This window comes from Azolla caroliniana, unplaced genomic scaffold (genome assembly GCF_043228905.1).
Source record: "Azolla caroliniana isolate FFs.n. ecotype wild unplaced genomic scaffold, voAzoCaro1.0.p SCAF_11, whole genome shotgun sequence".
NCBI classification, from domain to species: domain Eukaryota; kingdom Viridiplantae; phylum Streptophyta; class Polypodiopsida; order Salviniales; family Salviniaceae; genus Azolla; species Azolla caroliniana.
Genome location: NW_028230446.1, coordinates 21335206 through 21623563, shown reverse-complemented (window position 1 = coordinate 21623563; position 288358 = coordinate 21335206). Strand labels below are relative to the sequence as shown.

At 38.1% G+C, this 288358-nt stretch overlaps 22 protein-coding genes and 2 long non-coding RNA genes across 32 annotated transcripts in view; 11 read left to right on the top strand and 13 right to left on the bottom strand.

The window, feature by feature from the left end:
• The window catches only part of ACD1-LIKE (ACD1-like protein), an 11183-nt gene extending 2563 nt beyond the window's left edge, over window positions 1-8620 (bottom strand). The window contains exons 1-6 of the mRNA XM_087326759.1: window positions 8051-8620; window positions 7241-7428; window positions 7072-7138; window positions 3098-3232; window positions 2775-2978; window positions 2170-2354 (exon numbers count right to left, since the gene is read on the bottom strand). Coding sequence (XP_087182885.1) covers window positions 2170-2354; window positions 2775-2978; window positions 3098-3232; window positions 7072-7138; window positions 7241-7428; window positions 8051-8584 — 1313 coding nt within the window. The 5' untranslated portion in view covers window positions 8585-8620. The remainder of the gene's footprint in view (window positions 1-2169; window positions 2355-2774; window positions 2979-3097; window positions 3233-7071; window positions 7139-7240; window positions 7429-8050) is intronic.
• On the bottom strand, window positions 336-2163 carry LOC147858522 (uncharacterized). Its single transcript, XR_015530426.1, has 2 exons — window positions 1931-2163; window positions 336-1525 (listed from the first exon to the last, which is right to left on the bottom strand). It is a non-coding gene; the product is annotated as an uncharacterized LOC147858522 (long non-coding RNA).
• A 3917-nt stretch (window positions 8621-12537) lies between the features above and the next one.
• On the bottom strand, window positions 12538-14825 carry LOC147858520 (thioredoxin-like 2-1, chloroplastic). Of its 2 annotated transcripts, none has more exons than XM_087327815.1 (4): window positions 14311-14825; window positions 13844-14038; window positions 13467-13631; window positions 12538-13232 (listed from the first exon to the last, which is right to left on the bottom strand). In XM_087327815.1, exons 1-4 carry the CDS (start codon window positions 14530-14532, stop codon window positions 13056-13058), a joined length of 759 nt encoding a protein of 252 aa, XP_087183941.1. In that variant the 5' UTR covers window positions 14533-14825; the 3' UTR covers window positions 12538-13055. The 2 variants fall into 2 exon arrangements, with proteins under 2 accessions (XP_087183941.1, XP_087183942.1); XM_087327816.1 differs by having other exon boundaries at window positions 13844-14035; window positions 14311-14823.
• A 47306-nt stretch (window positions 14826-62131) lies between these two features.
• Window positions 62132-66196, top strand: LOC147858519 (shaggy-related protein kinase epsilon-like). Of its 2 annotated transcripts, XM_087326777.1 has the most exons (12): window positions 62151-62516; window positions 63153-63245; window positions 63341-63400; window positions 63758-64030; window positions 64135-64209; window positions 64306-64362; window positions 64441-64581; window positions 64733-64783; window positions 64870-64965; window positions 65202-65285; window positions 65379-65481; window positions 65803-66196. In XM_087326777.1, the coding sequence occupies exons 1-12, from the start codon at window positions 62370-62372 to the stop codon at window positions 65886-65888; spliced, it is 1266 nt and encodes a 421-aa protein (XP_087182903.1). In that variant the 5' UTR covers window positions 62151-62369; the 3' UTR covers window positions 65889-66196. The 2 variants fall into 2 exon arrangements, with proteins under 2 accessions (XP_087182902.1, XP_087182903.1); XM_087326776.1 differs by having other exon boundaries at window positions 62132-62516; window positions 64135-64362.
• Window positions 66197-67804: 1608 nt separating this feature from the next.
• Window positions 67805-70883, bottom strand: LOC147858518 (protein SKU5 SIMILAR 14-like). The gene is made up of 7 exons (XM_087326634.1): window positions 70436-70883; window positions 69806-70076; window positions 69595-69697; window positions 69002-69347; window positions 68554-68916; window positions 68340-68418; window positions 67805-68160 (listed from the first exon to the last, which is right to left on the bottom strand). The coding sequence occupies exons 1-7, from the start codon at window positions 70840-70842 to the stop codon at window positions 67966-67968; spliced, it is 1764 nt and encodes a 587-aa protein (XP_087182760.1). The 5' UTR covers window positions 70843-70883; the 3' UTR covers window positions 67805-67965.
• Window positions 70884-78529: 7646 nt separating this feature from the next.
• Window positions 78530-83338, bottom strand: LOC147858517 (uncharacterized). The gene is made up of 7 exons (XM_087327854.1): window positions 83222-83338; window positions 82168-82220; window positions 81973-82084; window positions 81715-81776; window positions 81165-81275; window positions 79636-80694; window positions 78530-78885 (listed from the first exon to the last, which is right to left on the bottom strand). Exons 2-7 carry the CDS (start codon window positions 82201-82203, stop codon window positions 78646-78648), a joined length of 1620 nt encoding a protein of 539 aa, XP_087183980.1. The 5' UTR covers window positions 82204-82220; window positions 83222-83338; the 3' UTR covers window positions 78530-78645.
• Window positions 83339-85810: 2472 nt separating this feature from the next.
• LOC147858516 (uncharacterized) lies at window positions 85811-91151 on the top strand. The gene is made up of 8 exons (XM_087327368.1): window positions 85811-85897; window positions 86724-86908; window positions 87056-87384; window positions 88589-88726; window positions 88813-88887; window positions 89721-89900; window positions 90324-90533; window positions 91005-91151. The coding sequence occupies exons 2-8, from the start codon at window positions 86773-86775 to the stop codon at window positions 91125-91127; spliced, it is 1191 nt and encodes a 396-aa protein (XP_087183494.1). The 5' UTR covers window positions 85811-85897; window positions 86724-86772; the 3' UTR covers window positions 91128-91151.
• Window positions 91152-92162: 1011 nt separating this feature from the next.
• LOC147858515 (uncharacterized) lies at window positions 92163-93188 on the bottom strand. 2 transcript variants are annotated; one of them, XR_015530457.1, is made up of 4 exons: window positions 93091-93188; window positions 92871-92930; window positions 92701-92790; window positions 92163-92623 (listed from the first exon to the last, which is right to left on the bottom strand). It is a non-coding gene; the product is annotated as an uncharacterized LOC147858515 (long non-coding RNA). The 2 variants fall into 2 exon arrangements; XR_015530456.1 differs by having other exon boundaries at window positions 92163-92790.
• LOC147858514 (U1 snRNP-associated protein usp106-like) lies at window positions 92827-98952 on the bottom strand. 2 transcript variants are annotated; one of them, XM_087327050.1, is made up of 15 exons: window positions 98666-98952; window positions 95725-95777; window positions 95462-95630; window positions 95325-95388; window positions 95155-95234; window positions 94920-95070; window positions 94764-94825; window positions 94619-94678; window positions 94266-94324; window positions 94094-94175; window positions 93933-93979; window positions 93634-93846; window positions 93476-93562; window positions 93162-93224; window positions 92827-92966 (listed from the first exon to the last, which is right to left on the bottom strand). In XM_087327050.1, the coding sequence occupies exons 1-14, from the start codon at window positions 98810-98812 to the stop codon at window positions 93194-93196; spliced, it is 1305 nt and encodes a 434-aa protein (XP_087183176.1). In that variant the 5' UTR covers window positions 98813-98952; the 3' UTR covers window positions 92827-92966; window positions 93162-93193. The 2 variants fall into 2 exon arrangements, with proteins under 2 accessions (XP_087183176.1, XP_087183175.1); XM_087327049.1 differs by lacking the exon at window positions 92827-92966 and having other exon boundaries at window positions 92999-93224.
• Window positions 98953-102252: 3300 nt separating this feature from the next.
• Window positions 102253-106312, top strand: LOC147858513 (UDP-glucose 6-dehydrogenase 3-like). The gene is made up of 2 exons (XM_087326872.1): window positions 102253-102405; window positions 104497-106312. The coding sequence occupies exon 2, from the start codon at window positions 104540-104542 to the stop codon at window positions 105986-105988; it is 1449 nt and encodes a 482-aa protein (XP_087182998.1). The 5' UTR covers window positions 102253-102405; window positions 104497-104539; the 3' UTR covers window positions 105989-106312.
• Window positions 106313-107725: 1413 nt separating this feature from the next.
• LOC147858505 (FRIGIDA-like protein 4b) lies at window positions 107726-204569 on the bottom strand. The gene is made up of 4 exons (XM_087326633.1): window positions 204552-204569; window positions 109905-111217; window positions 109041-109216; window positions 107726-108900 (listed from the first exon to the last, which is right to left on the bottom strand). The coding sequence occupies exons 2-4, from the start codon at window positions 111196-111198 to the stop codon at window positions 108364-108366; spliced, it is 2007 nt and encodes a 668-aa protein (XP_087182759.1). The 5' UTR covers window positions 111199-111217; window positions 204552-204569; the 3' UTR covers window positions 107726-108363.
• LOC147858512 (uncharacterized) lies at window positions 115688-125782 on the top strand. Its single transcript, XM_087327468.1, has 12 exons — window positions 115688-115968; window positions 119538-119609; window positions 121878-121944; window positions 123014-123135; window positions 123226-123274; window positions 123393-123454; window positions 124047-124170; window positions 124382-124449; window positions 124783-124826; window positions 124913-124976; window positions 125062-125124; window positions 125358-125782. Exons 1-12 carry the CDS (start codon window positions 115810-115812, stop codon window positions 125517-125519), a joined length of 1056 nt encoding a protein of 351 aa, XP_087183594.1. The 5' UTR covers window positions 115688-115809; the 3' UTR covers window positions 125520-125782.
• Window positions 127911-130998, top strand: LOC147858511 (uncharacterized). Its single transcript, XM_087326635.1, has 6 exons — window positions 127911-127978; window positions 129002-129251; window positions 129493-129758; window positions 130143-130264; window positions 130366-130448; window positions 130541-130998. The coding sequence occupies exons 2-6, from the start codon at window positions 129024-129026 to the stop codon at window positions 130841-130843; spliced, it is 1002 nt and encodes a 333-aa protein (XP_087182761.1). The 5' UTR covers window positions 127911-127978; window positions 129002-129023; the 3' UTR covers window positions 130844-130998.
• Window positions 133779-135876, top strand: LOC147858510 (uncharacterized). Its single transcript, XM_087326637.1, has 5 exons — window positions 133779-134060; window positions 134297-134562; window positions 134924-135045; window positions 135163-135245; window positions 135361-135876. Exons 1-5 carry the CDS (start codon window positions 133833-133835, stop codon window positions 135661-135663), a joined length of 1002 nt encoding a protein of 333 aa, XP_087182763.1. The 5' UTR covers window positions 133779-133832; the 3' UTR covers window positions 135664-135876.
• On the top strand, window positions 145500-148148 carry LOC147858509 (uncharacterized). Its single transcript, XM_087326731.1, has one exon. The coding sequence runs from the start codon at window positions 145797-145799 to the stop codon at window positions 147963-147965; it is 2169 nt and encodes a 722-aa protein (XP_087182857.1). The 5' UTR covers window positions 145500-145796; the 3' UTR covers window positions 147966-148148.
• On the bottom strand, window positions 158121-170528 carry LOC147858508 (uncharacterized). 3 transcript variants are annotated; one of them, XM_087327227.1, is made up of 10 exons: window positions 165243-170528; window positions 164963-165151; window positions 162876-162990; window positions 161730-162777; window positions 160967-161405; window positions 159607-160294; window positions 159435-159510; window positions 158590-158933; window positions 158388-158488; window positions 158121-158299 (listed from the first exon to the last, which is right to left on the bottom strand). In XM_087327227.1, exons 1-8 carry the CDS (start codon window positions 170211-170213, stop codon window positions 158834-158836), a joined length of 7626 nt encoding a protein of 2541 aa, XP_087183353.1. In that variant the 5' UTR covers window positions 170214-170528; the 3' UTR covers window positions 158121-158299; window positions 158388-158488; window positions 158590-158833. The 3 variants fall into 3 exon arrangements, with proteins under 3 accessions (XP_087183353.1, XP_087183355.1, XP_087183354.1); XM_087327229.1 differs by having other exon boundaries at window positions 158388-158476; XM_087327228.1 differs by having other exon boundaries at window positions 158121-158476.
• On the top strand, window positions 173795-179192 carry LOC147858507 (pentatricopeptide repeat-containing protein At3g03580-like). 2 transcript variants are annotated; one of them, XM_087327139.1, is made up of 2 exons: window positions 174959-175089; window positions 175193-179192. In XM_087327139.1, exon 2 carries the CDS (start codon window positions 175220-175222, stop codon window positions 178712-178714), a length of 3495 nt encoding a protein of 1164 aa, XP_087183265.1. In that variant the 5' UTR covers window positions 174959-175089; window positions 175193-175219; the 3' UTR covers window positions 178715-179192. The 2 variants fall into 2 exon arrangements, with proteins under 2 accessions (XP_087183264.1, XP_087183265.1); XM_087327138.1 differs by having other exon boundaries at window positions 173795-179192.
• Window positions 180827-195564, top strand: LOC147858506 (glucose-inhibited division family A protein). Its single transcript, XM_087326858.1, has 13 exons — window positions 180827-181117; window positions 182410-182543; window positions 184497-184588; window positions 187312-187425; window positions 188219-188549; window positions 188666-188845; window positions 188966-189046; window positions 189365-189583; window positions 192769-192911; window positions 193683-193849; window positions 193948-194168; window positions 194930-195022; window positions 195156-195564. Exons 1-13 carry the CDS (start codon window positions 180919-180921, stop codon window positions 195327-195329), a joined length of 2148 nt encoding a protein of 715 aa, XP_087182984.1. The 5' UTR covers window positions 180827-180918; the 3' UTR covers window positions 195330-195564.
• A 24033-nt stretch (window positions 204570-228602) lies between the features above and the next one.
• Window positions 228603-229402, bottom strand: PDF2 (prefoldin 2). Its single transcript, XM_087327956.1, has one exon. It carries the CDS (start codon window positions 229274-229276, stop codon window positions 228839-228841), a length of 438 nt encoding a protein of 145 aa, XP_087184082.1. The 5' UTR covers window positions 229277-229402; the 3' UTR covers window positions 228603-228838.
• A 2506-nt stretch (window positions 229403-231908) lies between these two features.
• On the top strand, window positions 231909-238222 carry LOC147858503 (uncharacterized). The gene is made up of 7 exons (XM_087327048.1): window positions 231909-233178; window positions 234151-234390; window positions 235039-235128; window positions 235323-235472; window positions 236998-237122; window positions 237227-237356; window positions 237891-238222. Exons 1-7 carry the CDS (start codon window positions 231985-231987, stop codon window positions 238017-238019), a joined length of 2058 nt encoding a protein of 685 aa, XP_087183174.1. The 5' UTR covers window positions 231909-231984; the 3' UTR covers window positions 238020-238222.
• Window positions 238223-245468: 7246 nt separating this feature from the next.
• LOC147858502 (ARM repeat superfamily protein) lies at window positions 245469-247885 on the top strand. Its single transcript, XM_087327088.1, has 2 exons — window positions 245469-246336; window positions 246714-247885. Exons 1-2 carry the CDS (start codon window positions 246011-246013, stop codon window positions 247582-247584), a joined length of 1197 nt encoding a protein of 398 aa, XP_087183214.1. The 5' UTR covers window positions 245469-246010; the 3' UTR covers window positions 247585-247885.
• A 10448-nt stretch (window positions 247886-258333) lies between these two features.
• On the bottom strand, window positions 258334-267765 carry LOC147858501 (small G protein family protein / RhoGAP family protein). 2 transcript variants are annotated; one of them, XM_087327089.1, is made up of 10 exons: window positions 267561-267765; window positions 267334-267405; window positions 265669-265949; window positions 263618-263671; window positions 263523-263541; window positions 259735-259833; window positions 259580-259657; window positions 259168-259412; window positions 258930-259068; window positions 258334-258650 (listed from the first exon to the last, which is right to left on the bottom strand). In XM_087327089.1, exons 2-10 carry the CDS (start codon window positions 267386-267388, stop codon window positions 258508-258510), a joined length of 1113 nt encoding a protein of 370 aa, XP_087183215.1. In that variant the 5' UTR covers window positions 267389-267405; window positions 267561-267765; the 3' UTR covers window positions 258334-258507. The 2 variants fall into 2 exon arrangements, with proteins under 2 accessions (XP_087183215.1, XP_087183216.1); XM_087327090.1 differs by having other exon boundaries at window positions 263523-263535.
• Window positions 267766-273214: 5449 nt separating this feature from the next.
• LOC147858500 (transport inhibitor response 1-like protein Os04g0395600) lies at window positions 273215-276024 on the bottom strand. Its single transcript, XM_087326952.1, has 3 exons — window positions 275225-276024; window positions 274385-274877; window positions 273215-273998 (listed from the first exon to the last, which is right to left on the bottom strand). Exons 1-3 carry the CDS (start codon window positions 276001-276003, stop codon window positions 273243-273245), a joined length of 2028 nt encoding a protein of 675 aa, XP_087183078.1. The 5' UTR covers window positions 276004-276024; the 3' UTR covers window positions 273215-273242.
• A 7675-nt stretch (window positions 276025-283699) lies between these two features.
• LOC147858499 (uncharacterized) lies at window positions 283700-285469 on the bottom strand. Its single transcript, XM_087326953.1, has one exon. The coding sequence runs from the start codon at window positions 285335-285337 to the stop codon at window positions 283820-283822; it is 1518 nt and encodes a 505-aa protein (XP_087183079.1). The 5' UTR covers window positions 285338-285469; the 3' UTR covers window positions 283700-283819.
• Between the last annotated feature and the right edge of the window lie 2889 nt (window positions 285470-288358).

Below are 288358 nucleotides of genomic sequence, written 5' to 3'. Positions count from 1 at the left end.
TGGTTGCATATCCATGAGAAAATAAGCACAAGCAGCCTCCCATAAGGAGAACCAACGCCCTATGAATGGTGCTCCCAAGTATGTGGAGATCTTTTCATGTCCCAACCAGTATTCACAATCTGATCTTGTTACCCATTCTTGAGTGGTGTTACGCACCATCACTTTTTTATCATGTTTACCAGCAAACCTTTTTCTGTACAAAATACATCTTTAAGGTGTTTAGATGTCTTTGTAGTCCCTCTAGAGAGTTAGAGATCAGCACAATATCATCAGCATATGGTAACATATGTATGACTAGACCTCCTAGGCATGCTCCTGAACCGCCGAAATCTCTCTATGTAACATGAAAGCTCATCTATGTAGAGACCAAAGAGAGTAGCTAATAGTGGGCACCCTTGTTTTACTCCAAATGTGCTAGCCATAACCTCCAGCAACCCATTGAAAGAGGCAATTTTCTGAAATGGATTCATATAGTGCATACATTCCCCATTGCATATCTATAGGGACGCACAAGGACTATCAGGGAAACCTTCAAACATAGGTATATTTACGATGAGTGCTAACAATGGGAGCAAGAGCAAGATATCACAGGTATAGATAAAGTGCCCATCGATCAATCCATTATGATTTTGGGCTTTCCCAAATTGTAACCGATCACTGGCGTTTCTTACATTTTGTGAAGTAAAAAAGGTGGATTCATGTGGGAGTGGGCCATGAGGTGGGGGCTGCCTAGGGATATCATACAGTACTTTTGCATGTTCATGAAGGTGATCCAGGATTTTTTGCATGGGATAAGGAAGATTTGAAATCAGTGACAAGTGTTTGCTTTGCCACTGCAGAAGAGATTTGGGATGCAGTCAAATAGACCATTGAAGGCAAACAAAACCAGAATGTGAGAAGGATTCGACGATCTTCAACAATCTTACAGAATAGGGCTGAATCTATAGCTTTCTTGCCAGTATTAGTGAGGAATTCAATCAAATGCGGGTGAAGATAATGGATAAGGATAAATATCAACTTTTAATGAAGTCATTCATTTTTTATGGAAAGTCAATGGAACCAAATGTTTGAACCATAATCTTTCAATGTGAGCCATAATATCCAAATATGGTTCAGCCAACGTCTCTCACGGTAACTCACTCAGATGTGAGCTAGAGCCTAGGAGGACATGGAGCAAACCTATGCCGGAGGTATGTATGAATATCGCGTTCTATCAAGACTATCTCCATGTCACTTTTGTCCTGGATAAATGGATGGCCATTTGCCTTATGGATCCAGATGCACTATTGGACAGATCCTCAGCTTGTCACATCAGCTAGAGATAGAGATAGGCATGTAATAGGGTGTACCCCCGAGTCGATGATATGTCAATTATGCTACACAGAGACAGTTTGAGGACCATTATAGATATCACTACACACATTACTATGACATCTAAAGGACATTTACACTATTCCTTTAGCAGGGGGAATTGGACCATTCTCATAGATCATAGATTTCTATGAAATGTTTTGAGTTTCTATTACTGCATGGTCCTTCGGATTGGGCTGACATCCGTTACAGTTGCTAATGCAAATAAGCCCGTTCCAAAACTGCTGCTGTTTCGGGTTCTAACTCCATACATGGAAACATTTCAATAATATTGGATCCTTGACAGATTTTTCCAATCTAGGAGAGAGTCGTCATTGCGTCGCAAGGGACGAGTTACGAAATTACTCGGAATAACAAGAAGTATCCTCATCGATTTCTTGTTGATAAAAAATCCATAGGCTCGTCAATCTCGTTAGAACCCACAGGGAATTCACGTTTCTCTTCCAGCTTTTCCTAGTTTAAGTACTAGGATTTGAAACTCGGATAGATTTAACATTCTCTCTACTTAGTCAGGAGAGATCTTTGTGGGACTCTCCGGGTTTAAGAGGCTCCGAGAAACCCTACTTGTACATAGATAGATGTTAGAGTTCTTCAAAAAGTTCATTGGCCTAGCTTCATGGGAGATTGGATGTTTACAAAAGAAAACCACAAATGCAAAATATCTTTCATTGAGTTGGATTCAGACATTCAGGAGTGGTTTGCGAGATGGCATGTGTCAAGAATATTTGGATGTGCACAAACAGGAAACAAGGGACAAGAGAAATAACCATATGCAAGTTTCAGTATAGTATTGTAAACCTGTCCATAAGTAGCTCCCTTGGCTGTGTTGGAGGTAGACGATTTTCATACCTACCACCCCAATCTGGTCCTCCACCAGCATAGTTTCTCATCCATTTCCGGAAAGTAATTACAAAAGTATCTGATGATGTTGGCACATAACAAGCCTTCTCCCATCTCACACCTGATTCTTCTATCTTCCGTTCCTTTTGCCATTCAAAAAAAAAAAAGGTTCAAGAATGAGTTCCTATTGATTCCACTAATGAAAACAATTCGCTAATACACACACATACACAAAGAAAGAAAGAAAGATATACTAATGTCTTTTAAAAGGCCAAAAGGGCCTATAAGACCAAACAAGATATTACATCTTGAAATATTGTCTCACCTTTGTGAACAGCACACCAAAATGAACATAACTATGTAAAAAAGTAAATAGAAATATATAAATATATATATATATAGAGAGAGAGAGAGATTTCCTTTTCCACTATTTCCTTGTCTACAATCCTATGTCATGCATGCAAAGATGATCAAGAATAAGATCTCTATCGATCCCACCAGTGAGAACATAATCATATATAAATTTCTTTTTCCACATGACAAGTCAGGGGAAGTGTTGCTACCGCCACATGAAGTAAATATAAGTCAGAATCCAAAACAAGCAGTTGGCGCAGATGAATAAACCACCGAGGAATAAAATTATCGATCCATGTGGAGAAATTCCTAGGAAATGACCATATCACTCTGCTGTGCCCGGGAGAAACTGGAATGCAGATGAAGACCAAAACAATCCTCTTTGTTGATTTATTGACTTGCTCCCCATCTTTCTAAACACAAAACAAATACAAAAGTAGTTTGCCGAAATGGTGTTAAAAATGCAAGGATTACAATAATAAACACAACTGATGAATTGTATGTCAATATAGGATCAAAAAAATCCACAAACCACTAGAGGACGATTGATGGTAAAAACACAAGGAGCTGTAAAGACTGCCTCTGCACCTTCTGCATCTCCTGTGTAGCCAGATTTATCTAGTGTTTTCAATACATAATTCAAAGGTTTTGCCCGATTCCGGTTACCCTGGTGATAACAAAAGAATCATACAGATAAATAAATGCCATTGTACACACTTTGTCTCGTTATATATCATCCAAAAGTGGGTACTGTACAACATTTATGCATCAAATATTTCCTTTAAATTACAATAAGGTTCATTAAGTTGAAGACCTGGATTGTGAAGGTTAACAATCTAACTTAACCCCAATACTCACCATAGCTTCAGATGTCATTTTGTAAGGCATGGATTTTCATTAGGTCATATATCAATCCAAATAAAGACATTTTTCATAAACATTCTTTCATCAGGACAAAGTGGTAGTCCTACAAGGTCAGGTGCCATTGGATATAAAGGCAATATCCAATAACTTTGCCAATGCTTTGAAACTAAATTTTCTCACTCTGAGCTAGGAATAGGGTACATGTGAAATACATGAAAAGATTACAACGATTCTTCAAAGAGAAATAGAGTGATAACCTCTCAAGTCTTTAATTATTGTTTCATAGGTCAAATACAAAAACAAACTCTTTTTGAGCATTTAGTTTGTCATGAATCTATGATCAATTGTATACTTTGAAAGGTGACAGTAAATTAATTCTTAAAAAGCATGGGTTAGTATTTCTTGTAATCTTTCTTCCAAACTTTCTTGCAATGCCAAAAACCAACATAAAAGCAGTAAGAAACATGAATATTACCTTAGAATCAAACTTCTTAAATTTGTTTGCAAAGCATTTGTTTAGAATGACACCAACATTCAAGCAGTAAGAAACAAGAACAGTGTTACAATTCTTAAATGTTTTGCCTCACAACTTGGAGCATTGCTCAGAAAGAGACTCAGTTTTTCCTATTTTCCTTCGTGGAGAATTTTCAAGAACCATCTAATATTTGCTTTTGTATCTTTGATATAATGCGTGATTAGATGTCTCATCTTACATTTTCACGACATGACTTTAGTAGACAGTACATGATGCCAAATGAAGGCTTGTAACCATCAAGGAATCCTCACTTTGTTTCAATCATACCACCATTACAATTTGGGACAATTTGATTCAATGCATAAAATGGCATTAGAATCATGACGTTCATAAATACTAGCTTCAGGATGAGTAGTGATGAGGGGTCAATTGTATTTGGGTGTCCTCAGGCACCTCAAACCTGGAGACCAATGATTTCCATGATATAGTGTTGGTACAGGCCATGTGCACATTGTATCCCAATACTCAAAATCTCCATTGTCATCATACCATTTTAGAAACAATGAAGAAACTAAGAAACAGATTGTTCTGTGTCCCTTAAGAAAAAACAAAATTGGATCCCCCAAAAAGAAGATTAAATTTAAAATTTATATATTATTAAAGATATTATATGAGTCATATACAGTAGAATCCATATTATTAGATATATTATATGATTTATATGTAAACTGTCTAGATTCATACTTAGTCTTTTCCAATTTATACTGGTTAATAACATATGGGAATTTACTAATTACAATAGAATAAGGTTATATGACAAAAGAACACATTGCAGATTGATTTAACTAAAATTCAAAATGTAAATAAGATGAGATGGTGGACAAAAACAATAGAATAGGACAAAATAGATGTTTTATCATCCACGAAGAGGCCAATTTTGGCTGATGGGACCAAATCAACATATCATCTTGTATGTAACTACTTCCTAAGAAGTGTGGTTACTACTACTCTGCAGTGAAATCTCTCGATGTGAAAATAATGCATGGACATATGTGCTCACCATTCTAGATGGACAATTAAGTATGACAATTACATTATCATGCCCATCTAACATTTTATCACATTTCTCACAAATTACTCCAAATGTTGGGTATGTGATAAGTGAGTGATATTCATTCGTCATGGTTTTCATTTCATACCTTGCATATCCATATTTCGGTGATAATGCCATGATGCTACCTCAACACCTAACTTGTGTGAGCGAATTCAAAGAAGTTTTAAGTCTCTACAAGAACCAAGGCTCATGGAGGGTAGTCAGATGCAATTGGATATGTTCCAGTAACTTTACTTTCAGTATAATATTTCAATTTTGACATTTTTAGGTTTTGCTACTTCATCCTTAGTGCCTTGACTAATCCATCCTTGATGATCACATGTTTCATAACATCACATGTGAGCTCCAATAGGTCTTTTATTCGCCATCTTTTAAACCATTTCATAATGTCAAGCACCCAGATAGAGGAGAGGATTTTGCTCTTATTAGTTTTTTGTAACTTGTGTCTTACGTTCCAAGATTGTTTTGGCAAAATATGATCCCACAAGTTCTTGACTTCTGTGACATACTTGTATACTCTTCGTAGGTCTAGTGCCTCTATGGGCCAAGCACTTGTTTGTAAAAGCATAACAAGGTAAGGCGTTGAGAATTTTTCCAAAATTGTCTAAATAAGAACAATTTTTTAATTTTATCTATTTCATTCCATACACCTTATGTTGCCACCCCACACTTCCACTCCATAACGCAACACTTGGACCACCAATCTCACTTTTTATCCTTGAGTATCACTTTGATTGCATTGATTCTCAATCATATAATAACTATTCCAACCCACTTGAAGTCTAGACTCATAGTTTACATTCCACCTATTTGGGACAATGACATCAAGAAATTTGAAACTTTGCATCACTTTTATTGGTTCCCCCTTGTATGGAAAAGTGTTTGTATTGCCTTTATTGACATCATTGCTTATTTTGTCTACTTTAACAATTAGGAGTATTACAATAAACTCATGCATGAGTTTTGGCCACTCAATCCTCCTTTTGCAGCTTTGTTTACTATTTCTTCAAGTTTATTGATGCATAGACCAAAGAGTGAGAGAGAGTGGGCATGCTTGCTCACTCTTTCTCTCACTCACTCTTTCATAAAAAATAGTACAATTGGTGCTCATAATCCATTACCTTGTGTAGTGGGTCAAAACCATGCTTTAAGAGGCAATGGTATCTCCCTCTTTCATAAAAAATAGTACCATAACAAACAATATTCTTCAAATTCCATTCCCTGACGACAAAACTGGCAAATTCTTTCTTCCAAATGCATGTGCGCATATCTGGCTCCCTCAATCTCTAACTAATATGAAAAGATCCACAGTGACCCTATCACACAACACAATACATGTGGATAGATGTATTACCATATAAGAGGGCCTAGTGAGAAATTCATCCTCCGATGTGTGTAAATTGTGTGCCTTATATTGGACCATCATCCTACCAAGAGATGTTGTGGGCTGATTGATGTTCTGCCAACTTTGATTAGTTTCATTTAGGGCACTCCCAAATCTGTTGGATACTAGTGAGTGATTGGAATCGAAACTTATATCACACATCTAAAGGTGTATCGAGCACTGTCTCAAATATTGTTTGCCAAGCATAGTTTGAACACTGTCTTTTACTATCAGAATGATTGCCTAAACTTCGTTAACTCATGTGTCAAACACATCACAATGGTCCACATCAAAGACTTGGTTCGTTGTTTATTGTGAGCTAATTTCTCGAATATTGTTTGCCAAGCATAGTTTGAACAGTATCTTTGTCTATCATAATGATTTCCAAAACTTCGTCACCTCATGTGTCAAGCACATCACAATGGTTCACACAAATGACTTGGTTTGTTGACTATGCGCTTCTTTCTGAACCTTAGGGTTCTGATTTGCTTGCAGGTTGCTTGTTGTGAGACAGAGAGAAATCCTAGAGAAGCCCCTCGCTATGAGTTGACATTCGCAATTGATGCAGTGAGTGCAATGTTCAACAGCAATCTTGAATTTGTATCAATAGTGTTGTATAATAACCACACCATTTAGGAGAAAAAAAAGAAAGAAATCCTGTAGAAATACCTGCAATCCATGATGTGCAAATGGTACATGGGCAGGATCCATGAGGTTTTCAATCAGGTGATCATAACTGCCATCCACCAACTAATATCAGAAACTCTACTTATATTGATTCAACATTATCTACAACACCATATAGGTAATGTGTAACACAAGTAGAAATGGGGATTACTCATATGGAAGATCTCTAGAAGATAATGCATCCTTGAATGCCGGATCTCCAAGTCCAGCTATTGATGGAGGTCGCTTGGAGGAAGCTATGTTTTTAAATTCTGGTCTCACGTCTGGCCAAAACCATATCATTCCGTCTTGTTCAACAGTTGGATAAATGGATGCACATGCACGTTGTGACTTCCACACCTATAGATAACAATCAAAACACTTTTAATTAAATTGATGTTGAACCAATGGATATTATAGGTTACATGCACAGTGCAATGGCCTGCTCAAATGTTTATTTTTACTTTTAGATGCATCAGATGTTTTGGATCAGTGAGGTATGTATTACTTTGCATCAAATCTTCTAAGTTTCATTTAGGAGTAGCAAATGTTTTGCTCCAACCAACCATGTCTCACACTGTAGGATGATAATAGAATCAAATTGTACTTATGAAATCAGTACAAATCCTCTTTTCTTGTAGTTGTGACCAGCACATTATTCCAGTTATGAAGTCAATACAAATCCTCTGTTCCTTTAGATTTATAAGATGTGGTGATCCAATGAGCCATAATTGACTATACACATAATAATAGATTCAAATTATTTTTTTGAAATCAGTACAAATTCTCTCTTCTTTTAATTATATCAGATGTTTTAGTGCAATTCAATATCAATATAACCACATACACATCCAAATCCATGTCATGCACAAACACTCTCCACTTCAACACGCACAACTACATCTCTCTCTAGCATATTTATTTATCCAATTTATTCATTTCTAGAATCATTCATTTATCAAATAGATTGGGTGGGTCTTACCTGTTTTCCATCAAGAGGAGCTTGTGGGATGCGTGTGCAACTTCCAGAACAAGGAGCAAATGACCAACCGTGGTAAGAGCATTGCAGCTCTCCCTTTTCATCAATTCTACCCTCAGAGAGTGGGGCAAGCCTATGTGGGCATTTATCATCCCACACTTGCCAAGCTTCTCCCTTCCTATCCCACCACACAACAAGGTCTTTACCCAAAACCCTTACAGCGTTAGGAACTTTCCTATCAAGTTCATGGGGAACTGAAACAGGGTACCATTGACGATGCCAATCAAATTTCTGCTCATCTTCTACTTTTCCTTCTTCTTGCTCCAAAATGCTCAGGTTTGTCGTCGTCGTCGTCGTCGCTCTCGGTTGTATTGGGCTGTGATCAATAGAAACTATACTGGATGAAGACCGATTTCTCCATTTCTTAGAGTTACTATTGCTAGAGGGTCTCCTTAACTCGTTATGGTTGAGGAAAGTGAGTGAAGAGACACCCCTGCACAGAAGGAAATTAGAAGAAGAAGACATAGCTACGGCCATGACTGCCTTTATCTGCTTACTTTTCTTTCTCGAATGCTGATTCTATACATACATGATACATACATATAATGATATATGAATATATATATATATATATATATATCATACACATACGTACATACATAATGTATGTATGTATGTATATATGTGTAATTTTGTAAATATATGTATATGTATAAAATAAGTTACATTTTCGGTTTGTGTGGTCTCATCGGCCCCATGGCCAAACTCCCCCACCCCACCCCAACCAACATTGGTTAGCCTCTTTGAATGAAAGAAATTCCTCGCAATAACCATGGTACGGGCCCACCTTGAAGGTTACAAAAACAATAGGGCCACGGCCATCCTTGCGTTGAGTACCCCCCCCCCCCTCCATGGGCATTTACTATGTGAAGAAACTCCTTGGAGTGTGCTTACACTACGGGTCACTGAGTGGTAACTGATTGTAAGGGCAATGTTTGAGGCCTCCTCCAATCAAGGGCACAAATCTTGCGGATTCACATGTGACAAAGGGAGGAGCATGTCGCAATGTATAAGTGGACAAGGTCAAAATGCTCTATCATTTTTCGAAGCCATGCATGTTGTATCGAGGGGAAAACGAATGTGGAGCAAATGGTCATCATGCATCCCCATCTCCTAGCCAAGCTACCACAAATGTTTTTACTTCTTTCTCAGTTATTTATGTATGACAACTAGAGGATCACCACGAGAAGGTTAAAATATTCTACCATCTTTTGAAGCCACTCATGTTAAAATGGCCAGCTCACAAGCTTTGGACTCATTCCATTGGCTACTAAAGCTACCCATAAGTGTTTTACTTTATATCTTATAAGATTTTAACCTTATTAAAAATGTGTATGAGACAATGTTTTAAGAGTTAAAAAAAAATCTATTGATTCTTCTTTATTATTTGAGAACTCTTGATAGAGGACAAGTAACCTCAAGGCAATGGCAACAATGATGAGAAGTTTGATCCATCTTTAGATTGAAATTCATTTTGTTAAGATTGCCATCATTGTTCATTTTTTTGTTTAGCGGAACTAAATGTTAATGTTGTAAACCCATCACACCCAATAGAGTTGAGGTTCAACTTGCAAAGGAATTATCAGTAATTTTTGCCACAATGTAAAGATCTAGAGGACACAAAGAGAACGTTAATTCATCACTACATTCACAGAGAAGTGGCAATGTGTCATGTCATTTACACGTATTCTTGAGCTAATGCTATATGTAGAGGTAATAAATGAAAATGTGAACGAAGTTATTATGGGCAAATTGCAATGTTTAAGAGCCGAATAAGCTAAGCTTTATTTTTACAATGTAAATTGACATAATTGCACTTATTTAGTTAATCCTAAGTATAGACGTAGTCAATGTCTATATGGTTTATGTTGAAATTTCGAATGGACTTTGTGGTGGAGAATGTTTAAGAGTTCAAGAATTAGAGCTTCATGAAAGTAAATTGATGTATGGTGTATTTGTAAGTTGAGTTTGTACCATGACTCATGAGTTCAAATTCATACACCAATCTATTTGAAAATGGTTTTTATGAGTCCGCAAGTCCTACTAGCATGAATGCATATTTTATAATAACCACATGACCACAATTGCGTATCGGGTCAGAAAGTAAAAATTGTACATAACTTTTGAGGGAAAAAGCAAGCATACACAAGACCCAAATGTTAGAATGAAAGAGAAGAACAAGCAACATCTACTAACTAATCTAAACCAATGCTATATGACAAACTCATTGGTATGTGACCAAAAAAGGAGTGCAAGATTAGCAAGAATCAAAGACAATGTTAGACAATTGGGAGGGATTACACGTACCTTCTTTTAATATCCAGAGGCAAGAAGGTTAGTCACATTTGACCAAACTCAAAATCTTGTTTTTATATTATATTGTATTGCTTTTAGAATTTAATATAACATCATTTTATCTCTTTGGGATGAGCTAACAATTGCTAGCTTAAGTGGGAAAGGAATTCTCAATGTAACATGATTTGATCCCACCGAAGAGATAACCAATGTTTTTGTTTTGTCATTTTCCTTAAATTCTTTTGAAATGGAAGTTTTCCAAATTTTGTGAGGTCAATAGAGTCTTTTCTTTTCCATCAAACTATTTTACTAAGGGACACTTTATGTGTCAAAACTTGAGCTTGAGAGAGGAAGAGGGTTTTTAGGGTATGTAGGCGATTGTTTGCAATCTATTGGATGGGGCTTAGCCCATGGCAAGGATCAAACCTGCACGAAATTTATGATCTTGATTCTCTAGTGTAAACGACCAAGCCAATTGCCAAAGAGAAAAATATATGTTTTCAAAAGATTAAGCGGATAACAGAAATTTTATGAGGGGGATGCCACGATTTGACAAGCAAGCCCATGCCTCTCTCGCCAGTAAATCTTCTCTTTGTTATAGTAGTATTGATGAAGAAGAAGCCTTTTTTTTGTCTCACTTACAACATGACAACATCAATACTTCGATAAAATTCTATATCTACATATAGTATTAATAGTTTTTAATAAACATTAACTATTTTTATACCTTTTTAATAGTTTTTTAAAATTTGTGTCATTTCTTAGCTTCATACCACATTTCATGGTTTACTAAACTCTTTCATGTTCTCTTACTGCTTAGGTTTCCATCATAAGCCATTTTTCGATTGAACCTTCTTGAATTCTATTGCGCTACTACATAAACATGCCACTAAATTATACAGATATCTTATCAATGTGTGTTGATAATAAACGATGAGCCTACCCATGGGCAAGAATCTTCCATATTGTTGTGCACAACTCCACTAACTCAGATCATATTGAAATTTGAAGCTAAGTGAACTTCGATAGTTGTCATCTGCCCCAAAGCTACCATCCTCATACCAGGGGAATGAATTTGCCGGATAAAGGTCAATGATAGATAAAGGCTCCCCTTCCAAAATAATAATTTTGAGGAATCACATCGAAGGGGGATACTTGGGTAAGTTTGCAGACAAAAAAGTAATAGAAGAATTACAGAAATTACTCATTCATGTTCGGTTACATGAATGTGCAAAGACAAGGAATGCATAGGATTGTATGCGCGCCATTTGCCCATAACAGATACTATATAAGACTCGCGCCATGCAATGGCTTTTCCACGGTGCTGTTCTTCTTCTCCTTTCATTGGTCCACGCTATCATCCTCTCCTGTGATCTAGGGAAAAGAGAAAAAGCTTTAATCCACACACCCAACCTTATCCACATCATAAAAATAAAAGCGAGAAAAAGTGAAAAGAAAAAGCTAACCTTATCACAAAAGTGTGGGAATGCGGGAAAAGGGAAGAATGCGTTTCAATTAGAGGTTGAAATCAATCCATTGTTCCAGCCATCCATCAACGGATTCAGACATTTCTTTTCATACCAATCACACAGTGGAGCTAGCTGATTCGCAATGTGGAGCTACTTCCATCAATGGAATGATTTTATCCACAAAAAAGCTATATTTTGCCATTTTATATTTCATCAATGGATTTTACGTTTTCTTTACATTACCACTCACCCAATAGAACCATCTTATTCACAACACGGAGCTACAATTTTATTATCATACTTGCATCAATGGAATGATTTTATCCAGAATGGAGCTACATTTTATCATTATATACTTAATCAACGGATTTAACATTCTTTACATACCAATCACATAATGGAGCCATCTTATTTACTATATGAAGATACAATTGTCTTATAATACTTTCATCAATCTATGAAGCTACAATTGTCTTATCAATGGGGTGATTTTATCCAAAATATAGCTAAATTATATATGTATTTCATCAGTGGATTTAACCTCGCACTCAACCTTAAAAATACAACAGGTTTTTAATTACAGCTGAGAACAGAAGGCTTACCATTATATTGAAGATTAACAATGAAACAATTTCAGATTCATTATCCACAGTTCAAAACAAAAACTTTTGAAAACAAAGAGTGCATTCATTAATCCTCTTTAAGGAACAAGATTTACAAGGTCTCATAGTAACTGGACCAGTAATTTGGAAACTACAATAAGAGATGCTTTCTTTAATCTTCTCTAAAAAGCTAACTTTACAAGGTTGCATGGTAACATGAATAGGCTTAAGCGAAAGAATTATGATCATCATCGCATCCTAGGCAAACAAGGTTTTAGTCCTACACTGCTGAAGCATAAAAAGAATGATGATGATAATGGCATTCAATGTGAAGAAGGAGATCATAGCTAGAAAGCCAATAAAAGAATGATGATCAAATCCTATATGAGAGAGAGAAAAACGATCATGATTGAGCGACTCCACATCTCAATTACAATGACGGGAATCTTCGATTGATTCTCAGATATATACAGCAACTGGACGTGGTAATGTATCCAACTTCCACAGACATTATGATATTCTTGATTGCTTTGATTCTGATGTACCTTCTCCTTCCAACTGCTACATTCTTAGTTTGTCCTACTAGCTGCTGCTGCTATATGTCACCACAGCAGGATTATATGTCGCAACTGCCGGATTTGATACATTCAAGAGATCATTCCAGTCCCTCACCGGTTCAACTGGACCAGGAGCATGTGCAATGCTCAATTGCTGATCACAATTCTTATACTTTGAAACTGCTTCTCTTAGCTTGTTTATCTGAAAAAATTCACAAACAAAAGTTCGTTAATTCTCATGTTAATGGACATGAAAGCACACAATACAAAATGTGATGTTGGAACTTCCATATTTATAATTACCAAGAAAAATAAATAAATAAATACATACATACATATATATATAATATATATATATATATATATTTACATATTCACATACACAGAGAGAAAGAGAAAAAGAAACGGAGGCATGTGCATGAATTATAAAGCACACCTTTGTCAATGAGCAAGAGAAAGCATCCACCAGGCCTTCCTGACCCCGATAGAAGTGGAAGAACGGCAGAATGTTGACATTGAGGCTCTTACAGAGTGCATGATTGTCATAGAAATTCACCTTCAGTATCTCAATGTCTGGATTATCAGCTGCAATTTGACAGACCTGCAGAATATGATAATGCCATTAGAAGCACTCAAACATATGGTGCTACCAAAAAAAAAACTGATAATGTTAAGTAGAGTTAAAAATAAGGCACACGCCTAAATTATATTTTCCGTACTGAAAAGATCTTCAATAGATAAATCAATATTGAGAGAGCAAGTTTGCATCGACAATATGAAAATTAAAAATCAGAATGCAGAAATTTTTATCACCTTGGGATGCATGGATTTGCACGAGCGACATCCAACAGAGAAGAATTCCACAAGTACAAGTTTGTTTTGAGCTGTAGCGAGGGATTCATTGAACTCCTGTGCAGAATTGATTTCTCGAACATTACTCAAATCGTTCCCTTTCTTCCACCATGTCATGGAGGTCGGATAGCAAATTGTTCCAGCTGCATTTACCTGCTGAAACGAAAACAAATGGTAAGAAGATAAACAAAACAACGCAAAAGGTGCAGAATAACGATAAAAAGGTAAGGGTACGAGAATGCTAGAATGAAATAGATCAAAATTCTGACAAAAATAGCACGAAAATTAACTGAGACGCAGCAATAAGAAAAGTTAACTGAGACGTTGCGGAAGATGCTTCGAAATAGAGATTAAAACAGCGCAAAAGAAACACCGTGGGATCACTTAAGAGAGATACAAAATGCATATCTAACGATGGATAAAATTACCTGCAGAGAAGTTTTTCTGAGTGGCCGAGTCATCTTTGAGCCAGAATTAGGAGGTGATTGAGAAAAATGGAGAGAAACAAATTGAGATTTGCTGAAAGAGAAGGAGTCTGCTCCAGAAAAAGCAGGAAGGGAAGATCTTATAGAACTCCGAGGAGCAACGGCGTTGGAGGAGAAATCCGCAGACAGAGAACGAGAAAGAGGTTGTAACGTCGAAAAAGCCATGCTGTGTGACTAAGTTTTGTATGTTTTTTTTGGCACGACAGAGCTGATTAGATACGGCAAGTACAGATTCTTTAGAAATGGACGTACGCAGAGTCGCAGGCGAACTTTGCAAAAGATGAAAACGATCAGAAATCCCTTAGATCAGCACAAGAGGATGTGTGTGACAATCGGACAAGAAGACGGAGATCAGAAGCTTTGTTGACGCAGATTCAGAAGACTAATACAGAAACCTCAGGAAAAGTTGCAAGGGAGGTGTTAAAACGGGAAAAGAGATAGATGAAAGACTGGTTCCTTTCTTAAGTCTCGAGGGGATGATCAGAGAGAGAGAGAGAGAGAGAGAAGAAGAAGAAGAAGAAGAAGTAGGGTCTGTATGTGGCTATGGCGATCTCGAAGGTTCGTGCAGTTTTGTTCTGAAACCCTAGTTATAAGAGAGGCGAGGCCCTCTCTTTTGAACCAAAAAAGTATTTTAAAAAAACAAAAATATGGGTATTTCAAACCGCATGGCAAACGCGGCCACATGAATGCCTATCAAAGACCAGTATACGTTTCGGCACGCCATTGGCTGAGCCTTTTTTTTTTTACTTTTACTCTTTTTCTCCCCCTCTTTTTTTAATCCTCACTTTTCTACTATCTTTCCTTTACTTATCCACTTATCCATTTCGCCTTTCGAGGCAACTGAATTATTTTTATTTTATTTTTTTATCTTTTAATTTTAATTTCTACAATACTTGGTTTAACCGACCTTTTCCTCTGTTAACACGACATCGATAACGGATAGCTACTGTTGATGTGGCACCGAATCATTGGTTCATGCCCACACCTCATGTGGCGTCGGGCCATTGGTCTAGACTCCATACTAAGAAAACTTTGGACCTGCTGTGGTTTGTGAACCTGTGGTGTAAAAGTCATTTGCTTAATAAACACATCATGATTTGCTCTGATGATGTCTTTATCCCTCTTGGATTCGAAAAAAATGTTGTGAAAATATGAAAATTTCCATTCTTTCAAGAGTACTATCAGTCGAGAGTCCATTGTTCGTAGTTCCGTAATGTCATTATAAAAATCCCTAATCGAAGTTCCCCTCATATCATAAACAACCAACGCTCGATATTCTACTTTCTTCGAAATGTTTCGTGGTAATGTTGTGAGATAGATACAGACAGAAAAACAAATTGTAATTGATGTGGCACAAAACCTATGGTCTTGAAATAAGTCTATGTGGATGTACGAACAATAATATTGATCCCCAAAATATGACCGATGTGACACAAAATATATGACCAATGAGGCTCAACATAATTGGCATGAAAGAATATGCTCTAATCTTATATTTTCTCGAATTATTGCTTGTAAATTCGTGACTAGTCTGACCCACCATCATCATTGGACACAAAAACTATATGTACATGACACGGAGACAATAAAGACACGACTATGTTTGTGCTACACTCCAATGGAAATTCATGTTGATTGTGGCATAGATCAATAGTGGGATACACTTGAGGCAAAAGTTCATCTTGAGATGGCACGTAACCATTGGTTACAAAAATAGGTCACATCAAACAGAACTTGGGCTACGTTCAAATAAGTTCCCAAAAGAGGATGAATATCATTGCTCATAAAAAATGTGAGGTTGGCATTACTCATTAGTGACAACCATAAATTGTTAAAAAACACGTTTAGAGTATGTTTTAGAATACTTTGAAGTATTCTACACATATTCTATGTTTTAGAAATGTCATTTTTTAAAATTTGAGGTATTCTATGTATTCTAAAAATTTGACATATTCTACGTATTTAACAAGTATTTATCATTTCAAAAAAAATAATATTTGAGAACAAACTTTAAATTTTAAGAAGTATTTAATGTATTTTACAAGTATTCTACACGTATTCTAAGTATTTAAAAAAAAGAAGTTAGAATACTTGTAGAATACGTATTCTACATGTATTTTATGCTAAGTATTTTACAACAATGGTGACAACCATGTTGATGGAGCAAAAAGTCATTCATCTTAGAAAAATGTTTGGTGGACAGTTTATCCCATAGAGGTTGATCGAAGTTTATATTAGCAATTCAACTAGGAAATGTGGGCCACATAGGATTGAAATGAGGTAATCGTGACAAAAAATAACGTGTTTGAGGTTTTTGAACTTATGAGTAGGTAGATGGTCACATTTTGTGAAATGTTTAGTTGTTCCAATTAAGGTCCAAAGTTCCAATGTCAATGACTATATGTTCGCAATAGCTACCATAATAACATGTCAAAAAATCATAAGCTTGGAACACACGTTCAACCATGAAAAACTCTCAAACTTCAACACATACCAAGTAAGTAGTTTTACTATATGGGGGCACTAGAAATTTGTCATACACAAAAATGCAATGCATATAATAAGGTTTATGCAGTTTTTGCATTGCATTGCGCGTTTTTGGCTTTTATGGTAAGATTTCAATCCTACATATATGGCTAAGGTCTGTGATAAACATCATTCATGGATAGGACGTAAAAGAGGTCATGGGCCCCGTGATGGGGCAAATAAATGGTGAAATCCAACGTATCAAAAATGATGAATGCTCTATGATGTTGCATAACTTAGGCTTGATTGGTTCTATCTTGTACAAGTTCCAACTTTTCGAAGCCTTATCCATGGAAAAAAGTGGTTGGAGTAAACATTGATGAGCTAATAAAACCCTACCATTCCACTTGTCGATCTACATAAAAAAACAATATGGAGTCCATATAAGTATTTCATAATTGAATGCAAAAAACTACAACTACAACTTAGTTCGGACCCCTTTGGCCTACGACTTTTTCCACCAACCATATGAAATCTTGCACTTTGTGACCTCCCTTTGTAGGTGTCACTCACCAAAAACAACAAGCTACCAACTAGCACATGGTTTGCCTTCCCAATTTGCATTATTGTTGATGAGTTATTTTTGCATGTATAATGGCAAGGTATAGATTCTATTTCTTTTCTTAGAGTGACATTATTTTCTATTCTAATAAAAAGAAGACTATTATTTTTTTCCCTATGGAGAATCAAACAAATCTATTTGTAAGAAAGAACATGTTTATTTTCTAGGCGCACCTGTGGGTGCCCATGAATAATTCATCCCAACAACTCGTCATTAGCTAACGATGTCAATTGCAAACTTTTTACGCTAAACAATAGACATGTACAGAAAATCATCAGTCAAGCCAAGACGTAGAATTTGTCCACAAATATTGGTAGATGGTTGAAGATTGTAATTATATCAATTTTAAGTTTTCATGAAGCAACGTAGAGTAATGCACAAACACAAGAGATAAGAGCCATTTACCAGGGGGAAATAACATCATGTCAAATGGATTAAAACAAAAGACATACTTGTTGTAATGCTACCATTCGGATCATATGTTTCAACAAAGTGATCGTTCAATATCATGACTCTATATACTAATGTCATGTGAATATTGTGTGAGCAACCATAATGAGTTGAGATACAAAGATAACAACTTGCATTAAACACCTCACTTAGGGGTGGTGTAATTTAGCCCAATTCAAGAATTAAACACCTCACTTAGTGGCAGTGTACTTTAGTGACACTTAACCCTAGATTGACAACATGACAATATTTGGTTGCCCTCCAGCGGTGCCATCAACAAATTATTGAACTTAGCTTGCAATGGAGCCACTTACCACATCAACTTGCAACACCAATACCTACAATACCAATGACAACTCAAACAGACTAATCCAAAGGGTGGCAACGTTCATGTTCAATGTAGGATATCTCCACCATAAGTTACTCTACATATTATGCAATGAGGCAACGATCATCATCTTGGCTTTTCATGGCCCTTGGCTAGATGGTCAAATGGGCCAATTATGTGGAGGAAGCCATCATTGTGGAAGTCAACGCCACCTGCTCAAGTAAACTACGGGCATGTGGTTCACAAAATTTTAACCCCAAAAAAGCAAGGGCAAAGAAGAAACTCATTAAGGGTCCACCCTCAATTATTCCTTTGACATAATACTCAACGTTAAGAATTCCCCATTGACCTCCACCTTCACCTTACAAAATTTGGAGCTCCTTCACAAAAGATTGCTCATTGCGGTAGCGTCAATGATGCTTATTACCTACACAATACACTATTACAAGAAGAGATCCTAACAATTTTGTGAAAAAGAATATGCACATTGTCATGACGTGGCATGTCGAGAAGCAAAATATAAGGAAAAGGGGACAACTACAAATATATAGTATATGTATATATGAAAACAATAATATGATAATAAATAAAAAAATGTGGAAAAGGCGGAAAGGGGAACGGTTCAAATATGGTTGGCGTATGAAGAAATTACCTTTTTTAGCATCTTCATGAGAACGGGTACGTAAACATTTAATGTGGTTTATTAGCCTATTCTCTTGCTATAAACGAGGCTTGAGGGTTGATTATGTTTTGAGATTGTTGGGGAGCATTTGGTCTTTTTGAAGAGCTTGTCTTCTTCTTTCTTTCATGGGTTTTAGGGATTTACTGTGTGTGGTGTGAGAGTGGATATTGAGCCACTTCTCCTCCTTCTTACTTGGGTTGTTTTAGGGTTTGTGAGTGTACACTTCCTTTTCTTTGGGATATTTTATTAAGGTTTTCTTACTTGGGTAAAGGAGAAGGATCTTCAAGAGGAGGTGGCGAAAGAGGGCATGGAAATTTATGACAACAAAAGACATGGTTGTTACCTGTGAGCTTCAAACGACTTTCAAACCTTTGAACCCTAGGCCTGTTTTCCTATCTAAACTAGATTATTTATAGGCCTCATTCTCCGAAAACAAAACAAAATTACTAAATTTGGGACAACAACACTTATCATAACATTTGGGGACTTAACATGTCCCAAGCTATTGCGATCCCACGCTTTAATAATCTACTGCATAAAAAATCCTCCCAAATCTCGCCTTTGAGGGGGTTCTTGTTTTGCTTGTGGTTCCGCCTAACCGTAAAAAACTACTAAACCAAACTCTTCCCATCTTGACACAATCATCTCCATATGAGTCGTTGTAACGTATGGCTCTCCCAAAATAAGTGGCCGAGACAATGTCTCTTGCACGAAGAAATCATGGTTAATTTCCACATCCCTGACCTTTTCCTTTATCATTGGGCAATCCCTATGTAGCTCCCAAGTCACTCACACAACCATTGTTATCTTCCACATGTGTTCAATGTATATCGACCATCTCCCCTTTTGTAGACGTCCATGGACATCAAGTTTATATCTCCATTGACATATTGTATTTGCAGTTGGGTTATCGTAAGCTGCTCTTACCCATATTATGGCTACCACATAACCTTCTTTGCATGTCATGACATATTGTATTTCTTCGAGGCCCGGACTCCCTCGTCTTTTCTTTACATGCTTCTCTTCAACTCATAGTTCCAACAAGAGGTGTAAAGAATCGAGAGTGATGCGGAAGAATTGTGCGTGTGTGTGTGGAGTGATAGATAGATAGATTATATTATCGTCTTCGGAGGTCAAATATGACCTATGAGACCAAAAATATTACATTTCACGTGTGAAAGTGAGTAGTTGTCATGAACACATGACCATTATGGCGTCACCCGGACTTGAACCTCGAACCTTGTAATTCATACTTGAAAACCTCAACCATTAAGATAGCTTATTGTTATATGAAACAATAAAAGCTACTTCTTATATTACATTAATTATTGTAAAAACTCTAGATTATTCTAGAATGTTCTAGAATGTCCTAGAGCATTCTAGGTCTAGAACATTCTAGAACATTCTAGAAATCTCTAAGCTATTCTATAGGAACCTATAAATAAGCGCATACATGTATTCTCAAATCAATTCGAATCAACACCAGTCTTTAGCTCTCATTACATATCTTGTATCCATTCTCTTTCTTTCTCTATCTTATACATCCATTCTTCTCTATCCTTCTTCCATCACTCTATCTTTTATCCTTGGTTCTGACAGTTTGATTCGAATTCTCTCTCTCTCTCTCTCTCTCTCTCTCTCTCATCCTCCTTTGTAACCATCCTGAAACCATGGCTGCCATTAACTTAGAAGAATATCTCACCCTTATTGCAGAAATGGAGAACCTTAAATCCAAGTTCGCATCTCTTGAAGTAGAGAATCAACGTCTACTTGGGGATCTACAAAAGGTTACTATAGAGAAGCAACAACAACAAGAGGAGTTCACGCGACGAGTGCAACAGTTAGAGTCGACAATCGTCGTGTTACAACAACAAAGGGTTGAAGGTCAGGGACTTATCAAGGAGCCCAAAATTAGCCTCCCAACTAAATTTGATGGGTCGAGGGCGCATTTCTGAGGTTTTTTGAATCAAGTACGGTTGGTGATTCAAATGCATCCCGCACGTTATCCAACAGATGCATCACGAGTCGGGCTAGTGGGCACTTTATTGACTGGCATAGCGTTGTCGTGGTTTGCTCCATTGCTAGAGACCAATTCTCCTCTACTGAATAATTTCGAGGAATTTATCAAGGAATTTAAGGCTTGTTTCGGAGATACTGATGGGGCGAGAACAACTATCAACAAGATTCGTACACTTCGTCAAGGTGATCAACCAGCTTCAACATATGCTGCCAATTTCCGTCTCATCGCAAGCGATATTCCTTGGGATGAACAAGCCCTAATGGAGCAATTCCGTTCAGGCCTTCGTAGTGATGTCAAAGACTTACTTCTTACCTTCCCCGAGGATCCAAGGTCACTTACAGAAGCTATTAGTCGAGCAATACGGTGTGATAATCGCCTTTTTGAGCGTCGATGTGAGCACTCGAGGATCCGGCCGAAGACGGTGAAGAAACAGAACCGGCCGAGGAAGATGAAACTGATACCGGAACCGGCCCCGATCCCGAAATGGATTCGGATGAAGAGGAAACGGAGGAGCCGGTTACCGAAGCTCCGGAACGGAGATATCCTCTAAGAGAGAGAAGGGCCCCCCGGAGATTTCCGGAACCAGAGCACGTGCTGCTAACCGACGAGGGGGAGCCGGAGAGTTTTGAAGAAGCAAAGCTTGACACCCATAGCCGCAGGTGGTTAAGTGCCATGCAGGAGGAGATGGATTCCCTGCATGAGAACCACACATATGAACTTGTGGAGTTGCCGAAAGGAAAGCGGGCACTTCGAAACAAGTGGGTGTTCAAGCTGAAACCGAGAGATGCCGGAAGCCCCCCGAGATACAAAGCCAGGATCGTGGTGAAGGGGTTCTAGCAGAAGAAGGGCGTCGACTTCGACGAGATATTTGCCCCGGTAGTGAAGATGACCTCCATCCGGACGGTGCTGAGCATAGCGGCAAGCATGGACCTCGAGGTAGAACAGATGGACGTGAAGACGGCATTCCTTCACGGTGACCTCAAAGAAGAGATCTACATGCAGCAACCGGAAGGATTCGAGAAGGAAGGGAAGGAGCACCTGGTATGCCGGTTGAAGAAGAGCCTTTACGGACTGAAGCAGGCTCCCCGGCAATGGTACCGGAAGTTCGACTCTTTCATGACCGAAGAAGGGTACCACAAAACGCAGTCCGATCACTGCGTGTTTGTGAAGAAGTTCGAAGGAGGAGACTTTCTAATACTCCTCCTGTACGTGGACGACATGTTGATCGTCGGACGGGACCAGGTCAAGATACGGACGCTGAAGAAAGCGCTTCACCGAACCTTCTCAATGAAGGACCTGGGTCCGGCGAGGCAAATACTAGGGATGCACATCATCCGGGACCGGAAGAAGAAGCAGTTGTGGTTGTCACAGGAGAAGTACGTGACAAAGGTACTTCACCGGTTCAACATGTCGGAAGCAAGACCGGTCGGGTCAACCCTCCTGGCAAACTGCAAGTTGTCCAGCAAGCAAAGCCCCAAGACAAAGGGTGAGAAGGAGATGAATGACGGCAATCCCGGTTACGGTTACGGTCCCGGCTACGGAGCCGGATGATGAAGACCCCGGCTACGGAGCCGGATGATGAATGTACCCAGAGCGAGATCCGGATGCGGGGACATATTTGTGAATATGTTTGCCAAGGGCCCTTGAGGCTATATTTGTAAATAGCCCGAAAGTCATATGCGTATAAAAATGACTTAGGGCAAACAGTTTTACTGTTGTTGCTCATTTTATGTTTTCAGCCGAGAGAGCGAAGTGAGTGCAGCCGAGAGAGAGAGAGAGAAAGGAAGAGGTCGACGCCTCTGTGTATTACCGCCGCCTGTGGCGAAGACAGTGAGCTCAAGGTTGTTGGCTTGTAGCTTCACCATTGTACATCTCTGTGTATAGTGATAGTTGGAGTTTGAGGACTCCCGTGGTTTTTCCCATTTAGGGTTTTCCACGTAAAACACCCTGTGTAGTCTTCTCTCTATTGTCTTCGTGCACTTTGTATTTCCCGTTTTCTGTGAGTTGATCCTACTCCTCGGTTTGTGACCGAGCGCTGTTTTGCAACATATACACATAACTTCTTCTCAAGGGAGGTAGTGTGGAGATCTCCATCGCACGTGAGCTCTCACATAGAGAGTTCATGCACAAATCACACTCTCTAACACAAAGACCAACAAGGAGAGAGAGAGAGAGAGCAAAGACATATTAGTGAGGGAAAGGGAGAGTGAGCGATAGACTTCCTCTCAAGAGAGGGTCGGCCTTTCAAGTGTGCCAAAAGTGTTGTTGGGGTGGGGGGTGAAGCCTAGAATGGCTTCACCCCCTCCCAAGGGGGTTACGTTAGAGAGAGAGCGAGAGAGAAAGAAAAATAGAAAATGACACCAAATGAGAGGGGAGAAAACTATATCCCATTACATGCCCCATAAGGGGTTTATATAATACATAATGTAACGGTAAATAATATGTCCGTTACAAAAAGAGACTGTTACATTCTTGTCACATGCGCATAATTGTGCATGTGCTCACACATACTCATCCTCACACTCATACACATTACACATACCGAACAACCCCTTTAACGTTGTCGCGTTGTTACGCGCGTGCGTGGAGAAAGGTGGGACCACGGGGGTCTTGGACCAGGGAGTGACAGAGCGTAGGAAGTCATGCTTCACCGTTTCCGGGGGACCCCAGAAGAACATCGGAAGCGACCGAAGGGAGAGAGAGAAAGAGAGGGAGCGCGCGCTTAACACCGACTCACGCACACACACACACATACACACACATGCCGACACGACTCACGCCCTTATGTACAGGAAACGCAGAAAAGGGGAAGCACCCGACATCGACCGAGACGCGAATAGACAGACAAACGCAAATGTATATATATAAACAGAAGAATACATTCCCGGCTTCGAGCTGTTCCAAGGCAGGTTACAGTAGTCGTCAGCTGCCAAGCCGCCGTCGGGGAGCTCACAGGCTCGTCGCGCCGAGCGGGGTCTTGCGTAGGAGATGAGCTGAAGCAAACCCTAAGCGAACACGAAGGAGAAGAAGAAGAAGAAGAAAAAAAAAACTAACTCTAAACCTAACGATATACCGTGACTGGGCCACGTTTCATGACTCAAGAACCTCGCTACGACCCGCGAATCACGGTTCGCGGGAGAGTCGTGTCTTGGGGTTCCTGAACCCTGCCACGTTTCATGACCTCTAATGCAAAATGGGCAACCCTTTCACAAAGGGCGTCCCCTTCCTTTTATAGAACAAGGAAAGGGATGCATTACAATGTGGGACAAATCCCGACTTACATGGGATTGTCTGTCCCGACTTGACTACTCTTTGGCGCCATAAAGGCGCCCTCGATATTCACACTAAATGTATATGGGTGCGTACACACGCTGCACCCCGCCGATGTAGCCAATGTTCCCGGTTTCCGCCTCTGGCCGAAATTCTTCACGACATCCGCCCCCACCTAACTGCACGTCCACCGGTACGTGCCAAATCTGGTTGAAGGGTGAGAGATTTCGGCCGGTGAGAAACCGGTCTCCCGTGATCCGCATCTTGGCTCGCTACCGGTTTGATCCGCCGGCTTCGAGTCTTCCTTCGCGCTCGCCTCCCCGTAGGCTCGTTCGACCCGTCGATGGGTCCTCCGCCGCAATCTCCGTAGTACGCGTACTTCCGTTGGCCCTTGTTCGGCCGTATGAACGCCCCGCTTCTCGTTGTATGCCCGATGGCCCGCTTGGCCTCCGTTGATCATTCGCGTCGCCCTGATTGCCATCCCTTGTCATTTCGCGTTGCCCTCGTCCTCTCGCCGCCACCTTCCTTCTTCATGGTCTTACATCGCCGCGTCGGCTCGAACCGCCATGGTCTCTAGAACGGTGTGGGGATCCCTTTCCGGTCTTCTCCGCGATACCTCCAAACCGCGCAACTTATCTCCATGCTCGCCTTTTTGCTTCGACACCTCTGTGTGCCATGTACCCCCGCCCGTGGTTTGGCACCGCTTGTGCCGTACTCCGGTTCATTGCACGCCTTGTCGGCCCTTTTCCGACCAGATCGTGCATCACCACTCACCCACATACCGGTGTCCTTTGCATCCGAGGAAAACCCCGTAGTAGCCCGCTTGGCCCTTCCCGTCTTCGTGCTGCCGCAATAGGTCCTGATTCTTCCGCTTGCCGTCATCCCCTCGCCCCCACCAGCTTGTCATCTCGGCTTGGCGTGTCTGTCTTCGCTACTTCGACAGAGCTACCGAGATCTACGAAGCGAGTGTGGAGGATCCTCCTCCGGCCTCTCTTGCCATCCCCTGACTCCGACCTTGTGCAGTCCACTAGGCACTTGTCACCTCGTTCTCGGCACCTCCCTTGTGCCGTCTTCCGCTTCCTTCGTTCAGCCCCGTCCGCGCCGATCCGGCCCGCGATGGCCACTTGCGAGACTCTTGTTCTATCCCAGGTGTGCCTTTCCAGCCTGACACACCTCCCCGTGTTTGCCCCTACCGGCTCCTTCCAAAACCTCGTGTCGTCGGGTCCCGTTCCTTGCCGCCACCAACCTTCTCTCTCGGTCTCATGTTGCCACGTTGGCCGAACTGCCGGAGTCTCCGGTTCGGTGTGAGGGTCCCATAGGACCGGACCCCGTTTCTATGCTTGCCGTAATTCAGGTGCCTTTGTTTTGAGTCCCTCCCGGACTCTCCTCGTGTCTTCCGCATAGTCGGGTCCCATTTCCCGCCGCCACCTTCCTTCTCCCTCGGTCTTACGTTGCCACGTTGGCCGAACAGCCGTAGTCTCCGGTTAAGTGTGGGGATCCCGTAGGACCGGACTTCCTTACGCCCATTGCCTTTGTCACCTCGCCGTCACCGTCAGTATCTTGGTCTTACGTCGACCGCGTTGCCGACTGTCGAAGTCTCTAGAACCGGTGTGAAGGAACCTCCTTGGGCTTCCGATTTGCCTTCCCGACCCTGTCCCGAGTCGTCCTTTTCCGCATGCCGAGAGGGCGTTTTGTTCCGCACCCTCTCCCGTGGTACTGACGTACCGTGTCCTCGGCCTCTTCGTAGGCCAACTCTCTCCCTCCTTCCCGGAATGGTCATCCGGGAGTCCGCTCCGCCCGGTTCTCGCTCGGGTTCGTTCGTCTTTCTCCGGATTGCCGAGTCCCATTCTCCTGTCGCCACCGATCTCTCTTATAGGACTCACGCCGGCACTCGGGCCTGCAGCCGAATCGACATAAGGAATCCCATAGGACCGGCTTTCATTCTCATTCCAAATCTCGACCTTCGCTCGGTCGGTCTTTCTCCCCATGTAAAAGAGGGTGGCTCGTCCCGCACCCTCTTCCGTTTCGGCACTGTGATGCCGAACCCGGCCCCGATCGAACAATCCACGACCGGATCATGCTCCACCCGTATCGGAATGCCGATCTCCTCGTGCCGCGTCCGTCCTCGGCCTCCTCGCAGGCCGTTTCCCATCCGACTTCGTTGGCATCGTGCCAGGACTCCTCGGTACCGCCATCCATCTCCTTGATCTTACATGGGCATACGGGCCCGAATGCCAAGTTCTCCGGAATTGGGTCCGTGGGCTTTCGTCCGCTCCTTCCCCGTATCGTCTCGCCGGTGATTCTCGGTCTTTCGTCGCCGCCTTCCTCCGCTTGGGACTCACGTGGGCACTCGGGCCCGACTGCCATCGTCTCGGGAGCAAGTGTGGGAAGACACAAAGAATCGCCCGTCCATTTTACACCCTTGTCCGTAGCCACTGACTCTTCGTGGTCGGCGGTCGTCTTCTTACCGATCGCGCAAGCCCCGTCTGGGCTTGCTTCTCCAATGACCGGGATCTCGGGCGGACACGCCCGAAACCGCCGGTCCCAACGTTCCGGTTCCGCGATCTGTATCTTGGCCTCGTCCTTGGCCATTCTATCTCCGCAAGTCGAGAGGGCGTTTCGTTCCGCACCCTCTCCCGTGGTACCGACGTATCGATCTTCTGTCGTCGCGTGGGGCAAGTCCGTCTTCTCAGTCTCGGCTTGCAGCTTCCGTCTTTCCTCTTCCTCGAGCATCGCCTCGAGAGCTGCGTACGCCTCCGCAATCCTAGCCCCAACGCCGACCCTTGCCGACTCTCTTTGTCATTCGGCCTCTTCCCGCTGTGATGGCACGCCGTCGCGTACCTTCCTCTTAGCCTTGTCGGCTCGCTCATCATCTAGCCGTCGGCACACCCTTCTGACCTTCAACCAGTCCTCTGTAAGCCCATTCGCTCCGTCATCGTCTTCGAGCTCAATCCCGATGGCCTCCCGTTCCGCTCGGTCGATCGACCTGACGAACAATAGGACCTTGTCCACCCCCACCAATCCTTGTTCCCGCTCCGGGAGCCGAGCAAGCCGTCGCTCGAACTCTCGGAACGCCTTGGTCGCGCCCCGGTGGGTCTTTGCCGATGCTACCCACTGGTCGAAGTCGTGTCATCCCCGACTCTTCCGCCATCCTCCGAATGCCCTCGGGAGCGTCTCTTCGAAGGCTTCCCATGAACTGTGAGCCTCACGGAGCACCTTTATTTCCGCATGCATCCGGACAGGCACGACCCGACAGAAGAACTCCAGCCTCAACGCCTCGTCTACGCCACGCTCCTCCATTTCCGCGTTATAGGCTTCCAAGTAAGATGGGACTTTGTCCCCGTTGAAACGGTCGACTCTTTCGACCACTCGCTCAACAGCTTGTTGCGCTACTTCTCACCTCATCACCACTCGTGCCGACTCCAACACCACTTCGGCCACCATCTCCGCAAGGTCGTCGTCTTCCAATTCCATCCTCCCTTGCCGTCTTTCACGTCGGGTTCACCAAATATGTCGCGTTGTTACGCGCGTGCGTGGAGAAAGGCGGGACCACGGGGGTCTTGGACCAGGGAGTGACAGAGCGTAGGAAGTCGTGCTTCACCGTTTCCGGGAAGCACCCGACACCGACCGAGACGCTAATAGACAGACAGACGCAAATGTATATATATAAACAGAAGAATACATTCCCGGCTTCGAGCCGTTTCAAGGCAGGTTACAGTAGTCGCCAGCTGCCAAGCCGCCGTCGGGGAGCTCACGGGCTCGTCGCGCCGAGCAGGGTCTTGCACAGGAGATGAGCTGAAGCAAACCCTAAGCGAACACGAAGGAGAAGAAGAAGAAGAAAAAAAAAACCTAACTCTAAACCTAACGGTATACCCTCTAATGCAAAATGGGCAACCCTTTCACAAAGGGCGTCCCCTTCCTTTTATAGAACAAGGAAAGGGATGCGTTAAAATGTGGGACAAATCCCGACTTACATGGGATCGTCTGTCCCGACTTGACTACTCTTCGGCGCCATAAAGGCGCCCTCGATATTCACACTAAATGTACATGGGTGCGTACACACGCTACACCCCGCCGATGTAACCGATGTTCCCGGTTTCCGCCTCTGGCCGAAATTCTTCACGACAACGTTGTCGTGAAGATTTTCGTCCATAGGCGGAAAACCGAGCGAAGCAAGCAAACCCGCGATGTGCAACGTTGCACATCACCATGTTGTATTTCTATTTATCGATAGTGATAAGTATGGTGCTAGAAATGCACCTTAGGATTTGTAAAGTGTAAAGGTGATGTGCTTTTGCGCGCACATCCACGTGAGAGAGGGAGATAGGTACGTGGTAGTTCGTGTAGAGGTGGGAGTTAAGACCCATCCTTCCCACCTCCCCTAAAATCAAGGGAAATATCCCCATTGATTGAAAGGGGATATTTTGTAGCACCCTTTTTGAAAACGGTCTTCTCTCCTTGTGCTATAAAAGGAGAGGAAGAGCACCATTGTGGGGGTTGCCTTATTTTGGAGTGTGAGTGAGGTATACCATTTCGTTTAGGGTTCCTTAGTTAGGGTTTCTTTTCTTCTTCGTCGGATTAGGGTTTCGGGTTTATCATAGCCGTTCGGTGCGGCCTACGCGGCCGCCATTTTGTAATCGGTTTTCGTTTCTAATATATCTTGTTGAGCATTTGGCCTCCATCTTCCTCTTGTTCATTCTTTCTCTTCTTGTGCTAAGCTCCATTCCGAAGTCCTATTCCTTCTCCCCTTCTCCTTAGTCCAAGACCCCCGTGGTTCCGCCCTTCTCCACGCACGCGCGTAACAACGCGACAACGTGTTTTACCCTTATATCGCCCCGTACCACTCCTACGGGTAACACTTCACTTGCAACTCAAGCATCTCTATGTCCAAATAGTATGCAAGACATCATTAAAGATGTGATGCTAGAGGGGGTGCAACGAGTGAATAGAAAACGATCGAAAGCATGAGACTGCATTTCGAATGGGAGAAGAAGAATCAAATGAATCGTCGCCGTTGTAGTAGAAGAAGAAGCCATAGCCAACTGGAAAGAAAGAGAGACCCAAAGACCAACCCCCACCTATGATGATGATGATGATGACGCTTCCTCTTCTGTAGGATGAACGCCATGGATGTAAACTTTGGCCTCCTCTAAGTGCCCCTGATTCCCAAACCTGCATGTATAGTGGGGCAACGCAGAAGGAGTTGGAGCAGGAGGAGGAGCCATGGCGGCTGCCACTGCTAGTGGCCCAACAAGAGGAGCCGCCAACAGATCACACATCCCATGATAATACACCCCATTGCCGGATCAGATAAAGAGCTTACTACTGCTTGCATGAACATGGATCGAAGCACAAATGCACGCTGACTCTGTTCCCGTGCTCCCTGCAACGCGACAGAGTATCTGTTCTTAATCCCTACAACACTTCTTCCATTGCCGCCATTTCTTGGATCCATCGCCATTATTAATCCTCTCTTCTGCCACAACGATACTAGGGGGTTGTCCTCTTCATGCTCTTTTATTGTAGCTACTGTTCTCCCACTGCCATGCCCTGTTTCGGAGTTTGCTTCAGATCTCGAATCTTTCTGCTTTATCTACACGCACCTGTTGAGGCCAAGTGAGATACGGCTATCCAATCTCATGGAGTGTGATCTCTGATGCATAATTATCCCCGCCTCTGGTCAAGGTCAAGCTCAAGGTGAAGATGGGAAGGCAACAATCTGCCGTTCTATCCGATCTAGCATCCCCGCGATTACAAAGACTTTGGGATCAGTTGCGGATAACATTTTCCCCAACATATGGCTATAATAGTGGAAGGTCTTTACACATGAGGAACTCTGAATAGAATGGTGGCAGAGATGGCCACGGTCACAAACGGCCATAAGCAGACATCCGAAGGTGGCCCACATGTGCGGCCGAGACACGTGGCGCGATTACGGCTGAGATGCACGGCTTAGACGCACGGCCGAGATGGGTGGCTGAGAGTACGGCTGACACGAGCGGTTGAGAATGCGGGTGGGTGAGACGTGTGGCTAAGAGTACGGCCGAGATGCAGGGCCGAGAGTACGGCCAAGTCGCATGACCGAGAGTACAGCCGAGACACGCGGCCAAGAATGCCCCCGAGACGTGTGGTTGAGTGTACGGCCAAGACGCATGGCTGAGTATACGGTCGAGACGCGCGACCAAGAGTACGGCCAAGTGATGGCCGAAAGAAGGTTGAGCCAAGAATTGGCTGAGAGATCAGCGTCAGCCAAGAGCCTACCGAGATACGACGACAACCGACGGTGGCGGAAAGACAGAGAGCCAGCCAGCCGGCCGAGAGAACCAAACAACCAGCAGACAGAGCTAGCGGGTCGAGACGGCCACCAGATAGAAGGAGAGAGGAGGCCAAGAGAAGACAAATTGGAAGAAACGAAGAGGAGGAAGAAGAAGCAGAAGAAGAGAAGAACGTAGAAGAAGAAAAAGAGGAGACAGAAGGAAACGAAGAAAGAGAAGAGGGGTATGAAGAGAAAATTTTAGAAACATAAGGGCAGAGAAGATGAAATTTTAAAAGCTCAAGGGGTGAGATTTCAAAAAGTGGAGGGCAGAATGTAGAATTTCGAAAACTCAAGGGCCAAAAAACAAAAAACAAAAAACTTGAGGGTAAAAATTTTAGAGACCAAGGGTACAAAATACAAAGCTCAATTCACATGAAGAAACCGAAAAATACACATACATGTAACAGAATCATGAAAGGGCCATGCCGCAATGGAGGAGCCAATTGGTGTGTGATCCAATTGAGCGATATGCTGACCGAATGAGAAGGTTCGAGTTATGCAATGCTCCGATCGACGTTATGGATCGTAGAGCTATGATCCGGTCGATGGATTTCCGACCGTTGAGATGACCGATGGAGTTCCGGTCGTGAATAGTTGCCATGGCGAGTGGGTTCACCGTGCGATGCACTGTCCCACAGGCGTGTCATGTGTTACCCATAGGAGTTGTACGTGTCGTGAATCAACGATTCGATTCACCTTCTTCACTCGGCCACAACCGAGTAGTTACGGATCAATGAAGCAGAAAATAGGAACCAAAAGAGAGAAATACACGATTACACAGGGATTAACGTGGAAAACCCTAGATGGGAAAAAACCACGGGAGTACAAGACTCCAAACAACGCTATACAAAGAGAAGTATACAATGACGAGCTCAAGGCGACGACCTTGAGCTCGCTGTCCTCGCCACAGGCGGCGGAAATACACAGAGGCATCGTCCTCTTCCTCTCTCGCGCTCTATCTCTCTCTCTCTCGCACGGCTGCTCCCTCTTCACTCCTCTAAAGTGGAAAAACAGAAAAAAATAAGAAGCAACAGTAAAACTGTTTGCCCTAAGTCATATTTATACTTATATGACTTTGGGCTATTTACAACTGTAGCCACATGGGCCCATAGGAAACATATTCACGGATATGTCCCTGCATCCGGATCGCTCTCCGGGTACATTCGTCATCCGGTACCGAAACCGAAACCGGGACCGTCCCGTCCGGATCCGACCATCCCATTCGAAGGGACCGTAATCCCAACAAACTCCCCCTTCACTTCGGCATGGGATGTCTCTCCAATCCGATCCTCTTCCGGCATGCTTCCAGCTTGTCGGGTGTGAGCACCTTGGTCAGCATATCCGACCCGTTCTCGTCCGTGTGGATCTTCGTCAGCACGAACTCCTTGTCTTCTATCCTTTCCCGGATCCAGTGATATCTTCGCTGGATGTGCTTCGTCCGGGAGTGATAGGCCGCGTTCTTTGCAAGGTGGATTGCACTCTGACTGTCGCAGTAGAGTCGGTACTCCTTCTGCCGGATACCGAGCTCTCCAATGAAGTCCTTCATCCATATTATTTCCTTGCCGGCTTCAACAGCCGCCATGTACTCCGCCTCCGTGGTTGACAGCGCAACCGTCTTCTGCAGCCTCGACTGCCATGAAACAGCTCCCCCTGCATACGTCATCACATACCCTGATGTGGACCGGCTGGTATCTGCATCAGCCGACATATCCGAATCGGTAAAGCCGTCGAGTTCGGGCTTTCCGGAGCCGAATCGGAGGCACACGTTTGCTGTGCCCTTCAGGTATCGGAGTATCCACTTGGCCGCGTTCCAATGCTCTTTACCGGGATTGCTCATGTACCGGCTCACCACTCCGACTGCATATCCGATGTCCGGTCTCGTACACACCATGGCGTACATCAAGCTCCCGACGACTGAGGCATACGGCACTTTCTTCATATCCTCCTTTTCAGCCTTTGTCTTGGGACTTTGCTTGCTGGACAGCTTGCAGTTTGTCGGGAGGGACGATCCGACCGGTCTCGCTTCCGACATGTTGAACCGGTGAAGCACCTTCGTCACGTACTTCTCCTGTGACAGCCACAACTGCTTCTTCTTCCGGTCCCGGATGATGTGCATCCCTAGTATTTGTCTCGCCAGACCCAGGTCCTTCATTGAGAAGGTTCGGTGAAGAGCCTTCTTCAGCATCCGTATCTTGACCTGGTCCCGTCCGACGATCAACATGTCGTCCACGTACAGGAGGAGTATTAGAGAGTCTCCTCCTTCGAACTTCTTCACAAACACGCAGTGGTCGGACTGCGTTTTGAGGTACCCTTCGTCGGTCATGAAGGAGTCGAACTTCCGGTACCATTGCCGGGGAGCCTGCTTCAGTCCGTAAAGGCTCTTCTTCAACCGGCATACCAGGTGCTCCTTCCCTTTCTTCTCGAATCCTTCCGGTTGCTGCATGTAGATCTCTTCTTCGAGGTCACCGTGAAGGAATGCCGTCTTCACGTCCATCTGTTCTACCTCGAGGTCCATGCTTGCCGCTATGCTCAGCACCGTCCGGATGGAGGTCATCTTCACTACCGGGGCAAATATCTCGTCGAAGTCGACGCCCTTCTTCTGCTGAAACCCCTTCACCACGATCCTGGCTTTGTATCTCGGGGGGTTTCCGGCATCTCCCGGTTTCAGCTTGAACACCCACTTGTTACGGAGTGCCCGTTTTCCTTTCGGCAACTCCACAAGTTCATATGTGTGGTTCTCATGCAGGGAATCCATCTCGTCCTGCATGGCACTCAACCACCTGCGGCTCTGGGTGTCATGCTTTGCTTCTTCAAAGCTCTCCGGCTCCCCTTCGTCGGTTAGCAGCACGTGCTCTGGTTCCGGAAATCTCCGGGGGGCCCTTCTCTCTCTTAGAGGATATCTCCGTTCCGGAGCTTCGGTAACCGGTTCTTCTGATTCTTCTTCTTCATCCGAATCCATTTCGGGATCGGGAACGGTTCCGGTATCATTTTCATCTTCCTCGGCCGGTTCTCTTTCTTCACCGTCTTCGGCCGGATCCTCGAGTGCTAACCGGTCCCTTGCCGGTCGGGACTGCTCCTCGTAGAGTTTATCCTCACCGGTCGACTTGGAGCTCTTCATCTTCTTCTCCGACTCCAAGTCGGCGAGTGTCTTGTCCTCCATGAAGATGATGTCTCGACTCCTGAATATCTTCTTGTCGACCGGGTCCCATACTCGGTAGCCGAACTCGTCGTCGCCGTAACCGAGGAATATGCATGGCCGGGTCTTTGGATCTAGCTTCCCTCTCTGGTCCTTTGCCACATGCACGTATGCGAGACACCCGAACACCTTCAGATGCCGGTAGGATACTTCCCTACCGGTCCACACTCTCTGCGGCGTGTCTCCGTCCAAAGGTACTGAGGGTGATCTGTTTATCACATATGTCGCCGTCGACATTGCCTCAGCCCAAAATCCCTTGGGTAATTTCGCATGCGCCAGCATACTCCGGACCCTCTCCATTATGGTCCGGTTCATCCTCTCGGCCAGCCCGTTCAGTTCCGGCGTCTTCGGCACAGTAAACTCGAGCCGGATTCCCTTCGAGCGACAGTACTCCTGGAACTGCCCCCGGTATTCCCCTCCGTTATCCGCTCGTATCGCTTTCAGCTTCTTGCCGGATTCCCTTTCCACTCTCGCGTGGAGATCTTTGAAGACGCACAACACTTGGTCCTTTGTCTTCATCGGTGCCGACCACAGTTTTCGGCTATGATCATCGATGAATGTTACGAAGTACTGGGCTCCGCCATGTGACTTCGTTTCTACCTGACACACATCAGTGTGCACCAACTCCAATGGTGCGCTACGTCTCGTCGGTGGCCTTGAGTGGAAGGAGGTCCGGTTTTGCTTACCGGCCAGACAGTCGGTGCACCTCTCCAGGTGCACATGCTTCACTGGAATAAGATTGTCTTCTGCAAGCCTCTTCATCCCCTTCTCACTCATATGGCACAGTCTCTTGTGCCACAGCTCACCGGCAGTGTCGGCTGCCACATTCAGCTCTTCCGGACATAACCGGGCATTCATCAGGTACAGTGTGTTGTCTTTCCGGGCCCGAGCCACTATCAGGCTCCCCTTGCTGAACTTCATTACGCCGTTCTGGATGCTACCCGTGTAGCCTTCGTCATCTAGCCTCCCGGCCGAAATCAGGTTCAGTCGGACCTCCGGAACGTGTCGGACATTCTTCAGCAGCATTTTGCATCCGGTCGGGGTTGTCAGCCACACATCTCCTATGCCGGCAATCCGGCACGTACCTTCGTTTCCCATCCGAACACAGCCATGCTCACCGGCTGTGTAGGATGAGAAGTATCTTCTCTCCGGGGTCAGGTGGAACGATGCTCCGGAATCGACCACCCAGGTCGTCTCATCGCCGGCAATGTTTAGCTCACCTTCTTCGGTGATGAGCATGATTTCTTCTTCACTTGCCGCGAGTGCCGTCGTTCCTTTCCGGTCCTGCCCTCGCCGATCCGAACCTCTCCGGTCCGTGGCTCCCCGGTATGCACCGTTTCTCTCCGGTGACTTCTTCGAATCGGTGTCGTCGGCTCCGTTGTCTTTTCGGTAATGCCGACAATTCTTTCGGAAGTGCCCCGGCTTCCCACAGTGGAAGCATGTGGGCCTTCCTCTTGACTGCGACCGGGTCCCCGACTTCTCCCGTCTTTGCGGACTCCGGTTCCATTGTCTTCCCCGATCCGATTCGGTAAATAGCATCTTCGGTTCGGAGGCCGGTTCCTTGTCTCTCCGACGCGCTTCTTCGTTCAAGATACTTGTCTTTACCGTTTGCAAGGACAAGTTATCTTCGGTGCAGGAGGTGCTGAGAGTCACCACCAAGTTCTCCCAGCTGTCCGGCAATGTACACATCAGGATGATGGCTTGCATTGCATCCTCCAGCGGGAACTTGATCGCCGCAAGCTGATTCACGAATCCCATGAACGTGCTTACGTGTTCCACCATACTCTCGCCGTCCCGGTACTTGAGATTCACAATCTTCCTCATCAGGGAGGTCCGGTTCAACGCATTCTTCCTCTCGTAGAGGCCCGACAGCTTCTTCCACATTTCATATGCGTTGGTGTCGTTCGCCACATGTTGTAGGACGCTTACATCGACATATTGTCGGATCGTCGCTACGGCTTTCCGGTTCAGGAGCTTCCACTCCGACTCAAGTACCCCCTTCGGTATTTCCAACCTGTCAATCGGTTCGTACAGGTCCCGAACAATCAGAAGATCCTCCATCTTGATCTTCCAGTCGGCGTAATTCTGTGCATTCAGCACCATCATCCCCGGCTGCCCGCTGCCGCCGCCTTCCATTTTCTGCAGCAGTTCGCTCTGATACCAATTTGTCGTGAATCAACGATTCGATTCACCTTCTTCACTCGGCCACAACCGAGTAGTTACGGATCAATGAAGCAGAAAATAGGAACCAAAAGAGAGAAATACACGATTACACAGGGATTAACGTGGAAAACCCTAGATGGGAAAAAACCACGGGAGTACAAGACTCCAAACAACGCTATACAAAGAGAAGTATACAATGACGAGCTCAAGGCGACGACCTTGAGCTCGCTGTCCTCGCCACAGGCGGCGGAAATACACAGAGGCGTCGTCCTCTTCCTCTCTCGCGCTCTATCTCTCTCTCTCTCGCACGGCTGCTCCCTCTTCACTCCTCTAAAGTGGAAAAACAGAAAAAAATAAGAAGCAACAGTAAAACTGTTTGCCCTAAGTCATATTTATACTTATATGACTTTGGGCTATTTACAACTGTAGCCACATGGGCCCATAGGAAACATATTCACGGATATGTCCCTGCATCCGGATCGCTCTCCGGGTACATTCGTCATCCGGTACCGAAACCGAAACCGGGACCGTCCCGTCCGGATCCGACCATCCCATTCGAAGGGACCGTAATCCCAACAGTACGGGGCGGTATAAGGGTAAAACACGTTGTCGTGAAGAAAACCGTCCCTTAGCGCAATCGGTGCATAGCGCGCGTGAACCGGCTCTTCACGCGTGCGCGCCCTTAATGTATATAATAGGGAATTAGGTACATAGGTATATCCTGGGTAGTTAGATTCGGTAGGTAGGAAGTAAATGAGGGAGACGGCTCCCTTCTTGACGATATAAAGGAGAGGGAGACGCAGGGAGAAGGGATCGCGCGTTGAGGAGGACGAAGTGTTGTCGGACCGTAACCGAACGCTTCTCCTCTGTTTGTTCTCTATCGCTCTTCTCTGCAGGTTTTCGGGAGGCTCGTGCTGCTTCGAGGAACGCCCGTGTGCTTCCGGCAGCACCTCCATCCTATCCCCTTTCGTGCGCAAACGAACACGCATCGGCATCTGTTCGCCGGCCTGGTCGGTTGTAACCGCTCGCGCACTCTGTTGTGTATTTGTTATTCATTAATATACAAACTTTCGTGTCTCTCTGTCTCTGTGTCCATTCGTGTTCTCTGCGTTGACGGGCCGTGTCCCTGTGTTTCTTTGCTCATACGTAACCGATCGTCTCTCTCTCTTTCTCTTTCCCCTCCTATCACCTGCTCTTCGGTTCAAGACCCCGGTGGTCCCGCCTCGTTTTCTCCACGCACGCTGTCGTGAAGAAAACCGTCCACAAGCGGAATCGGTGCACCGGAGCGTAGGAACCGGCTCTTCATGCACGTACGCCTTATGTTGTACATAGAAGATCCTGGGTAGGTAGATTCGGTAGGTAGGAAGTTAATGGGAAACGGCTCCTTCCTTGCCTATAAAAGGAGGGAGACGAGGAGGGGGGAAGAATCACGGAATCAGAGAGGACGAAGTGTTGTCGGGTTGTCGGTCGAAGGCTTCTCTCTCTTCCATACTCCGTAGCTTCTTTCTGTGCAAGTTTTCGGGAGGCTCGCGCTGCTCTGAGGAATGCCCAAGTGCTTTCGGCAGCACCTCCAACCTACTCCTTTCTTTCTGAGCGTTTGCGAACAGGCATCGGCATCTATTCGCCGGCCTGTTCGGTTGTAACCGACTTCGTGCTTCTTGTTGTTTGTCTCTGTTAATATATACATACATACCTTCGTGTCTCTCTGTGTTGGTTTCCCGCTCGCGTCTTCGTGTCGAAGGGCCGTGTCCCTGTGGATCTACGCTCGCACCTAGTGGGTCCCTTCCCTTCTCCTTTCTCTCTTGCTCTTCGGTACAAGACCCCCGAGGTTCCGCCTCATTCCACGCATCCGCGAGGAATACCTCGATATCTTGGTGAACCCGACGTGAAGGAGGCGGCAGAAGAGCAGAAGATGAAGGGGTCGGATCTTGCGGAGGCCATGGCTTCAGCCGTGGATCAGATATTGAGCGCGCGCGAGGGCACCGGCGCCCTCGACAGAGCCATTGAGGTGGTCGTCGGTACGATCGGCCGGTTCAGCGGAAAGGATGCCACGAAGTATTTGGCGTCCTACGGGGCAAAAATGCTGATGCGGGACATTCCGGAAGAGAGGCGTCTTGCCGGGTTCCCTCGAGTGGCGATGCCGAGCATCCATGCGGAGGTGCTCGAGGTACGGGCGGAGAGTCGTACCTGGGAGGAGTTCGAAGGCCGACTCCTAGAAAAATACGGCCTGGACGACGCGCTCCGGCTTTCGAAACGGGACTTCATGGGATGGGTGGAGTCCCTCGGCAAGGGAAGAAACACGTCGGCACTCCTCCGGGAGTTTGAGGAACGCTTTGCGCGCCTTTCGATGCTTGACCGAACCGTTCTGGATACAAGCCGGGGCCTACTGTTTGTCAAGTCGGTGGACGAGCGGGACCGGGATCAAGTCGGCTCCTTGCTCGAAACCGAAGACGGACTGACGACCGACTGGGCTGCGGTTAAGAGAGTCTATGGCCGTTTCAACAAACGGTGAGAATGGGCTGACAACGGGGCGGCCGGTGCGGGCTCTATCACAACAAGGAGGCTTGAACCGGCACCGCAAGGGCGAAGGGCAGAGACCCGGGAGTGGCTCGAAACCGGTTCGGCTTCGACCGGCATGGTCGATGACTCGTCCGGAGGAGCAGCGCTGGAGGAGTTGACGCGGGCGATAAAGGATCTCCAGATCGCCCAGACTCGAAGGGAAGGCGGCGAACCGGCTCGTGACCGACGGCCGACAGCAGGGAACATGTGCATGTGGTGCGACGAGGTCGGCCACATTCGGAAGGACTGCGGCGATTTCACAGAGGCATTGAGGAACCGGGTGGTGTACCTGTGGGAAGGCCGAGTGCATGCCGGCGATACCAAAAGGGCCCTAAACCGAAACGACGGGCGAGGAGGTATGAAGAGACTGATGGAAGAGGCAGCGACCCGACACGTGGAGGCCATCCACTACTCGGTGTCGGCCGGTATTCGGGTCGGGGGCAGCGAGGCCCGAAAGGAGAGCAAAGACGGATTCTGGTCAGCAATGCTGGAAGGCCTCGCCGGCGCACGGCTGAGGAAAGATGAAGCGGACCGCACTAAGAGACGGGTCTGGGAAATAACCAGGTGGAGCGACCCGGTCGAGGAGAAGACGGGCTTCGTATAAGCCGCCTGCCGGAACTACGAGGCTCTGGTAGAAGACAAACGAGTGGGGAAAGTCGGAGCGGCCGGGCCCTCACAGCGATACGAGACCCGATTCGGGCAACGACGGAACGAAGCCGGTGGGTCCAGCGCGCAAGATAACCCCAGGAAGGGCGGATACCGACTGGGGACGGAAATAGAAAGGACCACGGACCTACGAAAGGTCCTAGAAGAACGGATCCTCGACAGCAAAGTGGAGCTGTCATTGCGGGAGGTGCTAGGGATCGCCAAGAAGGAGTTCCACGAGTCCATTGTGGACCTGGTGAAACGGAAGAGGCTGTCGACGGAGACGGAACCGGAAAGACCGGTGGAGGTGCGGACGACGCACATCGACAACATGGCGCTGGAAGATGAGTGGGCGGAGAGTCACTATTCAAGGCCGCACTGGGCCCGAGCGACCACGGAGACCCCGGTAAAGATCGGAGATGTTCAGGAACCGGTGGTGGCACTGGTGGACCACGGTTCGGAAATAAACCTGATGTCCATGGACTTCTATAAGAAGGGAAAGTGGCCGATCAACACCAAGCACGGGTGGAAGATACGGGCGGCGACGCGCGCCACCGAGGAACTGCATGGGGCCTACCCGAACGTGCGAGTCAAGATCGGCGACGTCGAGATTGACCAGCACTTCTTCGTACAGGAGACGTCCTCGCACCCGGTCATATTAGGGGAACCATACATCACGGCGGCGCGAATGGGGACCAAGGTGCTGGACAACGGTTCGGCCTACGCAAGGGTCAAAAGCCAGGACGGGCACCATTCGGTCCAATTTCTGACGGTGCGACCGAACCACGAGCGAAACCGCGAATCCCTCGGTGGCGAGAACCGGGAGGATTTTTAGAGAGGGTTGCCAAGGCGTGGGGCCAAGACAGTCCGGACACTCGGGAAAGACCCCACAGTTGTACGATAGGTAAAAAATTTTGCTTCTCCAACAACGGAGGGTGTATGACAGTCGGCATCGTTGGCCGAGAAAAGGCAAGGGCGGAAGTGCGACTTCGAGCGTGCGGAGTTCGCGGCCCGGACGAGGAAATCAGCGGAGCCATGGAGGCGGTCTCCTTCAACGACACCTTGGGAATGCTGAGGAAGGTAGCCGGAGAAGACCTTAACGAAGACCGGATGATACCAGTATGTTCCGAAGAGATGTACGAAGTCATCGCGAACTTCAGTCAGGGGCTTGGGTCAGATCGGTTTTTTGTTTTTTGTTTTTACCAAAATAGATTAGTTGATGGTATTCTTCAAATGTTTGATATGATGGATTGCTCCTCCACTCACTGTTCCTTGCCATCTATCTAGGTCCGACTCCCCCTCTACTCTTGAAGAAGTTGCTTTTATGAAAAATATACCATATCACCAAATTCTTGGTAGTTTGTAGTACTTAGTGAGTTGCATTCGCCCTAACCTATCATTCTCCACAGGTTTTCTATCACGTTTTATGGAGCATCCAAGTCCTTGTCATTGGGAAGCCTTGAAGCGTGTCCTCTAGTACTTAAAACTATACACGTGATATGACCCTCTCTTACAAAGCCTTGTCTGACTTCTCTAAAGGTGGAATGGCGGCTCCACAACATGGCAGGATAGATGTAGACTGGGGGTGGTGGCAAAGATACCTCATGATCTACATCAGGATATCTCTTCACATTCAATGGCGGTGCCATCACTTGGAAAACAAAGAAACAATCTACGGTGGCATTGTCCTCCACAAAGGCTAAGTATATTGTTGCCACCTTGGTCGCTAAAGAGGGACTTTGGCTAAATTCCATTTTCGATGAACTCAACATTATCCACATTAATAAGTTCCAGCTTTGGTGTGATAATAAGTCATGCATTACGCTAGCACGGTGTCGCGGTTTCCCGCGAGTACGTGTTGGATCCGAGGCGAGACCACGGGGGTCTTGGACTAGGAAGTAGAGGAGAAGGAATAAGACACAAAATGGAAGCTTAGCTCAAGAGGAGAAGAGGAAGAATAGCACATAAGCATAGAATAGAATAGATGGAGGCAAGATACACCCACAAGACAAGAAACATCAACATGTTATATTAAGAGTTCACAAAAGATTACAACCAAGGCCGCATTGGCCACAACCAAAAACGACTACAAGAAAACCCTAATTGGATAAGTAAGCCAAGAAGCATAGAAACCCTAAAAGAAACCCACGAAGAAAACCCTAGAAGAAACCCTTAAAACCGAATAGAACCCCTCGACCTAAGTGGTATACCTCTCTCACTCAAAATAGGCAACCCCTTCACAAGTGAACCCTCACTCCCTTTTATAGTAGTAAGGGGTGAGCACATTACAAGAGGGAGTCAAATCCCCTTTCCTTTAATGGGGAATATCTCCCATGATCTTAAATCGGTGGGCCTTAACTCTCTCTCTCCTATCACATTCACTCTCAATGCCCACTACTCATTTTACTCTACAAAGTACACATCACATTTATGCCTCTACAAACTTCGTAGTGCACCTTTAGCACCTTCGATTATTACCCTTCCCATTACATTTGTTTACTTATTCTTATTACACAAATTTACAAGTGCATGTGCAATGTTGCACATCCCCATTTTATTTGTCCCTCCCGGTTTTCTCACCGTAACCAGAAATCTTCACGACAACGGAATCCAAATATCACTGAACAGAACAAGCACATTTGGGCCTACTATCATTTTTTGTGTGAATTATTTGAGGATGGTACCATTTGCCATAATTATACTCCTACCCTCCACATGTGGGCAGATTTCTTGACCAAACTAGTGTTGCTGACAAATATTGGTCTTGTTACCAACATGTTGGCCTCAAATGTGGTGCTAGAGTTACGAGAGGGTGTTAGAAACAACAAAACAGTTTCAAAGCAACTACTTTTAGTTGCCACATTAACTCTACACCACATCTACATTAGTTACTATTATTAACTATTAGTGTTAAACTTTTCTTTTTCTATTAGTAATTGTACTTTTCAAACACATCCAATGTTCCCTCCACTTCCTCTATTATATAAGGTGGAAGCTAGGAACGTTAGATTGTTGTATTTTTTATGTTCTAGCTAATGTAGCAATTAACTCTTGTAGTTGTATTCCAGCCTGTAATCCCATCTTATTATCTATTACATAGCAGTTGCAATTCTCCTTATTTTTGTTCATGTGCCTCTCATTTCCTTACAGTTACATGGGGTTAAGACTAGTTACTCATATTTAATACAATAACTCGTAGATTAAGACAACACACCACTAATTTGATTGCAAAAACATTTCCTTTTCAAAATTGGAGGTAGACTAAGAGGTAAAACTTTGAGTTTCGGTGGGCCATGCTCATGAACAACGATCATCATTGTCTTCATCACGGTATTAAGGAAACAAATATAACACATTGTTGTCTTCACTGGTAGGCTACGAGTAGTTCGAGACGTTGAGGAGGACATTAGCAAGTTGAATGACCTTAATTGCCAAACGTTTCTTGATTGTATGTTGGTCAAATATAACCTTAGACGGTGAAAAGGCATTGTGAAGTGGCTTCTCGTCAGACAGAATTGTTTGGTTGAAGTGGAATATCAAGTTGAAAGTTGGGAAGTGTAAAGTATCCTCCAAGAGACTCAAGATGTTGACATGCAATTCGTTGATTGATACTTAACAAACACCCTTAATTACTCAATTAATTAATAGACTCTCAAATTTCCATGGGGTTTATAGCCCAACAATGAGGACTTAAGAGAGTAGAAGAAGAGTGGATATAAAAATGCCAATCGTCATTTTGACCTCGAACATATATTTTTTAGATAAATGAAATGCATAGAAAAGTTCAATAAAATTTTCGAGTTTGGTTTGATAATTGTGAGTTTGCATAATTAATGTTAATTATTGCTATATTTAGAAAAATGTTAAATGAGGCCAAAATGTAAAAACAAGGAATTGATCAATGAATAATTTACGTTTCTCTAATAACATTTGCTTAAACGAGAGAGAATATTTCATTTGTTACATTTTATGAGAAACCTTACTCATTTTTTAAAAGAAGTGTGCTCTACTCATTTTTTAAATGAAGTGTGCCCGAAACCCTGTCGTGGCATGGAAATGTCACGACATCCTCCCCCTTTAGAACTAGACCTGCACATCCTCTAGCATGAGCCAATGAATGTCTCCTTCTTCAGCTTCATGGATGTCATCTTCGTTGAGGAAGTTAGTGCTTTGATCTTCCCTTCTCTTGAATAGCTTAATTCGCTTTCCTGCAATTGGTAACTTTAAAGCAACTCCATCCATTTCAATTAGGAAATACGTTGCATTTTTATTCACTTGTCTAATGATATATGGATCGAACCATCTTTTGGAAAATTTGCGAGAAGTACTATGTTGGTTATCCAAGCTGCTATCATAAACTATGACCCAATCACCTTCTTGGAGCTTTCTTGGTCGAAGGCGATGGGTTTTATCAAATCTTTCTTTGTTCCGTAGTTGACATTGTTTCATCCTTTCCGTAGCTATTTGAACATCTTCATCCTTTCTTTCTAGTTGTCTTATTCTAAGAGGAAGCAAATCTTCTCGACTCATTTCATTTGCCCATGGCAAGGAAACCCAAGAAAATATCGATTGCTCTACTGGCATAATTGGCTTTTGACCAAGTATCAATTCTGATGGCATAAAGCCAATTACGAAACTGTGAGTAGTGCGGTCAGCCCATAGTGCATACAGTAATAGATGAGGCCAGTTAGCTATCTTGCCATCACAAGCTTTCACCAAAGCTTTTACTATAGGGCTATGTCCACGCTCAGCCTTCCCATTAGCTTCAAGGTTATATGTCGTAGTTAAGGATAGTAGAATTCCCATTCTTGAAAAAAATTGTTCAGCTTCGTTAGAATCTAGTTCTCCTCTGTCTGCAACAATCTTCCCAATGCACCCGTACCTACATATCACATCTTCAAGAAGGAACATACAAACATCTGAAGTGGTTTTTTGGCGTAGGGCTCGGCCTTCCACTTGATTTGTCAAATCTTCTCTTGCCAATACAAGATATCTCATTTGCCAAACCCCTACATGCATCATTACAATATCCACAACCCATTTATAATGTAGAGATAAAGAATAAGTAGGTTGCAACCCATCACGATGCCGAATATTTGAATAATTTGGCAGTTCTCACATGATTGTACATAATCTGCAACATCGTTGTACATTCCAACCCACCAAAACTTCTCTTTTAATTTTGAATAGGTGGCCCAAACTCCACGATGACCTGCCCATAAAGCATCATGAAATTCAAATATTAGTTTTTGTTGCTCTTCCCTTCTTCCAACCATCCTTTGCGGAATCCCTTTCACAACTTTTGGATGTCTCCAAAGATACCCCTCATGAAGAGAAAATTTATAAGCTTTTTTTCTTATTTTATGAAATAGCTCCCTTGACCATGTTCCATCTTTCTCATGAGTACTCAAGTATTTTCCAATTTGTAACATCTCCCCCTCGTACTCAAATTCACGAAGAATAACATGAACACCCAAATCACATGACCCCTTCAAGTTACAATTTATGGAAAAGAAATCAAAACTCTCATCTTCTTCATCAGTCATTACCATAGTATTTTTACCTTTAAACCTCGCTCTTGAGAGCATATCGGCAAATGGGTTATCCGTTCCTGCAATGTGCTTGATTTCAGGACATAGTGATTTTATGTAAACTATCCATCTAAGCATAGCTATATCAGATGTTTCATAACTTGAAATCATTCCTAGCAATGGATGACAAATGTGTTTCAACCACAACTTCAGCACCAATTAAGTATTCACGATCTATTTTAATAGTTGTTAACATACCCCATAACTCTTTCGCATTCTGTTAAGATTTTTGCACCAAATCGAACTGCATATCTCAACCCATCCTTCTCTTCTTGGCTAACAGCCCAACCGATCCCGATTGGACTTGTATCCACAGTAACAATGATGGGGTGTTCGTTATCATACCTAGCCTTCCGTAAAACAATTCAACAACATTTCCTTTAGTTGGCGAATTGCATCTTTATGTACATTAGTACAAAGGAAACTTGAATTCTTCTTAAGCGGATAAGCCACATGTCGCACATAAAGCGGATAAGCCACATGTGCGAAATGTCGAATCCAAATTCGGAAAACACACAAGCACCCAAAAACCTACGCACTTTTGTTAGAGATTTACAATCATCCTTCAGATTTTGAATTGCATTTACCTTAATTGGGGATGGCTTTCTTCCGTAGGGTTCACACATGTGCCCTACAATCAGAACTTCAGGAACCCCAAACATAGGTTTTTTACTTGAAAATGTAAGATGAACCTCTTCTAACCTTGAAAGGATTCCTTCACAAGCACCAATGTGGTCTGCAACAAACTTTCTACATCCGTTTGGCATGAGTTTTTCATCCTTCTTATTCATCGAGCATCATTTAATTGGAACATCATCTAGAAAAGGCATAGTTATTTTTGGCACAAAATCTCTTAAAATTTTATTCATAGCATTCACCATATGTGCTACAGAATTTGTAGCACCTTGAGGCAATGTACACATTCGCATCAATCCAATTGGTGTTCGTATAGTAGTTATATCACGACTATCAATAGCAAGCTGAAATTTATCATATCCTGAATACAAATCACACATAGAATATATAGCTCTTCTTGCAAAAGCTTCTGCAAAGGCATCTACAATCGGTCCAACACCGATGTTTCGAATAGTAACTCTATTGATAGGCTGTAAATCCTTAATGAACCTTAATGAACCGTTCTTTTTAGGTACAATAAACCACTTATTTGAGTACGGGTCATCTGATGGCTCCAAGATACCCATTTCTATTTTTTCCTTAGACAAAGTTATTACTAGCAGTATTTGGGCTCGAGGAACAAGGATAGGCCTTAAATTCCAAGGAATATGCAGAACTATAAATATAATCATTAGTTCCACAACTATTGGGTCTACACAACCAATTTCACTCAACTCAAATGCAAACGTTTTCCCATTACTAGCAATCATATTTCGAAAACATTGTATCTCAACAGGCAAAAGAAAATCATTCTCACCAATTTTTAGTTGATCTAGAGTAGCATTTGTAAACTTATGACCAATATCCTTAGAATCCCACAATGTTGGCTCAAACGCGACATTCTTTTTCATTTCAGTACTATCCATAGTAGATGCATGGCCACGGGCTTGACCTTTTTGTCTATTGTTTTATATTTAGTGTTAACTTTTATTGCATAGTTATTTTTACTTGCTTTTTTAGCCATTTCATGATAGCTATTTCCAACCATTTCGCTATTAGCTATACAACCATTTTTTTCAATAAAATCAACAATATGAAGGTACATATCAACAGAATTTACATGAACAAATCTCTTGTCGCATTCTTTCTCATTCAAGCAATTTTCTAATATTTTGACTATATCCACATCTAAATGTCATCCCATTCAATCATCCCTGAAGTGCACAATGCATCCAACATCTTCCTACTCCCTTTATTTTGTGCATGACTTTCCACACCAAAGTAACAAGTAAATCCATCCATTTTATTAGACAAAGTATGTTTTATTAATTGGAAAACATTTTTGCAAGGAAAGAAAAGCTTTGGGACCATTGCGTCCCTTCCCATCAATGATCCTATTTAAAAATCCGACTCATAAGATGACATATCATGCTCATATGAGTTAATTCGTAATTCTTCTTTATTTCTATCATGCTCCTACCTAACAGTAAGAAATTGAGCACTCCTTTTATCATCAGTACTCTGAATTCTAGCATATGTTGAGCCATCTTCAAGCACCTTTGTCTCCATCCTAAAAGATGTGATATATGGTTGACCAAGAATCACTGGGTATAATGAGGTCTTTTGGACAAAGAAATGTTGCTCCATTGGCACATCTCCAATGGTGACTTTGATGTTTGGGCAAGCTCCATGAAGTCGCTCGGTCATTGAATTAGCCAATTTTACCCTCCACCCATGATTCATTTCCATTGGTCATCCGCCTTTCCTATAAATATCATAAGAAATTAGATTAATTTTTTAGTCGTGGTCAATTAAGGCCACGACTGGATCTTCACAGGTGTCTCAGTTGTTGCTCTTGCCCAATGTTTCTTAGCATAGTAGCTTTTTAGCTCTTTCGGCTTCTCTTCAAAAGTTGTCGTCGCAATAGCTTGTGTACCAACAATGGAAGAGCTTGGTTCACCTTTGAGAACTTCCACCATTGCTTTCTTTACTTCACTTCCTGGGTTTTCTGCGGCTTCAATATTTTGTCATTTTCTTTTAATTCCATCTATTATTGCATCATGAAATTGTTTTTTAGCTATGCCCAAAAGTTCCACCAAGGAAAGTTCCATTTTGCTATCTAAAATTCTTTCTTCCAATACTTTTTTTAAATCAGTTGAAGCTTCAATATCAGATAATAATTTGAACAAGGGACTCTTCTTATCCTTACCTTTTTCAATGTCAAGGCTTACCATTTTTGGACTTTCTGTCTCCCTCTTTTTAGCGCTTCTTGTTATCTTCATTTTCCGCCCATTTCCGTTTCTCTTCGATGATCACTTCATGGGCTTGGGTTGTTGCAACCTTCGCGAAAGTTGAGAGGCCATCCACTAGGTCTTCCCAACCAATTTTGCTTCGGACAACATCACCTCCAAACTTCAACTTTTCAAACTCGATTTTACCCTTTCTTGCAGCTTTCAAAATACACAGCCAAATTTCAGATTCAGATCCTCCTTCACCAACATGGATGAATGTAGTTGTTGGTTGATAAACAGCTTGTGTCCTAGTTATTTCCGCGTCTTCGATATTCCTTCTCATACCACATCTTCTAAAGTTAATTCAGAGAGGTAATAGAGTTTCAGAAGAATGAATCTTACCATCTTTGAAGAATATCACCCCTCTTTCTATCGCTTCTTGATATTTATCACACCCTCCTCTTGAATGGTCGACGCTATCACACCATATGCATCTTCTTTCATAATCTTTTTGGGGTTGTGAGGATTTTTCTTCTTATAGCTTTGCAACATGTAATGAAAGATCTTTTATACCTTTGATAAGATCGTCCATCACTGTTTCGGGTAGATGCCTTCAAGAATAATATGACCTTCTCTTGTTCCAAAAGAGTCCTTTCGGTCGTCGTTAATTGATTATAACGAGCTTCAAACTCTTTCAACAACTCCATCACCGAAATATTCTTGTCCTCTTTGTCCACCCAACCCAAGAAACTACTCCTTGATGCTCGGATTGTATCACCAAGCATGTATTCATTTAATAAAGCTTTCTCAAATGCAACCCAATCATTAGAACTTGTTGCGAGTTCAGAGACTCTATTTCTCAAAGGGAGTTCAACCATCCTCACAAAATTCATTTGAACATCATGTTGATTTAATCCTTTACTACCCATCTCAGTAACATATACTTGTAAGAATTTAGTTAATATATTTTTACCTTCAAAGAGACCTATTTTCTCTACAATCTTGTCAATAGCATGTCAATCGATTCGTTGAAGAGTAGTTGCACGTTCTTGGCTTTGCATCATTCTTTCAATCATTTGAAGCACCATGTTGATTTGTAGCTCCACGACGACTTCTTGGTTGATTCGTGGCGCCAAGACTGCTTGTTGGTTCTCCATCTCTCGTAACTTCCCATTTCACATCGGGTTCACCATTGTCGCGTCGATCTCGGCGTACGGGAGCAAACGAAAAGAAAATCACGAATCTGGGAAGTAAGCATTGGGCTTCTTGTCAAAGAAAGAGGAGAAACGGAAATAACTTGTATTGATATTTGAAGATGATTACAAAATATTTCTTGTACAATAATATAGCTTGTCCCTCCTATTACAATAATATTCCTCGTCTCATCTCCCCTCACTCTTTTCCCGTTCCCTCTTTAAATAGGTGCCCCCATGCATATGATGCATGTACGGGTACAAGACATACATGTAGTGCATGAAATGCATGATCGCCATTTGGCGTTCATGCATTACATGTGATGCCTGATAGATATCCCACACATTTGAGCTTTCATGTATGAAAATATACATGCATAAGTATAAACATTAAAATATAGTTTTATAAGAACAAATGGCTTAGCCTAATGGTATGTGCCTTGTGTTTGGTATGTGAGGTTGTGGGTTCAAGTCTTGCAAATGTTATTCATTACAATATTTTAGATTATTTTTCTATTGTGTAGCAAATCTTTCACAACACCAAAACCCGCACATGCTCTTACTCATCGAGGCCTCGCACTCTATATAACCTTTTACAAATATTTGAATAAGCTCATATAAATTGGTAGAGGTTATTTTCTCATCGTGGCATGGAAATGTCACGACAGCGGGATTTGGCATAGAGGAGTTCACTTATGACTCGGATATCACACTTCTTGTTGAAACATTGAAACATGGGAGCATGATACTCAAAGGATTCAAGGTTTAGGAAACTATAATGTACACTCTTTGATATAAAAGAAAAATCTAAGAAAAAGAAGAGGACAAGGAGGGGTGGCATGTTTGATTAAGAATGAAATAGAGAAATATGTGTTAATCATTAAAAATGATGAACATAAATGTTACATATGGCTCAAAATAGAAATGCCTAATGATTTGCCCACTTTTGTAGTTGGATATTACATTCTTCATCAAGATTTTAACTTGTATGCTTGTTTGGATAAAGATCAACATTTTGCCAATCTAGAAGATGATATTGCTTATTTCAAATCCGGAGGGGAAGTTATTGTCTTTGGTGACATGAATGCTCGTACAAGAAGTTTCCAACTTGATTCACAATAATCTTTCATGCCACATATCTCAAGGATGCAAGAGGATATGCAAATGTATAACCACTCTTCTAGCAATGAAAAATATCTAGACCAATTTGGGAAGTTACTCCTACAAATGTGCAACAGTAACGGATTGCTTATTGCAAATGGTGTTTCCTTATGGCCCAACACTAATGGTTTTACATGTAGAAAACACAACGGAAATAGTGTGATTGACTATGTGCTATTTCTGAAGGTATTTCGGATCGTATACATAATGTTAATAATTGGGTAATTAACTAGGGTTAATTAGGGTCTAATTATGTGAGTATTGATAAAGCAGTGGAAGATTATGTGCTTTGTGTGTGTATGTGTGTGAGAGGAAGAGAGAGAAGAAGATACACTTATAAACAATAATATAAATGGGGAATGATTAACAAGAGTGTAGCTAAAGACCTTTCTCCATATTAATAAGCATCAAAATACAACAATACCCACAATGTGGTATATATACATCTCATGTGCAAGGGTGCACATGTGTGAGGAGAATATAGGTACAATGATCTAAGTCCTATATTCAATGAACTTGGTAGTGGAGGATCTAGAATGCATCCCACTTAAGTACAAAATCCTATTTTATTAAGGCTTTAAGGTCAACACTTCTAACTAGATTCTAATTATGTAACTATTAAGTTACATAGTTGACTAAGTAGCTAAACCTAGTTGAGCTTGATATCTCAACACATAAATTTTCACTTGGTGAATGGACACCGGAATCCAATCATAGGGCTTCATGTATTGATCTGAAATGTATGCATAGGTTTGATTGTGAGAAGGCCATTGAAGATAATAAACAATCGCACTTGAGCATGAACCTCAAGCAAGCGCCCATATATTAAAAGATGGTTGAGGATATGTTACAAAATTTGACAAAGATACAACATGGTGCTACACGAGAATGCACATTGGAAGCTTTTAAAAAAGTCATTCTCTTATGTACAAACAAATGTTTTTCGACCAACCGCACATCTTGGAAACGCACCAAGAAATTTAGGAAAAAATAGTTTGATAAAGAATGTTGTGAAGCTCGAAAGTGCCTTATGGTTTTGGATGTAGTTAAGGATAAAGAAAATTACCAAAAGCATTTGCATTTATTCAAAGAAAGAAAATAATATGGGAAGTTACTCAACAATTTCTCCAAACGCAAGAGAAAGCACATGCATGTGCTAAATTTTAGGGAAATCTAAAGGGGAAACATGTTGAGAGTTATGGTGACTTAAATCTTCACGACTTGTCTATGCATTGTAAGAATTTATATGAGTTATCTCTTGCCAGAAAGATAATGTGTTATGGTTGTCTTTCACACATGTCTCCCTTCTTTACAATTGAAGATATATGTATAGGACTTAAGAAATTGTCCTCTCGAAAGGCAAGTGATCTTCAATGTATAAAGGCTAAAATGCTCAAATGGACAGGAAAGGAAGCATGTGTATGGATAAGTGATATGTTTAATGATGCATTGCAACATGGTATGTCGTATGATTGGACTACAAATTGGATCAAACCTTTACATAAAGGTGGAGATGTAAATAATGTAAACAACCATCGAATCATCATGGTTGGCTCATTAATGTCAAAACTATTTGAATGTATAATGGAATCAAAGATAAGTATATGGGCTAAAAAAAATGGTAAGAGAGCTTATGGACAAGTTAGCTTTTGAAAACACCATAGCACCATTGATCACCTTGTCACCCTTCGAGTATTAATGGAGGAAAGTCGCCTTAGAGGTAAAGTTTTATATTGTTGCTTTGTAGACTTCAAGAAAGCTTTTGATATGGTACCTCGTGAGCATCTTTGGAGGCGAATGGAAGAACTTGAGGTGCCAAGTGAATATATGCTTGGAATTTCACGAATATATGAGAAGGTTATATGTTGTGTGCGTATCAGAGATAGACTTTCAGATTTTTTCAATAGTACTATTGGTGTTAAGCAAGGATGCACACTCTCGCCAACAGTATTTGGTCTATGGATTGATGAATTGGAAGAAATGGTTACCAAGTTTGTAAAGAAAGAATGTGTTGAAGAAGTTGCCATTGAGAATGTTGTGATTATGCTTTTGCTATATGCAGATGATGTAGTGCTTTTTGCAAATACTTTAGGAGATGCACAAAAGCTAATGAAGGCATTGGAAAAGTTTGCATGCACACTAAATTAAGTGTAAATAGCTCTAAAACAAAGATTATGTTGATGAAGAGCCAAAAAAGAGATAAACCATGTATTATGTACAACAATGAGCCACTTGAATGAGTGGAAAGCTTCAAATATCTTGGCCTTGAAGTTCCTTCAAATCATAAATGGAATGAATATGCTAGACACCGCTTAAAGGCCAGTAAGTGAGCATACTATGCATTTGAGAACACCTACAATCTTGGAGATATTAAGTGTTGGGTCCTCAAGAAATATATTTTCAACACTTTGGTGACACCGGTTCTTCTCTATGAGCTGGAAGTATGGGGTGGTAGCATCCCTAAATCTACGTGGAAAGAGTTTGAAAATGTCCAAAAACATTTTCTTACAAAGTTTCTACAAGTTAAGAAACAAACGCCTACACCCTCCTCCTCCTTGAGACAGGATCGCTTCCCATCGAGATCATGGCCATGGAAAGGGTTGTTGAATACATGCTTAAGATTCAAAAAAGTCCCTCACATCGACTTCCTAGAATTGAATGGGAAGCAAGCAAAAAGATCCAAAAGACGAAGAAAAGCAAAATTTTGTGTTCTGGTTGGATGCAAGATATAGAAAAATGGTTTGGTAGATGGATGCAAGACACTAGCTTCATGATGCATCACTAGATTCCTTTGCAAATGAGGCCTTTTTGCAACGCCAATGTATCATGACATGGGACAAATGTGGAGGCTCACGCTTCACATATCATACTACACATGTTGTACCTAACTACAAAACCATATTCTTTGCGGAACGGGGAAACCGTACACATTGATACATGTTAGAGCCCATCCCATTATCTGCCATTCGAACCATTGCTTCCATGCGACTTAGCTCACATGCATTGCGATGTGAGATGGGACGTTGGAGCACAAGTGATGAGAGTGGCCGGTTATGCACACTTTGCCCTAAACAAGTTCAAGAGTCTTGAGTATCACACTTCGATACAATGTTCTTCCTTTGATCATATTCGACCATGCTTTCCACATCTCTTCAATCGAGCCCAATCCTTGCAAGAATTTCTCTCACAACCACAGTGTGCACTCTCAATTGCAACATTCATTGGTAACATTCTTGAACATCGAGAATCGCTACTCACTTTCACATGAATCATGTGAAATGTAATATTTTTGGTCTCATAGGTCATATTTGGCCTCCGAAGACGATAATACAATCTATCTATCTCTAGGTAAAAGCACACAATTATATTAATTCTATATAAAATCCACTTGTTACAACACTTCTTAGTCCCCTCTACCTATCTATCCTACCTATCTATGCTACCAAGGGAGAGGGACATCCTATAATGCCACTAGAAAACTTGAATATGCATTTGAGGAAATGATCCTCGCATGCTCTAACATCTAGAAATTCCACATAAGAATACCGTTCAACTTCCTCATATAGGCTTCACCCCATGTCTACTATCAAACATGAAAGCATTAAGCATATTCCAATCGTTTGTAGTCCCCAATATCATAAAATTTGGAACAATATCTCCATCTGGTCATTTGGACCATTTTGAACATATTGAGAAAAAACTTATTGTTAAGGCCTCAAATAACAACAGGTTAAAATATGCCAAATGTTCGATGAGTACTTCCGAACGATACACACTATAGGACATTTTATGAACCTATGTGTGATGTCCTCCAACGGAATGGTGCAAAAGAAACGTGTGCCTGACCCTAGTCCTCGTCTCTTTAAGGTTGAACCTTATGGGAGCCCACCAATCACGATTCTCCATATGAATACCTTTGCACAATATGGCAAATGGGAATGCCAAGCACGTTGTAATATTTTCCACCACCTTAGATTCTTCTTTCATACATTCCACACCTTTTTCACTTTAGGAGATAGCCAAGATAATGATGTTAACATGATGATCCAATATATTTGTAGTGACTTGTAACAAACGTGTACCATCCTATAACTGGCAATCCACCAAAGGTGCAACATTTGTTTGTTTTCAATGGCAAAGACCCATGCAACAATAGTATATCTTGTAATTTTTCCCAAATAAATCCATAATTTGGGGGAATACATAACCATCATTGGACATCTTTCAATTACAACAACCTTTGAGATTCATTATCAACCACATCTCCCAAATGTACAACCCCCAATTGAAATAAACAATTGAATTGAGACCTCAACTTCCCTTTTCCATGCCAATACAACACTTCAAAAGAAATGAACAATTCATTTTGTAACAAATTATAAAATTCTCGATCACTTGATGGTGTCCAACCAAAAAAAGATAATGCATATTGTCATGACCTCACCAATTTTTGTCTGCAGAATGTTGAATATTTAGAGGAATACATCCATTGAGTAATGCCCACCACGAAGCTTGATCTTTGTTTTCCCATGCACCTATATCCTTCATGCTCGATAAAATATTGCATCATAGATATCCATGGTTGATCTTGTTGACACATCTCTCTCTCTCTCTCTCTCTCTCTCTCTCTCTCTCTCTCTCTCTCTCTCTCTCTCTCTCTCTCTCTCTCTCTCTCTCTCTCTCTCTCTCTCTCTCTCTCTCTCACGGGCACACACACACGCACAATTGTTCACCTCTACTCTCACTCTCACCTTAGTCCTCGTAATCTCTTCTCTCTTCATCTAATTTCATCCTCCTCTCACACCATCTACATCATTGTGTTAAGCCGTTTACACTCCTTGTCACAACCTGATGGTCAACCAAAGCATAGATGATATTGTGTACCATGGTTATGGATTTCTGTGAAGACAAAGAAAGAATGTGTTAAAAGCTCACAAATCTTTTTCAAAAACTTGCCTACCACTTACTCACCAAAGCAAAACTTGTTATTTAGGATAGGTGATAATGTGGATGTATTTTGCAAGAGACATAGATAGCAAAAATGATTGTCTCTTTCCTCTTTGTAGAATTTGCTCATTGTCTTCCTCTTCATCTTTCTCTTTATTCCAACGTCTCGTAAGTTTTTTTTTTCCTTAAAAAGATACGCCTTGGTATTATTAAATCATAAGAAATACAAAAGTTGTGTTGGATAAACAAATATACCAATCGATTCCCTTGTACCCTCATCATAGCCGATTTGTTGAGCATAGCTAGCAATAAGGGGTGATCAAGCAATAAGGAGAGATGCCCTCGTTTTGCATTTTTTTGAAGCTTTTAAAGCTTCATAAACTCGGCCTTCTTGTGCATAACCTTATCAATGGCTGTTTTTTCCGAATTACTGCTTGATAAAACTAACATAGAAACATTATCATTGTAACAACATCTGTAAGAAGTGTTTCACTTGAATGCCAGAAAGTAGAAATGTTTTTAGCTAAACTTCAAGCAATTTGTTGTTTTTGTTTTTGGATTTCTGCTTTTCAAACTCTGACTGATGCCTCTCTTTCATAATCCATCTTGCAACTTGTGCAACAACAACAACTTTCCAGCGTCATTCCTCATAGTCAATTTGATGTGTATATGCAGGAACTACACATATTTGTACACCATATCTCCACGATTTTTATCATCTACTCCTCCCAAACTGCAATTGAGCATTCAATGTAACCTATAGCACCTAAAATCTCTAACAACAGAATGTCCATAAACAAAGTTAGTAGACATTGTTTCCCAAAATGACAGGAACAATATACATCCAAATTATGTGATCTCCATCTACCCTAAAAATGAGCTTAGAGGTCCATATCCTTTTAAAATGCATTTGTTTCCTGAAAATGGCATCATCATTGCCTGTGAAACTTTCATACTGACGGGAACAGTATACAACGTCTCGTAAGTTTTCAGTCATAATTATGTATACGTCATCGACTCCATAATATCATCATTTTCAACTTCTTCCATCTACATATAATCATTTGTATAAGCATCCAACTTGATCCCTTTGCATAATCGCCCTAAGATGGGCAATATATATTGAGATATTCAATTCCACTTTAAATGGGTTCTTACTAAAAGAGCTTTACACTTGACCACCATATAGGCAATGTTTGATTACTTTAGGTATCACATTATACAATACAAACATGGCATGATATATCGGTCCTTGTTTGATTATCACCAATTTGTAGTACAATATGTGTATAGGATGAAATTAAAATCAAGTTGATAATCCTCACAATTAACAAATACTTGTAGAGGGGTGGGAATTACCTTAATGTCATCTCTAGCCTTGCATCCAATCGAGGTTTTACCATGATATGAATATTTTCATAATCGGAAGGGAGTTGATGAGGGATTTTGGCATTGCGTTATTAATACATGTATAGACTACTTATAGGATATGTGAAAGGAAATAAGAGGGGATTATTGCATCCATTATAATAAAAGAAATAATGATAACCATTTTTGCGTTAAGGTCTTGCAATTGAGATAAATATTGTAGAATTTGTTGAACATAAACCAAAAGAGTTGATTTAGAATTAATTATGCATTTTTACAACATGAAGTAATAGTTATGTTGATATATTAGTAGAGATATCCTCTTCTATGCTAGAGATATCGCATTTTTTTATATAGTAAATGTTGTTATATCATTCTTCGTGAATAAATATTTGATAAATTATCCTCGGCAAACACTCGAGGGAGCTATGGTGTAAGTGTAAGGATAGCACTAAAAAAGGTATGTATAACGAATGTTACTACACCTAGCAATTTTATAAATGTCATTATGTGTCCTTGGTCAAACATGTCACATTTTAATTTTAAGAAGGGTAATAATAGATGAGCCATATAACAAATTTTGTTAAGATCTCAAATCTCTTGCATACTCCCCAATGACGACCTCAATCTTTATTAGAAAATCATGCATTTTTTAACATGTTGGAACATAGGGTCCTCTTCTTTATCCATTGTGAAAATCAATGCATAAGGATGCTTTCTTGTCATTATCAATGTGTGATTTATACATTCCAATTAATCTCGCAATTATCATAATGGTTAACCTATAAAACATCACAAAGGTCACAACCATGGAAATTTTAACACCCATAATCATCTCCCTTGAATATAATGTGATTGTGAAATAAAATGATAAACAATTTTTTACTACGATCATGTTTTCATATTTAAAAGTTGATATTGCCTATTAGACGAGGGTTGTCATCAATATTTTCCCTTCTTTCACTTTTCAAAAATGTATTTTCTACTTTACCATCACGATGGATCAAACATTTTTACACAAGCCACTCATATAGACTCTAGAGGCATTGTTTTCTAATATTAACAATCAAGTGCTATCATAACCTATGACATAGGCCAATGCCCATTGCACAACTCGTAGGAGAGTAAGTTGAGATCATGGTTTGTCCTTGTTCGAACATAAAGCCATTTGTAGGTAAGGTTGCACTCGAGACAATAACAATCGACATGCACGCAATAACCTACACAAACCATTACATGCAAGCGTATAACTATTCAACGCACGACATGTTGTCAATAACCTAGCAACCCACATGAGAATCTACTTAGGTGAATATTGAGTTGATAGACTGTTTTTGTAACGGCACACCTTGCAATCTTGACATTCTAATGGAAGAATTCAAAATGCAAACCTTGATCATTTGAACATATATGGTGGATGTCAAAGCAACAATTGAAGATTTGTTGCCATAAAGGCATCATTATAGATGTTCGTTCACCAATGTGTGCAGAGACACATCAAGTATACTAATCTCAATATTTCATTATCTCATGGTACTAAGCTCATTACCTTTATACAAAAGGGTTAAGTGGAAAAGTTGCTTTCCTAATATCATTCTTTTTATTGTTTGAGTATCCATATACTGATGATATATTTCTCTCTTCTCCTCAATTATGCAATGATTTTTATCATTGATTAATTTCCCCCCTTTAATATTTGATTAATGTCCCCATCGTTCTTACTAACTCTTACAACATGTATATGAACTTGAAAACTTCACTCCATATAGTTTCACAAGTCTTGTTCCTTCTATTGGGTAGAAACACACAACAATATTCTTGTCATTTTACTAGAGTACATCTCCTACATTTTAAAAGGTTGATGACATGCCTTGAACTTTTTTCAAAGAGCAGTGCCTTAATTGTCGTTAGATGCTCTAGTTGTGTTTCTCTATGAAATGTATGATTTGTATTCTCCTTTTTTATTTCTTGTTTGAACATCCATGAAATCATTTCACTCATTTAATGCCATCTACATTTCTCACTACTCAACTACGTTATGAATCATGATCTCACTTTCACTTTCTAAAATTTCACTTTCTCTCTTTTTTATAACAGCTTGGTGTGTGTATGATCTCTAAAAACCAAAATAATGCATAACAATTAAATCTGTAAATGAATGTGACATCAAACCCATTGCTTGAGATTTCTGATCCTAGCATAGTAAGCGTGCAAACCAATAAGATATATTGTTGGAGATGTTTTAAAAGCTTGCAAATCAATTAAATATAATGTTTCAACGTACCACTTTAGCATGTATTGTTTTTTTTGTTTCCATCTCTTGCTGACCCATATCCTCAAATCTTCTTCATTTATTTTAGGAATAATTTTACAATAGCTATACATTTTGAAGTCAAATGAAAGCTTGTTATGTAAGTTTTTGTGAATGTGGTTTAAGCATCACAATGTTCTTGACTCTTGTGAAAGTCTCACAGCCATTAGATGGCATATCTATTTTTTCTTGGTGAATATCCATCATTTCCTTATTGAATATCTGTCTCATGATTTCACACATTTAATGATCTGTACAATTACCTCTCCTCTCTCATTGTAATGATTTCCAATTTATTCCTCCCCATCATCCAGGTAATGACATACTTGTATATGTTTGTTAATTGCTATTCACTTATCTCATATCTCTTAGCAATCGTTATGACAAGCATTGTATCGTACTTGTATATAGCTTTCTTAATTCTCCTAGTTAATAGTTACCAAAATTGAAAATTGAAGATTTTTTGTTTACCACCGGTAGTGCAATTACTCAGACATTAAGAATCACATGCAACTATCCATGTACTTTCAAAATGGAACCTCAAGAAGGTGATTTCATGTGAAGGCTTCTTTTTCTCAAGCTAGCTATTACCCATTTCACAATTCACACATAGTAGTTTGGCTATATGTTTGCATTAAATTCGATATTCGGTCTACTATGTATGCCACATTAATACAAACAACCACTTGTTTTTAGTTTGTCTCAATGCATCTTGTCACTTCCTGCTCTTTCAATCTTTGTGCTCATTAAATGCATTCTTATTAGCTATAGTTGTATTAGCCCAGGATAAATAAAGTAGAATGGTTTATCTTAATAACGAATCAATCAAGTATTATCACAATGCAAAACTTTCCAATGGTAATTGTATTTATTGCCTTTCAAACGAGATAAGGTGATAAAAAGCATAATCCAGGAATAGTGTTGTCTTCATACATCATATGAGACACAAATATCCTCAAATTATTGCTCACAAATGCTGAGAATTGAATACAAATGCATTAATGTGTCAATATACATAATCAAAGCGTTAGTGCTTTGCAACATGAAACTTGTGGGTCCAACTCCCGATGAATGAGTTTGATGCATTTCATAAACTCTTAGCAATTTTAGTTTCAAATCATGCTGCTAACGAATTTGCTCCTAAAACTGGGTTTGTGACACTGAATATATATAGTATGTATATACTATCTAGAATACAATAGCACCACCCATGGAAAGGCATTTCATAACGTTTCAAAGAACACAATATTGTCGTTTTCCCTCCGCAACAGAAGGAACAAAAGATGTGCCCTTGAAAAAACAATACGCACATCAAATAGGTTGAATATAATTTCTAGTAGTTTTACAACATCAAGGCTCAAAAAATAGTCTCCCAAATGTTTTTTGAAATTCACCTAATTTGCAACAACCATAAACTTATAACATTTAAAATATGTGACTTAATGTAAAAACATCAATGCGCCCCTTGATTAACGAGGGATAAATATGGAACCTTGTATCTAAACTAATATTAGTTTTTACACCATTTATGGTAGTAACACTTTCCAAAGTTGTGGTCAGTGGAGTACAAAAGAAGAGGAACCACATAATTGGTTATGCAACATGCTCCTATTGGATAGGCAATAAGGATGGAATGGGGAGCATTGACAAGATGATAGTCTTTATTTGAGAGGGGGCGGGGTTCATCCACCACACAAGAGTTATGGTGACCTAAACTCTGATATAAGTAGATGTATAATTAACACAAAGGGATGCAATGACCAAGGTTCAAGACATGAATGATATGAAATTATGAGAATTGTTGGTACATTCCACAACAAGGTGCATACACACACACACGCACACACGCACGCACACACACACACTTGAAGAGTGCCTTTTATTTGTGCAATTGTCAAGAGTCAATAGTCAAGATAGATACCCCATCTCGATAGATAGGAATAACCCCGACCCCCCTATTGAATGCTCATAGTTTTTAGAACTAAGGTCAACCTTGTAAGAAAGCCTTTATGAGTATGACAAATTATTTAACTCCCTTCAACTTTCTATGACACACATGTCTCCTCCTAATAAACTTTTACGACATTTTTAACCTTCCCTTGTACATTTAACCATGACCTTTGGAAGCATTTCCCATGCTTAAAAAAGTGGGCCTGAGTTTTGGCAAATAATCAACACATGTATGGTTTGGCATGCTTCTATTGAAAATGTCGAGGTCAAACGTATCAAGTTTATCATAGTCAAAGCATAATCACAATCAACGTGGAAATATGACTTGACGAAAAAAACATCATTATGGAATGACTTGAAGAAGAGGTGACAATGAGGAATGAGTTGGCGAGGAAGTGGTAGGAGACATAATTATTGCATAACGTAAAACACAAAACACGTTTTCAAGTATGTTCTCGTAGTATGTTCACAGACACCTCGCAAGATGCAAGTGGGCACATAGCTAAGAATAGACACTTGAGGCACGAGGAAAGACATACAAGACGGTTGCAAAGGCCCATTGGCATGAGGAACTGAAGTGGGCACGTTGTAGTTGTTAACCGGGGGGGAGGCAAAAGAAAGCAAACAAGGTTGCAAAGACATGCGACAAACACATGCAGAAGAATGAATGGCTACAAAAGGGGGAGGTTTCAATAAGTGAGGGATGTGGATGATGGTGGGTAGGATGATCCGACACGAGGCGGAAAGAAGAGACGGGGTACTCCAAAAGGAAGGGCTAAGGAAGGGAGAGAAGTTAGGTTATTGGCCTGGTCCTAATGGTTAGTCTTGTAGATGATGATGATGATGCCCACTACTACTATCATTACCTACCTGACCTTCAACAAATTGAATGTTTGTCTCTCTCTCTCTCTCCTTCTCTTCTAAATCCCCCCCCACCCCACCCCACCCAATACAAATACAAATTGAATATGTGTGTGTGTGTGTGTGTTTGTGTAATGTAATGGCCAATTGAAGAGATGAATGAGGACAAAAAACACATAGAAACCTCTGCTCTCTCTCTCCCCCCCCCCCCCCCCCCCCCTTCTCTTCTCCTGTTCTCCTGCTCTCTCTCTAGACTCTCTGTGTACTCTTTCCTTCTCAAGACTCTACATTCTCTCTCTAGACTCTCTGTGTACTCTTTCCTTCTCAAGCCTCTACATTCTCTCTCTAGACTCTCTGTGTACGCTTTCCTTCCCTAGACTCTACATTCTCTCTCTCTCTCTCTCTCTCTCTCTCTCTCTCCCCCACCTATCCCTTACTCTGCATTTGAAACTCTCTCTCTAGACTCGCTCTGTCACTGGGAGACCCACGGAAACTCTCCCTCTCTGTCCCTTACTCGGCCATTTGGAACTCTCTCTCTCTCTCTAGACCCTCTCTGTCACTCGAGACCCACACAAACTCTCTCTCTCTCTCTCTCTCTCTCTCCCTGTCGTATTGGGACCCTCGCCATCTTTCATCTCTCTGCTGTTGGGTCATTTCATATTCTTTTTCTAGACCCTCTTCTTTTTTTTTATCTCATACATTAGGTGTACATATGTCTGTGTTTTCTCTCTCTTATTTGTCTCCCTCTCTCTCTCTCTCTCCCCCTGCCTATTTTCTCTTTTTCTTATTGGGTACTCTGTTGCTCTCTCTCATTTTGAGGAACCTCTTTGTCTCTCTCTCTCTCTCTCTCTCTCTCTCCCCCCATTAGGTTTTACTCTGTTTCTCTTGAGCACTCTGTTGTTTGTGTGTGCCACTTTCTCTCTTTGGGCAGTCTCCTTCCCTCTCTCATTAAGTTATAATACTCTTGTTTCTCTGCCTCTGTCTTCATTCAAAGTTTACCATCCCCTTCATTGCACATGTTTGAACCTTGCTTCGGTCGCGGAAGGGAGAGCTATACATGGACCCTCTGAGCACAGGGCAACATTTCTCCTCTAGAAGATCTGCAGGGGGTCACACAGCTGAGCACTTGCCCAAAGAGATGAACGAAATGAGGATCAAAGAAGACCGAGGCATCACTGCCGGAGAGACAGGTAGTGAAGACAAGGTTAGTTCCCCCCCTCCCCCTCTTCGTCTTCTTTCTTTAGCTCTGGCTTTCCTCAACTGTCTTTGGCATACTCTTGTTTCTGTTACTTTCAAAAAAAATTCTCTTTTTCTCTTTGAAGATCCATCGGAAAGATTTTCTTTTATTTTGTGGGAATTATTGTAACCTAAAACCAGTGGGAAACTTATGTGGGCATTTTACCTTGAAACCATGGAAGTTAATGTGTTTGTTTTATCCTAAATACTATGGAATCTCATGTGGGCATTTTCCGTGAAAGGCATGGGAGATAATGTTTGCCCATTTTACCATGAAAAATATGGAAGCATATGTGGGCTGTGGAAGCTTATGTGATCATTTCTCTGAAGATTGACTATTTAAGCTTTTACCATGGTTATTTTACTATCAATTACATGGAAGTTTATGTTGGCATCTGGCCTAAAATCCTTGCAGTCAGTTGTTGTCATTATACCATAGACGTTTGTGTGCGCATTCAACTTTTAAACCGTGTATGGGATACATGGGTCATTCTATCTTAAACTTCATTGAAGTGTGCCTCCTAGATTCCATGGAAGCTTGTGTGGTAAACTTACTGTAAGCACCATTCAAGTATTCCTCATGGAGAAGATTGGATTGTATCAGGAGATCGAGGCGGCTGTTGTCGATGGTAATGGTGCAGAAACAGGTCATATAATTGTTACAACTATAGGTGGGAAGAATGGACAACCGAAACAGGTAAAATTATGAAAGTTCTAATGACTGCTGATGCAATCAAATTTCTCCACATTTGAATCTTATCACCTGAACAATCTTGTTGTTTGAATGCGCAGACAATCAGCTATATGGCGGAACGTGTGGTTGGTACAGGTTCCTTTGGAGTTGTTTTTCAGGTTAAAGTTCCATATGGGTTTGAGCATTTTTTGTAAAGAAGAATGATATCATCATTGTTAATCTTCCAATATTTCTTAAGATGCCAAAGTTGAACTCCTCATATAAAGCATAAAGAAGAGAACTTGGGCTACAAACTCCCCAGTCTTGCCAAACTACTTGGAGTACTAAATGCTCGGTGTCAATGTACAAAAACAACGAGATAATAATTTAATGCATATTATGGGTGAAGCAAAATTACATATCCTTGTTAGTGTCTGACAGTCGAACTTGAGTGCTTCTCTTTTGTATATTTCTATGACCTATTTGATCGTTTATGCTAATAGTATTCTCATATATTTATATATGAAACCTGGCAGGGGAAATGTTTGGAAACTGGAGAGACTGTTGCCATCAAGAAAGTGCTTCAAGACAAACGATACAAAAACAGGGAGTTGCAGATTATGAGGATTCTTGATCACCCCAACATCGTGGCCCTCAAGCATTGCTTCTACTCCTCAACTGAGAAAGATGAGGTTTTCCTCAATCTTGTTCTCGAATATGTCCCCGAGACGGTATATCGCGTCGCCAAGCATTATATCAGAATGAATCAAAGAATGCCTATGATATTTGTGAAAATTTACACTTACCAGGTGATAAATCAAACTCTCAAAGATGGTAAAAATTGAATATCCTATTAGGAATACTTGTGTATTTAAGCTTTTTGACATGAACTCACATGACTGTGCGTTTATAGATATGTCGTGCACTTGCATATATTCATGGAGCTATGGGGGTTTGCCATAGGGACATTAAGCCACAAAATCTTTTGGTAAGAGTCTTAACAATATGCGTCGATTTGCACAATAACTATGTCATAGTGCTATTCGTTGTTTTCTGCGTTAACCAGTGGTTTATTATTGTTCAGGTGAATCCACATACACATCAATTGAAACTTTGTGACTTTGGGAGTGCCAAAATCTTGGTGTGTAAGCTCATTCACATTGATACGTAAAGAATTTAGGGTTCATTTTTGTAGAAATGATCGATATGTCTATGGCAGGTTAAAGGGGAAACAAATATTGCATACATTTGCTCTCGGTATTATCGTGCTCCTGAACTGATTTTTGGGGCAACAGAATATACAACTGCGATCGACATATGGTCTACTGGATGTGTTATGGCTGAACTAATGCTTGGACAGGTGCATACACCATATTGGATACTTTGCTGCTGTCATTAACTCCAGAAATATCCTGTGATATAATAGCTCGTTTGCAACGTTTGTACAATTCGTTTTTAGGCTTTTTGAAAACTTTGTACAAAGTTTTACGTCTTTTTTTTGCAATGAGCAGCCAATATTTCCTGGTGAAAGTGGAGTTGACCAACTGGTTGAGATTATCAAGGTTTGCATTGCATTTTTAGACTAATTTGTTGAGCCATACTTACCTAGATATGATTTAATGGTGAAGTGTGGACTCTTTCACTACAGGTTCTCGGAACTCCAACACGAGAAGAGATTAAATGCATGAATCCTAACTATACAGATTTCAAGTTTCCACAAATCAAGGCTCATCCATGGCACAAGGTAATCTAACTTCCTATAATTGTGGGACAGTTTTCTATGGACTTGATAATGTCTACCATTTTATTGTGTATTTTCAATCCATTGACAAGAAAATGCACATTGCCAAGAGGCATTAAACTTTATTCTACTACGCGACCACGTACATGCATAAATTTGTTTAGTGGACATACAAAAGACAATGATTTCACATTGTGTATTAGTGTGGGTCTGAAAAACCGCAATGTATATACACTCAGATGTTCCACAAGCGCATGCCACCGGAGGCTGTTGATTTAGTGTCAAGATTGCTTCAATATTCTCCCAATCTTCGTTTCACAGCGGTAAGTATGACATGTTAGGGAGATGAAAGTTTATAAGTAAAATGTGTCAGAACTCCTTACTAATCATTTGCTTTTCTTCTTTTCTTTATGTAGCTCGAAGCTTGCATCCATCCCTTCTTCGATGAATTACGAGACCCAAATACACGGCTTCCAAATGGCCGCCCATTGCCTCCACTGTTCAATTTCAAGCCACCAGGTGTGTTCCTGTTTATTTGAACCTGTTTTTCATTAAGGAATTCGTTTTTAGAGGCAAACACAAAAAATGCCCATACCGTGTTCGGTATTCACCAGCATACCCCTAGGTTTTCAAAAACTACCAGAAAAACCTGAAAACACTTCTTATGAATTTCGGAAGTATTCGGGGTAGGTATTCTGGTGTTTTGCCTTTTTTATGGTGCTGTCCTATGTAATGGCTTCTTTGAGTTTTCATAAGGAAAAGACATTTAAATAGAAAGGTGTGGTTGCGAAGGATCCCAATAGATCTACTCTCATAAAGGATGTTGTTTCTTTATTTCAGAGTTGAAAGGTGCAACACTGGAAATGATACAAAAACTCATCCCGGAACATGCACGAAGGCAAAATCCGTTTCTAGGGTTCCAGTAAGTATAGATCGAACAAATGAACAAGAAGTTGAGATTTGATCTTCTTGTAAGGAACCGTCGGATTCACTGGCAAAGTTGTGGTGTTGTGATGGGTTTCTGAAATTGTGCATGATGAACAAAAAGAAAAATTCCTGTCAAAGCATAGTGATGCTAGCCGGTCTTCCTTATGTGTAATGTGTACAAGACCTTTTAGACCTTTGCTAGGGCCCTTGTAACTGGTTTGGGCAGAACTTTGTATTTCGGTGATGTTTTGTGAATGACAAAATGTATGAACTTTGTTTTTGCTCATAATTATATTTCGTTTTTTGACCTGGTCTTACAGAACACATTTTTCTCAATCAAACCATAATGTGTACTAGTAGTGCACAAAAACTTTTCAGCTGATTTTTTCGTATGAACAAATAATCAAAATTTATTGTCTAGAGGACACTACAACATCAGGTGTTTAAGCTCTATTATGATCTTAATGGATATTATGACGATAGTCTCTTGCTAGATATGTAGCTTGCTTTAGATGTGTAAATCAATATATAATCTCTTACGGTGTTGGGAGGCCATTAGTCAAAGATTCAAATAGTTTGTGGGAATGCGTGCTTTGGAGTTTATAAAAAGGATATTTGGATGGTAAATGTTGCCAGAGATAATTTTGATTCCTGTATAAAAAATCTATTTCTGTTAGTAAATTACTTTTTAGACATTAGTGTGGAAAAGAGTTAAGTAATATAATTCGTTCATGAATTTCAATATTATATGCTAGTTCAATACAATGTTCTCTTGATGAATAAAAATGTAATGACCGAAGAATAGAATTCAATTTTTTTTGTAGTACAATAGTTTTTCGAAATTTTCATTGCAACTTCTCTATGGAAGCACAATGTATTCACAATAGCACAATGATCAACTGTTTGATATAAGCTTATACATAGAACCTTGTAATAATAGTTTGAGGATGTTATATGCAATGGACTATTATAAATTGTATGTTGCTTGTAAGTATAATGCTCAATGATAAATGCACGAGACATTTTATGGCTTTCAATGTGCAATTTAGAGATAATGGTGATGGGATGATATAATTATATACAACATAGTTGTCTGTATTCATGCAGTTTCTTTATGTTATATTTTGTCTGTTAATGTAAGCTTGTGAGGGGCAATTGTGTCCTTTTCCATCTCATTGTGCAATAAATGTCAACATCAATGTTGTAAAGCCAGTTCAGAGTTGGAATTATATGTAAGGCTACCATTTATTAGTATTGTCTTCTTGAAGACAATAAGGCTGTCATTTCCACTTGTGCTGTCGCAAAGTGGTCAATGTCAATGTTGCTGTGAAAGACATTATAGAATAGTGAAAGAGGGCTTATTAGAAAAACTTCATCCTTACACAATCAAGACAATTTTAGAAAATTGGGAGGCATGCGAATATGTTACATTGGTCTGTAGCATGTAATGTCCAAGATTTCTTACGTTTCCTTGTTTATTATAACACGATTTCTTACGTTCTGGTTTACTATAGATGTTATTTAGATTCCATAGATCGACAATTTACAAAGTGGGATTTGTTTCATCATATTAGGCTGTATGATTGTATCATTCTAATTGAAAGTTAATGTCAACAGAGCAACAACTTGATGTAGAATTGTATCTGAGATATTCTAATGGCAAATCTATGTAATGAATGACTACAGATTCAATATTGTCATCGAAACTCGTCACAACAATAAACATATAAATCGTGTGATACAATATAGATGTAGAAAATTTCACTCTGGGGTAATTGATAGGAACATGTAGCATAGTGGTGCATGTTTACCCGCATGGGAAACGAGGCAAAAAGACTCATTGAAAACTTGGTAAATGCTCATTGGTGCCAGGGCAAAGAGAGTACAATAGAAAATAATATTCATTTATCACATAAAATGGTAAGTGATTTCAGGGTAATTTATTAAATAATTGGCTATTCAGAACTCAAATAAAAAAAGAGTTACAATATCAATGAGATCAATGTAGGAGATTACAATAGAAGTTTTTTTATCTTTTGTAAGAATAAATTGATTAATGAATTAAAAATCAGTTAATTAGTTGAGTGCCTTTCCACATCGGATGACATTCATAGGGATGGATGCTTCATTTCTGAAGGAGCCATCCGGGTTAGGAACCTTGAAATAGGTTTGGAGACCCAAGTAACTTCGTTCCCATACCTGCGACCTTATGTTCCACATGCCCACATTGTCTAGCTCTAACAACACTGCTGTCCATGAGTGTGGATACACCTATCCTCAATCCAATCATCCGACATTAGTAATTTCATCCAATCCATCCATCAAACGTTATTAATTTCATCAATAACTTCATTCTCAGTAGTAACTTGATCCATTCACACCAATGGTCATTGAATCCATTTAATCAATCAATTCAATCATTTAATACGAATATTGAACAATGCACTTACTTGCACTGTTGATCGAGCAACCGCATCAATCAGATTATACTCAGCTCGGCTCGCCTGGCTCCATTGCCCTCCATCCATTCTGTCACAATGGCATCACATCAATGTTGTGAGTGTATATGAATGTATGTAGGTAAGCATGTGTATAATGTATGTAGGTAAGCACCATTTTCTTATTATAAATGTCTTTGGCAGGATAAGAGAAGATTATGATTACCCAACAACAAAGGCAGTGTAACCATCAATGTGCCAACTGTCCACAATGTTCTCATCATTTTGGAAGACTAGCTCAAGGAAGCCCCGATAAGTTGTCAAAAGAGCGAAAGTCGCCAAGAAAGGCTGCCCTCCTGTTGGGAACCTCGGAAAGTCATACGAGAAGACACCCCCCAAGTTGAAATAATCAGCTAGCTTTAGCGGCGTATCTGGCACCACAAATGACACACTATTGGCGGCATAGCGTTGTTTGCCATTGATTGCCGTGGAAACCCCCTCTATAACTGCAGTTTCGGTAACATTGATCATTCCATAGTGGAATGATCCTTGCGGATTTGGCCGGGCCGCATTGGCAGTCAGATTCCACCTAATAAAGGAGCACACCTTGATATTAGCCAGACTACATTACCTCTTCATTCAAATGAAGTTTCTATTCACTTATTAGGACCTACTGGATCGATCTGGCTTGATTTATCGAGTAATCAATCTCTATGGTCGGGCCCGGGGGCAATGGACCCGACGCTTGGAATGCTGAATTTGAGTAGTGCAAAATCCCAACACCTTCAAGAGTAGGGTTTGTGAATCTTGAGGTAGCTACCATGTAGTAATCACCTGGTGCTTGGTTCATGGTCACTAACACGGAGTAGGATTGGCCCACATGTATGTCCAAATTCTCGTACGTGTTTTGCTTAGTGTGTGAGCCCTCAGTCTCCACGACGGTCAAATTATGTCCGGCAATCCGGAAATTGAGAGATGTTGCAATGCCGACATTTGCAATCCTAATGCGATAGGTCTTCCCTGCATCATTCACAAAGCCACACACATCAACACCACGATATTGCATGGTATAAACCAGAATTATCAATCCATATGCTTTGAACACAAACTAAACATCCCATTACAACTAAACAGGGGTATTGTTTCGAAACGTTCTCTGGGTATATCTTATCAAGAAGCTTAAACCAAGCATACAAACACACATTCTTATACACGAGAGAAATGTCACTATATATATATGTATGTATGTATGTATGTTCAGCATTACCAGGATCTACACTCTGAAAAGCACCAAAAGGACCCCTTCCGTTGATCAAGATACCATCTGGTAGACTCAATGTGCCGCCTTCATCCAGCTGAGCTTGCAAAGCCTATAAAGGAAGAAGATTTGACACAGAGATTCACAGCTGAACTTTTAGACTTAAAAAAAGAAGGTAAGTCCCCCCTGTTACATAGAAAGATGAAATGGAATGTCTTACAGTGTGATTTGCATTGTACCAATCGCCAATGAGGACAAAGAATTCAGCATCTGGGGTGGGATAAGGTAAGGGGATGATGATGCGATTGTCGATCTTGATGCCACCAAAGCCACCCGCGGCCTTGAGGAAGCCAGTGGTGGGGAAGTAGAAGTAGGAACCCACCTGATCCTTCACCTGGAAGAAGTATGTGAAGTTTTGGCCAGGCAGGATGGGGCAATTGGTCCCTGTCACACCATCTTCCCATGAACTCCGCCTCTGCCATATCCCATTCCTAACCAATTTCATCATAACAAAAATTTTATTTTGCATTTTAGTTTGTTTGAGGGAGAAGGAGCTTTTGATGAAATCATCAGATCTGCCATACATGCAAGCATTCACATAGACATACATATATTTACTTAGGCATACAAACATACATACATACATACATACATGCATACATACATGATTGCAAAGTAATGTGAGAGAGCTAAGTAACTCAGTGGATCTGACATGCATACACACATAACATAAATCAAAACACACCAAAAGTGAAGATGACATGACATTAGACAATTAACTAGCTGTTGGTTTTGTGAAATGAATGTATGTATGAAATTGAATGAGTCAAGTCAGGAAGTACTCCCTTACCATGTGAAGAGGAGGGGCTCGTCTATGCTGTTGAAGACATTGATGAGGAGGTTGACATTGGTGGTGGTGTCAATCTCAGGGCCCGGGAATTGGCCATTGATGAGGAGAACCCTCTTGGGTGGGAGTGGAGAGCCAGAAGCAGCAGAAGCAGCAGTAGGAATAGGAGCAAAATCTCCATAAGTCACATTCCAAGTGATGGGTTGGATTGCATCATCTTTGTTTGCCCCCCATATGTCCTCATACGGCAGATCATCCCCACGATTATTAGAGGAAGAAGATGCATCATAAGCATTGGCAGTGCTTTGGGCGGGCTGAGAATCAGCATTGATTCGGGTTGGATTCCTGATGATGAGCAGGGCATGTACCATGAAAGTAAAGAAACAGAGCAGTCTGGGAGGCATGCCCATCTCTCTCTCTCTCTCTCTCTCTCTCTCTCTCTCTCTCTCTCTCTCACTCGCAGGCTTCTCTCAACTGGCTGTCGATGAGGCGCTCAGCTGCGAGCAAACACAAGGGGGAAGAAGAAGCTAAGGCATAATGCTGTATTTGTAGAGAGAGAGAGAGGGAGACACACACACACACACACACACAGAGGAGGACGGAGTAAAGAGAGAGAGAGAGAGAGAGAGAGAGAGAGACACACACACACACACACACACACAAGAGGGGAGAGAGAGAAAGAGAGAGAGTGTGTGTGTGTGTGACTGTGAAGCTTCTTACTTTTTAATAAATATTATGAATATTATTAGTATGAAGCATGAAGCAGATAAAGAAAAAGAGAGAACCAACCAAGTATGTATGTCTTTATTTATTATGGTTTTGTTTTTGCGGTGTTTTTTTGTGTGTATGTGTGTGGGGCTTTTATGTACATATATATATATTTATATATTCCTCCTATTTATTTACCAGTTTTTGCTGCTTTCAAAAAATAGGCAAAAGGGCTCATAAATTCTCGTCTTTCCTTTTTATTCATAATACTGGAAAACACCACCCCCATTCATTTACTACTGTCTATATCTATTTTATGTATATGTATATTATATATATTTATATATTTATATATAGATATCTAATTATATTATATTATATATATATATATATGAGAGAGGAGAGAGAGAGAGGAGAGAGAGAAAGAGAAATAAATGGCTAGAAATGATAAGAAGGTTCCTTCTCCAATGGTTGGACTGTAGTTTGCTTGGGGCATGGACGTGGACACAACAGAGTTTGGGAATCCTAAGCCTTGCCCAACCCTAACGGGCATGGGCACCTGGCCATTATTAACCTACTCTAATATTGGCCTCCCTATTGACGCTAACAATAATATCTAATTGGTTCCCCTTAGAAACTTTTGTGTTTGAATGGTGGTTTCGCGCTCGAGACATTTTACTTTTTCTCCCAATAACTTTGTGTCTCACCCTTAGACAAATAGAGTTTTCCACCACAATACATTCCAACGAGATTTGACTCAAAAACATGACTTGTTTTTCATGTACAAATTAATGAATCAATGCTCAATGTGTATAGAAATATCAACTTATGAGCTTAACACTTCCATTTTTTATGCTCATAATATGTGCAAGAAAACTCGGTTCCACATCAAAAATTGTCGTCTTTGCAGTACATCATATGAGGTTGTTACAATTCCACGAATATTGGACCATCTACCTAGCTTTATTGTATTAGTGTCTTCTACTATTTGGTGCATTGCGAGCTAGAACTCTTTGGAGAAGTCAAGGTTTTGTGTTTATAACCACATACAAGTCAAATATTCACTCTTCATTTCCATGAAACATTCAAGAATACTAGATCTTCCATATCTATGGTGTCACCATGTTCCCCCTACAATTACAACTTCGATGACATTTGGTAATAATGTTTCCATGCATATGTTGTTAATAGAAACTCTAGAACATTGTAGGGACCATATATATGCCAAAGGTGTTCAGTGACAAGCTATATATGTGTTCTTTATTGATGGTGATTATTTTTCATTTGCTTTAATGGTTTGGGATTCCATTTATTTTCAGGATTTGAGGTTGTATTGGGAATAACATAACCTATTATTATGGTTTGATCTTTTTTTGTACTTCGTTTTGTTACATTTCAAAACGTGTAGTTTCTCTCTTCTCTTTTGTTAAATTTGTTACTCACAAGTTACAACTCCCAGCCAACCCTTGATATTCGTTTATATTTAATAAAGGCAATATAGCATGATTTTAGATGATTGCGAGAATGCATGGGGATTTTGCTCAAGTTAAAAAATCTCTAAGTCAATTCCTTATAATTGTGCATAGGTATTGCACAGTTTCTAGAGGAAAGGTTAATAACAAACTAAAAATAATATTTGAATCCACTTTCCTTGGTAAATGTCTCAAGTCAGGAGTAAATTCTTCTTTGATGCTAGATAAACTTGCTGAATTTAAAATTTAAACATGCATATGCTTGTTTTGCCGGCAAATATTCCATTCAATGTTTTATTGTATATGATGATGAATTCTCTACTTCCCGAAGTTGTTGACATGGAAAGTCTTGTTTACAAGGAAGGAAAACCTTATGTTATGTCAACAACATGCTCAACCATAGCAGTTCTACACAAAAAGTTAGTCTAAGAACCATTTGCATTGATCATCGTTAAAGTCTTTGTCAAAAAATGTGTATGGATGGTGATTCTAGGTGGTTTTTGGATGTTCTGTTGTCATTTTGGACTAGAAAAGGGGAGTGTCATGATTTATTGAGTATCTTTACAAAACGTTTTGGTTAAGTAAAGATATTGTATATTACTGGACTCTACCATCTCTAATGATTTTAACATAAAATTACGAGAGTCTCCTATCTCTAGTGATTTTATCAACAACTTGAGGTTAAGAATTATGGTATGTCATGAGTATATTCACTAAATGATTACCTACAGTAGCCAAGGTTCCTTAAATCCTTAGAGAGTATTCAAGCTATAACTCAATAAAAAATCCTTAGGGAGGTATCATAACTCAATTAAAAATCACCACCACCTTGGCCTTTCTAAACATGGTAGGTAGCTCATTTTTCATAATGTAGACACATTAGCCAAGTCAATATAGGAGCACTTTCTACTTAAGGCAACAACAATCGTTTGGAATCAGAAGTTGAAGTCTCAAGTCTGTATAATATTGTCGATCATCATGTCGGTAGAAAGAAGTATATTGATGAGTTGTTCTCCATCTAACCTTGATGTGCTCTGCGTGATAGGGGTCACATCACATTTATGTTGCCAAACCTAGCCTAAGTATGCATGTTAAAAGGATATCCATAAGTTTAATAAAGAAAGAGTGTGTCATATATATTATATAAACCTTTGACGGATGGCCAAAATTGATCCCGAACAATGGGTGCCTTTGTCTTTTTCTATATTTTGAGGCTTTCAATGAAATAGTCAAAAAAGCGTAAAAATTCAAGATGAAAAAATAGTTCTCCTATTTGATCAAAGGAATCAACAATTTTCTACTCAAAATAGTTTGTCGAGTTTGTTATTGTGATGTTCTACAAAAGAAAAGAGAAACATGTCGCCTATTTAGTATTCAAGCATAACAAGGTAGTGTGCATTCACAAATATGACAAAGTGCATGACATTGTGCTATGCACTTAAGGCATCGTTTCTTATTATTTTCTTCATTTTTCTTGTTTCTCTTTCTTGAACAAATAGATTCTTCTTCCCGGGTTCTTTAGCGTGAAAATCGAGATCTTCCTTTATGTATATATTTGAAATATTTTGACTTACCCATTTGAAATAGAAATTTCCATCTCTTGCTCTGCACCACACTAATCCACACTCTCAAGGTCACACATCAAATTCATAGATTTTCTACAATCTATTACTTCTCCATTTGATGGCTCGAATATTTCTTTCTACTTTTGAGCTGGCCCTTTTTTCTTACCAAACTCAATGTGTGCCATTTCACTATTGTGACAACCTTGCACACTTCCAATGCTCAAAAGTATCTTGAAGTTCGGGAAGAGTATCTCTAGCAAAAATAAATGTGCATATTATCCAATAATTCTAAACTTTCATGACAACTAGCATTACAAAATGCTAATGCATGGTTAGGAAAGACTCCTCTTAAGAGGAACAATTATGTACAAGTTACAACCATACTAGGAAGGTAACAAATGCACAAGAAAAAGAAATACAAGGTTACCTCCATCTATGTACATTTTAGTCCACTCCTTGTCGAGTAATACACCACATTTCATCCTCAATTTAGTACCATTGGCATGATTGAAGCCATGACCCTTTCTTAAGATGGTTTTAAACCTACCAACATGTTGGGAAGCTATGTTGACTCATGTAATAAGCGTATAACTTATATTGAGATTTGACGGAAATTTTGTATTGCATTCAATAGAACTTTAGTATCACCTATTCTAGAATTTATGATCTTCATTGTTTTGAATACATGGCCAACAATGGGTTAGTCTATGTGAAGTGTTGTTGCAAAGGATCAACAATCATGAAGGAATATATAGGTGAAATGTGGACTCCAGTAAGTAGAACACCTTTGTCCTATTCAACTCCTATATCAATAATGCCTGAAGCAAAGGTTTGGGCATGTGGGAAGTGATTCATGAAACCATATATGTTTTTGGCAACATCTTGTTTGTGTGCCACACAAATGATCTCATACTAAACATATGAAGAAGTTTTCTAATGAATCCAACATTTTTTTTTATCAACCCATGCATAAATTTCAAACGTCACTACTTTGTGAGATAACATAACAAAATGCAGGGGTCACCAAAGTTTTGCATATTGTGACTAGAACTCGGCAAAATAATATCAAAATTGAGACATTTGCTTTCGTAAAAAGTGCATGTGGGGATAACATGCACATAAAAGTGTGACCCACTTTCCAAGGCGGGTACATTTTAAGAGTAGCCAATTCTAGAAAATGTGTTTTTTGCTTCATCCTTTGATTCCCCGAACTTTAGATTCTAACTCCATAGAGTCAAGATTGACATTGACATTGACATTTCATGTAAATGATAGAAAAGCACAGGGTGGTTGGGTGGACCTTTTTGTACCTGAAGGAGTATTCCCTAGTAAATCTTCATACCATTCATTCAAGAAGTGTAGTCTCTTTCTCTCTTCAATTCGATTTCTATCCTCTCGTGATTAATTTACGTAAAGGTGAAATTGGGAATGAAAATACGTTGAAGGTGACAAGCAATGCCGCATAAACCATAAGCCACAATACCATCATTGTTGATGACATTTTCAATCATACCACATAAAAGCCTTCAACTCTATCCTCTTTCACCGACATAACATTTCGCAAAGGTTAGTATGAAATGAATGTTCTCTCCCCTCTTTCTTTGCCCTTTTTCTCTTTTGCTTCTTCTCACTATGTACATGTGTCAATCAACGAAAACAAAAGATAACATGTTTACCGCCCAAAAATGTTCTTTGGCTTGGAGTTAAAAATAATTCAATGATTTGGATTGGGATTGGGATCCACTAGAGGTGTGGTGGCAGAAACCGGGAACGGACAAACTGGAAAGGTTTTTTTAGTACAATACTAAGCTAGGAAGGCAAATCGTTGGCTCCAAATCAATGGGTAACTCGCAATAGTTGGAGGGATAAAGGCATATCTGATGACTTGAAGTCGTTTTGGAGGAGACTATGGCGTTGGATATGCCAGAAAAAATAAAGCTTTGGTTGTGGCTTCTTAGTCATATAGTGGTACCGGTGGGGGAGTGGTTGAGGTGTTGTGGTGGTGAGGCTGGTTGCAAGATATGTGGACACTCTTTGGAATCAAGCCTTCACTGTTTTTGGAATTGCAGAGAGGCTATTGGCATTTGGGGTAGAAGTTTCAGGATAGTGGCAGCATGTGGTGTGAATGGGAGAGTTGTATAGGGGTCCTTACAAGGGCTGAAGTTAACATGGGAAGGTTGGGCTGAACAGTTAAACCCCCACGGTCATGGATTTATAGTGCAACGTGGCAAAGTGTTTCAATGTGTTGGAGTTCTACCTAGTAGTAACTCAGAATTGTTTGAAGAGATATGGATGATGGTGGCTTGTTTATCAATCTGGAACATTTGGTCCAAGCGTTGTAAGTTTGTTTTTCAACAACAAAAGCTCCCTAACGGTGAGGTGTTGTTAAATATTTGGTTCGAGCTGGTATCTTGGTTGCGGGGACGATACGACTCGATTGAGGCGGAATTTGATGGGTTAGTTCCTACTGAAATGGGGTAGTTCTCCTATGGTGGGGTAGTTCCTACTGAAATGGGGTAGTTCTCCTATGGTGGGCAGATCATCATTAGGGCCTAAATGGAACTACCAAGCACCCCGATGGTTGTTTTTGCCAATGGCTTCCATTAGTGACCAGGTGTTGTAAATATGTATAGATATGGTACAAGTTAATTACTAGGTTATAGGAGTTGTTGGGATACTTTTGTTGAAAATGAGGTGGGAACTATGACCACTTTGGTGAGTCGGCCAAGGTGAGGGTTGCTGAAATTTGCTGGTCTATGATGTACTTTGTTTGCTAACTAATGCAAAGTAGTGTTTGTTTTGGAAAAATAAAATAAAATGTTAAATCAATTAAGCTTCTTCAGACAAACGAAACTTTTCAACCACCAATTATAGCCAGACATGTGAGAATTGAAACTCTTGTTTTAGAACAATTAAATAGGGCAATCAATGGAGAGTGGGAAAATACAACTCAATCTATCTCAACTTGCATCTTTTAATAGGAGAACGAAGCCACATAAGCATGTTCTTATGTCAATTTCCACATGAATGCTCAAGGGTTATATATATTTTGACCATCCTTATTCCTATTCTAGGTGTAATAATGTAGAACAAAAAAGTGCGTTCATTTTATTTCACCATCTTCATTCATTTCAGGACAAGTGGTAAATGATATAATGAGATCAATGCAAGCTTAAGAATTACATAAATTCTCACATGGAACCACTTTGTTAGGATAGATTCAATATAGCCAATTGACATATTATTCTTGATACATTGTTATGATGACCATGCACACATATTATATGTGTATGTGCTGTGCAAAATGATTGATAGAGGCATTTTGAATCCATCCATAACATGTCAAATGCAAGAGCCTTGTTCTAGAGAAAGTGAGAAAAATATAGGTACAATAAGACATGTAATTAAAAGAAAAAAAATCCTCAAAAAAAGTCACAATTAATTAATGTGCACGTTTTTGTGCTAAATCGCAAATTTGTGTTAGTGGGCCTTCAAACAAAATCATTTATAACTAGTTAATGATTTGATTCTTAGAGACATCCTCATCTTTGGCCCATAGATTGTGTCGAGTCTCTCATATGTGTTAATAATCTATCTATCTATTTATCATCCTTTCACATACATGATCAACAAATCAAGTTTCTTAGAAATCCATGTTTGTCGCATGGTTATGACATTTAGAAGGCTATCGTTCATTCAAACATGAGGGTTCAAAATTGAATAATGGTTGTTTTAAATCAATTTTTGCACCATTTAACATCTATTTGGGTTAGGTTGGTTTATGTTTTGTCACTTGGGGGTTGTTGTGTGGGTTAGTTGTCCATTATGAAGAAAATGCACCAGAGCTTGTGTCTTATTGGTTCCAAACATTGGCTTCACTCGAGGTACAATGAATAAGATGCTTCCATCGTATGGTATTTCATGACAAGCAACAGAATCTAGAGATGAGCTCATTATCACCCATGTTTGTTTGTATCACTCTCTGGCGTGATTGGGAAGCTCATTGGTTCACAAGTTCTTGATGCGGACATTCTCTTTATCACATACATACATTGCTTTTCTATCCGGACCAAGTTGGGGCATACTCCTAATTAGTTATGGGAATCTCATCCCAAAAACCAACGATATTTTCTCCTTGTATGGGGCTCATTGATGAATGATTCCTACTCTTACCATGCGGGAACCTTTACAAAGGCATTTGGTCACATACTTACATGGCCATCACAACTTAAGTCTATGACATATTTAGTGCTTTCATAAATACTTACAGGTCGTTATGCATACTGTAGAGATAGGTCACATAAAGTGCATCCTATGGTTTCTCGTATGCATCTTCACCCAGCAATAAGATGTGAGAAAATGAGAAATGAACTTCATGTATACATAAATGGAAAAGTCAATACGGAGCTCGAAGGGTAATGTGTATTGATACAGTTAATTATATGGTAGGAGCTACACAGCAATTCAATCAACAAGGCCTCCTGTATGGGATAAATCCATCTCCACTATAACTTGTTGCTCTAAAGATACACTTTGGCGCATTTGAACTGAATGTCAATGAACTAGTTTCATTGTTCCTTGGTCCACACGCAGATATCGTTGTTTGGTTTGATGCACCATGACTCTGATATTTTCTTCCAGGGAATTTATGGTTTCTATTTCTATCTATTTCCAGGGATGGGTCATGCTGACATGTTTGAACATATACCTACAACATAGATTCCATATAAGATGCTTGGCGACATACCTATAACATAGTCTCCATGTAAGATGCATATGGTATGCATAAGGTGCTTGAGAACATATCTAATATAGTCTCCATGTAAGATGCATATGGTATGCATAAGGTGCTTGAGAACATATCTAACATAGTCTCCATGTAAGATGCATATGGTATGCATAAGGTGCTTGAGAATATATCTGTGACATTAATTCAATATAGGATGCATATAGTGTGGATGTGCTTGAGAATATACATCTGACAGAGATTTTTCATGGAAATATGCATATGGTGTGTAAAAGATGCTGAAGAATATACCTAGAGCACAGATTCCATATAAGATGGGTATGGGATGTATAAGATGCTTGAGAATATGATTCTGCATAAGATGCATATGCAATGTATAAGATACTCAAAAATGTTAATAGAACACAGATTCCATACAACATGCCGACGGAATGCATAAGATGCGCGTGAATCCACCTAAAACATAAATACCATATAACGCATATGGTATATATATAAGTTGTTTGATAATCTGATTCACATAAGATGCGCATGGGATGTAAACGATTCTCGATGCTTGAGAATATGGGTCCTTACACGATGTATACTAGTATATGTGTATGCATTCAAAAAACCAAAGTGTGTCCCCAAGAACGATGTGCCAAACCTATTTAATAAACGTGACATATATGTTGTAAAAAAAGATAAAAGGAAGAAATGAGAGAAAGAGACCTGAGCATGTATATTGCTGAGTTGGGATTCCTCATTGCGTATTTGGCAGAATGGCATATGATCTGCTTTCACTGTCTCTAGTGCCTGGTTATAAACCTCAGATTCCTTGCCAGTCATCATTACTGTCACTGATAAGTTCTTGCTATCCATTTTGGTTGAGTAGTCCTCATAATGTTGAAATTTTCCATTGCCACAATGCATAAAACCTTCCTCACCATGTGTGTTGCCTTTAATAGAATGGCATGTCATGCGAATTCTTGTCTTTTCATATTTCTCCATATGCATATATTGCTGCTTTTTTATGGCCGCAACATCATGGGCATCCAAAGATCTACTAATATTCACTAGATCATCCAGGTATTCAACACCTCCTCTATGAGCATTAAGTTGCTCATATTCTTCATCAAATGCATCAGTGCCTTGATGATTTGTGATGTTTCGTTTAGGTTCCCTTTCTTGTGGTTTCCAAAGGGATGCAAGTATAGGTTTGGGATTATATAACACTCTACTGCTAGCTTGCCAATTTGTGCTCGCAACTGACATGTTTTGTGCCATTGTCGCCATAGCAAATGCAGTTACCTTCGCGTCCTCATTTTCATTATAAGAAAAAGTATGAGGTAAAAGGAGTACTGGAATGTATAGAGAAGAATAATGTGCCATATTGAAAATGGGCCTAAACGAGCTTATAGACGTTATGCCTTGTTCATGAGCAATGTCATTTGTAGGGTTGTCTCCCTTGTCTTCATTTGAATCACCTACAATATTAGCAGTAGGCGCAGCATCCAAATCCTTCTCACAGGGTGCCAATCTATATAATGTTTCATATTTTTCACTAGATGTGTCACTACTTGTGGCATCTTCTTGTCGAGGAGAATGATCTGAAATGCAAGATGTGCTATTACTGGCCGGTGATGAAACATGGGATAAATGTTCCTCATGTGACCCCAACGAGACAATTTGCTCACAATCCACCGTTGGGCCATGGAAGTCCGGAAATGTTTTGCTGTAAGCCTCCGCAAAGCTACTGTTTGTAGTTGTCTGGTTGGTTTCACATAAAGCCTGTGTACGAGAAGATGTGTAAATAGATGACATTTGAATTGAATTCCATATGTTGTTTGATAATGCATTTTGGTTGGTTACGAAGTCAATGTGCACACACACTTTCTTCTTTCTTTGTAACATATTGATAAAGTAAGAGGTGGAGATGAAAATTCCTCAACAGAACCTCTCAAGAGATATAATTAAAGAAATGCTCAGTAGGTCATTATATCTATCTTTCAGCCTAAGAAATATACATATCTTTTGGGACATATACGAATGCAACAAATGCCTCCCAATGAAAAATCTAAAAGCCGATAATGTGTATATTTGTACTCAACATAAATGTGTATATGTGGATGATCTTAGCATACACACAAAAACACATTGCAAAGTTAAAGTCTCGACTGATAGTCTGATTGTGCCTCAATATATAACTGAATTAGAAACAATGATAATGCAAAGCGAGACTGCTTCATAAGCTAACCTACCTTCTTGGGATAAGGATGACATGGCCTCCGCTTTGGCCGAGGTGGGGGTATTTGAATCTCTCTTGAACTTCCTTTCCCCAACAACCCAAGAAATGAAGTATCTCTCTCCATCTGCAGATCAGCATGTCAAAATCTATATCATGCTACATATTTCCCTTCTCAATTGGGTATTTTCATTTTACAGATGATCAAGTGCTCGGATTTCATAAGGGGCATGGTAACAAGAAGCTTATTTCTATATTCACGCATATGATTCTAAATGTCATGTTATTTCAAACCTACTAAAATTTGGAAACTAAATCCCTAAATAGTGTACAAATAACTGATGTCGAGAATTGATGCTTTGCTTTTCAAATAACTTATCACTGATAGTGCGCAAATAATAATTATTTACAGTCAGTCAAACCATAACCTTAATGCATGAGGAAGAAATATCACACAAATAGAACTTCATACCCCCACATGAATAGGCACACCTATGCTTACGGCAATCCTTTTTTACATTCAAAACATCATTTAAAAAGGTTTAAACGTAACAAACTAATAAAACCTTTGAGAAGAATTTTTGTGCATGGCTGCGGATCTGAATTGTTGTTTTCGTGCCAATGTGATCTAAGATCATAAGACACCAGATTCATTAAAATATCCAAAAAAATCCCATTAAGATGCCCAAACAATTTAACGGAAGCATCAAAACAATTCAAATAATCCTCTTGAATCTAATAAACATGGTGCATATGGACAATACCAAACTCAAAACATTTAATGTAAACTATGAGTTATGGGTGACATAAAAGTGTTTAATCACCTTCAATCCGCCGCCACGCGCGCCCATGAAGTTTCAATGCCTCCAAAAACTTTGTATGGTCATCTTCTGTCCATTTTTCTCTTTGTTTGGTGATGGTATAAGGTTTTCTGACCTATATAGACACACAAAATTACGAGCCTCCATTATCATTAGCAATGTGTTTCTACATCTATTCATATGACTGATGGAGATTACCTTTGTAGGAACATCTTGAGAGCTAATAATGTCCATGAAGAAGGGCAAGGATCCTTGCAATGATATGGATATCAATTCAATATAAACTTGTACAAAAATGAGACTTGATTTTTTATAAGTCCCAGATTATAAAAACATTGTCACAAACACAGCCTGCTCTAGCTTTTATTTAATCCCCGATATACAACTCTACAAGATTTACACTTCGTTCCTGTCTTTACTTAGCCATGTTAGTCATATAAAGAGGATTGTGTATTTTTATTCATTAAAATGGGATAATTCTTTTCCCTAGTATGTGAAGAGTTAATGTCCTGGAGTGGTATTATAACTCTAATATATATTAGATCTGAAAGACACCCAAGATGGCGTCAACCAGTGATAAGTAGTCTACTTATCTAAGTACGTCCCTTGACATACAAAATGTATGTTTTGATTTGAGCAATGGCCTTTGCTGAAGACAACATCAAAATTAGACATTGGCTACCGTCTATCCCAAATACAACACAAACCTTGGCCCATCCCCATCCCATGTATGCATCCAGACACAATGCAAACCTAGCCAGGTACCCATGTAAGCATTCCAGAGACAGGTTAAAGCTGGTTACGTCCATACATAGCACAACCATCAACTTAGGAAAATACATATGGCCTAATCTAGAAGTTTTAAGTGTTGAACTAGTCATCCTGAACATTGCCAAACCATCATATGACCATTGGTTTTAAACCACGATATGTGTATATTACAAGTGTTGAACCATATATATGGAGAGTCTTCTATAAAAATACATATACACATAATATCTGAGGCTCAAACAAAATATGCACTCTATGGTTCCCTCTATAAAATAAGAATTTTTTTGTATGTGCACCACATACTTTTGGGAGCTGTACATGTCTCTCACCATGTTTTCATGCTCTTCTTTCATCATCCAGACAAAGAATCATGAAGACCAGGTTTAATGGACTCATTACTAGACAAAGTTGCACATGAATGTGCCTTGAAATAGACCATGAAAAACAAAACACCCTAGAAATCAGGGGTAAGTTTACTTACCTTTTTGTGCAAAGACAAGAAGCTCTGTTTTAGCTGCTCCGTGGCAACAAGAAGCTCTGTTTTAAGTTATTGTGCTGAGCAGGAAGAAGAAGAAGAAGAAAGAAAGAAAGAAAGAAAGCGGAAAAAAGCGCAAAAGTAGAGTCGCTTTTCAGCAGGAAGGGATAATAATCTGTCTTTATGACGTGGCATGGCCAAAGGAAAAAGCGCACCCCCCCTTTTTATGCCACATCATCAGAGGCTGCCACCTCATCACTCCCACATATGCCCAGCTCCTACTCTCTCGAGTCTCAACTGCCACATCATTCATATCCACTACTACTCGTACGCATTACGCATGAAAAGCCTTCGAAAGAGAGAGAGTCTTAATTCTCAAGAATTACCTACATTTATACATATGTAATTTTGTAAATGTTTAACATTAAGCTCATAATCACACGCTTCTTTTCTTCAAGATTGAGCACATACTTGAGCTTTTGTAGATGTCTTGTCGGACATTTACTAGGATGTGGTCCTCAAGACCGAGTTGATTACGCATGTAACTAACAAAGTCTTAAGCTTCTAGTTTGACATGCTAAGATGATACTTGCTTCTAGTTTAGAGAGAGTTTACTAATTAAACCTTTTGATTAACATCATAGCATGTATCTAAGTTATTGTAGAGATTTAATCCTCCCACCCTTTTTTGTTGTGATCGAGAATATGTAGGTGTACTTTCAACAATGAAAACAAGTATACTTTCACTATCTTGAATACATATTGGTAAATTTTCCACTTTTGAATGTTCAAATGGCAGATTTTCTATTATCTTCGGGTCCACTTATCTACCCTTTTTTCATCATGTTGGTTAATTCAAGGCGTTTCATAATACATTGGATACCTTAACAAATGTCATATTGCTTTTGACACTTTATTACCTATTTATATGTACATATGCCATATGTCGTGTCAACGCAATGGCAATTAAAGTTCAAAGGACAGATCTTTCATGAACATGGAGCTTATGCATATAGCTCACTAGGGATCAAACTTATGAGGAGAAAAAAAAAAGATTAAGGAGAATAATGGATTGAGGGTGCTTAACCACACAACACAGACCACCTGAAATGTGGTTAGTCGGTCCTAAGAAATCCCTTTTTCGAATCCATTCAATACCATTGGACAATGGTGATATCGATAAGTGCTAAGAAAGGTCAATACATAACATTTCTAGACCATGACGAAGTTGTATGGTAACACATGAGTCTTCGGTTCTTTATGACTATAAGAATACAAATGGCAATGTCCATGTTATCCAATAAGGTATAATGCCAAGGCAAAGTTGCTTTCTAACAGTGGAGGTTGATTTCATATTGTTGTAGAGTTATGCTAGGAATCAATATTTGTGGTATCATAACACTTTGGTATTGATAGGGAGAGCTTTCTTGAGCTTGACATTGAATGTGGCACAAATGTGGCTGCCTTGCCACATATTTCTAGGCAATGTTGTGCATGCATATTACCAATGTGTGTGTAGTAATGGAAGTTTTGTCGTTGTCAAGGAACAAAATGATGGATGTTCGTATGTAAGGAAATCAATGTGTAAAATGTATGCACACACTTGATATAGGTGTGAGTGGAAGTCAAGATTAAAATATTCGTGGAAGAAAGTATAAGACTAACGTAATGTTTACAAATTATTGTTTCTGTAACTTCGAGCGCATTTGACATATTGCAGGCTTAAATTTGCGGCTATTGTTTGAAGATGCTTAAGGACCCTTATTTGTATGGGGATGTTGTTCTTGGACAAAGTTATTTTGAAGAATGAGGATTGTTGCATGTAAAAAATTTGGTATTCTTTTGAGACATGAGTGTTCAATTGAACAATTAATGAATGCTATCCAAGCCATGAAAAAGAAAAATGTAATGAAGACGATTTGGAAAAGGATTTCAATAAGAGTCTCATTACTTTGAACCCTACCTCTAACATAACAAAAGTGGTATTTTAGACAACAAAATAAAGATCCACCCTCATAAACCCACATGTCAATGTCAATAACAACAATCACCATACATATTTGATGAAGGGTGTTAATATACAAATAAATCTATATGAAGAAACTTTGTTTCTGAGCACTAGGTCACCCTATTATTGCTAGACAATGCTTGCATTCTTGTTACATTGGAGATATAACGTGATCACTCTTTCATGTTTCAACAAGTCTGGCGACCACAAAGTCCACACATGACAAAGCACAAACAATAATCTGGAATCGAACTCCGACAACTACAAGGCCAAGTCATAAACGGGCGGGTACACAACATTCAGGTTTGGAGGTGGTGGAAGCAAAGGAAATTACTGATCTCAGGCTCGATGGACATCATCACATACCCCATGTGTAGGATTCCCAAGAGGGACATGCGTGTGATGATGATATGGTGAGAGGAGTTCTTTGTATGATAAAGCAAGCATGTTAGAGGTGAGGTGAGATGTAATTTTGTGAGACATGATGAAGCTCTATATCTATTATTATTACACATGGATTTTGAAAGGGAGGGGGCTATATATGTAGTTGTTGGAAACATGGGTCCTAGAAATGCGATATACTCTGCAACTCCTGTCATATGGCGAGGCTTTGAACGTCATTTTCTTTTTCGCTACGCCTTCTTCGTTTCTGCTCTTTGCATCCATGGATTTCAGGTTTTCTTCTTCGTCTTCCTCTTCTTCTTCGCTGTATCTCTCTCTTTCTCTAATAATTCTCAGAAATTCTGTGTTCCGAATGGGGCACTAATGGTTCCTCGTAACAATCCCAAGAGTGCATCAATACTTGCGAGATAAAATTGTGTGTAAACGATTTTTATCTTAATATGGCGAGACTAATTACCATAGAGAAATCTTGACATTTTTTTGAAGTTTCTTTTGGTATTGTTTGTACGTTTTTATGCGTCCTAATTCTTATGATCAAAGACAGCATCAGCGTCACATAAACGGCGAACAGAAGAGTTTGATCTATCGATGCTTAGATTGATGTCCACACCAAGGATGATCGTTCACAGTGATAAGGGAGAAAGAAATATACCTGAAGATAATTTGGATTTAGGTTCAATAGACAACATTACTTTGGGTTCAATATGGCATAAGGATTCTCACTAACACATTTCCTTACTGACGCTATAATTATCAATGAATGCAGTCTTTACATTATATACTCTACTTTTTCTTCTTTGCTTCACGTTTTATGACAAATAGTGAGGATAATAAACTCCTATAATGCTGCAGTATAGAACGCCACCAAGAAACCACCCTGAATCTTTAATTTTCCTACTCGCATATGTCATTGCCTATTATGTCATTTATCTATTGGTTTATAAATTGATTATCATTCATGTTATTTGATCTATGAAAGTATTTGAGGCATTCCAAAATAACATTTATAATCCACCACATTTATCTGGTGATTATCTTTAATAAAGGATTGAAATAATCCGTATGTCCAGAGAACTCAAGAAATTTTATGTGTTTACAGGTGGCAAGTTTAACATATTCTTTGTTGGGGATTTAAAGAAATATACGCAATGATGGGCCTACTTTCTGATCATGATGGCACGGAATATTCTGAAAGTGGAACTAGTTCAAAAACTTCATTAGCTGAAGGTTTAAATAGGCAAAAAGATTGTCCACTCGTGAATGGATATATAGACAAGAGAACAGGTGTGCCGTGGGAGATGGATGCATACTAATTCAAATTTGTAGGAAATACATGGAAACGTTTCATATAAATTTACAAAAATAGAGGAAATGTTTGTAATTTGTTATCTTCATGCTACTGATGATGATAACATTGAGTATATGATGTAGGAGTTCGATACTTCAATGCTTCCCAACAAACTGACAGTCTGAAACCAAAGCTTGAAACAGTCGTGAAGTTTACAAGGGAAACTCAGCTTTGTGATACGAGAAACCAACAATGCAATACTATACGTGAAACATGGACTCAAATGGACCGGTCTGGTCTTGTGCTTGATAGAAGCCATGATTATTCACGTATACCAGGACACTATGAAGATTCCAAGGTTTGGGAAGAAAAAAGAATGTCTGCTGCCATTGTGATTCAGAGGTATGCAAGAGGGAGAATTGCGAGATGCAAGGCCAAGAAACTGAGGAAATTTGTTCAAGAGAATTCAGAGGCAAGATGAGTGAATCGATACAAAACATTTTCATCATTTCTTTTTGTTTTTAAGGAAAATGTTTTATGATTATTTTGTGGACTATGTGCATTCTATTCTGGCATCTCTACTTTGTCATAAACTCCTCATTCCGTTCTAGGTTTTCATATTGTTTCTATCAGCCAGACATTCCACAATGCAACTTTTGTTCTCATAGATCACATTCGCGACATTATATTATACCTTTTCATTGATCACATAGTTCACATTTCTCCTTTCCCAACATAGACATGAAAACCACCTATTTGAGTTGCCATTCCGATGTCATTTTGTTTATCTTTCTTTTTTTTCTGAAAAATTATTCTATTTAGTTTATCTTTTTTCCTCGAATGAGGGATACAATCACCACCGAAAACAATATGTTCAAATAAATGGGTTCTGAATGCTACCCGGCATAGAGGAGACATAGCTGATAGAGAAATGAAAGAATCCTATGAGGTTGTACTATGAGGCATAAAGAAAAAGCCTGTTGATGATCTACATGATCTCTGACTACCCGTATGCATGAATGTGCAAAAAGGGAGAGGCGACTCTCATGTTTGCATGCAGGTGTTTTTATTCTATTTGTATCTCATTGTAATTTGGTTCCATTTTGTCAAAATATATTTGTTCCTCTCAGAAATAGATGCTTTCTAAGGAGGAGCAACTCTGCTTTACACAACGGTTTGCAAGTATTAAGTGATGTTGCTAATGTTCTCCCATTTGAAACGGCCATAGTCAGTAATCTTTTCTGTGGTCAATTTCGCAGCCAAACCTATTCTAAAGGAGTGTCTCCGGCACTTCTCGTTACTAAGCACAGTATAATATATAGCTTCCTCAAACCATGCCAGTTCTTTCTGTAATATTGGGATTATGTAAAGCAGATATTTTATTAGCAGGTTTTTGAGCTATTGCTTTAGTAGTATCATGAAGTGCGTTCATGCCAAAATGATGCATTCTCTTTTTTAGCAAGAGAAATAACTAAAACGAAAATAGTCGTGGATATATGTAATAATGTTCTGGTCCGCTTCTTCAATCTATGTAATTTCCGAATGTCACCTCTTTAAATGTGTAAAGTAACACGTGTAAGTATTTTTTTCATGGAATCTCTTTATCTTGCATCCTAGGAAACTTTTCATTTCAATAATACGTCGTCTCTAAGAGAAGAGAAATCATGCATTTATAGTTGATCGCTGAGCTAGAAAAGAAACAAAAGTTGGAGGAAGAGATGCAATTAAAACAGGAAATCCACAGACATAAACACCCACGAACAAAGGGAGAATTTGAAGTCCTTTACAAAGAAGTCGATGCATGGCACCTTGAGGTCGGATGTCTTCCAAAATAGTTGTTTAATCTCTACTTCTCCCTTGCAGAGATATTAATATGTTTTGTTGATGTTGATTTGAGTAGGAGCTTCAATCTATCAAGGAAAAGAGTCTTTCAGGCGAAAAGCAAAAGTTGGCATCACAAGAGCTCTTGAAAAAGGTGATTGATTCTTAATTATATGAGGGATTAAATTTTGACAATGATTGTTAACTTAAGCATTGTCACCTGGAAGAGGAGGGTATTATATTATGTGTGTGTGTATGGATAGAAATATAACCACTGCCAGTATGGTCAACCTATTTCCCACACAAGTTAGACTTTCAGGTTTTCATTCAAGCAGTCTCTACGTTTGTGCCATATCTCAGAAGATATAGAGGAACATTTGAATGTTTGGAATTTACATTCAGATGTAAGGAGATTCCTAAACAAAAACACCGAGTGACTGCTTGTTTAGCTGTAATTCTTTTGGTGGTATTCGCTGCACATTTAGGTTTGCTGCCATTAATAAAATGTATTACAAAAACAATCTGTATCTGTGCACATGTGTGTATATCGACACTCGCATAGATCGCAACAGAGGAATAGATGGAGAGGAAAAAACAGCATCAATGGAATAGCATCCAACTTAGGTGCTGCACCAACGATAATAATGAATGTAGGAGAAAATGTGTTTCCTACATTGCGTGTTTATTAGTGATTGATATCAAAGAGTCATAAGAGATGATATTTTAATTAATGATTGTGGCAATTGCAAATAATATCACAAGCCACATTCTATAACCAAGCTCCTCTTTTATTGTTTTTTTCTCATACTGTCTGTGGTTTCCATCTACTAGAATTTGACCATCTTGAGTATTAAATTAGTTAGTACATGGGCCTTAGTGAAATTTAACCTTCAATGGGACTCCCAATGTTTAATCTGTTATTATGTCGTCTACATGTTTATTTTCTTCATAAAATAACGATTTCCATTGGAACGACTTCTTTTCTAGGAGGTTGAATTCTTACAAGCTATAGGGAAAATGGAGCTGGCTGCAGCAAAAGAGAACAAGGAGGCACGAATCAGAGCACTGATGTGTAAAATGAGCGCACCAAAGAAGTGGGAGCTATCTAATGGAAAGGTTGTACATGTTCAAACTCCGAATACTCTCCGTGCCTCAGACCTCTTGAGGGTAAGGTTCTTCAATAAACCTCCTTTATTACTCTTTACTTAAAACATACAAAACCAACTGCTCATAACAAGAAAAGAAACCGAAAATAAAGGACATCAACTTTATGACCTTCTTCTATAAAACACAATATTAACGTCACACTTACTATGAAGCCTTCAAATAATGCACTGCTTGCAATGCAAATAATATTGCAGTAACTCTAAATACTGCAATAGATGTCTGTGATATCAGAACAAAAATATGATGGTAATTTTTGTTTCCACATTTAATAACGAACAACGGCCTAAACAAATTGTGGAAAGTTGCTTGCATACGTTATATATAAAATGCATTTGTTCATATTGTATCAGTGCATGTGAAAAAATGGCTCATTTTGAGTATGGAGCAAGGGTTCAATGCTGACTAGCAATTGTTGTCTACTAGTTGTACACAGCACTTGGCCAATGTTTCCGAAATGTTGATGAAAGAATGTGTGTACTTGGATACATAAAATGGACAGTGCAAGAATATGATTGCCAACTGACAAAAGAACTTCTCTTGCTCATCGAGCGGGAAGCTGATTTGATGTATCGGAATCGACCAACAGCATCTTTATTTGGTCTACGACAGAGGATACTCGACCTTTTTTTGAAGGTTACAATGCAAACCCTGTTATTCCTTTCTTTCTTTCCAATAATTATACAACATGGCAAAGCACCTCACTCTGTTTGCTCACCTTTTCTTTCCTTTTACATTTGTCGAAAGTAGAAAGTTAGTGTGAGTTGAGTTGAAATGGATAGGTGATATAGAAATATAGAAACATGTATTGCACCTTTTACAAAAAATGCCCCTTTGTACCAGGTTCCTAACTTGAAAAAGAAACAATGTAAAACTGAATTATTTCAGTTGAAACGCCAAAACACCCCCATAGCTCATATGTTGAAACTATTAATGTCTTACTTTATCAAGAGATTTGTCCGTATTAATATCTTACATTCTATTGTAAGTTTTCAGCTCATATGTTGAAATTATGAATATCTTACTTTATCAAGAGATTTGTCCCTATCAATATCTTACATTCTCTTGTAATTTTTCAGTTTCAAATGACATTACTTTATTGTGCAGTTCATCAAGACACCTAGATTCAACCCTGAAGCAGCTGCATATCAATGTGTACCAATTGATTTTGATCATGCCTCCAATCAGGCACTGAGACGTCAATCAATACCTATTTGCCTTCAAAATTGATGTCTAGTTTTTATCGAAAATAAAAATTTGAACGGCTATTATATATGGAAATTGCTTAATAGGAATCGGAATCGGAATCAAAATATCATGTTGTAAACCAAAACAAGCTAAGATAGTTTGTATACAACCTAATTCGTACATCATATTTCAGCCACCCGTTTCAATATATTGGTCACCCATTTCATCAAAATAACTATTTACATAAGGGAGGACATATTGACAAATTTATTATGAAAATCTACTGGTTGATCATTGCACAGAACAGAACGAATGTATAATATAAAACGTCCTCAACCAAAGCCATTCTGCAAATTATTCTACAACACTAGAATGCGTATCTCATACAATCAGTTCTCAGATGTCATAGATCTGTGATGACTAAAGTTACAGATGAGTAGTGATTTCATGATGCATTCGATTTGATTTCTTACCAAAAAAGACAAGGCTTCTAGTTGCTTACACCAGTCGGACTGATCCTTACCTATTTTCTCAAGTTAAAATTTGGGGCAACTTGATATGAAAACCCATATAGTTACTTGATATGAAATCTACATGAAAGGAAATAAAACAAACTTCAGAAAATAAACCAATTTCCCATTATCGAAATAGGGATCAGCAGCCTTTCCCTTTTAAGAATGAAAACTTCTTGGAATTCTTCATGAAGTGCCCAAGGTTTCCGAAGATGCAGGTTAATACAAGAAAGACTTTCCTTCATTGATTAGAGACCACTGGGTACACTTTCCATTTTATTAAAAACATGTAAATAATACATTTTCTTGTGATATCGTATGAACTGCTGTAAGACTCCTGATTCTGTACTTTCCTGCCGTCAAATCCTATTCTATAAATTAAGCAAAGTTTTATAGCTCCAATGGCTGACTGACACTTAGCACGATCAGTCAAACCCACATTTGCACTGCATCAAATAAAAACTCGAAGATCGAAAACATTTTCCTAAACTCATCATCATCATTTCACATTTGAGATCTAACCAGGATTATGGTGGACCAGATAACACAACGGTAAAACAAGATGACATTGTAATGACAGTCAATTTCTTCAGTTCTAACCTTCAAAATCCAAACAACTCTTCATTTATGAAATCTGTAAACAGTCGATGCAATTCGAGTATAACAACTTCAGACACAAAAAATTCCCACATTTCGGCCATTGGGCATATAATGTTGCTACCAGGTACAAACTATTGGGCACACCCCTAGATAACTCCTAAAATCTGTGCTTCAAGAATGCTTTCATGTTTCTGTTAGTTAGATTTTATATTTTCACACCCTAGGTACCTAGGATACTGCATCTAGAAGAACAAAGCATTATTATTACATGATATCATAATAATCTAGAAAATTGCACACTAAATCTTTTCCGTAAGCGACCCAGATCAGCTGCATGATATATAGCTTTAAAAAAAAGTTCAGATTGCTCACAATCGAAACTTGATTCGCTAACTCCCATCAATGATAGTGTGTGTATGACCTGACCTGTTTATATAAGCAATAATATGCAAGAGAGATTATATTCATAACGTGTTGAGGCAGAGAAAAAAGGGCCAACGCACCTAAGAATGGCTATTAGCAGTATGTCTCTGCTGATAAGCTGATAGAGGTTCTTGAATAACTGGATTGCACACTAAACTTCATGCATCACCCTGTAACAGAAGATATGTACCAGGTACTGGCACCCAAAAGATAAATAGTCGAAATATTTTCCAACATAATTAAGACTTACAGATCTGCTTCGGCCAATCCTCTCAACTTCTTCAATCGCAAGAATATATACAAGTACTCACTGGCAAAGGAAATCAAAGGACGAGGCTACCCTTTACTGTCCATGCACGGAGACATAATGTCAAAGTCTACCAGAAACTTTGAAAAGTTAACTTCCAAACAAAAAAACAAAGAGATGTCATAGTTGCAGAAAAAATAATTTTTAATCCCCCTTGCCATACATAATGGAAATAGCATATGCCCAATTGGATAAGCCTCCGAGGCATGAACAATGGCCTATATAGACACTCACTAAGATACAGTGGCAGGCCCTCTCCATTATGTTTAGCGGCGACCATGTCTGCTGTAACTATCCCTGTCATAAGATGGTATTATTATTAGAGGAAACTAAAGAGAAGAAACACCATGTACATAAGAAAATGTCCCTCAGTTTCAAACCGTCACCATAATACCCCCCCCCATATAGCACTTTAATAATACAAATGGATATTCTGGTAATTTTTGGAATTTTTAGAATATTATGATAAATACCCAATGTAGAGGCATGTTGATGGTTTTCCATAAAAGAAAAAGTGCAGCATCAATGATGTGGAAAATTGAACTTACCTATAGTGATCCGAACCCTCTCTATCCCTGTGTCGTCCACTTCCATGGTCCCTCGATCTAGATGGTGAGCGTGAACGTGAACGTGATCTGGCATACAGGCCAAGTTGAATATAGATACAAAATCAGAAGGTTATACAATATACAGTACAATGTTTTACCTTTGACTGCTTCGAGAATCTCTATCCCGTGTGCGATCATGTCGTCTATCATTATCTCTATCCCTATCTCTATCTCTACTTAAACGATCACGAGTTCTCTCCCTACTCCGTTCTACTTCTTTTTCCCTATCAGGGTCACGTTTTCGATCAGAATCTCCATCCAGCCTGTCTTTATCCCTGCTTATGCTTCCATCCTGTCTACTTTTCGAGATACTGTAGCAGCAAGAAGACAAAAAATTGATGGCTATCTCATACCTTGGAGCACCCATATCAGAATTGACGTAGCTGGAAATATCTACCTGTTATCATCAGTGCGTTCAGTCTTGCGTGCCTTCATCCGCTCTTCCTGAGTATCAAATGATTATTAATTTATTACATTAGCTTAAGTCACAACTAGAATCAAACACAAAGTCATCTACACCAACCAAGATTTGAACTAGTGCCTCTATTTGCCACTCACCTTTAAGTCGTCCAATTTCTCCCTTATTTGAATATAGCCAAGATGAAGTTTTCCTCCAAAATGATCAGCTAATCGTCGATCACTATTCCATGGGAAAAAATTGTTAGTAGCTTTTCCTTAAATTTGTCAGCAAATATCTAATGTAAATTAAAGCAACTGTTCTGCAGTTTACCTATCATATACACTAAGAAATGCACCACAAATATCACACACTCGAAGCTTTTGATCAGTCTGAAAATATTTGTAGAAAAACATGGTTAGAATGCCATTTTGGGGAGCAAAACAGTAAGTATGTATCTGTAAGCTACAATATGCAAGTTCAAGCCATATACGCCCAACTAGAGATGCGAGAAAGCTAAAGATAATTAGAGAGCTGATGCATCAATGTGCATTCTTGAAAGACAGATGACTTGCAACTACGCAAAATCTCAATCAATCAACTTTTCATTCATCAACTAGTTTGACTATATGGTATTCCAGATGCTAAATCATTCAAAAGAGAAACCAGTGGATACAATAGCTTACAATTCGAACATCAAATGCAGCTTGTTTTGCCGGATCTGCCACTGGTTCAGCACGCACTAACTGTCGGTACATAAATAAAATCCAACATTACTTCCAGCAAGTATTAAATTACTTTCTAGAAACACATTAACAAGACCCACTTCACCTTCTTCAATGCATCCGCCTCTTCCATTGCTCTCTGTGCTTCATCCAGCATCCCTAGCTCACCTACAATACAAGCAATAACGTAGGGAACATATGCAGTTTGACTTTCTCAAGTTTCCATTGATAAATATTACAAAAGTGTAATAGCATAGCTTACCAAGTTCTTCAGCTTTTTGCAGTTTTTCTTTAATCATCTCTTGTGTTCGAGCATCAGGTGGGAATGGCAATGGGGCTAAAGGTGGTGGTGCTTGAAGAGGTTGTGGCATAGAAGCTCTGTCCTTGTTGAAGGCATCTAATACAGATAATGCCTGTTTGAAAATGGCACACATTTTTGTATCAACCCAGTGTAACCTATTAAACTAACAAGGAGACAACAGAAAGGGAAAATGTACCTGGCGGTCAGCTCTTTTGAGACGTAATTCCTCTACTTGTTCCATTATTCTGATTTTGTCATCAGTTCTACCTTCCAAATCTAAGAAAGAAACAAAACAAGCTCCTGTTGTGGTGAAAAACGATCGTGGTACTTCAAAAAACCAAAAGGTATTATCATCAGATTCAGTACCTAAGTATTCAGCTTCTTTCAACTTCTCTTTTATTTGCCTTGTGTATTCTGCCGCCTCAGGAGACTGCAAGAACCCAGCCAAAAATGTTAATTACATATCAACACTCCTGCCATTAGAAATTAGAATCTCCTCTTACCTTTGTAACTTCTGACACTGCAATTGCTGTAGCAGCTTTTGCGTCATCCTCTTCCAAACGCTTCAATGCACGCTGAATTTTGCGGTCACATTCATATACAAGCTTTTCTAGGCCATCTTCTAGATCCTTATCATAGTTATCTTTCCCTTTCGCTTTTGCTTCCTCGTATCTTTTCAAAGTCAAGGGTAGAATAAAAACATGAGATCTGTTGAACAAAAAGCTAAATCACTAGATATAAGACATGGATTAACAACTATGCATACTCTTTTCGTAGTTGTAAGGAATGAATCTTCGGGCATGCTCCCAAATCCATTTTCTGCAAAAATAGAACAGTTGAACAATTAAATTTCCACAGTGAGAATAAGTAAAATGTGCCACTCATGCAAATTTAGATAGCGAAATAATTTTAACGACTAAATACACGTAAGCATGCAGCAGAGCCCACAAATCATGGAAATTACTGAATCCAACGGGACATGCTCTTACTCATTGACTACAGCCAATACAGGTATCATATATTTTAACTGAATGTGCCACTTAGTCTATTTATCACAAAGCAAATTTAGACAAAACCAAAGTCTATAAATCTATGATAAAAAAGAAGCAAAGTCACAGAAAAAACATCTCACTAAGTCAAATTTCCATTTGAATTTCCAAACAATTACAGGACATGACTCAAACAATGGCCCTTACGGAGAAATTAGTAGCATTTAAGAAATCGCTCATAATTTAACACATTCGACAAGCGCAAAAGCATGGAGATCATCAATCAGACAGAATCCTATTTTGGTAAATCAGTGAGTCATATGAACAACCATGACAGCTATGATTAGACTTTGCATGCATCCAAAGATTGTAAATTTATGAAGTTGCCAAGTTAAGAAGAAAAAACCACACAAAAAAATCTTTCTATATTGGTGGTCCAATTCAAGTTTTCCGAACAACTACAACGATGAAACGAACCATGCCATAATTTATGGAGAAATTAGAAGAAAGCAGCATATCACTAGCAAACACACATCAAAAGAGCATTTCAGCACTCAAATCATTGACTAAGAGAATTCAAGTGGTGGACAGAATCTCTCTTTACCTAGAAATCCGTTTTGATAAACTAACCAAATTTATGCACAAAAACAACAGAAACCAATCGATTTTACACGAACCCAGAATGTGAACAGAGTTGCTCTTCACCTTGGAAAGGGAGAATCTGCTACCGTGAAGAAAAGGAGACATGGGCTGTTTTGTGCACCTCTAGTGAATTTAAATGTAACCACCAAAAATATACTTACATATCATTATTATTTATATTAACGATAATTAATATACAGATATTGAACGTGAAGGTTTACACAATTGAAAAGAGTGACAGAGTCGAGAAATACATCTACACAAAGACTTTATAAAGAAAATGATATATCAACTTCTTGAAAAACTACAATTATGAGCATTTAACATGTGAATGTGTGTACCAGAAGATAAAATGATTTTTTTACTTCCTAAACTAAAAAGGCCTTAGGGTGTAATAAAAAATAAGCAGTAACAATAAGATTTGGTGCCTGACCATTGGAAACGGAAATTGCAGCCCAAATAGCTATTATGGTTTCAACCAATACGGAAAGGTCAGTGGTACAATGAGAGCAACTCTGATACTGTGTGATGATGGCTTTGACCTTACGAAGTTAAGCAGTTTGGAGTGGTGGTCCTGGTTGGCATTGGCAATGTCCATAACCAAGTATAATGGTTCACATTCTGAATAGTGAATGCAATTTGATGTGGATATTCTCTTCTGCATAGTGAGGAGTGTCCCTAGTAGTATCCGAGCAGAAGACATTTTTCATTGAAAACATTAGCTAAAGAAGATGATGCTACCCAAGGAAGAAGCAAACCGTCCAAGCATCAATTTAATGAGCACGTTCCATCATATATTGCATTAAAGTAATAAGAACCAAAACCATGGAAAAAATAACCCCATAGACCAATGATCCTTCCAATTTCGGTAAACAAAATCTCCATGGAAAACTGCAGTTAAAGCAGCATAGACAATGACAAAAATCAAATGTATGTTTTGTGCACATCCAACGTACTGAATGGTAGCACATATACACATATATGAGTGCAAGTGTATTTATTTTCTCACATATACGTAAGAAAGTGATAGCACAGAAAGCCATGAATTCATTGAATCTATGAAGAAATGGATAAAAACACATCCTTGAGAAGTGTTCAAACATCGAAATTGTATAAAAACAACAAAGTCATCTCACATCAACAAAGAAACAATAAAAGAGCAAAGTCTTTTCAAATTCCACAGACTGTTACCCTGGATGAAAAAATCTCTCCCAAGTCATGGAATCAGTAAAACAATGCAGCAGTTGGCAACCAAAACATCTTCACAATAGGTGTTTCTTTTCATAACGAGAAAATACGTTTTACATGGACAAACAACAATGTCTAATCTGTCAGGAAAACAAGAAAACAAACCCATGCACAACAATATTTCTATATACGTGTTTCCTTCACATTTCTGCAAATTTTCATAATGAGAAAATACTTTTTACATGGACAAAAACAATCTCTCTTAAGTCATCAATACAAGGAAATAAACCCATGCACAACAATATTTCTACACAAATTTATTTCGAATTTCCCCAAAGAAGATTCTTAATGTACAAACAAATATCCGAAGTCATTCATCAACAATAAACTCCATAGGTGTTTCCCATCAAGTTCCCCGGTCAGTTTTATAGACGGAATACAAAAGCGAATAAACAGGAAGATATACATGGATTAATCAAACAAACAAACAAAGGGATAACGAAGCCTCTTTATCAAGGTTTTTTATTTCATGTTCTTCAGGAGTTTCTCAGCTCGAAATAATAGGGACAAGGAATGATAATAATTTTGCTAACAGAAATTACCATTAGCAAAAATCGGCATACCCCTGGGCCCTCACGCACATTTAGCACATCCAAGGTGTATAAAAGAGCCGACTTCATAAATTCGTCGACTCAAAACGGAAAGGTAAAAAAAAAATCTCTCCACGAGTCTCTCTTCAAGTTCCAGAAACAGTCCAATTAACACAAAACAGTAGCGAAATTAAATAAAACGGTTGCGAAATCAGAAGAAGTGAAGGAATGAGAAAGAGAAGAACAAGACGAAGAATACGAAGAGAAAACAGGAGAAGATTGTATATATATTACTAACCGTGAGTTGGAAAAGATCGTGAGGACACAATCCAGCAGTGTAGAGTCTGCAGACATCTCTGTCGTAATACTTCCTCTTCACGACCTCCACATCTCCATTGCGATTTGCTCCCATGAGAGTGTCCAGCTGCTTCCTGAAAGCATCCATGGTGACCTCAGAGATTCGCAGACAAGCGAACGGACGGCAAGAAGAAGGCGCAGACGACAACTGGGTACTGGAAGAAGAACGAAAATTAGGGTTTAGCAGGTGTCTCTCGCTGTTTCTAGATATATAATAAATAAACAAAGACGCGATTGGTGATTGATTTCTTGAGTTTGTGTGCGTCCAAGGGAAAACCAGAGGTCCCCTGGGCTTTTTGTTTATTTCCGTTAAATGCCCTCCCTTAGTTCGACATTGGCGATTGATTTCTTGTACATACATACATATTCCGTGTGTGTCCAAGGGAAAACCAGATGCCCCTAGACTTTTGTTTATTTCCGTTACATGCCCTCCCTTGACGACACTTGCATTGGTATTGATGCTCTTTGGTCACATCCTCACCATCGGCACCATCCATCCTATCCTTGCGGCCACTGACTTACCATATTAACTTGCACCTTTTGTTGTGCTACTCCCGATAGATCATGTGTCTTATGCATGATAATAAATATAGTGTGATTTCTTCGTGTAGTTTGACTTCTCCTCTCCAAATATCAATCGCCTGATCCATGATAATAAATGAGTTTGATTTCTCCATGCAACACACGACCATGGAAGGGAGAATGTGATCTCATCCTTTTGGTTCAATTTGTTCCCAAGCTAACCATTATTAGGGAGAATCATGTTTATTGCCTTTCTTTGATATCCTTGTTTCGTTGAGGCCCCACTAGAAATAACGAAAAACTCAAGGGTATTTCGAAGTTATTGGGGAATTTGATTAAACCTTCGTCATCTTTGGCAAAGTATTCGGGGATAAACTATATATATGGAGAGATGGATGCCAATGCATTTAACATGCAATAGATGAGGTTGCAATGGGGACTCGTAATAGTATTATTCTCACATGTTAGAGAGAAAACTGAACGTAAGGGGGTTTGTAGAACTTTATCTCCCATGAAACCAAAGGTTACACTAAAACAATGGGTATCTAATCCTCTCTAGTGACGCAACCATTCTATATTGATGGGTCGATATGTGCATGTATGAAATGGTATAATTATATTATGCTCATCTCCACCACTAGTCATTCACAATATGAACTCGTGGTTCATTACAACCAAACATGAGTTCTTTATGAAAATATAGATGTGATTAATCACTTGGCTCCCAAGTGTCATGGAGTGGATGGAGTATATCAATGAAAAAATTTACTTGAATTTCTAAGCGTTTCTATGTCAATAGGTGATTAAAATGTTGATCCCAATATTTGGCCCAATTTTCCAACAACTCATATGCCACTCACTTAGTTATATGAAAATGTTGCAATTTTCATTGGGTCAAAGGGGAGTTCTATTGAAAATACATCTATTAGGAGAAAAATGACATTGAAGTGTTAGCATGCATGATTTCAAGTTAAAGTGATGAGGGTCTTTTACTACAAATGTGACATCGAGCTCGCGTTAATATTTTCACATTGTGCTTTAGTTACTTGGCAAGCATGCCTAAGGATATACTCACCAAGATAAATTCACTTTATTCAATAATCTTAACCAACATTGCCTTTGATAACAATGTGCAACAGTCTAACGTTTGGCATCACAAATCACGCAATGGAGATTTTGATTGTAGCTACTAAGAAACATGATCATTAATATAAGAGGGATGGTTGACCATGTGTTTACCAAAATAACACATATAGTTGAGAAAAAGGGGTATGAATTGATCATGTACATGCTCAAGAGCATATGGAAGGTGGATACATAGAGGGACAGTGAAGGGGAATAAAAAACTTTATTAGACGCGTTCAAGAGGTTTTTTTGTGTGAATATAAGCACAATAAATAAATAAATTCTCAAACATTTCTATAAATGAATGACTTTGGGAGCCAATTTTCCCGGTGGGATGGGGGATACAATTTAACAAATATACATTAACGATCACATGCATATCGTGATATCCAATTCCCAAGAAATGATTTGTTGGTAGCCAATTTTATCCACGTAGAGACAAAGAAAACATTGCATGGAGAGGATGAAATTGTATATAATCCACGATAAATTAAAGGCTATAAGTTTTCAAACTATTTAAAAAAAGGATAAGTGAGGGTGTTGAGTAGTCGTAAACATTTCGACGATACATAATAAATATGACTTGCAATACGACTTGCATGATAGAGATAATTATACAAAACAATTGTTGAAAAAAGTGAGCTTGTTAGATTATACGTTAGCGAAACTTTTTTTTTGGGGGGGGGGGGTGGTTACTACATCCTTCCAATGCATATTGGCCTCTTTATCGTATTATCATTGTTTCCAATCCAATGGTCGTGGAAAAGTGAAATTATAAAGCCATATTTAGGAAAAAACTACGAGTTATGTTTGCATATATGAGAGCATTAATCAAATGCAAAGGTAGAGATTTCACCTTAGGCATTAATATATAACATTGTCTTTGTCACTAACACGTTGTGTATAAGTTACATACTCCTCATATCATGCATTTATTTCTAATTGAATGTGTCGAATATACATTACATATCTTAAGTCGAATCGCAAAGCAATTTATAGATTCATAAACTTGTCAATCCATATGACTACGTAAGCACACTGTAGCTTACGATGTCAAAGATCAAGAAACATATGGAATTCTCGATTCCAATTGGGGATTTGAACAATCAAGTTGTCAAAGAAAGTGTACATTGAGTTCTTGAAACACATTTTCCAACATGTCAATTCAAGTAAACAAGATGCAATGGATCACGTGATTGTTCTAGTGAATTCACCCCATAAAGCTAGTGAGGGCCTTGGCGTTAGTTGGGGCTGGGCACTGAGTATATACATTGCTTTGTTGGGGTTGAGAGTGATGCCTTCTTTGTTGATGATGTGCTTGAGCAACATGCAACTTGAGGTAGAGAACACGGATGTAGCAGGGTCAAGCAAAGGCGAGCCTCCTAACATTATACCAAACACGAAGTTATGAGTCATGAAGGACATCCTACCTACATATGCTAGAACAAAACGAAAGTAGTTGAGGAAAGCTTTGACACGAAGGTCGTTGAGATGAACGACTCAAATGTTTTGAAGATGATGTGTTGGAATGTAACGGGATCGGGATTGGTAACGATGTTTTAGATCAAAATAGACAAATTGTGAATCATTCCACAGTACGTATCCCGATCATGTTATTAATACATGTATGTATGTATGTATGTATGTATGTATGTATATCTGGAAGGCCACCCGGATTCCCAAACTCGTGGCCTTAGAAAGTCCTAGTTAGAGACACACACATGAAGATGGGAGACTTTGCAAAATGCTTGTTTACCATAGTACGTGTTAATTACACATAACAGAACCAATACACTGAAAAGAGAGAAAGAAAGAGAGGTGTGTGTGTGTGTGTGTGTGTGTGTGTTTTGTTACCATCATCATTGTATATTATCTGCTAGCTAGCATCAATTACTTTATTTTTGTAAAGAGGGAAAATGAAAGACAAGAAAGTAATATAAAACAGTGAGAAAACCTTTATATAAAATCTTCAATACAAAGATCTTGTTTCTCCATACAATTTCATCCCTTTTCCCTTGTTGCAGACCTTCACAGGTATGGTTGATCTGATCTCTAGTTGCCTCCCTCCCCCTGCCCTCCTTTCCCTCTAATCTTTGATTTATCTCTGCTCTCGCTTTGTTTTATCTATGCACATTTTCCCAGTTAATCTTTCGTTTACCGTTTCAAAGCTTGATTAGATAAGAGCTTTTTGCGAATGCATTTGCAAGCTTTGCTTTCCCTCTTGAATCACGGAGAATTAAAAATTTATTGCATCCATTTACAAGATGCGGAATGCACTGAGATGATAATTTATTGGATCCATCTGCAAAAAGCTGAGAAATATTTGCTTTGATTTCTATTTTGAATCATGAAGATGAAAATTAATCAGCTCTATTTGCAAGAATCTGCAGTATTTTCTTGAATCCATTTGCGAGAAGCTTAGAAATATTTGCATCGATTTGTCACTTGAAGCATGAAGGTGAAAATTACATGGAAACAAGGAACTGAAATATAATTTGTTTTGTCCTTTGAATAAGTCGTGCATCAATGTCTCAGCTTGCTTAATCATTTGTGAAGCTTATAATTGATGTTCTCGTAAGAATTCAATTAGTTTATTGTCTCTCTTTCTTTGATATGTGTAAGTTATCTTCGCTTATAACTGATGGTCAACCTGCAAGACGTTGATTTCTCTCGGTTTAATTTCTTCCTGTTCGTGCATATATGTATATTTCCTTCACCATTACGTATCTCTTTGGTTTTTCATCAACATCTCTGCGTTATCATTTCATCTTTGTGTCACTTCAAAGCTTAGACCCAATTTACCCGAAGCTAAATTGCTTTGCATTCTCAGTTCTTGTTTATTCCTAAATCAGCGCCTTTACTTTGCCATTCCATTGAAGCAGATCAAAGACTTGAATCAATGTTTTTGAAGGAGGAAATCACATTGAAACCTTGTTTTTCAAATGAACCATTTCATTAGATCTGATAAAACTTCATTCCAAATCTCAAGAAGCTGAATACCTTTGTTTTGTATGTATTTATATAAATGCAGTTAGCCATTTAAAGCTTAGACCCAATTTACCCGAAGCTAAATTGCTTTGCATTCTCAGTTCTTGTTTATTCCTAAATCAGCGCCTTTACTTTGCCATTCCATTGAAGCAGATCAAAGACTTGAATCAATGTTTTTGAAGGAGGAAATCACATTGAAACCTTGTTTTTCAAATGAACCATTTCATTAGATCTGATAAAACTTCATTCCAAATCTCAAGAAGCTGAATACCTTTGTTTTGTATGTATTTATATAAATGCAGTTAGCCATTTAAAGCTTAGACCCAATTTACCCGAAGCTAAATTGCTTTGCATTCTCAGTTCTTGTTTATTCCTAAATCAGCGCCTTTACTTTGCCATTCCATTGAAGCAGATCAAAGACTTGAATCAATGTTTTTGAAGGAGGAAATCACATTGAAACCTTGTTTTTCAAATGAACCATTTCATTAGATCTGATAAAACTTCATTCCAAATCTCAAGAAGCTGAATACCTTTGTTTTGTATGTATTTATATAAATGCAGTTAGCCATTTGCAAGTGCAGATAGTTTGAAATCAAGAAGTTCTTTTGACTCATCTTACATGTATTTGTTTCACATTTTGTTTAATAAAAATGTGTATGTATACCTTATCTCTGTATATAACTAACAAATTTCAGTTGTAGACAGTCATGGTGAACACTGAAGTTCTAACTGTTGCAAGTTTCAGTTTCTATATGCAGGAAGTATGAACCAAATTAGAAATTCTCAATGGTTGAAGTTCTGTATTCACTGTTATAATAATTTCGTTGTTTATAATTATGTGCTGGAAGCCTTGAAGCAATCATTGTAATTTTCAATTGTACTCATTATTCTCATGATTGTAGATTGTATGCACAGAGTCTGAACTAAATTTGTTTTGGTGAAGATCTGTTGTCACCGTTGTTGCAAATTGTAAGATTGAATTAATACAGGTGATTCCTGAGATATTTTGAACTTTCAACTAGGATCTGTACTCACTAATTCCATGATTCTAGATTGTATGCATGAAGTCTGAACTAAATTTGTTTTGGTGAAGATCTGTACTCACCATTGTTGTAAATTCTATGTTTAATAGTACAGGTGATTCCTGAGATAGTTTGAACTTTCAACTACTATTTTAGCGATGGTGAAGATCTGTTGCATAGGAGCAGGATATGTAGGTGGACCAACCATGGCTATGATAGCATTCAAGTGTCCACACATAGAGGTAGTGGTGGTTGACATAGCCGTAGCTCGAATCAATGCTTGGAACAGTGATAAGCTTCCTATCTTCGAACCGGGTCTCGATGAAGTAGTAAAATCTTGTAGAGGAAAAAACCTCTTCTTCAGTGCAGAAGTAGAGAAACATGTATTGGAAGCAGACATAATCTTTGTTTCTGTTAACACTCCCACTAAAACAAGAGGTCTCGGTGCAGGAAAAGCCGCAGACTTAACTTATTGGGAAAATGCTGCTCGAATGATTGCAGAAGTATCAAAATCTGATAAGATTGTTGTTGAAAAGTCCACTGTTCCTGTGAAAACTGCAGAAGCTATTGAGAAGATACTCACTCACAACAACAATGGTATCAGATTCCAGATCCTTTCTAATCCCGAGTTTCTTGCAGAAGGAACTGCCATGGAAGACCTTTCAAAGCCAGATCGAGTTCTCATAGGAGGCAGGGAAACTCCTGAAGGTATAAAAGCCATTGAAGCTCTGAAATCTGTCTATGCTCACTGGGTTCCTGAAGAGAACATAATCACCATGAACCTATGGTCTGCAGAGCTTTCAAAGCTTGCAGCAAATGCCATTCTTGCTCAGAGAATCTCCTCTGTGAATGCCATGTCTGCCCTTTGTGAGGCTACTGGAGCCGATGTTACTGAAGTTTCCTATGCTGTGGGTAAAGATACACGAATTGGTTCTCGGTTTCTCAATGCAAGTGTTGGATTTGGTGGATCATGCTTCCAGAAAGATATATTGAATCTCATTTATATATGCGAATGCAATGGCTTAACCGAAGTAGCCAATTATTGGAAACAAGTTGTGCAAATCAATGACTATCAGAAATCACGTTTCGTCAAGCGAGTTGTATCGTCGATGTTTAACACTGTTTCAGGCAAGAAGATCGCAATCCTTGGATTTGCATTCAAGAAAGACACAGGTGATACACGAGAAACAGCAGCAATTGATGTTTGCCATGGTCTTCTTGATGATAAGGCAAAGTTAAGCATTTATGATCCTCAAGTTCCAGCTGATCAAATCTTGAGGGATCTTTCTATGAATAAGTTTGATTGGGATCATCCTCAACATTTACAACCAATGAGTCCTACGACAGTGAAGCAAGTAAGCATAGTATGGGATGCTTATGAAGCGACAAAAGATGCACATGGAGTGTGTATTTTGACTGAATGGGACGAGTTTAAAATTTTGGATTACAAGAAGATCTATGATGGTATGCAGAAGCCAGCTTTTGTGTTTGATGGTCGGAATGTGATTAATGTTGAGGAGTTGCGCAAGATTGGTTTCATTGTATACTCAGTTGGAAAACCTCTTGACCCTTGGCTTAAGGATTTACCTGCTGCTCCATCCTCATGAAGCACGAGACACACAAGTGTCACGAATGATTTCTTCCATAAAACTCTTGAGTTTTCAATTATGTATTAGAAAGAGCATACTAGAGGTTATGAAGGTTCATTATTATGTAAGGTGGCCTTGCTGGGGTATGTATGCTTTTGAACTATCTAATTATTTTTTTATTGCATGAGATGTTTGTTGAACTATCATCCATTTATTTTTTCGTTGCATGAGAAATTTCAAGGATCATGTCTTCTTGGTCTTTTGTTTAGATGGATGCATCTTATTATTGTATTTGGAGGTCAATTTAACCCATAAGACTTAAGGCAAAACATTTTCAGATGGCATGTGGATTTGTTCAAGAGAGGGGTTTTTACTAGAAGACAGAGATGTTCACTTGATTGAAAGAGATAATTTTCAATGTCCATGAAGGCCAAAATCGACCTATGAGACAAATCAGTGTATAAAGATGTGTGTATAGAACGGTAACATATTATATATTGTATATCCTATATAAAAACATGGTGGAAGAATGAGTGCAAAACACATTAGAAGGATGATAGTAATGGTATGTTAGATGCTTACGTGATCTCTTGTTTCATTACCTACTAAGGCTGGTCCATTGTTCCATTATCACCATTTCTAGTTTGTGTTTGATTTATTTTATTTATTAGGGCTTGTAATGTCATTGGTGGATGGAACATAATACATCTTTTTATATTGCAACATTTATTGTATTAACGGTAGCATCACTTGTAGACCAGCAATTTTATTTTTTATTGTCACCTTAAAGGGGCAATCACCTATCTTTTGGGCTTTGGTCATTTTGCACAAGAGGAAAGTCGTCAATTGGAGATTAGAAGCAATTGACTAGAAAATTCCTTGATGGTTATATGGCCTTGATATGATGTTGGCATCATGTGCCAACGCATTTTTGCAATTTTATGGATTTAGGAATAACAAAGAGGACAAAGTATTGGATTTTGATGTGGTGTACTTAGAGGTTTTAAACAACTCTAATGCTCAAGAAGTTTATGAAGTCTCATACTGTAGTCCAAATTATAACTTATTGATCACAATTACAAAAATATATATTGTTCTTTGGAGGCCAAAAGCGACACATGGGACTTGATGAAATGCAAAAGAGTTTGACACTCTATATCATCTCTCATGCTGGAGGAGTCTCTACTTTTGTGAGTATACTTGGTATAACTTCTTAGAGTTCTCACGACTTCAACACATTTGGGGAAGACACCTTTAGCAATGGTTACAAGAAACATTAAACAAAAGTGACCACTGGTTACAACCATTCATGTGTAGGAATCATTGCACAATTAGGCACAAAAGTTATATCCCAGTTGCTACTGTCAAGTTGAGGTACACCTAAGCTATTAAAGTAGGCAAGCACCACTCAGGCCACATACATATAGCTGATTTACACACATATAAACACAAGTATATATCTTTATTTTTTCTTCACAGTGAGTTATGTGTTGTTTTCACTGTGCTTTATATTATCCCCTACTTATGTTTATTAGCAATGATGTTGGCATCATACATTATACAATCATCCACTTACAATTTATGTCAGCCTTTTCGGAGAATGTAAGGTGAGAGACGGCTGCAATCATGTTTGTTTGAACTAATCATTGTGACATACCTGTTTGACTGCTACACAGTTATAAAAAGGTCTATCATTTTCTTGCTATCAATCTTTCTATATCCTACTTTGTAATAGCCTTAAGGATAACAAAGATAGTAATATCAATAAGAAATCATTTTCAGTAATGCTGGTAACTGTCCAAAATCAGATCCAAATGTATGTAATTAATGTCAATAACCTTGGCGCAATAAAACATCCTTGAGTATATATTTCACCTGCATAGCACGTACAAAGTGCTTAATTGTTCTTTTCTCCATTTCAGAGAAAATGCTAAAGCTCACCTAGAGTTAATTGCGATGCGATGTATGATCCCAGTCCTAAAGAAGATAAACAATAATGCGTGTCTCCCAACAATGTCAAATGAAAGTCCCTATACTGGTACCAGTTTGGCCCAAATATCAAATATGTATTATGAATGTCTACATAAAGGATATGGATACAAGCAAAAGCAAAATATCTCCTTCTCATCCACAACATGATTCAGATTTCTCTTTATCTACTGACCAAAACATGACTAACCTTTCTAGAACCATATAAATATCTATAGGCATATAAGGTACACCATACACCTACCATGGTGGAACACCACGTAGAGATCCACAATTTCCAAAGCAAAGTCACACTCATAAAGAAAGTGAAAACTCCACAAATTCATTATGTCATCTTTTCCTTGAGAACACACTACCAGCCATTCCATTAGTGGTTATAGATGAATTAGAGAAGTTCTCAAGTCTTAAGGATATGGCTTATATCCTCTTAATGAAGGAAAGGGTGATGGATAGTTGTAGTCCATTACAGATCCTGGGGGTCCCCCACGAACAGAGTTTCTATAGCCAAGTGGGCTCAGAGCATGAGAAGCATATGCATACGGATGAGGCACAGCTGAAGGGTTTGATGTATGACCGGCATAAGCTGAAGGTGAACTATATATACTACCCAAAGATCTTTGATCATTATACCCACCCATTAGCGATCTTCCGAATTGACCCATTTCGGATCTATCATTCATAGCATACATGAGTCTTTTGGGAGACATACTTCTACCCCTGACTCCTGTTATAGGAGAGTGGTCATCGGAACGTTGCCTCTTTGTTGGTGGTTGAACCTTAAAGGCACTACTAGTTGCTTGTTTTCTATCTGCCTTTGTCTTTTCTAGGTGCGCAACTTGCTTCTCCACATAGTCGAGACTATAATGTTTTTCCAACTTATGTTCTTTTACCACATTAGCAACAGCTTTTAATGCTGCAAGTTCCTTCTGAATTGCCTCTTTCTATTCACAAACAATAGCTTTGTAAGAAAACGACAACCCATATAACTTAATATATCTATTCATAAACACAAAAAGACTTGTCAGCAAAAGAGCACCCACATAGCTTAATAACAACAAAAAAGTTACCATCTGCATTATACCTGTGAAGTTTGATTATTGTTGCCACTTTTTAAAATTGCTTTGGCTTCTTTCTTGGCATCATTGATGTGAGTCCTGAGTAAAGGTGCAGGTGGAAACTGTTCCAGAAGATCAAACGCGGAAGCAAAGGTTACAGCTTGAATAGACTTACCATCTTTAATCAGTTTCTCGATTACAACTGCAGAAAAAAGGAAGAAAACATTAACAACTTAAAATGACTCAGATATATAAAAGTTCTAAACTTATTCACTACCTACCCTAACAATAACCTCATAATACATTTTTCCCATGGTAATTCACAGCTTAAGATTCCTCTATCTTGACAATAGCCTTACAATCAATCCATTACATTTTTTCTATAGTAGTTCATAACTTTAGATTCCTCTACCTTAGCCTGAACATTTTCTTCTTTGAAATTCATAACTTTAGATCATGCTGCCTGCCATGACAACGGCCTTACATATTGCCCATTATGTTTCCCCATAGTAATTTATAAATTTAGACCCTCTGCTTACCTTGACAATATACCTATATGTATAGTCTATAACATTTTATTCACGGTCATTCCTAATATTGATAGCATTACCATCGATCCCTACAAAACCTAACTCTTCCTTTGTCAACATGGATAAACAGAAGCTGCTGGTCATATTTATAATCAGAATTTCTCTCATGGCTCGATTTCGGCCTGTATCTAACATTGATATATATTGCATTGCCTAATGAAACCAACTCAAAACCTTTCTTTTCCTTTCTCTTCCAAACAAAATGGCAAGTTTTATTTCACATTAACTGGCTGAAACTTGTTGTGGCAATAACTAGTCCATAACACATCGAGATTCAAGAGGAAACTCATGGCAACTGACCTGGTGCCTTGTTGGCTATTCCAAGCGTACGAATAAGTTCAGGTGTTTGTTTGCGACGAGCAACTTTTACAACCATATCACATAACTCATCTTGATTGTAGCTATGTGCAAGACAATAAACGGCTATAAACTGCAAGAAATTCCCTCCTTCCAACACTAACTTGAAGTTCATTTGGCCATCCAACTCCAGTGTAGCTCTCCATCTATCTGCAAATGTCTTTGCAGAGATCTTAACATCATCTGAGATAGCGTAACCTTCTTTCTGTAAAACATCTGAGAGCGCCTCCATCAAAACACCCCAAGCAAAGCAATCATCTTTACTAAAATCCTGTTTGCCATGTCGTTCTGTCTCGAAATAATCTTGCAAAGTACCGAGAACGAACTGAGGTGGATCTTTACATAGTCTCAAGGATGCAGTGATGTATGATACTAGTGTTTTCACGTCCTTTTTCACTTCTACCAGAAACTTCTTCAAGCCACTACAATCCATGTTTTGACATAACACGTTCAGCTTACCAGAAAGCTTTAAATTTTCCTTGCTAACGCCATCCTTGATATTTGGTTTTGCTGTGCTTTTAGTACCTGACTGTGAACCTTTTAAATCAGATTTGGATGAATCAGGAGATGACAAAGAAACTCTTTTCAACACAGCTTCTTCCTTCAACAAATCCTGGTTCTTCGGCGTAGCTTCTTTCTTCTGCGAAATCAATGACAAAGATGAATCTTTCTTCAACAAATCCCCGTTCTTGTGTGAATTTGCGGATAACGAAGAAGAATCGTTCTTCAACAAATCCTTTTTCTTAGGTAAAGAAGAAACCAAAGTTTCGGCCTTTCTCTTTCCACCTTCGGGGGTCTTCCGTTTCTCATCAGATGCCTTCCGTTTCTCACCAGGAACATTTGGCTTCTCACCGGAAAGCTTCCGTTTCTCGTCAGAAAGTTTCCGTTTCTGCTCGAGAATGTCAGAAACGGCTGCATCTTTCTCCGTTTGAACGCGAGCAACAGATTCTCTTTCTTTTGCAGAGATCTCAGCCTCTCGTTTCTCAAACTCTGTTTGCACGGACTTCATCTTCTCCTCGAAAGCTTTCTCTCTGAGCATATAAGAATCGAAGGTCTTCTGCAAGCAAGCTTCGATCTCTTTGAAATGCTCTTCGATGTCTTTCCATGTGGCTCCGATTCGACCAACTGTGAACTTCTTGTTCTCGAACTCAGAGAAGACCTTCCGCAGCTCTTCTTTTCTTTCTGAGACGTGGCGGAAAGCCTCCTCAGGGGAGGAAGAAAAAGAACAAGACGCCATCGCCAGCCCTCTGAAGAAGGTAGAGAGGATGAGAGACGGAACGAGGAGAAGAGAGAAAGAAGGAAGAGAGCTGCTTTCTGCTTTTTTCTCTTGCTTTTGCGTTTTGCGTTTTGCGTTTACTGCTGCCTCCGTATTTTATTTCCTAGGGCTCCGCCTCTTTGTTTTCTTCGCTCTGCAATTGCTTTTTATTCTTTGTGTGCTTCCCGATTCTTCCTCTGCTGCGTCCTTTCACACTTACCTTTTGCTTTCCCCGTCTCAAAACGTCCAAATGCTTTTGGGCCAAAACAATTTCACGTCTCAATTTGGAGACATCTCTACCTACTTATCGATGAAGCGTGCTACTCTTGGAAATTTGTTGGTCATGCATGGTATTGGTACTGAAGACTTTGGCACAGGAGTCTATTGTGAGTCGGCTTTAAGCTTTGATCGTCTTAGGCCGTCTTTAGTTGGCTTTGGGCCACATTACCAACTCAACTACTTCTCACATCTTCTAATTGTCAAATCACTTAGACATGTCAATACATAAACTGGTTGAAGCCACGTGGAGCTCGACTACTTGCCACATGGAGTATATTTTGGGTTGGCTTTGAGCTTTGGTGGTCATAGGCCATCTTTAGTTGGCTTTGGGCAACATTGGTTGACTAGTCTACTTGTTAAGGAGGTCTTTTACAAGGTATGAGCCATCACATCTAATGGTTAAGTCACTTTGACTCGTCAATTCATAAACCAATTGACGCCACTTGGAGCTCACAATTATGCATGGTACAACAAATCATGTACGTAATCGCCTAGACACGCATAACATGATAGTGTTATGCACGTAATTACTTAATTTTTCTAATTAAGAGTGGGACGAAGGAGGATAGTAGACTTAGGCTAGTGGTGCACTTAATCACTCGTTTCCCACACACCCCTAATCTCTTGAGTGAGATATATTACATGATTGTTTACACGTGTGGGTGAGTATTGAGATCATGCCTCCATCGCCCATGCTATCCAAATAATCTCTTCTTCAATGATCCCACATTCAAATTCCTCCCATGTCCTATTGCATATTGCATCAAATTAGTGTTTACTTATAAAGAATGATAAAGTTTAGACAATCGTTGTCAATAAGCTTATATCACACCCTCTATAAGAACATTTTCACGTTACAATTAATAGATATTTGTACTTAGTCCTTGGTGATACACATTAGCATTAGAAAATATTGCTTTACGTCCTCTGTCCTCTCAATATCGACATGTGAAAGCCTTCTTTCAACATTTTAGGTCATGTTTGGACCATGTAGTGAAATGAATATCATGTTTATATCTATGTCCTTTTTAATATCTTCACTTGCATCCTATCTTGATTTGGTCATCGTGTTGGGTTTTGTCTCTCCTTACATGTCACTCTTAGCTCAACAAGGAGCATCCCTAAAGCATGTTGTAGTTAGCACGCCTTCATCGACAACTTGATGCATTTCATTGATTGTCACTACCGCCATCATGAGCACGAGGTCCAACAGTGTTGAAGAGTAGGTTTGACATCATGTGTATCGTTGTAGCATACTTAGTATACAATACGCATGCTAAGAATTCCAAAAGTATTGTACTTGGTGTTTAAAAAAATATAGAATATGTCTTCCAAAAATAAAACATGTGAATTCGTTAAATGCCTCTTATTGATGTAATGCATCTAACAATTGTTATTCGGTCAAGTTTTAAATTTTAAATATGTAGACCAATTTGAATACGGGAGGGGAAACATCTTTAAATGGCAATTCTAAAACATTGAATGCATGTTGAATACTTCATAGTGTTCTAAACATAACATATACATTTTTTAACAACCATAATGTTGGGAAACCTACACCTTCGATGTGCCGACCCGTATTGGATCATACATTGCATTGAGGAAAGCATGTACCAAATCAACAAACAAGTCAAGCCTTTGCACATTGATGGCTTTCAATGAAAACTATCTAACGAGACCATGCCACCAAATGTTGACTAGGTAAGTCCATGTATGTACTTGATCGTGTAAGATACCTAATGGCATGAAGTAAAAAGAGGAATAATTATTCCTTCCTATTTATGTCATGAGTCATGACATGTATTCACACAAGACGATGCCTCAAAATCTGTGTTAACCATTAATAGTAATTAAAATGAGTGGTAAATTTCATGGCTTTGGCCTACTATTTTAACTGCCCTTAAAGAGTCATCATTTTGTTTACCCACATTTATTGGTTGGTTTTGATGCACTTGGAGCTCTCAAGCCTTCTACTCTTCCCATCTCTTGTATCCTTTTATGTCATTGCTTTGGTTGATGCAAGTCGCCCTTTTTAGTTTTTTAGCAAGCACAAATTAGGTCATATTGATTTGCGTTACAAGAAAGATAAGCCAATCAATCTCGTTGCCAAGAACACCACTTCAGCCCCAAACTATGTAGGTTGTCCATTAGTTAGGCACTATTGACACAAATCAATTGATGGGAACCTACCCATACAAAATGGGAGTAAGCCACATTGAAACTCATTTATAGTTATGTGCGAGAACTAGAATGCCTCGAGAGCGGTTAACCACCAACTTGCCTCCAACCCTCATAACCCCTAGCGTAGGTGCTCGTCCATTGTACCATTGCCAACTACATTGGTAACAAAACACTAAGTTGTGCTCCCACTTCACTTGTGATCGAGATCATAATCATGAAAATAGTTAAAAAACAAATGGTCAATGTTAAAAAAAATATTGCATGGAGTTCCTATGATTGAATGGAAAATAAGTAAATGATTCAAAAGATATACAGAATCATAATTTTGGGTTCAAGATGGTGGCAATATATGAATAAATGGTTTAAGAAATCAGATACATCATGATGCATCGATAGTTTCCTTGGTAAACAATGCATTGTAGTTTCTTGCAATGCCAATGTATTACAACTTGGCAATATGTGTGGAGGTTTATATTTCATACGCATATATTACACGTGTTGCACCAAACTACAAATTTACCTCATCGGTACATGTTAGAGCCCATCCCTTTCATGCCATTGCCTCAAAAGTTGGTCACATTCTCTTTTGATGTGAGATGGGTTGTCAGGACACTTGTGAGGAGATTGTTGATTTTGCATTTTTTGTAGCAAATTGATGCAATAGTCAAACCATCACACATTGATATGGTGTGTTGCTATTGATCACATTCAAGTTTGCTTTACACATGAACATGGTGCACTCCATGCACACATATCTCACACAAACCTAACGTGCACTCTTGATTGCGATGCTTATTAGTAACTAGACATCGAGAGTTACTGCGCAGTTCCGCATATACTATGCAGAAAATATTCACTTTTGGTCCCATAGGTCATACTTGACCTTTGAGGACAACAAACTCTCTTTTTCTCCCTCTCTCACAAGAGAAGCTTAAAGTACTTTGCTTCAAGCCTCATAGTAGAGAAGAATTAAGTAGTTTGCCCATATCCTTACACCAATCGCGTTGTATTAAGTGTGGTTAATTTACTTAAAGGAGACATGGGTATCCTGTATGTATTCTTTACGTGGAAGCATTTAGATGAAGTCATTAGAGAGAGTAGTATGTCTCTTGGTTAAGTCATCGTTATGATAGAGATAGGAAGAAATTGCTCAGTGATTAATATGATTTTTAGTAGATTGGAATTGTTATTTGCCACACACGTCATTGACTGTATTTCATTGACACTAGCATGAGAAGAAAGAGAGAACACGCAAATACAAGGATAAGGGCCAATTGTGAAAGGGGGAAAAGATCATACCTATTCAAATTTAAAGAAGTTTATAAGCCAAATTTAAAGAAGTTTATTCACTTTTACTTTTTTGAGCTAGAGATTTTTCATTGTACACACACATTCTCTCTCTCTCCAACTGAAAAGTCTCAAGTCTTGTATTGATTAAGAGCCTAAGACTTACTTTGAGTCAAGTCTCACATATGCTCCTTAGCTTTGTATTAATTAAGCAAGAGAGTTCCAAAGGATAATACACCAATCACTTTGTGGGAAGCACCCAAAGACATTGGACAATTGTCTTGACCAATGTCACCAACATTAGGGTCGATAGGAGATACCTATTATATTCAAAACCGTAACAATGAGCCATCAAGAAGATAACTATTAGGATAGTTAACCCAGAGAACACTTGACATGAATGATTGACAATAATTGCTCATACTCATGTCACAAATAGTAGGGAAAGACGTCCAATGACCTTGGTGAGGAGGACTAAGACAATGAGCCATCGAGAAGATAACTATTAGGATAGTTAACCCAGAGAACACTTGACACGAATGATTGACAATAATTGCTCATACTCATGTCACAAATGGTAGGGAAAGACGTCCAATGACCTTGGTGAGGAGGACTAAGTTTGGGCGAGATTGAGAGGTAAGTTCCGCAAAGAGTGGCTTTGCAAAACATAGGGGTGAAGTTAGAACTTATCACAATGTCCTAGAAAGAGAGGGAGAGAGAGAGAGACAGAGAGAGGAAGGGAATGGGGATGTTAGACGTGGACATTGCGAGTAGAATAGGAATGTCTTCTTTAAGCCTTTGAAACAGAAATCCAAGAGAAACCTACGAGCAAGAAATCTATATAAAATGAGAAGATGCAGACCTATATTACAGATCTATGGCAGACAAGGAAACTTCTTTCCTAACAACCACAGAGTGGATATGCATAAGCATTCCTTCTCCACTCAGTCCCAAGATTATGCTAGCTACCCCAAAATCAAAATTGAAGTGGGTGGAACCGTCCAGGTAAACAATTCTCACACTCCATGCCTTTGTACCTTCGTTTTAAGACTTGATTTCAAATGGTGTTTTTATTTCTACTTTTTCTCCTTAATTCATAAAAGATGTTCTCTCAGGTAAAAGGGTTGTAGTTAGTTGCAATGCTTTCTTGTTTGTTGTTTACATTGCCATTTTTTAAACTCATTTTGGTGTGGAAAATGCGTGAATATCAATCTTGTAAACCCCAATTTTTTTAGGCTCAGTTGGTTAATGTTCACGATCTCAAATGAAACTTATGAACGGTTTTTTTTATAATAAAACCTAGTGTCAAACTCATTGCTCGAGACTTGAATTGTAATCTCATGTTGTGAATCACAAGTTATTACAACTACATCATCATGTTTATGTGTTTGAACTTTAGAGTTGCAATAAAGTTGGTGAAACTATAAGAAAAAGAGGAAATGTTGTCACATTGTGCTTTAGCACATAATGTATGGTTATTATTTTATCTCTAGAAAGTCTACAGAACATCTGCGAAATAAAATACCTCTCATTTGAGACTGACGCAATAGGTGAAATAGAGCTGTATGATGGAATGAATTATTTAGAGATCTCCTTTTTAGAGACGCAGGTGGTAATATTTTATCATGATATTGTGTTCTTAGAGATAGATAGAGAGATGGCGACAGTTCATCATGACCTTGGAGGAAATGTAAAGATGTGTAGCTAAAGTTCTCTTCTGAATTGATCATCAGGGATGATGCTAGACTCACTGTTTGAGCATCAATTGCAATCTGATGCAATTCTGATTGTGACATCAGAGGAAAGAAGGAACGTGGCCTACTTTCATTAGAATCTAGGAGTCATTGTTTGGAGCATTGCTAGTACTGCATATGCTTTTGGAAGAGGAGAGATAGCTAATTTGTATTGTTTTAGGTCCCATCTCCCAAGGATGGTAATATATCTATCTATTTTATAACATGTATCATCATAAACTATGGTTGATAAGTGTGTGCCAAAGGGTTTTTCACAATGTTGATGCAACTAGGATTGATTGAGAGACGTTTATGGTACATCATACTCTATTGTAGGTAAATCATCTTGCATGGAACATATCACGTTACATCATACTCTATTGTCTGATGGTATAATCCAACAAAGCAATTTGGGTGCTTTGTGAAATTATACTTAATCTAAACTTCGAAGGACAATGCTAATATTGCAGTGAATTATAGGTGTTGATACTGCATTGCAAACTACACAAAATCACACATATAAACTGTAAACTTCATTTAGACTGGGAGACTTCTCTTAATTCGTTTCAAGAACCAAGGAAAATTTCGAATTACAAAAGAAGAAGTCCACATAGAGACTGATCACAATACAAAATGGAGTGGCATAACGCTGTGCAAAAGGTCAGTGTTTAAAGAGTCCAATGTGTTCAGACGAAGAACTTGGAATAAGCCATTTGCATGGATTATGGCCACTGAATACAAAAAGCTGACAAAGGGATAGGATGCTGTATCTACAATTAAGATTGCATTGCTGAAGGTTCTCTCCCACCACAACAATCAGTGGTTCCTCAGTGGGCGCAATAAAATTAATATTGACGGCAGACCCTTTATTCATTTACCTCCCTACATTAAATTCAAAATCCTATCAAAGTTAGAGTAACATCCAACACCCAACACAAATGGATGCTCTGGACTATGGAAACAGCACAAATTGCAAAAATCAACAAGTTCCAACTAAAACCGCCCCGACAAATTATTTAACAATAAAGAGTGATGGGCCCAGATTGCAGATTTGTAGACATTGTAATAATATGTCCTTATGTGAATTATAATAAGAAGGCCGGTATTTGGCATAAATAGCAAATGTAGGCTGACATTTTCTGTTTCATGATATGTGCTTTGGCCAAGGCTAAAAACTATGCCAGTAGTTAAGTGGCAAATGCCAGGTTTTTTTGTCCCTATAGGGCTAGGTGATGGAGAATACTGATGAACTTGATATGGCGTAGTATCAAAGGAGCTCAATAAGCTGACAATGTAGGAAATGTCTGGTTGGAGGTACATAAGGCAGACTAGGCAGCCCACTTGGTCATGATGGAAATCCTGGTTGACCAATGCGGATGGATCATCTTTTATGATAGTGAACTAAGGTTTAGAAGAAGTGGAGTTTATATGAAATCATTCTAGAATCGCTGAGGCATGCTTTTGTGGAGAGAAATGATGCCTTGTGGTATATGTTAGATCCAAAGCCAAGCAGAAACCCAAGATTGGCCATTTCAAAGATTTGCTCCAAGCATTGCTTGTTGTAACGTTTTTTTCTTGTGCACGAACTGTAAAGATGTTATATTACAATAATAGTTATCAGGGATGAATTTTGTAGAATTTAGCAATTAGAATCTGTCTTGTTGTTTGGCATGCCAATTGCAAGAGACGAAGATCTATTCTGCTACCAAGCTCAAGGGGCTTGCTCAAAACCATACTATGCTTTGTGTAGCCTGCACATGACCTTTCTGACCATGGACAGAAAAACTGCGTACCTGCTCAACATAGGCCCCTTGTTTAAGGTCTTCATTCAAGAAGGTGCTTTTGATATACATTTGAAAATGAGACCACCCATAATGACTCGCTGGTGGATTGTGTATGATTGTGTATGTGTGGATATAAGCATGTATGTGCTGGTATGTTTGTATGTGTACATATGCATGTGCTTCAATGTGTGTACGAGTGTGTGTATTATCACGTATGATTGTGTAAGCGTCGACATGTGTATGTATGTATGCATGTGTGTGCACTTTTGTGTGGATGTAAGTGTATGGTATGTGTATGTGCAGATGTAAATGTATGTTATACGTGCGAGTGTGTGTGATGCCTCAGAGCTTCAGATCCATGTTTTACTCTGGTCGTTAGATGTCTAGCCTCACAGTCTTTGCAAAATTCATTTAGTTTTGTTCTAACAATACCTGGCCGTAGGATCCTCATTTATCCTTTTTAAGATAAATTAATTTAGACAGATGTATTCACTAGTACCAGCACAATGAATATTGGCTAGTACTCGGGCAATGATTTGCTTGGTTGGAGCCTCATGAATATGTGCCATCAAATCTAGATCAATGACCGATATAACTTTTAGACATGGCTTATAAGAAGTAACAGAGGACTGAGAATGGCCAGTGATTCAAAGGAGGGGAGTTCACAGATCACAACAGAGATGTATGACATATTTATGGAACTCTATAAAAGGGTTCTCTGACTTTGGCTGAAAATTAGGTTAGGATTTATAGTAAAAGATAGGGCTGGAATTGTCGAAGAAAGTAGAAGAGGATCTATAGAAAATGGTTGGAGAGGACTATATGAAAAGATAGGGAAGTATGTGTAGAAAAAAGACAGGAGAGAATTTATAGGTCATGGCCTTCCTTCCTGACATGGCAATGAGGCTGTCATGATATTTATAGCAAAATGATATGTCATTAGAAAAACCTGCATACATATAATTATGCTAGTGTCCAAGAAATGATCTTTCAATTGTAATGCTCTTTCCTATTTCTTATATCTAAATGGATGGAATAATGAACACTATTCTTGCAGTTGAATTTCTCACAGGGAAATACGAAAATGAATGTTTGGACATCAGATAATTTCGAGGAAATAGAGTTAAAGGTAAGTTTGGTTTGCATCAGTTGGCATTGTACAAGACGTGTTTAGGTTTTCTTATCTAGTAAAGATCATTTAGAAAATTATATGATGAGAAAAAGTATTATCTAATAAAGTTTTCATTTTCTGGTTCATTTTTTTGGAACGAAAAATTTAATAGTTTATTTTTTATTTTGTTTAACTATAGAAGAAGTTGATTAGTCGAAGAAATAGATCCAAAAGTGAAATGGTAATGCCAGAAAGACATATAACATAGTGTAAAAGCAAGACACTCGGTTAGCCAAGAGTACTTTACATTGTTACAAAAGGATAAAATATGAACTATGTAGCCTTTAATATGCAGTGATGCCAAAAACACATGGCATGGAATGGGTAATCCAAATATCAGAGAAGGATGCCCAGCACAGAAGCCATACTTCATGATAAATAGGTTTAGTTTCTGGGAGGGATTTTATTGAAAGTTGGTAGTTGAGGATGATGGCCCATCCTAACTCATTGATAAGTTCTGGTTGTTTGTTTCTCTACGTCAGTTTTTTGGACTGAATCAATAATGGATTGAGAAAGAAGCTGGTCAATGGATCCGACTTCAACTTTCTTAACTTTAACCCACTGATGATTGAGCAAAGACAATCACAAAGGCTACAGCTATTCAGTTCAGATAGTGACCTAAAATTCAATCCTATGACGCTGATGAAGATGACATCGACTGACTTTGTCCTGAGAGCCCTTGATCCAGCCCATTCTCCGTAAATGAACAGTCACAAATGGGTGACAGGAAATTAGTATGTGAAGGAACTGTGGAAAGAGGCATGTAGAAGTTACAGGAAGCTGGTGCTCTAGCTAATTACCTTTCTGTCCCCTTCAAGCTTATGGCATGTGTGAATTGCATGACTCAATTTGCAGTATCTCTTGAGGTGGTCTCAATTGTAACAGGTGTGCCAAATGTTGAGATTGCCGAAGGCAAGTGTATCACTTATATAAAAGAAAAACAGACAGTATCAATATACTTTTTGAAAAAGGACTCCTGGAAGGGCCAGTTAGCCATTGGAACTGATTCACTCAGAGTTGTGTGGGTCAGGGCCACCTGTGACACTTGAGGGCAGAGAGAACATAATGTGTATTGTGGATGATTATCAGTGAATTTTGGTGTTCTTTCATCAATAGAAGTATGTACATTTCCTAGCTTCAAAGAGGCTATCCTTGGTGGATGAATTTTGACACAGTGAAAATAAAGGTGGAGAATTTACTTCAGGAGAGATGGCATAACTAATTGCTTCAAAGGGCATTGAAAGGGAGTTTACAAATATAGGTTCACCATCTGAAAATGGTTGGATCTTCTGCCAAAGATTTGGTCCTAGATAATGTGGTCACTATGACTGTGGGTATTAAGAGGGCTCTATTTGAGGCATGCTTTGGTATTAAGTTTCATGTTGTCTATTACTTTCAGAAGTCATGCAAACTTATTATTGTGGGACACAACAAAATGTCTTTTGGAGATTGGTTTTTTGTATCCAACTATGTAATACTTGTTGGCAGAGATAATTTTCAGAGATTGGTATGCTAGAGGGGATTATTTCCAAGAACTTAGTTAGGCAGTGGATCCTTCAATGATCAAATACCCTGGAGAGAGTTTTGGAAACCTGTACAATATCACCATCAGACTGGGAGCCAGAACTTCTAGCACTTCTAGAGGATCCAACAGAAATTCAAGAATGATGTTGTGGGTGTAGATGATGATAATATTCCAGAGGATATGAATGGGATAATAGAGAATAAATCCTGAACCACTTCCTCCACCTTGGATCTTAATCCTGTCAAAATTTCAGGGGTTCTGCTATTGAAGATCTTCCTCCATAATGAGAAAAAAATGGTAGCTTCGAGATCCTGTCAATTTTAAGCATAAAGAACATTTAGTGAGCATAAGTTCTTGCTTGTCGTACTAATTTTTATGTTTAGTTTTCAATCTCGTTGTGTCTTATATATTTGTGTTTCCACACGTTATTTCACTTAACCATTTTCAGTGGATGATTGGAACTTCTAGTGAAAATTAAGCCCAGTTTGGATTCTGTAATCACGTTCACTCTTACACATATATCCCCCTTTCTAAGACTTTATAGTTGTTTCCTTGTGTATGTGCCCTATACCAGTACTTCAAAGCAACAACTCTTTAGAAATGCTTGGATGGCACTCAATCTTCTATTTCAAAAGAAACTCAATTTGGTTTTATAATTAAAAGAGGCCTCTTGCATAATATGTATCTTGAATGTTTTGTAGGCATGGTGGAAGCATAACATGAATATAATCTCTCCTTTCAACCTCAACATGAAAAATAATCATCTTTGTGAGTCATCAAACCTTAATCTTGTAGGATATTGTGATTGCCTCTCATGACAGCTCTCAAATTGTTTGTTGTGATGAAGATCTAGTCTAAACTTTAAATTTGATTCATGTCTTGTGGTATTTTGTCAAGAGTTATCAATTCTTTTGGTTGATGCTGATTTGATCAATTGTGATCTCATATCACTCGTCCGTGGAACTTGTGCGTCACCTATCAGTGTATTGGCTGATCTCATTCTAGGGAAACTGCCGAAAACTATAGAACTGGATGGGGGCTCATGGCAATGCTATGTAAAGATATTTGAGCCGATTTCTCGGGGAGAGGATCAAGGGGTTTCATGGTGATATGGCATGCAAACTACTTCTACACTACATTACCTGAATTGTTGTTTCAAGTCGATTGTGCTAGGTCAATCAGTGACTGTAATTTTAAGTTATTTGCCTGACTTTTGGTAATCTTTCCTTAGTCCTGTGCATGTATTCCTTTGTTTTTCCCTTCTAAATTTGCCATCTAGAGAAACTGCCTCAAACTATAGAGCTGGGTATTTCTAGACAATAGATCACACTCAAATTGGTGGTGGCGAACATGGGGGCTCATGGCAATGCTATGTAAAGATCTTTGAGCTCATTTCTCAGGGAGAGGATCAAATGGTTTGATAGTGATATGACATGCAAACTACTTTGTACAGCAAATTACCTGAATTCAAGTCGATTGTCTAATTCAATAAGCAGATCCTTTTTACGACAGACAGTAATTTTGAGTTAGTTGCCTGACTTTTGGCAATCATTCCATATTTCTTCATTTTTTCCCTTCTAAATTGGCCATCTAGTCGAATTTCTTTATATTTTGATGAGCAATTTGATATCTTACGTTCAAGGTAAGTTTTTGATTTTTATGAAGGTATTAAAGCTTGTATAATTATAAAAATTAATTCTGTATTTTTATTGGCATGGAAAAGTTACGTTTATGTTGCCATATCCCCTTTGAAACTTGAAAGCTCTTGCCATGTGGCGTATCAAGTTGGAGCGGTCTGGAAAAAGGCTGAAACTCATTTTACCCTGAAATATTGCAGGTGTTTCTCTGGAATATGGTGAGGAAAAGGATAATTTGCAGACATTAGGGGTTGTTATGCCAGGAAGATGGTGCAACTTGGTTCTTCAGGCTGGCAAGGGTGATGTAATCATCCAAGATATGGTGTGTATGGTGCTATTGTTTTTGTGTTAGTTGTACTAGACGATAACTGCTGAAACTGTAAGAACTTTAGATTTAACAAACTCTATACAGAAAGAGGCTAATACCCATGTCACGACAACTGGTGGTAATATAAACCTTGGTGAGTTTTCTTTGATAACATGCTTTAACTTGAAAATTCATCTGGAAACCTTACAATGCTTGCTTACTATCATGGGTTTTCCCAAAAATTTTCAATGTGTTTTTTAAAATATGATTAGGAGCACTGCGAGGAAATGAAGCTTTTTTCAAGTCTAGTGGAGGATCTATCATTGCTGGACTGGTATTTCATCTTGATAGTCTTCTAAACCTTCTCTTGGGGATAATTTGCAAATAAGTAAACGACAACATTATTGGTGTATGTTTTGATTTATAAGTTGAGCACAGTGACAATAAACTAGAAAAGTTGTATTGGAAACTGTTAGTAAAAGATCTAAAGTTTGAATGAAGTGGTAATTAAAGAATAAATTTATGCAATAGCCAATCACTAACGAAAGGTGGCTCAAAGGTTATGGTGCTACTATTCGTGACATTAATAGGGAATTGATAGAATGAGTGTTAAGGTTGTGCAGAACATTCACTTCAAATATTTCCCTGTTTCATTGTACCCCCCCGCCCCCCTGTCTTTGGAAACCCTGGAGGAAATAATTGGAGTGAAGAATTGGACGATGAAAAATAGAAAAGATGACACATTATGGCATATTGCGTTATTGCTGGCAAAGAATGCGTTTAATGTTTGCCATGTAATCAAATTGTATTGCAATCAACTAGAAATGGAAGCCATGTCTATAGAGAGTGGAGCATCTGAAGAGTACTGAATTGATGAACTGAGGTCAAGCACATTCTACTGACATAGCTTATGGTTATCTTTGCAGATTTCTGGTATTTTTGAGATCAGAACTGATGGTGGTAACCTCAGCTTAAACAAGGCTATCGGAACAGGAATGGATATAGATACTAATGGTGGAGAAATGATCATTGGTTCAGTCTATGGAGGAGGTAAAAGTAACTGCATAAATGTTCTCCCTGTGATTCCGTGACCTCTCTTTAGATATTACTGTTCTCATACAGGATGTGCAATATCTGTAGGAACAAATTCGAACAACAGATGTATTTTGTACATCTCTCTCCATTCATAGCTCTAAATCAACTCTAGGTTTTCAACCATTTTGAAAGCATTTATAATTTTTGAGTCTTCTGGAATTTTTAGATGTAAAACTCAACTCTGGACACGGCTGCATTGACATAAAACATATTCAAGCACAAGGAAAGGCAATTGTAAGCGTGTATCATATTTGTTTTGGATTATTTTGTATAAAGTAGATTTTCGTCTTTGATTATTATAGATTGGGAAATTACTGATTTCACAAAAAATTCACTTTAAGCAAGCTTTGTTTTTGAGATTGTCAAAAATACCATATTGATCTATATCAAATGAAGCAGAAATTCTTCTCTTTTACATGTCTTTTGTGTGCTTCCTTTTTGGGTTTGTCACAACTAGCTCTGCCCACATACTTAGGTTCTATAAATTTTTTTCTCTATAATCTTCAGTTTTTATTAATTATCTCGTTTAGGATCTCTGTTGATTACTATAGTTTGGATTGCATACAGGTCTCTAGTGATGGTGGGAATATCAAAATTGGTGGATTAGATGGGTATGTTATCATTTTTCTGGTTCAAATCAAATTTACTATGCAAATTTTCTCAGTAATAAAAGCTAATCACGAGATTTGTGTAATAGAAATGCTGAGATATTCTCCAATGGAGGCAATATTGAGCTGCAACTGTTAGAAAATGCCAAAGAGGTATGTGCCTCTGAACCCAGCATGGATTCTTTGGTGCAGATTATTCACCATCATAATTTTTGACACATTTTAGGTATTTCCATAGATAAAGATTGATGCTGGCATTGGAGATGTCACTCTATATGGAACCGGGAAGAATGATATTCAGGTAATTTCTTTATTTATATATAGTTTTGTTATTTCTTCATCATCATGAATGCATGTTAGGTAAATCTGTTATTATGCTCATTTTTTGGAGAAAACTTCTTTATCATGATTCAATTTCACACATCACAATTAATACTATTTCATTTTCTTGTTAAGTGTACTTACCGCTGTACATGTGGGCAGTGTTAATGTGTACTAAGTTTCTATCTATGTACTTATGTATGATGTTAACAGATACAATATACCAAGGAGCAGAGATTTTCAAGAAAAAATGAATCTAATGATGAGTCTGGAAGTAAGACTAAAGAAATTTATGGACCAAGAGTACTGATTTTAAGTTGTGGCCATGTGATAACAAGAGAGAGAAGCTGGTTAGATTCAGTCATGAAGAAGTAATATCTCATTAAAAAACCTTTTTGCACAGAAGACATTGATTGTTCTTTTTGAGAACAGAGTTGTAACAAAGTTTACTATATTAAAACTTCATTCATAACTTTTTACTATGTATAGGTATTTGTACAAGAAGAAAATAAATACAAATGAAGCTAAAAGGTTGTGTGTATGCACGCAAGAGAGAGACAACCATGTTTCCTACATTGACTGAATCAGATGAAGTCTAGCAAATGCTTATCGAATAAATGATATAGGACCCATTGTTAGTTGTTGTGCATCTTCATTTTTTTGATTGTAGGTAAATGTTACCAATTGTGTTTATAGTGAAAAATGGATATATAGAGTTTTACATGTATCAAGATTGAAACTATACACGATAACAAAAGTAAAGTTTTCTCAGTGGTATGTTCATGTTTTTTGGCTTTTGGATGGTGTGAAATGCATTAAACCCTTGGTGAGTGCAACTTTTCTCTTGTAGAAATGTTAATTGTACAAAATATCATGCACTAAGTGTTCAATGCAACTTGTAATCCATAAGTAACTGTACAAGCACATGTATGAAGCAAACCACATGATAAAAAATTGGCATGGCAAGGGAGTGGGTGACATTATCTTTCCGATTGCTAGTGTGAGAATTACGATGTGCATGGCTGTTGTCAACTTGTGCTGTAATGTGTTGGGTTAAGTTCGGCAATGAGCACAACCCTCGTGTTTACTCTAATGAGTATTTTAGTAATCGAAGCTGCGCGGGTAGCATCACTGAATACTACCACCTCTTTTCCAGCCAAAATTTAAAGAAAATAAATGAAACAAAATACTGATTGTCCTATTGCAAGAGGGGTGACAAAACAAGTTAAGTCATATGCCCACTACCTAATAAAGTTGGATTTAGATGTATGAGATGGATACGAGGCAAGTTGTGATGCAACAAATAAAGTCTTAAATAGATATGGAACGAATAAGGTTGATTTGGATAGCCTCCCTAAGATGTGAATGAATCGCATAAGTGATAGATAAGGGCATTGAACGATCACAAGAGCATCGGTGATGAACACATCAAAATACAACATGGTCATCAATAAATCGATAAACAATGACGCAAGAGCAACTCTAATACACAAAGAGAAGATGGGACTCAAGGTAAGAGGTGACTCAGAGGAATTGTTAATAACCTGTATGAACCCCACAATCAATCACCTATCTATGCTTAGTATTAACCATTATAATGCAAAGGAACCATAGTCTCCCGAGGCACAATACATTGAACCTGGTCGTTTATATGGCTACACATGAAACCAAAACCCGATTGGATTGTAACCATAGAATGAACCATTCGTATCATACGTGCATTCGCATTCGCGAATGATTCAATAATACGTGTATGGTAAATCATCTTAACGTTGGATTGGATACATAAGAATGGTATTGATTGAATCACATGTAATAGGTTTCAATACTTTAGAAATTATTAAAGTACTAAACATTAGAAAGAGAGAGAAAGAGGGAGACAGAGCAAGAGAGTGGCAGGTAGTTTCAATACTTTAGAAATGCTTAAAATACTAAACATTAGAAAGAGAGAGAAAGAGGGGGACAGAGCAAGAGAGTGGCAAGTGTTATGAGCTAAAGCTTCAAACTTCTATGGCAGTATTCCCAAGACCATTCACTTCCTTCTCTTTGTCCTCAGATTCTTCATATTCTTCATATTCTTCATATTTTTCTGATCATCGCCATCATCATGATGACTCTGATTCTGATTTTGTTTTTGAGGATCACCATGGTCCATGACTATCATTCATCTGATTATGAGGATCACCATGACTATGATTCATCTGATTCTCGTCGACATGGTGGATCAAGCTTCTGTTCTTCTTGCTCATCATCACGGTGTTCTTGAGATTAATGTTGGCTCTGAGCATGTCCCTAGCTCTAAGGATCTCCTCCCTCATCCTCTCCACGATCATGAGCCATACCTACTGCCCAGAGCTCCCCATTGCTCCCCATGAATTATACTGAGGAGGCTGAGATGTAGCAGAAACCATGGATCACTGCATCCATGGCCTGGCGGCAGAGTCGTTGTAAAGAAGAACGCCATAGCCATACCCGAAGACACAACAGAATCGTTGGAGAAATCATGGTCACCAAGATATGGCGGATGAGTGGCGTTTTGATCATGAGTAGCAGAAGAAGATTCATGAGGAGGAGGAGAGAGAGAGAGAGAGAGAGAGAGAAGTAAAAAAAAGTAAAAAAAAAGTAAAAAAAAAAAAGGAACACGTATTTTTCCCCTTTCCAACGTGTTCGTTTCCAAACGTATTCAAACGTTTGAATGCTACCACGAACACGAATATTACGTTCAATGATTGTAACAATGTGAATAATTGCATTCAACATCCATACATCATGTACACCTATCGCTGCGTTTCTTTCATGTGAGCTTCGTTTCCTTCCCGATCTTCTTCTCGAAGGTAAAGCTATGTTCTGCAATGTTTAGCTTTTATTTCTGCTACTCTTTTCGCATTCTGTTTATGTTGTTGCTTGTTGCTCATATCAATATCTTTGCTAACTACCACCACCATTTTGATTCATCTCCAACTCTAAAATTGAAAGGAGAAAATGAGAGTTTGAATGCGAGGAGAACAAATTGAGCATAAGTACATTAAAGCAGAAACAAATTGAAATTTATTTATTTACCAAGTGGATCCTTGATCTATATGATTATTAAATTTTCGTAATACTGCATAAGATGCTTCAATGGATTGGACTGCTTCATCTGTGTGATCATATTTGAAGCTCAAAAGTAGGGTTTCCATGAAACTGTTGTGTATATAATGAATTAATGAAGTGTTGATTTTCAATACAGACCCGCAAATGTTTTGGGTAATAATGGCTCTAAACTACCTACACTTAATAATTTGCATATAGTCAATTTATGATCCACTTTCGAAAAACTTTGAACGTGTGTCAGGCTTGATATGAGTAGATTCAAGGACTTGTAAGAGATAAATAGAGGCTTTTCCTATTAAAATTTTAGGAATACGAGGTTGAGAAACCTAGTTTTATGGAGAAAAAACATACACATTTGTTTTGGTTTAGACAAGGAAAAAGAGTTTGGAATGTCAGTCTTGCCCACGTTGCATTCCAAAATTATAAAGGATTCATCACACCATCAATTCTTGAATCACTTCAATGGAGGCTTAACATTTTTGTTCACTAAAAAGGAGGATCCTTGATTGAAGTCCTATGAAGGAATAGAATGACATTGACAGAAGATGAATTATAGAAATGAAAGTATAAGAGAGATTCAGAATGAAAGTTCAGATTCAGGTTTGGCAAAATGCTTATTTGAATATGCAACATATGTAGGGTGAAACCATAGGTCTTTCTTTTCTATCGTAAATTTTCATTCCTTTGTAGTTTTTCTTTTCTATGTTAAATTCTCTTAGTTTTAAATAAATGAAATTTGAATTTCTTTTCCCTTTTTATTCCAGTGCATAGAGAATTGAGCAATCAATGTATAGGGCCATTGTACAAGATGGTTTCAATAATGACGAACCGGAGAGCACCTTAAAAGTGGTAGAAAGATCAATACCAGATGCTAAACCAGGACATATTGTTGTTCAAATTAAACTTCGACCTATCAACCCGACCGATCTTGTTGCCATCCGCACTGGAAGGTACGCTCGGTATACAAACCAACCAATTGTTCCTGGTTCAGAAGGATATGGAATCATTCATAAGGTAAATTTCCGAAAAACTCTTGAATTTCCAAAATTTACCATAATACCTCCTTGTAGTAAAATACCCCTAAGAATTAAAAAATGACAATAATACCTCTTTGTAGTACAAAATTTACTACTAAGAGGGCCTTTTTGGTACATTACCCAAAAGATTAGCAATGTTTTGCCAAAAACTCAGGTCCATCATATAATTGAAGCTGATCATAAGTGATGTTTATTTTTGGTGCCATGATATCTTGTAGATTGGAGAAGGTGTACAAGGATTCAAACCGGGAGATCGTGTAGTGCCTTTTATGTGGGATAGCCTGCTACATGGAGGTGGGGGGTCATGGCAAGAATATGTATCTGTCAAGGAGAACATGCTTGCCCCAGTTCCGGATTCCATACCAAATGAAGTAGCTTCTCAATTCATCATCAATCCATGGACCGTTTATGGTATGCTGAAGGATCTTGCTGTGCCGAGAGGAGAGTATATTCTTCAGACTGCTGCTGGGTCTGTCCTAGGAAGGTAAAGAAATTTTGGAAGGCACCAAAATATCCTTAGTTTTTAGTATTTTTCCTGAGTGTCCAGTTTTTACTTGTTCCCCCAAATGCCTTTGGTCTAGAGCATTTATATATTGTATGGTCAATTTATCTACTTTTTCTTAATTATATGTGGTATTCAAGCAATGAAAAACTTAATGCATCCCGTTTTCCTTTCATCTTCAAAAGTCACCTGACAGAAAATCATGGACATTGGAAGAAATAAAGAAAATTTTGACTGTATTTAGGAGCCTCAGTGTGATATTTAAAATGTAGTTGTTCACAAACACTGGAAAATGCAGAATTCTCAAATCGTGCTCATTATGTCAGCAAAATGCTTTTGCCCTGATGTTCTTGGTATATTTTATAGGCAGATAATACAACTCGCTAAATACTGGGGTATTAAGACCATCAATGTAGTGAGACGAGCAGAGCAAATAGAGGAACTGAGATTGCTTGGTGCGGACGAGGCGATTTGCTCTACAACAGAAGGTGAAACTCTTAAGTGAAAATCATGCACTCTTGATTGTCTGGATTCGAAGGCACATATAGGGAGTTGTGCTAAACGAATGCTGTCCTCCATTGATAATCAGATATTGTTGCTAGGGTGAAAGAAATAACAGGCAGGAAACTTGCATATGGATCCCTTGATTGTGTTGGTGGTGTATTGACAAAGGTATGTTTTCCATAGAAACATATGTTGTTATTATTTGTTATGGGTTAACATATGTTTTTTCTTTAATTTTGTTGCATTTTTTCCGTGGGTAGAGTGTTCTTGCAAGCACGAGACGTGGAGGTCAAGTCTTTGTGTATGGTGTGCTTTCGGCAGATGAAGCAGTTATACGTATAAATGACCTTTTCAGACAAGTTCGTGTGACTGGCTGGATACTCTCTAATTACTGGGGTGTTGAAGAAAGACGCAATGAATTTGTGGAAGAAGTTTGGAAGCTTCTTGAGTCCAAAGTCTTAGAGCCATACACGGGGGCAGTATTTGATCTTTCAGATTTCAAGCTTGCTATTCAAAAGTCAGAAGAAGTAGGAAGGGGTGGCAAAGTGCTCTTGAAGAGTTGAAAAACACCAATTTTTTCCGAAAGACTATTATGTTAAAGTAATGCAAAGGTACCTTCATGCTGAATGTTAAGTTTATTATAGAAGAGATGGTTATGTTTTATAGTTTGCACAATGTCTTAACTAATTTAATGAAGGTAAAAGCTTATTGTCTTGTTTGTGCACGCGCATCCCAATTAGTAGTACATACATGGATGTGTATAAATCAAAATTTTATTCTATTAGTGATGTATGCGAATGGTCAGCCATGTCTTTTCTAACCCATACATGACATGCTTGAGTTCAAATGTTACCATGTCCACTACTCTTCCTTGGATGTCATCTCCCGTTTATGCATCTCTCTAGTGAAAAAGAGTTGTTATACAACACTAAAGATAAATGTTCATGAGGTCACTTGATATATTGGAAAGCTCATTGGTAATCATATTCTAGTGGCTAGTATGTTCAACAAGGTATTGATGAATTTCCTTGAGTAAATATCTTGGTTAAACCATCACATGGAGTGGGTTGAGGCAATAATCGCATCCCATAGATGATGTTAGTCTACCATGGATGGTAATAATTTATCTAATCTCACTCTCATAGACTTTTTTGAGATTGATCTTTGGATTGATCTTTAAGAGCTTAATAATGTAGATTGTCTAGAAGTTCTTATATATGTAATGTGTAACTTCAATATTTCAGACTTCTTAAAAAGTACACATGAAAAAAGATGGGTTGATTGTAATGTGTTTGGAACATCCATCTAACATTCAATAGGCGAAAGAAATAAGTTACATCAATACGTAACCTTTTAAATGTGTACATATTGTAACTTAGAAATTGCTAATGATTATGTGGACATGGACATCTGGTTGGCATCTCATACAAGCTCAGATAGAATACACAACTGAATCAAAGTGGACAAGTTCCATTCTTTCATTCCAAGAATCCAATGGCAAGTGTAATTGTTAGTCTACCCCTTTGTGATTGCCAAATAAACTTTTCTCCGGCTATAGAAATGTTAATGAGTGCAAATAAATCATGCACTTAGTGTTCGATGCAATTCGTAATCCATAATTAAATGTAAGAAGCGCATGTACAAAGCAAACCACATTATCAAATATTGGCATGGCAAAGTAGTGGGTGACGATATCACAAGGGGGTGACAAAACAAGTTAAACATATGGGCACTAATTAATAAAGTTTGATTTAGATGTATGAGATGAATATGAGGCAACTTTTGATGCAACAAATGAAAGTGTTAAATTGATATAGATCAAATAAGGTTGATTTGGATGGCCTCTCCAAGATGTGAATGAGTTGCATGAGTGATAGAGAAGTTTACAAGCCCACTGGTGATGAACACATGAAATAGGACATGGTCATTGGGTAAACAAGGAGTCAAGAGCAACTCCAATCTCTAAGGAACTAATACACAAAGAGGATGGGACTCAAGGCAAGAGGTGACTCAAAAGGTATCGATTGTAGCTCAAACCGCCTCTTACTAAATTGTTTGAATCCCACAATTGATCACCCACCACTCTATCCTTTGCATTGGCCATTCTCATGCATAGGAACATGCCTTCCATCATAGTTTGAGGGGAACCATACATTGAACTTGGTCGTTTATATAGCCATACATAAAACCAAAACCCTATTAGATGTATAAGTTATAACCATGTGAACATCAGAAAAATTGCGTTCAAAACCCGATCCCCACGCATGTATATGTATACATATACTAGTCATTTATTTGGCCACACATAAACCAAAACCCTATTAATTGAGACCACATGAAAAATTACGTTCAACACCGTGCCCCGCACGTATCCATACATACACACACATACATATACACCTCTCGATGCCTTTCTTTCCATGTGGAACTTGCTTACCTTCCCAATCTTCTTTACGATAGGTAAAGCTCTGCCCCTGCAATGTTTTAGTTTTCTTTTACCCCTCTTCTTTTTGCATTCTGTTTGTGTTGTTGCTTGTTGCTCATATCAAATTATATCTTTGTGATGTACCACCACTATTTTCATTCATTTCCAACTCCAAAATTGAAGCGAGGAAATGAGAGCTTGAATATGGTGACAATATATTTAGTATAAGTACACAAGAGCACAGATAAATTAACGTTTTATTTTTTTACGAAGTGGACCATTGATTTATACGATTATCACTTTTAAGTAGCATTGCATAAGATGCTGATATGGATTGGACTGTTTCATCTGTGTGCTCATATTTGAAGCCCAAAACTAAGGTTTCCATGCAACTGTTGAAGTGTCGATTTTCAATATAGACCCTCAAACGTGTTGGCTAATAATGACTCCAAACTACCTAGTACACATAATAATTTGCATATAGTCAATTTGTCATTCACTTTTGAAAAGCTTTGAACATGTTTCAGGCTTGATTCTTGTTTAACCCCAAAATGAGTAGATTTAAGCACTTGTATGAGATCAATAAAGGCTTTGACTGAAAATACAATCGAAATTCGCACTATACTAAAGTTTTCCTATTAAAATTTTAGGAATATGAGGTTGAGAAACCTAGTTTTATGTAGAAAAAACATACACATTCTTGTGGTTTAAACAAGGGAAAAGAGTTTTGAATGTGAGTCTTGCCCACATTTCACAGGAAAAAATGCTCTATGATGTGAATAACTATGCATATAAAAGAAGTTAGTAATGCGCTAACTAATCCAGTTAAAGAGTTGTCAAAGTGAATGTGCATGACTTGTTACCAAAATTATAAAGGATTCATCACACCATCAATTCTTGGATCACTTCATTGGAGGCTTAACTTTTTCTTTCACTAACAAGGATCCTTGATTGAAGTCCTATGAAGGATTGATCACACCGTTGATTCTGTAATCCTTTCTTTTCTATTGTAAATTCTCTTTTCTTTGTGGTTTTTCTTTTCTATGTTAAATTTTCTTAGTTTGTGAAAAATGGAAATTGAATTTCTTTTCCCTCTTTATTGCAGCGCATAGAGAATTGAATAAACAATGTATAGGGCCATTGTACAAGATGGTTTCAATAAGGAGGAACCAGAGGGCACCTTAAAACTGGTAGAAAGACCAATACCAGATGCTGAACCAGGACATATTGTTGTTCAAATTAAACTTCGACCTATCAACCCGACTGATCTTATTGCCATCCGCACTGGAAGGTTTGCTGAGTATACAAACCAACCAATTGTTCCTGGTTCAGAAGGATATGGAATCATTCATAAGGTAAATTTCCGAAAAACTCTTGAATTTCCAAAATTTACCATAATACCTCCTTGTAGTACCTCTTTGTAAAAACCTTGACAATAATACCTCTTTGTAGTACAAAATTTACTACTAAGAGGGCCTTTTTGGTACAATACCCAAATGATTAGCAATGTTTTGCCTAAAAACTCAGGTCCATCATATAATTGAAGCTAATCATAAGTGATCTTTCTTTTTGGTGCCATGATATCTTGTAGATTGGAGAAGGTGTACAAGGATTCAAACCGGGAGATCGTGTAGTGCCTTTTATGTGGGATAGCCTGCCGCATGGAGGTGGGGGGTCATGGCAAGAATATTTATCTGTCAAGGAGAACATGCTTGCCCCTGTTCCGGATTCCATACCAGATGAAGTAGCTTCTCAATTCATCATCAATCCATGGACCGTTTATGGTTTGCTGAAGGATCTTGCTGTGCCTAGAGGAGAGTATATTCTTCAGACGGCTGCTGGGTCTGTCCTAGGAAGGTAAATATCCTTAGTTTTTCGTATTATCCTTGAGTATCCAAGTTTTCCTTCGTCCCCAAATGCCCTTGGCCGAGAGCACTTATATATTATATGGTCGATTCATATACATTTTCTTAATTATATGTGGTATTCAAGCAATGACAAACTCAATGCATCCCGTTTTGCCTTCCTTTCATCTTGAAAGGTAACTTGACAGAAAATCAGGGACATTGGAGGAAGGAAATAAAGAAAATTTTGACTTTATTTAGGACCAAGCCTCAGTGTGCTATTTAAAATACTGGAAATTTACAGAAATCTCAAATCGTGTTCATTAGGACAGTGAAAATGCTTTTTTGCGTGATGTGCTTGGTATATTTTATAGGCAGGTAATACAACTCGCTAAACACTGGGGTATTAGGACCATCAATGTAGTGAGACGTCCAGAGCAAATAGAGGAACTGAGATTGCTTGGTGCGGACGAGGTGATTTGCTCTACAACAGAAGGTGAAACTCTTAAGTGAAAATCATGTGCTCTTGATTGTCTAGAGTTGAAGGAACATATAGAGAGTTTCTAATTTATTTTTTTGTTCTGAACGGATGCTGTCGTCCATTGATAATCAGATATTGTTGCTAGGGTGAAAGAAATAACAGGCAGGAAACTTGCATACGGATCCCTTGATTGTGTTGGTGGTGTATTGACAAAGGTATGTTTTCCGCAAAAGCATATGTTATTATATATTCGTTATGCGTTTTAACACATATTGAAAATGGGGATGGAATGTTTTTTCTTTAATTTTGTTGCATTTCTTCCGTGGGTAGAGTGTTCTTGCAAGCACAAGAAGTGGAGGTCAAGTCTTTGTGTATGGCGTGCTTTCGGGATACGAAGCGGTTATAGGTATAAATGACCTTTTCAGAAAAGTTCATGTGACCGGTTGGGTTCTCTCTGAGTACTGGGGTGTTGAAGAAAAACGCAATGAATGCGTTAAAGAAGTTTGGAAGCTTCTTGAGTCCAAAGTCTTAGAGCCATTCACTGGGGCAGTATTTGATTTTTCAGATTTCAAGCTTGCTATTCAAAAGTCAGAAGAAGTAGGAAGGGGTGGCAAAGTGCTCCTGAAAAGTTGAGAACCTCCAAAACTCTTCCGAAAGACTATAATATAATGATAAAGCCATAAAAAGTAGCTTAATGCTCAATGTTAAGCATATTATTCAAAATAACTAATGAAAACATGCCGCATGAACACCTCCTACACATGTATTATAGAATCTATGGTTATGGTTTATGGTCTGCACAATGTCTTAACTAATTAAATAAAGATAAAAGCTTATTGTCTTGTTTGGGCACGTGTATCCCAATTATTAACGCACATGGATGTGTATAAATAAATTCTTAAGTCTTTATTTTCGGGAAAAAATAAAAAATGTTCATTCTATTAGTGAATGTGATGTATGCTATTGGTAAGCCAAGCCATGTTTTTACTAACCCATACATGACATGCTTGGGTTCAAATGCCACCATGTCCACTACTCTACATTGCATGCCATCTCCCTTTTATGCATCTCTCTTGTCAAAAATAGTATTGTTATACAACACTAAAGATACAGATTCACGAGGTCACTTGATATGTTGGAAGATCACCGTCAATCGCATCCTTCTAGTGACAAGTATGCCAAACACAGTATTGATGAAGTTCCTTGAGTAAATATCTTGGTTAAACCATCACATGAGGTTGGGAGAGACTATGACCACATCCCATTCGTCATGTGAGTCTCCCATGGATGGTGATAATATATCTAATCTCCCTCTCAAAGACTTTTCTGATATTTCTCTTTGGATTGATGTTTAAGAACTTAATAAAGTGAATTGTCTAAAAGTTCTTATATATAATGTGAGTAAATATCTTGGTTAAACCATCACATGAGGTTGGGAGAGACTATGACCACATCACATACGTCATGTGAGTCTCCCATGGATGGTGATAATATATCTAATCTCCCTCTCGAAGACTTTTCTGATATTTCTCTTTGGATTGATGTTTAAAAACTTAATAAAGTGAATTGTCTAAAAGTTCTTATATATAATGTGTAACTCAAATACTTCTGAAAAAGTATACATGAAAAATGATCAATTGATTATAGTGCGTTCGGAACATCTATCTAACATTCAAGAGGTCAAAGACAATAATTTTAAATGTGCAACCTTTTAGATGTGTACATATTCTAACTTGGAAATTGTGAATGATTATGCGATGATGCAAAAGAGATGTTATAATCCTAACAATTAAATGGACATTTGGTTGACATATTGTACAAGCTCAAATAGTATACCCCTATATTTTATTTTGCGTTTTTCGGAAATTGTCTTCTAACACATTTATAATAAAGAATATCTTCTATAATATGTGCACCATTTGTTCTTACGATATGTATTGTTTAGTCTCGTTTCTCTGTAGTTGGGATATATGTAAGGTTCCCTTATTAGAAATGTCAATAGTTGTACCCAAAAGTGTAAAATTTTATGCTAAAGCCTAATATCCAAAGCCTTGTCTAATAACATGATCCAATAGATCTCTCACTATCTTTGAGGCATTTTTTTATGAAGATCAAAATGTTTCAAGCGAGAGAACCAAATTGTTACGGGATCTAATAAGCAAATTCAATTCTAATCATAAAAAAAAATTCATCATATTTGACATTGAAATTTGGTCAAAACCACAACAATCTTTATTGACACAATTGACTATAAATAAAACAAATTTGTCAAATAAGTACGGATTTGGCAAATTGGCATGACAATGTGTGTATGTATCTTTAGGGTTTAGGGAGCATCCCAAGTGATATTGTTCATCAAAGTACTGAGGGTTTTTCTCAAGACTAGTCAAATCATGTTGTTTTTTGGTGTAATGTATTTCTATGTGTATGTCCAATGACTTAGTCTATGTTAAACATGTATGGATTTGTTACACGTAGGTTTTTGTGGGTGATATGACATGGAGAATTTGTGTTGGTGATCTCAAGCTAATTTTATCAAGAGGTTTTATGACAAATTCAAGATCAAATGCAAATCGTGGGGCTTGAATCTCCAACTTTAATGTTGCGTCTGATTGAAGTCATGCATTTTCACTTGGGGAAACTTGTGAATCTATTAACAATCATTTGTGGCTAAGTCTCGGTCTAAAGTTCCTTGTTTGATGTATAGAGACAATGTTTTAGCACATGATGTCTTCTCAATTGATATTCTATTATCTACATCTGGCTTTGTTGCCCATTTTATGTTGTCGATCTAGGAGAAAATAATCTAACATTGACATAAGGAAAACCTTGTTGTTTGAAACCAAACGTTCTTTTAGATTCATCAAGGTGAAGTTTGTATAATTTTAAAGTATTTTATGATGTATATATGTTGGTTTAAAAACGCAATAGTAAGATATTGCATCAACCATGAATTTATATACAATTTTAATATTCTGATTCAATTGCTTACTACACAAGTTTTCCTTAGTGCCTTGAGTTTGTACCTTTGGTTTATCCATGAGCTGAGCATGTTGAATATGAGGTTGTGCGGTAGATTGCATGTTATTAATTTTTGGGGTCTATGGCCAATGGTGGTTATAGAAGTTACAACATTATAAATTTGATTAAATCAACTTTGTTATATATATAGAATGAATTGTTCTCGGAAAAATGTATAGGTATCTTAGATTAGTAGTTACCTTGATAAAAAAAATGTAGCTACACACTTAGGACTACATAAACAATCAGTTTTTCCTAACTTATTTCTTCAAATTTTAAATACAATTAGACTAAACATTAACATTTTTTAAGAGACACAAAATAAATAAATAGATAAGAGTGTTTATGACACAAATGTCACCTAACACGATATGTGACCATAATCGAGTACACTTTGGCTATATTGATAAGTCGATAGATCTAATATTCCTTTGATTGGGATCCAGTCTAATGATCTACTATCCTATCACATCCATGGGCGATGATGACGATATGTAGCCATTCTCCAAGAATTAGATATTAGTTATTTTACACAATGCTACTTGGATTTCCAATGTGATTGATTGCCTCAATTGATACAATTTTCTCAATGGCTTTTCGTATAAACACTTAATTAGAAAAAGAATGAATACAATATATGAGACACATGTAGATTTCAGTCAAACATGGATTTTACATTTGTGAATTCACTAAAGAATTTACACTTGTCTATTAGTCTTTATAAATATCCTAGAGCTGTATTTTAATACTGACTATTTTAAGATTGGTAATTTCAATACTATATATGCTCTTTTTCCATCATAGGTACAACCTAATAAAACTTGTTCCTTGGTAGCAACGTAAAACTTTTGGACACCTTTTGTGTTTGGATGTTCATACATGCTAGCAAGAATTTCTCACATATTCTTGTCTTCTACTCAACAATGTCAATTTGTTATTACACTATCACATTTATAGCTAAGAGAAATGGAAATGTATTTTCTCACAAGTTTCACGTTTATGTGTAGCTGATGCATGTATGGAATTTATGGCCATATGGTGTGTTTTTTTTCCAAAATAAAGCTACTTTCCCATTAGTTAGGAAGGATTATTACAAGGAGACTATACAAGGAAGCTTATACACAAAACGGGGAATCTCCCTCCGATCAAGATCAAGAAAATGAGACTACTTACATAGTTTTTCAAACTGACTACCTAAAGTAAGTAGATACCTATACCTAAAAGCAGTGGCCATATGGTGTTATGTTTGTCCTCATGATCATACATGTATCTAGCTATTATATCACAAACGTGAAATTTACTGGATTTCTGTGAAACCATTTGACATATCCATGGGCTTATATGTAAGCAGAATTCATTAATATTGAGTTTCGTGATAGTGGTGTGATTGTTTAATGGCTTAAAAATGTAGTGAACACAGTTTTTTAATACAAAAAGACAACCTTATTCATATAGGAATGAAATTATCGAACCTTTTCCACATGGTGCGTATGAATTTGAAGTGAGGACTCTAGACTCTAACCATAAATTATGTCTGAAAAGAGAACTAAGAAAATAAAAATAAAAAAACCTGCATAGAATTGTCCCGATTCCAACATTTCATTTGATCAAGAGTGAACGAAAGTTCTCTATATGAAGTAGGGTTTTTTTATGCTTAGATATGTTATATAACATAGAAAATTTACTTTGTACCCATTCCTAGAAGCAACTCCAAAGCTCGTGTAAGTTTATTCAAGAGAACTTTGCAATAATCATATTTAGAGAACTATCACATATATTAAGCTTAGATAAGAATTCAACTTATGACAAATTTGAAAAGCCCGCCATCATGGTTACAATTGGCATATGCAAGATTAAGGTTTATTTTTATGTGTGTAAAGAACATGTAAATATGTGTTAGTAAGGGACAAGTGTGTCGATAGCTTACTAATGTGAAAAGATGTGAAATGTTTTGTTGGCTTGGATGACATGCGAGCTAGTTTTTCAAATTATAATGAAAGGTTTCTATGCTCTCTATCAATCATCAATGTGTCGCTTCATGTATGGTTAAAGAAAAATAGTGTCTTGTGGCATAGATTGAGAATAGATCATTCAAAAGTTGAAAGCATTGTATGAGCAAGCAAAAATTGCTACAATAGCAAGAAGCATGTGATGTGTCTAAAAGTTACGCTTAAAAGCGATCAAGATAAAACAAACAATAGCAAAATGGAATCAAAAATATATACAATGAAGCCCAATATCATGTTGATTCTTCCATTCTTTGAAAATAATCGTGAGTGGGTTATGAAGATCACACCTTAGGTCTACTAATTCCCATGCAACATGAATGAAGGGGCATTGATGTAAGAGATGATCAAGTTTTTCCTATCCTACATGAACTAACACATTCATTGCCCCACCCCATGTGACAGTTGAACAAGGGATGCTAGTTGTGTCAAAGAGTTAGCAAACTCACTTTGTTGAATGCCGTTAGTTATTAAAAGGAATCATAAGAGGGGGTTTAGAAGATGAAGAAAAGGTCAAGCTCCCAAAATGACAATTGTGTAGAGTGTAGAAAGGAAGCCCTCCCTTTCTTACATTTCTCTTTGGATGTTGAAACATCTTCATCATCATCCTTGGACTTGAGCCCGAGAAGTCAAGGCAACAAAGCCAAGTTAGCAAACTATTGTTCCTTCTTTGTATCCTTTCGGTAAAGAAAAATAAATAAAAGATATCGATCACATTGTGGTGTATGAGAGCAAATTGCAAGAGGATTGAGTTTACCTTTTGTCATTTCTAGGGTTCCAAGGCTTTGATGTATTTGTGCATCACATCTAAAAGCACTTGAATTGTCAATGAGATAATTATTTGTTGCACTTTGAACTCTTATTTCTTATTTCTTCTTCTGCATCTCTCTCTCTCTCTCTCTCTCTCGTTCCGCCTTAGATATGAGAGAAGACTAAGTCTAACCAAACAAGACATTACGTTGTTTGAAGAAAGAAAGACTATTTTAATGAAAAGGTCTATTGTTTTTTATCCTAGAAAGTAGGCTTTTCAAATCCTTTGACATTAATCTTCTCAAAACAATGCACTATAAAAGTCTGGAATTTCTTGAATAAAAAGAGGTTTAAATTATTCACTAAATCAATGTCCTCGTTTATAAAAAAAGAGTAAAGCAAATCTATTTTTTCATCTTGGATGTAGGCTCTACGGTAGGTGTCACTAAATAATATAGTGTCTCTATAGAGCCAAACAATATTTAGAACCAAACTTTTTTTTGAGAAAGGGAGACCTAAATAACTGAATAATGAGTGGACCTATCTTTGCAAAGTTAGAACTTAGGATTCATAAAAACTAAAGAGTGGGATAAAACATACAACTTACTCACATAAACCAATACGTTTTTATACATCTTTTGTATAAAACACAAGTTTAGAATTTCTCGAGAGACGCAAACATAACTTGGTTTATCCTCCCAAGCCCCCATGATTCGGAGGTTACATTTTCATGTAAGGGTTACTTTGTAAATGACATGCAAACTAATCTAAAGTGTGTCCACCTCAAAACATGGAGAATTGTTTTCGGACCTTCAAAAGCAATGGATTTTGCCAATTTATCCTTTGTTGAACCCTCGGATAGCATTTCTCAAACATTGTATACTTTTTTAATATGTATATATATATATGTATACATATACACCTATGTAGTATGCATCACTTAAGCCTATATTTTATAGAAGTTAAAAGATATGCCATTAATGACATTGGATCCTCCTATAGTGTTGAATGTACAAATTTATTCAACCCTAGCATTTTTAAATGTCTTTTGCATCTCTATCTAACCAAAATTTCCAAGTCTCCCCCCCTCCCCCCCAAACTCCCATATTTGCTCTTCTTCGCTATGATAAACCACAAAGCTTTGTTATGTAGTGGACCAATGGGCAACAACTTGTGACGACTCCGAGTTTGGGTCACAAGAAAAGTGGTTTTTAGCTTGAGTCCCAAGGGCCAATAGACAAGGTTGGTAGACTTCAATAACTCTAAGACCCTAGATTCAATAATCACCCTTCACATGTGAGAACGAAGATATGGGTTTTTTAATCCCTTTCTATCATGTTGTCAATCAGTCTATGTTTGGTAGGAAATGATGTGCTTTATCATAAAATGCCATGACTTAAACAAATGTTCTTGGAGAACATTTTTTGGATGCGCCTTTCAAATTGGATAACAGACCCTTCGTCTTGTTATTTTCGTGGACATACATGACAATATCATCTTGATGAATACACTCTTTGAACAACAAAAAATTATGTTCATAAACAAAAGTGCAACATTGAACATAATGAAGCATTTTTTGTTTAATTATAGTGATTATACATGCTTGTTCAATGATATAATGGGTTTTACAATGGGTTATGCCATCTATATTGCTCATATAAACTTATTTTAGGAAATATGAATGATTCACCTTGCTCCAAAGTGTGGGTCCATTCATCTTTACTATACCTATTGCTTCTTCATTAATGCTATACATATGTATATGCTAGGAGTTATGAACTATATGATTGGTATCACCAATAATAATTTCATACTCAATTTATTGGCACTAATGATCTGAAAATTAAGTTCCATTGCTTCATAGTCTTAAGGTAGGAATCTTGAACAACATAAAGTTTCATGAAAAATACCAAGGGTATAGTTTATATTAGCCCATGAGGTATATAATAAGGGGTATTTTGATATTACATACTTTGTTCATTTCATGTTCAATAATGATAGATTATTGTTTGAGCCTTAAGATCTTCATTGATTTGAACATTGAGGATGGACATGTGAAATGGCATCCATTAAGTCCATTGGTACCAAAAAAGTTGTTGGCTTTTAAAAGTTGATGGCTTTTAGTGTTAAATCCTCCGAACAAATCTATAATTTAGTCTACGGCTTTAGTGCAACAATTTTTTTTTCATAAAAGATAGATAGTTTTGAGTATAACATAAGACTTGTAAAACTTGTTAACCCATCAAGAATGCTACTTGTTTATAAATTTCTTGTTTATGAAGATTAATCAACATCACAAATAAATACAAACTAAGCACATACATGGTCTTAACATAATAGTTGGTTCTAGAAAATAAGTGTGAAATGTAAATATTCAATTTCAATGGATGCATGCATGCGTCTATAGGTATGTGTTATGTGTGTGTTCACTCACCAACATTCCTGCAATTACACAATCTATTTCGAAAATGAATATCATTCAATTTCTATGAATACATTTATTTTTCTGACAGTAGGAATAACCAAGTTGTGTCTACATACAAGATGGTCCTATATGTAAGATGCCGACTTTAATTGTTCAGATTGCTCACGGAAGTAGCCAACTCTCTTTTAAATGCATAACATCTTCGTGTGCATAGAGGAATGTAAGTATTGAACCCTTTTCACCTAGTGGTGATAAATTGGAGCATATAATCTACATGGATAATAAAGAGCAATGTGAACACTTCTTTAATACATGTAGCTTTATATCCTTGGGAGAACTCAAAATCTTGTTGGAGAAAAGTACTATACCGTCTGCATTTATGTATGGTCACTCCAAGGAATAAACAAACTCGCAAATGCTCTATAGGAGCAATAAAGTAGAATGATTCAATGCATACAATGCCTACATAAAGTCAATCAAACACGTTGCTACTTGAACACAAGTGAAAGGGTAGGTGAGAACTTCTAAAGAGTATGTTTATGCAAAATAGAGGATGCTACTACCTACCTTATTACCTTAATTCCACCATCCCTAAGTCTTCTAGTGACATGGTATTCTTTCCTAGTTGAAAAACACGTAACCTTGTCATGGTGCCTTAATGTTCCTACCACATATGTGTGCAATCTATTTTCTAAGTTACCCTTACTGTTGATCGAAACAGGAGTTCCAAATTAACAAAGAGGCTCATATCATGTAGCAAGTCAACAACATTTTATGCGGGATGATCAAATAGTAGTGATGTGTACATATATGTATTTTAAGAGCAGTAAAGACACAAATACTTTTTTGGGAAAAAAAGAAAACACAAATACTACACATCCGTGACTTTTTGTGTTATGTCCATACAAGGAGAAACTTAAAAGACAAATTATACATCAAGTAGTGGGTACATTAAGGGTGATCGGATACCTTTTATGGAATTGCATCAAACATCTTGACTTTTCTTCTTCTTCCACATTAATGTCTGACATACAAACATCAAGCTCCAAGTTAGACTTTAGTGATAGATATGTCAACAAGTGTTAATGCAAAATCGAAATTCAAGGCAACATACTTGAGGAACTACATTGTTAGAACAAGGACCATGTTTGTGGTGGCTAGAACACTCTGTCTTTTTCTAATTAACCATGTTTGTTATGGCTCTACAATGATATCATAAGGACTTGATTGGTGCAATTATAAACATGCTTTTCAATCAATATGAATTCACATCATGACAAATGTGAGTGATAGACGATGATTTGAGGCCACCTAGTTGCCAGACTAAATTTCGATGAGTGCAAGATTAAGATTTACGTTTTCCATTTTCTATTTCATAGCTTTGTCTGAGTACGATGCACTCACTTTGTTGATCAATGTGCAGAATGCATTGATTTTTGTGAAGAGATGTATCATGTGAAATTTTTTGGTTTGACTTCAAGAGCCTAGAGTTAGTTTTCTTGAATGATTAATATATATTGTATCAAGATGACTGAGTTTGATTAAATCAAAATAATGATTGTGATAGATGACATAGATCAATCAAAATATGCAGAAGCATGTGTTGTGTCTACAACTTACACTTAAGACAAGCAAGTAAAACACAAAGGAAATAATAATTTTATTGATTCACAATGGCCCCCTTTGACAACTTGTTTTCACTTCACATGGTAGCATTAGGAATGAGTTATATGCACAAGACACATGCAAATGTCCTAGTTCTGTCCCATTAAGTTGAGCAAATTATAAGAGCTAACAACTTGTTTTCGTATATGCTCTTCAATTTCTGAAAAGAGAAACAACTCTATTGCAACCTTACCGATGGGTTGTGTGTCTGCATGCCTTAAGATTAACAAGAGGAGGTATTGCGTTTGCTAACCAACAAGGAACTCAACAATGGCTTGATATCCACATTGATTGTGGCGCAAAATCATTGGGCATGGAAAACGCGGGCTACACAAACAACATGTTTGGGTTTTGGATTGATCAATTGAGGATGCGAGATTGTGGAGGTGGAGAAGGGAGAACCCTTAGGGCCAAGGATTGTTGATACCCATTTTAAGCCATACATAATTGACGTTCAGAAATCATCATCAACGTTACTAGGCAACAGCTTTGTTCATTCCCTAATCCTATATAGGCTACTACTACATCTACTACTACTACTACTACTACTACTACTACTAAAGAAAGCACCCCCTAAAAAAAAAACCTCACCACAGAGAGTTTCAAGGGAAAGAAGAGAGTGTTTTGTTGGCAGACAAATTCTGTGAGGCAAAACGAAGTACAAATACTCTCTCTCTCTCTCTCTCTCTCTCTCTCTCTCTCTCTCTCTCTGCAAGCCATCGTCTCCACCTGAAAGCCATTAAAGCTCTGCACTGCAAACACATCAAATTGCAACACACTCCCCGCTCGGGGCGTGACTCATGGCCCTCTCTCTTCCTCTTCCTCCTCCTCCTCAATCCTGATCCCAACAATACATACATACATACATTTTCCTCACCTCCCCTCTCATCACCATAGCTATGGACCACTTGTTGTGTGCAGAAACTACTACAAGTTCCTCTTCTTCTTCTTCTTCTTCTTCTTTGGCAGCACCTTCGGCCACAGAGCAAGCATATGCGCTGAGATGGCCTCTTCGCCCTCCTCCTCCTCCTCCTCCTCCTCCTACTCCTCCTGTAGCTGCTGCGAGCTTCCCAGTCAGCAGCAACACTAACAAGAATACCACTAACTGTAGTAACCTTCTTCATCCCATTACCGACACAACAACAACAACAACAACAATGCCAGCCGACATCTTTGCCCCCCTGAAACCACCCGAGACGCTGCCTTCCCCTCCTGCCCACGCCCACGCCCACGCCCATCGCCACCTACTACTCAATACTCAAAAACCTCCTGTGGACCCCCCCATTCCTCCTGTCTACGCCGCCTCTTCTTCCTCCTCTTCCTCCTCCACCGATCACGAATACCCTCGTTTTGGCTCCAACCCTTACAACCGCATTGTAGACTTGGCTTCCACCCACGGCTTAATGGCGGCGGCGACTCCCACTTCACACCCATTTGGTGGGGTTGCAGGCACGCCATATCCTCCTCCTTCTCCTCATGGCTTTTCCTCAACCAACGGCCGCCGTTTCGCCCCACCACCGCCGCCAGCTTTCGAAGCAGATGAAGACAGAGTGTTCCAATATCATCCGCCCGCATCTTTTGGTCGCCGCGTCCATGACTTCCCAGCATATCATTACGAGCAGCTCTTTGGCATGCCCCCCACAGATTCAGCATCTGATCAGCACCATCATTCTCGTCTTCTTCATTCTGTGCTGCCACCGCCACCACCACCACCACCGGTGTCCAACAATCCTCCGAGCCTCCTCCGCCATGACAATTTCTCTGCTGTGCCGGATGTGAGAACTCCTGTCAGCGCCAGCAAGGCCTTTGATCAAGATCACTTCTGTGATGTCGGTGCTGATCCCCTGTTGCGTTCTGTCGGCAAATCTCAATCCATGAGGGCTTTATATGAAGAGAATGCAGCGCTTCGCCGAGCCCTGTATTCGATGAGGGCTGCCACTGCTAGAGGTATGGATCCATTGGCTGAAGTAGTAGTAACCAACGCATCATCATCATCATCATTATCATCAACATCGGGAATCTCAGATCATCGGTGCATCCTCAGCGATACGAGCGAGGGAAGAACTCTTTCGATGAGAGAGAGAGGGAGGTGGGCGGCTATACCAGAGGAGCTGCTGATTGGCGGCAGATATGGTGATCCTCAGCATTCTTCAGTATGGAGTGGTGGCCATGGCAGACATCCCAACTATTATCAACTATCGCCGTCGCCGTCGTGTCTGCATCATCGAGCTCAGTATGTGAGCCAAGGCGCTCGCCATCATCCAGCTCCGTATGGATGGAATGTGCCGAAGGGATCAGGTGCGAGTAGGAGTGGCGGCTATAACTATCAACCACGAAGCGGCGGAGGCGGCGCCATCTGGTCATCGGTGGTGGTGGAGGAGGAGGAGGAGGAGGAAGTGGCGGAGCAAAGGTATGGCGATAGTGTGAGGGAATCGCAGGTGCAACCCACATCTCTACAGCAGTTGATTAAGCAGAGTTGCAGAAGCCCCGTTAGAAATGAGCAGAGGCAGAGGCAGAGGCAGAACGTGAATGAATGGCGAGATTCAGCTTCGCCAGGGAGGCATGGGAGTACGGGAAAGCCCAAGAAAGCAATGGGAGGTGGGGGAGGTGCAGGTCATCATCATCATCATCATCATCATCATCATCGGAGGAGTAGCAGCAGCTCGTATAATAAAAGCAGCGTCCCAGAGGAAGAGAGTGAGTGTGCGATGTGCGGAGGGAAGCTCCAGATGATGGAGGCGCCTAGCCGAAACAGCCTGCTTATTCTTCCACATCCATCGGGAAGGAAAGCGGCGGGGCTACCCCTCCGCCTATGCCCGGCCTGCCACCCGGCTGCCGCCACCGTCTCCACCTCCTCTTTCATCGCCACATCGCCGCCGCCATCATCGCCTCCTCCTCCGCCGCCCCTGTCAGCCGCCGCCGCCCATCACCGCCTCGTCACGGCCATCTCCATGGCCTGCAAGCCCGCCGCCGCCGCCGACAACGCGCCGCCCAATGCCAAGAAGAAACCCAAGGCTCGCATCCTCGACATCTGCCGCCATTTAGTGGGCCTCTCGCACTCCAAATGATTGTAGCCTCTTTCTCTGTCTTTGTTTCTCTCTACTCATTAAACGGCCGCCCCGCCGCATCCATATTGATTACCTACCCCCAATAAGCTAGTAGTGGTTTGCCGGTGATTGTGTCCAACCCACTAGTGGTATTCCGGCGGATATGTCCAAACCAGCTACTGGTATTCTTCTAGTAAATATAAATCCAACAAAATGAGAAGCACCCCCCCCCCCGCCCCGATTTGCCCATTTCCGAATCCCCGTCCTATTTGTATTAAAAAAAACATCCGCAACATCGGCGCTGGGCATAATGCCTATGTGTGTTTTGTGTAGATATATGCACATTAACCCATAATTTTAGTCCATGCTTTGCCAATTCCTGGACTTTGTAATCTGTTCTTTTTATCTATACATACATAAGTTGGCATGGCCAAAACAGACCCCCGCCCCCCCCCCCCCCCCCAATACGCAAGGTCTTCTTCCCATACATACATACATACATCCCTCCCTGTAATGCAATGGTTTCTCATTTCAGCCTTCCATTTTTATTTTTTTTCTTTCTACCCCCCCTCTTTCTGTTTTTGAGGTGTAATTTTCATCTGTTTCTTTGGGATTTGGAACACGCAACCAAAAATAAAGAAACCGTGCTTGACACCCTTTTGGCCTATAAGAAGCTCTCATCATTACGGGTCACAAAATCTGAACATCCTTGGGAAGATGTAAAAATACCATCCTGCCCCCGGATGGACAAAAGTCTGCACATCCTACGCCCAACCAAGTACTCACCAAGTGGGATTCAAAACTCCCGTGTAAAAAAAACTTCATGGGCCAACCGAAACACCTGAATGCTTAACTTGGCAACGTAGGGTTATGTCAAAGAGGTAAATATAGCATGGCAGGGTAGACTATAATCATAGGGGTGTTTGCTCCTGGATTGTAAATATAATTTCATGGAAATCTAGTCTCATGTGGACATATTTTCATCTATTTTGTTGTTGAAATATCGGCGCCTCAATTTCAGAGAGTCGGTTTTTCCATCCATTGTTTAGTTACAATTTCCTTACATTCTTGTGTTCAATTATGAGAATGGACGGTTGTCGTCTAAATGTGAATCGCCCCCAAATGTAAGTTTGATATTTATTTCACGATTTTGTTTGGGTTCATATTATCTACTCTACATTCACCTTGGTCATGCCATTGTGAAGTTGTTGTGTGAAGATGCATGTTGCAATTGTGTTACGTTCTGTTTGGACAACCTTGGAGCAAAGAAGGTTTGGAGAATGAGGGAAAAACATAACCTTGGCCAAACTTGCTCACGTAATTTTGAGAGAAGCAATGGTATTTTGTTGATATCTTATTCATTTTTAAGCATGTTATAGTCATTTTCTCACGTAAAATTTGAAGCCTATAAGACGACGTGGAAACCAAAAAGTTTATATACATCATTCTTAATTTATATACCCGAACCATGATTTTTGCCACTAGTTTACATATTGTATGGAAATGACAATATAAGAAAACAAGTATATTTTGCAAGCTTAATTGCTCTTGCTTCCTAAACATATTGGAAAAAAATAAGACAAACAATAGATTAACATGGACCATCAATATCATGGGACCCAAGGCTTTTGTTGCTCTTGTATACAAGGACGAGTTAACACTTGGTCAATATGAAAGCATTCGGATCGTACATCACAATGGAGGCTAACACATAATATTCGAAAGTTTTAACATCCACATGGGTGGATGTCATGGGGATGTGTAAAGTTTCTTATATGTATGATGTATAAAGTCTTGAGGTGAAACATGCCAACTAACAAGCAAGACCGTTTTGGGAAGATGCGTTTCTTTCAAATGGACCCATTCTTATTCCAAAATCAAAAATCAAAACATTGGCAAAGTTTTAGGTCCAGACTTCAAACGAGCTCAAAGGTTGTAGAATGCATGCAATGAAACTTGAGGGAAGGTTCAGAACTAGAGTGGAAGGACGATTGGTATAGAGTGTTTTGTTCTAAACTTTTCTATTTATTGGTACCGTTCTAGCTCGAGGCCTCAAACTTGGTCTCATGTTGTACAGATATAACAAAACTTCTAGGGAAACTTCCAAACCTCAATGAAGGAACTATAAATGTCCCAAGTTTTAATGCCAAGTGGAAATTTAAATGAAGCTAATTTTTTTCAAGAGGTAACCTTTACACCCATTTCTGAATTTTCCCATCTAACCAACAAATCTACAGTTTCAAAGCATGAAGTTAATGAGCAAAAGATTGATCAATTTATCACTCGTCAAAATAAGCCTTCGTAAACAGTTCATTATATTGCCATTCTTATCTCCACCAATATGTTTCAAGACCGCCTTGACTCCTCCCTTAAAAATGAACCAATGACTCTGTTGAGTCTTGACAACCACATAAAGGCATGGCAAATTAGCATGAGATATTCATGTAATTTAGAAATGGATATGACGAATTTGGTAATGACACAACCCTATAAACAAATACTTCAAGAATTAATATGGGATGAAGATTGAACTTGGATCCACAATCTAGAGAACCATTTGGTTAGTTGTGGAGAAGCTAAACTAAGGAGAGAAGCTAGAGTTGTTATCAATAGAGTGAAGAAAGTGTGATGCCAATCTAAAGAATCTAGTGACGAAATTGATTGGAGGTTGCTCAAAACTTCCACCAAAGCATGATGAGATTTTCGTCAACATTACCATACAAACAGATATGATGTAAAATATTGGGTCTAAGTCCTAAATAAATCTAATGGATAACTTGCTCATGGGTGCAAATGCTTATGCCAAAGTTTTATATCATCAAATCCATGACCCATATCCATGCATGTAATTTTGGCATGCAATGAAAAACTTGCTTCAATGTGCGCACTTACTTTGAAATAAAGTTTGACTTTTGAGGAGGACATTGCAATATTCTTGGAAGTTCCCTTGTCCAATGTTTCTTCTAATGCCCCCTCTTCTTTGTGTGTCATTATACTATTTGACAAACCCTATAACATTGTCCCTCAATCTCTTCCTCGGGAATTGTGCGCGTTCTCTAGGTTTCTTTCAATGTAATGCTCACAAATATTGTCGACATGAAGGATACACAAAGCTAGTTGATTGTGCAATAGTGAGTTTCTTGAAGAAAATATTTCCAAACCTATGTCGAGTACTCTACTCTTATAGCAATGTTCATTTCAACTGTTTGAAACAAGCAAATATTTCCTTCAATTTATGCATGAGTATCTTCCTTTATCAGTTTTACTTGAAGTTACATAGAAATGCGGATCTATTAAAGAAACCCGGGTCCCAAACCCCTAAATCTACTAGTCAAATGAATGTCTCTATTACTTATAAGTTATAGCTAACATGTGGTACGAATGTATAAATACATACACATGAAAAGAAAAAGAAAGGAATCTAAAGATATGTACATTATAGTACACATGCTTCCACTTGAGCAACCATCATTCCTCCCATGTTGAATGGTGTGTGTGCATGACAGTCAACAAGTATTCACATATATATAATGAGCTATTCAGAGACATTGGGGCTCGAGTTATAAGATTTGAAGAGGGGAGGATTACAATATTACAAGAGACACAATCAAGGGAGATTGTTTTTTATGTGAATGGAACTTGAATGCTTATATTGTTCATCTCAACTTGTCAATAGGTGGACACTTACTCCCTTGTTGTGCTTCTTCATGTCTACTTTAAAGATCACCATCACTTTCATGCACCTCCATGGATGCACTCTTTTTGACTCATCAAAATGCCAAATGATGTTATATCTATGTTTATGTGCTCATAAGTGACCATACGTTCTCTAAATGTCATGGTATTTTAGGTTGTATGCCCAATCTTTTTATCAAAGAACTTCATGAATAGTTCCGCAATAACATCTGAAGTATGACTCCAACAAACTTTTATTCTCAATGCTACTAAACAAATGATGAGGCCATTGGTCATCCAATAGAGAAAGAATCACTCTCTTACGGTTACCATCATCCAACAAAGGTTTATTTATGTGAGGAAAAAACATGTTGAGAAGAAAACCTTCACAATCTATAATTGTATATATAATATCCACAAACAATCAAATCAATATCAGATCATGTGACTACTCCTACTCATTGAATATTCATTCACACACGGAATCTAGTCTTCTTGGTTGGTTGTAATCTCGAGGGTTTGTTGAGAGAAACAAGGTAAACAAGATTTGGAAAAGAAGATAGACAAAGAGAATGGTCGATTGACTTGACCTCTCTACTCATTGTGTCCGATTTGACATAGTTAATGTCTGATTGGTTTGCTAGGGGAAATGTGTCTAGTTTTTTCCGCATGAACTTGTCCCCGCATTTTCCATATTTGGTCCATGTTGGTTTCTTATTAGCACACCCATGTGTCTAAATTAGAATTGTCTAGGTCATGCAGTTTATCTTCTAAAGCCGAACATTTTCCTATTAGAGCGTATTTGGTTTTATGAACGCACTCATCCTATTGGCATGCCATGTTTTTCATTAACCTATGTACATTAATCCAACTCCCACTTTATGGAAGACTTTGCTTGAAGCCAATGTGGAATGTAGGGTTTGAAATGTTCAACAAATTTTTCTGTATTGATTGATCTAGTGTATATTCATTAATGATAACTTGGGTTTTGTCTTTGTGATAGGAAACTATGAAAAAATATCAAAAAACCTATAGGAAGTTAGTATACAAATCCCTTTATGTTCCAGCTCATACTTGAATTAGTAGGAAACTATGAGAAAATATCACAAACCTATAGGAAGTTAGTATACAAATCCCTTTATGTTCCAACTCATACTTGAATTAGTAGGAAACTATGAGAAAATGCTACAAATTAATTGACAAGTTTCATCTTAATGATTAAAAACTATGAGAAAAGACCACAAACTTATAGGATATTAGTAGACATATTACTTTTCTTGGATTTTGTTCGATTTTATGCATGAGTTTGTAGGAAAACTATAAGAAAATACCACAAATATATACATACTTAATAGACATTGTGATTATTGGTGTGGAATTTGGCATCCATTCATTCTCTCATAACGGTTTCCTAAAATTTCAAAACTAAGGTCCCATGCATATTGTAATTTTTCCTCACATCCTCTATCTTCTAGTTTTGCAAAAGCTAAACTACCTCGATATGCATGCAAAATTCAAAATGTATGCTCGCTTATTAACAAAATTTGCTACACATGGATGATCAAAGCTAGAAAGAAAGAAAGAAAGAAAGAAAGATATATTAACGTCTTCTAAGGCCAAAATTGGCCCATGAGACAAATGGTGTACAACAAAAATGGGATATTTACCCATTCATCGAAAGTAAAAATAAAAATAAGATAAAATAGAGTTTAAGCTAAATAGTTCTAAGAAAACAACAAACATGTTCTATATAAAAAACATGTTCTACAATGAGAATGATTCTATACTAGGCCTAATTTCATTTCCATCCAAGTCTCTCGAAGAGAGCTTGGATGTTTATAGTGTGAAGGAAATATACATACGATTTCCCCCACTTAGCGACAAAGTATTGCTTATATAACTAAAACTATAGAGGCTCAATTTGGTACACCATCAATTCCTACAACCTATAATTCACTGCCACCAAATTTGTAGCCCTACACACCATAAGGTTAAGGTAATATAGATTCACATTCTACCATGAAGTGACAAAGTTAGACTCTACCTTCTGCATCAAGACCTAACCAAGCCCCGAGTTCACATGTAGCCTCTCTTTATAATGGGAATTGCACAACTTGGAGCAAGATGGATTAAACTTCTCTAATACGTAAATTGTAGTACATTCACTTAAAAACTTCATTTATGTCTCATACAAGAAGAGATATAGAATTTATCTTCTTATTTTCTTGTTTATATAATCTAATGTAATGGTACTATATGAATTTATCCCTCTTGAATAAAAGAATTAACTTGAATCAATGTTTGATACACACATTTCGGATGTGAATGGTACTAGATTGGGCATGATAGCTACATATTTTGTAAGGTTCAAGAATCTTTGCAAAGCACCCATATATTGTTTGTATCTTAGGTAAAGTCTAAGTTAACCACTAAAGTTCCTGACAACCATTGTGTACATCTTCATGATGGCATTTTTAGATCCTCAACTGAGGCTTACCACCACCCTCCACCACGAAACTTGTAAGTTGATGTTTTTGAAATTTTGCACATGCGTATGCGTATTGTACATTGTGCATTTTGAGAGAACCAAACTTCAAAAAAGTTTGTACATGCACGAGGTACAAAACATTTTCAATATAATTGCGATACACTATAAATTCCTGATTTTAATCATAGGATTTTGCTATTTAAAAAATATTTTAGTATAATTTAAATAGACACAACGATCATTGATAAATAAATAATCCTTCAAGAAGAGTCATAGAACAAAGCAACATAACAGTGTGCATTTACTCATGAAAGTATTCCCAATTGTCATTACTTGCATCTACCCATGCATTCTTAGAGACACATTTGAGTCCTCACTAGGCCCTTTAGGAGCCTAGTTTTGGAGTGTCTCTTGCCTCTTTCTCAGCTTCATACTCTCCACAACAATTACCTACAATGTGTCACCATTGCCCAAGGTCATGCTAGTTCATCATTAATGATGCTTTTGGGAAATTCATCTGACCACCCTAATTGTTCAACAAACTGCCAAAATATCCTTCGCATCTTCTAAACAATCACATCTCTCAAAACTCTCAAATTCATGTACAAAAATTCAAATGTCTCTTTTTCAAATTCCACGATGTCTCTCTCTCTCTCTCTCTCTCTCTCCCCCCACCCCTCCCCCCCCCCCAACCTATTTATGTTTTTTTATTTTTTTTATTTTCAATGATTGTGTACACATCCCATTAGTGGAATCAATGTCTCGTGGGCCATATTTGGTCTTAGAAGACGTTAATCTCTCTCTCTCTCTCTCTCTCTCTCTCTCTCTCTCTCTAAAGTACTATGTTTATCAAAACAATATGAAACATTCACATCTCTCAAACTCTCAAATTCATGTAGATTCAACATAGTCTCTTTTCAAATTTTGTTTCCATAATCTCTCTCTCTCTCTCTCTCTCGGTAAAAGCACACAATTATATTAAATGTATGTAAAATCGACTTAGTTATAACACTTCTTAGTCTCCTCTACCTATCATACACCTATGTATGGAGAGGGACGTCATGTAATGCCATTAAAAAACTTGAATATGCATTTGAGGAAATGATTCCTAGATGTTATAACATCCAAAAATTTCACAGGAGAATACCTTTTAGTTTCTTTATATAGGCTTTCACCTCATGTCTATTATCAAAATGAACACATTACGCATATTCCAATTGTGGTGTAGTCCCCAATAACGTAAAAATTGGAACAATATCTCCATCTCATCATTTGAACCATTTTGAACATATTGCAAAAAAACCCATTGTTGAGGTTTCAAATAACGAGTTAAAACTTGCCAAATGTCCGATAAGTAGTTCCAAATGGTACATGCTATATGACATTTAATTACCCTATGTGTACTATCCTCCAATGGAATGATGCAAAAGAAACAACAAGTGTCGGACACTAGTCCTCGTCTCTTTAAGGCCGAACCTAATGAGAGCCCACTAATCATGACTCTCCCTGTGAATACCTTTGCACGAAATGCCAACCACATTATAATATTTTCCACCACCTTGCATCTGACTTACATACATTCCACAACTTCTCTACTTTAGGAGATAGCCAAGATAATGATGCCATTGCATTATCATACAATATATTTGTAGTGACTTGTAACAAGCGTGTACCATCTTGTAATTGCCAATCCACCCAAGGTGCAACAATTATTTTCAATGGCAACGATTGATTGTATATCTTGTAGTTTCTCCAAAATAAATCCATAATCTTGGGGAATACATAACCATCGTTTGGCATCTTCAAATTTCGACAACCTTTGAGATTCATTATCAACCACATCTTCCAAATGTACAACCCCCAATCGAAATAAACAATTGAATTGAGATCTCAACTTCTCTTTCCCATGCTACAACAACACTTTAGAAGAAACAACTGATTCATTTTGTAATAAATTGCAAGATTCTCGATCACTTCATGGTCCCCACTTAAAAAGAGATAATGCATCTTGTCATGATCTTACTTAATGTTGTCTACATACTTAATGTCAAATTTTTAGAGGAATACTTCCATTGAGTAATGACCATTGAGATGCTTGAATCTTTGTTTTCCCATGTACCACTCCTTCATGCTCAATAAATTATTATATCATAGATATCCATGGTTAATCTTGTTGACATATATCTCGTAAAAATGCAAATCTACAAGTCATCAAATACATTTCCAAATCCAATATTGTTGCACCACCTAACCTTTTGGGATTAGCCAAATGGTCCCATGAAATCCATGTAACTCCCATCATTTCTTCCTTCTGCCACAACATGAACCGAATAGGTTGTAACATGCTTTGTAATGCCTCCTTATTCCAAGGTAGTAATGGTAAAAAATATAGTAACATGGGTATCAAGATACATTGCACCACTTTGAGTCATACATGAAAGGATCATAATTGAGACTTCCAATAAATAATTTTTTCCTCCAATTTACTACCAATCCAATCAATCAATTGAAGATTTGCAACATCAATACCTAATGGATAGCCCAAACATCGATAAATTGATCATCGTGTAATCATTGACCCTTGCCATCCCAAACAATCCAAATCACTCTCCATACAAGAAATAAGGCAAGACTTCCTCTAATTTATACACAACCCTAAAGCCAAAGCAAATTGATCCCAAACTCCTTCCAAGTTTTTCTTTTGAGGCTTGTAAAAACATAAAGGAATCATCAACCAATGCTTGTGCTACCAATTGTCCACTAAAAGGAATATGCAAACCCACAATATCACCATTGGTGGCAAGATTTGACAACATTACTAACAAAGGACATGTAACAATAGCAAATAACAATGGGCTTAATGGACATCTTTGTCACACAAATCTAGTAAGAAACACTTTCAAAGTAACTTCGCCACTAAATTTCACACATGATGTTGCATTTTGCCCTAGCAAAAAGATAAATCGACACATGTGAGGACCAAATGCCATATTATACATCACACTTGAGAGGAAAGACCAATTAACATGATTGAATTCTTTCCATATTGCATTAGGAATTTTCTATCAACCATAGGAAATCTATACTCTTTACATCATGAAAGCACCATTTCGCAAAATCCTATTGCAAAAATGCACTTGGTGAACGAGAGAACAATGTTCAACCACTAACTACACTATTGACCATACCATCAACTCCACTGTGAAATCTCATCATTGTCATGGTGATTCTTATGCAACAGCCATGCCTTTATTCTACCCAAATTTTGAACATGGATTTGTATTCTTTTTTATTGCATGAAGACATAATATAATACATGATATAATACATAACATTGAACACACTATGTCATCTTGTAACTATGTAATTGAGTACATTCTAGAAGCCCAACCCTTTTGAATGCATCACCCCATCCATGAACCTAGGTCACTTGGTCAGCTACCAAGTTTCTCTTAAAGTCATGTCTATTTTATTATCTGCTCACTCATTCATGAGACATAAAAGACATGCCATGTTCTAATATGATACAACAAATAATCACCTCATTGAATTGATTAATTGCTTTTGTACAAGCCATTAGTAAGCTTCAACAATTCACTTTTATTAACATGCTCTATATTAACAGATCAAATATCTTTGCAATACATTTCATACTCTTGAGAATCCCTTTTCGAAATTTTAATATATTCCAACAAAGAGAAGGTCGTATCAAACTTTATTCAAATGATTCTCTACAACCACAGATCTTTGAAGTTCTTTTACCGCATATTTACCACATGGAATCAACTTTTGAAGAATTCCTTATGTAGTCAATGGGTTAAAATGGAGAGTGCTATGATGCAGAAGTGTGAAGAAAATGAGCTCATCATTTGGCATTTGTAAAATGGCATCGGGTTTTCTAATTTTTCTTCAAAATCTATGATTTCATTTTTTATGTCCACAACATGTTGGAGGCAATGTGGAACTAAAAGTCAATACATAATATCAATATGAATCCATTCTGGGTCATACTGTCAGGCTAAACAATCCTTTTCTTTCACAAATTTATGAGAATAACATAACATGAAAGACTATTATATTCATGGTAGATCGAAAAAAATAATGTACACAATTGAGTGTTAAAGACTTACATTTAAGTATATACAAAACAAGGACTTTGCATCAGGTGATTATTCTCTCCATCTTATGTAGGCTGATACAAAAACGCTATTAGGATTGAAAATGATTAAGAAATATTGATTTCTTAGAGACCCCAAATGTACAATCGTAATTTCACATACCTTACGTTTTTTTCTTCATGTTCGATGATTGATGCCAAATTGCGTTAATTATTGCATTGCATAGCACAGACAAAATGCTAGTACAATCCCTGAACACATCACTATGGCCAAAGGATAAGTGAAGATAATTGCTAAAGATTCAATCTTAAGTATAACTAACATTAAGGATAATCAATGATGATTCATTTATTGCATATATTACCTGTAAAGGTATTTCGACGCTGAACTGATACTTTCCCAATGTTCACATAAATGCATTGTGGTGACCCGGGTATTCACATGTCACAAAGTTTCTGAGACTACCCAGCATGGTGTTTAAACCGATGGCGATAAAAATGAAACTCAACCCAAAAGTATCTCAAGTTCAAATAGTGAATATCTCAAACGAACTTCCATCAAATGAATTTCTCACCACACCTAGAAACTTCTTTTTGCAAAAAAATATCTCAAATCCATGGCGTCCATCCTTCATACATGTTGCAGAGATTATCAATACTCATGGCTTGACGAAGCAAATAGTCTACTTGTTCAGAGACTGTAAAATGACTGTTGATATAAAACAAAAAATATAGTATGTTAGAACTGTTAAATAAACAAGCATGAGGCAAAAGGATTTGAACTCGAGGTCTCCAAGTGTGTAGGCAACTACACCCAAACTTGAATGAATATAGATAAAAGTTACTCTAGGGATAACAGGCTGATCTTCCACAAGGGTTCACATCGACAGGAAGGGTCAAGTGAGAAGCAAAGGGGGCAGATGTAGCCAAGTGGATCAAGGCAATGGATTGTGGATCCATCATGCAGGGTTCAATCCCCATCGTTCGCTACAACTAAGAAAGGATATTAAGAGAATGTAGATAATATTAATGTGACACATGGCATCCATGCTAAATCACAATGTATTGTATATTAAGGTAAGGGCCTGTACATTGCACTAGGTAATAGATGAATGGTAGTAATTCATTTAATAAGTTGACAAGAACAACAATTATATGCATATCTTATTTTGTTGCTTAAAATTTGCACTTAATCTAACACTTGTTATACCGTCTGCCATCATTATCAAGTCCGTCCAGCTTCCATTCAACCCTTTCAAGCACGGAAACAGCATATGCATTCTTCTCTGCATTTTCAAGCGATGAAAACAAATTGGGTGAAAACCATAAAATAATCAACACTTTCCAAGTAGACAAAATTGAAGAAAAATGACATTGCATACTTGACCGCAATCTGTGTGCCATGGAATACAGAGGAGAGGCATTTGCATGGTAATCCTTTCCAATTTCATGTAGAGTTTTCCTTGTTTGAGCTGATTTTTTATCATTGTTAGGCTCATCAATCAAATCCAACAATGCACCCATTATAAGGCCACTTGAGTTTTGAGATGGAAGTCCATTTGGACTCATAGATGGTTGGAAAACATCATCATCAATTTGATTCATTTTCTTACTCACTTGTGAACCTTCAATGTCTGAATTAGCACGCCCTTGGCTGTGTAATTTTAGTAATGAAGTGTTTTTATCATTCTGTTCTTCAATGCCTAATGTTGAAATATCTGGCACAACCATGCTTGAATCCTTTTGTTTTGGATATTCAGACATAAGTGTGGACTGCCAGATCCGAGATCCACTTAGCGAATCTGTCGATTGAAGCCAAAATGACTCCAGATGATTTGCGTTCTCTTTTTCTGAACTACTTTCATCATCTAATCCTGTGTTTGGTGGTGAAATCCAACAGTCATCTTCAGCTTGAGAGAGGACATGCTCATCCAATGACTTATCAAGATTCTCACTAATATCTCTCAGATGCCCAATATGCTCTCTAGCAATTGATGACTCTGCAACTTCACTCGCCATCATTACTTCCTGTGATCTCACTTCCTGGCTTCCCAACACAGCCTCAGACACCTGTAGTTTTTCAAAATTAATTCTCCTACCTTCCAAAGACCTGAGACAACATAATTTGGTAACGGCTACGAGCACAAGCATATTTGCACTAATAGTGAGTTAATCAAGCCTAGAGTAAATATCATTAGCTATTGGACATGTTAATTACCCTATCCTACCAAAGAGCTTACACGTGAAATAATTCAGCAATGCTATGAGCACAAACATGACTACACTATTAACGAGTTAATCAAGGCTAGATTAAAGCTCATTAGCTATTGGACGCCCTTTGTCCCGCCACAGTCTGGATGGCTGTGGGTGGCCATATACCTTGGGTTTGTTTATATAATAAAGGCCTATTTACTATTGTGCACTTCTTCTCTTCTATGTTCTTGTGACCATATGAATGGTAGTGTATGGCTATCCATCCATATCATACACGCCAAACCCAAGGAAACACGAGCTTGATGGGTACAGTTTAAAGTAGTGTGGCTTGGGTGGGCGTTTGAGACTCCACATCTAAAATAATTAATCATGTTTATTAGATAATTACGCAATAAGGGGAGTGTAATACTATCAAATTACTTCAGTGTTGTTTAAAATCATGTAGTGTCTAATCGTTATCAAAACCAAACTGGATATCATCAATTAGATATTTATTACAAAAAAAAGAAGAAGGTAGTTGCGATTTACTTGCAACTCAGTACGACGCTCCTGTATGTCAGGACCAACAGCAACTGTTTCAATACCATTTTTATCTTCTTCCCCAAACAGATGGCCTTCATTTACACCATCAGTCTTTGTCCATTCCATGAGAGGATCCCATGCAAAAACATCCAGTAACATAAGAATGGTATCTTTATTTGTTCGAAGAGTCTGCAACACATCTTCACAACTCTGTCTAAAAGCACCTTCAACTCCAGTGAGTCCAAGAGCTCCTTGCATCGATTGTGTCAAACGGAAAGGAACGATCTCTGGGATTTTCAAGCGTAAACCTTTCTCAAAACAGACATTGTAGTCAATGTGCACTATATCACCCATATTAAAGTCCATCAAAATGTTATCCAAATGCCGGTCTCCTAAACCAAGAATATAGCCTACTATACTCATAACTGCCACAGTTCCACAAAATCTGCACACAGAAAACAAGAAGATGCTAAATTAAATACAATTAGCTAACCTGGATTTCAAGGATCATACAAAAGCATAAACTAAAATAGGGAACAAAAAGTAGCTGAATTTTTAAATATTGAAGACTATCATGCAGAAATTTGATACATGGACCCAGCTATTAGACACAAGAGCATGCTAAAACTAAATTGCATAGTGTACTCTAAGAAAAATGATGTGATATGGCCTCTCCGTTTAAAATTTGCATCCTTGGATATACATATAGTAGCCAAATCCTACAAACTAAGACTCAACACAACCGATGAATATTTACTGATCTGCATACCTTTGTAATTTTGCATTGAATGCCGTTAAGCCGTCACTTGCACACCAGAGCTCTTTGTACAATAACTGCCTAGGCGTTTCCTTCATGAGCTCCAAAAGCACCTTCCTTTTGACGTCATGAGGCCAATCTTTCCTTGACATAACCTTTCGTAACCCTCTTTCTTTTAATGCAGGAATCATTTTCCCATAGAACATGTCGCTTGGTCTAGGAATAGCTGGTGGCACTGGCATATTTGTATGACCAGGATTTGCATATTGGGCTGAATGATTACGCTGCTGCCAAGCCTTAAAAACAGCATACATGCTGACAAGGTTATCCACCCATTGAATAAGACCTGCTTGACCACTTATAGGTGTAACCGAGTAATGGCGAGCAACTAAATGTCCTCCCCTAGAACTGCTGTAGGATGAAAGCATCTTATTTACAGCACGTAAAAGTTGCATAATTCTTGCATCCAACCTCAAGTCCTCATGCCCTTTCAAAAGATAAGTGTATGTTTGTCCATCAGATCCTATCATGGCCAGTTTCTTGGGTTTTGTTTTAGTTGCCAATAATTGAACTTCTTTATGGAAAGCTGTTAATGTTACCATTTCGGGAATTCCTCCTAATGGTGATTCACCATGAGCTAAACCAACCTGTTTTTCTAAGCCAGGTATGGGTACATCGGACGAACCAAGAAATACAAGTCCAGGAGCAATGTCATCCAGAGGAACAACAGATCTTTTAACATGGCTGGCTAGAGATGCTATAATGGCATCAAACGGACGCCAAACATCATTTAACGAAGAAATATTGAGCATTGGTGATTTGAAACCAGAAATTGCATCTTTAATCTGAGGTATATAATGTTGTTGAAACCACGATTCATGTGCTGTCTTTGACGGCCTGGTTGTAATACTAATTAGACGCTCCAACGTTGATATAACAGGCAACATAGTTGCTGAATATTTTGATCCATTAATGTTTGGCTTCTCCATAGACATGTGTATATTGTCTTCAGTGAGTCTCAATGATTCTTCTTTCAATAAAGTGATACGTCGAATAACATCTGTGAATAAAGCAACAAATGACAAGTATAATCTCAGAATCAAGTGACCTCAGATGCCCAATAATACAAAATCCTTGAAATACCAGAAGCTTAAAAACCTGCACGTAAATCCTGAAGGGTGCTCATCCATCGTTCTTCCCAAAGAACTGTAATGCCACCTAGTTCAGCTATCAGTAACTGCACATCCTTCACCAATTTGGGATGCATCTTCAGCTGCTCTAGGTCATCAAAATGATATGTAATACATTCAGTAAATAGTCATCAAAACACTCGTTAGAAGTTCACTCAATGATACAACTTCTAACACTTGATAAAAACTAGTTGAAACCATATGGAAATGCACTTAACATTTCTTGTATGGTTCTCCGGTTATATAAATAGAGTGATTTTTTTGACAGACCGATTGCATCACTGCACATTTGCAGAAGCCCTCCATGGAAGTGTGGATGTTTGACACTCGGTCATATGAAGGCACTCTCATATGCAGCAATGGTCTAGGTACCAGAACTATGGTTACACATGAACACAAATAGAGAGATCACCAGTCAAGATAGTATCATGGATGTTCCCAGTTATTGCACAACAAATCTTCAATCCCACATGACTTCAATACAGACCGGGTTCGCCACAATCATGTCACAGACTAACCAGAAGCTAGTTCAGATAGTATGCTTCCAAGACAGATTGTCTTGAATAGACAAACTCCAACTCTCCTCTCCCCTGTAATGATTTCTATCATGTATCACTTTAATGACATCTATGTTTTGTCATTTATAAATCTCTCATGTTTGGTCTCATAGACATTGGCCTCTTAAAATATGTTTGTTCTCGACTGATTATGAGTGTGAAGCCTACCCATGAAACACCTCAAACATCCTATTCTGCAAGAGTTAACCCTCTTTCCGGCATCATTCCTCTTTGCTTAGAAAACAATGGCTTGCTCTTCTTTACCCACGACTCTTACCTTGAAGGGACACGACCTTTACTTAGGCAGGTTACTTAGCTTACATAGCCAATAATTTTATCTTTTCTTGGTATTGAAATTCTTTTTGAACGGAAGATAGAGCCACTCTCCGCTCGGTTTTACTACTCGCAAGTGACTCGCAAATGAAAAAACCAACCTCACTCAGCACACATGATGCTCCCAAGACTATACGCAAAGGCTCCACAGTAAGTGAGCTCTAGAAGCAATAGTCTTATTATCTTATTAGGAGTTCATCCTATGCAAACCCTTGGTGCATTACCCCCCTCAGTTGACACCAATAGGTTTTTGTGATATATTACGAATCAACAAGCTTATTAGCCTGGGGAATCACTATTTTTTTTTAGAACCAAAGATTATCATGACCGCAACTTTAGAAAGACGTGAAAAGGCAAGCCTATGGGGTTGCTTCTGCGACTGGATCACCAGCACTGAAAACCGTCTGTACATCGGATGGTTCTATCCTTCTTTCCCCTCTCTTGTTCATTCTTATGGAATCTCACTCTTGTAACAGTTTCTACCATTTGATGATTTGTTCATTCTCTCTCCATCAGCAAACAACTTTCTTTAACTCCACTCATGCAGCAAGCCTGACCACAACACTCAAAAGGGGTTACACTATATCGGGCAACAATTTGTAGTGCATATAGGCCACATCTATGAAGACCGCGTCCATCACCATTGTCATCAACAGATAAAAGCCACATTGAAGGTGTTTCACTCGCTTTAGAGACATCTCCAAATTGGCCCATGTTGGAGATCATTTGAAGGCCAATATTTCCATCCATCTAGATCCATAATAATGCTTGGTTAACAAGAGTCTCTGGTACAACCATTTGTTCTGGTTTGTTGTTCTCAAAGATGAGACAACATTTTCAGGTGTAATCTCTCATTCAGCCTGATAGGCCATTTTCACTTTTTAAAAAACATTATATACTTTCCCTTCCCCTCCTAATGATTTCTACATTTAACTTCTCTCTACTATCTTTTTATTTTTCCATTTGGCGGGGCATGGCAACCTCTGTTTCTGTGGTTTTTTCACTTTTGATAGCTGCCAATTAAGGCCATTGTGTAATACCTTTTGTCCCTTTTATCAATAAAGGAATCTCACATTGTGATGATGTTCACATGGGTCAACTCCAGTCTTTCATGGATACTGAGATAACCTCTCTCTCCCTCTCAAATAAACCAAATGTTACATACCAAACAGCCCAGCAACTGTTGAATCTCTGGTGGAGGTTCACCGTCGGAGGTATTGATGCTGACAAGAACAGGATACACTATTGCCCACGGAGATAACTGGGCTAGCATAGATAAAATATCTTCCAATTGCTTCCGCACAAGTGGTTCTGGATGATTAGTTAACCGGGCAAACAATTGTGGAGTGACTTCCTATGACATGATAAACAAGAATGTCTCAGACAATAAGCTCAAGAATCATTTCCTAATTCCATTCATATAACTTTATTAGACGGTTAACTACCTGCCACGAACTAGGAGAAATAGATGATATTCCTTTCCGTAGAGTATCATTCAACTCTATCCCATGATTAAACAGGATGTGTAACACATAAAGAGAAGAGCCCAGAGTTTGATCACGTTTATGTTTCATTTGTGCCAACGTATTCCCTCCTCTGTGATCCTTCCAGTTTGAAAGGTTGATATACTTGAGAAAACCTTCTAATGCATGCTCATACAAACAGACTCTCCTCTTCCGCAGACCCCACCAGATTTCTATCAGACTGCTTACATATGCTACAGTCTGATGAGAACTCATTCCAGGACACTGTCCTGAAATCTCCAGTTTCAACTGCATAGATAGCATTCTAGATGGGGATTCACCATCTGATTCCACAGCTCCAGCAGCCATTTGCATTAAATGTACTATATGCTGCATAAATGTCTCATTAAATTCTCCTTCTACCTGGAGCCCTGAAACTTTCCTGAGATTGACTTGTAAGTTTAGCTGGGTTGCATCACTATTGTTAACAATGGCATCTAGCACAATTGCACGAATTCTATTCACTTCTTCATCACTGAACCATGAACTGTTTGGTGCTATTTCTGAATTCAAGATTTGGGGAAACAAAGATGGATACTTCAACGCATTAGGGCCTGAAAACGAAGCTTTAGCAAGGTTGAAGCACCACGAACCATATGCAAACCATGCTTTACCCATAGTGGGAAACATTAAAGCTGCAGATTTTACAGCTGCACCAATCACTTCTTGCTGACTATGCGCAGGGAATCGACTGTTATCCCCCCTACGCAAGTTGATATCCTCAAGCATTAAGTGCTTTCCTAAAGCTGCATCATCGATCATATCATGACCTTTTTGGAGGAAAAAACCAGCTGGCAATATAGGGTTTTTCTTTATCCATGATGCTAATTTCAAGGATGCTTTAGCTACAATTTCCTTCTTGAAATCATCTGGCCATTTTGAACTAGTAATAAAACCCTGAACAAGATTCCAAAGCCCTATTATAGCCTCCTGTGAATTCCCCTCTGAATATTGTAATAGCATAAACTCATAGTGAAATGGTGAGAATTCTTCTCCTGAGACATTATAACCTGTTCCAGAATTACTATCAAGATTGATTGCATTACACAACCTATTCAAGAGGCGATGGCAGAGCCTAAAATTTTGTTGCTTCCTAGCTAGCTTAATCATATGCCATTGAAGCTGAGTTGACACTTTAAAATGTGGCATTATTGCTCTATAGATACGCATTAATTTCAACCACATCCCACAATCTTGATGGAATGCATCAAGCGGAAGGCAATCTAGCTGTTCAAGTGACTTAAACATTGTAAGATGAGATGATGAATCCCTCTCTCTTATATCGGCAGTGCTGCAGTTGACTTCAAAAGCCTTGATGCAATGAAGATGCATAAGAAGTGGGGCAGCATGAGTGAGCCCATCGAATCCTGAAACAACTAAAGATTCTTCAAGGATGCTTTTTGCTTTTTCCATTTCCTTCACCCAATTCTCAGTTGCATCTCCCTGTAAATGAAGCAGAGCTTGAAGAAGCATTTGTTCACTCCTTTGGAGTGCCAGATGAGGATCGGGTGTGAGATCTCCACTACTCTGTGGTGTTAAATCTAGATGAGCCCAAGCTCCTGGGACATCTCCAGCATCAAAACAAGCAAAAGCGTGGATTGAATTCATATCATGCCCAGCTGTTGTAAGGGCACCAGCATATGACTTCCCTGCATGCTGAGCACGCAAAGTCTGCAGCTCTTGTAACCAGATTTCCAATGCTTCCCAATCAGCAAGAGCAACATAGCTCTCAATTGTTCGAGCTATTACGAATTGGACACCATCTGCTCCGAGTGCTGTGAGGGAATCTTCTGATTGCAAGAGCTTAGAGAAATATGTAGCAGCCCTCTCATAGTGCCCCTGTGATTGCAGCACAGTACCATTCATCCAACCTAAAGACCCATACATACCACTACCTGTTTGCAGTAATAATGCATCATCTGATATCAATGCTCCAAATGTAGAATTTGCCCATATCTGAAGACCTCGGATTGTGCTTGGTTCATGTGCACGGCAAAGTGCTAGTGTCGCCAACCTCAAAGTTTTCAGCACATCCTGCCTTACCTTTATCTTTAGATTGGATGGATTATTATCAGTTGTCTGAGGCCATTGCATTTCACGTATAGCCGTTACAGTAGCACTTCTTAAGTCATGCAATCTCAATGTCGTATGATGATAGGTAGCTGCATAACACTGAAGAGCCAGGCTAGCATTCATCAATGCCTCACAAATACGAGAAAACCACTCTTCACATACCTTGCGGTTTGCGCGGAAAAAATGTGTACTTGCTGGAGATGGAGTTGATAGAACTACAGATCCTTCGGTAGCATTATATATATTTTTCCTCAAAGAATCTACAAATTCTAGCAACAACCTCATTGGCAGTAACCGACTGTGTTGCTTTACAACAGCAGTAGCTCCTTCCCTTTGACTGTTATCTGCCTGCAAAGATTGAACAACGTCTAGAAGCATGCGCTCTAATACACTGAATGTTTGTGTCGGTCCACCTAGGTGTGTTCTCAAGCGAACAGTGACACAATGCCAAGCTGCCTCTTGTATTGCCCACCATGCTGTAGCAAGATTGTTGTTAGTGCACATCCTTTCAAGAAGCTCGGTGTTTATGTCAAGAGAAGGACTTGCTAGATCCTCTTGGTTGTGCTTAACCGAGCCTGATCCCTGTTTAAATAACAAACCTTCTGCATCTTTCCCAAAGTCTCCAGCCATATCCTTTGGAAGATTCTGAACAAGACGTTGAAGCCATGAGGAAGGAAGGACCTGCCATTGTTGGGCAATATAGTTTAAAATGAAGACCACTTGTTGAGGACGAAGATGTCGTGAGAACCTTCTTAAAGCAAAATACTTCTTCCATTGTCCATGAGTAGTGCTTAACATTGAGCTGCTACAACAGTAGACATTTGCAGTCAACCCTGTTGCCCAAAGAGATACAGGAGCAATAATAGCCAGAAGTTCACGAAAAGCATTCTGAATTCCAGGGCCAGTGTCTCCTAGGTGCTCTAGAGCAACTTCAGCCACATCTTTCAAATAGAGTGGTTTTATGAGTCTTGAATGCAGAAGTAAGTTCAAGATTGTGGCGACCTTGCCTCTAACCTTCTGTTCCCTGTCTGATGCTGCAATCAGCAAAGCCAATATGACATCCTTACTCAACCATAAGTTCAAGGCAAATGTCTCTTCATTGACAATATTTTTCTGGAAAAAATCTTTATGTATTGAGCAGGCAACAAAAGAATCTGCAGCAAGCACCTCGTTACAAATGTTTCCTATCCAATCAAGCACTTCTACTTTTACAGAAAAACTAGCTGACGGATTCAAAGCCTCAGTGAAAACCTTATCACAGCCAGCAAGGCAGTCAGATATGGCAATCTTGCACATATGGTACCCCATCTTCACCCCTTTCTTAAAGGAAGTGGTGTTGTTCCCATTAGAAATATTTATGCATTTCAACCAACATAACCTGTGCAAGCTCTGCACTACAGCAAGCTGAACATCTGCATAACACTGGAGTGGACTCTGAAAGGGACTCATAGAGCCTATGAGGAACTTTTGGATTTCTTTGGACCTTAGGAAGGTTTTCTCTGATTTGTAACCCAGTTGATCGTGCATTAGATGCACACTACATGTGAGCAGCAACAGATTATATTTTATCAGTTCTCGACATTCTAATTCTGACACATTTGTTACCCATGTTTCAAGAGTTTCTTCCTTTCCCATAGTAGTAGTTATAGATTGCCAATTGGTTCCTTCATCACACAAATTTCCCAAGCATCTCTTTAATGTAATGAGCTCATGTATCAAGCAATCAGTTGCAACTTGTATAACCTGGTGTGAATCGTATCTAAGCAACAACAAATAAGTTTCTGATACTAAACCAGTCACAGCTCGGCTGGGGTGTAATCGCAACCGTGTAAATGAAGACCCCTCTTGTAAAAGCTTTGACACTGCCTCGGATGGAAGAGCAGGACCTTGCAACGAAATTAATTCCAGATTTATTTTTAATATCTCTTGCACTTGGGCAGATGTAAGGGATGGAAAACAAGCACATAACAAAGAAGAAGCATCATCCTCTTCATGAGATACTCTTGCAGAAGTGTCAAATTTGAGACTCTTCAGGAGAAAATCAGTCGCTAAGCACGAAAAATTGGAGAATTTCTCTCTGAAAAGATTGGCGAAAAGCGATAAGCAAGTGAATGCTTCTCGCAACCACTTGAAAGACCTAAATTTTTGCCCAACCATGCCCAGACAAACCATCAAACGAGGCAAGAGCATGCGAAAGGAATCTAACGATTCTTCTTTGAATCCAAATTCCAAGATTCCTGAAGAAGTAGCTCTTAAAACGGCCACAAAACACGAAGCCAAAGCCCATAATCTCCTTGGTTGATTCAATGATCCCGGGATGGCATCTTGAGCCAAAACCTCCATATCACCCAAGAATTTGCACAACAAATTTGACGAAAATGGCAAGTTTCCTGCCCAAAGCTTCTGGAAATGCAAGAAACTGTCCGTAATAAGATTCCGATCTGACTCTGATAAATCAGGCATCAAAGCCCAACCAAGTAAGAGGTCCACGAGATCGGCAAAATGAGGTTCAAAAATAGGGTTAAATCGGTTAGCTAACACCGTGAGTATGCCAAGCAAAGGCCGGAGTATATTCAAAGGTGTCGCTTCGTCCTCCAGTAGAGCTTGACAAGACCTAAGAATAGAAGTTATGTACCTTTCTATGGAGGCTGGTTCGCATGCAGTGAGAAATTCGTGGAGAGAGAGAAGAGCAACCTCGGCAGCCTCACCATTAGAGTTTGCATTAGAAAGAAGAGGTAGACACCACGATAAGAACCTCTCTGAAGGAGCCCCAGGGAGAGGAACATTTGGTCTTCCATTTGGAGGCACCAATCGATCCATTGGCTATGTGGTCTCTAAGTTCTTTGGGTTTGCGCCTGCCTTTATGTGTATGTATGTGTCTGGCTATGTTTCGCTCTCCTCTAATATCGATTCTGGTGCAGGGTAGGATATCATCTTTGAGTAGGGAAGAAGAGGAGTATTCACGCCATGGATGTCTTTTGCTGCTGCTTCTCCTTCTCCCTCGCCGTCTGCTGCTGCTTCTGCTTCTTCATCTTCATCTTCATCTTCGGGCCTACTCATGTTGTCCAGCTTAGTAGAGTTTTGCTATCTGTTTTGCTTTTTGTTCTGTTTTTTTGCGTTTGTAGAGTTCACCCAACCCCCCCAATTGTAATTTGTAAGACTCTTTCAAAAACATGGTGTTGTTAATCTCCAATAGGAACCCCTAAAACTCAATATCATGCCTAGGGACTCTGTGGTCGGTTATCAACACTCACATAGTTTCCGTGCACACGTCCATATAGAAAGTGTGCCGACAATCAAATTTCCAAGATATATGCCGTGCACCCATTAGTTGCCCGATTAGGAAAGTTTTTTGCACCCTAATCTCATAAACCTTGTTGCTTGGTCACATGTGTTTTGTCATGTACTAAATAACTTGATTGTCAGTGCTTCAATAGACACGTGTGTGATTTTATACTTTATAGCGAGGGTGTAATGGGAAACCTTGTGCCAAGTCCCATATCTTGCAAAGTTTGAGCGATGCATGCTTCGTATGCATATAGAAAGATAGAGAGGTGTTGAGTTTGTAAATGGACCTTGCCTTGGATGTTGATCAATCTTGCACTCCATCTCTAACTCAAAATAGCTTGCATGATATAAATTTCACTATCATACTATCACTCAGATCCAATGATGGGGATGAATGCCACGACTCATCCAAGACATGCAAACGATTTATGTTAAGGGTTGTGCCAACACAATACCGAAGCTCAATAATTATATGTACAAATTTTTTGTGAGTTATGGTTATGCCAAGACTACAATGTAGTTAGATCACTGTTTATGTTCAACGGTGCCATAACATTTTAAGGTGTTTAAATTCTAAAATCACGAAACTGAAAGGGCATGAAACCAAACGTGAACCTAGATAGATTGAGGGACAAGCTTGAAATAGTATACTAACGTGGTAAGTGATGTTTTACAAATAGATATAGTTAGGGTTGAGCACAAAAAGAAACAGACTAATGCGTCGGTTTATCAATGAACTAACGGGTCCTAATTTGGCTTATTAAATGTGTAGTCATTATTTTCTTAACGAATTGAAGTGTGCGCAAAATCAAAATTAACATTACAATAAATGTTATTGCAAGATCTTGAGAAAACCACACCATGGAGCTATCGCAAAGACCATTGTATTTATGGAATCTTCACGAATAGAGTGCACCCCCACCCTTGTCAATTAATATAATGTGTAAAATGATGGTCAAATACCCATAAAGCTTCAACAAAATTTAATGAAATGGCTTATCAAATGATAAATCATCTTCTGTCCATTGTATTTCGAATAAAAAATGTATTATTTTTCTAATATCGTCGCATGATCTAGAGTATTTTCATGGCAACCATAGATTGACACATGCGTGATGTTCGCGATATTCTCCATGCGCAGTATTCTCAATATTCGAGAATACAAAATGGCCCCAAGAATATTAAAAAACCATTTGTTTTGTAAAATAAATATAAAAATTTATTTATTTATTTAAATAAATGTATTTCACAAAAAAAAACAATTATTCATTAATAGATTATAGTGTCAAGAGAGTTTATGAAACTTATTTTAATTAATTAATTTTTTAAAAACGAATATTTTTATATTTATTATACAAATATGCTTACTATTAGTATGAACTTTGAAGATATGATTAGTTTGAAGTACCATTTTTAATGTCAAGATAAAAATATCCATAAATTTTGAGGAAATAAAAAGTGAGAAATTAATGAGCCTTTATTTTATTTTATTTATTTATTAAAAATAAAATGACTATACATTTACTATAAAAATTTAGTAGTGTCAAGTCCCCAAAGTCCCTCTTTTATTATCCCTATTTATTGTTAAGTTCTTTTTTTTTATCTTAGGAAAAAGAAAAATTTAAAACTCCCATCGGAAGTCATATGGCTTATTCTCGTCAAATGGTAGGTAACAAATGCGATGAACAAAAACATGACTACTATGATATGCTAATAGGTTTACAACAAGACACAAGAAAAAGGGTTCTACCATGTTTTTCATGGCACGAAACAATGCACACAAACTCAAGGACATGGTGTGACATGTCTTGCCACAAGAAGATATATATCCTCTAATTCAATTCCTCCTAGGCAAGGTATTGGCATATGAATTGAAAGCATGGGCACATGTTTAAGCGACGTAAATTGTTAACTAGAAGAGGGCTACTTTTGAGAGTCACTCAGGTAGCTAGCAATCCAATAAAATACTTGGTTGCATGGAAAGCTTTGATGTATAGGTTTGGATTCAATTCCTCTAGGCAAGTAAGGGGGCTGAATTAGGCAAATGTTATTTAGGATGGGCATGGAAAGCTTTGATGTATAGGTTTGCATTTGATTCCTCTAGGTAGGTAAGGGGGCTGAATTAGGCAAATGTTATTTAGGATGGGCATGTACACACACACACACACACACACACACACACACACACACACAGAACACCTGATAGGGTTTAACCACTACATTCCACAATGGCATCTAGTAAATTAAGAGCATATGTGTGGAGTAATACAAGGGTGAGACAATTAGGTAGGAAACCCAAGACTTGGTTATAGTAATGTAACAACTCACTCATCACTAGAGTAAGCTAATTACGAAAAAAAACAAAAACAACTTTCTTAAAAAATGTTCTGAAAGCCATTATAGAGAAAGAAAGAAAGCAAGATATGTATATAAACGTGTTTTAAGAGGCCACAATGGCTTATAAGACCAAACAAGAGAGAAAAGATTTGGATGGAATCAGGCTAGATATGTAGAATTTAAAAAAGAAAAGCCTTCTTTCGATTAGTAAGTGGAGGGCATGTTTATGTAATTTGTTTATTATTTTCTCTGCGTTGTTTTGAACGCCTTGGCGAGCTCCAACATACAGCTTCGGAAACGCAGAGAAAGGCCTCCCGATACTTCTTCGTATGTAAGATCAATTGGGCTAAGTTTTTCTTTCACAGTTCTACCGTGCTAACAGAAGGCTGTCTTTGGAGTTACCAGAAAACAAAATAAATTCCATTCGCCATCCCTCGTCAATCGTGTCATTCGAATTTTTGTGCCGAGTTTTCTTGATAATGACATCTTCATTGAAGTGAAATGACCAGAAACAAAACCCTCCTTTTGGGTTAAGGGTTTATTTTGATACATTTCATCAAAACATTTCGTCTCATTGTGAGGATGGATTATATTGAAGAGATTTGCCAACTATAGCGAATACATAAGGAGGTATAAAATACTGCTTGGTGATGGCCGAGGAAGAGTATGATCCGGAGGCGGAGGTGTGAATCAGAGGATAAAGCCGGAGATATATAATATGGATAAATAGTATTAAGGAAGGGACGAATTTGGATAGTTGTACCGATCCTGATCTGCACTGTTCTGTAATCGGAGGAATTTTCCTTTCAGCTGATGTGAAAATTTCAACCATGAGAAAAAAGTCTCTTCTGGGAAGTTCTCCTGCCAAATTATTCATCAAATGTCTCATTGGCATTGTGAGAAGTTTGTGAGAATGTTGAATGTAAAGAAAGCAATGAGTTTGATGGAACAAGGATCATCTTTTTCAGTTAAATGTAAATTTTATTTGAAATATCATCAAAAGATCACTTCACACAAGGGTTCACACCAAATCTATCATCAAAAGTTTATCGGCATTACAAAAATTTCTTGAGGATGTCTAATGTAAAGAAAATGCACAGTTAAATGCAAGAAAAATTGAATGATCCGAAAAAAGTCTCCCCTTGGCATTGTGTAGATTCTTGTGTGGGACTGTTAAGCATAAAGAAAACACTAAGTTTGATCAAACAAACATTATCTCTTTCGTATACCATGGCTTTGCATATATGTTGCACAACTTCCAGAATTGACTGGACTAGCTCTGACATCTTGAGGTTGTACATGGGCAAGGGGTCAATGCAAATCTTTTCATCAATCATGCCATTGGAATTTGTCGTTGTGTGGATTCTTCTGAGAATGGTAAATGTAAGAAAAAAACTTGGTTTTGGATAATCTCTTTTAGTTAAGGAATTGACATGTATATTGATTCCACAGGATTTCTTCCAAAATCTTGAATTCATACATGGCCCTTCTTCAATGGTATGAAATGACCAAGAAAAGGAATCTCTTCAGTTGAAGAGTTCCATACTAAATCCTTCATCAAACTGTAGTCTATGGAGCAGTGCTAAATACAGACAAGGACAATCTCTTTTGATTGACAAGTCTGCATGTATGTTGTGGAAGTGCCTATTCCCTGTAAAATCTTGAGATCCAGCATGTGACATGTCTTTTCAATGATGTGAAATGGCTAGAAAAAAAACCTCTTTGATGAAGGATTCCATGCCAAATCCTTCAGCAAACATCTCGTTGGCACTATGTGAATTCTGATGAGAATGTTAACCATAGAGAAAGCACTTAGTTTGCTTGAACAAGGATTGTATCCTTCGATTGATGACATTGCATGCATTTTGCGCAAATGGCGGACTGAGCTGATTCCCTCGAATGTACAACGATTGCATGCCTTACTGAGAAAACATGGCCTAGAAACTCACAGATCACTTGCAAATTACCTTGTTCCGATGCTAGTTGAGGTCGGACGATTGCACGATGCTCAAGAGCTTTTTGATCAAATTTCCTACAGGAACAATTACTCTTACAATTCTCTTCTCTCTGGGTATGTTAAATATGATAAGTCACCTTGCGCTTTTACATTATATGAAAGAATGCAAGATGATTCTTTATGTCCTAGTGAGCACACATTCGTGCCATTGTTGCAGGCTTGTGCTAAGCTTAAAGATAGAGAAATGGGCTGGAAAATACACAATGATATTGTAACAAGAGGTTTGGAAAATGGCTTTTTTGTTAGCAGTACAATGGTACATATGTATGTCAAATGTGGCCTTCTCACAACAGCACAAGAAGTGTTTAATGGACTTCAAGTTCGAGATGCAATCACATGGACATCGTTAATTACGGGGCATGTCAAAGTTGGACATTGTGAGCATGCTTTGAAATGCTTTGAAGAGATGCAACAAGGGGGAATCTCTCCAAATCCTCTGACATTTGCTTGTATATTAAAAGCATATGGCATCTTAGGAGCTGCAGGAAAGGGTCAATTAATGCATGTTGAAGTTGAGAAAAGAGGGTTGCTGAAGACAGATGTTCTTGTTGGAAATGCTTTGATTGACATGTATGCCAAATGTGGTTTCCTCACGAAGGCTCAAGAAGTTTTTAATAAAATTCCAGCAAAAGACATAGTTTCGTGGAATATACTGTCAGCTGGATACCTTAGACAGGGGTTCACGAATGAAGTATTTGAGTGTTTCAAAATGATGCAAACAGAAGGTTTCTCTCCAGATGTAGTCACACTTATTTGTAATCTGACAGCATGTACCAATATAGACAGCATAGAGAAGGGTCAGCACCTCCATTTTGAGATTGTATTAAGGGGATGTCTGGAAGAGGATACATCAATAGGCAATGCTTTGGTCGATATGTATGCCAATGGTGGTTTTCTTGCAGAGGCGGAAGAGGTGTTTTTTAGGCTTCAAACCCGAGACATAGTGGCATGGACTTCCCTTATAGCAGGACACACCAAACATGGGTTTGGTGAAGAAGCAATAAATTGTTTCCAGAAAATGCAAGATGGGGCCATCTGGCCAGATAGTGTTGTGTATATTTGTGTCCTGAAAGCATGCAGCAGTATCAGAGAGATTGAGAAAGGTCAGGAAATACATGCTGAGGTGACGAGGCTAAAGCTATTAGAGCAATATCCTAATGTTGGCACGGCACTTATTGATATGTATTCATGTTGTAATATACTAATATATTCACAAGAAGTATTTGACAAACTTCCGGATCAGGATATAGTCTCATGGAATGCACTTATTGGAGCATACATGAACCATGGGTGTAGCATGCTAGCACTGAATTGTTTTGAGCAGATGCAACTGGAGGGTGTCTATCCGGATGCCATCACCTTTCTCTACATCATGAAAGCTTGCAGTAACATAGGAGCCATAGACAATGGGCAGAATATACACACCAATATTGTCAAACAGGATCTGTTGGAAAACCATATTTGTCTTGGTAATGCACTTCTTGACATGTATATTAGTTGTGGTCTTTTTAAAGAAGCACAGGATATCTTTGATAAACTTCCACTTAAAGATACGGTCTCGTGGAACACTCTATCAATGGGATATATAAAGTACGGGTACTTTAATCATGCATTGAAATGCATCCAGAAAATGCAACAACTGCGGATCAATCCAGACATAGCAACATTTCTTTGCAGATTAAAGGTGTGCAGCAGTGTTGACACCATGGAAGATTGCCATGAGCTGCATTCTGAGATGATTAATAAAGGCTTGTTGGAGAAAGAATTCACATGTAGCTCTCTTGTAAAATCACAGGAGGAGAATACAGTCTTGCAGAATGGAGTAATGGAAGCATATTTAAGTCATGGACACTGTGAAGAAACACTTGCTTGTTTTGAGCGCATGCAACTAGAGGGTGCTTATCTAGATGATGTCACTCTTGTATGTGGCATAAAGGCGTGCATCGGTTTAAGAGCTTCATGCAAGGGTCAAGAAATACATAGATACATTGTTGCAATAGGGTCTGAAAGAGAGAATTGTATGGTTGGAACAGCACTGATCAATATGTATGCTACTGATGGCTTACTTCTGGAAGTGGAGGATGTGTTCTACAAGCTTTTCGTTCGAGATACTATCTCATGGAATGCTCTAATGTCTGTGTACCTTAAGCAAGGATATAATGAGGAATCAATTGAATCTTATGATTGGATGAAATTTGACAGGATCTTACCGGATACTACTACATATGTTTGCATCTTGAATGTGTGTGGCAATGTTGGAAATATAGACAAGGGTCGAGAAGTTCATTCTGAGATTTTGAAACGGAGCTTCCTTGAAGAAAGTTTTGTTGGGAATGCATTAATCAGTATGTATGCAAAATGTGGCCAACTCAAAGAGGGACATCAAATTTTAACAAAGGTTGAAGTTGATACAGTATCATGGAACACTCTTATTAATGGATATGTGGACAGTGCATTTGGTAGTCTAGCAGCATTAGAGTGCTTTGAGCAGATGCAGTCTGCAGGTATTTGTCCAGATTTGGTCACTTTCCTCTGCAACTTAAAAGCTTGTAGCAGCCTAGAGTTTGTCAACATGGGCTATAGATTGCATGCTGAAATAATCCAACGGGGGTTCCTGGAAGGATATCTCATCATGGGCAATGCATTGATTGATATGTACTTAAAACATGGATTGCTTGTGGAAGCCCAATATGTGTTTGACAAGCTTCCAGTCCGAGACACGGTGTCTTGGAATGCTCTAATCGCTGGAAATGTCAATGAAGGACGTGAGGAAGAAGCATTGAATTGTTTTCAAGAAATGCAAATGCAGAGTATATTGCCTGATGTATTCACATTTGTTAGCACCCTAAGAGCTTGTGGTAGCACCCGAGCCTTAACGAAGGGTAGAGAATTGCATTCTGACATCATGAAAAAGGGTTTTTTAGAATCAAGTTTGATTGTCGGAAATGCATTACTTGATATGTATGTAAATTGCAACTTATTCTGTTCGGCACACTCAGTGTTAAATCAGCTTTCTTTTCGGGATGTGGTCTCTTGGACGACGATAATTTCAGGATATATTAAACATGGGTGGAGTGAAGAAGCACTTGAGTGCTTAGAAGAGATGAAGAAAGAAGGTATTGTTTCGGATATTCCTTTATGGAACTCACTTCTTGCGGGATATGCCAATCTTGGGCATATCGAGAAGGTTTCTTATATTCTTGCAAAAATGGGTGAAGAAACTTTGAATCTGGTTGCTGACACATTTGTAATAGTTCTTATGGCATGTAGTCATTCTGGTTTTGTGAACGAAGGCCAAATCTTCTTTGATGTAATGAGAAATAAATGTGGAATTGTACCAACCCTTGAGCACTATACTTGCATGGTTGATCTTCTAGGCCGAGCTGGTCAATTAGAAGAGGCCAAACTTCTTCTCGAAGAGATGCCATTCCATCCAGATACTGTGATATTTCATACATTGTTGGGTGCATGTAGAAAGTGGCAAAATGCCATACTTGGACGAGAAGTTTTCGAATTTGCATTGAGATTGGATGAGAAGGATGTTGGAGCCCATGTATGTATGTTTAATATATATGCAGATTGCAATGTTGTAGACATTGAGAGGGTTGAAGAAATAGAAGAATATAACAACCTCCATGTTTGGGATGTCTTGATGTCAAAAACTATTGTAGTGATGTGATCAAAAGGTTTATAACATTCTTTTGACTTGAAACAATAAAAGAAAAGACCATAAATGTACTCTTCGAAGTTTGGTAATATGGTTGCAAGGTGTCCAAAGAAGAGTAGGAGTTTCTTGGCAATAGTAAATATGGTTGACAAATGTCTATTGCACAAATGCAACCCATTCAAAGCATATCTAATGGATGAAGAACATCCATGAAGCCAAGTACCCAAAAGTACTCGATTAACTTTGTCCAAAGGAAATTAGAAGTGACAATGGCGTATTTGTCAAGGAGATGCGTGTGGAAACACTATAAGAAGATGAATTGTTCATTTCATTGACAACATTCATATGGGTAGCACTCTAGTTAGGCATCACACTTTATTTGATGGGTAAGGAACTCTTCCATGTTGTTTTCAATCTCTTTCCCATTGTGCAATTATTAGTGCATATATTACACAAAATTTCAAATTCAACATGTGTGAAATTAAGATTAGCTAGGTTGTAGATTAATGCAACTCTTATGAACACATCCGATGACTCAAAAGTCTAACAAAATCAATATAGATAAACTCACATTAAGTGTATAAGCAATCCAATATGCACTTCAAGTTTTCATAAACAATGATACACATGATTTAGTTTTGAGTTTAATGCAAGGGCATCATTCTTTGTATTTGTGGTAGTGCGATAATGCAAATTTTATAAAGCCATGCATGATATCATCCAGAAATTATGATGAATTATTATAGAGAACATGACATGAAAATCATGGTTCAAAACTCAAGGAGCACGAGTGTACCATCGCATAAACATTGCTATATATTTAATTTTAGATTGTTTAACTAGCATAAACATTGCCATCGCAATACTTTGATGAACTTAAACCATTTTTCACTTTCAAAAGATAATTACCTAAGTAGTGTTTCACTTACACCAATAGTGATGAATAAGGGTGACAATTTTGGCTTTTATAGTGTTTTTCTTCCATGTCTACACATGTTAATATGTGGGATATGGTGATTGGGAGTATATAGTGAAATAGTGATTGGCATGAATGTTGGCAATGTAGCAAAGTTTATTGAGTTTGATTCTCACAAGGTTGTGCATGGAGTGTTTATCTTGTCTTCGGATTTTCTCTTACATCTTCAATGCAGACAGATTGTTGTGCAATATCGTATTATATGAACCATATATTTATGCACATGAAATGAACACTTTTGGTCATTTTGATTGAGGTGAAACCTACTTTCTCATGTGCACTAGCTTTGCATTAATTTGATTGTAAAATAAATATTATCAAAAACTCAACATTAGTTGTAGCCACATAGAAAGCAATGGTTATTTTCTTTGTTGCATTTGGAGGTCACATTTTTGCATTAGATTCAGTCGATTTAAGCTAAGAATGTGCATCAAGCTATACATTTCTCTCGTTGTAACCTTCACAACTATAGAAAGAAAAATCTTGGTTACCTAAAAAGTGATTGTATGTCAGAATGATGCAATGGTGATTGTGGCAATTGTTATTTAGTAAATATCAAGGCTATATGTTGTTTTAGGGGAATGAGAAAGACATGGTAAACATTTAAAATGTTTAATGATGGTAGGCTCTTAGTACCCTAATTGCTTGTATAGTCATATATAAACAAGATTAACTAATAAAAAGCATGAAAATCTTAAGATCTACCCAATTGTATAACCCTAACCATGATCACGTACTACAATGCATCTATTTGAAACCTCGCCATTGCTTTGCACAAAATATCAACATGAAGAAATTTGGGATGTTTGTAATTAATCTAGTCTCACAAGCTCAATCCTTTTCCTTTCATGCATACTATCCCTTTTATCATCCCAGAATTAAGCACAAGACACGTGTGAGTGTTAAAATCATTTTTCGTAAACTATTGACTTCACCAATGCTAGAGTTAGATGTCCACTAGCTCACTAGCTCTCTCTGGCCACACACACAAATGCCATCTCAGTGACATCTTTGAAGTACATATTGGGTCATAGTGTTGGAGAACCTCTTGGTTGTGAGGATCAGGGTGTGCATAATTAAGTTGTGGATCAATGAGATTAACTAAACCAGTAATGAATCAGGGCCGTAGGGTAAGGAATGCTAGTATTTCTGCATCGATTCTGAGCTCGAAAATCCTATCTCATGAAGCGAAAAATTGAAGCCAAATAATTTGTGCGCTTTACTTCATCTTCTACTTCTGATGGCCTGCGCCATGCCTCCTGTTCTCGACTGTTTACGAAGCTTTGTTGCAGCTTCTTTTCCTTTGAGACTAAGGTTCCATCGCCATGGACCCTCCACCAATTCTTTATTATACCACGGATATGGCTTCTCCCACAGAGACACGCCAAATCTATCCAGAAGGTTCTCTGTGCTATCCTCTGCAACTGTTCCATCTCCAAGTAAGTCTCATCTCTTCTTCCACGTAGTTAGAGCTTAATGATTGATTGCATATGGGGACACGAACTAAGCTGTATGAATTAGTTTTGAACTCCACATCCATGGATTGATTTTGGACAAGCTATTTCACGTGTATGATGGATTGAGCTAGGTACAATGTAAGTATGGGTGCACCCTTTCTTAGTATCGGTTTGATTGATTGATCAGCCTTTGAACTTATTATTCTTACAGAGGCTGCGCTATCAAATTCATTAAGATGGATGGATAGATAGACAGCATTGGGATCAAAATGTCAAAAAAGGACAGGTAGAGGATGGACATATGCAAGAGGATTTTTGAACAGATAATTTACAGCCCTCGTTTTCTAAATAAAAAAAACAAACAAACACAAGAAACATATAAAATTCAATTCAATTTTTGGTATCCTCTTATAAATTCTTATTAACATTGCATAATAAGGAAATTTTGTCATCTTAATAGATAAAACATTTCCATCTCATGCAGCCGTGCTATTAAGTATCATCCAATGTTCTCTGTGTCAGAACAGCTGTCCAGTAGAACACAGTCTGGAAAAGTATTGTCTTAGGTGAGCTGGTCACCAACCCATGCCCCAGGTTGTTGTTCAACTAGGCATCCTACTTGCACAACCGTGGTATATTTATTCTCTGGTATAATTAGAAATCCATGATGGTAGACCTTATTATGATTGGGTTTTTGATCTTTAACTGAATGTTGCAAGAAGTATTTCATTACCCTATTGTAATGGCTATGGGTTAAATACAAGATGGTAACTTGTTACAGAATTGGCATGGTGTCCACTGTCACATGGCCACTCTCCTCTCCATGTGACAGTTGATGACACAAGAAAGTAATCGTTGTTTTGCAGTTAAGTTTGTACTCTGTAGGTGGCTAGCCTAAGGAAGTTTTCTGCCTGATTAATAAAGCCCTTGCCAGATGAATAGAGGATACTCCTTATGTATCAAATTAGAAGTAAGGTTCCAAAAGCCCTTGCCGCATGAATAGAGGATGCTCCTTGTATATCAAATTACAGGTAAGGTTCCAAAAATGCTCAAGAGGTCTTTTGTCTCACTTCAGAATCTTCATTTGCTTTTTGTGTAATGAAGATAATTGTAGAATAATCCATGCTTAAGAATGGGAAACATCATCACTTCTTGATTCATTCTTTCAGATCTTCTAAGGAGGTTGACCATGCATTATTTTGGTAGATAATTTAGGTTATAGATGACTTTTTCTTTATTATTTGTAGCTGGTATCCAAGCTCTTTTGTATGCAGGAAATGAAGATGAGGTGTATGATGTGGTGGTGGTGGGTGGTGGACATGCCGGATGTGAAGCAGCACTTGCAGCTGCACGGATGGGAGCAAGAACTCTCCTTCTTACCTTAAATCTGGATCGGATTGCATGGCAAGTATGTTATCTTATAATAATTGGAATTATGGCATCGTTCATCCTTTGTATACACATACATTATATGTGGTAAAATATTGCAAACATATAGCATGTATTTGCAATAGCTAACAGTGTGGGAAATATATTATATTGGGTGAAATGGGTCACCATTTCAAATCTTCCTAGTGAGCAATCACACTCTAACTGATGGGCAAACAAAGTTTATCAACCAAGTAGACCTTCAGCGTAACATAATTTATTATCAGGACCACGTAGTGGATTTGTTGGCATTAGCAGACAATAACGATATACATGCTTCTATTGCAGCATCCAAAGAGGGCCTTGTGTCCCGAAAATGTGTAAGGGGACAAAGCCCATGGCATTAAAAATGTAAAGAGCTATAAAAGCCAAATAATTACCTTTTTAATTCTTCAAAAGAGGATTTATTGCTTCTTTGTGTATTTCCGAAAAGTCTTTGACACTGTGCCACGTGCTCATTGGAAAGATTTAGAGAGATCTTTAGTGTCAATGATTGCCTGCATGATAAGGAGCAAAAAATTGGTGCCCCATGATGTCATCTGGGTAGAGATGGGAGCAACCCCTTATCATTGAGGCATTGTTTTGATCAGTCACTTGTATCCATGTCTGTGGGAGCTTCCTAAATGAAGGCATCCAAGATTGGCACTTATCTCATCAAGACAACTGGCTGAAAATGGAGACATTCATTGTTGGTTTGCTGAAATGCAGCAATGGTTTGAGTCACATGGCATATGCATAGATGCACTACCCCCATTCCAATTAGATACACATGTAGAAACGACAAATAAATAAGAAGAAGATCACCACGTCTATTATAAAGAAAGTACACAGCACACATAGCAATCGCCAATGGTTTGGTTATGGTTGGGTTGGGTTCAGTTTGAGGGGGTCAACAGTTCGGTTCAGTTTGAGTCTTCATTGGCTTAACGGTTTCCGTTTAAATGGCGTAAACAGTTTGATGGTTTAGGGTTGACACTTGATTATTTTCTTAAATATGCTCTTGAATCTTTTTTTGATTATTTTTAAGCCTACTTTTGATATTTTAGGAAAAACCTTTAAAATTTTGAAAATAAAAATGTGAGATATTGAGAACTTTGAAATTTTGAAAATTGACCCAACTTTAAAACCCAAACTGAACCGCAAAATCACAGTTTTAACTGTTTGAAAATCTCTAAAACTGTTTGGTTTGAGCTTGGATTTTTTGTAACGGTTTGGTTTGAATGGTTTTGGTTTAGACGGTTTCATGGTTTGATTCGGTTCAGTTTTTAATGGTTTGGATTTTACATTCTCGAACTGAACTGAGCCGAACCGAACCATTACCGATTGTTAGCTGCACATACAAGATGTAGAGTGATTAGGGTTTGGCTAATCAGCTCTTAATCTTAATCACTCTTAAACTCAACTGAAAGTTTGAGGAAATGAAGTTAGAACTCTAAATAAGACTATGTGAAAGGAGAAAACCCAAGAAGATAAAAGAGCTCCCAAAGTCACCAAAAGATCATTGGATTTTTACGATGGGGTTGGGCCTCTTGGCCATTTTCCCTCTAGTTTTGGATGAGATTTACTTTATCCCCCTTTTTCTAGTGTTCCTTTGAGCTTTCTATGTATTCTGGTGCCAATTTCTTTGTGGTTCTTGTCCTGGATGGCGTCTATTGTATCATCCAAAAAGGGGTCCATAACTAATCTTCAATTAAAGAATTTAATCAGTGGTGTTTTTTAGCACCATTATGTGAGTAAGACAAGAGTTAAAAGCCACATACCCCACAAACTCACACTTGATATGAGCACACTATTGATTTGCAGTAATTTTGATTCGTAAAAAAAGACACATCTAGATTTTGCATAATCAATGATATGTTTTCGATTTTACTAATCCAATTCTCTTCATACCCGATTTGGTTTCTTTTGATGGTTAAACTCTATACTTATACAGCCATGCAATCCAGCAGTTGGGGGTCCGGCAAAGTCACAACTGGTACATGAAGTGGATGCCATGGGGGGTGAAATAGGGAAAATGGCTGATAGGTACTCTACCTTCATCTTGTAATATGCAGGGATAAATTATACAACAATTCTCTCAGTTTTTAATTTCTGGAAGATTAGTCTATGTCATAAATCTGCATTTCAACTTCTAGATATTGGTTGATCAACAAGTTTGGGAAGAGCCTGCATACAAACACTGAAATAAATTTAATAAACTAATAATAATGAAAACAGGTGAGTAGTTTGTGCACCAACAAAGTTAACGATCAATGATTCTTTCTCAATTGAAATCTAATTGATTTCTACACCCCTGATCTCAACTATATCTATCTCACTGATGTCAGTGGACCCTCAACATATAGAGAGGCAAACTCAATCCCGGATACTGATAAATAGTATCTATGACATCGGAGATGGAATCTCTTCAGGAATCTGGTGCTTCGAAACTGGACAATCCTTGCAAATGGGTATATCAATACATGCATATATCTGGATCAACATCCACAAAACATAAAGCATGGTTGATAGCAAAAGGATTCAAACTGCAACATGACATTGACTACCATTCATAGGTTTATGCATTCGGATAGATTAATGCATACTTTGGAAATCAAATTCGTTAGAATAGCTTTATGGAACTGTAACTGTTCTAGGAAACACTGACTGCTGCATAGAAATACAGGCATTAAAAGAACAACATGTGTAAACCAAATATGACGCAGTAAAGCTTTAAACCACAAATATGGAGATTTGGGTGTGGGATACTTGTCATGACACTTCTATGGGAATCAAAGGAAGGAATAGACTAGTTGCGTTATCTTGCTTCAAAGGATTATCAAAGAGGCACTTTTATGATCCGGCAGGCAAAACGTTAGCCAAACAATTTCATTTCTGAGTGTGAATGAAAAAAGAGATCAACTATATTGTGATGGAACAAAATTTCTCCACTCATGGTAACCATGACTTATCCATCAGTAATTCCTATCTTAATTTGAAACTATGTGGATTGTGACATATTATTTTCACTTTCGAAAAACAAGAAGGAAATTTGTACTAAATTTCAAAATTAAGTAAACATGAGCTTAACTTATCCGAACATGTTGGACACAAGGTTAGTTGTAATTATGCACAAAATTTTATTTGTTGGGCTTCCATCGGCAACATTTGATTCAATCTTCACTTGAGCTTGTATATTCTCTTTTACTTTCGCTGAGTTTCATCAAATCACTAAGTGAACGAAAAGAAATTAACAAGGATTTCCACATCAGTGGTGAGCGAACCAGAAAAAGCCCAGCATGAAAATTATAGTCTTAGTATACAAATTTGTATTCCAGAGAGGTGCAATGGACCAAGCCCAAGATCCCTGAAAATAGGTGTCAAAGTAAATTCGTGAGCATTGAAAGCATCTTTCATTGATTTTCAGTCACAAAAATGAGTTTAAAGCAGAGGAAAACACATCCCAAACCCTGGCATCACCTCAGATATTCCTTTATAGTATTCCATGAAAAACTGCAATTTCATTTCCTCTCAGACTTTAACCAAAATAAAATGAACTTAATGATCATTAGCCCATATGAATGCCTCCAGAAATTAGCCTTGATATTGAAACCCTGAATTCCGAAGAAACTCTGAAATTTTTAAAGTTAGTAACAACAGCAGAGAACCTTAAAGCTTTGTGCAGATGTTGTTAAACTTGAAGCGAGATATTGTATGTTTTGTCTATTCATGATAACACTGGAGAAATTTGAGAGCATAATTGATAGGAGCAAGTTGTCAGTTGTAACTTGTGAAATTTGGGGAAAAAGGTCAGAGTAGATCGTGGAGCAATAGTTTGGATGTAACTTATAGAGGAATTGAATGGTTAGATGTCATTGAGATAGTTTTAATAAGAGAAGAATACTGTGTGAAAAACTAGAGTGGCATCAACAAATCAAGGTTGAAAACTGTGCAGAGTGCTTGCAAGAGAGAGAAAGTACTGTTGCATGAAGTACTCTCAAGTCTGGATTCTGGATATCTTATTCTCATATATGTCATTTGATTAAGAAGGTCAAGATCTATTTCATTAATGTTGTATTTTATCGTTCATGTATATGGAAATGTGGATTTGATTAGCATAAGATATTTTTCTGTTTTAGTGTTTATGATGGAATTTATAAAATTCTTTAGGATTTTCTTAATACATTGATGCATACATGCAATCTTTCTATGACTGACCATAGCACCTGAACCTGATGACATCTTGAGATGACGGAACATCATCACCTCTTTCAACAATGAACATAGTGATTATTGTTTTTGTAGCTTCTCAACATTTCGATTGAGGTTTAAATCAATGCTGAACTGATTGGGTCTCTGCTAAGAGTCTATTACTAAACAATAGACTCTTAACAGTGGTATCGGAGCATTTACTAACAATTTTTGTGTGTTGTTTTGACATTTTTGGTGTGAGTGATGGGGATTTGACATAGTAATAGACTCTTAACATTCTCCATAGATTTCATAACCTTTGTTACATGCATGTTCTGTAAAATGTCATATTGGCATCATAAATATTTTCTGAGGATGTCATGATCGGATTTAGGATATATATATGGAATTTGAAATGCATTCTTTGATATATTAAACCATTTACTTCATTTTATTTGTAAACACGGTTTCTTTTAGTTTGACCAAATATCTGCTCGTGTTTGAATGAATGTACCATATCCTAAGTTTTTTAATGGGGGATCTGATCTGGACATCGATTTTGCTTTCATTGAATTCAGATGCTACTTGCAAAAACGAGTGCTCAACAGGTCTAAAGGTCCAGCAGTGTGGGCACTTCGAGCACAGACAGACAAGCGAGAGTATGCACTTGAAATGAAGAGTGTTTTGGAAGTGTACGTAACCTAATTAGAACCAAGCTTTTTTTACACATGTTATGGACAAACTAAATTGGGGGCAAAGTCATTGGAATGATAAATAGGAGTTTTGGAAGTTTATCATTTATAAAAAATTCTGCATGATGTCTCGATTTCTTTTCTTCACTTTTAGCATGCTTGTAACACACATACACATACAGGGGTACATGTCATAGTCTCAGATTGAAACATGCATGATCTTTTCTTTCTTCATTTACTCATGCATACTTTCTGAAATTGCAAAGTTCTGTGGAGTTGCAGCTCTTTGATTCACCTATAATTCTGTGAGCATGCATATCTGTTGCAAACACTTGTTAAAATACAATGCATGGTGTATATTCCAAAGATTTTGTAAAACCAACCACATGTATGTTGCCAACATTTTGCAAAACCAAACACGTGTATGTTTCAAACATTTCTTAAAACTAAACATATGTATCAAAAGTGTTTGGAACTTGATTTATATGGTCCATGTTAACTGAATTCTGCTATAGGGATGTGTAACCACGTTTTAGCCCTAATACGTGTGTTGCGGCACATGCAAATACTTGATAGCTCTTAGGTTTCTTTAGATGCAAACTACGCATATTGTTTCTCTGCGGTAATTTTTATTTTATGGATTATTACAGATTATGTGACATCCACTTTGTGCACATGCCATCACAGTTAGAGATCACATTATGCAGTAATATTGATGACAATAGTAGTTGGTAGTGTATACCTCAAATTTGTTTATAGCACAACGTCCACTGAGCTTGATTGTTGCTTGCAGGACGGAGAACCTACATCTTCGAGAAGCCATGGTAACAGAGATTTTGATTGGCAAAAATGATCGCATAGAGGGTGTGAAGACGTATTTCGGCATGAACTTCTATGCACCTGCAGTTGTTCTAACAACAGGCACCTTTATGAATGGAAAAATATGGGTTGGTAGAACATCTATGGCAGCAGGAAGGGCTGGAGAATCGGCATCACATGGTCTCACAGAGCACCTACAAAACTTGGGATTTGAGACAGAGAGGTTGAAAACAGGAACACCAGCCCGAGTTGATCTACGAAGTGTGAATTTAAGTCAATTAGAGAGACAGCCGGGGGATGAAGAGGTACTGAGACTTTCAAAATAGAAAATTCCCATTCAGTCCACGAATGCTGTTTGCATGCTTCAGCTTGTTGTTTTCTCTGTATTTGTGTGAGTTTAATATTCTATCCTTGGGGCCAGGTGAGGTGGTTCAGTTATGATACAGAGGTTCATAAGGAAAGGGAGCAAATGTGCTGCTATCTTACTCATACGACTGCAGCCACACACCAACTGATCAAAGATAATTTACATGAGACACCGACATATGGTGGTTGGGTTGAAGCGAAGGGTCCCCGATATTGCCCATCAATTGAGGATAAAGTAAAGTCTTATTTGTTTTAGTGATTTGATATGCAAGTGAGCTGTAATGTGTTTAAAAATGTTACTTCCTTTATAGTAGGGCGCGTCCATCCCTAACATACTGAATGCATTCTGCACCAGATTGTGAGGTTCAAAGATAAAGAGTCACATCAGATATTCCTGGAGCCAGAGGGAAGGACAATTCCAGACCTTTATGTACAGGTTTACCCTTGCTTATGCTTTCGCCATCTATTCATGAAGTTTGACTTATGGTTATATACTAACATGATAGTGTACAAGAACAACACGTTCTATGCAACATGGATTGAGTTTAATTCTGCTATAAAAAGTATTATGTTAATTTATGAAATAGTAGCGGCCAAAACCATAAATATATCACTCAATTGAGGGCTTTATTCAATGGTATGATAGTTTTTTTATCTTGTATCAAATCTTAATACATCAAATCCATTGATCCACTATTTGCCATCCTATTGCCATGCATTCTTCCAGCTCCAAAAAGTTGTACTATTTGTGCAGGGATTTTCCACAGGTTTACCAGAAAGACTACAGCTAGCACTATTAAGAACTCTACCTGGGTTAGAACAGTGTGTCATGCTGAGACCAGCATATGCTGTGGAATATGACTACTTGCCTGCTCATCAATGTGACAGAACCTTAATGACAAAAAAGGTTGCAGGTTTGTTTTTCAGTGGTCAGATTAATGGAACTACTGGCTATGAAGAAGCTGCAGCCCAGGTACTGATAAAAATCTCGTTTCTGCTTATTTTTTCTTCTCACTCTCATGTTATTCATTGATGAAAATGGTCTGAATAAAAGTTTTACATTTTGATGGTGGTGCTCTTTGAACCCTATCTGTTTCCTGAGAATTGTCTCCATTCAAAGGCAATTTTATCTTTTCTATGTAGAATGTTAATCATCATATTTAGATCACTGTTTCAATCTAATTAAACATCCATAAAGATTGAGTATGAGTCTTCTAATAGCATGAAGAGTTTAGGAAATTATAAAACCATCCTTAAATGTGGTGTATGTTAGAATGGTAAATAAATAGAGAAAGACGAACGATAAAATTAATCAAGGTGTAATGACATATCACACATTTATATTTCTGTTATACTGGCTGTTTATGGAGGCTTAGGGGGATTGGATGGATATACTTACTGAAATTTGATTTCAGAGGTATGTTCACCTTCCATAGTGCTCGTATCCTTGAAGATAAATTTTAGCCTAAAGAATTCAGCCATGGGTTTGGACATGACATTCAATGAAGGCCTCTTGAGGAATGAGGTTCACTAACTGGTCCTGATGACTTTTTCCTTGTCATTTTTGCTCTCCAGTTGCTCATGGCTGTTTGCTATTTTCCATTATCATATATATTCTATTCATCTGCAACTGGAGCACATACGGACTATTGTTATCTGAGATACCTTTTTCTCAATGTTATTGGACAAATGAAAGACACTGTTTTTGCCCTAGAGTGTCTTTTGGGAAGAAAGATCCCAGCATGCAACTTTTGTCTCTGTATAGACCTTAAGATATAGGACGAAGTGACCAGATCCAGGTGATAGCTGCATACTACTCTAGAAGACAATGGAGTGTATAAACTCAGCTTGCAAATATCCCTGCAGTTTTTTTGCGTTATTCATGGAGCAATAACCTATGATGAAATTAAAAATAGAAACTAGCCATGGCAACACAATATCTGTTCTTTATATTTGGCAGTTCTTTCGTTGTCTGTTGGCGGTAGAAAAAGTAGCCAACAAAATAATTTTCATTTGGTATGCCACTGACGAAAGACCTTGCCATTGTTTCCTACATGGCTTGTCATTCGATGCGCTATGTTGGGATGCCATCAGTCCATCTTGAGCGGTCACTCAAGAGTTTCTATTACATAACAAACGAAAAAACTTCTGAACAAATGAATAGGCTATCTCTATAACTGATTATAGAATTATCGGGATTAGTTGGTTGGTTTATCTCTTATCTCATTTCATATATGTCCAAGGATCCAGATACTCCCGGCTAACTCTGTGCCACCGGCTGTGGTAGGATGGGATGCAAGCATTATCTGGAATGATTGGGTGTAAAGCATCTGTAAGTGGCTCCTTAAGTCTGCTGCCAAATCTTGGGGCTTAACCCCCGACTAACTCTAGGCATAGTGTTGTAAATTGATAACACATCCTAAATTAAGCCGTTTCAATGTGCATTTCAACGTTTTGAAACGTACCATAGTGCCATCTATACCTATGATGAAATTCATGTTCGATTCATAATGGCTGGATCCTCTCTATCTCGTATCTGGTTATATCTACGCTAGGGAGTGAACCCTCATGACCCAGACCCTCCATCTGCTCAAAACCAGAGTACTTCCAGAAGGGATATTTGCTAGCTAATCCACAGAAATAGTCTATAAAGCAAGTGTGTCGTTCTCTCTCATTTTCAATGGAGATATTTTACCAGTTTTCTTTGTAGATGTCTTTGCCAGACAGTGTTTGGCAGTAGTGTGATCTCATCTGACCTGAAAGTTTAGTTTGTCCCTTGCAAATAGTTGGTTTACCTATCCCAACTGGGGCTGCTTTTGTCGTCACAAAGATTGGCAAAGGGATGCATTGCAAGGTGATGAATAATACTGGTTCTTGCTTGATTTCTGGTACCACTCTGAAGAGATCAGAGACAGAAACTAGCATTCTTTCAGACAATGAGATGTCATCACTTTTGGAATATCTCTCACAGTTGAGGAATATATTTTTACTTAGCGAACAAATTGGATCCATATCTAACTGATTCTTATCCTAGAGAACTATTGATTTCAGTTTGTCTTGTCCTAACTATACCAGGTATCAGTCTAGACCCAAATTCTGAGTTTATATGGAACATGATGTATGATGACCACATTCCTCCGATTCCATGAACTTTCATTTCTTTCACTCGCAGAGTAGGCAAAAAGCCAGCCTTCCTGGCTTTACAGGTTTTGACTAAAGAGGTGAATTGATTGTAATCTGAAGGAAAACAATTGGATATATAAGATGAAGGCTGAATGTTCTAAGTTGAGTATATAAGATGAAGTTCGTAAAGATACTTGAAAAATCTTTTGATTTCAATAAAATCTAGTTATCTATAATTGGCAACTGCATCCAGAGTCTCATGAGTTCAATGAAGTGAATTACTGTGAAGGTGAACTTAGAACTAGTGAGACTGATGGAAGCAATACTCACCAATATTGGACATCGATTGTCCATAGAATTCAAGTGAAACATATGTGATACATTGCTATGGAGAAATGTCATGTATATCATGACTTCATTATAGCTATAGTTTCATTATATTTTGGAGAGACTGCAAAATAGGGACATTGCTTGTAAAAGATGATAGGAAGTAGAAAGCTGAAACAGCTAGAAAGTTTTAGGCGTCTTTTCATGTAACATATGTATGTTAAATGCCTTACTGGAAATAGTTTTTCTTATGGAAATGTCTAAGTTTCCATTCATCAAAGGACTGTCATGACTTTCTTTAACTCTTACATTTATCATGTGACAAGTCAATCAATATCTACACAAGTGGGTTACAATGGATCGGAAGATAGAAATGGCTATCTGGACCATGGCTCCATGAACCTTATCGAGAAAGAAAGGCCATTATCACCCTACACTGAAGGTGCTTCCCGCGATTCAGAGATCTCTCCATATTGAAGTCGTTTCAAAGGCTGAGGTTCATCTGTTTTCACTACTAGCTCGCTTCACATATTTTGGTCTGTACTGATGGATCTAAGTGATCTCTGTGAAATGCTGTATTTTTTTATACATTCTGCAGCTACTTTTGAGGGTTTTATGTTATTTATACCACATTTTCTCGTGTAGTGGATATTTTCATTCAATAATTTATCAATCTGGATGAGAATGATGAATGGAATTTTGATGCAGGGTCTTGTTGCGGGCATTAATGCAGCAAGGTTTGCAGCACAGAAAAGTGTTATTGTGCTTGAAAGGGAGAGTAGTTATATTGGGACTCTTATAGATGATCTTGTAACTAAGGATCTGCGTGAACCCTATCGAATGCTGACAAGGTAAATACAGTCGGATGCATGCTGTGTATCAAATCTAGAATTCCATTCTTTTGCATACCTTAATGCTTTTCCAAGTTTCATGTAAAATACCTATGTGATTTTGTAGGAGTAGGATGCATGAGCACAATGATGGAAGGGATTACATAAAAATTGGTTTTTACTGCCTATGTGATGACTGTTAATACAATGCTATTTACAAGATTTTCCACGTGATTTAATTATCTAAACCTCTTTCATTCACTACTTAAGGAAGTAATTAAATTCTGGATAATTTTCTTGCTTTTACAATTTCTTGAAAGGGTTCAATATGCTCAAGAGATGAATTCTATTGAGGCTAGGTTCAGGTTATAGCTTGAAAGGATTTTCGTGAATAATTAAGTAATCAAAACTAATCTTTCACTCACCATTGATTAAGAACAATGAAAAGAACTCAAAAAACAAGAAGCCACAAGATAGCCTTGAACTTTATATTGCGTTTGATTTGCAAGTCAGCTTCCAAGTGCCCAAAAGCTAGCATATATTTGCAAAAAGGAAATCAATCTTTCAGTTTAGGAGAAGGTTTTCAAGATGGATGAGTATAGTATGTTCTCTTCTGCATTGCATCAATGAAATTCCAAGGATGTTAGTATTCATCTATTGAAATGCCCACAAAATGGACAGTATGGTTTAAGGATTTGGACTTCCAACTTCCATAATTTCCTTCCTAAATCTAATGCTTTATCAGGAGAGAATTACACAAACACTCAATTGATTTTTATCGGGTGTTTTTAGCCGCTCTGAGCATCGGCTACTTCTTCGAGCAGACAACGCTGATAGTCGGCTTACACCATTGGCACGTGAGATAGGGTTGATTGATGATAGAAGATGGAAACAATACACAGAAAAACAGTCCCATATTGAAGATGAAAAATCACGACTTCGCAAAATCAGAATACAGCGTAATTCTCTCTTTCAATAATGTAATTCATTTTGGTTGTACCTGTCTCTTAGGATTCATCACTTCTTTTAATGAGAAAAATTATGTTCCTTGTATCAGCATCTGATCCCATGATAGCAGATCTAGTAGCTATTTCAGGACAAGGTGTGAAGGAACCCACCAGTTTAGAAGTCATTTTAAAACGTCCTCACGTGCATTATGATATTTTGGATAATAATGGCCATGGTAATCCATTGCTTAGCTTCCATGAAAAAGAGTGTATTGAGATAGATATAAAGTATGCGGGATTTATTCAGCGTCAGCATAACCACTTGGAACAGGTATGGGTCTTGCATGTGTAAGAGAATATTTTTGTGTCTGATTGCTTGTCTGTCTATCTAGCAATTTGTTAATGTTATTTGTTTAAATCCTCTGTTAATGATGAAAACATGCTTAGGATCGTCTCTCCCAACTGGTGAGTAAGTAATCCTGTAGATTGAAGCAAAATATGATTTCTTCTAGTTAAAAAGGTTGGTTTGGACACCTGATGACTAGATTACTGTGTAGTATGTCAACTTTGTGGTTTCGAGATCAAGTGAAAATATGATAGTTAATTTCGAGATCAACTTTGTGTAGTATGCTCAGAGATTAAGGAAGCATTGACCCCAAATCCTCATCCTCATAGATGAAGAAAGAAAGACTGTCCTAAACCCTAATCCTTTTTTGATGAAGAAATAGCTTATGTCCCTAAACCTTTAACCCTCGTGGATGAAGAAAGTATGTGCTCCTAAACCACTAACCCTTATGAATGAAGAAATCATTTCTGCCCCTAAAACCTTAAATCCTATGGATGAAGAAAGCATTTATGCCCCTAAACCCTCATAAATGAAGAAAGCATTCACCTAATCTCTCATGAATGAAGAAATTATTTACCCCCTAAACTCTACATCTCATAGATGAATAAAATATTTACTCGAAGCACTTGTATATGAAGAAAGTGCTTACCCTAAACCCGCATAGAAGGATAACACATTTAATAATAATTTATTTATCCACTTAGAAGGATTTGCAATCTGACGGGATATATGCTGGAATTCAATAGATGGCATTAAAGCACCATAAGGTTATTCCAAAGGACCTGGATTATAATTCAATTACAACTCTTTCATGGGAGTCACGCGAGAAACTCTCTAAGGTGTGTATGAGGTCATTTTGTGTGTGCATTAAATCCTTATGATAATTGTTCAAATCAAACTCATTATTGGTAGAAATAAAAAAAGAGAAGCGTCTTCATTGTTCAATCATATAATAATGATCGTCTTGCTCAGATCCGTCCAGAAAACATCGGTCAAGCATCACGGGTGGGTGGTGTAAGCCCAGCTGATGTAACTTCTCTTCTTATTTATTTGGAGACATCAAATCGGAGACGGAAACAAAGTGTGACACGAGAAGTTGATCCACCGATACCAGAAAAGGACGACGCCTTCTGCTGCTCAGTCTGAACTACTACAATCTTAATCCATTATATGTGTTTGAAAATATGCTAAGAGCATCTATTTGCTAATTTCTGCTAATTGTAACAATGAGGTAATCTGGATCAAGATAGAACCAATTCTGTCATATAACATTCGGATTTGCAAATTGCTGATTTTTAACATGGTTCTTGCAAATTTTTATCTAGATGGAAGAATTTAGCTATTAATTGAGTATATAATAAGTATGAAGTCATTGAGTATAGTCTAGTATTCAAGTTGTTGAGGAAAGAAAGTGGATTGAAGTGTTATATGCTCATCCCAGATGAATAATGTGTATTCTTTGAAGATTAGATGAGGTGATGTAAGAAAAACAATGCTATATATTAGTGATATTATTATTATTAGCTTAGATTGCAAGCAACGTAGCCATCTCAACATTAGAAGAATCATCTAGGAGTAAATCTTTTGATCCAGAATACTTTTATAGGGTTTCAAAGCACCATCTCTTTAACCATTCATACTTCTGTCTTCTGTGAGCCCTTTATCCAAAACATTCTTTAAGGATTAGTGATTCCAGTTTTCATCTTACACATCTTGAGCAGAATTTGTTTCCATTTCCTGTTAGCGATAACAGAGCTTATACCTGCACATTTTTTATATATAATAGTCCAAAACTTGTATCCAGCAATCTCTTTCATAGTCAAAACAATGTTTAAAATTTCAATATTCAAGCTTATTGCAAGACTGTGCTTTGTTAAAGACATCAATTGAATTTATCTTGACTTTAGATGTAAGAGACTTTAATGTTGTTGCTCTGAATTTCGTCACAAACACAATGAAGGTATACTTAAAACTATTTGGTTCATTCCTGAACAATAACAATGTGAACTTTGATTGTTATGAAAGTTGTATGCGACAATTTTGAGACTGCACATTATTGAAAGAGTCTTCTTCGCCATAGTGCTTCAAGCAAATAAAGCTTGACATTTTGCTTCAGAAGTTGATGTTGCTACTATGCTTGGCTTCTTGTGTTTCCAAATGTCCGAATGAAATCCCAAGAAGAAAACAAAAGTCAAAGGAAAATTGGTGATCATCTTCATCAATAGATTGATCTAAATCACAAAATCCAACAAGACAAAAAAAAGAGTATTACATTCTTTTCAAGTGTTTGAGATCCATTTACATGTCTCATAATTCTTTTCACTATTGTTCAATGAGACGTCTTGGGGTTTGAGGTTTAGCAATTAAGCTATGGAAAATTGCATATTCGCGATTATCTAGTTTTGCAAGATAAAATATAATGCACCAATAGTCTTTCTATATATGTTATTAATTAGCGCAACAATATTTTCTTCTTCATATATACAAATAGCATGTACAATCTGTAATGGAGTGATAATTGATTTGCAATGCAACACGTCAAATCTTGTAAGAACGTCCTCATATATTTACATGGTGACAAGTAAATCCCATCAACATAATGCTTCAACAAGAAAGTATCTTAAGTTACATATACTTGTCAAATCTAACTTTACTTTTGCAATCAAATCCTCATTATTAGAAGTGAACAAAATGTCATCCACACACCAAAGTTCAAGCACAATATCATTGCCTTCCTTTTAAGACATAGAAGGTTGACTCCATTGCATTTTCCCCAGATTAATGAGAAGAAAAATGGCCATCAATCTTTTGATAGCAATCATGAGAAGCTTGCTTAAAACGATACAATTTTTTTCGATGTTTGCAAACTTTTGTCCTCATTACCTAGAATGGCATACCCTTCACAGATTGTTCAACATCCACATCTTCACTTAAATCACCATTAAGAACTACAATTTACACATGATGCAATTCCCAACCAAACATAGAATCTAGAGCAATTGTAAGTCTCATGTGTTATACGGCTTGTCAAAGCAAATGTTTCTTTGGAATTGACTCCTACAGTTTTAGCATAACCTATCACAATTTATCTAGCTTCACATTTATCAATAGATCTATGTGCATTATGTTTAACTCTACACGTCCACTTAGTATCAATCACATCAAGCTTATCAAGTCCATCAATAATTTCACATGTTTGACTATGGATAATAGAATCAATTTAAGAATCCATGGCTTTTGCCATTGTTCATGTTTGTCAACATATTAATACGTACAGTTCTATAAATATAATCGATTGCATGGAGTAGAACAAAATCTACATCTTCATCATGCTCATCTTCCAACCTTTTGGTTTTTGGTCTTAGTTTTCATGACAACGATGGTTGTAATTTGTTATCCTATATTGTTTTCTTAGCCCACTTTGGAAGAATATGACTTGGTTGTGGCCCTCTTTCATTAGAAGGTTCTCCTTCTCCACGCTGAGAAATATTAGAAGACCAATCAGAGAACTTTTTAAACTAGCAAAGTGTTGTCCAATTCATGAAACATCACATCTCTACTTGTAAATACCTTTCTTGTATCATGATTAACTATCTAAAAACCTTTACTTTCCAAAGCATAACCAACCATAATGGATCTCATAGATTTGTTGTCAAGTTGAGTTCTAAGTTGAGAGGTAATATTAGCAAAATCAACTCTAAGTTTCTTATGTCGTCAAAATTCACAAGGAATATTGTGCATTACTTTTAAAGGGGGCCAATTGAGAATATAATTCGCTTTGTAACAATGGGTTTAACCAACATGATTTGTCAAAATCTTTGTTGGGTAACATACTTGCATTTTGCAACTCCATGTGTAGCATATGCAAATGAAATTTATTGTTTAAAACAGTTTGTTCCATAAAATTATTGCCTGCCTTCAGAAGCATATTCATTGTGTACTATAACATAATGTGTTTTTTTTTTTTCCCAAAATGAAGCTACTTTCCCATTAGTTAGGTAAGATTATTACAAAGAGACTGTACAAGGAGGCTTAAGCATAGATCGGGGAATCCCCCTCCGATCAAGTCCTAGAAATTGAGACTAGTTACATCGCCTTTCGGATGGACTACTTAGTGTAAGTACCTACAGCTAAAACAGTGCCCTGTAGTGATGGCTAATACGAGACAACTCTTGGGGTCAACAACAGAGGGAGGGTGGTAAGTGAGCCGGAAACAACCAGCGTGGGGGTTGGTAGTTCCACCTCGGGCCACTTTCTCCTTGTGTCACCATAGGCGTGTTCCGCCATTTCTGCCAAAAGCGCAAACAGGCAGTATCCATGTCAGAGGAATGGCTGCAAACCTCATCCAATTGTCCTCGTAGGCAGCTAATAAGCGCAAACCATATGTCCATGATCACTTCCTCCGGGGTCGCACTAGATCCTGGAAGACCTTTAGGCAGTGCGCTTTCCATACGTACCACAGGGTGAAGCCTACGATCAGCATCCAAATGTCCGGGAACCCTAAACCCTAACATAATGTGTTTTATTTCTTATCACATTGTTTTTTTAGAGAGTAAAATCCTTGAACATTACAAATAAATTACCTTTGCTTTCAATGGAAAAACCCACCAAACGATTGGGGTGAGTGAGATCCACCAATTAAATATAGTCACGAAACCTTTCCAAATTTTTAAGGGGATGTATTTTGGCATAAGTTACAACTTTACCTTTAGAAATTGCATTGAAACCGTAAAACATTCCTCATGTGGAGTCACATGTGTAGTTGTCAATTGTCTTTATACCATTGTAGTTGTGATGCATTCACAATATTATTCACAACATTGCAAGAATCATTGAAAAATGCGTAAGGTATACTATAGGAACGGAAGAGTTCAATTTTTCAATCGAAAGACATGTCCAATCGAAAGCAATTGTAACATCACATGAATAATTATTATGATTAGACGACACTTCAGACAAATTAGCTTTTTCCTTTTTCCTTTTACTTGTGATTCTCTTCCTCAATTCCTAAATCCAACGGGTGGGATTTTTGCAATTATAAATAATAAGTCTTACACGATGTGGGTTTTTCTGTTTCCTAAAATATTACCATTACATGATTGCTCATTCTTGTCATAATTGTTACTCAAACCAATCTTCTTTTTCTCCTTACTTTTGGCCTTACCTATGAATACTATGTCAACTTTTCCATTGTGAGAATCCTTAACATGCTTCTTTTTTTGTTTGCATTATAGAAGAAGGCCAATAGACGTGACAAATGAGAATTCATTGACATCTATGGTAAGATCAATAGCAATGACATCAAACATTTTGTGAGAAGAACTAATATTTTTAAAAGCAATTGAAAACAAATCTCTATTCGAAACAAATTCAATAATATTAGGTAATGGATCTTCCTAATCTTTAATTCTAGTCACACTATTATGTGATTGCATCAGATTCAAAAATATTTTCCAAAATATCCTAAGATTGAGATGTTTTTCAAGACTTGATATAAGTCATAACATATTGGTTTATTTGAAAGAGCAATAAAAGCCATAGCTTGAGTATCTCATCTATCCCTTGTTTTATCCTCTTCTTCTAAAGCGCCAATAGTTTTGGTTCGAGTGGTTGGCTCATCACAAAGCAAAGCCTTTTCCAACAAGAATGTTTCTCATCATGATGGACCACATGGGATGTTTATACCCTTTTAAGTTTATCTTCATGAACATTAGCTCGAAAGCCGTCTTCTTTGGATTCCATCTTAATTAGAAGAATAAACAAATCTCGAAAAACTAATAAGATAAATAGCAAAAAGGAAACCACTTAAAAAAAATCCAAAACAGAATTCCAAACCTACCCCAAACTTTGGAATGACCTCAAACGATCTTGACTCACACTACGATAATGTGGCCCTTAGAGTAAAACAACATTTGTACACATTTTAGAGATCTGAAATACTACTCATGGGTTAGGTTGTGAGACCATGCTTTGGTTTTGTAGAGAAATTGTAGAACTCTTTCCCCCCCCCCAAAAGATACGCCATGGTATTATCAAATCATAAGAAATACAAAAGTTGAGTTGGATAACAAGTCCAGAGTGCGCACATGCACTCAACACACATAATAAAGTTATGTTGTCAAGAGATAAGAAATTGTAGAACTCTTGAACAAAGCTTTGACACAAAAATGTTAAACTGTAAGGAATGAAATTATAGTAAGCTAATGTTTGCACGGATACATCCAAAATGTTATTTGTCGGTCAATCAATAGGATTATAATTAGGTCTTCAACCAAGATTTGATACCAAATGGTAAAAAATAAGGGCTAAAAGAAATAACACTATAATAGTTGCTTTATATTAAATGATCTATTAATCCACAAAGAATACAATGCGTTATAGAGGTTTCGATAACTAATGTATAAAAATGATGAACCAACACATAATTTTAGATTCAAATAATCCTAGAGTAATTTCTCTAAGAATAGATTAAGGAAAATAACTAAAAGAATTATTTGCCACAATACTTGAGAGTTTGTGGGACGTTTAAAGAGTGTTATGTAATGATAAAGGTGATGCTTTCATACTGTGGTTCAACATGTAATGTCATGTTACCAACGTAGCTTGAGTATGTTTCAATACAATACAATGTTTCTTACTTTTTTGTCTATGTATCTTTTTCGTGATTGGACGTTATAGAAGAGCAATAGTATGTATTATCATCACAATTTACTAGGCAACCTATGTTTTTCTTTTAACAACTTATCATTTTAGGAGTTTTATCTTCTAGTACGACAATGTTCTAGAATCTTTCAAAATAATCTCCCGCACAAATGTTCTAAACTAACTGGTCGTTTACTCATGTAGATAACTTGAGCTTTGTTGTTTCTTGGCATATTTTTCACTTTTGTGGTTTTCGCAAACAATTTCACATTCCTCAACGGTGTGATAGTTTTCTTCAAAAGCAATTTAAGGGTGCATGCAAAATCTACAAAGGCATTACAAATGATCCTCATACATGAAGTACTATTAGACAACTCACGATAATAAAGGGAAAGCGTTTATGAACTAATGATTTGGTAGTTTCCATAGAGGATCTATGGAGAATTTCTTAATTTAGTTGGTATGAATTTACCCATTGGAGTACATAGTTTAAAAAAGACAATGAGCTTTGGTAAGATGAGGGAATCTCTACAGAAGCCACATTTTCCTTTTATCCCAAAGTGGATGGAAGTTTTTATGAATACAAGCTTCAAATGACACATTTGAAGTCGGCATAAATGTTCATTACAAACGACACATTTTTGACATCGGTTGTTAGATGACATTGGGAGTCCAAAATGACACATATCATGATTACCCAATAGGCATTGTGGAGCTTTCAATTACAAACATGTTGAGTAGCATTTAATGTCACAAGAATAAATTGCAAAAAGAATGTCCTTGTTTGAGGTTTGAATAAAAATCATATATCAATGCATCTAATAATGCCATAAAGCCAGACAATTAAAAGCCAAAAGTGTTACCAAACACTTTGGGGAGGAGTTAATCTAACGCAAACTGTTCAATGCCATGCAATCAATGTGTAAAACATTGTCAGTTTAGTTTATATACATTGTTTTCTAACCCTCTTTTGTGACATGTCAGTTAAATTTCAATGTAGTGGTTGCAAGGTTGAAATTACAACACCATGACATAGACGTTTGACCCTTGAAGCAGCAACATGTTCTCGACGAGGACTTCACTATCCATCAATTGTTATCGAATGATTAATTCAATTTCATGATAAGGTTGCATCAACAATCAAGAGTGTCCTATTATACCACATAATTGTTAACCAGTTAACTGTAGCATTCATGAAAAAAGAGAGGAATTGCTTGAATATTGGAGCTACTCTAAACGTCAGAAAGAGCCACGAGCTTCTGAAAGAGTCACTTTGTTCAACGAGTTGAGTCGTAACAAAGATTACTAGCCCAACATACTCAACAAATGCCCTTTGCATTACTAACGTTATAGTTTCATAACGTTTGCCCAGGAAAAGAGTTTTGCCTTTTGTTCTCTAAAACATATAAAGTTGGATATTAGTCCTTAAAATAGAAGCAATGAATTTACGTTGGAAATTTTAAGATATTAGGGGTTTTATAAGTAGGTCTTGAATGCATGGGATATAGAGAATATATAAAGGGAACTCCCAAGGTGTAATTACTCAACCCTTTTTCAGCTATGACGATCAATGCGTATTTTCACATTGTGAATTGGTTCTTGTCCCTTTACTAACCCTCATATTGACGTTCTTCCATTTGTATTACTCGTCCCCACACCAATCCTTGTTAAATGTGGACTCTTCTGCAATGTGAGCTTTGAAACATGCATCTAATGTTTTTAATTATTTTTATCATTGTATCATTCATTGTTCTTTGTGAATATATCAATGTAGGTTCAAACAAAAATGTCCTATTGAAATATTTAATCTTTACGGGAGTAATTGAGCAACGTAAGAGGTGGTGTAGGTTCACACAAAAATGTCCTATTGAAACATTGAATCCTTAAGGGGAGTAATGAACAACTTAAGAGAGGTCTACCCACATCACATGGTGTCATTTAATGGCAAAGGTAAAGGTAATGGTGTCAAAGGGTCATTGAACAAGAAGGTGAAGCTATTTGGACTCTGGAGTGAGTAGTCTTCCTTGTCTCATGGTAGCATTGCCTTTTAATAGAATATCAATACACAAGACTTTGTACTAAGATTTAACAACAATTTAATGTTCCATAAGATGTTTTATAATATGCATGTCTAACGTTCTTTTAAATTCGATAAGTGCTACCGAGCTTGAACTTGGGATGTTCAAGGAGAACACACTTAAGGAGGACATGTTGGAATGGAAGGTAGGGAAGAAGACTATGAAGAATAGTGAAGGAAAACCTCATGGGTTAGCATGCACATGATGTGGGTGGGTGAGGGGGATGACCAAAGGTAAAGTATAAAGTGGTAGTACTTTTGGAATTACTAGGGCTAGGGTGGTCCTTAGCAATGGTAGAGTATAAAGGGAGAGAAGAGGAGGGGGAGAAGAGTCCTTATAAGAGTAGCCATTAAGTCTCTCTCTCTCTCTCTCTCTCTCTCTCTCTCTCTCTCTCTGCTTGTGTGTGTCTTGGAGAGGATTGCATTGTGATGGGGAGATTTAGAGGTGTTCGTCAAAGGCATTGGGGCTCGTGGGTAGCCGAAATCCGCCATCCACTCTTGTATGTAAACCTCCCTCACACTCTCCATCTTGTTAATATCTCTCTTATGTGTACACACACATAACCCACACATTATGCACAACCGTTTTAATTGTTAGTTTGTGTAAGTTGTTGGTCAATACTATTCGCTCGTTGATTCGTCATTATGCACGCTGCATTAAGGTTCAATTTCTAAATTACATTAGGAGTCACACAATCAATCAATAATACAATGTGTGGTGTTGGTGGATAGATCTGTGATCCAAGGGGAGGGGGGGTTGTATCATAAAAAATTTACATGTATGCATGCACAAACACATGTCACATGATTCTACATTGATAGCCCCATAAGATAAGTATCTAGCTTAATGATTTCACAGTGGAGAAGAATGACATTGGGGCGGGAGGAAGTTGGCAACATAAATTGTGTAGGAAAAGTGGATGGATGGGGAATTGATTATAATGGGCGTAGGAAAAATGGGTGATGGGGAATTGAGTATAACTGTGATAAATAAAAACTCAATTCCTGCAATGAGTGATGAATATTTGTTTGTTTGTTTTTATGTAGAGTCTAGTATAATAGCAGTGACGTGTAGGCGAATGGATTGTTTTTTAACTTTTGATGTGAGGAAGGGAGGTTTAGATGCTCATAGGAAGCTAACTATTACACATGTTAAGGTGTAACTAATGATTCAATTTGGTTGATGATGATTGATCCACTCACTCTGCACATTCAAGTATGTATGTATATGTATATGTATATATGCATTGATGATTGAATGTCGGAATTGAATTGAATTGAATTGAATTGGATGGAATGGAATGGGACAGGAAGACCAGGGTGTGGCTGGGGACATACGAGAGCGAGGAAGGGGCAGCCAGAGCTTATGACGAGGCGGCCAGGCTGATGAGCGGGGACAAAGCCAAGACGAATTTCAAGGCGCCATCTTTTACCAATTCTAGTGGGAGTAGTAGTAGTAGTAGTAGCTGTAGTAGTAGTAATAGTAGCAGCTGTACAGCAGAGCACTGTAGTAGGAGCAGCAGTAGGGGGGAGCCATTTGTACCCACCCTCCTCTCCCCCTCGCTGGTGGCCAAGCTTCACAAATGCACCCATTTCGCAGCAGCAGCAGCAGCAGCCTCCCAACCAAGCGTAACTGTAGCTAAACTTAGAGGAGGAGGAGGAGGAGGAGGAGGAGGAGGAGGAGGAGGAGGAGGAGGAGGAGTGGATCCTCCACCATCTGCTCCTCCTCCTCCTCCTCTTCCTCATGCCTATGCCCATGTCCATGCCCATGCCCATGACCTTCATCAACCAACTGCAGCTGCAGGGGCCCTTGAATCACCTCCACTCCATCATCATATCCAACCCATCCATACCTTAGACTACTGTAACTATACTACTGTACTTGGACCTACTCCTACTACTCCTACTCCTACTCCTACTCCTACTCCTACTCCTACTCCTACTGTTGTTGTTGTTAATGACATGAACCAGGGTCCTAATAATAATAGTGACCTACTCTCTACAACTTGCCTCTCTTCTCTGGCCCAATCTCCTCCCCCTGCTGCTTCTCTGCCTCTGCCTCTGTCTCTGCCTAGTACCTCCTCCTCCTCCTCCTCCTCTACCTCTACCTCTACCTCTACCTCTACTTTAAAGCCTGCAAAGTCCATCACCTGCCTCCGGCTGGACCCCGAGAAATCGAACCTCGGCTTGTGGCACGCGAAAGCCAATGGCAACGGCACCGAATCCAAGTCTCACTGGCTCATCATGACCTTGGAGCTCGACTTTAACCACAACAACAACAACAATAGTTACAACATTGGAAGAGGGATTGGAGCATCATCATCAACAAGTACTAGAAGCAGTCCTCCTGTGGACAATCCTTTCTCTGCTAATCCAATAAAAGCTTACAATCCAAGCAATATAGCCCTAGGATGCCATGATGACCGAATTGTTGATACCCATATGCCTGATCTCCTCGCCCCCGGAGATGTGGCCATGGCAGCACCCCACCATCATGACCAAACTATCATCAATGCCTCTGCTAAATCCCACCTCCCCAGAATGAATCAGGCTAATGCTACTACTACTAGTGTAAATCATGTCAACCAGCAACAGCAGCAGCAGAAGAAGAAGAATTCCTGGACTAGTTTGCCTGGAAATGATGCTGCTGCACCAGAATCTGAAGTATATGGCACCATTGATGCACGCCATGAGAATGCACAAAGCCTCCCTGCCATTGCAGCACGCATGGTGCACGCCCCCAATGGATTCATTACTCGCAACAATGCCACTCATGCCTGCAATAGTAGTAGTAGTAGTAGTAATAGTAGTAGTAGCTCCAGCAGCATGTTCTTTAATTATAGCCATGATGATTCCTTGGCACACCACAACTCTGATTCTTCTTCTTCTTCTTCGATTTCTGCTTCGATACAGTTGCATAATATGGACCTCATCATGCCTCCCACCTCTACTTCCTATGGCAATTGCACCCCATCCATTACTGTAACTCCTGCTCCTGCTACAGTTGCTATCCATGATCAAACTTGTACCAATGATTACATGGAGCCCGACTTCATGCAGCTCGCAGATCTGTTCATGACCTACAATGCTCGAGCTGCTACCATGGCCGATGATGGTACTATGCCGGTTCATCATCATCATCATCACATGATTGCAGAACCCATGATATACCATCATGACGCTGCAGCTGCAGATCAAGCATCCACGACTACCACCACCGAATCGACATCTTATAACAATTCTCCGCCGTACAGTTGCTCCACTTCCGCCCATCATAACTCTCCTTCCTTAAATGCACTCCATCAAATCTATAACCCCTTGTACCATCATCATCATCCTCTGAATCAATATGATCATTACGCCGACAATCTAATGTTCTCACATATTGATGACCCACAACAAATCATCTCTTCTTCATCACACGCCTCAATCTAGCCCTTTCTCCTTCACATTACCCAGTGACCCCCCCCCCCCCCCCCCCCCAAAAAAAAAAAAAAAAAAAACATATTTAAATCACCCCCAAGTAAGTTAATTACCCAATTTAGTAATTGTGAGTTGCCCCAAATCAGGAATGATGATCTTTGAAACATTTGTAAGTTTGCACTCTCTATCCAAATTAGTCATGATCAAATTAAACAACTATTATGTGTATTCGTGAACAATTAATGTATTCCAATTATAACTGAATTAACTGCCACATTGTCTCAGTCTTCCTTTCTGGTGCATTAAATATATGATCCTTAACCAAGAACCATGAATCCCTGCAACCACCTTCTTAATTCAACTCATGAATCCGAGAGGGCGCGTGTCAGAAAGCTGAATTAGATGATCATAAATGGATCCAAAACATAGAATTGTTCAAAGGAAAAGAAAAGAAACGCCCATTTCATGGATAGGGGTTATAATAGAAAGGAATTGACTGAAAATATCGTGGGGTAAACTGTAAGATGTGTAGAGGTAGTTGCCACGTGATCTGATCTGATCAGCTCGCTAAGGCATTAAATTCACCTTGTGATCAACTGTACTTCTGGACAAGCTCCAATAATTGAAACACATTTATTACATACCTTACTTATATCACACCTTTCCATTGTCAAAAAAGTCATTGGTAAAACTTTGTGCCAATTCTTGTCCCATCAGTACTTCCAATTAATATAATATACAGGCACAAGTGTCTTCCATATCCCTTCACAACCAAATCTCAACCCACCCCATCCCTTGTGTGCATTGTGCCCTACTCCCTATCTCATTGTAGTGGTCGACCCACGTCCTCACACATGCACGCGCTGACTAGCATGACATATTAACAATCACCAAGTGACTATACTACTTATAACCCTCTAATCTATCTTACACACTTGTTGATTTCGATAACTGACCCCATCAATCCAATAAAAACTCTACGTGCAGCTTCCCCATTTTGTGCAACGATAATCTCGTTTAATGGGTTCCCACTTCGTGCTCGAATATCTTTCCGTCACAAAAGCCAGGTTCCTAAAAGTCATGGTCCCTTCAAGCTAGCTAATAGACAAGCCACAAGCTATCATACAACTAATGAGAATCTATGACCCATCTCCTATTTTTGTTTGAACCAATAAAGGTGTTGTCTTTTCTTACCTCACGCTTTGAAAGGTAAACCAAACCTCCCACTTGACCTTGTGTGGGACTCATCTCATGGTTCTCAAGTCTCTACGTGTTATTGCATTGCTAGGAATTGGCAATAGTTCGGAGCCAAACCATATTGCAAAAATTGTGACCTAAAGGTTTAACCGCGTAACAAGTGTGATTTAGGTTTACAAATGTTCTCATGTTTTTGTTTGGTTCACCATTCACATAAAGGCTCAATGACATAACATCGTAACAACTTGACAACTTGACAACTTGATTTTAGTCATTATGTGGCTTAGAGACTTTACTGTTTGCGGAACATTCCTGTAAAATTTATTATAAATCAACTTTGTAAATTATGTAATACTTTAATATTATTATGAAGTTTTAACTTTGAATCCTAACGATTCTTTTAAGTTTTAGTTTTCTTTCTTGAAAAGTTGAAGTTACATTGAATGTGCAATCAACAACAATTTAGTTTGAATCAAAACCAAACCGTGAAACTATTGCTTCATGACTGAACTATTTGTAGATCTCTTGAACCGTTTCGTTTGAGCTTGAACCTTCCTTAAATGGTTTTGGTTTAGAGGTTTCACAATTCAATTCAATTCAAGTTTCAAAAATTTTAAATGGTTTGAGTTTGATCTCCTAAACTGAACTGAATTGAACCTTTTTTAATACCGGGAATAGCCCTATTTAGTATTCCTCACATGAAGCTAAGCACCCGACCGTTGCTTGACCAATTTCTACAAACAAAGTCCTCTCACAAATAAACATGTAGCTTTCATATGCAATATGATAAAGCTTAACAGAGTTTATTTGCAAAACCTACATAATACTTGATTTTATGACATGATTTAAAAAGATGTGCTGGATTTTTCACATACCTTGATTCTAATCATATGCTTATGATCTCAACCTTAAGTAACACTTTAGAAATGTAAAGGTGGCATTGGTCATATGAATTGTCCATATTTCAAGGGTCAAATGTACATTTATTCTTTTATAAGATCATTATTCCTCTCAAGTACTAGATATTTACTAAAAAAAATACAAAGTTCTAAATTATTCCCAAATCAATTTAGACATGAACAAGTCATTTAGAAAGTGTGATTGCCGGTCATGATACATACATATGTTACATTGAAATTTAAAGATATCATCAAAGTTGTGTCTATTTTATCATACATCTATCCTTTTATAAAAGGATTTTTTCTCTCAAACTAGATCTCAATTGGACTAACCAGTTATAGATTTTCGTCCCAAAAAGATATGAAAACCTAAATCTGTACATGTTCACAAAATGTGATTGTAAGGAGACATGTAAGATTACAATTCCAAGACATATATACACAACATAAGTTTTGCTCCTGCTTTTTCCAACTCCAGAGTCCAATCATACATCCATCCTTTTCTAAGGACATTTTTTTCTCAAGGTAGATATTTATAAAAAAAACTCCAACGTTATCATTTTTACCCCCAATGCACAAACAAGTTACATTTTTATAATTTAAGGTAGCCCAATTTGAATTCTCGCAAAACTATATAGCATAGCATACAATCCTTCATAAGTTTTTCTTTTTCTTTTTAGCATTTTAACTCATACCTATCTAGTCTTGAGTTCACATTACAATTTATTTTTAACGCATGAACTCATACCTAAGTAGTGAAATCCAAACAATTAAAGACAAGTACGCTTATTCTAAAAGAGAAGAATGTCGCCCCTCCGTTGTAAACATATTTTGGACAATTTCCCTCGCTCAGATATGAAGTTAACAATGGGTAAGTAGCACAACCTATGATATATTAGCAACACCCTATACGATCCATCTAAAAGTCAAGATTAGTGAAGGAACAAAATCATTCTGTAGACATTGATGCTTCATAATATGACAACCTGCAATATATTAGGAGCACCCCACACATACCATGGTAGGGTCCAAATAATTGAACATTTGCAAACCACTCAGTCCATCAATATTGATGCTCAATGATCATATCTCTATGTAAGGTTACAATCTTGATTGTCAATGTCTCATGTGCAAATATTGCAATCTTGATTATCAGTGTAGTAGTACTAAGACAAACTTCCATCATATATGAAAGCTACACGTTAAATCTTCAATCTGTATTGAATCAAGGCCAAGTAGCGTCGAGTATTAATTAATTGCCATCAGGTGAGGGTACACAAGAAATGTCACATTTTTATTTTGAATTGGTCTTGAAAAGCAAACGTCGCGTTTGTCTATCTATTTTGTACATGACTATCAATTGGATATCCAAAGACGTATTGGGCCGAAGGTCTTAGGGTCTTAACAATTATTACATTAATGACAAGCTACTTAGAAGTTACAAGCTTATGTCGAAAATATTTGTCAAACCCAATAATATTAAACAAAAATATGAACTTTAAAAAATGTGATTGGTAAGAGAAATATATAAGACACAAATGCGTAAAAGGAACTTTAAACTTCATAAAGCAAATCCATGATGCGAAACCTCATAAAATTACGTGCAATGATTACCCAAATTTTGGGTTTTGGTGTACATATATGATAAATAATAGCGTTTTGCAAGTTGACTCAACAGCCACACACGTATACATCATTTCATAAACTTTCAAATGCTTCATGAATAGTAGCTAAGCCAAACATATCATAAAATATTCATATACGGTTGTACAACTCAATCATGTAGCTTTAGATTCGTTTATATGTTGCAAGGCCAACAGAGTTCGTAGCACCTGGCATTTGATTAATGAGACCTAAGAAATTCCCCACAAAGGTAATAATAATGTTTCTTTTGATTTTGCCAAATTTCCATTTCAATTTGATGTGTGAGGAAATCAAAAGATTCCCATCTTCAAAATACGTTAGGGAAATTTAGTCAAACTTAGTGAACGATTTAGAAAGGAAAGAAGGTAGAAATTTTTTGAATTTCCAACTTTGATGTGGGATGTCTATTGTGTTTCCTTTATAACTTTCGCAAGTCATTCAAACCAAAAGGAACTAATTCATGATGAAATTGGGAATAGATAAGACACAATCATATTCCACTTATTTAACTCGCATAATGCTAACTATAACCAATTGTAGACTAAAAGGGTGATCTTGATGTATCTTATTTATCACATTACAAAATGTCTCATTAGTCACAAAATGGATGCACGTTAAAGAGTACATATATACTTATATAGCCATGCTAGGTTTGTATACTTCAATCTAGAAAATATGTAATCGAGGAACAATTTCCTAAAGAATCTACATATTAAATCTAAAAACTGAGTATACAAAAATGTTAAAATATATTCTGAGATGAATATGTGGATATTGAAATAGTAGAAGACATCCAATGTATACAATGTCATCGTCATTTCGTCTCTCGCTTGTTCTCTCATAGGGAAGATGTACTTCTCACATCCTTTTCATTGATAGAGTGTATGAGGGGTTCTACACAAAACTACTCAACGATAGATCGTTAAAAAAACTTGTGCTTCACCACACACACACACACACACACACAGCTCTTGCCATATGCTATATGGAGTAATATAAACAAAACTTATTGCATATGGCCTAGTACTATCTATATCCATTGGGAAGCATTGGAATATGAAATTGGCTCCTCTCTCTATTCATGCAATAGTATTATATCACTTCTTAGCAATAGCACTTTTAAGAAATGTCTATACTAGCCAATCTTTTACCTTTTGTGATAATATGACTATTTGTTCGGTAAAGTCAATTCATTAAATATGACTATTTGGTAGAGTAAGCTAGTGCATGGTACTTAAGCAAGCTATTAAAAAGAATGAAATGAAAATTAATTTAAACAAAGCTAAATTAGGGTATTCTACTTTTTTTTAACCAAGGGAAGTATTGATATTTCTTACAATAGCAATGGTATTTGTGATGTCAAATGAATAGAAGGGCCTTTTTATTTCATTGATTGCTATAGCTCAAAAACATATGAAAGTCTTCATGATTGGTAACAAAGAAATTCATCAATCCCCCATATCACTAGATTCCATGATGGTGTTGTGCATAGCATGTACAAACGTATTAACACTCATACACTTGAGCGTTGAAAACATTCCCCCCTTGGTAATAAGAAAGATTCCTTTGGATAAGTGCTAAATTGTCGTTGCAACCCAATTGCCTTGCAAGATTGAAAGATTCATCTACTACAAATACATCAATTCTTTTTTATTGAGATTGTTTGACTGCCCCTCAACTATCTAAGATAAAGATGACAAAAACATTTTTTTTTCTCATTGCAAGAGAACCTTGAATATATCACTTCAAATGAGTAAAGTAAATGGTAAATTATTTTCGTAAATTGAAAATGCCAATATTGTAGTAGAGGAGATTCAACAAGTATCCATCTCAAACCTTGGGGTCTCTCTCATGGAATTTATAAAACGTCGTAGGAACTATAAAAAGAACCCATAGTGTGAGACCTCACAAAGTACTGAACAATGACAACTAAACCTCACACATATATAGAATTCAATGTCTAATGCAGACACAAAAAAATAGCATAATATATGTATGTATGTAATGCATATGTAGTACATACATAAGGATGTACCAAACATCGACATACCATCATTCAAAGGTTTCATGAATAGTCCCATTGCGAAACAACTAAAACAAGATTCAAACATATCCCTTGTTGAATGGCGTGTTTCTAGATTTCAGGATAGTGTGCAATACATAATGCGTATACTTAGCACATTTCATGTGACAAAGACATGATGGGTAAAAATATTCTCCGCAACAATGGTACTCAATATTTTTGTGGATTCCGACAACTTTCTTTTCAACAGATAGTAGTCCAAGAAAAAAGAGCTCTCAAGATACTTCATTGATTTCCATCAAAATGACCGGAGATTTTTAAAATTCTCTATTTTGTTTTCCAATGTTGAGGAACATCCTTCCAATGTTTGGAATATCTAGTGTACCCACTACCAAATGTGTGTGTATGACGTATCATTCATAAACTTTCAAATAATTTGTAAGTTGTTGAAGATCTAAAAGTGTAATAAGATTTCCACATTTCTATTATAAAATCATATATTATCCAAGCTCAACTATATTGTGTGAAATGTATTGTCTTAAACATGGAGGATGAGAATTTCATAGCCACGATAGCATTCAAATTTTCTTCAAATTCGTTCGAGGTTTCTTGCAATTAAGTTTTGAAGTTATATTTAAGGTGATTTCACTCAATTTTGAACAAGTTAGAAATAACATTTTGGTTCTCATATTTGGAGTAACCGAAAATGGTAATTTTAAATCTTTATTATGTCCATAATACTATTTCATCTCTTGATCTTTGTGTCTCTCATCTTACACCCTCTCCCTCATGGAATAGTAAAGAGTTCTCAAGGTTTTCAAGATAGGCCCACATTCCGACACTTCGTAGAATTATTGGACATATATTAGCGAATATTGTTCTTTACCTCACATATATGGCATTTGGCATGCGACAAAGTATTGTATATACATGTATGTAGATCACGGCTCGATATGCTTTCACTCAAAAATGTTCAAAGGTTCTATGAACAGTAGTATGAATGCCAAACATCTATAATAGGATTCGTACATGCATCTTGTTGAATCTCGTATCTCTAGATTCCTAAAACTATGCACTATGTGTGTAAACTTAGTAACAACTGTCATATAAGTGGCTTTCACTAGCTCGATAATAATCAAGGTTTGTTAAGATTTAGCTACATGTTCTTTACAACTCCATATTGTTGGAAATTAAAACGTTGGGTTCTTAGAAACTTACTTCAGTCACTTTCATCAAAATTACTTGAGAATTTTAGTTGGCATCTTTAAAGTCATAGCAAACAGTTGGAAACAACAATTTGTTTTCTAGTCTTAATCATCTTAAGGTGACATGTCAAAATGAGGCAGCCCAAATGTAAGTTTTGTTTTTAACTTGGAAATATTGCTACTTCAGTAGAAAACAATGGTACATGAGGTCCACTGCATAAGACATCCATTTCCTCTCTCATGAATTGGGGTCTCTATTGGATGGAAAGACACCTTACTCAATTGTAACTTAAAAATTTTGCCCGTGCTCATCAACATATTGAACAATGATTATCAAATATTGTATTTTACCTCACATACATAGAGATGTTTGGCATCTCTAATCTACCACTAAAGATTTTAAACACCAAAATTTGATTTCCCATCACTCATCAACTTTCAAGTGCTTCATGAATAGTAACAAAGACAAACAGTTGTCACAAGATGCATGTATGTCACTAATTGAATCTTGTATCTTAAGATTCCATGATGTTGTAGAAAACGTGCAAACATTGATCTTTCATATATTTGAATGTTGGGAATATTCTCCAATATGGTAACACCCCAAACTTCTTTGAATCTAGCCAAAATTTCTTCGCACCTTGATATTGTGTGGATACATCTCTCTCTCTCTCTCTCTCTCTCTCTCTCTCTCTCTCTCTCTCTCTCTCTCTTCTTTTTTCTTTTTTTCTTTTTTCGTAAATAATGGCTTTCATTACGAAAGAAAAAAACACCACCATGACTAACTTACTACAAAGTATAGAACCCTTCTATCAAGGGATCTAAAGAATACTACGACACCAAACTCAATGCCACCCTACACACCAATCAAATGAAGAGTATGATAATATGTGACCTTGCAGAGTTCTCTCTCTTCCTAGTTGAGATTTCGTGACTTCTCTAGCACTGTCAATTGCCACAAAAGAAGTCCTTTTAACTTTAGAACATATTTTCTCACCCCAACTTGCGAATAAAAAATGAAGGCATTCCGCATATTCCAATTGAACCATAGCCCCCAATACCTCAAGAACTCAAAAATAATTTGAAAATGAGGCATCGGTTCATTGTTCTCCATATGTGCAAAAACCCAACTAAAGGAAGATAGACTTACTCCTGATGGAGACATCCACACTAAATTAATACACCACCAAACCATCCTTGCCATCGGGCATGAAATAAATCGATGCCTACTATGTTCCAATTCCACCGAACAAAAGAAACACAATCCTTTAGTAATGTTTCTTTTTTTTAATGCATCCCCTAATGGTAAAGCTCCAACCATAACTCTCCAAATAAATACCTTGGATCGTAGCATCAATCGAGAACACCAACCTGCCTTGATCACATGAAACCACCAAGTAATGCGCTTATGAAAACCCCATATCTTTATAACCCGTTCTTCCAACCACTTATGTTTGTCAATCAACTTGTGATAAGCAACATTCGTTGAGATCATTGTCAATCTCTTATTTCCAACAAACCTCCAATCAAGCTCTTGAGATCACCCATCTAAATCAGGAATTGGCTCATGCAAAGATATTATTTGTTGCAACTTATCCCAAATAAAGTTATAACCTTTTGGAATACAAAATGTTGGTATTATTGTTCGAAAAGCCATTAATCTTCTTTGTGAAACCAACATAGCATCCTTAACCGTTACCAAACCCAATCTAGCCATCTGATTAAATTGAAGGTTAAGAATTTGTTTGCCTCTCTCTCTCTCTCTCTCTCTCTCTCTCTCTCTCTCTCTCTCTCACACACACACACACACACACACACACATGAGTATCACTGTTTTTACCAAAAAAAGATACTTCATTAGTATTAGGAAACACCATAAGGCTAAACATACAAGATATACCACCGATTCCCAATGTTTTTCTAAATTCTAACTATCGGTTTAAATAAATACTTTGGTGTTGAGTAGAACCACTCCACCTTATCAAAACATCGTCTATAGAATATACCTATGTCCCAAATGGCATGAAACGCCAAACGCTTAAGCTCTACTTGATGCGTATTACCTTTTATACTATCCAAAAACCCTTTGAGATTATGCACAATCTCTATCCAAATTCCCGAAATTATTTGGGCAGGTCTTTTAGTCACATTTTGAAATACCTTCAAACATCAAGCCTTCCAAATATACCAAATTGTAATACTACTTACCAATTGCCATATTTGAGATTTATCAGTTTGTATTTGTGGATTCAGAGTGATCAAAAAAAATTCCATCAAACCATGTCGCATCACAATAGTATCTGCAACCTCTTGTTCATATACCATAGGTTTATCATGTACCACCGCCCATAATATTGCACCCCATGTATACACTAATGTAGGATATAATGGAGTTAATAATTTTATGATCCGTTTCCATACATCCAAAGCAAAACCACAACTCCACCAACAATGTTTAGCAGTCTCTATTACATCTATACAGAAAGGGCACATCTTGTCTACATTTCCTTTTCGCCACCCATTAATTGGTATAGGATTATGAACCAACAACCATCGAAAATAAACAATTTTCCTACTCATCTTTATACCCCATAGCCATTTCCAAAATTGTTTGAGATATTGTGGAGAAAGTCCATTTCGTCTCCAAACAACATTTGCAATTGGTTCTTTCCATGATCTAGCACCTAATATTTTCCTACCAATCTTCACAAAATACTGAAAGAACGACACGTATTTGATGTGATCTTGCACCCACACCTTCCAATACAGTTCTCCAGGATCCCAAGTGAATCTTGATATGGGTCTCCTTTCCATAATCCAAATCCTCCAAAAATAATTCACCTTTTGAGGATCTAGGTCTACGACCCAATTTGATCCATGATTTGCAATCACCCTCACTTCTTTATGCAAACAAAACGTAAATAAATCATTTTCCCTAGGTGTAAAGATTAGTCTACCATCATCTTGTACATCAAAACTCATACACTCTTGTTCCCCAATATAGGCTTTAACTCCAATTAAAACATCCAATGGAGTAAATAAACCCATCCACTTATGTGTAGCAGATCCAATTTGCATCTGAGTATTAAAAAGGGCATTTTGTATTACAGAATACATTATCTTCCCACCCCTTATATTACTAATTAGTATCATTTGTTGATCTATAGGTTTAGAGAGAAATGTTGCCCATGCACCTATAGACTATGATGGCCCATGATCTAATTTTGCCCATGCACATCCAATACACATTCCCAAAATCTGCCCTCTCTGGTCAGTCAACCATGAATTCCAAATCATGCGTTGTCTACAGAATTCAGATTCTGTTTTTGGCAATGTCTTAACTAAATTAAGAGAAATATCTTTCCATGCATTAAGAACACATTGAGCAAATCTCTCATCCTAGTTTGTGGCCATAACCAATTTGTTATGTTCCATAAAAGCCCATCTAAAACAAGGCCTCCAATCTCCACCTGTTTTTGGACAAAACTTTTGTCATTCATAAAACAACAATTGTTTCCAAGGTTCCGATCCTTGCAACAATCCTCAAATCACCAAATTTGCAATCAAAGCTTTGGATTGTTGTAATGGATCTACAATCCCTAATCCTCCTTGATCCAATGGCATAACAATTGTGGACCAAGAGACTTTTGCCCCGGCATGGCTTCCATCATTACCAGACCACAAATAATTTCGGATCAATCTTTGTAATTGATCTTGAAAAACTCCAATATGACATAATATACGAGAGACTAGAGAACAAAACTTGATTAACAACTATCACTCTACCCGCAAATGATAGTTTAACTTTACTCCAAAACAATAGCTTTTTCCTTATTTTCAATAGCAATGAAGCAACCTGGATTTCTGAAGAAATATTCAAACCTACTTGACATCCTAAATATCTAATTGAAGTGCCCTTGGGAATCACATGAGTATCATTTTGACTCTATCCTTCTCACATTGTAAAATCACAATATACTTTAGTCAAAGTTTCCCATAGTTTTCACTTATTCTACTCTAGCATTTTATAGGATGAATAACTTTGTTGAATTTAACAACAATAAAATTTTAACTTGAATAAAGTACTTTATTAAAGTTTGAACTTATCGACAATTTGGAGAGCAATGCTATTAGATTTATGATACACATTGTCAACAAACAACTCCTAATGTAAAGTTTATACATAATTTTACTTATGCCTCCAATCAATCAACAATAAACATGACATGATAATGACAAAACATATAAGATGTATGTCTGCTTGAAAGACATATCACTATTAGGATTAAATTAAGTACAACTTGAAACATCGTTTTTCATAGCTATTTAATATTTTTACAAAATGAAAGGTTTCCAAGAGTGATTCATGTGATATAATAGAATTTTATTTAATATTTTTACAAAATGAAAGGTTTCCCAAGAGTGATTCATGTGATATAATAGAATTTTATTTTATAGTTATGTATACATGAGTCTATATGTAAAAGATATCACATGTATGTGAAAGTGTCTATAAAGAGAATAACTACTATTTTCATGTCATATTTTAAAACAAAATCACCAAATCTAACATATATAAAAAAAACTTCAAAAATAATTTTGTGAGCATGTGGACTACACATCCTTATAAGTTATTACCATTTGAGGTTAAAACTTGACATAACAAACTAAGTATACAACTAGTGTTCAATTAGTGAAACACAACTTTAAAACGTAAGATTTCACATCATGTGTGACCACATGTGTGCATTAAAACCCATCTACCTTGTAAAGGTTAATTTAAATGTTGACTAGTAGTGTGTTATTCTATTGTATCGATTCAAGAGAGGGAGGAAGAGTTCATATAAATCATAATATACGAGCATTAATAGCTAGAGTGTGCTTGATGATCAACCTCACGTGTTTCAAATGAAAGGGTATACGACAATCCAGCTTTGACCTACAAAGGCAACGAAAAAGAACTCCAAACAAAGGGAATACTTGTGATCAATGTTATGCATCTAGAGATGGCACATACCTTTCAATGATATTATGTATCCTAGGAACTCCATTTGATTGCGATCAAAACTATATTTACCATAGAGACCATATTTTCATAATAATTGTAGGAGTTAGTGACCATGTACATCATGCTTCTCTTGAGTCTTCATGGAAAATATTCGGATGTAATCTACATGAATGATCATAAATATACTAAGAAGTACTGAAAGTATCATAGGCCAAATGTTGAAAACCCTCTAGTGCATTCATGGGTAGGAAGGCCAACTTATATAGTTAAAATGTCATGATGAATGTGAAACACGATCTTCAACTCATTGCCCAATTATTCCTAACTTTTAAAGTATTTGGCTCCAATCAAGTGCTCCAAAAGACATGTTAAGATCATGTACAAAGCATATTTGTTTCGAATTGGAACTTTGATTAAACCTCAATAATCCACGATCACGCAAAGTGACCCACATCAGTGTCATGGACCAAGGGATTCAAACCACCGACATAATCCCTATTTGTAGCAAATGAGGCAAGAGTGGTTGTCAATCACTCTTGAGTTGCCAGTTCCGCAATCTTAACTTGTGAGCACTCTTACTCACACTTCTTGGTGTTAACCCTTGTCTAAGGGACTAAATAAGTATTAAGACTAACTTAAAGAGTAAACATACACATATGAGGATGAAGACGCACAACATGTATACTAGTGTGAACCTTGTCTTGATTAATACAAAAGTTTACAACACACATACAAGAAAGATTAAGGGAGGAGGGGAAGAGATCTCAAACTTAAGTTACATGATTATTATTATCAACTCATGAGGAGGAAGAAGAGCAACAAAAGTCACCAACAACTAACTTTTATAGCTTTTTACAATAAGATTTGGCCCTTTCCAAATTGGGGTGACCCTTTGGCATGGACTTTAAAAGGAGTTTTAATCTATTCCCCTTTCTCTAATATGCCTTCCTGAACCATGTCATGTACAACAATTGCTTAATACAACTTAACTTATCACATTTGAAATCTTCATAAATCAAGGTTGAGTGATCTCATTATCGTAACCTTGAATCTTATTGATAGCGATTCTTGCCTTATCCATATTTCCAAAAAAAGTTTGAAATTCCTTAGCAAACTCATCGGGCTCTCTAGAATAGGACATCTTTACACTAGTAATATTGCAAACCAAACACGAGGAAGTGTGATTCAAAGTGCTCGCAAGTTAGGATTGTGGATCCCCCAATAAGCCTTTTGATTCTCTTGCTCCAAGGTCATTAACTTGCTTGTTAAAGTGTTCTAGATCCATAGGAACATGCTTGTATTCTTGTTCACTTACAACTGCCATGGTTATGAAAAAATGGGGAAAGACGTTATCAACGAGAAAGAAAAAGAGTGAACAAGGATAAATATGGATTCAAATTGTTACATCCATCACCAAGAACAAAATCAAATTGAAGAAGAAAATAAGAGGAGAATACGAAAGGAATCTAAGTGAATTAAAAAGAAGAAAAAGATTATAAATTACACAAAAAACTAGCCAAACCGGTTCATCAATGCTAGAGTACCTTATTGTATCATGGTTGAATGCATGCATGTTACTACCTCACAATTATGCATAATCTTCTACTTGGCCTTTATACAAGTACGACATTTAGAATGACATCTCTATTAAGGTCATGGGTTGAATCTCTATACACCATTTTCTATATGCTCATGAAATTGAGTTAAAATCTCTATATGGCATTTTATTTATATGCTCATGAGAAGAATGGTTAGAAGATCCAACCGCTTCTTCCACTAGCGACGGAGAATACTTCTCCAGTGAATTTAGGCTCATGACATTGGGTTCAAATCTCTATATGACAAAAAAACATCGGCGACGGCGGTCGCATATAGGTGGCAAGTACCATGGTCAATAAAAAGAATATGTGAGACTGATGAGGTGTTGCTTTACCTTTTCTGAGGATCACTTAGTTTTGTGGAAATTCTAGTAATTGGTTAACTAATTCTAATGGAGTTTTGTTTCCTACACATCTTGGAGTTTTGTATCCTATGCACCTTACTATGGCAATGTTGTCTTCAATAGAAATTTAATTATCCCAATCGGTAAAATTCCAAGTAAGAATTTCCATAAGAATAATCTTTCTTTTAATATTGAATCAATGCTCCAAATCCTTTCTAGAAACATTTTCCGTAAAGAATGTGACTAAACTGTACCCCATAGAAGATAATCATGTTGTCTTTTTTATTTTATTTTATTTTCCAAAAACAACTCCTTCCATTAGTTATAAAGATTTTACAGATGAGATTATTATATACAAATCCCGATAGGGACATGATAGGTCCATCTTATGTGGATGCCCACTGCCTCAAGAAAGGGAGAGGACGACCATTGTTGGATAAAGGCTAGTCGTCATCTTTCAACTCTATCGGAGTCGCCCTTGAGGCCATCATATTGGCTCTTTAGAGTGCCTACAGCTTGACTCCATATCTCTTGCATTAACATTATTTGTTGTGCACTTTGGTTGGAAAAGACTCGTCTACACCGTTGTTTCCATAGAATCCAAAGAGTTAGTTGGGTTGACCAAGTCCAACACAACTTGAGATTTGGCACTAATAGGAGTTGAGTGGATATTGCCAATGGTGGAGAAAAACCAAGGTCATCCCCTCTTCCTGATGCTCATAGCTGTCAATTGGGGCCTGCCATGATAGCCAATATACATTCCCCCACTTGATTGAGCCTTGCACCTGGCATAATTGCAATAAGCGGCCACCCCCTGCCATATTCAATGGGACTCTAGGTAGTCCCATAGAGTGTGTTGTATGGATTCTAATACAGTTGGACACGCAACACAATTAGGAGAGTTGAGGTTCCCACGTTACCATGCACCAACTGGTAGTGACTTATGTATTAATAGTCATTGGAAAGTGGTGATTCGCCTCATCTGTTGTTGTTTGCAGAGTTTCTGCCAAAACTTGGTGATAATTGTGTAAGGAACATGATATTGTGCTAGACCTTTGCAGCAGCCAGCTCTCGGGCGGATTGAGCGGTTATAATATGGCGACCCAATCTAGTTGTGAATTGAAAGAAAGGGATAGGTTTGCTTCCTTGCCCCGCATAAGAATCACACCATGTCCGTTGCAAAGGGTCCCAAACTGACCTTACGTAGCCATGTGTTTTCATGAGTACATGTGTGCCAATCTAGTTGTACTTTGATCAGATTTGGATCTACAATCCATTTTTGCCCAGTATATGCTAGTACTCAGATTGCCTTATGTTGTGTTGATGTCTCATTGTCTTGCAATTCAGGGCCTTCAATCCTGTCTAGTGTGTCCCTACCTCTTGGGATCAAAGAGCCCTCCTCCTTGTAGCCTATCCATTTCTCTGTTGTCGTCCTTTGATGAGCAGCTTCCCTAATCAGTAGAGCATTAATGATTTCAGATCTCATAGCCCATCCGCCCCTGATTCCATGAAGGATGTTGGCTTGGTCTTGTATTGGCAATGACATAAACCGTCTCCAACATTCTATACTTTTTCCTGGACCTTCCAAAATGTATCTCCATGACAACCCCTTACTTGATCCAATTAGTTGATTAGATTCATCCCTAATACATGGGTTCCATAGGATATGTTGACTGAGCCAGGCAGATTTGGAATTGGGTTGATCGCACTTGAGTCCTCGTCTAATGTCACACCACGCCTTCCATATGGATGCACTAAATATATCCTCTAGTTGGCGGGAGAAACTAGGTTTGAGATCCATGTTTAGAATCCATCTAGTTTGGGGGGGCCAATTGGTCCCTTTTCATGGCCTAAAGTAAGCAAAGCGTAACCGCAGTAAAAAATTTCCAATTGTCATTCCCTAGTTGGAGTCGTCGCACCACAAATTTGGCGAGCAGGGCTTTTGATTGTGAGACGGGATCAATAAGACCCAATCCTCCTCTCGACTTAGGTGATGTGAGTATAGGCCACGCCACCTTGGCCTAAGTTGTATGATCTTCCTTACTAGACCAAATGTAGTTGCATACCAGTCGCTGAATCTGCATCCAAATCAGAGAGGGCCTCCCATATCTCGATGATTGATAGGGGACGCACGAGCCATGTATTCATTTCCGTCGTGACTTTCTCAGGTATGCTCTGGAGGATAATATATTCTCTTATGTCTTCCCCTATGGCCATATTATCTTCAGTAAGTAGTCGCTTAAAATAACTTGTGGCAATATTCCTCATTTCGTCGACATCCTCCGTGGTAGTTCCATCCGCTCGGTTGAGGTTGCGCCTCATTGTTCTAGTGTGACTCAGTTCCTTGGATCGGAAGAATTCCTTCGTGGTTTTGTCCCCTACTCGAATCCATCGAGCCATGCTTCCATGAAACTCCGTGTCATAGATTGCCTTTTCTGCCATGATGAGTTCATGTTTGGCCATGGCAACTTGTCCCATGATCCAACTACATGTTGGCTATCGTTGTTGGAGTCGTTGTAAAGCTATTAGTCCCGGTTTTTTCCTCTGTCTCTTTTCCTGAGCATCGTTACTTCTAGTCTTGGCAATCTCGTGTAGTAGAGTTGAAGCTCTTGATAATTTAGCTAGAAGTTTGTCAGATGCTAATGAGGCATTGACGGGTAGTGACCATTGGTTGGCGAGTTGTTCCTTCACCTCTATAACTGTGTAGATAGTGTGTGGGATTCGAGGCTAGAATGAGCCCCACTTTCGATGCAAGTGAAAGTGACTAATTACCAGGTAATGGTTAGAGAAAGTCGTGCCTGGAGTTATGCAACACCACCCTCCCTTTGCTTCTAGGGCCTCGCCTACATAAAGACAGTCGAAGCGAGATAGGGTGGGTCCACTATTTCGCCCATCTGATCTGGAGAATAAGAGAGTCCCTTTTTCATTGGAAGTTGTCGGAATGCCATATATCTCGCAAGTTAAGGTGTACACATAACTTCTCCCATTTTTTACATTCCCTTCCTTGTAGGAATCTGGGGTTGTTGTTAGAGCTATCATGAAGGGATTCGATCATATTAAAATCCCCTCCAATGCACCACTCCTCTGCACCCACTACTTGTTGGCAAATGGGCTCCCAGAATTTTGCCCGTTCTGTGCTGCTATTTGGAGCATAAACATTCATGAAATTCCAGCGTAGCCCTTGGATGACCAACGTGCAAATATGTGCCCTTCCAGGTATCAGTGATTCTTGGTGTATTAAACCTTGGGCTAGATGTTCCCGAATCAAAGTGCAAATACCACCATGATTTCCATCCTCCCAAATTGTTCGCCATGATCCTCGTAAAAGATCTCCAACGTCCTTTGAAAGTGTACTATCAAGGTGGTGTTCCTGCAACATGATGATGTTAGCAGCACCCCCTAATATATATTCCTCAAGATCTCTTCTCAGTTTCCATCTGTTTTGTTGGTCTAGTCGACTCCTAAGCCCTTGCACGTTCCATGTTACAATCTTCATACTCATGGAATGGGGTGGGAGATTGTCATTTGTGCCTGATGCTTTGCACAACATGCCGTGAGTGGGGAGCACTCACCATTTAGACATCCAGTCATTTCCATTGATGGAATGATGGTCCACATCCATGAGTGGAGTTTGTGGGCTATCCTGTGAGCTTTAATCTCCCCTCCATGCTTCTCATAGAAATAGAAAAGGCTTGGAGTTAGTTGGGTGTCTATGATAGTCTGCAGGTGGATGTGGCAAAGATGAGGTTCCTCTTCATCCATGATGCACCAAAATTCAGTGTTATTCCAATGCTGCTCTAGTTCGTTCATGAGGTCTTCATCTCTTATTTTTGCTACAAAGCATGTTACTTGGCTACATAGCGTATCTTTAATCTTGGATTTCGACTAGTCTTCCTATGACGGAAGCAAGAGTGGAAAGGAGATTGAGGTCGTTGGACCTCCGTTATTGTGTACCGTTGATACATGTACCCTTATTTTTTCCATTGTGTTGTGCCCTATACCTAGCCATTTCAAGGCATTTTGCAGGTGTGGTTCAAGGTCTTGGCTAGAGGAATCACACTCATTTGTGTCCGGGAAGACTACGATCTAAGGCGTGACATTCAAACTTCTACCTTAGTTTGTTGCTTCTGCATTGGGTGTCATTCCGCTCAAGCTCCGTATTAAGGTCTTAACATGACTTATCCTTCTTCGCTTCCCTCTTTTGTAAGCTTTAACGAGAAATTTCTCTTGTGTGCTTGGTATCACCTTAGGTCGTTCCTTGGGGCTTAAGAAAGAACTAGGGGAATGCTCATCTGTGGGGGAGAGCTCTTGTAGTAGGTCAAATCGGTTGGGGCTCATAGGTGATGGAGGATTTTGTGCATGTGGAGTTTTCCAAAGGACATGGGTTTTTCCCACCACTCGCCATTTCATCACAACCTTATCGGGTCGTGGTGGAGGAGGCTTCTGATGTCCTATGGTGTCCCGACCTTCCAGAGTCTCCTTCGTAGGATCTTTGATACGTCTTGTGGGGCAATTCTTTTTTAAATGACCAAGATTTTTGCATGCAAAACATTGCCCCGGTGCGCCAATCACTTCTATGCATTGTTCAATCCGCATTCCGTTTTTCCCGGGAATGAGGATCTTGGAGGGAAGTTTGTTGATATCTTACACCAATAGGCGGATAGAGGGAGGGCCTAGGTGCTTCTTTAGCCTGTCCGCTATCGTTAGCTCCTCGTAAAGCATCATACCAAAGGAGTTGCCAATAGTAGGAAGTAACATGTTGTATTCTAAGGATAATCCAGGAAACAACATTGTTACCTTCTTCATGGAATCATCGTGTTGCGATGCCTTCTCTAGGTTAAAAACATGTGGGCATTTACGCATGAATAACCATGAAGTGATACTATGCATTGAACTAATGATGACCAAAAGAATAAGATATTGTATGAGGATAATATATTAAGGTGCTTAACAACGACCACCCCCAACCAAAGAACATGAGACAAACATAAAATACCATCGATGTCCTATACCATGTGTTCCCACATGTCATAGGCCCTTACGGGTTTGTCCTAGTTCCTACGCTCACCCCATTAAAATTAATTATAGAATTGTTTTGTAGTATTTATGCCTATACCAAGTGCAGAGCAATCAATATGCCTTGTTGGTTGTAATTTGATTTGTTTGTAGAGTTACCAAACCAGCAATTGGGCTCTAATCATGTAATGATTTTGTCTCTCGAGAGTGGGAAGATACCCAATCATGAATCAAATCCTCTATTTTATGCCAAATTAGACTTTGAGAATGCGTAGGGCATATGTATTTGCTCTCACATTGAAGGAGATAGTATTATCATTGACCATTAATCCTTGACCTAAAAAACACCCTGTTTAGAAATACAACATGACCTTCTAAGGTTTTGATCCATGAATATACAAAGGGAAGAGATGACATCAATACTTTCCGATTTGAATCGAATTAACAAATTTTGATTCCATATGTTGTGTGACTTTCTTCCAATTTTTTAACCAAATTTGAGGTGAATTTAGATCGTACAATAGTGCCACCATGCTTACCAAATAATGTATCCTAAAGGCAATTGGTCCAAAATGCAATGAAGTTTGAGTTCATGCATTTGCGCATATCCACCAACATCTTTGTCCATAGTTTTGCTTTTCCAAGTCAATGAGCATTGTCAATTTCCTTGGAAACTTCCAACTTCTTATATTCAAACCTCCGAATAACTTTGTTTAGTAGAGTTTCCCACATCACAACAATTTTAAACCTTCACCAACATGTTTTGCCTTCCAACATTCTCTTTGAACCTAACATGGTGTTTTTAAGGTGCTTTTTGAACCAAATGGCCAAGGGTAGATATAACTATATATATGCTATGAAAATTGATTGAAACATTGGGTATGCTACATTTTTCTAGTAGCTTAAATTTTGTCTTATTGTTTGCAGTACACATTCACCTTCAACTTGTCTATGATGTTTTTGCCTAGTAGTAGTGGATACCCCGAATGCCTTACCATTTGATAGGGATTGATCGATTTTGTTGTCAATAACAAGGTTTGCAATGTGTACACGTTAAGGGACAATAACTTGATCTTCTGTAAGTTAACATTTAACTCTATTATAATGTTGTGAGTGTAAAGCATTTGTAACAATGCACATATTGTGTGGATAATTATGAGACTTAAAAAACGCAACAATAGCATAGGCTTGAATTGAGAAATGTTCACCAATTTCTCCATGTGGAGAAGTAGATGCATGGCCATGGCATGAGAGGACAATTAGCAAACCTTGTGTTATTGGTCTAACTAATATCTATGAAATGGATGATGGATAGGATATATGATGTTAATGAATTCTTGGAGCTGATTCAGAAGGCACTTACCAATGAATGATGGATAGGGCACTTTCATGATTAATTATTAGATGGAGACTTTCTACAAAATCCAATTATATGAATTCGAAATTACTTGGGATGCACTTTCATGTACCATGATTCATAACATAGTGCGCAAAATGCACAAGATTAAGACGACAAGCATAAGAAATCATGTTCATTGAAAGAACTATCATACATGAAAGAAAAAGAGGTAAAGAATGTCCAAATAAACTTGATCAAAATCAAGAGAACATTTCAACGTATAAAGGAATGTATCACAAAGACAATATTTAAATATGTAGGTTACGAGTGGATGTAATATAACTACTACTCAAGGAAAAGATTTTAGTAACAAGCAAATGTGTGACTATATTAGCAGTTTTTTTGTTTGCGCTGGGATTACAGTATAATAATGAAAAGGTAGCTGCTTTCTTTGTCGACGCTTTGCGCTCAGCAAACGGAATGCGGGAAGACAAGTGCGTGCATGCCATGCCGTGCCGCCGAAGGGGATGCTACCCAACACAATAGAGGCGCATTGTCATGACATGGAAATGTAAATGTTTTTTTAGTGTGTGAAAACATGGGCTCCTACCATGCCAGAAGGAACGAAAGTTTATGAAGAGTATGCATAATGCAACAAGTACGTGTCTCAATCTAGGGTCTTTATGATTGCAAGAAGAAAGATTGGAATTTGCATAACATCAATCTCTATGATTTCACCAGAAGATTGATGTCGCATGATCAATTTTGCAAACATACAAGAAAACAGAACATGGAAGCCAATTTGAGGATGACGGTATTTTCCTTTCAGAAGCCAATACACGTAATTAATCTCGCTTCCATGTTTTTAGTAAGACCCAACGCTTTCTTCTCCATTCGAAAATACACTTCACTAGGGTAGTTTATTAAATCTATTCACTAGAACTACATCCAAGACAAAAACTATGAGAATGCATTTGTCATATTGCATGGGATTAATATAAGCACATATCTGGAAGCGTGTATTAACAAGAGTGTATACAACACATAAAGTAGTGTGTATCAACAGATAATTCCCTATAGGATCCATGGGAACTATCAGCATTTAATATTGTTTATCTTGACATTAATTATGATTTAGATCCTCAGATATGTTCTCTGAGGTAGGAATAAAGCATTAAGGTCATGTATTTAAATAACATATATAAGAACCATATATAGAACATAAATCATATAACATAAGCATACGAACACATATAAGAACTATATATAGAACATAAAAGCACAACATAAAATCATAAAACATAAGCATACGAACACATATAAGAACCATATACACAATCCATCACACTTTAACATAAAAATAAATACAAGATGCATTAAAAGCACAGACAACCAGCATCTAAGAAACATATATGATGTTACTTGTGAGAAGCATAAAACCACGCATATATAAACATGTCCTTTACAAGTAGGAAATCATTCCTGCAATCCATGTTAAGTTGTTGACGAGGAGAAACCAAAAGTAAACAAGCGAAGAATGGAATATGATTTTATCTAATATGAGACTACAGATGACAAAACCCTGGAGTGGATGAGGGAAATTTTGAATGTGATGTCATCTAATATGAAACTACCAACTTAAAAGACCTAAGTGAATTAAGGAAATTCTAAAAGTAGGTTCATCTCAATTTGAGAAATCTACAAACGAATCATCATAAAAACCAGGAGTGGACGAAAAGACAGGATGAAAAACAAAAGTATGGGAATGAGATTATAGAGATTACAAAACTTACCACATATATGCAGATATTTTGACAAACAATGCACAGTTTCTCAAGTTCTTAAATAATATCGAAGAAGAAGCTTCTCAGTTAACAAGTTTTTGTGCAGCAAACGTTCTCTACTACGAATACAAAGCTGTTGAGACACGAAATGTTGCAGTAATTCAAACTCTGTATGAAACAATGTTACACAGATCAAAATACTTGCCAAATAGATACCGCATAGACAAAGATTCTAAAATTCCTAGATGGTATAAAGGAAGTAGGAAAGAACAGATATGCTCCTTGACATAGATAAGGCAACCGAGACGCAAGTATTTCCATACACAAAAAAAGTGCACAGAAAACCGATGAAATAATCTAATTGGTGTATTGAACAATGTTTCTCAGATATCAGAAGACTTGCTGAAAATATGCATAGAATCGATCCATCAATGAAGCAATCCGTTGAAGAAATATTCATGCATTTGCCACAAGTACTCCTTGAGCGGATCCTTCTCTGTTCCGGTCTTCATCTTTACCAACGATCTCATCCGTCTTCCTGATCTTGATCTTATACTTGGTTTCAAACTCAGAGAGATCCTTCTTCTTCTTCACAAGAGCTTCTGAAAGTCGAGTTATGACTTCTTGGAGAGCTTCCTTGTTACGCTGAACAGCAGGTAAGACTTCCCCGACGGTTCGTTCGACGAGAACTCCACCGATCATTCGGAAGCATTTGCGATCTTTGTCGAGAGGTTGGATTGCAGAGATGACAAGAGAATGCTCGCTTAATTCCATCTCTAGCTCTGTGATCTTGGAGTAGAGTTGGTTGAGCTCTGATCTCATGGCGCTCCATCGACCTGCAACAGCTTGCTCGTTAACAATCTCGGGCCCGCTGTCTGTGCTCGATTCCGCCATAGCCGAGAGCTTCTGCGAGTACTTTTGAAAGGAGAGGGAGAGAGGTTTGAAGCCCGTACCGGAGAGAGGGAGGTGTTTTTTGAAACCCTAACCCTAACCAGAAATAGAGGCTGTGTTTATCAAAACCCTTAACGATCTGGCCAAGAAAAGAGAATATTATTGTTCTACTCTTCTTCCGTTGTTGTTGTGTTCTTGAAAGCCTTAGCTCGCAAAGTGAAGGCTATTATTAATAAGTGACCTACAAAAAGACATCGGTAACATATGATTGCACACACACATAGATAGAGAAGGCATGGCCACAAGGAGCAAGTGATCATGGGCATAGGACATCACCCCCGGACAAAGTTCACACATTATGTGTACTCTGTATGGGGGTAGAAAAGCCCATAGATATCTCCAAGATCAACTATCTGTTGGATAAGCATAGCAAAAATTGTTCAGAGGAGATAAATCTATGACGTAAGACTTCACGTGACATCACATAATTGTGACACTTCTAGAGGTGTTCCTGGAGCAAGTAATGTGCATTGGATACATGTGAGCTTTCTATCTTGAGTTATCGAGTGAACATCACCATGTACATGTGAGACTTCTAGCTAGAGCTATATCGTATGGACAACTATACTTACAATGCCTATTTGAGGGAAGGAAACTTTTGTGTGCGTTTATCTTAGCACAATTGAACATCGAGTGACTACATATAGTCCTAGCCTTTGGAATATTTGCACAGGGTTAAATTTACTTTTGGAATTGTTGAATGACGGCGTACTAAAACTTATGGAGTTTCCGAGTAACTAAGTAAACGGGTGGTGTAATGATAAAACTTATGAAGTTATTGAGTGAGCTTTCAACAATTTGAAGTAATATATATAGTTAGGATTGATCGAGGCCACACCAATAACATACACCATTTTCTACAATTTATTTTGCAAAATCACCTTTGTTTTGAAGTTTTCCAATAACAATTTTAATCATTTTCTAAAAGCAAACAAATATTTTCAAGTACTTCAATTGGACATGCCATTTTTGCAAAGCTAGAGTGAGCAATAGCATGCCGCAAGACTCAACAACAACAAGAGCACGAGCAATTAATTTAGAATATACTCGGATGAAATTGGGCCATAATATGCTATGCATGGGCACCCACTTCGATTCCGAATGAAACAATGAAAAGCATTATTGCTACACAATATTAGTTGTCTCCAAATATGACAACAAAAGCTTAGTTCTTACAAAATTCTTGGGCAAAAAGAATTACATGTGTGAACTTTGCCTTACTACATTGCCTCCACCTTGCCAACCCAAAGCAATGAATTCATCCTCAACACAAATATAAACATATGAATAGATTCCAAGCTCGACATAATATAGAACATTAGCAAAAGTAGAGTTTTGAGATTGGTTACCTTCAAAGGATAGAAAGCAAGTTTTGTTTGGGACATTGTGGCAATGGGCAACAAAAGATTGAGGTGAAGAGTGACAATCCAAGTACAACCTGGGAGAGTTTGTTTGTGGTGGCAAAAGAAGTGATATGTTACTAAATGCCCAAAATCTACTAGCTAATTAATGCACTTAATCAAGATAAAAAGGTGGGAGGGGGCATATATGTATTCTCCACTAAGAACCACAACAAAATTACATGCTACACCACGATGCGAAAGTGTTCCAACATTCTTGTACCTCTTGATGCAATTCTCAACTTTATGAGAACATTGTTTTACACCTTTTTTGGATTCTTAATAGATAGGGCCAAAGTTGAGAACTTTATGACCATCACACATTACAAGATCATTACATTACTTGATGAAAGACGTCTCTCTATCCCACACATCCCACACACTTCATGAAATTTCAATCTTGATGAACAAAGTGGGTTAAATTTATTTAGATACATAGTTATATTTATGTAATGCTATCAAATCCGTGTCCAATATATGGGTTTTTGAATACGGGCATCTTTTCGTGGCAAAGACGGAGAGATATAAAGTTGTGCTTGGGGTTGCATCTTCAAACATCTTTGAGCATTTTCATCCTTTAGAAAGCACCATCCCAGTCATTTCTTTTTGGGTAGGCAACGAGAGGAAGACACATCCATCCTGTTCAATGTTTTCCTCAGAGGGATATAGGTGGGTGGTGGGAGGAAGGGCTATCTTATTACTTTTCGGGGGCGAGCATCACTAGTATGTACAGTGGTGGTGTCTTGGGGAGGGAGCCAATAAGATGGGGAATAGGCTGAATCATGTGTCCGCATGGTTAAGGAGGCATATAAAGGAGGGTAAAACATGTATGTATGTATGTATGTATGTATGTATAACAAAGCAAGTTTAGTTTCCCACAAGGATGGTATTTGTAATTCCCACGAATTCCTGACACATTTCCGATGTCGCTCGCTCGCTCATGACTCATGACTTAGGAAGGAGAAGGGTGGTGATGCTTACTTACAATCGGAAGAAGCAAAGCAAAGGTATATATATGTATGCATAAATATGTGTGTGTATGTATGTATATACATACATGCATATGTATATGTGTATATGTATAACAGTATATGTATGTATGTATGTATGTATAACAGTATAACAGTATATATATATGTATATATATATAGAGAGAGAGATCGATTCGATTGATGAACGAGGCTCCTTCAGAGCTGGACGCATCTCCCACTCTCTCTTCTCTCCGTGCTTCCCTGTCTCTCTGTTCCAGCCATGGAGGGAGGATGGGAAGAAGCTCAAAGACAAGGTCGGGATATAGCGGGACGCTTTCATTCACTCGCGCAGGGTTTCAGAGGCATTCTTCAGAACAATCTCCGACCTTCTCCTTTGTCATCATCGTCATATCCTTCTTCCTCTCGGCAGTCAGGACATCGGTTCGTAACTTTGAGTGATACAGCTTCAAATGGAGAATGTTGTGAAGATATGGCATCTTCTTCTTCGTGGCCATGGCCATGGATCGGTAGGCCTTCTTTAAAATCCAGTTTTCTCTTCTTCAATAAGATTCAAGTAAACAAGGGAAAGCTTCAGACAGCGGATCTTCCTGAAAATGGTTCAGGTAAAGAGGACACAAAATTTATGAACCATGATTATGCCCGTCTTGCTGCTAAAAATGGTTCTAAGAAAGAGAACAATACATCTGCGAAGCAAGATCATGCTCATTTTACAGCTCAAAATGCTTCAAACAAAGAGAACAACATGTCGGTGAACCATGAATATACAAAACCCACTAACGAAAAGCGCACAAAGCAGGAGAAAAAGACTTCTAAGGAGCATGAATCCACTCGTTATACTCCTGAAAATGCTTCAAACGTAGACAGGAAAAAACCTATGAAGCTTATTTCGGCTCATCCCACTGACGAAAATGGCTCCAAAAAAGAGAAAAACACATCTAGGAAGCATGATTCTACTCATTCTACCGTGAAAAATGGCTCAAATGCAGAGAGGAAGACATCTACTAACCACCATGATTCTACTTATGCTATCGCCAAAAGTCTTACAAATGAAGAGGTAAAGTTGTCTATGAACCATGACTTTGATGGTTTACATGAGATAGGAAAAGTATTAGCCCAAGCAAGGGTGGAGCTAGGGGCTCGCATAAATGGCCTTGTTAATGATTTTACAAAGAATCTACCTTTATCTTTTCAAAGTGGATTTTCCTCCTCCTGCTCTGGTTCTCATGTACAAAGTGATTGTGAAGAGGATTGTTTGGATTGGATTGAAAAGGATAATGACACTACATGTTTGCATAAGGGTTCGTGTGGGATCAGAAAAAAACCAGTTAACAATAATAGGCATAGGATTGGAGATGACGTATTTATATCTCAAGAACAAGGTGCCTTTCACGATGGTTCAAATGAAGACCTCTTTGGTCTGTTCATCAACCGCCAAAGCCAACTTTATAGACAGGTAATTCATGTGAGCATTATATGAGTTGAATGGTTTCTTGTAGATGTAGTGAGATGATAATCATGTAAGAAGGGATTAGGGCATTGATATGATATGGATTCATTTTCTTCCTATTGGTGGTTGTGTGTTGATGAGTCAAGATGATATGTCATCTAATAGTGGACAAGGGCATCAATACATTTTATTGGTATTGATTGCAGTATTTTGATGTAATGAGAGGATGTGGGACATGTCATATAAGTGGGGATAATGACGTTGATATGATATGAATAAATTTTCTTGGTATTTGCTTGTAGAATGTTGTAGTGAATTGATATATCATAGAAGATGGCACAAGGGAACTGATACTAGATGGAATGTTTTTCCTGGTTTTGGTTGTCTGATGTTGAAGTAGCGCAGTGATATAAAAAATAAGAGGGAATGAGGACCTTGATATTATGTGAAGACACTTTTTGTGGTATTGATATGGCAAATAAGGGAGGATGAGGGCATTGACATGACATGATTACTCTCTCTTGGTATTGGTTGTGATATGCTGATCTAGTAATATGATATATTATATAACAGGACATGAGGGCATATATCATGTCCCTTTATATGAAATATCCTTACTATATATAGAATAATATCAATGCCTTCATGTCCACTTATACGTTATCATCAAATCACAACCAATACCAAGAGAGTGTATTCATGTCATGTCAATGGTTTCTTAGCAATGGTTTCATGTCAATTATTCTAGGTTTTCTCGTTAAGGGTATGTAGGTATAGATCAGTGGTATGTTAAGTAATTGGGAGATTAGGGCATTCATATGACATGAATACATCATACATTCTCTTGGTGGTGGTTGTGATATGATTTAGTGAAATGCTATACCATATAAGAAGGGTCAAGAATATCAGCACTATATGAATACGTTTCCTTGACATTGATTGTCATATATTATAGTGAAATCATATATCACATAACAGGGAAATGTAAATGTGACCACCACTTATGATAGTCGAACTCGGGAAATTGAGAGTTCAGTCACTGCTCGAGGAGACTTATGGCGGGCAGAGGCAACTCATGGCCGGAGCAACACCACTAATGGTTCGAGTCCACTGTTTCTTCTCCAAATAGGTCCTCTATTGTTTGTGCGTGACAGTACATTACTTTTGCCAATCCACCTTTCAAAGCAACATTTGCTTTGGTATGGGTTTGACAGAAAGGTACGTACTTCTACATTCTTTTTACAAACTTTCTCAATAAATTGTATACCATGTGCAGTTGTAAAGCTCTCCAAAAGCCTCGCAAGCTTTTATTTATTTTCCCAATGCCCCGAAATTTCTGTTATCTCCTAAATGCTCCTGTTCAAGCCCTGAAATAGAGAAGGGGATGATTTGACCTTACGATTGCTCAAATAGAACACATGATAGAAAAAGGGTCTACGTAATTGATCGAATAGCACATACAATTGCTTGAGAGGTATTGTCCTTGGGCAGTTGAGGAAATGATGTTTGAGGTGAGTTTTTCTCAAAACAATAAAAAGGGGTAAGATGTAAAGTTTAGAGGCAAGAAGAAAATTTATAACAACTAACAACAGATTATTTCCATTTAGTGGCTAGTTGAACTAACCTACATAGGATGGATACTGGTAAGGGGCATGGGAAATGTGCCTATTTATCTTGAGATTTGAGAGCAGCATGTGATATATGATCAGCATAGTAACTGGATTTACATCTTCAGCATTCCAATTGATAATGTTATATGTTCTTGGCTTTATTGTCTACATTAACCTCTATATTCACTGATGTTATATAGGAAAAGGTTTATTATGGATTTATTTTTATGCATAATTCGTGGGAAATGTTGACCAGAATGGGTTGCATTCTGTCTGCCCAGCAATGTGGTCAAAACGTCGAAGGTGGTTGGTAATGTCAATGATATGTCTCAATCCTTTCAATTGTGTAAGTTTATTATCCTCCCCAATCCTTTGATTTGGTGAAAATATAGTTGAATGTTTTTCTAATTGTAGCATTCTTTGATCCAATTGTTTGTCTTATTCTTTAATGAATTTGTTCGAAGTTTCTAGTTATTTCCTTGTCTTTATCAGGTTGTGACTATAATTTTCTGATATCAATCATTCTGTGCTGCTTTTCAGTCATTTATGGATATACAGTTTCCAAACGGTCAATTGACATATGTTGCTGGGGAAGGTATTACCAGTAGCGCTTTCTTTCCTGTTCTTGGAGGGCTTCTTCAAGCACAATGTGCCCATCCAGATGTCTTCAAGCTAAGCTTTTCTAAGAAGGTAACAGTGTTATATGGTGATAGTAGTGTATCATAGAAGAAGTGCTATCATCAATAATATGCATATCATTACAGAGGTATTTTTCCAGCGCATACAAAGTTAAAACAATTCCTTGCTGAACAAAATCATTTTTGCTCTCACTGGAGGGCAGCTGGAGTGTTTACAAATCTATTGGGTAATCAATGCAACTAATGCTCTATTGGTTGTTATGAGACTACAAGCAAACTAAATCTATTTAGATTACTTTCATTACTCTTTGACTGAGCATGTCTTTTAACTTCAAATCTGATACATGGCATGTAGAGTCTTGCCTGATTGGCTGGCCTCTAAACAATCCCTTAAACAAAATCAAGCTTGTTTACATCACAAACTGTATACAAAAAAATAGAATATCAACCATTACTCTTTGACTGCGCATGTTCTTTAACTTGAAATCTGATACATGGCACGTAGAGTCTTGCATGATAGGCTGGCCTCCAAAACAATCCCTTAAACAAAAACATAGGATTATGAAAAATCGATGTGTGAGAATCCCCAAGCTATATCACAGCTCAGCGACGAATCTACAAAGTAGTGTTCAGTGAAAAGGATTTTGTAGGCATCTTCAATTGCCCTTGGCATGCAAATCCTAACAGTACATCAACCTATTACTGATTATCAATATGGATCAAATTGGCAATGGCTAGACCATTTCATGACCCATCACATATAGTTGCAATGACAAACTTGAATGTGGCAATCATGTTTCTGGAACATGATGCTGTGAAGAAGTGTAGCCCATCCTCTGTAGTAGGAAGAAACTTTATTTTGTATACCCATCTTGCTCCTATCAGTCTTATGTAGATGTTTATGCAGATTCCAGTAAAACTTAAGTGCCATTACTGTGTATTGCATCTAACTCATGCTTCATGGCGTCCATCATAGTCATGCTGCATACTAGTGCCATTAAATGTAACATAGTCCTCAAAGGTGTCCACATTCAGGAGAGCATATCCTGAACATAATAATTTGTTACATCATCATTTTTGTCGAACTTTGTTTTCTCCTCAATCCCCTTTTGCTCACATTTTGTTTTAACTTGCACTGAATTTTGATTATCCTTATAGCCCTCATGACTAATTTTGGCATAAACTTTCTTTATACATTTGTTTTTTACGAATGTCCATGCATCTTAACTTTGTCTTCCAAGTTTGAACTTAAATTTGATATATCGCAATTTCATCTGAAGGATGAATATACCACGCATAGCCACAGAATCTATGTAATCTAATTCACAAACATTCAAGGAGGACTTTCAAAGTTGCCAACTCCTTAGTATAAAACATCCAGATGTGGTTTCAATCCATATATGAAATGTCCAGTATCTTGACACAGATGGGAGAAAATAGCTTAAATTGACGCATTTGTGACTAAATTCATGTTTTGATCATGTGGAATATAAATTCTAAAGTTTTTGAGAGGATGAAATGCAACGCAGTATGTGCCTACTGATGTTTATACTTTCCTTATATTATTATGTTATTAGATGAGGTGGGGAACAAGAGTTACACCGTCTATACAACTTCCAGAAAGAGCTTTGTCTGTTGATCTGTTACAACCATTGGCTTGGAAAAGGTCAGGGATGATAGTCCGGCCAACTGTGGAACTTCGGTAGGATATTATGATATTGTTATATGTCATATGTATAGAATATAGCTCTATGATAAGTAAGTCTTATATTTGAAATAAGTCTTAAAATAAAATTTGTCTTCCAGGGTTACACCCACCATAGGTGGGAGAAATGCAGGATGGAAAGCTGAATTTATGCATTCACCTAAAGAAAGGGTTAGTTGGGCTTGTGGATGTGCGTTAACAATACAACCAACTGCATATGCTTCAATCTCGGTCAGTAGATATTTACTGCATCCCTTTTTATGCCAGATTGTATTGTATGGATTCACTACTATACAAATTAATGCTATTTTTGGAATTTTATCAATAAAGAAACATATTGCCATGAAGACTCAACCTATCCCATTACCTTACGTAAACTCCGAACTTTCTTGAGAACTATCCATATCCTCATATCTAGCTATGTCTTTTCAAGCAAATATAATATAGGGACAAAAAACCAAAATTCTCATTACAATAAACATGTGCATTCTGATCATTTTTGAAAACATAGGGGTATTCGAGTAAATACCCATCAAATGAGGGGTATTTTTGGGGTACTGCACTGGGTATTGTAATTTTTACAAATTAGGGGTATTTTGGGGGTTTTCACGAAATCTAAGTGGGAAAAAAACATGTGTTTCTTAACTTAAGGGCCTAGGCTTTGTTGTTGGTGCTTGACCGCATGAATAGTTATTTAATCTAACATTAGTGCTGTTCAATGTTTGGTGGCTGAAATTATACTCGGTTTTTTTTGGATCACTACAGCTAAGTAATGCAAAAAGAAATAGTGATGATCTAGGAAGGGCAGGTTTGGTGTTACGGGTAGAAACACCGGTAGAAAATCCGACTCAAGCATCATTTCAAATACAACTAAACAGTGGTGTGGAGTTCTGAGATTTTATTACTACCTCTTTTGGAAGGCGGCTCAAGTATATAAGCTAGGGTCAATATTTTTTGTTTTGGTCTGTAAATTATTGTACACATGAATATGGTCATATACATCTTTCTCAAAAATAGTCTAACATTGATTCGTTACTCTATTCTTGTACATGACAAAGTCTCATTATATAATTTATTGTCATCTAGAATAAGGATTATAGATGTTCTAAGTTATTGATTGGATAAGAGCTCTTTGCATTTCCAGAAAGGATGCTTCTAGCCAGCCACATGTTAAGGACTTATTGCTCCACTGCGTACCCAAAGGGGCATTGTCACATGGTGTAGTCATTCTTTTAGATTTCTATCTGTTATTAATTTCTCTCTTCGGGTCTTACTAGTCTTCGGTTGATTAAATATCTTGATGTGCTCTTGGAAGTTGTTTAGTTGGGTATTTGTGAATGTTTTGATTTAAGCATGAAGGGGAATGCTTTTCAAATTCATTTTTTGTGCACTTCTTTCATGAAAAATTACATTGAGGGTTTATCTCAGCAACAATTTAGGTAAAAGATTTCGGGCATCTTATACACTCCCGCATTCACTGCAAATTGTTTTTACAAAGAGATGAGCGAGTCAATAAGACAGTAGGTTGGCTTCCAATAGTGAGTTGGTGAACACATAGTTCATTTGTTATCCTCGTGGTGTATAAATGAATCCATGTGTTAAGTAGAGGGAGCAAGAGGTGCTTTTGTATTATAGGAATTTGGAGCAAGTCATCATCACACTATAATTGTGCATCAAATTGGTAACCATTGTGTAATAGGTGTTTCTTGGAGCTAAGAATTGGGTGAAGCTAACTATAGGTAGATACAAGGATATATTCTTTGGGGAGCTCAATGTTTTATACATCATGAAGTGTATTTTAACATGGTGCTAACAAGTAGGGTGGATTTTTAACTAATTAAAGGTATTGAGGACCTGAGGTCGTTGTATGAAGAGTTCCACTTGAGGGAACATGGTTTAAATCCCAATATAGTTGTGTCACTGAGTTTGATGGTCGAAAATGGTTAGGACATAACAAGAGATGAAGTTCAACATCTGATAAAGTTCTCCATCAATTAGATAATGGTTACTAAGCTACATAGTAGAGTTTTGTGAAGTACGTATCACAATGATAATCTCCAATGTGTTAAAAAATGGTTAGAAGAGACTCAAGAAGAGATCAAGTTCAACATTCGTGAAAGTCCTCCATCAATTAGATGGTGATAAACTAAGAAGCACAATAGACTTTTTGAAGTATGGTAATGACATTGTTCCATGTGGCAAAGACTTCAGCACCATAGTTATCTAGAACTTAAAAGTTGTGAAACAAGCAAAATTGTTATACTTTGAGGTATTATGATCATGGGGGAGATTGAATGAATACCCTGACTAGCTTGTATACACCACATGTTCTTAATGTTATGCACGCCAACATAGTTGTCTTAAGTTTGTCAATAATGAATGTGCAACCTCAATGCAATATGATAGTACATCATTATCAGTTGCAAGTTGTGGTAATGGTGACCACCTCGAAAAAAGGATGCGTGCAAAATTTTGTCGAAGAATTCTTATTATTTTGTGACTTTGTAATAGTGTTTGTGTGCTCTTGGATAGAACATTAAATGAAAATTAATATGATTTTCATAAAGACGTTTTTGAAAACCAAGTTGTGTTCATGTTTATATGCATTTGTATGGTTTGGTAATAAAGTATAATCTTCTTTGAGAATGTTTTTTTAAATGGAAAATGTTTCTATATTATTGGGGACCAACTATGAATGTGCCTCTAGCATGTGATCCTTTATATTTACAACAAACTTTTTGAACATTTGGCTAAGTCGACTTGTACCTTGTGTATCTATTAATCCAAATTATTATTACGCAAGAGTTTCAATTGTAAATAAGTTTTATTTGTATATATAGTATTTAGAGGGGAGTAGAGAGGTGATATGATATGGTACAATTTTACTATATTTGACAAAAGAGGTCTATCAACCCATGGGCCACAAAAATTTATGGGAATTGATGTGATGCATTAAGTTGCTTGTGATGATTTGTGCACTTGTAGTTCCAAGAGCATAATTGAAAATTCGTCCTCCTTTGTGAGAAGTGAGGGGAACCTATTGTAGTGATATAGCATCTTGGGCACTCTAATGCTACGTGTAATTCATCGTCCACTACTTTTGTGTCACAATGCTAACACACCCTTTTACAGTGTGGTGTGTGAGACCAAGCACCAATTTCATTTCGAAGCTTGTGTAATACAAATTTTAGGAAATGGGGGGAAATTTTTTATTTATGGAATGTCTATGCTTTTTGTTTGGAGAAAACATATGTTTGCCACTTGGAGACATGTGCATATGCCACAAATATTTTGTTAGGAGCATGGCTTAGTAGCATCCCTCACATAACATCAATAATCATATGACCCATTTTTATGTTGGTATTGATGTTCTTATGGCCACCTTTATTTTGTCACGTATATTTCTTGTCCTACATTTGTGTCAATAGGTGAATGACCAAGTAGATGATTTGTACTAGAACCCTATTAACTTTGAATGGTAGTTATAGGTCCAAAATCTTATTAAGCATTTCACCCTCCAAACATTGAGCTCGTGTATATTCTACAATTGCTCTAACTGAAATATAATGTCAACAAATGCTCTAACAACAAGATATGGTCAAATTGCATTAAACTTGTAATATGTTTTGTAGGAGAACCCTATAATGGTTGTTATAGGTCCAAAATATTCTTAAGCATTTCACCCTCCAAACTTTGAACTCATGTATATTCTACAACTACTCTAACTGAAATATAATGTCACCAAATGCTCTAACTACAAGATATGGCCAAATTGCATTAAACTTGTAATATATTTTGAATGTGTAGATGCTACAATACCAATAACATTATTATTTTTGTAAGGACAATAATATTCAATTATTTAAGGAGATCTTAGGATATCTTACACTTTGTGTGTTGTACTTGTCATTGTTGATATATGTGTATATACATTGTTTGTGGATCCCTATGATTTAATGAGAATAAGCCGATTGGTACATACGTAAATCATAGTATCAATTAAAGTCAATAGGTAGAAGAAATTCATACCCAATCATACAAATTATGTCTCTTTGTGAATGCTTGAATGTATGGGTTATAATCATGTTACGAATAATAAAAGGAGCCAATAAGAAAGTAAGTTCTTGAAAAGAAGTAACAAGAGGGTGTGAAAAGATAAGATGTGATAAATCATAACCTTTGTACATGCCATTCTTCTAGGTTATCACTATCACCATACTTTCTTTATGTTACCCTCCATTGAACTCTGGAGTATCTTCAAAATTTCAAGACTTTTTAGGGCAGTTTTGTTTTCTTAAATTGGGACATGATGAAGCAAGAGAGAAAATTGGTGTAGTTGTTTCTAATACATTCACAATGTCTTTTGCAACCTAGCTCCAAATAAAAACTATTGTTCTATTATGTACATAGTTATTTGAGTTTTTATCACAATATTTAGGAAAATAATTTAATTTTTTTCAGCTTATTATGAATGCATATCTATACACTTTCCAACATTTATGAAATCAAGATGTTGTTATGATTTTTTTTTAGAAGACACTTCGTTGGTCAATGGCACCTCAAAGCGAATATAAGTTTATGAAGCCCTTTCGGTTTACAATTGTTTTAGGAATTACCAATCCTTCACAATTGTGGTGTCAATGTCCTTTCTTATCATCATTTCATTATATTAAGGGGAAAGCTAAAAAATCCATATCATTTTGCACATGCTAGGTGCCATGGATATGCACGAAATATTAGTGATGGAAAATATGATTGTAATAATGTTTACATACATTTGACAAAGGGAATGCTCTTGTTATGATCCATTGGGTTGTCGAAAGTGAAATAAAGTGAAGATAGTTTAGGTTGTGAAGTGTCACTGTGCATGATCTCCAACAAAACATACAAACAAACTCTCTATAATTACCAATGTTGAAACAATAGAACTTTAAAATGATATACATACATACATACATACATACACACACACACACACACACACACACACACACACATATATATATCTTTACCATCATGCATTTCTGATTTTTATTTTTTCAATGTGTGGTTGTGAATCTCTAAGCAATATTATGTTAGATTGGTTGAGGCGCAAGTGTCTTTACATGATTGCTTCCAAACTATACATTTGAACACATTATATATAATTTTAGTAGTCACTTAACTTCATCTTGGCATAAACTATATGTTTAAACCTAATGGTTTGACAAATTGATATTCACTTACTGTAATGTTTCTAGTGCAACAATTATTGGAAATGCTCCAACACATTGCTATGCAATAGTATGGTCATTTTCCTCATGAAGTTGGATAGTGACTATAAAAGTATGGCATGTGTAACTCTACTTTTTGCTTTCTCTTTGCAATCATTATTTTTGTTATAGAATTCAAACACATGCTATGAATCAATATTTCTTGAGAGAACGTATTTCGATGTGGAAGTTGTTTCTTATGTGATAGACACAACCACGTTTACCCTTCTATATGAGTTGTGTAGTTAGAAAGTGATGTCTCATACGTTTCTTGTGGAGCAAGTATGTGTGGTGTTGTTGTACTAGACTTTGCGTGTAATATGCAACTATAACAAGATGAAACGAGAGAACAACGAGCTCCAAAGAGGCCTGGGCACATGCCACCACATGTGATTAATGTGAGATGAAAGGTTATTTTGTGGGGCAATAGTGGTAAATTGACCATAATAGGGACAAAAGACATCTTCAAAGACTTATTTTCTAATAGGATCCTGCCAAAATACATGCATCAAAGCAATGGAAATTCGGAAAAAAAGTAACATAGTGCTTCAATGTTTTATTGCTAACTTTTTGTTAAAAGTACCCAACCTCATTTTCGCTATGGTGAAATCCCAATCCCTAAAACAATATAACTAAAGAGAGGCATTCTAGGCCAAATTAAAACATCAAAAGGGAAGGGGGGGAGGGGGTGTCAATCTCGGGTGCGATACTTTTCAAACCATGTCTCGAGAAGTATACAAGTTGTAATATTATTGATTAATAATAGTAAAGCTGCTTTTGTTTTTACTCTCTAGTGGTCCATGGTTCCTCTTCCTAAGATATTTGACATGTGTCATTTATATGCTGGTTTACGAATGGATAAATACTCTATCTTCTCCTATAATATTGTAACATACTTTGGGTCTGAGTTTACATTTTCTTGGATGAGCTGAATAAAACCCGGATTGAATTGCAGCTAATAGTAAGCTCAAATTTGTGACCTCAAGGGCATAAACCTTCTACTTTACATGTTAATATAAGGTCATAATTAAAATTAGAATGGTCTTAAGGTCATGATTAATTTATTGATAATATATGCTATTTGTTTCTATGTATACTTGTGTGCATTTTACACATAATGAATGTATGCACCTACATAGATCAATTGTAAAGAAGGAGGCAATGTCTTGTTAGCCAAAAACCATAGATGGACTCATAGTACATTTCTATGACCACTTTATATTATTGGTTCATTAATTAAATCATAACAATTGATTCATTCCTCTATATGTGTGTGTGTGTGTGTGCCAATGGCTTACTCAACATTAGAGAAGTACATGTACATGTACATGACACGCAACTCTCTAGTTTACCTTGAGTTCTTCCAAAACATATGTAATATTATTAAAGGTTGGTAAGCAATGCGACATCTTGGTAGGCTTGGAGTTTACCATCCCAATGGAAAGAAGGATTAATAAAACTCTTTACAAGGTGAACATTATGTGACATGTACCTACCAAGGTAAACAATACAATTAAAAAGCCTTTACTCATAGTTGGCCATGTAAATTGATTCAAGTTGTTTTCTCGTAGAAAAATTACAGACAATGCCCCAAATGCATGTGTTGGTACATTGATCAAGTTTTTCCACTTCTGTATGTTGACATATAGAAAGACTTTAACATGTCCCAATTGATCGAGACATTCTAATATTGCAATTTGAAAATAAAGGGATTCTGACACATCCCAATGGAACTTTAGTGAGTCAATAATGTTGACGTGCTCAAACATGGAATACGCAATATTAGGATAAGTTGATTGCATGTATTTTTTGAAGCTACCAAACCGAGTCATTGTAGTGAAGAAAACTAACTTGCTAGTGTTGTAACTTGTCCTCTAAGTGCTTGTTATCATTGCGTTTTAAGTGGCAATGTTTATACTAAACAACTCATCCCCCCCAAAATGGAGCATAATACATATTTTGCTTAACTTTTGGAATGCGACAACCAAGAAAATATACTATATCGTAGGTGCAAGGTGTGAATTCAAACACACATAGAGATAATGGGCTCAAAGAAAGGTCTTATAAGCGGATGTGGTCTTGACATAAACATAATTATTTATAATCAAACAACTTTAATAGAAATTGATGGCACAAGTTTGAATCTTGGTATATGCCCTTCGGTACCTAGTGGTGTGCATTGTTTGCATGGCCATGGGAAAGTTGTTTTTATTATTTTCTCAATACGAAGAAGGTAAGTATGTTTGCATATCATAGCCTAAGGGACTCCTAAGGGAAGATGAACTTAGCAAAGTAGGTTGATTGGAGATTGAATGGTTATATCATATGGTATGATCATTGATGACATTCCACATCTCATGAATGTGGAAGAGAATTTGAATTGTTCCATGTTTGAAGGCATGTGAGTTTGGAATCTAACCTAAGTGTTTGCTTGAAGAAGTCATTCATGCATGGTTAACTATACACATGGGTAACCCACCCCAGTTTTTCACGTGGAAGGTCAATTCAAAGCCACTCCATTGCTATGGGTGCATGTGGATGTGAATCCAACAATGTAAAGAACAAAAACTCATCAAGACTAGGATAATCAAAGACTAATAGACATGGTTGGATAGAATTTGTCTTGCATGGAAGGCTCGATACCATGTTGTCAAGGGCAGGTGGAGGAGGGTGGGATAAAAAAATAGAAGTATTTTGGAAACTTGAGAGGGTAATTCTGAGTTTCCTTTTTGTACATTGGCTTGGGGGGGAATTCGTTGGTTACTATTGATTCTCATGTGAACATGGCCTTAATTTATTATTATATACAAGTGGAAGTTACACTTCTTTTCTCTTTTGTTGTACTTATTGTTTTTTTATGCTATTCGGAGGGGAGGGATCACGAGGAACCATGGTTGAGTTAGAAATGAACAATGGTTAAGTTTTAACTTAACCGTGGTTAAGCTTTTGGGAACAAAGAGAAGAAACAGAGAGAAAGAGAGCGAAGAGGGTTATCATTAATAGTAGTGATGGGCTCTTAATAAAAGCTCTGTTTTTCTTGCTCTGCCTCTTTCTTTCTTTTTTGTCTTCGTTTCTTTCTTCTTCCTCGGTCCTCGCTTCCCCTCCCTCGGTGTGTATAGCCTTTCCAAGCCTCTTGAAAAACTCCATAGCTCCTTGGATCTGCCCTGAAGCAAAGCAACTGCAAAACAAAGCATTGGGTCATGGAACCCTAATTTTTCTGTCGTGTCAGGACGCTAAAAGAAGGAAAAGTGCAGCTATTGGATGTGATCAAATGGTTCCCTTCTCCTTTTTCTTAGACAAGGGGAAGATTCTATCCTTCTCCTTACTCTTCTTCCAATAAACCCTAGAACCTTCTTGCAAAAAAAATTAGGGCTAACAGAAGAACGCCACACAGACAATAATACATATTTATGGAACAGGACATATAGAGAAGAATCATTTCCTCGAGGAATGTTCAGGATATCTGGAATCTCCAGGATATTAGACAAGGGGAAGGTTATACCCTGTTCACCTTTGTTCCTCTAACAAACCCTAAATCCTTTATCCTTGTTGCAAAAATTTAGGTTTAACAGAGGAACTACCACACACACACACACACACACACACACACATAAACACACGGTACATATATCTATGGAACAGGGTGATGTAGATAAGAATCTTTTCCTCGACGAATCTTTGGGATCTCTGGAATCCCCGGAATATCCTGTTAGTTCAAAGACACGGCAAGGGCTAGAGAATATTCTGTATGCGCTAGTGTATGGGTCGCAGGATGCAAAAATGAAGGCAGCCAGTGAGATCCAGAAGCTTCCCAACTCGACTTCGAAGAAGAAGAAAGCTTATCTTGTGGCATCAGGCGTGCTCCAGCCCTTAGTCTCAATGCTTGATGGGAAATCGTGCCCAGAATTTCAAGAATCATCCATGCAAGCCCTCCTCAGCCTTGCACTTCGAAATGAAAGGTATGGAGACAAGTTTAATATCATCCTTCTTTAATTTGCTTATCAAATTTGTTCTAAATTTGGTGTAGTTTGCTGTACATTTGATGTACGTGAGAGTGTTTTTTTTTAAAATGTGTTCCATAGAAGTGCTTTTGCAATCTTTTCTTCAATTTGGTTGTATTTTTTGCTCATAACGAAGTGCTAATAACATTGAAAGGCATAGTAAATTTGCCTTCTTTGGTTTGCTACAATTTGAGGTGAGATTTCTATGTAGACATGAAACAGTTCCTTTAGGTAGGCTGGTCCAATTTATTTATTTTATCTAATCTTGATAGCTCTTGACTATTTATCACCTTAGGCTAAATTATTGCATATTTGATGAAAATATCCTGTTTCAGGATCAAGATGGAGATAGTAAAAGCTGGTGCGATTCCACCACTTGTTGAGCTCATGCGATCGGCTGATGCAACCCTTAGAGAATCGGCAACCGTTGTTATTCTTACTCTTTCGGCAACCGATGCAAACAAGCTTGTAATCGGCTGCTCTGGGGTGACTCCGCTCTTGGTAGATATGCTCATATATGGTAGTGTCCAAGGCAAAGTGGATGCTGTGATGGCCCTATACAACCTCTCAACTCATTCCGAGAATCTTGGCTCGATTCTCGCATCTGGAGCCATATCGCCTTTGATTTGGCTCCTGAAAGAATGCAAGAAAGCTTCAAAAGTGGCAGAGAAGACTACGGGGATTTTGCAATCTTTGACTATATTTGAGGACGCAAGGTCGGAGATAGTGGCAGAGGGGGGTGGGGTGTTAGCATTAGTAGAGGTTTTGGAAGAAGGGTCTATCCAAGGGCGGGAGCACGCAGTGAGTGCACTGCTTGCCATGTGTCAGTGCCAGAGTGGCCGGTGTAAGTATCGGGATGCAATTCTACAAGAAGGGGCAATCCCAGGTCTCCTCGAGCTTACAGTGCAGGGTACAGCAGGTGCAAAACAAAAAGCTCAGAAGCTATTAAAGCTTCTGAGGAATCCACCGACGGCATCCACATCAAGATCGGCCTCAGCGTCTGCATCAGCATCTGCTTCAGCCATGCTTAAGAGCATAGTTTATGACATGACTTCTCAGGTGGATGATGGTCAATCAACTGCCAAAAAGATGCTATCTGAGATGGTTCAACTAAGCATGGGGCAAAGCATGAGGCATTTACACCAAACAGCAATGGTCAGTGTCTCATCAAGGTCAAATCGGTTTACTGATGTTCCCACTAAATAGATCAAAACCCTTTGGGTTTTCATAATAATAACAATTATTCTTATATATTTGAGCTCATGGGCGTTTCTTTTATACTCTGCTTTTGGGAAGCTTATCTAACTATAATGGCTATCTTTGGTTCTATGTGACTTTGGAAAGCCATATATATGTACATTAATTACATCATGTCATGCCCCCCCACCTGCTCTGGGGGCCTTCCTTGGCGCCATTTTATTATCTGGGTGTCGACTAAGCCCTTGCACTCCTTAAAGCTTTGTAATATATAAATCGGCCATAAGAACTTTGATAATTTTGTTGTGTATCATGATATAATCTTTTGCTTTTACTTATTTATGTCTAGTGGTTCTTAATACAATGGTGGATCACACTCTGATCCACTCGATAATAACAAACAATTTAGTAGTAGAAATAACTTACTTGTGCTTCAAATTACTGTCAATGTTTCAATAATAGTAGTAAAAAAAAATTGTAGTAGAAAAGATTCAGTGTGTCGGGCTAATATATTTGGCTACTCTTAGGCCAGCCATGACAGTTCCTGCATTTAGAACCTATCATGTTCTCTTGCAACGACGCTATAACTAATATATTTGGCTCCTCTTAGCTCAGCTATGCCAATTCTTGCATTCAGAATTCAGCATGTTCTCTTGCAACACCGTAGGGTGATAGAGTTAGGCCTAGAAGATGGTGTTGCAAATCATGTCTCTGGTTTATGTTCTTGTGTATCACTACTTTTCTATAAACCTTGGATAGGATTCTACTCACACATTCATCTGTTATGTATTGAGTCCCATGGCTTTTGTTAAAAGCATCAATAAACTGAACTAGACCATGATGTTAATGAAGTTGTTGGTCAATGTTAATGAAGTTGTTGGCCATCATTTTCTTTAGTTCTTCAAAAAGCCTTATGGCACTTAGGCACATAATTGAACACACTATCCAAGATAGTGGAATTATTAACATTGGTTGGGGCGTGGGGCTAGCTTTGCCATTTTGGCATTTTCTAGATTAGTAGTTCATAATAAGACATTGGTTGTATTCAAATTTGCAGAATTGAGAAAAAGCACATTTCTGAAGCTTGAGCTTCAACCTTGTATATCGTAACTTTGTAAGGACAGCAAAACTAACAAGTACTACCTCACCTTCGTGAATCGTGATTGCACAGCCTGTTAATGAAGCAATCCACAACTATTTGCTTACATAACCTTTCCTAAGAGTCAACAAGTTTGCAACTGAAATAACCCACAACTATTTGCTCACACAACCTCAGTGTCAACTAGTTCCTAATGAGTTTTGGTAATGTTATCCTTTGTGTAAAGACCTATGACCTATCATCTCACGTCTACATATAGAAAGTGCATGAACAAGAAGGTAACCCTCTTATGGTTGACTTGCCAATGAGGATCAATATTGAGACATGATTATTATTGTGTAGTATAAAAAACAAGTGGAATTTGAATCAATATGACACATTGTTAAGGAATTTGATATATACATATGCTAGCCATCCTGAATGGGGATGTACTCCCATTAGTACCAAATGTTGTGGAGAGGATGGTTTGATTATGAATAGTTTCACAGTTAGTACTCAAGCAATGAAGGAAAGAGAGCATTTGGTTAGAGAACCCACAAAACTACCTGTCATGGTTTTCTTATAGAGCTATTGGTTCAACTACATAAGAGCCGAGTGAAGGGTAGAAAAGACCTTGAACTTGAAAATTTATGAGCTTTACACGATGGCAACATTCACAGATGCCAAACGAACCACCAACTGTAACTTTAAGTGATGAGAGCAGGAATATACTGGGCAGACATATGCTATTGACTTCCTAGACTATTTAAAACTGATGAATCCTTATTATGCTTAGCAAGTCAAGGAGGAGATCGAGAATATGATCTTCGTTGGCATATTGTACCCAATAAAGCATTCAAATTGGGTGTCTCCCCATTGTGGTGGTATACAATTCAAAATTCAAAATTCTATTTTCGTTTTTAGCTTTGAACCTTCATATGATACTTCAATTTCATTATTTATTTATTTAATGGTAATTACTAAGCTTTTCAAAACTACGGAGTATGTCACCATCAAAGCTCTAATTTGTTCTAGGGCATGGGTGGAGAGCACAATTGCTTAACCTGTTTTCTCCTTATGCATTGTCTTCTCTCTACATTCTTTGAGACATGATCACCTCCATTGTGCATTTTCTCTTATTTTCTTACAATAACTTCCTCATGACTTCGTTATGTAGATATTCTCCAGAGCGATGATAATAGAGGATAAAATGAAAGGGCTTCAAGTGCCCACCTTCAATGTTACAAACCCAGGCAAGACAATGTCATCTACACCCCCCCATCTATGATGCCTACTATGGAGGTAGATGGTAATGTTTTCTCAGGATTTTCATCTACTCCCAGTAATCACATGATCTCAATTCATAGCTCAAAACCTAGAGCTAGTACCATCGTTTAAAATGAAAACGAGGACAAAATAAGTGAAGGGTTGCAAAAGATACCTTCAATTAGTGTGGGCATACTTGAAGGCAATGATCAAGAAGCAAGCCCAAGAGATGAGTTACAGAAAATGAAGTTATCACCACAAAGTTGCCAACTTAAACCAACCCAAAGGTTGAAACAAATGAAGTACAAGAATAAGATAACCTGATCCGAGAGAGAACAACCAGTTCCCTTCAAACTTCAAAGAGTAGTGAATCCCCCCCCTTTATAGACAACACTGGTATGGAAAGCCAACCATGTTTTAGAGCATTAGATACCACACTCATACAAACATTGTAAGTGGTTCAAGACAAGATGAACTTGATATTATTGTGTTCCTTGTGCTTTCCTTAAGGAACTCTTACCTATAAGGGTAGTATATAGGATGGTCCAACTGTTGGATTTGGAACATGAATGTGTAGTACATATCTTAGCCTAACACATTGAACTTCTGATTGAAGAGGTTTTAGGTTGAACCCGAAAGCCTTGACGTATGAGATCATTACCATTTGAGGCAAACAAAAGGGTGGGCATAAGGAACCTATATTATCACAATACCCCAAGGAAATGAAGTCTTCAAAGAGACTATTATAGGACAACTATAATGAGCAGACAGCCTTAGGAGGTCAATAATCATGATACTTGCTTCACACTCCTAGCAACAATGTATTGAGAAATCAAGCTATGTACAACACATCCTTGTGTATAAACACACGTTATCTGAACTGAACTGAAGCTAATGACTCAAGCTATATTGTTAGACTTAGTATTGATTGCATATTCTCTACAAAAAGCACATCGGAAGTGTAAGAGTACTATTTAGGAGTTAACTCTAGAAGGCATGTGTACGTTCATACATAACATAAGAATTAGTGTAAAATGTAGAATCTGGATCCAACATTACTTCGAAGAGGCTATATATGAAGAAGCACTCATTTGAAATATGTGGGAAGCACACATGTCGAACTTAGGATGACTAATGGCCCCTGCCAAATACTTGAAGGAGCTGATTATTTGACCACTCATTTGAAACACATGGGGCATTATAATACTCCCTCACCTTTGCGGTCACATCCTCGACCAACTATGTAGTGTGAATTGCTATCTCAAGTGTCATTTGAACTGCAAAATCCAAAACAAAAACGATCCCATGTAAATACATATGGAATAGGCAATAAAACTTACCCCATCCAATGTATGCACACAAAAGATGCAATGAGCAAGAAGGTAACCCACTCATGGACGAAGATTACTGGGGATGATGACTGAATTTGAATTTGAAGCTGATTTGTTGGCTTGCAACCCTTGAGAATGGCATAGAAATTCAACTAGGACAAAATAAAATTTAAACACAAAACAACTTTTCTCGAATCTAAATACACAACTTTCTCCATCAATAAATAGGGAAGGCTCTTATCATGAATTGGCAGTTGGCAATGGATAGACATGATGCACTATATATGTCCTGATTGTTGACTTACTGTATCATGTTCTTCCATTGGCATACAACAATGTATTTTATTTACCCTATCAACAACATGACATGTAGTCAAATAAGAGGATCCCAGTACGTAAAATTCGTGTTCGTCTAGCATAAAATTCGTTTTCCTACGTTGGAAAACGAATGCGAATGTTATTCAAACATTCTTGTGTTTTTTCCCATTTTTTTAATGTTTTCTTTTGTTTTTTTTTCCAGTTTTTAGGCTTATTTACATGATAATAAATAGTTAATCCAAAAGTATGGTATTTATCATTCTTTGAGGGTGTTTTTCTTACGCGAATGTTTCAATCACTCTTAATATGGATCCCACACTCACTCTTATACTTGGACTCCTTGATGGGGCCCTTTTCCCACACCATTGCTTCCATAAGAACAACTATCTTCCTAGAATCCAATGAAAACCGCTGGGGTCTCCAAAAATGAGCTAATCATCCAATCGAACATGACTCTCATGTGACGGTTCAGTTCCCCGACTCCACCACACCTAATGGTGTCGAAGAATGAGCACTCATTGGCTAGGGGTAGATGTTAAGCACATGAATTATGCTTCAACACTTCGGTTTTGCTTGTCATAGACATTGGACATTAACATGAGGAAGCAATGTAATGGGAGGATTGGTGAGAATTTGTGTAGCTAGAACCTACGAAAGGTTCTTGAGTCCAGATAGCGTGAAAGTGGACAAAGACAAAAGCACTCAAATGTAAGGCATATGTAACCATTAGATTGGATATTGAATTAAGAAACAAGGTGTGTCATTTGTCTTCATGTAGAATTCTTTGACCAAACACTTTTGATAATATCTACCATGTTTTAACAACACTTGCAATCAATATTTACGCTCCATTAACTATAAGTTGTATTTTAGTACGTATTTGCAATGCTAGAATTTAACATTGAATTTAATCATGTCAAATAATAAATTTTCTTCACCATGGTTACTTTAATTTTGCTCTTTATGGTTGCATACCTCTCTTTTGATGTCAAACATCATGGTACTTTGAATGAGTCTATAAATCTTGTGAAGTCAAGTTCTTGTTCATTGGAAGTGTACTTTCAATGTTTTGCCACCTCATAGAGTAGTCATATTTAATGTGTAATTCTGTTTAGGACCATATATAAACAAAACAAAGCATTTTTATTCATTTGTTAATTAAAGCTCGTTATAAAGGTGAAAACCAATGGGAAATTATTTCCTTGTTAGATATGGAAAAGAGGTTTAAACATCTTCCTTACGATTGAGGATGCACCATTTCTTAAGAATATTTAGCTAAAGCCTTTATTGATTGTGGTAATATTAATCTTAATGAGTATGTTTTATGTCCTATGGAGGTGACCCTCATGTTTTATACTTTATGGAGATTTTTGGTTCACTAACCATGAATGTGGGTGGAATTGGGAAACCTAACAAGCAAATATATGTAAACACTAATGAAAAAATGAAGTTTAAATGTGTATTGTATATAGATACACATGATGTAGCCATGCCCATTCCATACATGAATAAGGAGTCATTTTTAACACTCAAGTTTGAATATTGGTCATGTACTTTTGAAACACTAACAAAACAGTGAGGTTTAAATGTGTATTGTAGATAATAGACACCCATGATGTAGCCATGCCCATTCTATACATGAATAAGGAGTTATTTTTAACACTCAAGTTTGAATATTGGTCATGTACTTTTGAAACACTAACAAAACAGTGAGGTTTAAATGTGTATTGTAGATAGACACACATGATGTAGCCATGCTCATTGTGTATACAAAGGAGTCATTTTAACACTCAGTTTTGAACATTGGTCATGTACATTTGAATGTTTGAGATTGATGGTCATGTACCCATATTACAGATGTTTAATGTTGGTGCACATAAAATGTCAATGATAATCATGTGATCTACAACAACCTAATCTCTAAGCATTAGGAAATAAAGATGGATGTAAAGGAAGGGAACTTTATGAAACAATTGTGAGCTTGTCATGATGAAATGAATTCATTTCTATAGTCTACAAACATTGGTCTCAAACAAAGCATCGTTTTTTAGTGGCTTGGTTAATAATTTAAAATTAGGGATAAAAAAGGCTATCACACAATTGTCTCGTATAACCTAGATCTTTCATGAGACTAAATGACTTGTCTTTATTTCAACTTATCAAGTTGAGACAATGACGTAGTATGCTCACATGGCTCTTATTTATAACATGGTTGTATATTCTTTTTGTCATTCTTTCAAAGCTAGAGCTGTCACATTAGTCTATGATAGATTATTTATCATTGAACCAATGCAAGAGCCAATGAAATAAATAGAAACAGTAAAGGTGACAATGTATACTCTCTATGTTAAAGAGGAAACAATAATAAGAATGCCTTGTAGAGATTAACGCATAACATGCGTCATCTATACTTAGAGAAGATGGTGACCGACCTTATTTAGTTATTGTTGGTGTTGTAAATAATACATATAAGGTAACCACTCCACACAATTTTGTATAATTATGCACATGGTGTGAGTGAAGTTGTTGACACTTGCCCCACCTACTATATGTACTATTTTGATAACATGTACCCATTTTGTACTAAGAGGTAAAGATCGAACATACTCAATGTAAAAATACATGTGAATTGGAGACTTTGTTAGAAGATTCTTTATTGTTTTTTAATGTGCATGCGTTCATTTGTTTCGTATGGCCTCACCTATTTCATCACAATTACACTATTTGGAGCTACATTTAAGGTACAAGAAGCATAAAAAATTGTAACACCAAGAGAATGTGTTTGACGAAGGTAAGAAAAGAGGCACTGGAAGATATTGAAATTTTTATATGCTTTTTTAAAAATTATGTTCTGAGCTCAATTAAAAACAATGAGTGGCGAATTCTTAGAAACGATACAATATATTATGTTAGGAACAATTTATAAGTATAACAACATTTATGTTGTTTCATTATGTCAATAGGTACATTATTTCGCCTCATGAAAAGTTTCTATTATTAGAATATTCAGATTTGCAATGGGTGTTTGAAAAGGTTTTATTATTGTTGATGTCGTTTTTAAAGCCATGAGTTGGTGGGAATTGATCTAAGTGAAGAGTTTGTGGTTGAAGAATACGCCCATATAGAGATGTTTTGGTGCATTTAGCTTCTTTTTAGGAATATAAGAATGGCCCTCAAATTAAGGTTAAGACCATGACAACCTTGTATCAATTCCAACATTGGTAATAAAAAAACGACATGGTTTAATGATAATCTCATTCATAGCATGTCACATGCTTTACTCCAATATCTCTCTACTAAAAAAAACTAGAGTTCTAATTATCCTCAAGCTACAATAGCTTTTTCACTAGGATTAGAACTTATGTTGGGCGATTTTAATAGTAATAATTTAGAAATCACAATTAACATGAGAGGCATTTGTTATATTTTCTCTAATGTGCAACTTTCAACATCCACTGCTTCCATTTTTTATTGTTCTGAACATCAACCAAAAAAATATTAGGCGAGGCACAGTAAGTACACATGTCCTAAATTATAGTTTACTAGGGTCAAGCTTTAGCTTTATTGAAATTCCAACACATGATGGTGGAATCCTTTGTGCACTTATTCCGATACAAAATTTCCTATTTTAAAACAATTTTCATCGTTGTCTTGAAAGTTAAGAGCATAGACAATAATTTGAGTGATGCATTGTCCTCTAAGTTGGTTGGGATAAAAATCATGATTCTTCATAATCTCAATTGTTTTATTGAGATATCGAGTTTCCTTGTTGTGAGGCTATTGTTGTTGTAAAATCCCCAATACTAATCTTGATGGGACATGTCAAGTATAGGAATGTATTATTTATCGAAATTTCCTTGAAGTGTCTTGATGATGGTCAAATATATGAATGTGTTTCTTGTGTTAGAAGAGATTGATTTGTATTTATACAACAATGGAACCAAGGTTTTGGTGATGATGGGTATTTCTTGAAGCCTGGCCACATGGCCCCCAAATTGTGCTTACTCCAAAATTGAGGAAAACTATGGTCTACAAAAGGGAGGGGGCATGTGGGTGAGGGGAAGCTTTAAAGATTCGAGGAGATATAGAAAATAAAGAAAAAGAGAAGGAACTAGAGCAAAGGACAATGAAAAAAACGACAACGAGACAATAAGCGTATTGTTATTGTGGTGGAAATCATAAAAGGATGGGAAAGTGTGGATGAAGGAGCTATAGAAGACAAAAAAGCCTGTTGGAATGAAGAAGGATTCTTACAGTCACGTATGTTGGTGTAGATTAACTGTGCTTGAAGGAGCTATAAAAGACAAAAAGGCTTGTTGTAGCATAGAAGGGTTCTTATAGTCATGTATGTTGGTGTAGCTTACCTATGTTTGAATGGTGGAAGCTCGTATTGTTTGATTAAGTGTTAGGAAGTAAGTCTACGGAAGTTAAGCTAGAGCCAAGGCCGGGGGGGGGGGGGGGGGGGGGACAATTGGCACGGAGACATAGTTAGTGTTTTCGAGACCAGTCAAGTAAAGCGTGAGCGATGAGACTTCCAAGGAAGATGGCATTGGATTGTCGATGCTGATAAGGCACCAACAAGTGTCGGCGTAAAGTGCCTACTGCCTGGATTGTGTGTGTGTGTGGGGGGGGGTGTAATGTTTACATGAATAATGGGTGCATAGAGATAGCTAAGCCTTTTGAAGAGGAGGAAATGAAGTGAAGTTAAGAGTAGAAAGAGAGAAGAAGGCAAAAAAAAAAGAAAACAAAGGAAAGAAGAAGAAGAAGAGGAAGCGAAAAAACAGGGAGAGAGAGAGAGAGAGAGAGATGTCACAGAATTACGCGGTGGAGCCACCAACGGTGAAGATCAAAAGGGTCCAGCAGATCGTCCGGCTTAGACAGATGCTGCGAAAGTGGAGGAAAGTGGCTTCCAGGGTGGGCGGAGGGCCATCGCCATCGCCATCGCCATCGCCATCGCCATCGCCGCCGCCGGGACATCTTGCGGTTTACGTGGGCGAGGAGCGGGTGAGATTCTTCGTGAAGACGTCGCACTTGAGCCACCCCATCTTCAGAGCCCTCCTGCAGAAGGCGGAAGAAGAGTTCGGGTTCAAACAGGCAGGGGCCCTCACCATCCCTTGCCAAGTCACCTTCTTCCAACAACTCCTCCTCCTCCTGCACCAACACCAACACCAACACCAACACCAGCACACCAAACCAACCCTAACTGCCCTCCATGCCCACACCATGACCATGACCATGACCATGACACCACCACCAACTGCCTTCACCGCCGTCTCCCACTGCCACAGTCAATCACCACCAATCACAATCGAGGACACCGACCACTCCGAAGACATGGTCGAAGAGTTCCAAAGGTTGCTAGGGCTCATATCCTCCTCCTCCTCCTCCTCCTCCTCTTCTTCTTCTTCTTCTTCTTCTTCTAGCTCTTCCTCTTCCTCTTCCTCTGCTCCTCACTCCACCCCTAATCCTTCTAGTGATTGTGGCTACCATGTAGCTGTAGGCGGAGGAGCACCATGTTTATACTTGTAACTCTATGTCTCTCTACTGCATATACTACTAAGTCATCAATCAACATAAGCAAAATGCAAAAACACATGGGAGATTGAACAACTTTTCTTTTATCAATAATTTTGTTTTTCCTCTCTCTCTCTCTCTCTCTCTCTCTCTCTCTCTCTCTCTCTCTCTCATGTAATAAGGTTCACAATGGGTGCCAATGTTATGATGACATAATGTGCATGTTACGAAGCACCATAACAAAACTACATGACGCACATTTACTGTCTCAGGCCTTTGATCAAGGATTCACACACCAAGGTACATACTCTAGGCCTTGCCCCGGTATGCTCAGATTTTGCATGACCTGTATAAGCTCAAAAAGACAAACTCAAGGAAAAGGGAAAGCGGTCTAAAATTACTTGTGTTACCTCAGGAACCAAGATATGTGTTAAAAATAATAGGATGATAGTCTATAACGCTATGCTTGATCAAGTATCACAAAACTGATGGGATGGAATTCTATATCGCTATGTTTCTGACCTAAAAAATTCAAAGTCATACACAACATGAAATTGTATCTATTCAAGATTTGAAGTTTGTGATTGGGTGCTGCAGCATAACCACACATCCGGCCAATTTGTTTTATGAATGCTTTTTGTTTTAACAAGATCTCGGCAGGAACTTAATAATAACTTTACATCTCTTATCTTCTTAATTGTTTTCCACCATGTAATTGATCACATTGATTCTACTTCCACCATAAATGAACTCAGGAAGTTGACATCCTAATACTGGTGCTATGTCCTTGATTATGTACACCAATCAAATTCCGCCATAAATGAACTTGAGAACTGGACACTCTATTACTAGTGCTATGTCCATGTTTATGTAAACCAGTCCTTCAAGATTCACGACTTCTCAACATTGTTTCACACTACAGTCAATCCACAGACTTTGTATTTGCTCAACTTGTGTAATGTTCATAGATTAATTGTGCAAAACGAACTCGAAACAAGTCTACAAGCCTACATATCACACTCTTACCTTCAATCACATTCAAGCTTGCATTCCCCGTATCTTCAGCCTTAACCTATCCTTTACAATATATCTCGCTCAAATAGAAAAGTGTGCAGTATCTTTATTAGCCTTGCCTTACACATGCAACAACAAAATGGCTGGATAAATATATAGTTTATTCTCCTTAAAAGTAACTGAACAAATGCCATCAAAAGCAAATTGGAAGACTCTTTGATAATATTGTACAACGGAGAAGATAAACAAACATAAAATGAAGAATAATTGTGATGAAAAAATATGGAATATAAGAGGCAGTGAGCCCAAACACTGTCCATATACACATCTACCTACGAATCTGAAGAGATAGTAGAACACTAAGAAAGATAGTGTTGAAGCATTCACAATGACATGTGGAGAAAGTTTTCGTTACTCCCCGAATTCATGACGAATCGTTTCTATCGGATCAGCAAATATAACCTTTTGATGCTCAATCAGACATTGCACAGCCTCTATGATTGCAAAATCAGCTACAGACGGCTCATCATCCAAAGGTATTACACTGTCCACATCTGGCGTAATAGCATCATATACCAGACAGAAGGTTAAGTAAGAAGGTCCATTGATAAGAAGCAAAGGGATTACTTAACCATCATATGAAAATAAATGGAGAAGAATCCAAACTAACCCTCGCTTGTATTTTTACATAAATAATTCCAGAGTCTCCAAATATTACCAACATACCCCTCTAAAATGGTAAATGTCCTCAAGAGTGTTTATCACAACACATATAGAACATGATTTGTTAGAATTACTTATCACAGAATATATAGAAGTCCTTTTAAGCTTACCTCGAATATCGCTATCTTGAGCACGGGAACTGAAGGGAGACCTGCTGAGACCACTAGACACCTGGCTGTCTATATGTGCTTTGTTTTGCTTCCATAAAAGACATGGAGCAAGTTCAAACGCAAGGCTATGGGCATCCATCTTCAAGCACAATTTCCAGAAAATAATGAATTACATAATACTTGATATGCTTGAAAATATTCAGATATGTTCAAATTCAATCCAGAGACTTCTCACTACCTTATTTGTCATAGACTTTTGACTGATCAGATTGAGCAATGATGTTATACACTCAAGTGTGGAATAATGTGCATATGGAATAGTCCTCAACAAATCAGATAGTTGACGAACATTTCCCCCAGCTTCTCTGAATTCACTGTACACAGAGAAGGTAAGCAGTGGTTCCGGAAGCATTTGGAGATAGCACTTCAGTAATGCAGCCACATCAAGTGGATTTGTACTTTCAGGAATCATTGCATTCAAATCTGATAAAATTAAGACATTCTCTTTAGCGTCACATCCAGATATAAGTAGCACTACTTTCACCTATCAATTTATTGTGATTCCTTGCGATCCCATCCGACCATAAAAGAATCAAAATGGGAGAAACACATTAATGATCATATCATCTATATAATGTAAGCAAACATACCTTCTTCAAAGCAGTATCTAAGATGTTGAAGAGCCTGCTCATCACCTCGAGACTTAAAGATATACTTTGTGTTGATTCCTACAAACAGTTTTACCAGAATATAGTGTAGCATCTAAAAACATAGTTTTACGAAATACTTGCAACCAAAATCACACCTGATGATATTAGGTAGTCGACACAATTGATAACTATCTGAGGTACTGGTCTGGAGCTCCTCTGGCGTTGAACAAGAACTTCCAAAGGTACTCCAAACACTTCAGATCAAGAGATAAATTATTAGTTTACTGCATTATCGCAACAAAGGAAAAGGGCTGTCCCTAAGAAAGCTATTAGAGGTGCAATCTTTAACACTATCGTAAAATATCCCCGCTGAAACTAAAGTTACCAAAACTACTCTACTGCAAACACAACAGATCAAAGACATAAATATTCAGGCAATTGCGCCATCATGACAAACATTTTTAATGATTTCAATCACAAAGCTATTAGCGACCCAATACCATTATACATCCACCCAATTCTTCAACAAGTTCTTTTCATTGTACCCCAAGTCTAAAATTAATCAGCCAAAAATGTATTTTAACAAGTTCATTCTATCAGCTTTAATTTTCTTTTGCTTGAGTATTTTTAGTTTTTTGGCCTTTTTTCATATGGAGCACCCATAAATAAGCTAGAATTCATGAATGCAACATTAGGAGAAGCCAAAAGAAGCTCATGCACTAGAGGTACCAGTTGTTGGGTTGTTTACAAAAACACCACAAGAATATATTGGGAATCTCAGAATAAGCATGGGGCATTGAATATTCCGACAGCTTCTACATAAAACGTGGGTAAAGAAAATTGGTTTGGCCTATGGACCTTGCCCATAACTATATGAATTTCAAATGGCTCTTTAAGGAGAGAAGTCACATATTTTGAAGATACCTTCAGGAACATAGATTTTGCTATGTATATAGAGACTCATGAATGCACCAGCAATAAAGTCCTTGATGCACAGGGATATAGTACTATTAAAAGACTTCAATGCATGTACTACAGATGGACGAGCAAAGCTGTTTGGCAGAAGTGAAACCATATTTGGTGAAGTTGTAGAAAAGAAGTTGTCCTAAAGTGACAAGCTCAAGATATGAGCAAAGTACTTGCTAGTCCTTGGTAGTCTAGATTGGTTCGTGAAACAAAATGATTTCCCACAATGGTGAAGATCGGGTGCCTTGACATGTTGGTAGCTCCAATTGAGGTGTCAGCACTGTCAATTACTTGATGAGATCTCCATACATTCTACCCAAGATAACAGATTTCAGTCTCTAGTAGACCTATTGACTTAGCTGCAGATCAGGCATATCTACACCTCAAAAGTGAAAGGATGGATGCTAAAAGGATGTATTTGATAAGAATGGGACTAAGCATGCAAAATAGCAATTTACTTAGCAGACAGTTGACGTGTATAGTTGTGGAGTATATGGTGGCATTTGATTTGGATCCTTTTGCATCCCCAGAGGAAATCAGACACAGGGTTATCAAAGCCATTGCATTATGCTGCAATAAATGGCTTTCGCTATACTACAGTCAGCAGCAGTGCACACATATGTAGTAGAGCCACACAAAATAGTTGGCATGATGAGGAATGCCGTGATACTAGGAGATGCTTGCCATCAGAAATGACGAGTGATTTTTAAACGTAAACAAGTAAGAACCTTCCACCTTGTGACAAAGAAGAAGAGAGCATATTTTGGCTGAATTTGAAGCAGAGGTGCACCGTGTGTTCCTTGGACAAGAAACTAAAAAAGCATGGGTACACTTGTAACACCAACTCTTCTCTAGCAGTGTAGAAAATTGGAGACAAAGCTTTCACATGGCATATAGTTGGATATATTTGGACAGACCTTTAGTCTCAATGATGGCCTACATGATAAGAAGCAAAGCATCAGTGCCCCGTGATATAATATGGTTCTGATCAGTGACCAGTATCCAACCTACGAAAAGGTGCTCAAGACTGGCATTTATGTCATCAAACACCTTGCTGAACATAGAGATAACCAATGTCAGTATGTTGAATTGCAAGAGTGGTTCCAGCCACATAGCGTTAGTATAAATGCTACCACCACTCCAATATAGCTTGGATTGTCCAACCTGAACATGTATGAAGTGACCAGTCAATGTCATTAAATTGGACAATGAAAAAACATGGATCAGCCCCACTACATCTCTCTGTAGGAATATGGCCAAATATAAGGAACTCTTTTTACACATGTTGCAAGATGGATGTATTCAGGCCTTCTTAATGGATGCACATTTTATCTCATGCACTCCATAGGCTGATAGAGCTGTTCTTAGCCTCTTCGCCTCACTTGAAAATTGGGCTATGCAGATGTGCATAAAAATCTATGGACGGATCTGTTGACAGTTCCATGGGGGGTTGGAATCGGATGAGCACTACATCTAGCATCGTGTTAATTTTTATGAAAAAAGAGGGAGATTAAAACCACTACCTCTTCAAATAAGGTTTGGCTCCCTACAGTAACGGAATATGAAGACCCGCAGTGCTTGGGATTGTCCTTGCTAGAATTCAAGAGACCACGGAGAAGTTATTGAAGGACAACAACACAACAACAAAGCTTACCAACAGAGAACAATCATGACTTCAAGGACTCAATCACGGAGTACGCAACTGAGGTCTTGTTCAAGACATGCAATTAGACAATCCCAACATGTCATGCACATACACCAAGTCATCACCCTTTTCACCAACAAGTTAAAGCAATTATCATCAAAACCATCGGTGCTTCCCTCGCTTCAGAGATCTCTCCATATTGGAGCAGCTCATGTTGGAGATTTTTCAAAGACCAAAGTTTCAGTCTATCTAAGCTCAAAATCGTAAGTCCCTAGATATCTAGATTCTTTAGTACCATATGGTTAGTTATATTTAATTTGGTTTGTTGTACTCCAAAGATTCTCATTTGGTCTTACAGGCCATTTTGGCCTTTTCAAAGATGTTACTATAGCTGTCGTTCTTTGGCTCCACCACTCAATCAAGGACCACATAAAAGGGATCTCGACCAAGAAAATAGAATGTTTTTACAATAGATTAGACAATAGCAATATGTCGTGCACATAGACCAGTACCATTTGGCGCACGGTATCAATGAAAAAAGGTCATTATCACCTTGCACCAAAGGTGTGAACCTCACTTTGGAGATATCTCCATCTTGGAGTGGCCCATGTTGGAGAATTTTGAAGGCAGAAGTTTCAGTCCATCTAAGGTACAGAATTTTTTAAGTGCTTACGTATCTAGGTTCATTAGACAAGAAAACACTTTAAGATGTAATTTTAACATGTAAAAGACATTAATATTGCTTTCTTCTTTCTTTCTCCTTGGCTTATTTTTGTCAAACTGTTGAGTTGCCATTTACAAGAAGTTGTTCATATCCGACATTCCTCATCTGATCTATTTTCGTTGCTCCATGGTACTCTACTTCTGCCCTTGAAATTGTGAAAAGCAAGAATTCAACATTGTGCAATTTCATAAAAGGAGATTTGCATATTTTTACTGTTTATAATAATGTTTATCTCCTGCTGTTCTTCAATGTTTACACTTCCATAGCAAATTCCTATAGGGAACCGGATAACCTCTAGTTTTCGCTTCGCATTTTCAGGTCTTCAGAATGTGATGACCACTTTGTAGTACAAATTTCTGTAGGTTCCGTAAATGGAAACAAAAATAATATAGTGAACTATCTTTGTAAAAATATAGTCCCTGAAAAGTTATCTCTTGGATTTGTTACCCTCAAATCAGAAATGCAATGATTGAATTTCATAGAGAATATTTTCTGTCCCATTTTGTGAGGAAACCAAACAAAGCTCTTCAACACCAGAAAATTTTTTGGAGAACAATAATAATAATAATGAATTCTGCATTTCAATAATATAAGGATTTGACACTCACCACTTCTAACAGACTGTCCCTGTCAAAAAGAAAGTAGACATACTGAGAACATGATCAATCTTTAAATGTTAACCCAAACAGAGAAAAGTGTGTACCTTTTGCCATCGCTCAATAATGCTTCTACTCCTTTGCGCTGCAAGTTTTGCAGCCTGTTACCACCAACAAAATCCAATGTTAAGTACCAAAAAATTGTATGATTTTATCAGTATCACAACTCTAGATATATTATTTCCTCATGTTTTTCCTTTGCTAATGCAAATGTTGAATGCATTCATCTGATATCATTTTGCTAGCATCACTTTGGCATCTAATCCTAGTTGTCCTAGTGCTGGTTGTGTCACCATGCAATTTTGTCTAATCCAAATTTTAGCATTCATAGTTAATTCTCAAAAGAAGTTTAAAAAGAAGATATTCTCCAAAGTTTAGCATTCACTCTTGATTATAAAGAAGCTAAAAAAGAGGATACTTCGAATGTGTGATATTCAACACTTACAAGAAAACTCTACATAGAAATAGTTTTCATACTAATGCCTGTCATTTATTGGGGCAAAAGAGAACGATATGCAACAGTTAATAAAATATGTGCAACATATTCAATCAAGATGGATAAGGAATGACCTAAAGAATCGTAAGTTGAAATAAGATTGCCAATCAAAAGATTTGTAAACAAAACAAATCCAGAATAACTAAAACAATGTACTTCAATTATATCGACCAATCATATGAACTACATTTTTTCTATCCAGAACTTTTGAGAGAAAGAGATACACAATAGCATCAAAAAATAGAGAAAACCAGTTTAAAAACATACTAATATGAGGTTCACAAAGAATCCTCATCACTTTACATTCACAAAATCATAGAGGAAAGAAAAAATGACATTTACCATGTCTACAAAGGCTTGACTTCAGTCTACAGGACAAATCATTATTGAATTCATGTTATCCATACTGAAACCAGAGCAAACGCTCTAGGGATCTTAATGCATGTGGTGGAATGATTCTGCGGAGTGTGAGTGAGTGAGTGTGTGTGTGTGTGTGTGTGTGTGTGAGAGAGAGAGAGAGAGAGAGATTTTGTTATCATCCTCAAAGGTCAAATATGGCCTATGAGACCAAAAATGTCATCTTCACATAATACATGTAAAAACATGTAGCGATTGTCAATGTTCAAGAACTTTACCAATGAATGTCATAATTTAGAGTGCACACTATGACCGTAAAAGAAACTCGTGCAAACATTGGATTGGTTCAATGAGGTGTGCAAAGCATTGTGGAATGTTATCAAAGGCAGAGCATCATATCAAAGTATGATACTCAGATTCCCGAACTTGTTTAGGACAAAATGTTGATGGTCAACTAGTCTCATCAACTTTTCCCAGTTTGGCGAAGAATGTGGTTTTGTAGTTTAGTGCAACATATGTTGTAAAATGTGTGAGACATGAGCCTCCACATTTTTTCCATGTCATGATACATTGATTTTTCAGGAAGGCCTCATTCACAAATAAAACTATCAATGCATCGTGGCTAGTCACAAAAGCCTACAAGAGTCAATAAGTAGAATAAAAATAAGATGGCATCACAAACCTCTACTTCGGAGAATTACATTTCATGAAGAAATGATCAACCAACTTCCTCATGCATAGCATGAACTATAGTAAGACCTTTTGGCAGATGTTGTGTCCTAGATTTTGGACATCACTGCTCATGTCATTGAATACATCTATAAGAGAAGATGCAAGTGCATAAGTGCATTAGTATCAAATTTAAGATAAATCAAATACAAACCCCACATGCTATTTTTTTTTTCATTCCCCAATGTAACATAACGATGGTTAAAATTGGTGTAGCAATATGACTTAAAACTCCCCTTGAGTTCTAACCAAGATCCTATGTACCATTATATCGTGCACCATAATACAATGGAGAGTCAGCAAGGAATGCAAAGTATAGTATGCACAGTTCATGAACTGTTATACCTCCGAAGAGGCTAAAGATAGAAGTAGATGACCACCTTGTCAAACTTTGTCAACTTGTTTGTGCTCTGCTCATCATAGCAAGGAGCAACCATTTTGAACCACTCCGTCCCCAAAATGAACCCCATGCGACTATGCCTAAATTTTATTATAAAGGTTTAAATATCAACTAACCTCTTCAAACTTTGTCCTACCCACTGCAACCTTTTCCTTGGTTTCCAACAAGCTTCTTTTCAGCAAAACACTTGTCGATGCAGCAGCCGACTTAAGACGATCTTGCACACTCTCATCTGGAGAGTAACTTTGTTGCTTTCGTGCTTGTTGTAACAGAGACCATCGGGCTCTCACTGCTGTTCCAGCTCTCTCAGCCACTTCAGCAACTCCTGTCCCAGCATCTTTGGCAACATCACCTACAAACATTCCAGCTGACTGTGTAGCATTCCGTAGCTTCATACCTGCATGTCAATGGTAGAGTTGGCTTAAGCTTTTGCCTGATGTATATACCTTGACCAAATCCACTGATAACTGAATGCATTCTTTTCTTAGATGAACATAATCTGTATGATGTATATCTGCCTATATGATCTTTTCTCTATTAACGCAGAACACTTATTTGTAAAATTTGTAAGCATCAACAGTCGCTTACTACCTCGAAAATGAATCCATGAAAATGTTTCCTTTAGTCATAAATAGGCCATATTGTTCTCTGAGGAGGGTTATATAATGTATCCATCTGTATGTGCAATGGCCATACATATTAAGGGAGTCTTGGTTTGACACGATACAAAAACTAAAGAAATTGAGTGGTTGTTCAATGTATTTTTTCCTTGGATGAACAAAATCTATTGTATATAATTTGACCAAAATACACCAATGTTGAAAGAAATTTTTTTCTTTGATTAACATAATCTGTCAAGATTCCTTGACCAGCTCCACCAGATGAATGAATTTTTCTCTCGTATGAACATAACTGTTGAATGTATATTTTTTCTAAGATGAGCACAATTTTTCTAAATATGTTGACTAACTCCACAAGACAAATGCATTTTGATGTGAGATAACATAAATGTTGAATGTATTTTTTTTTCTAAGATGAAGATAATCTGTTTAGGTATGTTGACCAAATTTACCAATTGTCAATGACGTTTTTTCTTTAGATTAACATATTATGTATCATGGATCTTCACATATCTGAATATCTATCCATTCTAATTTTTAGTAGTAAAACTTTGAGCATAGATTTCTTTTCAGCTCCACAGAAACTACAAGAAAATGTTCATTTTGTTTCCAAACAGGTCATATTAGACATCCGATGACAATAACAAAAACTCTCCTTCTGTATCTGTAACGCCTATTCAAAGAGGACAGGTTACACATGTAATACGTGAAAATGTATCTTTTGATCCCTGCATAGGTGAAATTTGACATCCTAGGTCAATTATAAAATCTGTCCACCTTTGATATCTTGTAGTAGCAATGCAAAGCAGACAAACTGCACATACAATACATGAGTATGTTTTACTTTTGGTCCAATATGATTCATATTTGACCTTGAAGAACGAAAATAAAATCGAACTTTTGGATCACAAATAGGTCATGTTTTTTACCTCGAGGATGTCAATAATGAAGTCTACCGATTGTTTAATGGTGGTAGTTTAAACCAGACAAACAAACAATGCATGAAAATAATTCGTTGGACTTTTTGGACTTCGGAGGTTATAATAGAATATATCTACGTTGGTCATATTGGATCTCTCTCAATAATAGCTAGGGAGAATATAATAATAAAAAAATTGCCTCTATAACCCAGAAAAATGACAAGAGAAAGGAAGAACTTACTAGAAAGAGCAAAGAAGCCACTTGCCCTATCTCGCCATTCGGCTTTTGCAGACATGGCGAAGCTTTCAAAATCTGTTTCAGCAGAAAGAGAACATCACGTCACCATCGCAATTTCTCAAACATGGGCACTGTTTCTTGTTTTTTACACTGAGATTCACGCAAGACACCCAAAGAGGATGCATAGAAACCACACGGAACAGAGAAGATCAGATAAAAGAATAATTTACCTATCAAAGAAAACCATCAAAATGATTCGAATCGTGGTCTATCTTTGCAGCAGGTAGAGAGAGAGAGAGAGAGAGAGAGAGAGAAAGAGAGTCGCAGATTATCTTTCCGGTCTATCGCGGTCTTTCGATTTCTGCTTGTTTGAAAAAAAGGCAGAGAAAGAAGGAAAGAATCCAAATCTGATCCGATGTTCTATTCCGGAGAGAGAGAGAGAGAGAGAGAGAGAGAGACTTTAAAGAACCACTTGTTTTGCTTGTCCTTCGTCTTCTTTGGTTGGGTAAGGATTTGAACCCTCCCACTCTTAGACGCCTTAAGAGATTTATGGTTTTTTTTTGTGTGTGTGTGTGTGAACATCTTCATCGTCTTTACCCGAAATTCCCGAGTTACGCCTTATCTAACATTTTCTCTCTTGGGCTCAGGCTTTCCTCAAACACCGGAAAACTATACTCCCTTTCACTCACCCGTGCATTTGGAGTTCAGATCATACCAATTGCACTAACTTACTACAAGTTACTTACAACTATAAAACTGACTGTACATGACTTTCTCATCTTGGATGAAGGAAGATGGTCCATTTTATTCCTTGCTCAAAGGCCATTAAGAGAGAAGAAGTTATGAATCTTGCGCTCTTGAACATGGCTCAGCTTTCATGAACTCTTGATGACATCATTTCTAATCACGAACCATAGTTCATTTTGCGATTTTGGAAGTGTTTGTTCTAGTTGCTCAAAAGCTTGATTGACCTCTCATTAGTGTTTCATCCTTAGATTAACAAGCAATGGATGTAAATCTACAAGACCTTCAAACAAATCCTCCAACGTAATATAGGTTATCATTTATAAATAGGACAATTGGGTTTGAATCGTACCTTTGATCAAGTTTTCATGCACTCCGCAACTGTGTAACTTTGTTCTTCTTGGACTACATATTTCATCCATGATTCAATATCCTATAAAGACATAACTCACATACCTAAGATTTTGCAAATTATGCGAATGGAGTAATTGAAAGCAAGGAACATTGTGTGTTTAGGTGCCCAACATTCTATCACATTACATGTAAGAAAGCCACCCTCTACATGAACTCCACTACCATTCAATAATTTGGCCAAACCTTGCGGAAGCTTCAAAAGAAGGGGAATCAACCCTTATTTTAGCACGTGGTGTGCAACAACAATCACACATATAATTGACTCTTTTTTTTTCCATAACTCCTTACCTCCATTGATGTGTCAAGGAGTCACCCTAGAGCGGGTGAAGGAATATCGACAACAATTGTGACCACAATACCAAGATATAAGGCAAAATTTTGAAAATCATCTCCCAAACAATGTCTAAGAAATGTCTACGATACACCCGATATCTTAATCATGCAAGAGAGAACTGGAACTAATGATGAAATGCCACACATATTTAGGAGACCAATTATTTTTTTCCAAATTTTATACCTACATAACATGCTTGAGTGTAAACCTTGAAAGCAATTCTATGAGCTTATTTTATTTGAGCTCCCAATATCGATCATATCTCGAGGATCTTCCATGATTGATGACATCTCGAGGGTGTGATTATTTGATGAGCAGTTCCTAGAAAGCACTTTTTGGGATCAAGCAAGCTTTGGTGTTGTGACCCAAAGGGTCAAGAAGGTGTGTGGAGGGGAGAATTCACATATTGGTGTGTAAGCTTCAAATAGTTACTAATAACTATGCCAATGATTCCCTATAGTTACTCACACATAGAAGACAAAGGGGTCAATGTCATATAAATTTATGTGATTCACACCTCGAATTTAGCATCCGAAATATAAATCAATTAGACTAAGAAGATTTAACTTCATATGAGAATAATCAAAGAAATTGATTAGGAAGGCAAAAACATTATTTTTGAAGCTCACGGATAGGAGCCAAAAGCTCCCCTCCCCAAATAAAGGATCTCACCAACTACTTTGCTCGCCAAATGAATACTCTCAAATGAAAGTTAGGACATTTGTGTCAAATCATCGTAGCTAACTTATCTTGTCAAGGCGAGACTATTGAACGTTAACAGAATGCTATGTTTTCGATTTGTCTTTGAGAGCATCCAAGCAATAATGTTTTCTAACTAGAGTGTCCAAAATAACACCATGCTATTTACTATGTGAAGTTTGTCAAGGTGAGGGGCAAGGGTACAAAAGAAAGAATTTTTGCAGTGGGAAAAAGAATAGTCTACTTATTCATTTAATGTGTTGCATAATAACATTCACATTTTCTATGTTCGTGGCAAAAATTAGACACTATTAGGTCATGTCACAAGAAAGAACACACAAATATGTTTCACATTTGCCAACGATGTGCTAACCAACCTGTTCCATGTGTCACATGGTGCTTATAAAAAATAAACATCTATCATAATCGAAAGAAAAATGCATAAAATATAATAACATTGGATCCTCGCCCTTTACTTGGATACATCATTTCACCATCACATCAACTGACTTATCAAATAAATACTATGTCGACATAATGCATATAGTATACATGTGTGATGCTATCTTATTAATAAAATTCACACCCTCTCCATGCGTACTCAAGATGGTGTGTGTATGCATCATAGAGTTCCCATTTTCCTATGTTACTTGGGCAACTCACAACTCTATATTTCTCACCATTTTACACTATAACATCATTTCTCTTGGTAACTCCCTTAAGGTCTTATTCCCAACGCCAATTTATTTTATTGCAATTATGCAAATCTTGCCATATTGTCAAGAATTTCATAACCATTTCCAAAAGGATCAACCAAATCTATAACTCCTCTCTTCAATAATGTACAACATTGTTAGTGTTTGGCACTCCCATGTTCTATCACTTGGCATCCTCATTGGAATGTTGTTATGGGAATCTATTTGTGCTATATTTATGATAAGTCTTCTTTACAACATTTATTCACTATAATATTCATAGCATAATCTTCTTACACTTACATATGACAATGCCACCAAATAAAGAGTCAATTTAACTTTTTGGATCTAGATAAGGATGGCCAAATTATAATTGGCATATCTACATCCGTGTTTTGAATAGAATAGATTAAATGCGTCGTTATATGCATGCTCATAACAAAGAGTGAGCCATGATTCAATATTTCCTTTCCCACTACATCAATTTTATAACATGTTACATCAACTACACAATATATTCATTACCTTTTAGAGGCTTAGTTTAGCTAGGATGTGGAGGTTTTATATGTTGGTGTCATACAAGTTATTGTATGGGCATGACAACTTTAATATCAATAACTAAATGTGTCTATGATAGTGGGAGGTTGTCTTGAAGAGATTGTGAGTTTCATGCTCATAGCCAAAAGGATATTACAACCCTAAAACCTAATGTTTTCTAGTGTGTGAACTTCCTTAGTATTCATAATGGTTAAAATTCACTTACAAGAGCTTCACCATCAAGAATCTCATGAATAATACTATGTGAATCACAACAATATGCTAGATTCTACATCAAGGAATTGTTTCAAGATTAAAATCACACAACATTGCCTTCTAAAACAAAACATGTAAACATTACTTTTATGGAACACATTACATTCCCACAAACTATTGCTTTAGATTTCTCAAATTTGCATTGAAATCAAATATGTAAACATGACAAACTAGAGCAATCAAATACTACAATCATATCGAGGTCTCAAAGCCCACCACATTCTGGGATAGATGACAACATGCAAATTCACAATGAATCCAATTTCACTACATTCATGTAGGAGAGATGGGTGTAGCCATGACACCATTCATGCAAAGTCATTAGTAATGCAACAAGAAACTTCATTGCCTTATCACTTCAGAGTTCTTACAAAGAGCTTGTGCATATGAATCTGGTTTCTAGTCTAGTATGCTTAGAAATCATAAACTTGTTGGAATGCTCATTGGTTAGCACCCATTACAAACTACTTCATTACAAATTATTGTTTGGCAGTCGAACACTCCCGAATGTCGGTTCAACTGCCACCATATGGCTAATTAAAGTACACCCGCCCACATTAAAACAGCATGTCTGCGTGGTCAAGGATTGGCTACAAGCACCCAACTGAAGACCGAAGAAGAAGATACTAATAATCTTGGCTCAGGGTGAAACGCCGACAAGACAAGTTATAAGCATCCACATTAACCATAGTTAACAGAATTCAGTGAGTTGAGAGGTATGCCGATGCACGGAAGTAACCACACATACACTTAGATATAGGTGGCCAATTAGCTCCATCAAGGTATGTATGATAACACATACTCTCGCAACGATCCGGCTAACTCTATGATCTGGATAACAATGGAGGGTGTCCTTGATGTTCCCCACACGGATAATAATGTTCAGAAGCACACTATGTAGTAGCAACCTCAATACGATAGGAATAAACAGTAGTATGTAACTTAGTAAGATTTGCCATGGTTTTACAACCAAGAACCTGAGTCCCATATGAATTCATTGTGAGCCAATGCCTAACCTTTTTCGAATGGAAGGCCCACTGATGAAGTGATTCATTGCTGCCGATGACGCCGATGCTTTCAATCCAATACAAAATTCGACAGACCGAGCACCATGCATGTCATGATTGATTCTATTGGGTAATGTTGATCCACTTTCTACTAGGTATGCTGAAAGCCATGAATGCAAAGATCCAATTTTCTATTGTTGAAGCAATGATTGGTGGCCTGGTGATTTATGGAAGTGCGATGTGCAACTATGTTCCAGATTCTGAGGCAAATATCAATGGCCTGATTGACCCACTTTAGTGGCGGAAAAATCCTGCTAGCTATTTTAAGGAGATTAGGTCTGCTGGTTCAGGACAGTCCTGTGAGATGATTAAAATGTATCTTATCACATTCCAGTTCTATTAAATAACAGATTGCAAAAAACTAATGGACATAGAGAATGTGACTCATTGAGAGTAGGGCTTGTGATACTTCTGAATCCAGCCCTTCTTTAGCTTTTCGCAGCTCTGGTAAAACTGGTAACAGAGTTTTGTCCAATGTTATCTTGGCTTTCTGACTGTCACTGCCTAATGAATGGACAGTAAAAAGTATTTTTCTGCTAATCTTCTTGAAAGTGGCACAATAATAGCACTTACGTTGGCAAATATTTGTTCTAACAGGGCTGAGGTCAGTCAGATCATCCACAGCTGTGTAAACAACTTGAGTGGAAGTTATTGATATGGAATTCTTTCCTATAGAGATCTGCCAGTCAGGAAGAGCCAGATGATAACCCACAGTTTGGTGGTGGAGAAAACAGTTTTTCATCAGCATTCTACCTGCCAAAAAGAAAGGATGGACATCTGATTTCACGATTTTGGGCAAAAAGGAAGATGTTGTCAATGAATAAAGATACAGCTTGCCCAATGACTTCTTGGAAATATTCTTCCATTGTAGGGGCTGGGTTGAGCCAACTCTCATTCGAGCTCTTCAACAGAGCTAGTCTGAAAATTTGATAGATGAACAACCTTCTTTCATCCATTTTCAAATAAAACACTTCAATTCATCATTGTTCTATCCATATCCGAATGGATGAAGACATGTTCCAGATTTGGGTGAGAAAATGATAAAGCTTCCACTTGGGGACATATGTATGCACTTGTCTTAGAGCCAAGACTTGGAGAACTATCTGTACGCCACAGAGTATGGACAAAAGCCTGCTCTTTATTATTTTATAATGACATGACAAAATGTGGCCTATCGTTCCTATGGCCAGCAACAGATCTATACACATACACGCTCTCTACAAACGTAGTTGTGTTGTCTTCATTGTTTCGTTGCACTACCTCAACATTAAGCCGAGGTTTTTGATGAGCAAGCCATTGGCAACCAGCAATAGTAACATTGCAGTTAGACATCCATAGAGACCTCATTGCTTCGTATCGATGAATACCCGATAACAATGCCATATCCCCAAACGGACTATCTCTTATCTCAAGTTTCTTTAAGTTTCCACAGCCTCTCAACACATGTTGTAACCCAACATCACTCTCTCCAGCAAATGCCACCGACAGCCTCTCTAGCTTCTTTCCATACATCCCGATATACTCAAATGCTTTGTCAGTTAGCAATCCAGAGAGAGATAATCTCCTCAATTCCTTGCAATGCTTCACAATCTCTCCAAACCCATAATCCATGGGTTCATTAGTGACATGATCTGGTTTTGCAGGATCCATAATGCATAGTCTGAAGCTTTCTAGAGTCACACAGTTTCTTGCCATTATCTCCACAGCCGAATTAGTCATTTGATTGCAAAAATATAGAATTGATCGGAGGTTTCGACAACCATTTGCAATGTATGTAAGACCTTCCTCAGTTACACCTTGACCTTGCCCCTCTCTGGTGCCTGGATATACTCTAAAATCCTTGAGGTCCTTACATGATGATGCTACAGCTTGTAAGCCCTTATCCTCGACAGTATCCATGAGCTGCATATTGATAACCCATTGCAGAGATAAGGATATAAATTATAATAGTGTACAATCAAGAAAATATTAATGGAAAACTAGTAATATGAATGGATCACTAATGCTTTTCTTATTAGGTGTATATCATCCTTAAAAGTTTTCCATTGATCTCTCTATCAAACTTTAGAACTATATTTTCTAAAATCTTCGTAAACGCCTACCCCTGCATTCATGAAAAGATTACCAGCTTAAGGGTTAATATCTATCCAATATAATGCAAAATGGACAATTAGGGAGTTTTCATTGAGCTCTGCATTGAACTATATGAACAGCGTTGTTTAACATCTTACTGCTTTTCTAATGTACACAAAACTAGAATTAACAAAGAGTTCAGATTAGTTACTAACCCAGAGTTTGCATATATGACGGCATTGACTGACAAGGTCAGCCAATTCTCCATCACATATAGGAGAATAGCTCAGATTTACTGCAACCAAATTCGTGCCAATCGGGTTAATGACCGAAAGGTAACCTGGTGCAACAACCCAAAACCCCGATAATGTATGCAATTTCTTGCAGCCTCGAAAGACATTGCAAGCATCAAGAAACTCTTCACGGGACATGGAAGGAGAAAAAGATCCAGTTCCAAGCACACTTAGGTTGGGATTCTTAGAGAGAATATGTCGTAGATGACCTATAGTAACTGATCGATTCAACTTTAAGGTTTTGAGACCCGTACACCTTGTAATGAGGGATTCGAGTGCGTGGAAATCCACCTCATGTTCGAGGTCTTCGAAGTCGAGTGAGACTAATGAAGTGAATCCAGGTGGGAAAGCGGAAATCCAAGCTCCTGATTTACTATGAAGAGTGTTCTCAGTGAGTTCAAGATGGGTCAAACTCCTGTAAAAACATGAAAAGGGTAAGATCAGATTAGTCATTATTTCTCTGTATTGATAGCTCTTCAGATGTAGGAAGCAACACATAAACTTGACTTTCACTGTGCTAATGGCTGCACAGATGGAAGATAATGTGAAAGGAAAGTAAGGGGAAGTATGCACAGCTAGAAAGAGAAGAATAAAGAATGAAGATGATGATGTTTGACGAAGTTTAAGCAGCAAGAAAGACCTGGAATGTAGAAGAAGAAGAAGAAGAAGAAGAAAACGAATATGAGGAACTGGACAAAGAAGCGTGTGCAGCAAAGAAGACGAGGATGCATGAATGGATGGATGGATGAAGGGAAGAATTACCTGCAATTGGCAGCAATGCTAGCGAGGCCATGAGTAGTGAAGCCATCGCAGCTAGTAAGGACAAGGACGTTGAAGTGCGGGAAGGAATGAGATAGGAGATGCAAAGCATAGTCAGAGAGCGTCATCCTCTTAAGCCTGAGCTCCTGCAGGAAACGGTGGTGGGATACTGAGAGGGCATGAATCCATGGCTCCACGAAGGCCCCCCAGTGGCGAGGGAGGAGATCGAAATCAGCAAAACGTGGCTTGCCTTTGAGGATCAGCGAGCTGAAACGCGTGAAGCGCTCTGTGGCCCTCTGAGGAGAAACAGAGTAACAGTTCCCAATGAACACACTCCGCCTGCCTGATGCCTCCAGAAGGTTCCATGACCTGCACACCAGTGAGACTGCGTTCCGATCCCTGTGGCAAGTGATGAAGCTCAAGACGTGCTCCATCACATCCTCTGACAAACCCGTTCCTTCTTCTTCTTCTTCTTCTTGATCGCCGTTTTCCATTTCGTCTTCTGCTCTTTCTTCCTTTGACAATTCTTCTATCTTTCCTCGATCTTCCTTTGCCATTTCTTCTTCTTTGCCTCTTTCTTGTACTTCTTCTTCCTTCACCATGTCTCCTTCTTCTTCTTCTTCTTCTTCTTCTTCTTCTTCATTCTCTTCTTCTTCTTCCCCTTCAATGTGACTTCTGCAACGCTTGGCTTCCTGAACTAATTGAGAATCTGTATGTTTCCTCGCTTCTCTTCTTCTGCCTTCATCTTTTCCTTCGTCTGCATCTTCCCTGCCGTTATTCATCCCCAATTGTTCTTCTGTCTTTCGCTTATCCTCTCTCTATGTATGTATGTATGTATGTACATATGTATATGAATACATACATACTCTCTCTGTCTGTCACTCCCTCTTACTTACTTACTTACTCTGTGTCATGTAACAGTCTCTTCTCCTCCTCCTCCTCCTTCATCTTCTACTCTTTCTTCACTGTCTCATTTGTGTCTCATTTGTGTCTGTGAAAGAAAGATATACATATTAACGTCTTCTAAGACCAAAATTGGCCCATGAGAGTGTCTAATAACACAGGGACACACAGGTCAGGACAGAACAGGACAGGGGGCAGAGACACAAAAGCATATGTATCTTTGTATATATCATTGTATGTACTATGTATGTATCTTGTATGTGTGGTATTTTTGTATGTATGTATTGTATAATGTATGTGTATGTGTATATGTATGTATTTTTATGTATTGTATGCATGTATGTGTGTGAGCGCATATGTATTGTAGCCTGTAATGTATGTACTATGTATGTATTTTTTGTATGTATACGTATACACAAATATATGTGTGCACATTTGTACAGATTATATAGGCCTATACCTAGCTGAAATGCATGTGTCTCAAAAACATTGGTTGCATTCGTCGAAGATAAAGGCCTCAAGGCCGTTTTTTCAAATTGTTTAGCCTTTTGTTCCTTCAAATAATTCTCACACATCCACTCTCTCTTACATAAACCTCGGAAAAGTTTATATCTTATTGCTAGACCTTCGATGGGTTAGGATGCTTCTTTGCTTTTGCTTTTGCTTTTTCCTTCTTGGAGCCTCAAAGAATCTTCTTACATTATGTGAATTGGTCAAAGGTTTCTTCCTTTGTAGTGATCCAATTACTATTAATGAAGAATGGCCATCACCAACTTTGGGAGTGCAAGTCGCGGGTCGATAGTCCCCAAAAGATATTGGATTGTGCCCCCTCCATTCAAATACATATATGCATCTCTATGCTATAGTTTCTTTGTTGAATTGGTTGCTCTTTGCACCGTCATGCTTCATGAAAGTTTCATTTATTATAATAAAGTTTAATAACTTTATCTTGAGATATGCATAGATGATTGCTCTTAGGTATTATTAATAGCATTTATCAATTGTCCCTTTTCCATGGGTAATGATAAGCGTTTTGTGTTTTGCTTTGTTGTGATAAACAATAACATGTGCAAGAGAATAAACTTCATTGCCAATCATAGAGATGACATTGTGTCTTTATTAGCATCTTGGTCTTATACCACATGCTGACTAACACATTCTTGGAAGCATGTTATATTCTTCTTTCCCTTCAAGGTATTCCTTTTACTTAGTACCAAGCCAACAAGCAGACAACCAATATGAACAAATAAAAGTCTATAAATGAAAAGGACAACTGTAGATAACTCTAAGTTAGGTTAGATTCTTCTAGGGTGCAACTACTCTTTGAAGTAGACCATACAAGATTATCAAAGTAATAGAAAATGATACATTCCAAATGAACATTAAGACTTTATACATGAGAATAGAAAAGAATGAAATAGACTCAATCCTTATCATTGTGCAAGGAGAAAAACAGTCCATGAATAAAACCCATCAAGTTAAAAACGTGATCATCTATTGTGTACACTTGGTACCTTTAAAGATAAAATATTCTCCATGATGAAGAGAATCATCCTTTTTGTTCAATATGACACATGTGTATCATTTTACATGCTTCTTTCTTTACAATATGGCATGTGGTATCACTTTTCATGCCCCAATGGCACCATGCCACAAAGAAGTCAAATGTTTCTTACATGTTTAATTAAGAGTATTACTATACAAAAACCCTAACTAGAAAAAACAAAGAGCATTACATAATACAAGCTCTTAGCACTAGACAAATATAAGCAAGTAAATATGACATTTTTTACAGTGATTATGTACTTTATAAGACATGAAACTTTCTAGGACAATGAAAAGAAATGGAGAAACCTATTTGTGAGATGACAATGAGGAACTAAATGCATCAAAAACAACAAAGAGAAGATTATGTTGGACACACGAGCCATCAACAAAGATGATTTGTGCATTAAAAGGGAGATTATGCCCGAGACACGAGCCCTCGATAATAGTAAACAACCTCAATCAACATGTTGGAATCATATCGTCTCAAGATCATATGACACGTGTGACTTGTAGAGTTGCACTTGGGCTATTTCATGGAGAGAATGAGTGGTGCCCTCAATGTCATCACTTCTTTAATAACGATGTTGACTTGGTCAACACCCTCTCTAACGATTTCCATAATTATCAACATATGATACACGTGTGTGATGGTATTATATACTCCAAGTGACCCTATAATAACCACTTTCTTCCAAATCAACCGTTGGTTCACCTATATGGCGGTACCAAAAACTCCAAACAACCATATACAAAATTTTCCCTTGGCTCTAACTATCTTCAAGAACCTTCAAACTTAGTCATTCTCTATTCTCATGATTTGCCAATTCAAACTCACTATGGCTTCAAGTACATTAGATCTTGCATTTCATGTAAGACATCATTAATAATACATTTTACATAACTAAATATGATGATATTTGTTGTATGACTTGTTTTGCTTCATTGATTGAATGTATGTCAACATCCTTACTTGATAGGAAGAAGCCAAACTAATGAAAATGTAGTAGTTTGCCCTACTTGGCCCATCAATATTTGATCCACTTTCTCACCTTCTTAGGACCACTGTGAATACTTTCTTGATTCTTATCCAAAGGACTTCATCTCTAGATTATGACATCGTGGAATTCTTGGCCCTTCCCACCATCAACGTGACTAGTTGTAACATTAAATCTCCATAGTACTTCATTGTTTATGTGATTTTTGTCGAGCTATATGAGGAACTTTGACTAAAGCTACAATCTATGACATACGGACAACTCTTGCAAGTGGTTTGATTCTTAAATGTTTTTGTAGAATCTCTTAAAGTTAGGCGAGAAGTGTAGTTCCAATGATGCACAATTTGTTTGCGCTCATTTAATATCATGAGATGCATGCTAAATTTCATTAAATCCGTAGTTGTATTCACATATGACGAAGATTTCATCATTTTATTCACATATGACAAAGGTCTTAATTATAGTCTTCCCATAATTGGCTTCGTCAAATTTTGTTCTATGAATCTATTGGAATTCATCCTTAAATGTAGGCTTGCATTCCAATTTCCAACTTCCACTTATCATGTCTTCAAGTCGAACTCAAATTTTAGACTTGGGTAAGTAAAAGATGGATTTAATTTGTCTTTATCAAAGGATGACCAATTTTCTAAAAGGCAGTTTTCACTTATCATATTGTGGATCGATTCATTCAAAACGCTATTTTGGAAGTGCTACACTGTCTCAACAAATATGTTAAAGTACTCTTTACTACTTGAATAGTATCTTGAAACAGCTCAAGTTTTGTGCAACAACATTTCATTATGATGTTAAACTTGTAGACTTTAACATTCTCTTGTTGAGAACTTTAACTTGCTTCTTATATGCAAATAATTGCTGAAATATTGCATCATAGTTCAAGGAAATGGCCTAAATACCACAAATAATGGATCAAGGGGTGGTTAACCAAAAGCTTTTGTGAACACTGAAAATCATGGAAATTTATGGGAAACTTTATTCCTTTTCCTCGTGGAACAACTAAATTCCATTTTTTTTCAATTACATGCAAAAAAAACATGCATTCCACTTTAGAAACATGTCTTTTTCCTGATAATTAATGGCAAGGTCTATGTTTGGCAATTGAACATAAATTTCAAATATTGTGTCTAGTTGTCGAATGACAAAACTTGCAACCATAAAGCCAAACCTTATGTTTGGCCACCAACTTCCCTAATTAAACAAAAATTATATATTTGGGATGGAACACAAATTTGGGAAAGAACCTCAATAGCTAAAAGTTCTCTCTATTTTTTTATTAACGTGAAAAATAATATTAATGAGAGAAAATAAATATTAACACGCATAGTAAAAAGGTATGTATAGTTATGGGTTATATCATGGATGTGCAAAGGATCATGAATGTATGACGCATGGGTTATAGGAAAACATAAAGGTAACTTTAAGAGTTAGCAAACTCATGCCAAATTCTTGTCTTTGTGGGAAAAACTCATGTTCAAACTTAAGAAGTTCTCCTATACTTTCTTCAAAATTGAATACGCCATGTAGCATCTTTCTCCTTACTCAGTCTAGGGGTCAATTGCATTCAAACAAGACTGGAATATGTGTCAACTCCTTTATTTCCCATGTCGTTATCAAGATCCCATTTAGGTCAAGCTTAGCATGCTTCACAAACACAACTTCTCTTCAACTCTTTTACAAATAAGATCCACCACACATTCTTTTTGTCTAATCTTTTCTCGGGATGCCTCTCTACACATTCTACTCTTCTACTCGTTTAGAGGTAGAGGATGTATGTGACAGAGCATGACAAGAAGGTTGGAACTATTGGTAGAAAAGCAACCTAATCACCTTTTTGTTGTCATTGATACTAATATATCCATTCCCTTTGTTGCTACCACCGCATTTATCGTCGTTGTATCGATCACATTAATCTCATCTAGTTTATCTCAATGGTCTATATGTACGCTTCTTTGTTATTCAAAAACATTCTTTAAAAATCTCGCATCCTATTGTTGGTCATGCACTCAATATTCCATGTTATATAACTATATCTAATAGTAAGTTATACCTAGTTATTAGGTATATTCATAATATTAGTGAGGTACATCCTTGAATAATTGCATATTGACAAAATCATACTTAAGATATGTTTAAGAGTCACTTTTTGGCAAGTAGATTTGATAACATCAAATGTATTTATAGTTATTAGATATTTGTTACTATATACATTGATCATAATTTCATAAATCTCAAGTAATAATATGATAAACGAAGTAGTAATGTTGTCTCATTTTTATTTATTTTTCCAAAATAAAGCTACTTTCCCATTAGTTAGGAAGGATTATTACAAGGAGACTATACAAGGAAGCTTATACACAAAACGGGGAATCTCCCTCCGATCAAGATCAAGAAAATGAGACTACTTACATAGTTTTTCAAACCGACTACCTAAAGTAAGTAGATACCTATACCTAAAAGCAATGGCCTTTAGTGTCGGTTAGAATGAGCCGACTCCCGGGGCCTACAACGAAGGGAGGGAGGCATGAAAGAAGGAAACAACCAGCGTGGGGGTTGGTAGTTCCACCTCGGTCCACTTTCTCCTAGCGTCACCATAGGCGTGTTCCGCCATTTCTGCCAAAAGCGCAACCGAGCAATGGCCACGTCATTGGAGTGGTTGCAAACCTCATCTAATTGCCCGCGTAGGCAACTGATAAGCGCGAACTAAATATCCATGATCACTTCCTCTGGGGCTGTACACGATCTTGGAAAACCTTTAAGCAACGTGCTTTCCAGACATACCACAAGGTGAAGCCTGCGAACAACCTCCAAATTTCCAGGAACCTAGGGGATGCGGACAACAAGTCTCTCTCGAAGTGGATCTTGACGATTTTGCCTCCCGTGCATACATAGCACCAAGTATCCGCATTAAAGGTGTTCGTCCACCTATCAGTTGAGTGGTCAATCCATGCCGCAACACTCCACGATGTTGTTCCATCCACTTCACATGCCGCAAGAGCTTAAGGGCAATCCCAAAGACTCAATAGGTGAAGAGCAAAGTGGGCAACCTATCGGGCCGCCCCTTTTACCAAGCCATTCCCCAACGGGAATAAGATTGTGACCGATCTGCCACCAAAAGAGCTTGATTTTTTCAGGCATGTGGAGATGTCAAAGACCCTTCCAAAAGGCAATGAGCACCTCGTCAGGGATGCCCATTTTCGCCATCCATTACGAATGGGACCCTTGAGATGTAGTTGTAGAGTCCGCCCCAATTCAGTGCTATATTCGAAGAAGTGGCAGAGTTTGTCACCATGTTTCCACCTGAAATCCCCTGGGTTCCATTCTAGTTCAACGAGGGGACGAGAACCATATACCCATAACTTCCAATGGGGTTCCAGCTTAGTAACATTCGGGTCTGTCTTCCAAATGTTATCAACCTCTACCACCATTCGAACTGGATGCCAAGTGCCCCTACTCTGCCTCTCCCCCAAAAATGTATCTCTACCCAATCGACTCACACCCTTCACCAACTTAACCATGCCAACCTCATCAAAGAGACCGAACCATGCATCTTCTCGCGCATTCCCCAACGGAACCCTATCAACTGCCTCAGCTATCAGTCTCCACATCTTCATAGCTCCCTTGAGGGGAGGGAATGGGTCCTCCTGGGCTCCCCTTGGAGAAACCATGTGTCTCCAATCGTCTATAGAGTGAAGCCCTGTCTGTGCCAACTTCCCCCATGCCAGGCCCTTAAGCTGCCCTAACATCTTGTCATCACTTGTTCGCACTCGATGATTCCAAAATAAAGGTTGTCTAGCCCATTCGATGAGTGTCTCTAGGGTGTGCTTGACCAAATGTTGTCGCACATGACACCACACCCGCAAGATGGAGTTTGTTACCCTGTCCTCCTGTTGACAAGCCATCTTGATTATATAGCATAGTCTAGCTTAAATGATATATTTATTTACGGTTTGGTGATAAACACTTACATATTCTCTTAAGTCAAATTAATATGAGTTATTAAGAAACTACCAAACAATTAGCACAATAATTCCTAAGATGAACTATATTAACCTCTTTCACAACGATTATTAACTAAGAGACAATTTCATCTTAAGGAACTAAACATATGTCTTCATTATTGTTTGTCTTGGGTCTCATCTATTACCTTAGGTCTATTTAATGTGAGTTATTATGCAACTAACAAACAATCACACTAAGAACTACAATGAACTCTTATTAATGTCTTTCAAAATGATTATTTAATTAAGTGACAACTTTATAATCACTTAATCCAAATACTTGAGAGCATTGATCGAGATCATCAATGTTTACATTGGTAAAGTCAAGTAGAGCTCTTGTAGAAAATTCCATTAAGAGTGTAGTTCGTTTTGTCATCAAGGACTCATTACCAACCTATTATGTGACCTCACATTGACCTAATATTGAGTATGCCACAAAACCACACCTATGTTGCGATAATCTAATATTCCAATAAGTTCTTAATCACTTACTCGGTAAATTTCTCTACTTCAAGACACGTGTCCTCTCCCTCATCAAACAATTTCTAAACATCAATATGGCTTACACCCTTAGGTGACGAATCCTTCACCATCTCCATTGCAACAACAATACCCTCCCCCATATGTGAAGCTTCTAAGTGTCCACGATCTTGGTTAAGCGTTCACTCCGATGGCATACTATATGAGTTCTTGCATTGGCTACACATTGATGAGTATCTTTTGCATTACCCAAACCTTCCTGAAGATGAACCCCCAAGTAAGAAGTAAAGCATATGATTAGACATGTGAATTGTGATAAAGACAAAAGACACATACTTACAACTCTCATAATCTCATAATCCGATAATGTATAAATTTTTTTTTACCTTTTTTCTTTTGCAAAATGAAAAGGAACTTTAGAAAAAGGCAAACAATATCAAGCTATATAACCTTCTACATGAAGTTCTGCCATCACACAAAATTACCACCCAAGAGAAGTTTGAAGACGGATAACCTCCCCGGAAAGAATTTTTAGTTAGTCTTTACACCACTAGACTCATTGCCTTCTATACACAAAATTATCTCAAAACAATAAAAAAAGTATTGTCATGCCGAGATGAGAATCTAGTTGAATATCTAAACAAAGCATTCACAAATCAACGGACTACTGGTTGTATAGGGAATTGGAAGAATTTCTGGCTCGGTGACAATACAAGATTCACACTGTTTTCAAAACCATAGGTAGAACCGAAGCAACAATCCGGTTTGAATTGATCATTATCATTATTTGGGTTGCCTATATTATTAGGTGCCACTATCTTGTGAAGGCTGATACCATATCCTTCAGACTGTACACTCTCTTCCGAATGCAACAACACTTCCTTCCTTTCATTTATGTCTTGCACAATCTCACTAGGGAAACTTTCACATATCTCATGGTTTACACAGCCCTTCTCCACCACAGGAGCCAAGGTACAAAATCCCATCTCCATGTTCACACCAGCCACATTATAAAGTTTTGAGTCTTGCTCGTCATCCACAATAGATGTCATAGTTAGAATTCTCCTACAGTAGCTCTTATTGCTCTTACAATTCTCATTTGCATTTGATGTTTCTAACACTTCTTTGCTTGAACAAAAGTTTTGGTCTGGAAGTTCATCCTTATCGATTGTCCATTTCTTGAGGTCGCTTGAATTCCATGATGAACCCCTGTCACTTTGATCCATTGAAGAACCCTTTTTTTCATCGATGTACTGAAGATGGCCTGGTGAATCTTCCTTTTCGATAACCTGATCCTGAAAGTTACCAAAAGAACTCGAAACTTTGCTCTCTTCTCTTTGGTTTCCGTGCTTTTTAATGCTTGATACTCCAACTAAACAATGATCTGATGAAATTTCCTTATCAGAAACCTGATTCAGATCATTCTCGAAAAGACTTGAATCTTCCCTACAACTCAATTTCTTTGTATCTGGGATAATCTGAGGGTTAGCTTCCTCAGATTGATGATCAGAATCGTCAATATGGTTACCAAGAGGGTCCAAGTCTGGGCGTACCAACTGCAACCTTAATCTTCCATGCTCTCTTGTTGCTTGAAAGAATTCTCGCGGACATGCTTGTACTTCTTGAAGAACAAATCTTCCACCTCTCTTCACTGATCGCCAAAACGTTCTAGGTACATGGCCAGGAAGACCAGGATGAGTTTCATTAGCAAGAATACTAATAGGTGGAGGAAACCCTTTCACCTGAGATGATATCAACGCCTCATCTGACCAAATATCATCTTCTTTATTAATATTGCATGTTTGCATTGATCCATCTTCATGTGAAGTACATTCAAATTCCTCATTATTCTTTTGACAATTTCCAACATTCGAGACTACATTAGAGCTTATATCATTATGGTTCTTTCTTAATAATCCATCATCACATTCTTCCTCCCCATTGTCATCAGTCACTGGACCTTCGTCAAAAATTAAGTAACTCTCTTCGTCTTCAGTGGTTTGATCAATTTCAGATGATGAAAAACTTAAATGAACATCCGATTTGTTTTGCAACATCATTGAGCATCCAGCTTGTTCTGTAGAATCACTAGGCCAAAAGTCATACCAACGTGGAATAGATTCTTTGATCGATTTGAAATCAGTCTCAGCTTCCATATCCTGTTTTGGATGCATTCTATTACTCCCTTCGTTATATTCTCTCTCTTTTGAAGTACATTCAAAAGAAGCATCCAATTTAGAGCAACTTTCAGCCTCCTCATGCTGTAAATCTAACTGAGAGAGGCTTATACTGTGATTATCATCCTGACAATGATTAATGTCGTGGTATTCAATTTCAGAAATTTGCTCACAATACCTCAGATTAGAACTTCGAATTCCGGTGTACAATTGGCTTGCATTATTTTCACATACTGATGAAGATACACAGCTGTGATATAATGATGCAGGAGAATTCAAAGGCAATGTATTAATACAAGCTTCATCAGATAGAAGGCAATCGTGCGCTGATTCTTCATCTTTATCACACAACTTTGCTTCGCTCACGCCTGTTACTTCATGCATTGCTTCAAAATGACTCGGAAATGATACGGAATAATTGCGTTTCCGTCTAAAAGCCACCTTAAAAGGCTTACAAAGATAATCGACAGCAATCCTCAATTTGGAGAGTGTACCGCTGTGTGATTCATGGATTCTTTGATCAGCATGAAATTGACATGTTAATTCCCTTTCATTATGGCGAGAGGAATGGACGTCATCAGGCGAATTTGTCACTCTTTTGTCAAGCTGGGAAGCCATCTGTGCTTTTAACATGGTGCAATAACAGGAATAAAGGACAGGCTATATTGTTTTACAATATATTGCCTTAGATATCATAATGTTAACATCCAGACCGTGGCATTCTGACAAGTAAAGACAGAAACATTAGTATAACGGTTATAATTGACCTCTAATTTTGAAGACCAAATTCACACGCATCATAATTGTATCATAAACAACATCCGATTCTATAAAGCAACAATAACGCAAAATTTTTAACAGCATGTACCTCTCTAAAGAAAGCGAAAAAAGTAACAACGATTAGGATCTCATTTACACAAGGGGAATGCAAAGGAGAAGACATTACAAGGAAAATTTGTAAATAACATAATATTTTGACAAGGTAAACAGAATATCGAATAATGTAAATAGCATAATCAAAGTTACAACATTGATAAGGAATGACAAAGTTTACATCTAGAACATGAAAAACATCTTATTTTGATCGTGGGGAGCATAAGAAGCATCTGAATCTGAGAAGAAAAATGTTACAAAAAAGACGATACAGGTGAACATACAAAACTTCGATTCTGAGCAGCAGCGCAAAAAAACTGAATCATCATATTTACAGAAACAATATCAGAGATAAGAAATACACAAAGAGTATCATACGGTCGTTAAAAGAACATCGGATTGCGACAATCAGAAAAAAGACAAGAAGAAGAAAATATGAAGGTAAAATTATCTGAACAACGAGTAGGAAAACGCCTAAAAACGATAAAAAGAAGGCCAGAGAACGAAAAACGCAACAATTAACATAAACCCGCAGAAGGCAATAGGAGATCGATCTATGGAGGATAAAATATGCAGAGGAATAAAGAATATATGTTATTTCAGGGAAGAGAAGGATACCACGAGACGTAGGGTTAGGGTTAGGATTAGGAAAGAGAAAATACCTTAAGTTTCTGCACAGGTGGTTGTGAGGAAAAGGGAGGATCCTTCAAGAAGGAGGAAGGGAAGCTCGTTGGATTACAATCATGAATAGCCATAGCCACAGCCACAGCCACAGCGCAATCAGAAGAAACGGATCGAGGGAACAGGAAGAAGAAGAAGAAGAAGAAGAGATTGGAGTTGTATATATACTGAGGAGGAGGTGGAGAAGCGCTTAGAAACTGGTTGGCAGCCAAAGCACCGTTCCTTTTATTTTATTTTTCCTTCTTCTAACAATATGTATGTACATAATAATATGTTTCCAAGAATATCTTCTCTATACACACCCTTCTTCGTTTTCGTCTGACATACATACATTATTACATATGTACATGCATGCATACATACTTACATACATACACGATACATATATACGTACATGTATGATATATATATACTCCCGAGTCCCCTCTCTCTATTTATATACATTAGGCACACACATACATATAGAGAGGAAGAGACTTATCTATATGTATTGTATATTGTACACACGTATGTATGTATACGACACTCGTGCACACACACACACACACAAAAGATTAGTTATGAGTAAGGAATGAGTTCTTAAGCCATATGTATGTACCATGGCAAGTGGATACGTCTAACCATGCGTAATTCCATATTACAAGCAACAATTGCTACTTGAATATTGGTCTTACAACCGTTCCATTCCATTGTGATTTTCTAACCACATGCTAGTAAATATAAGCATATAAGCATAGCTAGTTTGTAATGCATGCATATCATAATCTTCACTCCTAAAGATTTTGGCCTAATGGCATTTTAGTAGAGCCAAATAGCCCATTGAAGTTTTTCACTAATAATAATAAGGTTCTCTCTCCTAATGTCCCCCCACCCCCAAAGAAACCGCAATGCAAGTTGGTTATCTCGTTCTTGGCAAACTAAGTGCCTTGCCAAGTATGGGGATAGATGTTTCATCTCGAAGAAAGATAGATTTACTAGGATTTGGCCCCAGTATCTACTTGGCCTTCCATTGTGTCCATGAGCCTTGATAATGTTGGTTTCTACGATATAGGATTGCACTTGTACAATATGTGAACTCCAAACTACTATATACAAAATTAATGCTTCCACATTGTGATTTTAGGACATGATGTCCTACTAGTGCTATTTCATGTATGCTAAGTTTATTCGATCAACATTGTAGTATACTAAATTATTTAATATATGCATCCCTTTAATGGGATTTTCTTTTCTATATTTCCATGTCTTCAAACTATTGTTTTGTTTTCCAAATAATTGCAATATCTGATTGTTTGTTTGTTTAATGATTGCTAGGATTCAATATGCCATGATGTGGAAAAAGGCATAAGGTATAAAAATATTAGTCCCCGTTGTCTTTGTGTGTTTCAATTAGGATAGAACCGAGATATGTACATATGGTATGAACAAACCATTCTGTCTTATATATAGTTGATTAAAACATCT

Bases quoted from the DNA above. Each gene is read 5' to 3' on its own strand.
- LOC147858502 (XM_087327088.1), top strand. From the start codon at position 246,011: ATGGAACAGGGTGATGTAGATAAGAATCTTTTCCTCGACGAATCTTTG. The intron at 246,337-246,713 runs GTATGGAGACAA...ATCCTGTTTCAG, and splicing joins CTTGCACTTCGAAATGAAAG to GATCAAGATGGAGATAGTAA.
- LOC147858508 (XM_087327227.1), bottom strand. From the start codon at position 170,213: ATGGATCGATTGGTGCCTCCAAATGGAAGACCAAATGTTCCTCTCCCT. The intron at 162,778-162,875 runs GTTTTTAAGCTT...CTTTATTCACAG, and splicing joins CCTTCAGGATTTACGTGCAG to ATGTTATTCGACGTATCACT. The intron at 161,406-161,729 runs GTATGCAGATCA...TTCTGTGTGCAG, and splicing joins TTCAATGCAAAATTACAAAG to ATTTTGTGGAACTGTGGCAG.
- LOC147858520 (XM_087327815.1), bottom strand. From the start codon at position 14,532: ATGGCTTTTTCGACGTTACAACCTCTTTCTCGTTCTCTGTCTGCGGAT. The intron at 14,039-14,310 runs GTAATTTTATCC...TTTTCGTTTCAG, and splicing joins TCAGAAAAACTTCTCTGCAG to CAGGTAAATGCAGCTGGAAC. The intron at 13,632-13,843 runs GTGATAAAAATT...CATATTCTGCAG, and splicing joins GCAAATCCATGCATCCCAAG to GTCTGTCAAATTGCAGCTGA.
- LOC147858501 (XM_087327089.1), bottom strand. From the start codon at position 267,388: ATGTCTGCAAAAGCCGAATGGCGAGATAGGGCAAGTGGCTTCTTTGCT. The intron at 265,950-267,333 runs GTAAGTTCTTCC...ATTGACATGCAG, and splicing joins TGGCTTCTTTGCTCTTTCTA to GTATGAAGCTACGGAATGCT. The intron at 259,413-259,579 runs GTATGTTTGCTT...TAATTTTATCAG, and splicing joins TAGATACTGCTTTGAAGAAG to ATTTGAATGCAATGATTCCT.
- LOC147858507 (XM_087327138.1), top strand. From the start codon at position 174,803: ATGAGAATGTTAACCATAGAGAAAGCACTTAGTTTGCTTGAACAAGGA.
- LOC147858511 (XM_087326635.1), top strand. From the start codon at position 129,024: ATGTATAGGGCCATTGTACAAGATGGTTTCAATAATGACGAACCGGAG. The intron at 130,265-130,365 runs GTGAAACTCTTA...ATTGATAATCAG, and splicing joins GATTTGCTCTACAACAGAAG to ATATTGTTGCTAGGGTGAAA. The intron at 130,449-130,540 runs GTATGTTTTCCA...TTCCGTGGGTAG, and splicing joins TTGGTGGTGTATTGACAAAG to AGTGTTCTTGCAAGCACGAG.
- LOC147858516 (XM_087327368.1), top strand. From the start codon at position 86,773: ATGATGGGCCTACTTTCTGATCATGATGGCACGGAATATTCTGAAAGT. The intron at 87,385-88,588 runs GCAAGATGAGTG...ATGCATTTATAG, and splicing joins TTGTTCAAGAGAATTCAGAG to TTGATCGCTGAGCTAGAAAA. The intron at 88,888-89,720 runs GTGATTGATTCT...CTTCTTTTCTAG, and splicing joins CACAAGAGCTCTTGAAAAAG to GAGGTTGAATTCTTACAAGC.
- LOC147858505 (XM_087326633.1), bottom strand. From the start codon at position 111,198: ATGGCGTCTTGTTCTTTTTCTTCCTCCCCTGAGGAGGCTTTCCGCCAC. The intron at 109,217-109,904 runs GTCAGTTGCCAT...TTTTTTCTGCAG, and splicing joins AATAGCCAACAAGGCACCAG to TTGTAATCGAGAAACTGATT. The intron at 108,901-109,040 runs GTATAATGCAGA...GTTTGTGAATAG, and splicing joins ACAATAATCAAACTTCACAG to AAAGAGGCAATTCAGAAGGA.
- LOC147858510 (XM_087326637.1), top strand. From the start codon at position 133,833: ATGTATAGGGCCATTGTACAAGATGGTTTCAATAAGGAGGAACCAGAG. The intron at 134,563-134,923 runs GTAAATATCCTT...TATATTTTATAG, and splicing joins GCTGGGTCTGTCCTAGGAAG to GCAGGTAATACAACTCGCTA. The intron at 135,046-135,162 runs GTGAAACTCTTA...ATTGATAATCAG, and splicing joins GATTTGCTCTACAACAGAAG to ATATTGTTGCTAGGGTGAAA.
- LOC147858500 (XM_087326952.1), bottom strand. From the start codon at position 276,003: ATGAATAACGGCAGGGAAGATGCAGACGAAGGAAAAGATGAAGGCAGA. The intron at 274,878-275,224 runs GTAATTCTTCCC...ATGTTTTTACAG, and splicing joins AGCATTGCTGCCAATTGCAG to GAGTTTGACCCATCTTGAAC. The intron at 273,999-274,384 runs GTTAGTAACTAA...ATCAATATGCAG, and splicing joins GTCATATATGCAAACTCTGG to CTCATGGATACTGTCGAGGA.
- LOC147858514 (XM_087327050.1), bottom strand. From the start codon at position 98,812: ATGGATGCTTTCAGGAAGCAGCTGGACACTCTCATGGGAGCAAATCGC. The intron at 95,631-95,724 runs GTATGCATAGTT...GACTTTGAAAAG, and splicing joins TCCTTACAACTACGAAAAGA to ATACGAGGAAGCAAAAGCGA. The intron at 93,847-93,932 runs GTAGATATTTCC...TTGCTGCTACAG, and splicing joins GAACGCACTGATGATAACAG to TATCTCGAAAAGTAGACAGG.
- LOC147858503 (XM_087327048.1), top strand. From the start codon at position 231,985: ATGGAGGGAGGATGGGAAGAAGCTCAAAGACAAGGTCGGGATATAGCG. The intron at 235,473-236,997 runs GTAACAGTGTTA...TTATGTTATTAG, and splicing joins AGCTAAGCTTTTCTAAGAAG to ATGAGGTGGGGAACAAGAGT. The intron at 237,357-237,890 runs GTCAGTAGATAT...GGATCACTACAG, and splicing joins CTGCATATGCTTCAATCTCG to CTAAGTAATGCAAAAAGAAA.
- LOC147858512 (XM_087327468.1), top strand. From the start codon at position 115,810: ATGAGAAGATGCAGACCTATATTACAGATCTATGGCAGACAAGGAAAC. The intron at 123,136-123,225 runs GTGTGTATGGTG...AACTCTATACAG, and splicing joins ATGTAATCATCCAAGATATG to AAAGAGGCTAATACCCATGT. The intron at 124,827-124,912 runs GTATGTTATCAT...TTTGTGTAATAG, and splicing joins AAAATTGGTGGATTAGATGG to AAATGCTGAGATATTCTCCA.
- LOC147858506 (XM_087326858.1), top strand. From the start codon at position 180,919: ATGGCCTGCGCCATGCCTCCTGTTCTCGACTGTTTACGAAGCTTTGTT. The intron at 188,550-188,665 runs GTACTGAGACTT...CCTTGGGGCCAG, and splicing joins GACAGCCGGGGGATGAAGAG to GTGAGGTGGTTCAGTTATGA. The intron at 194,169-194,929 runs GTATGGGTCTTG...GGAATTCAATAG, and splicing joins AGCATAACCACTTGGAACAG to ATGGCATTAAAGCACCATAA.
- LOC147858499 (XM_087326953.1), bottom strand. From the start codon at position 285,337: ATGCATCCAAAACAGGATATGGAAGCTGAGACTGATTTCAAATCGATC.
- LOC147858518 (XM_087326634.1), bottom strand. From the start codon at position 70,842: ATGGGCATGCCTCCCAGACTGCTCTGTTTCTTTACTTTCATGGTACAT. The intron at 68,917-69,001 runs GTAGGTCCTAAT...CTCCTTTATTAG, and splicing joins AATCAAGCCAGATCGATCCA to GTGGAATCTGACTGCCAATG. The intron at 68,419-68,553 runs GTAATCATAATC...CCATTGTGACAG, and splicing joins TACACTGCCTTTGTTGTTGG to AATGGATGGAGGGCAATGGA.
- LOC147858517 (XM_087327854.1), bottom strand. From the start codon at position 82,203: ATGGACATTATTAGCTCTCAAGATGTTCCTACAAAG. The intron at 81,777-81,972 runs GTGATTAAACAC...TTATGATCTTAG, and splicing joins CGCGTGGCGGCGGATTGAAG to ATCACATTGGCACGAAAACA. The intron at 80,695-81,164 runs GTAGGTTAGCTT...TCTCGTACACAG, and splicing joins GTCATCCTTATCCCAAGAAG to GCTTTATGTGAAACCAACCA.
- LOC147858513 (XM_087326872.1), top strand. From the start codon at position 104,540: ATGGTGAAGATCTGTTGCATAGGAGCAGGATATGTAGGTGGACCAACC.
- PDF2 (XM_087327956.1), bottom strand. From the start codon at position 229,276: ATGGCGGAATCGAGCACAGACAGCGGGCCCGAGATTGTTAACGAGCAA.
- LOC147858509 (XM_087326731.1), top strand. From the start codon at position 145,797: ATGGACCACTTGTTGTGTGCAGAAACTACTACAAGTTCCTCTTCTTCT.
- LOC147858519 (XM_087326776.1), top strand. From the start codon at position 62,370: ATGGACCCTCTGAGCACAGGGCAACATTTCTCCTCTAGAAGATCTGCA. The intron at 64,582-64,732 runs GTGCATACACCA...TGCAATGAGCAG, and splicing joins CTGAACTAATGCTTGGACAG to CCAATATTTCCTGGTGAAAG. The intron at 65,482-65,802 runs GTGTGTTCCTGT...TCTTTATTTCAG, and splicing joins GTTCAATTTCAAGCCACCAG to AGTTGAAAGGTGCAACACTG.